The 239,957-nt window shown below is 32.7% G+C and overlaps 9 protein-coding genes, 1 long non-coding RNA gene, 1 other non-coding gene and 1 pseudogene across 17 annotated transcripts; 6 read left to right on the forward strand and 6 right to left on the reverse strand.

Annotated features, from left to right (window-relative positions):
- Positions 1 to 7,453: 7,453 nt before the first annotated feature.
- Positions 7,454 to 23,535, forward strand: LOC125053322 (myrosinase 1-like). The gene is made up of 10 exons (XM_047654643.1): positions 7,454 to 7,561; positions 7,906 to 8,036; positions 10,514 to 10,682; positions 13,760 to 14,030; positions 14,468 to 14,603; positions 14,935 to 15,032; positions 15,594 to 15,725; positions 18,849 to 19,022; positions 21,150 to 21,394; positions 23,277 to 23,535. Exons 1-10 carry the CDS (start codon positions 7,509 to 7,511, stop codon positions 23,431 to 23,433), a joined length of 1,566 nt encoding a protein of 521 aa, XP_047510599.1. The 5' UTR covers positions 7,454 to 7,508; the 3' UTR covers positions 23,434 to 23,535.
- A 35,745-nt stretch (positions 23,536 to 59,280) lies between these two features.
- Positions 59,281 to 60,788, reverse strand: LOC125053079 (ommochrome-binding protein-like). The gene is made up of 2 exons (XM_047654281.1): positions 60,633 to 60,788; positions 59,281 to 60,336 (listed from the first exon to the last, which is right to left on the reverse strand). Exon 2 carries the CDS (start codon positions 60,334 to 60,336, stop codon positions 59,485 to 59,487), a length of 852 nt encoding a protein of 283 aa, XP_047510237.1. The 5' UTR covers positions 60,633 to 60,788; the 3' UTR covers positions 59,281 to 59,484.
- Positions 60,789 to 71,975: 11,187 nt separating this feature from the next.
- On the reverse strand, positions 71,976 to 83,091 carry LOC125052965 (cytochrome b5-related protein-like). 2 transcript variants are annotated; one of them, XM_047654082.1, is made up of 6 exons: positions 83,056 to 83,088; positions 76,744 to 76,980; positions 75,433 to 75,836; positions 74,860 to 75,048; positions 74,088 to 74,318; positions 71,976 to 72,304 (listed from the first exon to the last, which is right to left on the reverse strand). In XM_047654082.1, the coding sequence occupies exons 1-6, from the start codon at positions 83,071 to 83,073 to the stop codon at positions 72,010 to 72,012; spliced, it is 1,374 nt and encodes a 457-aa protein (XP_047510038.1). In that variant the 5' UTR covers positions 83,074 to 83,088; the 3' UTR covers positions 71,976 to 72,009. The 2 variants fall into 2 exon arrangements, with proteins under 2 accessions (XP_047510038.1, XP_047510039.1); XM_047654083.1 differs by lacking the exon at positions 74,860 to 75,048 and having other exon boundaries at positions 83,056 to 83,091.
- On the reverse strand, positions 77,903 to 83,248 carry LOC125052966 (cytochrome b5-related protein-like). The gene is made up of 6 exons (XM_047654084.1): positions 83,148 to 83,248; positions 82,819 to 83,080; positions 81,967 to 82,370; positions 80,868 to 81,056; positions 80,314 to 80,544; positions 77,903 to 78,334 (listed from the first exon to the last, which is right to left on the reverse strand). Exons 2-6 carry the CDS (start codon positions 83,071 to 83,073, stop codon positions 78,040 to 78,042), a joined length of 1,374 nt encoding a protein of 457 aa, XP_047510040.1. The 5' UTR covers positions 83,074 to 83,080; positions 83,148 to 83,248; the 3' UTR covers positions 77,903 to 78,039.
- An 8,670-nt stretch (positions 83,249 to 91,918) lies between these two features.
- LOC125053092 lies at positions 91,919 to 102,047 on the forward strand (annotated as a pseudogene).
- An 11,029-nt stretch (positions 102,048 to 113,076) lies between these two features.
- On the forward strand, positions 113,077 to 124,093 carry LOC125053124 (cytochrome b5-related protein-like). 2 transcript variants are annotated; one of them, XM_047654349.1, is made up of 7 exons: positions 113,077 to 113,177; positions 117,672 to 117,887; positions 118,592 to 119,001; positions 120,042 to 120,230; positions 121,456 to 121,680; positions 123,132 to 123,444; positions 123,475 to 124,093. In XM_047654349.1, exons 2-6 carry the CDS (start codon positions 117,675 to 117,677, stop codon positions 123,421 to 123,423), a joined length of 1,329 nt encoding a protein of 442 aa, XP_047510305.1. In that variant the 5' UTR covers positions 113,077 to 113,177; positions 117,672 to 117,674; the 3' UTR covers positions 123,424 to 123,444; positions 123,475 to 124,093. The 2 variants fall into 2 exon arrangements, with proteins under 2 accessions (XP_047510305.1, XP_047510304.1); XM_047654348.1 differs by having other exon boundaries at positions 123,132 to 124,093.
- A 16,041-nt stretch (positions 124,094 to 140,134) lies between these two features.
- Positions 140,135 to 204,497, forward strand: LOC125052907. 3 transcript variants are annotated; one of them, XM_047653984.1, is made up of 36 exons: positions 140,135 to 140,293; positions 169,912 to 169,993; positions 171,681 to 171,705; positions 181,158 to 181,239; positions 181,342 to 181,655; positions 181,790 to 182,911; positions 182,985 to 183,164; positions 183,256 to 183,438; positions 183,665 to 183,949; positions 184,220 to 184,497; positions 184,923 to 185,353; positions 185,433 to 185,749; positions 185,834 to 186,015; positions 186,097 to 186,982; positions 187,067 to 187,560; positions 187,642 to 187,855; positions 188,015 to 188,485; positions 188,558 to 189,399; positions 189,483 to 190,366; positions 190,441 to 190,820; positions 190,903 to 191,068; positions 191,166 to 191,417; positions 191,504 to 192,045; positions 192,132 to 192,344; positions 192,532 to 192,687; positions 193,366 to 193,507; positions 193,824 to 193,895; positions 194,445 to 194,635; positions 195,278 to 195,451; positions 196,058 to 196,234; positions 196,763 to 196,924; positions 198,984 to 199,108; positions 200,511 to 200,661; positions 202,036 to 202,234; positions 202,729 to 203,054; positions 203,630 to 204,497. In XM_047653984.1, exons 2-36 carry the CDS (start codon positions 169,919 to 169,921, stop codon positions 203,659 to 203,661), a joined length of 10,725 nt encoding a protein of 3,574 aa, XP_047509940.1. In that variant the 5' UTR covers positions 140,135 to 140,293; positions 169,912 to 169,918; the 3' UTR covers positions 203,662 to 204,497. The 3 variants fall into 3 exon arrangements, with proteins under 3 accessions (XP_047509940.1, XP_047509941.1, XP_047509942.1); XM_047653985.1 differs by having other exon boundaries at positions 202,729 to 203,045; XM_047653986.1 differs by lacking the exon at positions 193,824 to 193,895.
- LOC125052912 lies at positions 140,291 to 156,379 on the reverse strand. The gene is made up of 3 exons (XR_007117511.1): positions 156,242 to 156,379; positions 153,681 to 153,685; positions 140,291 to 140,301 (listed from the first exon to the last, which is right to left on the reverse strand). It is a non-coding gene; the product is annotated as an uncharacterized LOC125052912 (long non-coding RNA).
- On the forward strand, positions 146,400 to 146,472 carry Trnar-acg. Its single transcript has one exon. It is a non-coding gene; the product is annotated as a tRNA-Arg (tRNA).
- A 243-nt stretch (positions 204,498 to 204,740) lies between the features above and the next one.
- On the reverse strand, positions 204,741 to 217,142 carry LOC125052910 (probable phosphoserine aminotransferase). The gene is made up of 8 exons (XM_047653991.1): positions 216,984 to 217,142; positions 216,789 to 216,919; positions 210,532 to 210,647; positions 209,537 to 209,698; positions 208,689 to 208,783; positions 207,241 to 207,410; positions 206,588 to 206,854; positions 204,741 to 205,319 (listed from the first exon to the last, which is right to left on the reverse strand). The coding sequence occupies exons 1-8, from the start codon at positions 217,032 to 217,034 to the stop codon at positions 205,214 to 205,216; spliced, it is 1,098 nt and encodes a 365-aa protein (XP_047509947.1). The 5' UTR covers positions 217,035 to 217,142; the 3' UTR covers positions 204,741 to 205,213.
- A 2,540-nt stretch (positions 217,143 to 219,682) lies between these two features.
- LOC125052909 (coronin-2B-like) lies at positions 219,683 to 237,589 on the forward strand. Of its 3 annotated transcripts, none has more exons than XM_047653988.1 (13): positions 219,894 to 220,031; positions 221,700 to 221,776; positions 222,471 to 222,668; positions 225,638 to 225,754; positions 227,563 to 227,712; positions 229,477 to 229,641; positions 230,248 to 230,454; positions 231,543 to 231,647; positions 232,098 to 232,235; positions 233,104 to 233,206; positions 233,905 to 234,083; positions 234,863 to 235,012; positions 235,458 to 237,589. In XM_047653988.1, the coding sequence occupies exons 2-13, from the start codon at positions 221,762 to 221,764 to the stop codon at positions 235,593 to 235,595; spliced, it is 1,665 nt and encodes a 554-aa protein (XP_047509944.1). In that variant the 5' UTR covers positions 219,894 to 220,031; positions 221,700 to 221,761; the 3' UTR covers positions 235,596 to 237,589. The 3 variants fall into 3 exon arrangements, with proteins under 3 accessions (XP_047509943.1, XP_047509944.1, XP_047509945.1); XM_047653989.1 differs by having other exon boundaries at positions 219,908 to 220,031; positions 221,617 to 221,776; XM_047653987.1 differs by lacking the exon at positions 221,700 to 221,776 and having other exon boundaries at positions 219,683 to 220,031.
- Positions 237,590 to 237,707: 118 nt separating this feature from the next.
- Positions 237,708 to 239,642, reverse strand: LOC125052911. Its single transcript, XM_047653992.1, has 4 exons — positions 239,340 to 239,642; positions 238,937 to 239,092; positions 238,700 to 238,840; positions 237,708 to 238,314 (listed from the first exon to the last, which is right to left on the reverse strand). The coding sequence occupies exons 1-4, from the start codon at positions 239,389 to 239,391 to the stop codon at positions 238,115 to 238,117; spliced, it is 549 nt and encodes a 182-aa protein (XP_047509948.1). The 5' UTR covers positions 239,392 to 239,642; the 3' UTR covers positions 237,708 to 238,114.
- Positions 239,643 to 239,957: the final 315 nt, after the last annotated feature.

The following is a 239,957-nucleotide window of genomic DNA, read 5'->3' on the forward strand; positions in this document are numbered from 1 at the left end:
AGCAAGGACTAATAGCGCACATATAAGATTCACATCCGTGATTAGAACGCACGACCTCTTTTATAATATTCCTTAGAAAAATATAGTTATATAAGGACATATTTATTACTTGATTGTTATATTTATACTGCAAATAGCGCGGAAGTACTAAGTTTTATTTCCGGTTAAACGATAATGGTTTTCACTTAATTATATTTTATTATGTTATAATTAATAGGACCTTGTTAATAAGCGTTTTAAGGAGAATCAACAAAGGCATTACCTACATACTCAGAGTCATGCATTAAGAATTAATGTTCCCGTCAGCTTTTCATTAAAAATATAAATAAGTGTAGGTCTAGACAGCATTTAACAATAATTAAAAAAAAGACCAGTCCTTGACCAACATTTTGTAGATATTTATATGTTTTGCCTCTAATAAAACAAATTCCTCATAAGCCTTTTAATTATCTTACATATTCAGTTATTAACATGTCAGTACTAATAAATCTCTATAAATATTCATGGATGCGATACGCAGACGATCCTTAGGGAGGAATTAATTCAAAATTATAAATCACACGCGATTTACATGAGCTTGAAGATAGAAATATCTTACGGCACAATATGGGCGACTGGGGATATGTTTCGGTCGGCTTAATCCCATAATCGTTACGGTCAGAAACAGGCTTAAGGCTCTGCTTTCAATATGCATTCATTTCTACGCCAGATGCAGATTAGATTTTGAAGAGAAATTCTTAATAAACAAATAAATAATTGGTATAGTGTCGTGTAAATGGTGGTAGGGTTGAACCGTGAGCCGTTCAAACCCTGGCTAAAGATTTTTAGTGTTTATAGAAAAATTAATTCATGCACGGCTAAAGTTCAAACCGACCTACGTTAGAGGGGGCCGATGGCTGGCCATGCGTTATACTCGTGAATGGGTGCTACTTGTGGTGACTGGTCGTACTTGAATTCGTGTATGCGGTGATGTTAATTATTGCGACTATGTTTTTGCGTGTTGTTCCCACGAGAATGTAAGTGCGTGCTCCTATTTCACCATGCCTGCTGCTGATAGAGGACAACTCCTTGTTTTTAATTTATGTTATTATTATTAATTACTTAAGATGTCATGTGGAACATAGTTTAATGGTTGCAGCTCCTTACAAACGTTGTGTAAAAAAAAAACCTGGCGATTAAAAAGAGTTGCGGAGAGTTTATTGCCAGTTCTTCTCTTCCGTTCTACGCCCTTGATTTGAGAATTGGCACTAAATGTAAAATTAGAAGCATTAATATGTATTTATTTACTGACAAGTCATAAGTGTACAATGTGATACCAATATGATTAAATGATTTCTGAATTTTGAATTTTTAGAGAATCGCATACTTAGGCGAGCCTAGCACTTCTATGATACTGCTACTATTAAAATACATTTCTTAGATGTTATATATATACAACTAGACTGGCTGAGACAGGGCAAACAATATATTTACAATTTGTCTCCTATATCAGTGCCAAGTAATAAATAAAAAGTAATAAATGTGATGTCAGACGAGTCGCTTTAACCAAATTATTGTTCTACCCTAGATTATTCGAATAGTGAACGCAAGTCGCATCTGCCATCTAGTGGCTGCTGTCACCGCGCTATGAATTATTGGGGATATAAATTTTTCATTACATGCATGCAGAATCGGCCTGATAAATTTATAAAATATTTTACTACAAAATACTACGCCTCACTATAGAAGTACGACCAGAATGTTAAATTCTCATAATGCCTGGGGATTCTAAAATCTAGGTCTATCTTTATAAATAGTTATTGAGTGTATATATATATTTTTTTATGGCTCTGGCACGGTTTGTGTATTAGCCAGCGTCAAGTATGAGATTTTTATCATTCGTGCTTTTTGCCTTAGAAATTCGATCATGTCCTCCATCCATGTAGGGTTTAGGCACTCGCCCGTTACCGCACAACCCTCCCAAAGGCCGATAACAAAATTAAATTAAAACTTGTCCTCGAACCGGGAATCGAACCCGGTACCCCTCACTTAGCTGCCACTTAATAAGACCGCTAGGCTATGAGGCCCCTAAGTGTATATAATATAGACGGCATTTAAAAATAATCCAAAACCTTTAGTTTATATTTTTAAAATTTATTTATGTTTACTTATAATTATTCTGTTGTTTAAGTGTGTAAATATACTATATATAAAATGTCATTAAATGTAAACAACGATTTCTAAATATAGTATTATTGAAACTCTTTTCAAAATATGCAATCAGACTATCGATTAGATAATACTGTTAATTACATAGAAACAAAAAACCACGTATGACGTCATGGTTAAAAATTGATTGCTTAAACACCGAGCTAACACTGTTCTATTTCGATATACTCTAATATGTATTAAGAGATACAAAGCTGTCTATGGAAATGTTCTTAACTGATATAAATTATCGAATAACACGATACTATCAACATTTGTCAGCCACAAATCCACCACCGTTGTGTACCTACTTGGTAACAATAAATCTTATGCCAGCACTCGCAACGTGTGTTGTTTCTTGACAAGTTTATTTCCCGAGAAAGAATTGTACTTTTATACAAATGTGTAAACACTTTTAGCGATTTTAAATTTCCGTCTTTAATCGGCCAGTAAAGTTTAATATTACGTAATTCAGTTAAGCGCAATCATTAATTTAAAGCTGATACTTAAGTTAACGGGAAAAGTATGCTATCTTCCCAATAAAATTGAAAGGATCACTAGCTAAATCTTGTAACTTATAGTCAGATTACCATAACTAAGTTTTGCAACGGATGCAAAATCTCGCGAAATTCCCCACCCATCCACCGAGTGCAAGAATTTATAATATTTCAACTTGAGACATCTCTATTCCTTTGATAAATTTAATATGTATTAAATTGAAAATTGTATTGAGAGCCGATTTCAAAGATATTAAAATATTAATTTAGCTCCCTCGAAATCATACACGTGAAATCATTTTAAAAGTAGATTCTGAAGATTTCACATCCGTTACCGAGCCAACCAGAATTTCAACATTTTATTAAAATACTTTTTGGATTTCATCCAAATCTTTATTATGTTCTCTTATAAAACTATTCTATTGGGAGCCCTTATGTCGAAAGTAATGCCTGAAATGAACTATTGTTTCCATACCTTAAATTTTTTGTGATTTGAGTGTAATACTTTTCGCAATAATGTTCTAGTATGAAACGGCATTTTTGTCGGTTTTGTTAACCAGGACAAATAAACGTAAAACGAATACATTGCTTGAATAAAGAAAAGAATTTTAAGTCACATTTTTTTTCGTAGAATCTGAAGGAATGTAAATTATAACCCAAGTCAAGTTATCTCTTTAGAAAAACTATTATTATGAACATGATTTTTAAGTAATACCCCTATTTTTTATTATAATATATATACTAGCTGATCCGGCAAACGTCGTTTTGCCATGTATATCATTTATAATAAAAAATAGGGGTTGATCGTAGAGGAGTGAAAGTTAGGGGTTGTATGTATTTTTTAATGCTGTATCATAATAAAATAAAAACAGAAAAAAATATCTAAAAATTAAAAAAAAAATTTAGGGGTGGACTACCCCTAACATTTAAGGGGATGAAAAATAGATGTTGGCCGATTCTCATAGATACCGGATAAGCACAAAAAATTTCATCAAAATCGGTCAAGCCGTTTCGGAGGAGTATGGCAACGAAAACTGTGACACGAGAATTTTATATATTAGATTTACTGTAATTTATATATTGTGTAAATTCAAATGTAAATCTACTTTTATCCTTTAGTATTTCCATGTATGAAGTCCAATTGCGTTGGTAACAATAAGTAATAATAACACAAGGAAGTAGGTAGTGCCTACACGCAATTACAATGATTAAGATAACATTCTATAAGACCTACTTCCGCGCTTTTTTTGGCTTATTATAAAAAATAGAATACACATTAATGTAGTAAACACATAATTTCGTAATAGATTCGGAGAATAAAGAAATCAGACTCGGGGCAAAGAGTTGAAATAAATCATTACCTTAGCACTTTCCTTTGATTTATTCCCAAGCCACGTGAGGGAACGTCACGGGCACCCGGCTTTTGAGTGTCGTAATATAATATACGACCTCCTTTTTTCCACACAATTATTTAACCTTTTGGTAATCCACTAAGACATTTTCATGTTAAATGACAAGACCGTATGATTCGCTCTGTGAAAAAGTTTTCAGATGTCATGTACAGTAAATAAAACTATACACACTAAATCTACAAGCCCTTACTTAAGAATATTTACCGTTCATTACTTTACCGTTATACAATAGCTTTTGTAGTAAGGAATCTAAGACGATTTTGTTAAAAAAAACGACAAAGCTCTTTGAGGAAACGAAAGGGCGCGATGCTCCGGAAATCCCGTGTCTCTTTTTAGCGGCAGATACTATAAATACACGCAACAAACATTTGCCTGTATACAGCAGTACATAGGATATTATAAATACTACATAGAAAGCAATATTAAACCGAGAGCGGTAATTCCCATCATCAATTGGTTAGCTGTGTCTTGGGTTTTTCTTAAAAGGATTTTCTAGAATATAGAACAGGTTGTCATGTGTGTACATAATAATATTATTAGCCGGAAGTTTGATCTCTGCAACGAAATTAATAAAAAATACATTAATTTGTAAGTTGTCAGCACGTGAATTCGATATAATAACCTCATATTACTATTACTTAACGGTTAATTTGTGATAACAAATATTTGTTCAGCTTTACATAATGTTCATTGTATTTTCACAAATTTAAAAGTTAGATACGGTTTGGATGACGTCATCTGTATGAAAACAATTAATTTCGTCGCTGTATAACGCTATCTTTATTAGCAATAAAATATTTTAATTGCAACTTCATTAAACGATTTAAATATTTAAACAAATATACTTTGAATATTAAACATATGGGGGAATTAACAACTGAGCGTTTTCAAGACATTTTTTGCCGCGACCACCACTTTTTCCGGACCAATTCTACTTAGGGTCCTACAAGAAAAACGCATATCCATTCTTCAAAGACCGACAACGCACTTGCAATTATGAAATCAGTCAATTGACGACGTCATTTGTAATAAATTAAATATTTTTTTTAGAAAAAAACCCATACTACACTTTAATAATATATTTTATTATCGCCTACAGTACTGAATATTTGATTATAAATTTTAACACTGCTAAGAATGCATTTAAACTGTATCGTATCGGACAATTATTACCCTGTAATTAGTAGCTTAAATGAATATACTTATTGTTTCAAATTATTAATAGATGATACAATAAGTCTCAATTAACATTTTTAATGTTACAATTATCCGCTTATATACTCTGGACTTGCATTATTAACTTTGCAAAATTTAATAAACATGTTGATACATTAATATTAGTAAACTTAGCAAAAAACTAAAACCTTTTTCAAGAAAAAATAAATCGATTTATAAATCGGAACATCATACTCGTTAACTATAAGAATACGTTTTATTTTACATTCTCATAACATATATAAGACCTCATATAAGATAGTACCTATATAATTAAAGGTTATAATGTTGACCGAGTTAATATTATATCTTAAAATAGGAAGTTGTTTAATACATGTATGTTACAGAAGGTTAAGGTTGAAAGTCAAGTAAGTACAAAGTTACGAAACTTTGTCGTAAGGCAGTCGCCACTACAACTATAACTTTATTGGAAAGTATATAATATATTAACGCTTTTAAGACCAAATTATACATGGCCAAAATTAAACAGCAAAAAAGAACTAGTAGTATATTAATCTACAAGCTACTCAAGAAAAGAACGACCACACCCTTTTCATCTTTCATTGGCTAAGTGGACAACAAATCAATCTCATATCGTATAGAATACATTCGATATTCAAATGTCAAACGGATTCTATAATGCGTGTCACTTAAAATTAGAGAGTCAGAATAAAAACTAATAACATTTTTGTCTATGCAAAATTATAATATTTATTACGATACAGGTCAAAACTTTCTCCACCTATCATCACTTTCTATAGTCTATGGACTGAGGCATGATCTAAATTAGGCGTGATAAAATACTTGTATGATGCTATTTACCTCGCCTAGTCGGCTCGATAGAAATTTAAGCTCATTTAATGAAATTTGTTTAGATACTATTTTTTTTTTTTTTTTTTTTTTTTTTTTTTTTTTTTTTAAAAGACAATTCACACCAATTGACCTAGTCCCATGCTAAGCTGGTGAAGCTTGTGTTATGGGTACTAGGCAACGGATATACATACATATATAGATAGATATACATATAAATACATATTTAAACACCCAAGACCTAAGAACAACACCAAATGCTCATCACATCGATGTTCGCCTCAGCCGGGGATCGAACCCGGGACCCATGGATTCGCAGTCAGGGGTACTAACCACTAGACCAATGTGTCGTCATGTTTATGTATACATGTGGGTATTTGATAATTAATAAGTTGTGGTCTGAACGCGCATCTTTGTAATAAACATGTTGTCAGTTTTGGTTTAAATAGTTTAAACCGTCTTTAAAATTTATTCATTACATTGAGAACTATCTACATACATAGAGATGTGATCTCAATACAATTATCGCACCATCAGTTTTAAAATTACCTTAGGAACACGCCGCACGCACAGCGTTCGAATTAAATATGGACTCCAGACAGTAGGGCCAATCAGTGGAGACAACTACTCATGTTTTTTATTAAGACATTAGGAGTTCAGACCGAATAAGCCAGGGTAAAATCTAGTTTATAATTATATTTAAAAAAACTTTGTAAAAGTCTCCCAGAAAAGTGATATTCAGTTGTGTAATAAGGTAGCAGGGTAGCAGCACATGTTTTGAACTCCGCTAAGCAACAAGCGGCAACTTCGTGACCGGGCGCTATAGGAAGCGGTGTGCGGCGTGACGCTGCGGGCTTCGGCAAAGACACTTCGCACACTCAACACAGAGTCAATCTAATAATTGCAAAGAGAGACCCGTATATGAGATTCAATATAAAGGTTAAAATGATAAAAGTCTACCAATGAATTAGTTTCAATGCTTTACGTGATTTAATTTTCAGCACCAATTTTTTTTTTGGGAAGATAAAATAATTAATAGGATTTCTTTCATGTTTTTTTTTTATAGAACAGGGGGAAACGGACAGGAGGCTCACCTGATGTTAAGTGATACCGCCGCTCATGGACACACTCAATACCAGAGGGCTCGCAAGTGCGTTGCCGGCCTTTAGTTTTTAGTTTACGTAGAAGATGTTATGATATTTTGTATGTGTGCTTGAAGGTAGTTGATAAAAATTTTGCCTGGACGCGTCGTTGACGTCATCTCTTGTGCAACTGTCGCGCGGTTTTGTCGTACCGTTTATAGAGCCTTAAGGGGAACCCCGAAGGTCAGGATATTGGCGGCTAAATTAAATTGTCTGATTGACATTATCTTAGTTTAGTTAGTAAAATGCAGAGCCTGAGTCGAGTCGCCCAGAACGGAGCTCTATTAGCGTGCTTCAGGTTCATAAACTTTATTTACTTTTATGTGATGTGATTTTTGGTGTCTTCATTTAGTATTTTATTCTAATCTGTGGTATTGTTTATGATATTTGTTTTCTTCAGTTCAGAAACAAAGTGTCTATAAATAAATAATAGTATAATCTGTTTATAATAAACTTGTCAGTTTTAACAATAACGTTAATATAATCGTGATAAAAAATTCAAGGACAAAACGCTGAATATAAATTTATTCGCGCTAATTACGTATTCATATTCTTTTCTATTCGCAAAAATTCGCAGGATTAAAATCCCCATTTTAAAATTATTTTAAAAGCTCATAAATGGAAAGTATATGTAAATTTCAGCCTGCTGTGTGTAGCAAATGGAGTGAGCGCGCTAGTGAGATCTGGGTTGAGCAACTATACGTTTCCAGACAATTTTATGTTTGGAGTTGCAACGGCTGCATTTCAAATAGAAGGTGGTTGGAATGCTGGGGGTGAGTACTAAAACTAATATTGATTTAAAACTGTTTGCAGAGAAGGAATTGATATTTCTAATTTTGAATTTCATGTTTGGTTTCAATGTTGAATGTATGTTTTATTTGTCACGTTGCACATATGACAGCGATAAGAAGTATATATATAGTTAAAAGATTAAGTGATTTGCAAAGGTATCGTATTATAGCAAAAACGTAATAAAGTTATTTTTAATTTATTTGTTTTTACTAAAACAACGTCAATACTAAAACAATTTTTTATCATCTTAATATATTTTATGATACGGTTTTTAATTCAGAGCAAGAACGAATAGTAATTTAAATATAAAATTAACAAATACGAGGCTTTGATGTTTCCTGATTAATCTTTCGGCCATTACACTAATGAACCAACCATAACGTTCTATACTAATTAATTTTGGAATGAATTAAATAATAAAAATAAGACAAAACTTATGATTCCTTTTTGCAACAAAAATGTCTATAAGGAAGCAGCTATAACATGAGTTTTTACGGTTATTAACAAATAGTGGTGTAGGTATATTTTTTAGTATACGAAAAATATTTAGAAGAATAAATTATTAATAAAAAATAATATGTTTATTTTTGAATAATTATGTATCTGTATCTTTTCATAGTCATTTCTGAATCTATTTTGCAAGTAGGTGAACAGCCTCCTGTGCCTGACACACGCCGTCGACTTTTTGGGTCTTAAGGCAAGCCGGTTTCCTCACTATGTTTTTACCGTTTCAGCAAATGTTAAATGCGCACATAGATAGAAAGTCCATTGGTTCACAGCCAGAGATCGAACCTACGTCCTCAGTGATAAGAGTCGCACGCTGAAACCATTTTTTTGTGAGTCCTCCATACCGCGGCAATGAGCTCCCGGGGGGTTACAACCCAGGGAAACAAGCGAGTAGAATGTTGAATTGCCAACCATTTGCAATTACCATTCTCGGTTCAGGATATACTGTAGCATATTAACTGCTTGCCTTATAAATTCGACCGTGCCCTCCATGTACGGTTTAAGCACTCGCCCGATACCGTACAACCCTACCAAAGGCCAAGAACAAATTTAAATTAAATTTAAAAAAAATTGCCTTCGGACCGGGAATCGAACCCGGTACCCCTCATCTAGCAGCCACTTAATAAGACCGTTAGGCTATGAGGCCCTTTACGCTGAATCCACTTTTTTTCTTTTTTTTTTTTTATACGAGGTGAAAATGCGCTTACGCAGGCCCGCATCAAGGATGTCGAGCTTGACGCGGGGCTGTGGGGCTGGGTCTACACTCAAAACCCTCTGCTATTCAGAGGGGTAGCGAGACCCCACCCACTAAAAACACCTCAGCCCTTCACATGCCTTTAATATGGGCCCTCGGGGTTCGCTAGGCATTCTACCCAAGGGCGCTGAATCCACTAGGCCAACATTGCTCAACCAATCTTTATAAGACCTAATTTTATTATTATGTTACTTCCTTATGTTTCCGTTACATAAAACTTATTTAATTAATTATATGTGTTAGCGAACTGTGGACTGTGCCGTAGGCACATTTATCTTCTAAAAAAAAACTGTCAATATTAAGATTGAAAGAAGAACCTACATCAGTCTAATTTAGCTCTCATCTACTACTATTTAGTATATTTGAGTCAAAGTGTGTTACTGTTGTGATGTTAGAGTAAGAACTTTTGTTAAAATCCTGCAACTAATTCAGTCTAAACTGATTTAGTGATTATAAAAAACGGAGATACATAAATAACCTAATAAAATGTATAAGAGAATAATGCCTTATCGCCGCCGTGCACCGTCATCTGCTAATCGTTTTTTTTTATAGAACGGGGGCAAACGGGCAGGAGGCTCACCTGATGTTAAGTGATACCGCCGCCCATGGTCACTCTCAATGCCAGAGGGCTCGCGAGTGCGTTGCCAGCCTTTTAATCGTATACTACTCTCCACCTAGTCTTCATAGGTGTATTATAAACATTACTACAATCCCCTCATCTCTGGCTCTGTTGTATAGCTTCGCTTTAGTATACAAGTTATTCGGTTACAATCGTTTTATATTAATAATGAACTCATCTAATTTCATTCTAGCTTAATCTTCTAATATATAAAATTCTCGTGTCACAATGTTCGTTCCCATACTCCTCCGAAACGGCTCGACCGATTCTTATGAAATTTGTTATGCACATTCAGTAAGCCTGAGAATCGGCTACTATCTATCTTTCAAACCCCTAAGTGATAAGGGGTGTCCACTCCAAAAAAAAATTTTGTTTGTTTTAATTTTTTTATTTACATATATACATACAACCCTAAATTTTCACCCCTCTACGATCAACCCCTATTTTCTATAGTATTTTTTTTTGTATAGTAGATAGTTATTTTTATTGAACTAAAAAAATGTTTCCTAGAAATAATATACATGACGAAACTACGTTTGCCGGGTCAGCTAGTAAGTAATATAATACTTTCGTTTCAGGCAAAGGTGAGAGTGTGTGGGACACATACATACACAAGCACCCAGATTACACGTTGGACAAGTCAAATGGCGATGTAGCGGCTGATTCCTACCACAAATATAAACAAGATATAGTTATGGTCGAATCCCTTGGAGTGAAGTATTACCGACTGTCGATATCATGGCCGAGGTATAATTAAATAGTCACGCCATATTTCTGATAATATTAAGATGTCCCTTTAGGTAACGAATAAAGCGACTTTATTTGCGTGGTTCTATAATACATACACTATTCTTTAATTATCCAATCTGTTCTTATATATATCTCTATATATATAAAATTCTCGTGTCACAATGTTCGTTGCCATACTCCTCCGAAACGGCTCGACCGATTCTTATGATTTTTTTTATACATATTCAGTAAGTCTGAGAATTGGCTACTATCTATCTTTCAAACCTCTAAGTGATAAGGGGTGTCCACCCCAAAGAATTTTTTATTATTTTTTAGAAACTTTTTTTTTTGTTGAGATCATACAAAAATACATACAACCCCTAATTTTCATCCCTATACGATAAACCCCTATTTATTATAGTAGATAGTTATTTTTATTGAACTAATAAATGTTTCGTGGAAATATACATGGCAAAACAACATTTTCCGGGTCAGCTAGTTAATATATATATATCTAGGGCAAATGTTTTTATTATAACAATAATTCATTATTACATAAGTTTCTCGATAAGTTGACTATACAAAACAAATTGTTTAATTGGTGTATATCCTGAGATTGTGAGAGCAAACTCTTCCGCTGTACTTTATGTAATAAAATAACAGTCACATACAAAAAGGATATAAAGTGGGACTTTGGTAGTCATTAAAAAATTGAGTAGAGTTTATATGAATTATTTACAAGGACAAATTAATATATAATGTTGTTTTCATAAGTACAGAAACTTTGAAATATCCATTAACGACAGATTACTGGCTTGTTCTCCTATTAGTTAGTTAATATTTATAACTACGATGTTAAACATGTTTCAGGGTCATTAAAAAACAAGGTTAAATACATGATACTATTTCGAAATAGATCGATAATCCAAACAATAATACTTCAATACTTCGCCGTTGATTTCCATTAAAAAGTCCGTTTATAAGTAGTTCCAATTATGTATGCTCACACCCGGGTTTTTAATACTGGGTGGCGCACAAGTACTGGCACTAAAGAAAATTTGTTTATTTTTTTATATGACATTTCCTGTCATTCTGATGTTGAAAATTGTGTAGTGAACAAATGTAAAATACACTGAAAATAAACATGGACTATTTTACTCCTCAAGAACGTGGAATAATCGTGTCAATGTTCTTACGGAATAATTCATCAGTGATAAAAACACAACGTGAATTTCGTCGACGATTTCCCAAAAAAAAAAATTTTCTTTACTGCCAGTACTTTTGCGCCACCCAGTATATACGTAGCTGATACCAACAACAGCTGCATAAATAAAATTGTTTGGACAGCTAAAGCTTAAAAATTTAACATAGTTTAGCATTGTTTTAATAAAACTAACTACAACTGCTGGTTGTGTTAGTTCCAGTTTAAATTAATTACGTAAACGTATCATCAGAAAAAAGGCGTTATATAAGGACAACAAACACAGTTACTCATTCTAGAAATCACGCGAAGAAGCGTTCAATGATTAACACTTAATTAATTACGTAAACGTTTTTATTTTTGCTCATACCTCCTAACGTTTCGGAGTGAAACAAAAACGCAACTGTGGTGTATTTCGTTTAAATGTCATTGGTCGATAGCAGTATCGACAAATACTAATCAAACATTACAACAAAACCTCCCGGATGTTAGACTCCAATGTCAGACCTATTAGAATACCTGTTCTTGTCTGTACAAAATGAAATGTACCTAAAATATAAAGCGTGACTGCGTTTAAAAAACGTGTTTAATTGGGCCAACAGTTCACATATATATTCGCACAAATTATCTTGTCTTAAAATAAACAAAATGTATAAAAATACTAGCTGATCCGGAAAACGTCGTTCTGCTATGTTTATCATTTATAATAAAAATAGGGGTTGATCGTAGAGGGGTGAAAATTAGGGGTTGTATGTAATTTTTAATGCTGTATCATAAAAAAATAAAAAAATGTATCTAAAAATTAAAAAAAAATAGGGGAGGACTACCCTTAACATTTAGGGGGATGAAAAATAGATGTTGTCCGATTCTCAGTTATACCCAATACGCACCCAAAATTTCATGAGAATCGGTCAAGCCGTTTCGGAGGAGTTTAACCACAAACACCGCGACACGAGAATTTTATATATTAGATTGTAGTGTTTATAACTTCGTGGCTTATTTTATATTTAAAAGTTAATAAATTGTTTTTATGAAAGCAACATAGCCTGTTGCAAAATGCGGTAAAATTTATATAATGACCAAATTAAAGAGAAAACAAGTCTATGCATGACAAGCAATATCTGTTTAGGGGGTTGCTGATAGTATATCAACTGAATTTACCTGGCTTTTGAATTTACCATTAAGGAAGACATTAGAGAGATTCGTTTAGTTTCGCTAATGCCAAAGTGCTTTTATGGAATCGTGTTTCGTAAACACCCAACTCTATAGTATTATATTTCAAAGTCTGTAAATACAAGCTTCTTGTGAATTTATATAGAACTATAAAGTGTCTTTATAGTCTTCCTCTACTCAATAAATGAGCGGAGCTTTGGTGGAGGAGAGTTGGTTAATGGTATTTTCATATTTATTCCTCACCGGGCAGTGAGGTATGGCACCGGCACCGGTTAATGGTATTTTCATATTTATTCCTCACATCCATTAATAACTGTGCAATTAAAGAAATACACAAATTCGCACGTAAATCACTCCTGTGGTAATTCGGTCGGTTAATTCTCAATAAATGAACTATTCTCGGTATTTTTAATTTGAACCAGTACTACCTGAGATTACCGTTTAATTTTAATTTAACTTTTATCTTTGTAATATAGTATAAGTATAATATTAGTGTAGATTGACATCATTTTTTAATAATACTGTAATCTTTCTTAAATTTACCTAAAAAGTAACCTAATTTGTTTTAGATTTCTATTTATCCATTTTAAATTATTACTATATAGGTTTAGAGTATGTAAAAACAATAATGTGTAATTAGCTATAAAGCTAGCAGTGTAAAAGATTAGATTAAAAGCAATGAAATTACTTAAAATAATAAAAAAATATTGTATTTTTTTAGAATTCTACCAAAGGGAACAGATGACTATATAAATATGGAAGGTGTTAAATACTACAGGCGGGTATTTGAAGGCCTATTGAAAGCAAATATAACACCTGTTGTAACCCTTTATCATTGGGACCTCCCAACCCCTCTCATGGATCTTGGCGGCTGGACTAATCCCAAAATTATTGATTACTTTGAGGACTACGCGAGGGTTGCATTCAGGTTGTTCGGCGATGTCGTCAAACATTGGACCACGATTAATGAGATACATATCCACTGTTATCATGTAAGTAGTATTATGTATTATCATTATATCAGATGATTTTAATATTGTAATTGTGATCCTTACTTCGTATAATACGATAGTCTTCTGGGGACTCTCCATTACTAGAGTTTGGCCGTCGGTCTCGTGAAGTGTGTCTTATCCTGTTCGTGATTTAGATACAATCGTATTTATAGTTATTAATTTTATTTAAAAAAAATTAATAAAAAAAAATTATTTAAAAAAAATTATTTAAAAAAAATTATTAAAAAAATGCAGGTAGTAGCATTTTTGATAAGCAATATTGTATACAAAATAATCAATCTAGGTTTGTCCGACAAAACAAAAGACTAATTGACGAAATTTGAATGCGTATTTCATCGTTGCCATCTTCCTATTTAGGGATAGAGGTATTGCTACTTAAGAAACAGGCCTGAATAAACAATGTCATACATTTTTAGGGTTACGGGAACGACTACTTCGTGCCCGCTGTAAAGTTTCAAGGTGTCGCCGAATATTTATGTTCCCACTATATGTTGCTGGGACACGCGAGGGTGTATCACCTATATGATAAAACATTCAAACCCTACCAAAAAGGTAAAACTTCTAAGAGGATAAAAGTTATATCAATTCGTATTCTTTTGAATATATGAATAGTTGTTGTATTAAGTAAACAATATTTATTTGTTTTATGCTAATTTTCTGACACCGCTAGCGCCAGTTGGCGCTTTCTGAGTCATAGTTTGCTTTTAAGCGATCAGGCCTCCGACTAGTCGCTAAAATATATTTTAAATATTGGGACTGTTTGTAGTACCTAATTTAATATCATTTATATTAGTATCACGATAAATGCTCCTTAAATTCTTTAATTCTTCGTCCCGAATGTATATAATGCGTAAGCTTATGATCAGTTGCTTGTTCATTGCAGGTATAATTGGAATTACACTGGATTCTTTCTTCGCCGAACCCAAAGACGAAAATAATCCCGACGATGTTGCCGCTGCAGAAAGATATCTACAAATGAGAGTAGGTATTTTTAATAACAATTAGTGTTTAGCTGAGTTTTCTTTGTATTTATTTTTAAGGCGCTACAAACCTATAACATCTTGGACTCAGATTACATCTTTGATCATTTATTACATAGACATTATATAGATAAGTGGAGCACACATGTCGTCGTTTGTTATGTCTAAGATATGTCAGATTCCCCACGATTTTTTCTACGTACGCAAATAGCGGTATATACCCGGCCAAAATTGCTCATTATTTATACTTTATTAAATAAAAACTATAATATATTTAATAATTTATAACCTTAAGATACTTTAGACACGAAATGACAGATACTTCAACAGCATCGAACGATTACGCCATCCATAATGTTTATTTTATTTTATTGTTTTGTATCTCTTAAAGCACTTATTAGAATATGAAAAATAATACAACGAACTGATTGAAGGAGGAGGTTCCTTCTATGGCTTTTTTGTGTCCTTGTCTGCAAGTAATTAGAAGAAAAAGTATTAACCTATGTATTGCCACATTCTAAACAATTTATTGTATAATATTAAAATCTTGTTTTATTTCCAGTTGGGGCAATACGCCCATCCAATCTATTCAAAGGAAGGGAATTACCCAGTCCTTGTCCGTGAACGGATTTACAACATGAGTATCAGTCAGGGTTTTGCAAGGTCACGTCTGCCGGTCTTCACACCGCAAGAGGTAAGCGAATCAGATATTCGTTTAATAGATCCGTATGAATGTTCATATCGGGTTAGCCCCGTTTTATTATCACAATATTTAAAATTTTAATCGAAAACTAATAATTGTCCTGAGATATATGAAATCTGTGTTTTTTATGGTTTTCACTAATAGTAGGATTCCTCTAGTGTATAAAGAACCTTTAGGAATACCTTTATGACTTTATGTAAATTGACTAAAATACCGCGCGGAATACGAACATATTAGCGTATTTGTATTCGAAACCATTGAACACGTGATAACACAGTTGATTCTTTTGAATTTTATTTATTAGCGCGTATAATTGCTTTACAACATTATTCCATTTAATCAATTAATTGTAATGCCTTCAGTTTACAAGGTAAATATATCTGAGCCGTCTTGGCTCTTGCAGAAAATTATTTAGTTTGATCTCTAACCCGGATATTATTGCCGGTAGAGAAGGGAAACTTACATAATAAAAGCAATTGTCTATCAGATAATACGTGTATCTATACAATATATCTCAGACCTAAGTTATGGCCCTAGGTTTTGTGAAAATAACTGATGTCGAGACATTTAGTTCAATTTTAGCATCTTTAATTTCCTTGTAATAAATGGAATACACGTATGTAAGGTTGACATTTAAGGGCGTTGTCCTTTTTCTAAAGTTCGGTTTAACCAAGTGTTTCACTTGTTTTAATATTGAGTAATAAAAAAATACTGTTTTAATAATGGTTTGAGAACATTGTATTGAAATGTAAAAAAACATGTTTAAAGTTTTAAGGTCATAATTGATAGGACAGAATTATTGTAAAATGCCGAATTTAAATATCAAACTGATTAGATGAATGTATTGTTAATTAGTTTAAAGCATTACTTAAACTAATTTAAACATTAGTTAACTCTTTCCTCCAACTTCGATTTTGTTCCCTTTGGAGTAGAGACTCTTGGGCCGTGGGGTTCAAGTGCACAGGCGCTTCTTAAAGATTTAAGTTGGTGCCTAGTAGATAGTGCCGGTGACCCCAGAGCTGGCACTTTCCTGGCTCAACGAATAAGTATCGCAATACAGCAAGGAAATGCTGCCAGCGTTAAAGGTACACTGCCACAGGGACCAAACTTTTTAAATTTGTTTTGATTTTAATTTTAATTATTTTTAATTATTTCTATTATTTTTAAATAAACAATAATAAGAATAGGTTAGTTTTAGATATGTCATTATGACTATTTGATATGAAATTAAAACAAACAAATATTTAAATGTAGCAAATCATTTAAACATTCATATTAGTCAAGATTAAAATATACATAAGTTAGTACCGCTGCTGACTCGTATAAAAAAACGACAGAGGACAAAATGTATGAAGCATATATTTTTAAGCCGTTTTTTGCTTTTAAATAAGGAATGTCAAATCAAGATCAAGGTTAGACATCCGGGAGAATGGAACATGACATGTTATGTAATGACAATACATAAATTGCTATGTAATCGTGTATATTTGTCTCAGCAGTATTGGTTTAGTGACATAAGCCTGCGACTCATAACCCTCGAAATTCTGGCAGTACACTAATGGATTTCTCTTTTGATATGATTTTCGGTTTTCTGTTACTGTTTATTTTTAAGAACTAAGTTTTTGTAAAAAAAATCCCATATCTCGTAAGCGACTGGTCACCCACAACACAGTAACAAGCTCCTAGGATGGTTTTCCTTCTGCAGAAACCAAGCTAGGAGTTCAGGCACCTCTCTTTCGAATTCTTCGCGATTTTAACGGATTGAACGGTGCTCATCCGGAGCGGTATATATTTGGTAGTAGGCTGATGGGTTTTAGAGAAAGCATTGTTGGGTGCTTATCTCGAACCTAATTTGCTGTTTTGCTATATTGTTTTTTACTGCTTTACCAAACATTTCTAGTAACTTTATTGTATGCTGTATTTTATTTACATTTTTTTTTGCAACACTTATGTTTACTTCAATTGTCATACATTTTAGATAGAAGATTTTGTAAAATATGCCGAAGATTTAGCACTTTGTATGATGTGGTAAACTTTAATAAATAAATAAACATAGGAATGTCCTAGTATGGGGCCCAGCGTCTGTAAATAAAGTACATAGGCGTAGGTTTAATGCGGAAAGTTTTATTATGATAAAACATAATTTTGTCCTTTGAGATCATAGTTATTCGATTGGTTTGCAGCCTTGAAATAGTTTTAAGCACCTTGAATAACAAGGCGATAAAGGTTTTAATGATTCCGCTTTACACGTTTGTCTATTGCATCAAACATCAATCGTTAATTGTTAATACATTAGGTTTTCGTTACCAGATTTAATACTATTTTTTTATATAACAGTGAGCAAACGGGCAGGAGGCTCATCCGATGTTAAGTGCAACGAACATTGCCAGAAGGCTCGCAAGTGCGTTGCCGGCCTTTAAACTAACTTTAAGTTAGGTATTGCTTTTGTAAAAAATGGTCTGGAAATATTTTTTAGTTTTCAGTCAATGTATTTATTACATATAAATTTTCACTTATAATACCACACCCTCAAGGTTCCCTGCAAACAAATATAGTCGTCATGACGACTTATAGTCGTCATGACGACTATATTAATTGTTTGCAACGAACCTATCGGGAAATACCCGATAATTTTGAAGCTCGTGTGGTATTCGGGGGATTATTTTTCCGACCCAAATGTCGGCCAATAGAATTGCACCATGAGACGAAATGTACAGTTAACAAATAAGAATTTCATAATGAATAAAACAACTACTTAATACTTTTCTTGAAGCAACGACCAGAGAAAATTTTCACAAAAAATTATCAGTATAATACCATGTAGGTTGTACCACGTGACGTCGAATAGTGCAATTCTATTGGCCGATATTTGGGTCGGAAAAATAATCACGATTAATACAACTTTATTCAATTTTTTTTACAAATTGAATATAAATAAAATTATGTTGGTAGACATTTTGCAATTATAAGTAACGATAGGCAAGCCTTTGATGAATCACTATCTCGAGTGGATATAGGCTAATATGTATTTAGAATTCAAATTACCAAAACTAATATACTGTGTGTAAAAAAAAATCCTCAAATTAATCTAATACAAAACATTATCGTTTTCAGATAGAGATGTTACGAGGCAGCTCCGATTTCTTCGGATTAAATCACTATACATCAATATTAGCATCTTCGAGTTCAATGGAAGACAGGTGGGCTGTACCATCATTAGACCATGATACAGGTGTTAAGGGGGAACAGGACCCAAAATGGCCGATACCTGGGGCTCCATGGCTTGCAGTACGTAAATTATTATATATTTGAAGAAATTTCATAGAATATTGTACAGAGACGTTTACTTCGATGTTATACTCATGGTAATGATATAGAAACATACAAATCTCACTTTCATATTCAATGCTTGATTTAGATTAACGTCTTTGAGTTTGTATTCAAATGTTTTATTCATATGAAATATCAATGAGGAAAGAATTTTGTATGTTTCTAACTAATAAACTCAAAATCTACTAGACTAATTTAAAAAAATTATTTACATTATAATGCTACATTGTGAGTAACGCGGGCTTTATTTATTTCCAAAATATTTTAATCAAGCCTTGCGAAGCCTGGACAAGATATTAAAAAGTAGTCAACGAACCGATCGATTAGTGCATTAAGTATGATCAATTTTCTCTTATTACCTTTAAATGGGAAAGAGTTATTGGTTAAATCATACCCAGTACCATCCATTTACACGATCAACCACGCCACGGAAAACGTATCGGCTAGATCTGAAACAGCTAAAGATACAGCTATTTCATCTAAATTAGGGGCTCCATGCCTTGCAGGACGTTAACATATTAAAAACGCCACAATCTATAACCTACTTTTATTGATGAATTTATTCCAAAATAGAAATAACTTTTCCGTTTTATTCCAACACATTACACCACTTTTATCTTGCACATTAACTTGGTTAAACTTTAACAATAGATTCAGAAGTTAAACATCAAAACTTAATTACTTAAACGGAAGTTATGCGCGAACTTCGCAGTTGTTTTACTTAAAATTTTAAGTGCACTCAAATCTAAGTCTAATTGCGCAAGCGTTTAAGAGTCTTGTTCAAGTTCTATCCAGAAGTTCTTTTTGTTCTTCTAGTCGGCACGGAAGGAACTCAAAAACTGGACCAGTGAATAATAAAACAATTTTTTACCGGATTGAAGTTATGTATTTACAATTATTTTTCATAATTTTAAATTTAACCGACGTTTCGCGTGCTTTACAGCGTGCGTGGTCACCGTGACCGGTCACGAAGACCGGATAACTTCAATCCGGTAAAAAATTGTTTTATTATCAAATGTGTGAAAGTCAATAAAAGACAATACTATGGACCAATGAACTTCACTAGAGATGATTCTTTTGTACATTCTCATGTTCCTTTACCAATTTTATACATTGAATACCGATTTAACGGAAAATACACACTTTATGTTTTGTTTCACTAAGATTGCCATAGGAAAAAGCGTGGATAACCTTATAGTTTAAATCTAACTTTTTATGTTGGTAATCATCTACTTACATATTATGACAGCGTTAGAATGGAACGTTATTCCTGAGTATCTGAGTCTATTTATTTTCCAAATATTAAACATAATCAAGTCAATCTGGGACAGGTTAATCAGATCCAAGGCGTTAGGCACAAAGAGTTTAATCTTTAAAGGTATGCTATTCTGATTTAACAGAGATTTATGAGTAGGTGGGTGAATTCAGTACATGACATGCCGTAGATTTATATGCCGCATTCTTATGATATTGCCTTTTATATTCTAAGATATTGTCTTTCACCGCACGAATGTTAATTGCGTACATATAAATTTAAATCATTATTGCACAGTCAACAAACGTACGATCTCAGTGTTCAAACACTTAACCACTAGGCTGACATTACTAAGAGTAGTTATAGATACTTTCTACTAGACTAATTTAAAGCATCGTAAATTACCTTGACTACATATATACTTTCTTTGACAGTTATTGTTTCAAAAATAAAATGTATAATGTTTTCTTTAAAACAACCAAGGATTTCATAAAAAAGTAAATATTTTATTAACATGAAAAGTGGTAAATAACGTTATTTTTTTTAACCACAACAACAATTGAATTAAGTTTTATACACACAATATAATTAAACTTTTCAAATTAAGTAAGAATTTAAATAAAAATTTAATCACGGTTTAGAAGTAATTCCTAGTTCCAAACAACTACTTAAAACTTGTAGAAGAACAGAAGAAGAACAGAAGAGCATCAATTGACTGCAAACCTAATTTTAGGTTAAAAATTTGGCTCTTATCCTATCGAAGGACTATATTAAAATCAATTCAAACCTTCGACAACCACTAATATATCTGAATTATTCTGTAATTGCAGGTCCATCCCCCGGGCTTTCGTAAATTGCTTAACTGGATAACCAAACAATATGGTACCAAAGTACCCATTATTGTCACTGAGAATGGCATGTCGGATTCTGGATCTCTCAACGATTACGAAAGAGTATCATACTATAACCACTATTTAGAACAGCTGCTTTTAGCAATACATGAAGATGGTTGCAACGTTGCTGGGTACATAGCGTGGACGTTAATGGACGACTTTGAGTGGAAGGATGGTTATTCGTAAGTAAATCTAATATATAAAATTCTCGTGTCGCGGTTTGTGGTTAAACTCCTCCGAAACGGCTTGACTGATTCTCATGAAATTTTGTGTGCATATTGGGTATAACTGAGAATCGGACAACATCTATTTTTCATCCCTCTAAATGTTAAGGGTAGTCCACCCCTTTTAATTTTTAGATAATTTTTTTTTTTATGATACAGCATTAAAAAATACATACAACCTCTAATTTTCATTATAAATGATAAATATGGCAAAACGACGTTTGCCGGATCAGCTAGTAATAATATGTATTCCGATTGACTTGGGAAGCAAAATTGTCTTGATATGAAAAACTAAAATAACATCAATGGCGCTACAACCATTTTTAGGTCTGGGCCTCAATTTCTGTATCTGTTTCACGATCATTTGGCAATGTAATATGCAAAGATCAGCCTTCTGTGACTGACACACGCCGTCGACTTTTTGAGTCAAAGGCAAGCCGGTTTCCTCACGATGTTTTCGTTCACCGTTCGAGCCAAAGTTAAATGCGCACATAGACAGAAAGTCCATAGGTGCACAGCCGGGGATCGAACCTACGACCTCACGAGAATCGCACGCTGAAGCCACTAGGCAAACACTGCAACTAAAATACTATGTACTTAAGTTTATTCATAAAAACAAAAATTAACTATTCGATTGTCGGAGAAATAGTATTTCAATTTCTCGTGTCGGGTTAGTATTTAATAAACCGATGGTTCTTTCTTTGTAAATCACGTATTGTTAACTAAAATAGACACATCTCGCCCACTATAGCCTGGATGTGATGACTTAAAACATAGTAAAGCCGTAATAAGCAAAGATATTCTATCAATAATATAAATTTACACATATAGTGTACGTATAAATAATAAAATGAGATCCTCAGAGATGTGCTTATCTCTAATTTACTGGATTAGCCTTAATATCCATATTATTTACATAAGCAAACGTGGACTAAACCTATTTACTCAACAAATATTTTGAAGATAACCGAGATAATAACTTTATATTTGTATATTAGTTGTAAAAATATTTTAACTATATATACACGAGATATAAAAATGAATCGCTTTCGTCTCGCTAAAATTCGAAAATAGCTGCCCGATTTGGCTTATATTGATCTTGAAATATTTGTGGAATTTCAGGGAAGATATAGAAAAGAGAAACATGTATAATATACAATAAAAAAAGCATTAGCATATTAATATAATGTTTCGCTGTCAAATATATTATAGATAGAAGATTGTCGGGTCCGCTAGTCAGCATAAAGAATGATACAGTTTACGTGATTTTTAATATGACAGCGAACAGTGGCGAAATCATTTTTGTCTCTGGCAAAAGGGCAAACGGGTGCCTAGAAATTTTAAAAACGTCAATTCTTTAGTGTGACTGTGATTTACACAATATTTATACAATTCTATTCAATAAGAAGAATGTATAATAGTATAATGCAAATCTAAACTAGAAATTAATGGATTGCCTTGAAGAGTTCATTAGACTTTTGTATGCATATTTGTTAGTCTATTTTTACAATTTGTTTTGAAAGACTGAATGTTGATGTATCAGAACCGTAATCCTATATTATTGTAACTTCAATATTTAATATAAGAAATCACACTATCAACACCAGAAACGATTGACAAACACACACATCACCCTTATACATTTACGAAAATTTTTAAGCATCCTTCAGGCGAATTGGTTCGAATTCTCAAGAGGTATAAAAAATCTCTTATGTGGATTTTTCACCTTTTTTCTATGTGAAAGTATTAATTACAAATGAAACAAAACATCGTAAGGAAACCGACACCTGTAAGAAACAACATATTATATAGTCAAATTTGTTTTATTTTTATTTTTCAGAGTGAAATTTGGCCTCTTCCACGTGGATTACAAAAGCCCTAGAAGAACGCGGACGCCAAAACTTTCCGCTATAAACTACAGAGAAATAGTAACAACAAAAAGAATAAATTTCGATTATATTAAAATACCTTCATATAGATATAGTCAGTTATTATAACAATAATAATTAAGAAATTGTTACAAGAACTGATATTGTTGCTTATTTATAAGTATTATATTGTGATAGTTGTAAATAATAAATTATACATTTTTCACGTTTCACTTGTTTTTTCTATAATAATTGCTCCGTAATTAATTGTTAAATATAATTTTATCTAAAACATGTTATTTTTCTACTTTTTTGAATCAAGTATTTATGTAACACTTCGTAGCAAGAAATACAATACACTTAAAAATCAATAAATAATAAAGACTCAACTGCTCTGTTACTTTCGGGCGATATCTTCCAAAGATACTCTGTAAGAAAAAAAATTTAAATAAGATGAGCGAAATAGGTGCAAAACTACATAAGATATACAATAACTTAGACATAATGGAACAAAACATGACAATAAAAAGGAAGAAGAAAAAAGACCCAAGAATCACGATAATTTCAGTTAGGGATACAATATGGACGGGTAATCCTTGCACAGTAGAGATTTAAAGGAAGATAGAGAAGGAGCTAAGTGGATAGGCACAGGAATTCCACAGCCTCACTGAAGAGACCCTAAAGAATTTTCTAAACAGAAACAGTTATGTGATGGTAAGTATCGGGGCATTAAGAATTAAGATACTAGTTTTAAATAGTTTTACATACATTTGTATAAGGCGCGGAGCACGAACCAGATCTCAGCTACAATATTACTTTACGAATAATACAAATTCTGACAATACACGATACTTTCACTTCTACGAAAATGTTTACCTTCTTTTTTAAACCTTTAGATTTAGATAAAACGCTGCATAATTAGATTAAATATTATTTTAATGCACACTCGTATGTATATCGTACATATTTCAGAGGCTGTGAGTACCGATTAGCCACACTAGACATGGGATACAGGAACTATTTCTGGCCGCGGGCGCGCATTAACTTGCTCAGACATTCACCACTTACGAGTACGCATGCATTGCGCACACTTAATGCTGCGGTAAAGACAGACTTATTCAGTCAGATTGAATTCATAAGAGTTTTCAATTTAATTAGTGTTATGCTATAATGGTTGAAAATAAGTTTAAAATAAATAAATAAATATTAAGTTTTGAAACGTAAATATTAGTAACTTTTCTGTTTCCCTAGTTATACTAAGTACCAGTAGTTCCATGGTGTCAAATTGTGTGAAAATGTTACTCGGTGTAATGAAGACCGTGAGACACTTTAGTATAAGTTACTTACAATATAGATATAATCTAGAGTTGAAAGAAAGCAATCGTGTGCAGCGTCGAGCTACACTTTGTAATTAATTTATAAGTTTTATTAAGCTATTGCATAGCTTTTATCACGGCGCGGCGACCGAATCAAGAAATTCCGTAACGAAAAAAAACCTAACACACGATGACGTAATATAGGTGCGGCCAATACGCGTTAGAGCGGAACAGAACGCAGACTGCGTCTCACATCGGTCTGGCGTGATCGGTGACGTAGCGCAGGTGCGTTAGAGTGCAACAGAACGCATACTGCGTATTCACATCTCTCTGACGAGATCGTGTGTTTGTAGTTGAACGTGTTAGTGTGAGTCTGGTAGAGTGGTAGTTGAAATAATATCAAAGAAAAAAATACTGCATAAATGAAAAAATTAATAAATAATTATGATAGCATAAGTTGATAAAAAATGCTATGCTTTAAATAGCTTTACCGCGGCAGTCCCCGAGTACCACACTTTATTTTTAACTAGAATAGTTTATAGAACTTGTTTTTTTAGACCTCCGGCGGTAACCAACATAATCATTTTTTTTTTATAAAACAGGGGGCAAACGGGCAGGAAGCTCATCTGACGTTAACTGATACCGCCGCCCATGGACACTCTCAATGCCAGAGGGCCCACAAAAATTAACTGAGAAACAAGTATACCGAAACACACTGTTAAATACGTTAATTTGATTCTATTGAATTCGGTCATTGTATATTTTAATCAAATAAAATTGTATTAGTTAAGAACGATATAGGGACAAATCGTAAATTAGTTATTCAACATTGAGAAACCAAGATGGATGTGACAACAAATTTCAAGTTACTTACACCCAAACCACGTGCCCTAACAAGTTTTCAAGGGTTACTGAGAAACTAATGATCTAATTAATCCAATTCTCTGAAGATGTTTCAAGAAAACGCCTCTTTGTGCATCTCATGTTTTATTATTTATTTACAACAAAAAAAGTGAGTCGCCAACCATGGCCTGCCCGTTTGAATCCTGTAACATAAAAAAATCAGGAAAAACAAGCTAAAGAATATTTAGAAAATGAAGAAACTTACTAATGATTATAGACACCAACAAATAGTAGAACTTTTGTCAGTTTACTCGACATATAATAAAAACGATTGATCATGTAATAAAGCGAATAACGTGCCCTTTTTTAGAAGGTTAGTCCTAGCTGTGGGCTCATGAAGTTCAAGGTTTGCTAGGCAAGAGCACGCCATGCAATTCATTAGAGAATTGCTGCATACTTTTTCTAAACGTTTTCCAACAGTATATACACCACATGATTATTCAAAACCCTTTGAAGACCGATAAATTTAATTATAATTTTCGCCTCGCCGGGAATGAAATGATACGGTATCAAGTTATTTTCACGAAACGGATTAGACATGAAGGACTTCTGAAGTATTAGGTGTATTTAGACTAAAAAACATAATATCTGAAGTATATTTGGATTCAACTTATACTGTCCATATTATACTGTCCACCTTCATCAACATGATTGTTGTTTGTTAGTTGCCACACATGCCAGTTGTTAGTTAGTTGCAATGATATATAATTGATTGATATATTACAGGTAAAACCAATGATATAAATGAATATTACAATTTAAAACCATTCCTTTATAATCGCTCGTACATTCGTGAGTCGTGACCAGTTGGCCTCGGAAGCCAGTACAGGAACTTTTGAATAATTGAGCAATGCATACCCACTGAATATGATTTATAAAATTGGATAACAGGGCAATAATGTGATTAAAGAGGGATCTTAATTAATATTTAAATGGTACACGATATCAAACATTTAAAACGGCGGAAATTGCGTTCGAAAATTTTTTGGGATATAATTAATTTATCGTGTTTGCAACTTATGTCACTGTTTAAAACAGTGCATGATATGTTATTAAAGTAATAAATATTTATCCTCTTAATATATAATGATAAGTTTATGTGTTTTTGGTTGCAAATGTAGGTAACATTTACTGGTAGCTTTCAAATGTACGATTTTGGGTTGGAATGCCGATAACGCCGAATACCTAGGCTGCCTTGCGATTCTGTAACTCACTTTTCGAACTCATGCGTAAACCGCTGTGTGAGTTTGAAAAGTCAGTTACAGAATCGCAAGGCTGTACAAACCAACAAGCAAACAGTAGACAAATGATATACCCTATGTGAGGTTAAACATTTTTATTTCTTACGTCTGATGGAAAATTTCACAGGTTTTACATAAATTATATTTTCACGAGCCGACGAAAAAAGATTCTCAAAATTTCTTAACGCTCACTGTACCTATACTTGTTACTGTACGTCGCGTATTGTCATTTATTTAAATTGGGGTTGGTATTCTTAAAAACAACAGAGTTTTTATTATTATTATAGTTATGCAAAACAGGGCTGATTCCACGGTAACGGATTGGAAGAAGATCTCATTACGGCCGGAAAATGTATCAACAACGTGAAACATATACTAATACTAAGTGCCCCCGCGAACTTTATTTCTCCTTAATGCCGAGCCTACGTTTTTAGTAGGTACATACAAACATGGAACATTTTGCTATGCTATCCCAGAGACTGTTCGGAATGAAAACTTTTTAGGTTGTATGTGATTTTTCTCTATATAAACTTCAGAGTTTAAGTTACAGTTCTTAACTAACAAATAAAAAAAAAGGGGTTGATCGTAGAAAGGTTAAAATTAAGGGTATGTATTTTGTATGCCGTATCATAAAAAAGTAAAACAAAAAAATAGTCTAAAAAATTAAAAATATATATTTTTGGGTTGCATACCATCACTTAGGGGTTTGAAATATAGATAGTAGCCGATTATCAGACATTCTGAATATGCATGAAATATTCATAAGAATCGGTCGAGCCGTTTCGGAGGAGTAAAGGAACGAATATTGTGACACGACAATTTTATATATAGAGATATTAATGGGTACTCACCACCTTAGGTATTTCAATGCATTTAGAAGAAACCGAAATACAAATTTGTGTTGTCTTTGAATATGACATTAAAAGTAATTCCCTTAAAAGTAGTATTCAGTATTCGACCTACATGGTATCTATAATGATAGAATGTTTCCCGTTTATTTTAAGCAATCCTACCATTTCCACGTTCTATTGATCTGCCGCTATACGTCCATGTTTCTCAATGCTTTTCATTTAGTTCAGTTTTCTATAAGAGCAACATATTTTAGGTTTCAAATAACTTTTTACAAATAATATCAGTGTAAATGCTAAAATAATTTTTATTTTCTACACGGAAAAATTCTATCAAATGTCTTCTTTAAATTTATGTTATAAAGGAAATTAACGATTAAAGGCAATTTATATAATTAATGTGTGTAGGTGATCAGCCTCCAGTGTCTGACACACGCCGTCGACTTTTTGGGTCTAAGACATGTCGACTTTTTGACGATGTTTTCCTTCACCGTTCGAGTAAATGTTAAATGCGCACATAGAAAGAAAGTCCATTGGTGCACAGCCGGGGATCGAACCTATGACCTCAGGGGTGAGAGTCGCACGCTGAAGCCACTAGGCCAACACTGCTCATGTCAAGATAAGACACATTTATTTCATTAAAACATGAAATATGCTAGCCAATTCGATTCTTAATTAATCAGTAACCTTTTAAAAATCTTTCGTATTATTGCTAACTCTTCTTGCATACCATTTATTGCATATCTAGAGGTTGACTGGGGTATATATACCCAAATAATTTTGCATTTTTAAATCACAAATTATGTCTTCAAATAGTCTTACAAAACACATCACGAAATTTGAAACAATTTCTTTCCGACTCTGAATTGCGAGAGTGTATAAACAGGCGCCAATTGCCAAAGCCGCTTACAGTTCATCTAAAAGCAATAATGAGGCGATAATGTCTCTGAACTTCACTAAGACTATTATCCGACCAACTAGCAAAGTCATAAAGGACAATACGATCTGTGAGCAAACACATTGTGGTACTGTAAAGACCTAACAAAGTGAATTAGCTTCTGTAACATTTTCGATATATCTTTAAGTATATAAATGTTTAAATTATCATTGTCTTTACCATGTTTGTGATAGGAACATAGATTGATAGTATAGCTACCTTTTAAAAGATTAGGATTACTGATTTTTTTTTAATTTTTTTTATAGAACAGGGGGCAAACGGGCAGTAGGCTCACCTGATGGTAAGTGAAACCGCTGCCCATGGACAATGCCAGAGGGATCGCGAGTGCGTTGCCGGTTTATTAATTAGTACGCTCTTTTCTTGAAGTACCCTAAGTTAAAAATACTTCAGTGAATAGCTGGTTTCACAGTGGTGGTGCACGGCAAAATTTTCCTTGAATAATAATATAAACGTATATGCTAAGCTAGACTGTGATATCACGAAATATAAACATAAAGGCAGCCTTAGACCGAATTAGGCACTTGAATTTAGTTTGTAAATAATATAATAAATTCACGTTTATGTCAGTTATACCCTCGGGAAATATTGTCTAAGCGGGGACAGTAAACAAACATGAAAGACCAAGTAAAAGAGTATTATGTTTAAATATATTGGGAAAATAAAAGGAGTAATCCCCCGAAAGATATTACAGAAGTGACACGCTGACGTTTAATCCCCTTCGTAATACATTCCCCTAAAATGGCTCGACCGTAAAATTCAATCGAGATTATCTTCCACGATGTAGTCTCGACCTTCTGACCCATGTATATTATTTGCGACTTAGTCGCACCCCGTTTTTAACGTTACATTTTTATCCAGCTGCTGTCATTTATTCATTTATTTTACTTTTTTATATACATGATCTTAAATAGAAAATAAGTTGGTGTGGTGGAAACACAAACTGGACACAGTTTTTCTGTCCACCAGGATGTCGAATATATTTAAATAACTAACTTATATACTAAGGCCAGTGACATATACACTGTAACATTATAATCATTAAAATTGTAAGTAAAACGTCACAAACCGATTGAAACATTGACGCTCCACAGTTAGCCGACGCAAGAAACCTGTTCATGACGAGATTCTCATTCGAATACAGAATGTATTCCTATATTCGAATAAGAATTAAATGAAGATGATGTCTGATTAACATAATATTTGTTAGCATATTTTATAACTGTTTGATTTATGTAATAATTTTTAAATTTAAATTTAATATGGTTTCTTGAATTATTAGTAAGAAGTGCAGCTGGTAGTGAGTTTATTAAATTTGGAATAAGATAGTTAAATGTTTTTTTTCCATATAGATTATTATATTTAGGTAATAGAAATTCGTATTTTAAATTACTACGTGTTGAATAGTGACTTAGAAAATAAAACAATAGAACACCCGCTTGCCGTCAAACTTTAAACTTGATTCAAAAGCTATGAAACCATTTTAAATAACCATTGCAACTAAAACAATTTCCAACAGGCTAATTGCTAATTGGAATCTCTTCGCTACAACTGATTTCAAGAAAGCGAAACGTTTTTAGTATAACAAATAAAATTATTTAAACTTTTCAACGAATTATTTACATAACTCGACGTTTCGTGTGTATTTTTCACGAATCGTGGTCAGCGAGTGACGTTTATAATATTCAACTGAATTCGCTTTTATATCCGTAAAATAAGTGTAAATTACAAGAAATAATTATGAAAAACTAAATAAGCGAAACAACCTTATTTTATTGAATATTTAAACGGCAAATTAAACGCTTGGTTTTCGAGTTACAAATATGGTGATGTATGTGTTGCACATTCGGCATTTAATGCTGACAGTTGACATAAATCATTTGACAATTGCAAAGTACATAGTATTTAGCTTCTGTAGCTGTATTATGGGTTTGGAAGGAAGGTACGGAAGGTAATAAATGAAAAATATGTTTGCATTTATATGAATCTTAGTATTGCGTAAAAACTAGAAAACTATAAGGTTTTTCATATAAATATTACATAAATAGCGTTTTGTCCTTTATCAAACTCGTGAAACAGCTCAAAGGAGCTATAGCCATTGCAATATCAAAGCCTTTTAATTTAAATTTCAAAGCTGCTTTATAGAACTTAATTAAATAGAATCAACGCTTATGCGCACCATCCCATACAAACTAAGGACAGAGTCATCTGAGCCCAAGCTAATCAAATAATTCTTTATCTTTATATCACATTTCCAGTATCGAGAATCCTGACAAACTCGATTCGTATTTCCGAAGCTTAACCCACTTCCTAAATTAATAATATCAGATTTTTCTTCATAGATGAACGGGACTTGGGGCTTAACGTAGCGGCAAATAAAATCGGGTATGATTCTTACGTCATTGCGGATTTTGTTTTATATTGCTGTTATGACAATCACATTTAATTCAATTGTTTTTACTTATTAACACAAACCTATTTAAAAGTGCTGTTAGTGTAAACTCTTTATAACGAATTTTCGTGTGACCGAGTTTTTTATTCGTTATAGAGATGTTCCGTTATAAGGAGGGAAGAATTAATGTATGGGTTTTGTGTTAAGCCAAACAAATTTAACTCAATTTTATGTTATAGAGAGTTTTTCGTTATAACAAATCATGTTATAAAGGTTTTACACTGTATATATGTGATAGGAGACTGAAATAAAGAGAGAAGCTAATACTAGTAGCTTCAGCGTGCGACTATTGTTCAATGGACGAATGGACTTTCTGTCTATCTGCATGTAATATTCGCTCGGACGGTGAAGGAAAACCTCTTGAGGAAACCGGCTTGCCTTAGACCCAAAAAGTCGACTGGTTTCAGGTACAGGAGGCTGATCACCTTGCCTATTAGATTGACAAATGATCATGAAACAGATACAGAAATCTGAAGCCAAGACCTAAAAACGTTGTAGCGCCACTGATATATTTATTTTTTATCAGCTATATGGTATATAGATAGCATAAATAACAGCAAAGTTAGCGAGCTATTTACTATTGTAATAGATTTGGTCTAGACACATATGACAGTCTTAAAAATATTTTAGAAGCACATAATATCTTATGCAACTGTCTTCCGACAAATATTCCTGGACCAGCTTTTATTCTACTTTAATTAATTAGCAAGTTGAATGTGAAACGAGGTCAAAGTCGCCTCGAATGTGTCTGCGACGAGAAAATAAATTTATCAGTTTATCACTAGGCGTTAATTTGTAATGTCATTCATTAAAATAATCAGTTATTAGTTAAATTTCCTCTGACTAATTTATTTTCTCCACGACTGTACCAAAAAACTTTAATTAAACTGTATCCAGGCAATCTCAGAAATGTTATCAAACTCTCAAGTATTTGATAGATATGCTCTCAGGTGTACACAATAAATTACACAATTTTATGGACGTTTGAGCGATCATAAATACTTATTACTAATATTCTCAACAGAGCCATTAAACAGGGCCAATGTAAACAACGAACTATCAATCACTATTAGCCAACAAAGCTTAATTAGAACAACCCTCCGAGTTCGCTTCGCTTAATTCGAGAATAGCTATACAAACTCGTGTATGGCTAACCTACATTGAATAGTGATAAAAATGATGAGATGTTGATGATGATGCTGATGAGATCTATAAACAAAAATAAAATAAAATGTTATTTATTTAATTATAAGTTACCTTACAGCTAACATATATATTATAAAACAAAATACTCAGACAATACAGAAAGCCAAAACAGATTACATGAAACAATATATATGAAACAGAAAACAAATAAGTACTTAATGGACAAAAAAACTGAAATTTTACATTCGAAACAACAAATAATACTTAATATTTCAAATTACTGCTTAAGCAAAATCAGAAAGAAAATAATTTGTTCAGCCAGTACTATATAATATGTTCAGAAGACCGTTGAATAAGATTTTGTCGTACTCCGAGCGAGATCCCAAATTAGCCCAACCCGAGTTAAAAAAGATGGATATTCAAGTGGTCGTAAATTCTGTATATTATTTGGAGTACCAAAAAACATAACGATGTAATCGATATTATTAGTAGGGTGGCCTTTTATATTGGAAATAAATCAAATTTAAAGTGTAAATATGTTTATCACGAAACAGATTTGAGAAATGGCACTAAATGTAAAGCTAGAAGCATTTCATATACAGTTCTTTTTGGAACGAAGTTCCTTATCGCGCGTTGTGAAAGGGGGCTAGACGGAAAAAATTCTTACGAAAAGTTGTCACGACACTTTTTTGCTATTTGCTATTGTAATACACCGGTTCTCGTCCGATCACCGAAGTTAAGCAACGTCGGGCGAGGTCAGTACTTGGATGGGTGACCGCCTGAGAACACGTGATGTTGGCTTTTTTTTTCGCCGTAAGATTGGTGTCGAGAAAATCTATCATACTGTTATGATACCAATTAACATATAAAATTAATCGAAAGGAATTTCGTTCCATCCGGGTGTCCCTTGACACCTCTAAAGTTTTTTTTTTTGATATTCGATCATAAGTGTACATTGTGTTACCTATATGATTAAATGATTTTTCAATTTGATATAGAAAACCCAGACGTAAAAGGTTGTAGCATCACTTTTCGTCGTTATTTTTTATTTATGCTTATCATCATGCATTCCAATGGGAAAAAATCTAATGTTAAACCGACATAAAAAAAGAAAAAGTGTGTTTTTTCATCACATACATACTAAAATACAAAACTTGCCTGTTTACAATATGAGCTGAAGTTTTATATGCTATAATTAAATTAATATTTAATTTAACAAACATTTTGACTACAATTATTTTATCCTTGTAATAAAAAATATTATTTTATTTAAGTCCTCAATTCATATTTTTCGAAATAACATTATTTATTCTCACTGAGTATTCTCAATGTATAAATGATCCAAACTTGAACAATTGGAATTTCAGTAATATAATTTCAATAAATATTTTTATGAGCAGGTATCCTTTGTTAAGAGGGGTCTGTAACGAAAATCACTCATTGTAGATTTGATTTGATCAAAGTTTGTGACGTTTGAATTAATAACAATAAATATGTATTGATCCTTCGCTATAATTTCAATGGTTGACTCTAATTAAAAACACAATACAATAGAACTTCCTCGATATAAAAAAAACACTTTTTATTCAATCATTACGAGAATTATGGAGTCAAAACATAATAAGAATTACAGCACATTTTGGCCAAGAGAGATTTTATTAATTTTACTTAATTTTGTATTTAAATACAGAGCATTTGGCGTTTACTTCAAATTTGTTCCGGGAAACACTGTATCGTCCATTGAGACGAGAACACTACGCTTCTTAGCGCTCTATAATATTATAATTACCACGAGTAAAATAAAAACCATTTGCAAAATCTAAAATTCAAACTTTCGCATGTATAATATTAGTAAGAATATATAACACGTTCAATTTTTTTTCAATTCAATAAAAAAATATTTCCATGAAATTTTAAATAAAACCGTGTAGTATATTATGTAAACTAAACCGATGCTACTGTGTTGGCCAAGTGGCTTCAGAGTGCAAATCTCATCCCTGAGGTCGTAGGTTTGATCCCCGGCAGTGCACCAATGGACTTTCTTTCTATGTGGGCATTTAACATTCGCTCGAACGGTGAAGGAAAACATCGTGAGGAAACCGACATGTCTTAGACCCAAAAAGTCGACGGCGTTTGTCAGGCACTGAAGGTTGATAACCTACTTGCCTATTAGATTAAATAATTATGATGAAACAGATTCAGAAATCTGAGGCCTAGACCTAAAGAGGTTGTAGCGCCACTGATTTATTTTATATAAAATAACAAACATACAGTGCCATCATTATCGAAATATTTTGTAAAGTCGGTTTAGTAGTTTTGAGATATCTCTTACAAACATACTAAAAAAATGTTAGTTTTAAGTTTTTATAATATTTATTAGTAAAGATAATATTCGGCTTTGACAATTACAAATAAATGCACTTAGACCTACGTGAGTAGGTTTGCATTAGTGCTGTTCCCTTTAGTATGGGGCTACTCTTTCTACGTGGCCCTCGATAAGTAAACCACATATTAATATTTTATCTAATTGTATTGCAAATACTACATTCAAATTACCCTCGAGTTTGTTATTTAGATGCGCGACCATTGTTCCGCGGTGATTTCGTTTGTCACTAAAGCGGGCGGAGGTAGACGCGCTATACACCAGTGCAGATAGCCTTTAAAATAAATAAAAAGTGAAAAAAATTACAGTAGGATGAAACCCATTAGAAAAGCAGGGGAATATGATCAAAATGAAAGGAAAAATAAATTACGGTCGATCTGAGGTCGGGAAGGGGTAGGGGGGGGAGTTTTAAGGGTAAAAAACGGTTTATCTCGATTTCCGGCAAAACTACAAGTCCTATCGAAGAAAGTTAAATGGCAAAGTTGGAGGTAATAAAAAGATCTAAAACTTTTGTATTCACACATTTTTCACATAACCTCAAAATTTATGTGAAAAATTCAAAAAACCAAGTTTTTGGTTTTTTATTTTTATCTTTAACAAAAATATTTTTTTTTTTAACGAAATTTGGTGAAAACTTACCTTTCTATGTCCCAAATACACTGTAATTTATTTGATTAAAAATATTTATTTGTTCACCTTATTTTGAATTAATATCGAAAAAACACCCTAATTTTCAATCGAAAATTCTGACGTCAAAATTTCAGCTTTTTTCAAAAAGTTGATGTGCTTTCAGTTCGTTGAAATCTCTACTTTCTTATGGTAAAAAAATATATATATACTACCATAGTAAATCTTCTCAGAAAACGCAAAAAATCGTATGCAGTAACGCCCAGACCTGTCATCCCCTTCCTTACTTCTCTATGAAATACGAAAATTTTAGCCCATCTAAAGGCTAAATTTTTTTTTTAGGTCACTCAGGTATATATAAGTAATCATAAAATAGTAATAAATAGGCATCTGATTATAATTTAAAGAAGATTCATAGAGAAGTAGGGAAGGGGATGACAGGTCTGGGCGTTACTGCATACGATTTTTTGCGTTTTCTGAGAAGATTTACTATGGTAGTATATATATATTTTTTTACCATAGGAAAGTAGAGATTTCAACGAACTGAAAGCACATCAACTTTTTGAAAAAAGCTGAAATTTTGACGTCAGAATTTTCGATTGAAAATTAGGGTGTTTTTTCGATATTAATTCAAAATAAGGTGAACAAATAAATATTTTTAATCAAATAAATTACAGTGTATTTGGGACATAGAAAGGTAAGTTTTCACCAAATTTCGTTAAAAAAAAAATATTTTTGTAAAAGATAAAAATTAAAAACCAAAAACTTGGTTTTTTGAATTTTTCACATAAATTTTGAGGTTATGTGAAAAATGTGTGAATACAAAAGTTTTAGATCTTTTTATTACCTCCAACTTTGCCATTTAACTTTCTTCGATAGGACTTTTAGTTTTGCCGGAAATCGAGATAAACCGTTTTTTACCCTTAAACCTCCCCCCCCTACCCCTTCCCGACCTCAGATCGACCGTAATTTATTTTTCCTTTTATTTTGATCATATTCCCCTGCTTTTCTAATGGGTTTCATCCTACTGTAATTTTTTTAGGTTTCAAAAATTATCGGCACTGGTCTACTAGTGAAATCATAAATTTTGCTAGTCTTCTGCGCGCTCTTAAGAATAACACATAAAAAGTCACGAGCCAGCTTTTCGTACCTTAAAAATCTATACCAGGGAGTTAGGTGCATAACTAATTAAGCTACAAAGGTAGTTTGGAATAGCTAATTAACTCCCACACCAACACCGGGTTACTCAATCAATACGTTAATTACACTTGAATTAGTAATAGAACACTAAATTACGCTTCGGTAATCATACCGTTTTTGTCTTATGTTATAATTGTGTAATTGTGTGCGAATAATTTCAATGATTTTTACAATCAATTGAATTCATTTCTATTCCTATTCATGAAAAAAAATCCTATTTCCAAACCGGAAGATACTTGTGATTCACAGCGACCCTTTCAATTCTCGCCTATCGAAAGTATTGTCTGACCTTTTTGTGTTGTTATCTTTCAATGTTTCGTAAATGTTGAATTAGATCGCGATAATTTTTAACATTGTTAGAGCAGTTACACATTTTTGAATATTTATTTTTTAACGAATTTACTTTTATGTGCTACTTTTTTTTTTACTTTTCATAACGAAAATTTCAAGCGAAGAATCGTCTTAGTAATTAAGTGATGCCTAAATGCTACAGGGTAAATTTAATAAAACTATTCACTTACATTTTGTTACACGATACAGTGTATAAAATGTTTGGATGGCAATTATGTATTAAAATCGATTTAATATTTATATTTCCTTAACTTAAGAAAGCTAGTCAAAATATATAAACACCAAATTTGATATCAAAATTTGAATAGTTTACCTTGATTTAAAGTATTTTTTTTTATAAAGTAGTTTTTTTATAGAACAGGGGGCAAACGGGCAGGAGGCTCACGTAATGTTTCGTGATACCGCTGCCGCCCATGGACACTCTCAGGGCTCGCGTTGCCGGCCTTTTAAGAGTTCTTACGCTGTTTTCTTGAAGGACCCTAAGTCGAAGTGGTTCGGAAATTCAGTGGGTAGGTGGTCTTTATAAGCAACATTATAAAACCTTTATAATTAAAATTTGTGTATGAAATCGTAGTCTTTTTTGTGGCTGTCATACGTTCACTCGGAGATAATGTTTTCACTTGCAATTATAAAATTGAAATAAGTGAAAATACTATGAAATTTTTTGAAACAAATTGAGAAATACACTAAAATCCTGTTTGAAACCGTATTTCGGCGTCTGTTTTATGAATGCGCTTATTTAAAATATGTTGTTTACATTGTATAGTAATGTATCTGGTTGTAGCAAAATCTTTACTAGATTTTACAGATAAGACCTCCGATCTCATCAATGAATTGTTTAACCTATTAAATAAATTTTTAATCAGATTACGAGGATTTTTTAAAAGTATTAAACGTGATTCTTATTTTAAAATTATTTTATATTCAACAAAACTTGGGTGATACAAATTTCGTAAAACCTACGGCCTTTATCATAATGAACACTATAGCATGCCTATGAAGAATAGTGTAATGTTTTTTTTGTTTTGTGTACATAAAGCTATTATATAATGGTTTATGTTCGTAATTGAAACACAGAGTAGACTAAAAAAAACATGTTTAATATTCTTTTTCGTACAGAGAAAATTTGCGATTCAGCTTTGAAAACTAATGCATAGAAATGACGGTGCGGATAACAGATGCATTCAAATGAAGGTGTTTCATAGATACAATTTAGTTGCGTGCTCTCATTACATGCATACACTGTATCTACGTGTTCAGATAAGCGTCACATCTGTTTTATGACGCTTTTAGGGCCACAACATAAACTCTTTGATATAACGAAACACGTCCTGTGTTTTCAGTGTTCCATTTTTAAATGTAAAATGAGGATTGTGTATTTGCCTTTACTTTTTGATTCATTAAACTTAGGTGAGCCTTCAAAATCATAAACGTGTTTTTATATTGTTAACAATTTATAAAACAAATCAAGATATTACTTACTAATTTTACTTTGTTTAGTTCTTACTACATATAATCAGCTAGAAGATATGAGATATGAGAAACGTTAGCAGGAAGCGAATGGAGAAAGAAAGCCGTTGATAAAGAAATTTGAAAAAAGCTTTTAGTGAAGGAAGTTAGGGTAATGAGTTACAATAAAAAGTATAAAACAAATTTAAACATTTGTAAAGATTGGAAATAAACGGGCTTTAATATTATTATTACATATAGTCACACTTCTGTACCATGCCCTCTTCTTTTGTATCTAAGGCAAATTATCACGCACAAGTACAAGTCAACAATAAGCAGAAGTCTTTCACCGTACAAGCCACTGTTAAATGCGGCGGAAAACTCTATTGATTCACAGCCGTGATTCGAACGCTCTAAGGCGTTGTCCTAATTGGCGAAGATCGCACGATGACACGATGCGGTCTCGTTGTGCGATGAGTTCAAACATACAGATTTCATCAGAGTGTCCTATTTGAACCTCGCAAGTAATCGTGCGAGCACATGAAATGCTTTAATAACGATCGTACGATGCGTTTGATCGTGCGATCATGTAATCAAAGCAACAGCCCTGCGATTCTGTAACTCACTTTTCGAACTCGAAAAGGTGGGAGCTTCGAGCTCGATCATTCGAGCATTCGTATTCGGAGATAATTCCCAACGAAGTGTGATTTTCCTCGCAATACGAGAAACATACCATCGTATTGCCTCCAGCAACACTCGATGGTAATCAGTCATTGCAGTCGGGAAAGTTCGTAGCGTTTCATTAATCATAGTTGTATTTAATGCGTGACTAATTCCACTGTGCCGACTTTATGTTCAGGAAATGTGGCGGCAAAGCTGCTATTTGCAAATTATATTTTGCTTCAATATCGGCTTGTTTTATTATTTAATGTTTATTGAAATTTATCGAGATTCGTTTGTTTTTTGTTTATCGAAATTAATGTGAAAATTACCGATGCGTTAGCGTTTCATTTGACCTTTATATTAACTATTGTACTACTACAAATAGTTGGGAAAAGGAATTCGCAAGAAAAGGTTTATTAACTTCAAAAATGACGTAACGTTTATTCAAAATAAGGTAAGTTCATTAATAAATAGAATAATTTGTTTTAGATGGATTAATAAAGTTGGTTTATTAATTTTATTTGTATTCATTTACCTACTCGTTCCATTCAATATGAGGTAACTGGTGACAATACTGTACAGAAACTGTTCTCTCAGTGAGCTCAAAAGTAAAACTTTTATACAACTAGGCTAACTTAGAAATACTTGTCGACAATGTAACAAAGCCATTTAATATTCAAGAAGGTAATTAAAGTTTTATAAAAAGGATTTTGATGCTACTAGAGAAAGCTTTTATTACCAAGTATCTTATTTACTTACATTGCAAAATACTAAGGGTAAGTCGTTCTTTTGTTTATACAACTTTCTCGTAATTAAAGAAAACAAACGAGTTTATACCTCACAAAGCTGTTTCCGTTTCCTAACATATTTTAAACTACGTCGCTGTGGTGGAAATTTAGGTGTTTGTTTTTGGAATATTTTCGTTCTTTTAAACAATAAATAATAAATTTTATGTGTATTTAGGTATTTAATATAATGTTTAATGTTTAAAGAACTTTATTTCTCATTACAAAAATTAAAAAATATAGTTTTACTAGCTGACCCGGCAACGTCGTTTTGCCATATATATCATTATAATAAAAATAGGGGTAGATCGTAGAGGGGTGAAAATTAAGGGTTGTATGTATTTTTGTATGTTGTATCATAAAAAAATAGAAATTAAAAATTTTGTCTAAAAAATAAAAAAATAAAGTTTAGGGGTGGACTACTAATTCTGCTGCAACTTTGTCTACCTTGTAGATTGCTGTATATCGGTTGACAGAAGTTTATTCTCATTCAAATTATACATGAGGATAATAAATATGTTAATATGTTAAATTAAAATACATCACGCCACCGTCGTACGCTGTTACTACATTAGAGTTCTACCAAGTACTATACAGTACTACCAAAAACTTCGCAATGTTATTCGAAACGGATCTATTGCTAGTTTTTCCCGTTACTCATGTGGCAAGCAGTTGTAAAGACTCACTCAGAAATAAGTTATGTTTTTGCGACCATATTCCGTTCTGATTTTAGGTATATTAACGCTTGAGTGTATTTACGTTGTTGTATATTAAAACTCATGTTGTTTACAGCTGCTTGTATGTGTACATAAAGAACATACATATCATTTATAATTTTTTGGTAGTTCATCAATACAATGATAAATTAGGATTCTAAAATAATATGAGGCAGTAAAATTGATGACGTCACCTATGAACCGCTGACGTCAGCATTGTGAACGCACTTATAGAACCATTTCTGCAGCGCTCTTCACTATATTTAATTTCGATAAAGTATTATTATGATTGATCAGGCAAACAACAATGTAAAGAAATGTTCTCCAATGAGAATCTTCTGCTTAAAGGGTGAACTAAAACCTCCGTTCACAATATTGTAAACAATGTTTGATTTGTTTGTTGCAGCATTGTTATAAAATATTCAATGATGCATCGTTACATGAGCTCTCAGTGAAGACACTTGAGCATCAATTCCAGAGAATATTGCCATCGGAATGAGTTACACATTGGAAATTGTCGCAATTTGTTAAGGTTATGTGCCTCTGGGGAGCACTCGGCCCACTCATATTTTTTTAAATTATGACGCACTATTATATGAATTTTATTACTATTGTCCTATTTTCTCATTTATTGTCATGGTAAGTTTCATAGCATTGACTTTGTGAAATATATGAATTAGAGTCACGTTCTGTCTGTGTTATCATTTATCTATAAATAAATAAAAAACATCGTTTATTTGCCAAGTTAGTGGTAAAATCAGATCCGCACAATCAGCCATATATAAATAGGCATGCAAATGTCATATAATTTTTTTGCAATGTCATATAATAAGAACATTAACATAATGTCATAATAAGAAGTTAAGTCATTTATAATTGTTAAACTTATGGTCTAAATACTCGCTCACTCTATAAAAGCTCCTTGACTTTAAAAACCTAATCACTATAACTTCTAGGAAGGTGATTAAATATTCTTATTTATTATATTTTATTATTATATATATTTTTTATTATATTATATTTTATTATAAGGATTTATTTTTTAAATCCTTATACGTGAATGTACGGTAACGGCGGCACTCATTTTTATATGTAGCAATGAAAAGTGTCTTAAAGATCTAAACTAACATTATTATAAACAAACTTTACATTTACTGAAAATTCTCAAAAGTATAGAACGGCGAGAACTGATTTTTTGAAGTGAAACTTCTTTAGGCGCATGAGGGTAAAATTTTTACGGAACGTCACGAAGATGTGCAGCGTTTTTTGTCGATTTTTTTTTCTTTAATAAAGATGTGCTAAAATAATATTCTTGTGCAACTATTCATACTAGCACACCGATGGTGTTTTTAATACCTATCAATATCATTATTATTTTATTAAGTAACTAAATTACCAATTTTTTTCTTGGTTTTGTAATTTTCTAATAAAGGACACAGCACCAAGTCCTTTATTTTTTATTTATGGTGGTATTTCTATATACATAACAACAACTAATTTTAGTTCTGGTTTTTTATTAGCCTTAGTATCATTAATATAGAACGACTGGCAAAATTAAATTATAGGATTTGGGCAGCTTAATTACTCAATAATTAATTCACAAAGAAGTTTCACTTCTGACATCTGTACTTTGTACGCACGCACTTCTTTTATAAGATTGAAAGGAGCTTCAACAATTGCGTGTTTAAGCTCTACATCTATTGTTTCTTTATCGTAAATAAAACAGTCATAAAATTAGGACCCTTTCTGTTCGTGATCTCGATAAGAACTTAACAATGTGAAAACCATTCAACATCCAGACGATCCCTGACACATTTACATAGACGTCGTGTGCGCTGGAGCGACGAATTCAATCCAACCTCCAAAGAAAAAGCTATATTTACAAACACATATTGTTCTGTTATCCAAGTAATTGAAACATAGAGCCAATTCTTTTTTCAATTTATTGTCAAATAACGTTATTATCAGAAGCAAATATAATATAAAATTCGTATTATTGAAGATAGAACATGTGAAAAAAAGCGTTTCTTTTTTATTGATTAATGGATTCTTATCATCGATAACTATAGGTTAATTTACTTCTTATTCTACGTACCCGTGGCGCCGATATAAGCCTTTTTAATAATAAAAATACTTTTAAAAATGTTTTTTTTTACAATTTGTGCGTTATTTCAACAAACTTAATTAATGGTTTTTGTTTGATTTATGATTGTTTTTTCACGTTGTTGACAGTAGTGATAGGATCCACTACTGTCAACACATTCAATGGCTACATCTTGCCTAGACAGTTATCCATATCTATACTAATGTTATAAAGATAAACAAATTGTTTTCTTGTATGTTTGAAACGAATAAACTCAAACTAGACTAGAATAAAATGTATATTTAACATCATTTATTTCGTTTGAACGTTTATCAAAACAAGCAATGTGCACAGTGGCGTAACTATACCATCTGGGGCCAAAAATCGTCACATTGTACTCAGTTTAATTTTGATAAACTTTGAGATTTTCAGCATACTCAATTACACGTTGTATGTCCCTTTAATGGCCATAGGCCTCCTCTCATAGGCAAGAGGGAATGGTTTGAAGTCCTCACGCAAGCCCAATGCGTATTAGAGACTTCAAATTCATCCATAGAATATAATATCTCTTGGGCAGGGGCCCTTTTGGGTCGGGGGCCCGTGGCATTTTGCCAGCCCTGCCACCCTATTGTTACGCTACTGAATGTACAATTCACACGACGACAAATAACGAATGCATCAAAATGGCGTCGCGTGTAAATACGCAATACCGATTATAATAAGACTCATCCATTGGCCAAATTATTCACGTGAGAAAGATATTCCTATTTAAAGAAGAAAAAAATATATCACAGTAAGATTACTTATTTTGTATAACACTTATAGACTGCTTAATCTAACATAGAATTATGTGATCTAGTTTCATCTAAAAAAACCTAGAAAATGAATACTCGTAATGTTTTCTGAGAACAAAGCTGCAGAAAAATATAAATATAATCTCTTGTTAAGCTAGACTGGCATTACAATTGAAATGCCAAGTTGAATGGTCTAGATACTTCGTCAGAAAAACTAGACAGCAGAACATGAGAGCAAACATGATATATGAGGAATTGGACGATCCATTTGCTTCAATCGATCATAGGAATGGACACAACGGCGAATGTTTTTAATATCGCCGCTTTGAACCAAATGTTTACATGGATCGTGTCAGCATTGGAGGACATTTCTTTCGTGATCGATTGTGAAAAATATTTCTATGAGAAATTAATACAGTACTTTCATACAGTTTTTATAATGGTACATAAAACGCAGTTCATTGGAACATTAAGAAGAAATTGCTTACCACTTCCCATTTACAACTGGAAACGAGTACAGTAAATAAGCTGGTTGATAATTAGTATTAATTATTAATTAAGCAAATAGTGCCTTCCATTCTCGACGAAATTTGGTTTCTGTTGGCTTTTTAAAAATAAATGAAATAGCAAATATGTGCTTACGTCTAATAAAAAACTGTAGAGAGTTGATTGACAAATATACTAAAATTATTGTGATTCATGTGTCCTTTTTCATTATTTATTTGTATATGTGATAAGTGATTTGTTTTGTTCCATTCTTTGTCTAACTACTATAACTTATGTAGTTCTGCACTTCTTGGGCATACCTTATTTTTTGAAGTGAAACCTCTTTAGGCGCATGAGGGTAAAATATTAACGGAACGTCACGAAGATGTGCAGCGTTTTTGTCGAAGAAAAGGGAGAGAGCGATTAATACTGATTGAGAGAGAATGAGAAGTGTGAATTACCTTATAGAAATTCTATTTTTAAAATAAAATTTTGTGCGAGAATTTATGAAATATAAAAAAAAAATTATACTTACAGTGGCTGTAGCCCTCATAATAATATATTTTTTACTGTATTTCCTGCAACGAAATAAATAAACATAGCGCTTTAGTAATGAGGTAATTCTAAATAAATAAACGTCCATTGCGACAATGAATATTGTATAGTCACTGACCCAATAGATGACCAAGCACCAATACCTGACCAAAATGTACCAATATTAAAATTTTAATCAATTATGGCAATTTCCGATTGTAGTCGTATTTTTTTTTACTAGAGCAACACTTTATCTGACATTTCATGCACGAAGATGTTTCCTATTGGTGGAAAAAAGTGATGTTTTTCTGTTGCAAAGATTGCGCCGCGTAAGTGCTCCCATTTTTGCTAAGACTTTAAATTTGTTCTTGCTTTGGTAATTCTAATCCATCTTCAATGTTTTTGATGTTAATTGATCAACTATACGTCAGAGTAGGTTATGGGTTATGTTTCTAGCTACCCCTAACAATTTTTATGACGTTTCTTGTGTAACACGGTTTTTTTAATGACGGTCATCTATTGGAACAACGAAAATGCAATATTGCCTAATGCTGACCAGTGTGGTCAGGTTATGGAACCGACTAAGTTCAACCTTTTTATTGGAATTATATAAATATCAAGCTAGGTAACTTATATATTTTATCCCAGCCTTGTATGTAATTTGATTCCAAAGGCTGACCAGGGCAATGTTTTCAATAAAACTTGAGTGGTCAAGCCTAAGTTAGCCTACGCTTTTAAGTACTAACCTAAAGCTGTCCACCTTGCATATTATCCTAAATACTATTTCATCGAAGTTGAGTCTTAAATTAGGCAATAGATTTAAAAAAGCTTAATCCTATATGCGACTAACTAGAAACTTCTAAAGGCTGACCAGGCTGGTGCTATGGATTTAACTTATGGTTAGGCTTTGTCCTTGAATACTGTAGTAATCTTTAGCTGGCCTTTTTTAACTGGTGAGATAGGTGGTGGTTGCTGCTGGTGATGGCTTTTTGTATTCGTTCTTGTACATTCTTTGTGTACCAGATGTAGTAGTACGATCTCTATAGTACAATATTTACCTGATATGGAAGAAACTCCCACCAGATCTTATACTACACTCTCAAAATCTATTAAAGAAGTCTGATACTCCAACCCGATCTTGTAATCGGGTCTTGCCTCGGTCACCTGAAAAGCTTTTTGAATGCTATCCTCCAAAAACAAAAACATCTCCGGCAGCTCAACAGCAATCCTCTAATTCTACAAGAAATCTCATTTTGGCTGAAAAGCAAAAACAAGTCAGTCCTGCTTTTGCAAACCAAATAATATGGCCCTCAGATTCTCCAATAAAAAAACCCAAAAAGGAACGGCTCCCATTCGCCACCACTTCAAGAACATGGCAAGATTATTGGTTGGCGAAAGAAAATGAAAAGGAGGAGCATAATAGAAAAATAGAAATCCGAAAACGTGTATGCGAAGAGAGCAAAGTCAAGAAAAGCAAACAAACTAAAAGAACAAAAAAAGCAATAAAGTCAGTTGAGTGCTGATAATAATAAAGAAAAATATAATATTTGTGTGACAAATCATAATTTTTTCTTTAAAAATACCTCTTGTAACAATATTATGGGTGATTTAGCAATTCGCCCTTTTGAATTTAGCCGTTTTTAAGTGGTCAGGTTTTGGTACATCTGATGGTCAGTTATTGGGGTGATGTGGTCAGCTTATGGTGTATTTTGAAATTTTAACTTTAAGCCGGTGTAAAAACATATATATTTATATATATAGATATATCTTTGCCTAGTTCATTTAATTACGTAATAAAGAATAATTATGCCAAAATTGTTATAGCTCAAATTAATAAAACTTTATTTATGGAACATTTTAGCAACTAATCCGCTTTACTGGTCAACCATTGGGTTAGCAACCCTAGTTTAAATAATTCCTAATTTAGGCTGAAAATGGTAATGAACACAAAATACTGGTATTATTGTGAAAAAGCTTGGGTTGCTCGATAGACGAAAAATATGGCACAAGCATGGTATATGGTATTATTGTGAAAAAGCGTGGGGGAGCGCCCCATACCAGTATTTTTTGTTCATTACCATTTTCAGCCTAAATTAGGAATTATTTTTCACTTTTTAGTTTGATGTGCTTTAAAAGCGTGTGTTCTAGTTTTTTTAAACTATTATTTATTTTTTATTTTTTAGTTAAATTTTTTTTTCGGATTATTGCATTGTCATCGATCTTTGACAGGTGCGCAAAGTTTGAATTAAATCTGTCCGTTAAAAGTGGGTCAAAATCGGGTCCGAAGGAGTCGGTTACATACATACATACGTACATACAGGTGAAGCTAATATAAAGCGTGTAAAAAGCATAGTTCCAACACACGAATAACAATGTAAATACAAATGTTTTCTCTCACTATTTGTACAAAGGTAATGCCTTAAATTCATAGAAGCACTTGTAAAGTATCTATCGGTCACGTACCACTACAGCCTGTACAATCCAGAATTTGTTGAACTGGAACCACGCCAACTATTTATAGATGCAGTGTCACGAGAATAACGAGAAAATTATTCAAAACTCAATGGTACCTATTAAATACTGCGTTCACACCAAATATTGCTGATGACATGATATTACAAGTTCTGCTTTAAATTGTCTATATTTGCATTAAAAGTATTCTCTCATTTATCGCGAGATTCTGACATTTGACAGTTAATAACTAATAGATTTATAAAACTTGAACAATCTACACCGTTTTAACAAAGGCACTCTTTTTTTATTTTATCATAGTGTAATTTTTACGAAAATGTTCAAGATAACGCTAGACCTCACACATCTTTAGCCACTCAGCAAAAATTAAGATAGCTTGGTTGGGAGGTGTTAATGCATCCGACGTATAGACCTGACCTTGCACCTTCAGATTTCCACCTGTTTTGGTCTTTTCAGAATTCTTTAGGCAGCGTCAGGTTAACATCACGAGAGGACTGGCAAAACCAATTGTCTCAGTATTTTGTATTTTGATCAGAAGCCCAAAAATTTCTATAGCAATGGGATCATATCCCTACCTACAAGATGGCAAAAAGTTATCAAACAAAATGGTACCTACATACTTTAGTTAAATGTAAATAAAGTATATTAAAAAATGTTGTGAATTTTCTTAAAAAATACGAAGAAACTTCTTCCCCAACCTATTATATAATTTTCCATCTTTGCCTTCATTTAACATAAAGTTAACTTAACAGGTTACGTATGTATAGTAGTAGTATTAGTATATAGTAGTAAGATTCGACCGCGAAATACGTGATCGTCACTTAAAATTAAAGAATCTGTGAAGAAGAATCCTTTTTAGTATAAAATACTACATCGCTGTATTTAATATTTGGCTAGAATTATTATTGTTTGAAAATCTTTATCCTCATATGATTACTAAAAAAAAAGTGGAACAGTAAAGTATTAAACTAGTAGAAGGGGGATTAAGAAAACAGCAGGTGGCACATAGCAGTGAGGGGCAGTGCAGATAGAAATGGCGGAATTTCGTGGAGGTCTTTTCCCAACAACAGATATCTTATAATACTAAGATGATAGAAATATAAATCAAATAAGTATCTGAAATGAAAGGCTTTTATTATTATTATTAAGATATGATTATAGTATATATATGGCTATATTTTAACGTAATTCACGCTCTAATTATTAAAAATAATCAAAAAAGATGTATAATTCAAACTTATAAATATTCTTAAGCTTTAAAAGATGTTTCTTAACCTACTGTCAAACATTATTTATTTTAAGTTGGTCTCTGTTACTTTTATACACATAACTTGTCGTAGCCATATTTGGACAGGACAGTCAGTCAGGACATCTAAGTTCTAACACCGTCTCTTCAGCTGTATTGCTACAAGGACACTTTGACTAACTCTGAACCTGTGAAAATTCGACAAGAATCCACCATTCTTAACTTCGTAAACATTATCATATCTCCGCGAAATATGGTTTCCGGATGGAAGGTTGAATACTACTACATAAAAAATCAATACTACACTAAAAATACATTAAAACACGAGAGGTCATGTATAGTATCGGATTAATAAAGATTTTTTTTCAAACGTATTGAATAAAGTACTGTACAAGCGACACATGCGTTTGAATAACAAAGAGTTACAAAAAATGCGAAAATTAACATTGTTTGCGCGCCGCCCTTGTTTGCTGGCCGAGTTTTTATAAATACCACAGTTTACTACTTTGAACTAATATTATAAAATTTCTGCTGCGACTTTTTAAAAGCTTAAATTTTTAACTTACTTCATTTAATGTAAATGCATAATAATACATTACATTTTTGTTCTAGGAACTCGAAAGTAAGGATTACATTTATGGACACCTATCAAGCAATTATAATATTTTAGTCATTTTATTGGCTTAATAGTAAGCATATCGTTAGACACTTAAGATATTTAAGTTTTAAAATGAGAATATTTAATATTTGTAAACAGCTACCAAATGAAAAGTAACAAGAAACTAACACAGACAAAGAATTGCTAGAAACGTTGATAATAGACAACCTATTTCTAGCATTCGCAAACATGAGATAGCTTCAGTTATGAAAAGCACCGGAAGTACAAGTTGTCAGCTGACGTCACGTCTGCTACACAATAGAACTGCAACTGTAACAAAAGCTTCGTCTTCACGGATGCATTCGCTTTCAATTAACGCCTAGTCATTGTTTAAAGAATTACGTTTAAGTTTAAACATTACAAACATAGACTTGTGCCTAGCTTATTATAATGTAGGTAATAAAATCTTGTTATTAATGTAAATCTATATATATAAAAATGAAACCCATTTTCCGTTGTCACGACATAACATGAAAACGGCTTGACCGATTTGTCTGATTCTTTTTTTATAATATTCCTTGAAGTACGAGGATGGTTCTTACGAAGAGAAAAATTAAAAAAAATGAGTGGAAAAGTTTAAAAAAACACTTTTCTATACTCCCATACAAAATATTCGTAATAATACTTAAAAGTCAATTTGAACTTTAATACCATATCATAAAGTTCAAATGTTAGTGGAGGGGTTCCGGGAAGGTAAATTTTAATTTTTTTACATAATGTATTTATTGTCTTATCAACTTTCTTTATTTTTATCTTACTAGCTAGGCCGGTGTCCCGAATAGCAGAATAAGTATTTTAAAAAAAATAAAGAATCGACTGTTAGGCGGTACGATGTTCGCCAGGCCAGCTAGTAATATATATTTTTTGAAGACTCGAGACCTCAATGGACATGGAACAGTCACATAATAACTGAGCTGTTTCATTAATAATTCTGTTGTATCTGTGTGACGTAAGTGGTTGATTTTGGTTCTAATACAGGGCGTCCCAAGACTATGGGACATCAAGGGTAAGTACCTAAAAACGTAGAAAGGATATTTTGCTGAAAGAAGACGTACGACGGTTTTTTTCGACCGGAATTGCTACTCTACTATAACTAATTGGGTATAAATCAGGCACTATTTGTTATTTTTTTACATTGAATAGGCTCCAAAACTACCGGAGAGAACATTTCGACAATTCAACTAAAGGTGTGATAAACATACCCTTAAAATCACTAGATCGCGTACTCTGCGGTTACCTGACAATAGGGCATAGTTATGTACTACAGTTTTGTAGAAGATATCAATATCTAAAAATTTTACGAAATAAATATTCAATATTGCCATTACGACTGTACGCTAATAAATAAATAAATGTGTTATCAAACAATATAAAACAAAAGAAGCAGATTCAATAGATTTGTATAAAACAAATTCCAGCCAATTTGCAAGAAGATATGATCATCATATTATTCCTAATGAGCAATGTCTTGGAATATCTTGAAGCTTAAATTCTTATTTTTTTACATCGTAGCTGACAACCAATTTAACCTTATTATTAAAACTAAAGTCTGCCCTGCGTCGTATCTTCAATGTTACTTGACACACAAAGCCTTTTAATACGCTATATTTTTGAAAAAAGAACAGACATTACAAGTTCAAATACAACACCTGTCTGGGGGCCTCATAGCCTAGCGGTCTTATTAAGTGGCAGCTAGGTGAGGGGTACCGGGTTCGATTCCCGGTTCGAGGGCAAGTTTTAATTTCAATTTGTTCTCGGCCTTTGGGAGGGTTGTGCGGTACCGGGCGAGTGCCTAAACCGTACATGGAGGACAAGGTCGAATTTCTAAGGCAAAAAGCACGAATTATAAAAAAAAATTTATACTTGACGCTGGCTAATGCACAAACCGTGCCAGGCCATTAAAAAAAAACACCTGTCTTGTTAACTGAGATATTCTAAAAACTATCTAAACCCTGCTTTGACAGCTAAGTTAAAAGGCTTAATGTCTACGCACAGGCATAGGTTGCCTACGATTTCATACTTTGATTTTAATAAGCGTCTCTCTTTCACTGTCTACTATATTAAATTACAGGCCTCAATCATAATGGCGTCATGTTTCGAACGCAAAATTAGACCTAAATATATTCTACGAGTAGTTGCGTAGCGACGGATTGGCTAAATAAAAGATGTTTAGGAAAAGCCCTTTTGGTAAGATGTTCATTTTACTAACGTCCGTGACGTCGTGTTTGTAGATTAGAATATTATGCACAGTAGTTTATCCTTTCTAATAAAATTACAAAACAGATGGTACAGGGGATTAAATGTGACAGCTTTAGACATGCATAACAGAGTATTTGCTACATAATAATTATAGGATTTTTTTATTTGTCTATTTGATATTTTGTCGATGTAATACTTTCATAGTGTGAAGATACATATTCCTTTCTCTTAAATCCCCTTATTGATAAAATCATTAGAATCAAATCAGGTAGCAGGACTCGACGTATATTTCATTTCTGCTTTCATACTATATAGGCTGTAAATCTGTTAAAAATCCATTGTAAAGTTTACAACACATAAGCAAAACCTGCGGCAACTCGCCGCATATCAATTAAAATTCAAATGAGTTTTTTTATTGCACGGATAGCGATCCGTAGGTATCTGACGATCAATGAATAAAGCTCGGAAAAGCTATTATTCACTGACAGATAATATCCGGATGGATTGAATAATTCAATATTTTATAATTTTCACGTAACAATTCCCAGAATAACGTATATAGATTGTTTCCATGTAGGTCAAGTATAATATTTTTATTGTTTTTTAATGATTATTTACGTCTCTATTAATATAATAAATTTGCTAAGCGTCCGGTCCACGTGTCTTATTAGGCAACGTTGAGAACGTTCATAGTACATACTTGTACGGTTCCTGGGTCTTCGAGGTGCTTTAATAATGAAATGTTAATTGTTATGTAACGTATGAATGCAATGTAACAGTTGAAGTCAGTGCCTACGTCTGGCTATACTCTCGGAGCGTTACTCCGACGATTTAGGAAATTGCCTTTAAAGCTAATAAAGACTGAGTGAGAAAATGTACAGCCTTGGTTCGTACAATACTCATGTTGATAGGCAAACATAGAGAACATAAAAAACTATGAACAGAGACACAAAACCCCCTTATAGATAATAGACCCAAAAAATCCACGGGCCAATTAGAAATTATCACGGAATACAGAAATCTGAGGCCCAGACCTAAAAAAAGTTGCAGCGCCATTAGTAATATACATGATATATTAAACATATCGTTATAATAAAATACAGGCGTAAACAAAATCCTATTTATCCCAGATTAATATGATAACAAAATGTGGAAAACAGTGAAATAGGCTGTTGCTATACACTTAGCATGATAAAACAAGAGATATTGTTGTATGGACTCATCTTACAGACTGTGCGATACTTTCTTTACCATTTGAAGCGTGATTTCAACTTGAAAGCCTTTCGAGCTACGTGTTAGGTTGGGTCCGTGAATGCTGTTCGCGTACAAAAGATCCCTCAGGATATAAGTTCTTACATCATTTTACTTTTATCACGTTATACTTGAGTTGTTCTTAATATTACGTCAAAGGACTATTGTATAAACGAATCCCATTACATGTCTTTTTTTTCAATAGATTTTGTAACCAAGTAATAAAAATGTGCCACGCCATGTTTAATTTAACACGTTCATTTTAATATTGTTTAGTAAGCTTAAAACATTAATCTCTAATAAGAAGGATGATAATAGAATAATTTATGTATGAATAAAATGCAAACCACTCCATGTATGGAAATATATTCGTTTTTATAACAAACTCCCAAGCGAAATTAGAGAACTATCACTAAATAAATTCAAAGCTCTCAATAAACGTAAATTAATCAATACAGCTTTTTTATAAATTTAACGAATATTTAAATGATCCTAATCCTTGGGATTGATTTGCTTCAGTTCAAACAATTTGTATGACTCAAAACTTAGCGATGAAAATGAGTGGCGGAAAGTTTCCTGCCAGTTCTTGCCCGCTCTACGCCCTTGACTTATGAACTGCTAGTAAACGTAAATTCACATTATTTTATCACAATACTACAATTAATATTGTAATAATTACGTCATCAAGCTCCTTGAAAAAACATTTTTTTTTTTCGAAATTTATTAGCAGAACTATTATACGTTTAGGCCTATATTTTAATGATTATCATCCTCTAGTCAACATAGCGATCATACTTGTATGTTCCAATCCAATTCTAATATGCGATAAGGAAAATGGACAAAAACGTCGCATTCGTGTGATGATGTACTTGCAATTTCCATCTGTCACAGGGAGGAAATGAAAGGCCAGTTTCAATAATCATCAGGTCACATTTGCTGACACATGGATGGACATGCTTTTAATCGCACATCGCTTTAGGGATCGTTGTTTTCACACGTGCTTATTACGCCCACGATCAAAATAGATAAGTGAAGCAAATGCAGCAATGTGTCTACCCTCATTCACCTTGACGACTTATCTCGAACTTATTTCCATACATCAATAAATAGAATTAAAGAAAATAAAGTCATGCGGGGTCCCACTTTTAGTAGGTACTTTAATACTACGCTTTCTTGTTTGAATATCTCGTTATAAAAAGCAAAATACATATAACATAAAACCTTTATAGCTAACTAACACTGTCCTACTTTTCTGTAGAAATAACTATTTCCCAAAATTTTCGTTATCGTTTTTTATAGAAAGCACATTTAACAAAGTTTGAAAAATCTACGAGTGATACAAATTACAACTTTTAGTTGCCGAAACTAAAATTCAAGTGTTCCCAGATATTCTACGTATATTCTGCGCGTCGAACCATCCATGCATCCTTAACGGAAATGAAACGCAGTCCACGTGTCAATGAACAATTCTGTTATATACGTGTAACAAATTGAAGTTAAATGCGGTTAAACATGCAATATGTTTGCTGTATTCATACTTAGTACAAAAGAACAGAATTTCTATTATTATTTCTAATAATGCTGTTTCGTAGAACTAGTTAGTAGTTTAGTCTTCCTCTTGCTTGAGTTGGTAAAATGATTACTTCTACCAATGTGTCTTGTTTTCGTCCATCAACACGTCACATGTTCAATACTTAGGTTCAGTTAATTTTGTTTTAAAGAAAGGTAAACACTTATTTTTTTTAAAGTTACTTCCATATCTATGGTTTATCCTATTGACTATTGGAAAAACAAAACTTTACAAAGTTTACTAATATTATTATAAATATTATTAAATTATACCTACACATTAAAATAATGACTATAGTTATTAGCACCTACTACGTTCTGATAAACTTAAAACAAATGAAGTGTAATATTAAATTTTTCGGTTTCAATGAATTTTCATACTACCTGTTTTCATCGCTTAATATTCTAGTGTAACGACAGCTTTACTTCCGGGCCCTGAAATTAGATATTCCATTGCAGGAACTTCAACAGTAGCCTTTGAATACCAAATCGTGATCTTCGTAAAGTGTTCAACCGTTTTTCACAACAATTGATCAAAGCTTGCTTTTGTGTTCTTTGTGCATTGTCAAAAATGATGTATGAACTCTTGTGTACGTTTTTTGAAGTGTTTCGAATATTACACTTTTGCAACAATATGGAGGTTTTTTACGACTCCAAATAAAGGAAGTTATAAAAAACAAAAATTCTGTGCAATTATTAGCTTATAATTTTGTTAATGAGGTTAGTAGTATATGCAACTAACAAGAAAATAATAGTACAAAGGATATAGAAGTTAGAAAAAAATGATAGTTAAAAATATAAATACAAAAAATGAGTCGAAGGTAAATAAATTAGATTATGTTTCATGTTAATTAAATCGGATCAAAAATGACGCAAAAAATATTTTCAAATTGAAATTTAAATAAAATAAAAGAAATTAGAGATTTCTATTTTAAACTAGCAAGTAGATACAATATTTTTAATATTTTGTGAAAAATTACACATATTAATATATGTTAAATCCAACATAAAACGATAACCGAACAAAACTATTCTCTTAATAAATTATTAAACAGCAACTAATTAACAATATTAGAAACACAATTACACTACATTTTATACACAATAAATTGAAATATAATTAAGATTTAGTTAGATTGTACGTTTCAATACATTTCTGTATCAATACCATTATTTCATTCTTGATAGAATTCAAAAATACTTCCGGTGTTTCGCACTGGTCAATAACTTTGTCGTTCATTTTGTATGAAATAACTCGCTTGCCAAAAGCCGACTCAACAGATACTTTTAGCGTATTATGTAATTTAGATATATTGTTTTTATGAAGTTTGCTTCTTGAGTGGGTTGCGAAGTACTTTTTACGAACTAGTATTTGACAGTATTTACACTTGACCATTTCATCGCTGATACAAGAGTCTGAATCACAGGTTTCTTCGCATTTCACCTTTTTCGTGTTATTATTGTCTTCAAGTTCGATGTTTCTTTTTTGTGGCCTCTCTAGTTCTTGGGGATGTTCCATTTCTGTTAATCTGTAACAAAAATTGTTTACATTTACTACTTAAACATACCTTGTTTCACTTCGTTTTAAATATTTTGAGTAGTTTTAAAGTGTTCTTACCCGATATTTCTCTCGACCGATTCACATATATTATACAGCTCATCATCGTTTGCGTCAAGGAACTCTTCGTTTTGTTCAATAACACTTTCAACCACTTCTATAAGCTTATCAGCAACACGGCTTTCAACAGAAGTATTTGTAGTATTTTCCATTTTCAATGCGTCATTAATTATGGGTTCCGAATGAACGTCTAGTCTTAACTGATGCATTTCTTTAATTCCGGGCCTTTATAACTAATACCTTATGTCAAATCTAATGAGTTGTAATTACTTAATAGGAGATTCGGTATATAAGTCATCAGCTAATTAATTATGGATTAACTTTTGTTTGTTTCTAGAAATAAGTGTATTAACACACTGTTATAAATTATTTGTTTAAATGAACTAATTAAATAATTTTAATGACTCCAATTATATTTAAGTTTTGTATTCGCGTTCAATATGTTTATAAAGTTTACTATTCACGTAATTCACTGTTTTTACCACTGAATATGATACTAAAATAATATTTCACTATTTCGTGATTTTCAAAGTTTCAGTAATTGACTGATGATTTTATATGCCTTGTATCTGTAATCTAAAAGATTGCTTAATAAATTTGTTTAGTAAAATTGCCCATTTTTTTTCATTAAATCAATTTAACTTCATAGATACCATTCGATTAATTAACATTACATTTGAGTTTTTCATAAATTTATAAAAGAAAAAATTGTTGTAGAAAAGTGTTGACCATAAACATTTGTATTAAATATTTATGATTATAACAGCCGCAGAATGCAGTTAAAAATAGATATTTAATCGTTTTTATGCAAGTTTCTTTTTAAACTATATTTTCTGAATTAAAAACGCTACAAAGGGGATTGGATCGTATGACCTCAGGGTCAAAGGACTGCGGGTCTACACTAACATGATTTTTAATAAATGCCGCATTAATAATTTTCACCGTCCTATAATTATAACAGCAACGTTCTCGCCATATCATCGTCATACCATTTGTTAAAAATATACTTTTATTTCCGTGACAACACTCGTTTACCTGAAGATGTCGATCTCAAAAAATCTTATAACAAAAATACGACGAGAACATCAATTAAAACTTTGACAATTTAACTTTTTCTGGCTTCTCAGTTTCTCGATGGGTTTACAATGAGGTGGATTAGGACATTATTAGGCATTTTACTTCTTTACTTAGTGAACTAAAATTACATCAAAATTGTTTTACCGTACTGCCTCTATTAGTATATTATTGGTATTAGTTTGACATCTGATAATACAAATAATAAGTCATTGTTTTATACTATGTCAGCCCATTTATTTGCCAGTTGAGTTCTCTCAGTCAGACCGTTTCTCAAAGACGTTCCCGTTATCGAACGAATTCTTATACATCTATTCTTAATACAATAGTCCCTTAGTTCGTCTGAATGTACCTACGTCTGGCTCTGAAAATAAAACTTCAATATTCAAGTACTTACCTAAGCGATGTGAAACTTAGGTCTTGAAATGGCTCAAATTTGCACACAAAACGCTTATTCTAGAACCTTTTATATAAAGCTACTACTACTTTTCGTATATCTTCATATTGTACTTACGACATGAAAAACTTATTTTAAAATGTTACTTATTTGATAAAATAAAATATATGTTTTTTATACATAACTTAATAGAAGTTTGACAGCAATCCCACCTGATGAGAAGTAGCGAACTGTAGAACCGACTCACGGTGGAGGTCTTCCAGGGAAATACGATCTCAAATTGTTTAAAAAGCTAGCATACCCTTCCCCCAAAGACTGGCAACTGCGGCTTCCTTGTATCCTATAAAAATGAGATACAGCTTATTGGAGGGCACGCCTATTCATGAGGTGTCTATTTAGCCGCAGCCCATAGCAGCTTGAATGAGCCCATATTCCCTTTGTAGTTGGTTACTTTCGACAACGAAGGGGTGAACTTTAGCGTGCTGCTGTGTACATCAAAGAAGCACTCTCCAGAGTGCAATCTCGAGAAGACTAAAACGCAGGTAACTGAACGTCGATGGTCAAGACTTAAGACTTTAGATTTAATGAGTGAATCGGCGTCTATAATTCGTTTAGCTGACCCAGCAGCACCGGCACAGAGGTGCAGCACAGAGGTGCAGAGAGCAGCTCCACATACAAACCGACTTTATGAAGATTAAGAAGCTGTTCCGGTGTGAAGAATTTTCGGAATTTTGCCAAAATATCAAGTTTTCCTGCCACCTGGTCCTTAGAATAAATAAAACACCGGCCGATATCACCTTTGAGACCGGCAACTCGAAACGGTCCGCTATTTCCAATTAGGTTAGGTTATTGACTTAATTTTAGGTAGTGTAGTTTTTTTTATATATTTAATTTATTTTACTTTTAAAACCCATATAACAAAAATTATCTGAAAAGTTTGGACCAAGTGGTTGTGATGCGATATATTGAAGGAGACAAGCACCAGTTCTGCGGTCATGATCACTTTCAACCCGTGGGATTGAGACAATAATCTATGTTGGACCAACGAGACATAAATTAAATAATAAATTGATATTAAAATGTATAAGTATGGGTTCATATCTATCCCTTCTTTTTTTATAGAACAAGAGGCAAATAGGCTCACCTGATACTGCCACCCATGCCAGAGGGCTCGCAAATACGGTACCTTTTAAGAATTGGTACAAATCAATGTATTCCCTTTTTTTCATTAAGCTATCAGTCAGACTATAAAAATCCAACATGTATATATGTGATAGGTATATATAGAATAGAAGTATAATTACTTCCCTGTTAAATTTTATTAGCTTGCAATGTAATTAATATTTTAAAATATGCAAAAACGTGAGTCGGGTCGTCCATCAGCCAAATTGTAAACAGTCAACAATGAACCTGAATTAATTGTGCAGTTGTTTTACGGAATTCACCCAAAATTTTTAACTATAACTTAACGACATTTATAAACCAATAAGGGTGAAAAACTATCGCAAAGTCAATCTATAGGAAGAAAATGTAAAGTTATAGTCATCTCATATTTGAAATGAGAATTAATTAAAGAATAAAATAATGTAAAACACATTTTTAATTTTGCACGCCTTGGCTCGACATCAAAAGGCAATAAAATTTTCATCAAGTATAGTGAAAAAAGAGGGCTACACAAAAGAATTATTCATAAAGCTTTCAGGCAAATAAGCGGCTGGAATCACACGACCGTTGTGAATCACTGAACATTGTGCTCTCATGATATTTTACAATATGTATTTTGCACTATAAAGCGGTAAAAGATTTTCAAGCCCCAGTAAAGAATGCCCTCAGTTCTGGAACTAATAGTATCTCATTTTCTATAAACCAATTCCACTTCACTGATTCATACTTTGCAAACCGAAAATGGGGGTACCTAACGCAATTCTTGTTTTAATTGTTGTTTTGTATGGAAAAATAGGAACTATACCGAAGCAGAACATCGAATAGCATTCGTAATGTATTGAAATAACTTGTCTTAACTTTGTTTTTAAAGTGAAACTTTATTACATCGTCTCAAACTTTTTCGTCTGTGTGTTGCATGTCGCGTGACGGTCGGCCGCGGAGTAGGGATAAAATGAAAGGCGCTCGTCATAGCAGCCAAGGCCAATATGGCGGCGCTTATATTTTTTTATATGTGTACACCCATTTTAGTGGGTGCGTTGCCGTCATTTGAAGGAGTAGAGAATACTCTTTAACTTTACCTCCCTGGGAACACACCTCCAATTGATTCCACACTTCGCTAGTTCGCAAAAAAAGTGTCTTGGAAAGCGAACCGTGGAGGAACTTCAGCCATCAAGGTGATGCTAATGAAATTTTGAAATGATACGGCTCGTACGGTGTTGAAACAATACTAACTAACGAGGTAACTTTTGATAATGAAGTTGGTAAAAAATTAAACTCGAATTCTCACGTGATGTCGAAGTGTTGGAGATAAATATATCATACACTATCTATTAGTTAACCTTGGTATCATTGTGAAGGTAATGTATTATATATATTTATATATAAATAAAACACATTTAATTAGTCATTAGTTTATTTAAGCATATTTCATTACCTATTAATGTGAACATGACCTCATTATCTCTACATTATTAAATTGTATTTAAATGAAAAGTTTTGATTTGAACTATTGAGCTGTGCAAGTGCACTAAAATGAATGACTAAAGAAATATTATTTATTTCGCCTTAGTTTTAATGGTAACAAAATTGTTTAGTAATTTTAGTAAAATGTGACAGTAGCATCATCAGTAGGACAATTTCTTGCAGTTGGTTTGAGTCTAATAATACTATCCTCTGACGCATAAATGATATTTCCAGTAATATCTATTGCCACTCCATAGACACTGACGTTTTCAATTTTTGCCACATTCTTCACTTCTTTCTTGGCAACGTCAATAGAGAAAATGCCATCTGGTGTAGAGAAAAATATATCACCATGGACATCATAAGTAAATCCATTAACATTAAAGTCTCCAATGTGAATGACGGCATCATTTGCTTTTTTATGAATAAACAAACCAGATGAATTTGAAAAGTAAATATTGTTGTAGTCATCGACACATAGCAGCATGGCTCTGGTGTTAATCAATTCCGGTACTCTCTCAACTCTACCGTTTTGAAATACATAAGCGTGTTCTTCTGGATATTTTGAGTAGTACAATTTATCTTTATAAATTAATTGCCAAATATTATCCTCAGTTATATTTAGACGTTGCGCAGTTTTAGAATTGTAATTAAATTCATAAATACCATCTCTTCCGCCGAGGTAAACAGTATTTTTCTTATTATCAACCGCGTTAGCAAAGCCTCCAGCAATGCCAGGTATGTTTCCGAATTCATTTGTCTTTAAATTAAGATAGGCGGATTGAAAGACATTAGAATCTTCTGTCGAATAACTGTAGAATAATGTGTTAGTATCGTAATCCATTGCCAATTGATAAGGACTCATAACATGCGTCTTTAAAGTTTCTTCATTCTGAAGTATGTCATTTACGACAATTCCTGTACATTCCTTTTCAATGTGTCGCGCTTTAATAGAGACAGCGAGTAATAGTATCACTAGGAGACGCATCTGGAATAAAAGTCGTTACTACAATACTTATAATGATACAGTATGTCAGATAACAGATGGTATGTATGATGGATGGCACGGTATAAAACGTCGGCACCGAGGTATTCCTATGAGACTTCTTAATGCGTATATAGCGCAAACCCACCACGCTGTAAGATTTTTCATAGGAATATATTAAGCTTTTTATTATTTAAGATCATGGTGGAACTGCAGAAATATTTATTTTAAATCAATCTATTAATAACATATTCACAATAATATGCTCGACAATTTGTTATTATTTAAAAAGTACTCACTTTATCAACTACTGAGGCGCAGCGAGTTCAAAGCGATACTAACAAATAATATTAACAGATAACCCTATAAGCATGTCGTCATCCAATTCACAAACACTTAGGTCATATGAAGGAAAATAAATAAAACGTGTAAAGTCCCGTAGCGTAGGTAATAGGGCAGCTGTACCACTGTGATTTTTTTTCTTGACCTTGATATGTCCGATCACATTCTACGAAATGACATAAGTACAGTCAGATGTTTTTGAAACTTCTTCATATAAACTGAGATTTAATATAACGAATTGTGTTTTTTTATGAATGTGTCACTTACGTTCTAAATAGATATACCTATGTATATTGTTTATTTAAAAGAAAGGTTACCGCTTACACATGAATGTATAGCGAATATTTGACATACTTTATTTAAAACATTTTTAACTAAAAAAACTGCTTCATAAAATGAAGAAACTACAACTGTGCATCATATATGCAACATGCACAAATGTAACTCGATGACTATATGAAATTATTAATCATAACCATTTTAGTATAAGTAATAATAGCATCATAATAAATACAATGTAAGGCGAGGAATAAAAACATATCGATAACAATATGACTAAATACATTAATATTTAAGTTTCCATATTTATATATTACTAGCTGATCCGGCAAACGTCGTTTTGCCATGTATATCATTTATAATAAAAAATAGGGGTTGATTAAAAGGGTTGACAATTTAGGGTTGTATGTATTTTTAATGCTGTATCATAAAAAAATAAAAATTTCTAAAACTTAAAAAATAATAATTTAGGGGTGGACTACCATTAACATTTAGGGGGGTGAAAAATAGATGTTGTCCGATTCTCAGACATACCTAATATGCACACAAAATTTCATGAGAATCGGTCAAGCCGTTTCGGAGGAGTTTAACTACAAACACCGCGACACGAGAATTTTATATATAACATTACTAAATATTTAGTTTTATGTTTTATCATTCTAAGTATAAAAATTATCTAAACTACTAGAAACAGTATGCATATAGTAGAATAGAGTTCGACCAACCGCACAATAAAAATCAATTAATTATTTTACAAAACATTTATCAAGTCAGATTGAGATGACTTTTGTTTAGGAGAAAATATCTGTGGATAAGCATACGCTTAGGAATTAAGCACCCGTGTACTCAAATATTGTCTAATTTTTACAACAACACATGTTTCTCGCAGAACATTAGTTTAACCCGGATAGGTCCAAGTGTGAAAAATTAATAAATGAATTTTAATTGAAATTTCTGTAGGAATAAAAACCTTCGTACGAGATATTTTTCATAAAGCCACCTATTCAAATAAAAGCTTTTGGAATACTTATTATGCAAATAAGAAACATTGCATTTAACGAAGATATTTTGATTTAACACGTGAAAGCCAAAAAGATTTCAATTAATATTTCATATCATATCCTAATTTTTACATACCCCTTGCTACATAGCTACGTTCTAGATGCTTTCGAGTCCGAAACAAAAAACATCGTCGAACTAGGCTACAAGTTACACTACAGTGCCCCTGAGTTACTTTGAAACTATCTTATTCCATTTATAGGAATAGAATAACAATAGGAATTTGCTATTATCTTCTGTCAATATAAATTTATTTTGCCATTTCTCTCACAGCATGAACCGGATTAGATATTTTTTTGATAAACTTCCTTCCCTTTGTTTATCAGTATAAAAATATTTCATTGACAGATCTCAAATAGTTACCATTTTTATATTATTCCTGTGTGAGATGCTTTTGATCAAGTATATACCATTATTTATATTACAATAAAAAAAGTAAGTGAAAGTCCCGTAGATGATTTGTATTCTTAGGTATTTTGAGATATGTTTTATCATCTAACAAAAGTAAATAGGGAAATGTACTTGACCAGTCAATGTTAGCATTTAGTCGCAATTCAGTCAAGAACGTTAAATCAGAAAATTCACCTGAATCCTTAAAAAATCCAATAAATAAATAAATAAAATGAAAAAACAAAAAAACAGTACCTGAGTCCTTAGTCTCAGTCTCATACTCTACAGTCTCTAATAAATCAGTATACAAAAGCGACAGAGATTTTTTTCTCTTAGATTCGGATCTTGTTGTTGGTCTGAAAGGCTTTGAAAGTTGAGGTCCAACTGTTTTGGCGAGCTGGAAATTGTTTTTTTTCCATGACAAGGGCGTCTCCCGTAAGACTCGTCTTGGGCCTTGGCCTTGTCCGTCGTGGGTGGTCGTTAATTGCCAGAAGGGCAGGACGGACGGGCTGAAGTGAGCGAAGAACGAAGTTGTAGCGAGAGCGATACTGACCCCGACGTTTTTGTATACGGTGATGTCGCACCCCATCCCAACCCATTATCCCAAGGTAAGGCGCAAGAACGCGGAACAAAAAATCATTATTAAGATCGGGATTTCTGGCAGTATCGCTATCAGAAGTTACAGTAAAGGCCCTTTTCATTTATTCCACGCAAAATGTTTCTGTGTCTAGTTTCTTCATAATGTTTTATATATTAGTAGACCTATTAAAGTTTTTCTAACAATATATTTCCATTAGGCGCTGGTAGCATAAAAAATAATGATAAATATATCGCAAGCCCATAAGCGCAAAAAGCTTTCATAGCGTTTAATCTTTAACATAACTCAGTTTGTCTCGCATTAACTATATCCTGGATTCGATATTTGATAATACAGAAATCTGAAACCATTTTTTAACATCATACGGGCGCAAAAGTGTCCCATACCACAAATCAAGATATTACCCCTAGTAAACACACGCTATAGTTGCTAAAGCGTGTGATGCGTCGACTACAGAGTAAGAGGTTCACATGAATGCAGAAGAAAACAGGCTTGCCTAGCCGGCTCAAGCAACACATCACATGGAGAATTACTACTATATAAACTTACTAGCATATTCAAAATCAAATCTATGCAAGCGAAAAAATAACTAAAAGGCTTTTATTATAAGCACATTAAATCTGTTTAGCAAATTTAAAGAGGTGAATGCGTAATAATGTTGGACTGGAATAAATATTTTATGTTGTTAGTAAAGCAATATAACTAAAGGGATATATGAAGTTACGAGTCTATAACGGATTGAGAGAGGCCTGTGCTTCGCAATAAATTTGCGCTCGGGAAATCCAATATCTAGTAAGCGATTGAACTTTATTTCCAAGCATTTGAAAATCTTATACTTTTCAGTATATAAAGTTAAAAGAGCATACAAAACAGGGACTATTTCAACTTTGTTAACCTTTTAGCTTATTTATAGTCTAATATGTTAGTCTTTATCTCTTATCTCGTACTAAATACAGCAAATAAATAACTGGAAAATGCATTTGACGTTGAAATGTATTCAAAGGAATGTGTGGAACAAATCTAATGCAGATGCAATCAACTTCTCCAAAGGATCCTCTCGTGTGTTTACTGTACTTTAGAAAATGCTAGGTTTGTACATTATAAGCATTTAATATCGCTAGATATATATGTTATGATTGGAGAAGGTGTACACCACGGCACGTATATGTAAATATATATAACTATAATAATATAACAGATCTTTTTTACATGTTCCCTGAGTGAGTTCACAAAAATCGCACTTTATGTTATATGTTATAATTAATATTTACATTGTTCAAAACAAAATACAATTTTATTGTAATAATAAAATTCAAGACTTATGCAATATTTTAAAAATATTTACGTTCATTCCCTTAGTCTAAGTAATTATTATTTCACCAATTTTAAGCATTTCTTTATCATTATATACAAAATGTAACAGGGAGTGATTTAATTTATTTCTATTATGATATGTTATATTTAAGGACCATACTATTGTATATATATATTGTATGTTAGCCTGTAAAGATAGTGATGTGGAGAAAATAAATAAATTTTACAAATAAGATTTTACAAGATTCTGTTTCGGGCTCTAGTATCTCATGGTCAGTTTTTTTTAATAGAACAGGGGCAAACTACAAGGAGGCTCAGCCGATGTTAAGTGATACCGCCGCCTATACACTCTTAATGCCAGAGAACTCCAGCCGGGCTTTTAAGAAATGGTACGCTCTTTGCTCAAACCCCTAAGTCGAAATTGTTCGGAAATACTTCAGTAGGTAGCTGATTTCACATAGTGGTGGGAAAAATATGGCCTTAAATAACGCAGTTGTGGAACGATTAAACTAAACAGATTTTTAATAATAAATTTATAACTGTGGGTTAGTTGATTCAGATACAGTAAGAAACAAAGTAGTCACGTACTACTTAATTGACAAAAGTTATGCAATTTGTCCGACTAGTACACATCCTTATTATAAAACTAATAATATAAACTCCAAATATCTATTGATTATTTTGTATATACTAATGTAATTTTGCCAATTAACAAACGCTATAATACATTCTTGAACTAATGGAGTGGTATGTCTTTTTAATGGTTTTCCTCTACCTTACCTTGTGAAGATATTACTTTATGAACGTTTATATTTTGTGTTTAAGATAGTTTACTTTATATTTGCACCTATAGAACTTACTCTTACCTCTGTTGCACCCCATTTCTTGTTGCTTGTGTGCAATGAAGTGCTAAACGAAATATAATGTAAGTTAAATCTTATCAAGTGGCTGTTTGACCAATCTCGTTTGAGTGATAACAAAGTATGGATTTGATGATTGAAAATTTTCATTGAACAACGAATTCCCTAAGCGCCCGCTGTCAAAACACGATTGAACGAACTCTAGTTGTGATAAAATTACGCGGAGTTTGATAGAATTTACAGTTTATATTTTTCGCTGTATTGTCAGGCATTTTTACGGAAATGAATTTTCAAAGCTCACGTCCATTTCCCAACGGATTTTTTATAAATGTTGGTTTTGTAAGTATTTGGGTTGAATTGGACGTTATCATTTTTGCATCGGCTTCATTGATTTTTTTGAGGTGTATGTAACTTATCAGAGACATTTTTTTAAATGATTTATCGTGTTAAATTTTAATCGATGACAATGACGTGACGTTATTATGTTTAAATTTAAAAAAAAAATTAATAGATCAATTTTATAAATAAAATACTTTGTAAGTTTTAGTGCATTTATGAATATAGTAGAGCTTTCCAAAAGATTTTCATATATTGTGCACTTCTTGTTCGTAAATTGGAAACTATCCGAGACATTGGACAGAACATTTTGTAACCCGACCCACAACCATTTATTCTGTAGGTTATCCCTAACCGATCTACGCTTTGTGTTATTGGATAAACGAACTACTGTTGCGAGAGTAATATAATAACCAAACAAATAGCTCTTAATTTTTGGGGTTAAAAAAATATTGATTTTGTTTTTAACAGTCGATAAAATGTACGTAACGTTTTTTTTTTAAATGTAATTGGCAAAGGGGCAAGAGGCTCACCTGATGTTTAGTGATACCCATGGACATTCACATTGCCAGAAGGCTTGCAAGTGCGTTTCCAGCCCTTTTTTTGTGTCTTGGCCTTTTTTTTAACTTGCCATGAACTTTATATTTAAATATCATCGGCCATCTCTGCCTTTCAAGGTTATATTTTTGATATTATTATATAGAATTTACTCTAAGCGAAAGTATGTAATAAGGAAAAACCAGTAAAAATACAAGTTTTGTAAGTATGTAATAATAATTTGAAATAGAAAATAAAACGTTTAATTCTTTTATAATAATAATCTAAAAAAAAAAAAACAATAAATCTATCATTTAAAAACTCCAGTTAAGTTTCTCAAACAAATCTACCCGCTTACGCGATACTATATGTGAAGATTTGTAATTGGCCCATAATGGTATATATATATACATATATTTCTGTATTGTGCTGTGAATCTTCTGAATAAATAAATAAATAAATTTAATTCTACCATTTCTGTAAATCTACGAGTATGTTGTTTGGTCACTCGGTACGCGTACTTGCATCACGTTTGGGATACCTACCTTCGTATTAACAACATTCAAGAGTTACGAGAGGGTCTTTTAATATTAACAGATATATGTATTTTGATATCATTGATACATGAATATAAACTGTACTTTAATTAAGTGATAGCTTCGTTTGAAACAGCAATATTTCTCGAGCTAATTGCCATGTTTCCGTGAGGAAGATGTTAAATGGATTGAGGAAAACTCAGTGTAAATCAAGAGAATTTATGCCTATTTCAACAATAACCATCTCATTTTGTACTGCAAATTCATGTTAAGGGATTTCTATGCTCTGATCGTATTTTGTTTAAAGTACTCGTACCGGACTATTTATTAATAATATTAATTACTATGTTATGATATTTTGCACATTATTTTACGTTTTAAGTTATATTGTTGGAACTAAGGCGATTTACTATTAAATATCATAAGATAAATTTCGCTTATATTTAGCTACAATGCGTTCTACTGTACAGTCTCAGTACTCTTATTCTTAATAAGCGTCGATTTCCAAAATTGTCTATAGTATTATTAAAGATTTTTTTTATTAACAGTGTTCTAATGAGATTATACCCACACTGTGCACAGATAAAATTTTCTATTTAGTGAACTAGCAAGTAGATAAGACGATGAAGAAAAACATAGAGTTATGACCTAGATTTAAAATGTCACTCAAGAGTAGCAATAGCTTTATTTTATTAAAAATGCCTATTTTATGCCACATAGACACACACATACATGCTAACATACGGCTGACGTCACCCATTGCTTTATGTTGAACTTGATAGTCTGTGTCAAAATGTAGATAACCTTTACTTATGGCATAAATTGGAAGGCATCGCAATTCCGCCATGTAGGTCAAATGCCAGTCTAGCCTATTCATAAAGAATTGTAATTTAAATGCGGTTCTATTAACATTTTTTTATCGAGAACGTAATTTTATATGCACTATTTTATATATAAGAATCTTTTTATATTAGTATTTATTTATTAGGGAGGATTATTGAATGGGATTTGCTCCAGTTCAAACAATAATGACAATACTTGGCGATTAAAAGAATGGCGGAAAGTTTCTTGTTACCCGCTCTACGCCCTCGACTTGCAAACTGGTAGTAAATATAAATTTACAATTAATTTAACTTCTTTCTGACAATTCATAAGTGTAATTGTTTACCAACATGAATAAAGATATTTTGAGTTTGAGATTTGAGTTTACGAAGTTTTTTAATTGAAAAGGTTTTGATTCTAAGGAATTGCATGCATTACTTTGGTGTCCATAACGAGAAATTAAAAAAATATGTCGTACGTAAATAAAGTTTTAAACCACAGTTTAATGTAAATTAGACTGCAGACATCATTCTGAGTTTCAATTTCCAGTTCGCTGGACTGAGAGCGTAGTTAAGCGAAATTAGATTGAGCTAAGTAATATTATTATTATTATTGAGGTATTAACAACTTCTGGGTACAGATTACTTAATTTAAATATTTTTAAAATTATATTAAAACGTAGTTCTCAGACCGCTTGCGTCTATTTCATTAACGTCACTTATGGTTTCATAAAATGTGTATCATCTGTTCTTTTGGAATATAGTTTGTTTTTGTTTCTTGATTTGATAGTTCCACTGTCAATGTCACTGTAAATTTTACAGTTTTATCTCTAAATCGTGAATAGGGGGCCTCATAGCCTAGCGGTCTTATTTAGTGGCAGCTAGGTGAGGGGTACCGGGTTCGATTCCCGGTTCGAGGGCAAGTTTTAATTTAATTTAAATTTGTTCTCGGCCTTAGGGAGGGTTGTGCGGTACCGGGCGAGTGCCTAAAACCGCACATGTAGGACACGGTCGAATTTCTAAAGACTAGCACGAATTATAAAAAAAATCCTATACTTAACGCTGGCTAATGCACAAAGCGTGCCAGAGCCATATAAAAAAAAATCGTGAATAATTGTGATACATATTTATAAAATACTATTATGATACTATTTTATATGATATACTAAAATATACGCGTAAATAATTAAGTTGGTCTAGTGGTTACGGTCCCTGAGTCGTAGGTTCGAAGCCCGGCTGTTAACTATCCATATATGCCCGCATTTAACACCAGTGCGGTGAAGGAAAACGTCTTGACGAAACCGCTGACGGCGCCTGTCACGCACAGAAGACTGATCACCTACTTGCCTATTAGAAAAAACAAATGACCACGAAACAGAAATTTAAAGAATCCATTGATTTGTAAAATTATTGAAAATGGCTAATGGAATGGAATGGAAAATATATATATATATAAAGATAGTAATTATCTTGTTTATTAATGATTACAATTTGGCATTTGACCACATTAATTACAAAACACCTACTTTTCAAATGTCATTGTGACTTGCAGTTATTTTTGTTTACTCTAAACGAATTCCTTCTTTGTTACTTAATAAGATATATTTAAATGAAATTCATATTACATATATTCACCTCTATAAAAAGCATTTCCCCAGATTGAACTTTAACAAAAAAATATATTATAAAATACCCTCGTATTAACTTATCATATAAGCAAATACTAACAAAATGTATTACAAAAATTTACAAAACTTTGTGAATATGAAGTGTTGCGACTCTAATCCCTGACGACGTATGTTCGATCCCCGGCTGTGCATCAATGGACTTTGTATCTATGTGCGCATTTAACATTCGCGATGAAGGAAAACATCGTTAGGAAACCGGCTTGCCTTAGACCCAAAAGGTCGACGGCGTGAATACAGCAATGTGAGACCCAGACCTAAAAAGGTTGTAGCGCCACTGATCTATTTTTATTTTATTTTTTGTAAATATATAAACTGCACAATATATTAACTCATTATTTTCAAGTTTATGAATCTTTTTTTAAATGTTTCAAGTTTATGGAAGTCACTCAGATCGCCAGTTTAAAATAGTTAACCCTTGACATATTCTAACTTTTCTCATATCAAAATAACCGAAAATTTACATTTCGTAAATTAATTAGTGGGACGGGTGAAACAAAGTTAAAACTGTTATACCTTAATTACTTGACCTACATACCATGTTTGCTAATATTATTAGGCGAAACATGATACTTGATATACATGATGTTGAGGAGAAGCCGATCCATCAATAATTATGTCAGAGATCTTGTTCTGAAATGCTTTGTTAATATAAGGTATTAATATTAATCACATATGTATTTACTTGGCGTCTGGTTGGTATCTAAGGGGGCACTGTACTTTCTCGCACCGTAGCGAGCAAATGCCAGCACTAAAGCCACTGCCAATAAAACTATTTATTTTTATTTAGAAACTATAAAACAATAAAACGCACGTTCTTTTATGTGTTAATAAGTATTGTTTTGTTAAACTAAGCATACAGGACAAACAAAAATTAAGAATAACAAAAAACCTAGATTACGACAAGTACAGCCTCAATTTAGACCAGAAACTGGACAACGAGAAAAACCTTCCATCTTGGACGACGAGTACGAGCCTTAGTAAGGAAGATTTGGTCCTCAGCCTCGTGCGAGGGAAGGGTGCTTTTAACAGAGCGCACGGTGTTCGTGGAAGGCTAGGGGGATAAATAAATTCAATAGGCTAAGCGCCTCAGTACTACAGGAGCCCTTAGGGAACATAGAACATTTTGTTTTAACGCTCATCACGAGCGACAATGGGTGACATTTTACTAATCTTATCAATTTAATTCACAGTCTAATTTTATAAAGTCATAGTTGAAACCGAAACTCTCCTTCAAGAGAAAAATTAAAAGTTATTTAGAATTCGTTGTAAGTCAATTGAAAGAGATTATTCACCCACTTATTCATTTTGTTTTCTATTATGTGTAAAGGTTGTCTTTTTTAAAGCGTATTTCTTTCAACCCACTATTTATTTCATGCATAAAAAATAATAATAATTTATAGTAAAAATGAAATAAAAAAGTGCGTGCATACAAAGTACACATGTCAAAAGTGAAACTTCTTTGGCAAACTAATTTTTAAGTCTTGTTCATATTTATAAAAATCTAAAACTTTAGATTTCCGAGACATAGAGGGAGGGAAAAAGGAAGCTATGTTAGGAATTTAATGAATTTAATTGTCATTAAAATATTAAAAGTATCGATAATCAATACAATTTATAAATTGAAAAAAAATATTTTTTTTTTTTTTTTTTTTATAAAACGGGGGGCAAACGGGCAGGAGGCTCACCTGATGTTAAGTGATACCGCCGCCCATGGACACTCTCAATGCCAGAGGGCTCGCGAGTGCGTTGCCGGCCTTTTAAGAATAGGTACGCTCTTTTCTTGAAGGACCCTAAGTCGAATTGGTTCGGAAATACTTCAGTGGGCAGCTGGTTCCACATAGTGGTTGTGCGCGGCAAAAACTGCCTTGAAAAACGCTCAGTTGTGGAACGGCGGACGTCGAGGTGATACGGGTGGAATTTCGTATTCTGTCTCGACGTCCGATGATGAAATTCAGCTGCAGGTATTAATCCGAACAACTCCTCTGAACACTCTCCATAGTAAATGCGGTAGAAGATGCAGAGTGACCCCACATCTCTACGCAACGCCAAAGGATCAAGCCGCTCGGAGAGGGATTGGTCGTCGACGATTCGAACCGCTCTGCGTTGTATACGGTCAAGTGGAAGGAGCTGGTACTGGGGAGCCCCCACTACCAGCTCCTTCCACTTATACTTACTATATATTATTTTAAATTTATTTCTTCGGTAATAAAAACACGTGGCAATTTAATTTACAATTTGTCATTTGAGATTTCAATCAATTGTTTTGCATAAAATATAAAATACAAATATTATATCTATTCGCCCTTTTCACTCTCTCTCAATCGGTCTCAAGCGCTCTCTTCCTTTTCTACGACAAAAACGCTGCACATCTTCGTGACGCTTATTATTTATTATTATTGCGTTTTATCCATAAAAAGTATACCCTCATGCTCCTAAAGAAGTTGTCTTTTCTAAAGCGTATTTCTTTCAATCCACTATTTATGTGTCATATATATGTTAACGTAAAATTGTAAACATCGTTAGATTGTAATCTATCTCGCGAGATTATAAACTGTCGAAAGATTGTGAACCTCAGCGTACTGCTTACAATTTAACGTATTATTATTCGGTAGATTGTACTACACTAACTTAGTTATCATTCAAACTTCTTTGGTCAATTACAGATTAATTTTACTTCCCAACAATTTCATATAACTACCGAATAATAATACGTTAATTTGTAAGCAGTTCGTTGAGGTTCACAATCTTTCGACAGTTTACAATCTCGCGAGATAGATTACAATCTAACGGTTTTTACAATTTGACGGTGACATATATATATAAATGAAATAAAACAAATTAACGCACTATTTAAGTAAAATCATACTTAATATAAATAAAAATACAGTTCACATATTGCTTTATTAACTAAATTAATTAATAACGTGATTTCTTTTCTGTCAGTAAAGTTGGTCGCGTCTTCAAAGTCGCTTTAATCTGTCCGATAAATAAATCCAGTGAAGATGTCTCTTTGAAGTTTGCTTTGTACTTTTCACAGTATTCCAGAAATACTGGATACAAATGTTCCAACACCGCGTGGTCCAAAGTAGGGAAGAGATGATGAAGAGCGTGGTGTCCGAAAAAGGTCATCACTTTAAAGTGACTGTCATTGATATCTCGTCTGTCCATCACCGCTTCGAGCTCGTGCATGCCCCAATCAGGTGTTACATCACTAAAATTAAATTTGTATGTATTAATATGTACCCAATAAAAATCTACATATTTTTGCTAGAGTCTAGAGAAATATTTCTTATGGAATACGAACTGTATGGGGTTGGGTCAATATTAAAAAAAAAATGCTTTTACTTTAATACTCAAACGTTTGCTATTAAGAACATATTGATATTACATGTATAATATATATTGCGAAGCTATATACTTATAAATGACCCTTAGATAACACCACACTCTCTTATATTCTGAGTACAATCCTATCCATTTTCTTGATAAATTGGGTCCAACGATCATGTTATTTGTATTAAATCTGCCTAGCCGTTTGATTATTATAATTTTTATTACTTTTTATTACAAACAACAACTGTAACTTAAAACACACAAAATATAGTTCCCATTGGATATTTTCACATGCGACATTGACGTTAACGGTTTTGTGCGAATAGTAATAATATCGCCATCGCATGGTCAAAAAAAATGAAATGCAGGGGACCATTATGTGGGTCAAATTTTGACCTCTCAGTCGATTTATCGCCGTGACCGAAATAAGTTATGTTATTCGCAGGTAATCTCTAATGCGCCGTATTAATCCTAAGTCTTAGGTAGTCTTAGAACTTAAGTAGTGTTTTAATACTAGTGGTATGATAGTATTATTAGTGTTTTAATCCTAGTGACAGCCACCTCAGTATCTAGGAATAGACATGGCTATAAAATATGAATAAATGTTTGCAGACAAATGATCACTTGAAGTTTGATTGAAGAGACACTAACAAAAATGAAAACAGGAGTCAGGAAAAACTGATTTAAGAATACAATTTACAATAAATTACCTACTCTGCTTATGGTCGTAAAAATACTGCGATCTCTGTAGCAATTGATAAGGTAATCAATTATTGCAAACATAAATAACTTAATGTGTTATAACAAAAGTAAAAGCTTTTGTCTTGTGATTTATAATAACTACGGGTTGGATTTTGAATAACGTCGCACGAATTTGATGATACTGATTATGCAGGAGTCTCGGGGACTCATTGGAACACCTCCAAGTAATTTTTGCTGCCGGAAAAAAAAATCTTTAAAGTTTTGTGTAATGTATTGAAATTTGTAAGCGGATTTGTAATGGCGGATTCATTTTCTACTTTTCTATTGATTATAAGAGATGTTACAATCTCTTTAAAAAATCGTTTTTTTAATTAATCGATTGTTAATTGTACGCGTGCATTTTGATTTGTTATGATTTCTGCACAAATGAACTTAGCGATAATATGTAGGTATGTCCCGGTTGTAGATATTCTTGTAATCTCGCCGAAATATTATGCCAATGTCGTTTATGTTACGTAAAATGTATCGATTAATATTATTAGCTCATTTTGTTTGTCATGTGAAAACGGGGTTTTTAGTTATAAACATTGTACCTTTTATTAATTTACATTGGTTATAATACCCAAAAAAGAAAAGAAAAAGGACCTAGAATCAAAGTAAAGTAAAATTTTTATTCTTCATTTTTTTTTTTTGCAAGCACTGAAGTGATGTGGCCGTGTGGCGCTGGCGAGTGGCAACATCTATTTAGCGCCAATCGATAAATTCTGTTTAACGTTTAAAAAATATTACGTATTACGACTAAAGACTGAACTGGTTCTCAAAAAATATAGAGAACAATTACCTGAAATATCGTACAATACTTCATTATAAAGTACATGTGGCAACCCTAATTACGTTGTAGGTACATAACAATTATACTTTGCGGACACCGGAAGCGAAAATATAAGTAAATAATTTACCTGACTTCATCTCCATCCTTAAAGATCATGGGATGATGATGAGCTGCGTTGGAAGCAATAGTGAAGAATATAAAACTAGCAGTGCAGTTAATCCATAACCACGACACTACAGCATGATAAAACGAAGTGCCACTCGTCAGATAGATCCATATTGGTAATAGTAAACCAATGCCATCATGCCATCGGATGTGATGAGTGAAGAAACCGGGACGTAAGAAGATAAGGCTGGTTCTGAAAAATTAGGTCAAATGATCGACGAAGCATATGAAATAACACTCCAGTGCAATCACAATAAGAGCTCAAAGTGGAAGATAATGTATAAGCCTTATAAGAGAAGGGCATACCTTATACTATAAGGTATGCCCTTCTCATGTCATAGCCTGGACAAAATTAAAACATAAAGATTTACACCTGAAGTATTACTGTCGCACTAAGCACCCAAGTTGCTTTTAATGGCTATTATCGCCCAAGTCTCGCATTAGCAAAACCAGCCTTGCGATTCTGTAGCTCACTTTTCGAACTCACACAGCGGTTTTCGCAGCGGCGGACGCGTTAAAATCGGTCGTGAAGCAGTAATTTTACGATTTGGCATTTTGATAAACAGCAAGCTCCCTCTTACAAACCGCTGTGTGAGTTCGAAAAGTGAGTTACAGAATCGCAAGGCAGAGCTTTATGCAGTACATATTTCCAACACACGACACCTAAGCTTACTGTTGTAGGCAAACCGTAATAGATTAAAATTTGTTGAACGCCTAAGTTAATTATACGTTACCTTTTTAAAAAGTTTAAGATAAACATAAACGGAAATACAAATTGCTCAATCACAATTGCATAGTCAGCATAAAATGGTCGTTCTTTTCGTGGATTCCAGAAAATTATCGGCTCAAATCCACTGACTTCTAAGTCCATTAGAGTATTTGTATAAAGGTGGTGGGATAACACATGCGACACTCTGAAATCTCTGAAATAACGTTATCAATAATTAGTAGTAAATCTTGGCGCTTAATAGCTTGCCTCAAGTTTCCGTCTCTGTTGCTTTGATGATTTTTTACAGCATTCCTTTTTCTAAAATAGATAATAGTATGTCGTCCATTTAATATTATGTGTAAGGTCTTTGATGATGTTTTTTCTCATTGAACGAATAATTACTCACTTAGAAAGAAAAATGTATGCATAGAGTTTGAGCTCACGACCTTATGGTAGAGGATGTAACTATCAAAAACTAGGCAGGTTATACAGTCTAGTAAAGTATAGAAACTGTAATTATGATAAACTTTTACCTTAATAGAACTTAACTAACATAGATTAACTAAAATTAAAAACTAAAACTAAAATTGTTACATACCTATACGACCAAAGCGCTAAGTTGAAGTAGTACATTCGGAAATTGGGCCCTCTATGTATATAATTGTGTGCAGCTACCAATATCCACGCTAAGCATACTGAAGCAATAAAACAAGCGGCCGTTGCAATCCAATAGTTTTCCGCCCAAGAAGCGATTGTGGAAGCTGCTAAGCAAGTGGCAAGAAGACCATCAGTCACCATGTCCGAACGTCTATTTTCCATTTTAGGAATTGTTTTAAGCTCTTCCCATACCCTTCTCTTCAATGATCGATAAAAGCCATCGTCTTGAAACGTGAAAGGTGAATTTCTTGGGGATTTCGCGTCTCTTATATAGAACTTTGATAACATTTTCTCGGTTGACGGATTTAGATGGTGTGCCTCGAAGGCCTCGGTAACGTCTAAGCCCTAAAATTATACTCATTTAGAGGTTAAAAACACTTAAAGAAAAATTATTTAAAAATAAAATTTTTGGCATGCTAAAAAACTGTTCTATTTATTATTTATTTATTAACACTTCGTTGCATATACATAAATATAGTACAATTGACATAATTAAATAAAAAGGAGAGCAACTGGCGGCCTTATCGCTTTCGAGCAATCTTTTCTAGGCAACCACTGTGAGAAAAGAAAAAAAAAGTATTAAATTACATAAGGATTTTATGTGACATTATAAGTGATATAATATGTTTCAATATGAATAAATTGATTTTGAAGTTTGAAATTTATTAAATAAGAGCAGCTATATTATAATTTTCATAAGCCACAACCTTTATTTAATACTAACTGTACCCCGCCACGCTTCGCCGTGCCACATTGTGATTGAATGGTTGAGAAATGAGAAACAAAACAAGGAATACATTTCATATAAGTTTAATTTTCCAATATTTATGGAAAAAAAATAAAGAAAAACAGATAAAAACAATCCATGATGCGGATTATATATCATGCTAAAATTTCAGCTCGATTGGTGCAGAACTTTTTGAGTATTGGAAGCGTACACAAACCAACATAACATATATATATATATATATATATATATATATATATAGATGACCTCTTTACTTTTGTGTTTAGACGTAGGTACTGCATTAATCTTTAATGTCAAATAACATTACATACACTTACATATAAATGATTACACTAGAGTTAAAAGTAAAACATTGCTCCGAATGCTACAATGCTGGTGTGCTTTAACATTCTCAGTGTTTACGGAAACGTTTCGAATATATTAATTACAATAATTAATGTAAATTTGATAAGGTTTTCTTTTAAATTTCGAACATACAAATCTGCAACTTGAAACACAATATACCTTGCTTAATTCCAACCACTCCCGACCACCAGGATGTCTATCGATAAAACTCTCCAAGTCGTAAAGTTTGTCGTGCACTCTCCATAGACCCTCGGCTCCATCGTCCATAGCTTTGCCAGTCAGCCATAATACGGGATCCTTCAAGCCCTCATCTCTAAGAGAAGGATATTTCAACTGCGGAAAACTAACATGTGTCTTTTTTTCTTTCGCCCTTTGATGAGCGATTTCCACAAAATCCTTAGGCGCCATTTAATCACTTTAACATTAACAAAATAAATTTCTTATGGTGCCGTAAGAAACAATTACACTGTCTTCCCGCCTTTTAAATATCGAAAACGTGCAATTTCTCCCGAAGTTTGTAAACAAATGTTATTTATAATTACATAGATATAAATATAACGAGGCGATACCGTTTCAATTTTATCACAACTATTGTAAACAATACACGATCTTATTAAAATACTACAAATTTACGTACAACATTCTAACGAGTTAATGCTGTCAAGTTATTTTTTAATCCAGAATTAACTAATTATTAAGTAGTTCGTGGAAAGCTAGGGGGATAAATAAATTCAATAGGCTCAGCGTCTCAGTACTATAGGAGCCCTTAGGGAACATAGAACATTTTGTTTTAACGCTCATCACGAGCGACAATGGGTGACATTTTATTAATCTTATCAAGTTACCCTTTAAGTCACAGTTCAAACCGAAACTCTCCTTCTTCAATAGTAAAATTAAAAGTTATTTAGAATAATTCGTTGTAAGTCAATTGAAAGTTAGTTACCCACTTATTTATTGAAGTTATATTCTAGTATTTTTATATTTAGAACACGTGTTTCGTAACATTACAATTAAACAGTGTGAATAAATAAATATTATTTTGGTGTTTTTATTAAATCAATTTCATATACGACGGTGATAGTATTTACTAATAATAATTTTATTGATTAATTTTAATATATTTTATCGTTAATCACTACTGCATTTTAGTTATTTTTTTCCATACTCCAAAGAAGTAGGTATATCTTCTTAGGCGTGTACATAACACACACTCTTGTTTTTTTATTTATGTGTAAAGGTTGTCTTTTTCAAAGCGTATTTCTTTCAGCCCACTATTTATGTGCCCATATATACATATATTATTAATGAAATAAAAATAATTAACGCATTATTTAATTAAAATCATAATTTATTAATATAAATAAAAATACATTTCACATATTGCTTACTGATTTACAGCATTAACAATGAAAATCATGATTTTACTAAGAAATATTATATAACTAACTGAATTAATTAATAGCGTGATTTCTTTTCAGTTAGTAAAGTTGGCCGCGTCTTCAAAGTCGCTTTAATCTGTCCGATGAATAAATCCAGTGAAGATGTCTCTTTGAAGTTTGCTTTGTACTTTTCACAGTACTCCAGAAATACGGGATACAAATGTTCCAACACCGCGTGGTCCAAAGTAGGGAAGAGGTGATGAAGAGAGTGGTGTCCGAAAAAGGTCATCACTTTAAAGTGACTGTCATTGATATCTCGTCTGTCCATCACCGCTTCGAGCTCGTGCATGCCCCAATCAGGTGTTACGTCACTAAAATTAATTGTATCTGTTAATATATATGCCCAATAAAAAACAACATATTTTTACTAGTCTAGAGTCCTGTTAACACGGTATTTATTAAAACAGTCAAAATCTGTTATAACGAAATCGAAGGGACTACTCATAATTGGTCGTAAAAACCGATAGTCGTAACAGCCGATGACGTTGTTATTAAGTACCCTAATACTTAGAATTCAGCCAGGACCTTTGATATTGGTCAATATAACCGGTATGTTGTTCTAAACGATGTCGTCGTAAACGGTTTAGACAATATTTCTTATGGGATTAAGTCGCACAGGATGGCGTCAACATTTAAAATAAAAATCTTTTACTTTAACACACAAATTAAGAATATATTGAAAGTACATATATACGACGATGGAAATCACTAATCAGAAATAATCAAACAAACTAAATATATGTATAAATGACCCTTAGATAACACCAAACTCTCTTATATTATGTGTACAATCCTATCCAATTTCTCGATAAGTAGGGTTCAAAGATCATGATAAATTTGTGTTAAATTTGCCTAGCCGTTTGATTATTATAATTTTTATTAGTTTTACAACAAACAACAACCGTAACTAGTTAACACACAAAATATAGTTCCCGTTGGCTATTTTTACATACGACGTTGACGGTTTTGTGCGAAAAGTAATAATAGTAGCTATCTTAGGCAAATGACGGTGCGCGGGCGCCATCCCATGGTCATTTGTAGTTTATCATTTGACCTTTGACCATGAATTGTCCCCGTGACCGAAATAGGTTATGTTATTCTTCCATGCGCCGTATTATTCCTCAGTCTTACGAATAAAGAAATTAATTATTGTATTTAATACTGGTGTTATGATAGTATAATAAGTGTTTAATACTAGCGACAGCCGCCTCATACATACCTATAAAATGTGCATAAATGTTCGCTATCATAAGATACCGAGAGTTAAACAGTTTGATTGAAGTACCAGTAACATAAATGAAACCGGAAACAGGAGTTTCATTTCACTGTAATACACGAAAACTGATCTAAAAGGATACAATAGTAATCGTGTCTTTTTTAAATTTACAATAAAGTACCTACTCTGCTTACGATCATAATAATACTGCAATCTCTGTACCAATTGATAAGGTATTATTGAAAGTAAGTAACTTAATGTGTTTTAACAAAAGTAACAGCTTTTGTCTTATGATTTATTATAACTAAAGTATATTTGTACGCGTGCTCACGTTCTTGGCGTTACAATAATTTATTGATATTGTTTTTATATCTGATAAACAATGTTTAGTTTTGAAGTTAGTAGATTTTAACAATTGTTGCAACAAATTGTTTTTTTCGACAATTAGGTCAACGACACTTCTGAATATCTACAAAGTCAACAATCGTAACCTCTTATTTGATTTCTTATGATTTCTTCATAAAAGAACTTAGCGATAATATGTATGTCCCCGTTGTAGATATTCTATCAATCACGCCGAAATATCACGCGAATGCCGGCACCAGTGCCGTTATAATAATTTTGACTGTTGGGAATGCATTAACAATAAAAAATTTATACATTAGTTGTAATACACAAAAAAGAAAAGAAAAAATACATAGTATCAAAGTAAAGTACAATTTGTATTTCTTTATTATTATATTTAAAAAAAAATTGCAAGCACTGAAGTGATATTGGCGTGTGGGGCGACATCGATTAAGTGCCAATCGATAATTTCTGTTTAACGAAACATTATTTACGACTAAAGACATCGCATCATGCGAAATAAAGTATTTTCGTATACTCTATTGTTCTCAACGAGTGTTGAAACATATATAGGACAACGACCTGAAATATCGTACAATACTTTTTTATAAATTACGGGTTACAATAATTAAAATAATTAATTTAATATAATTAAATTATAATTACCCTAATTACCTTGCACATAAAAATTATACATTGCGGTCACCGGACGCGAAAATGAGTAATTACCTGACTTCATCTCCATCCTTAAAGATCATGGGATGATGATGAGCGGCGTTGGAACCAATAGTGAAGAATATAAAACTAGCAGTGCAGTTAATCCATAACCACGTCACTACAGCGTGATAAAACGAAGCGCCACTCGTCAGATAGATCCATATTGGTAATAGTAAACCAATGCCATCATGCCATCTGATGTGATTAGTGAAGAAACCGGGACGTAAGAAGATAAGGCTGGTTCTGAAAAAATAGGTTAGCTAGTATCGGTCAAATGATCGACGAAGCATATGAAATAACAGTTCAATCACAAGAAGAGCTAAAAGTGGAAGATGACGTAAAAGGTATGCTCTTCTTTTGTCAAAGCCTAGATAGAATTGAAGCGTTAAGACCTGAAGCATCATTGTCGGAAGCACCGAAGTTTATTTAAAGGGTATTATCGCCCAATTCTCGCTTTAGCACAACCAGAGCTTAATGCCGTACATATGGAGATTCCTAACACATTTCTCCTAAGCTAGCTTATTGAGAATAGATAAAAAATTGTTGAACGCTATAATATACGTTACCTTTTTAAAAAGTTTAAGATAAACATAAACGGAAATATAAATTGCTCAATCACAATTGCATAGTCAGCATAAAATGGTCGTTCTTTTCGTGGATTCCAGAAAATTATCGGCTCAAATCCACTGACTTCTAAGTCCATTAGAGTATTTGTATAAAGGTGGTGGGATAACACATGCGAAACTCTGAAATCTCTGAAATAAGGATATCAATAATTAGTAGTGTAGTAGGTATATCTTGGCGCTTTATAGCTTGCCTCAAGTTTCTATGTCTGTTGCTCCGATGATTTTCCTTTAAAGCCTTCCTTTCTCTATAAAAAAAATGGTGCCTGTACTTATGTACGCGCGTAAGAAGTTATACTTCTTTGGCTTTCTTTATTTTTTTAAAATAATTAATAATAAATATTTAGCGTTAATAATTTAACCATATTTAATATTTATTATATTATTCAATTATTAATTAATATTAATAATAATAATTATTTATTATTTTATTATATTAGTAATTCCATTTAATAATTAGGTATTATTCATAACCTTTTAACTAAGTAACAATAGGTCTTTGTGAAAAAGCATTGCTAAATTTCTTTGAAAAAATAATTAAAACTCCTTTATTTGTTTAAAAGGTACTACAAATGTCATTATGTAAATTCTTGGCATAGCTGCTAACGTCACGCATATTCTATTTCTTTTGACTTGTAGATTGTCTTATTCCTCGCGCGCGCACGCTCGGCGTCCATACTGATAATTTTGTGTCACGGTGCGCGCGCATCGTTAAATTTCACTCTCATAAATTTTTCATAACGCGCCTAAAGAAGTATAACTTCAACAATATGACGAATAATTGCGCACTTAGAAAGGAAATCTTTTAGCATAGAGTTGTAACTCACCATCTTATGGAAGAGAATGTCACAATCAATAACGAGGCAGCTTAAATAGAGTTAAGTATTAGCTATGCATAGTATAATTCGAAGTAAGAAACTGTTATTATATTAAACTTTTGCCATAACAAAACTTTACTAACATAGCCCAAATAGTCACTAACACTGCCTAATAACACATCTTAGATCTGAAATAAATGTATATGTTCAATATAATTACTTACCTATACGACCAAAGCGCTAAGTTGAAGTAGTACATTCGAAAATTGGGCCCTCTATGTATATAATTGTGTGCCGCTACCAATATCCACGCTAAGCATACTGAAGCCACAAAACAAGCGGCCGTTGCAATCCAATAGTTTTCCGCCCAAGAAGCGATCGTTGAAGCTGCCAAGCAAGTGGCAAGAAGACCATCAGTCACCATGTCCGAACGTCTATTTTCCATTTTAGGAATCGTTTTAAGCTCTTCCCATACCCTTCTCTTCAATGATCGATAAAAGCCATCGTCTTGAAACGTGAAAGGTGAATTTCTTGGGGATTTCGCGTCTCTTATATAGAACTTTGATAACATTTTCTCGGTTGACGGATTTAGATGGTGTGCTTCGAAGGCCTCGGTAACATCTAAGCCCTAAATTGATATCCATTTAGAGATTGAGAAACACTGATATGACATATGAAGAATAATTTAGAAAAAATATTTTCGACATGCTAAAAATTGTAAGTGATATGTGTTTTAATATGAATAAATTGATTTCGAAGTTATAAATTTATTAATGTGAGAAATATTATACATATGAGAGCAGTTGCTTTACTATAATTTTAATATTTTTACTCAATATTACCTATTTACTTTTGTGTTTAGACGCAGGTACTGCATTAATCTTTAATCCCAAATAAAATAACATACACCTATATATACACTAGAGCAAAACATTGCTACAATGCTGGTGTTTTAACCAAACATTCTCAGTGTTTACAGAAACGTTACGAATATATTAATTACAATAATTCATGTAAATTTGATAAGGTTTTCTTTTAAACTTCGAACATACAACTGCAACTTGAAACACAATTACCTTGCTTAATTCCAACCACTCCCGACCACCAGGATGTCTATCGATAAAACTCTCCAAGTCGTAAAGTTTGTCATGCACTCTCCATAGCCCCTCGGCTCCATCGTCCATAGCCTTGCCAGTCAGCCATAATACGGGATCCTTTAAGCCCTCATCTCTAAGGGAAGGATATTTCAACTGCGGAAAACTAACATGTGTCTTTTTTTCTTTCGCCCTTTGATGAGCGATTTCCACAAAATCCGGTTCTTTAGGCGCCATTTAATCACTATAACAGTTACCAAATAAATTTCTTATAGTGCGTAAGAACTAATGAAACAATTTGATTGTCTTACCGCCTTTTATATCTAAACCGTGCAATCGCTCCCGAAGTTTGTAAACAAATGTTATTTATTATATAACGAGGCGATACTGTTTCAATCTTATCACAACTACATATTTCGTAAACTATACGCGATCTTATTAAAATAATACAAACATTATATTTTCATAAAAATTAAGTAAATCGCAATTTGTCTATTACAAGTACAACATTCCAACGAGTTAATGTTGTCTAGTTATTCTTTAATAGATGAATAAGTTAAAACAAACAATTATCTTTCTTCTTTATTAAGAAATTTTTAAATCGTTCTGCTAGTATGCCCTACTACTACGTTGCCCTGATTTATATATTTTGTGTTGTCTACTTAGCTAACGTTCTGCTATCATGTTTTGTTTTGTGTTCTAAATAAATAAATACACAATTAGCTAAGTATTAAGTACCACTTATGTATTCGGAGTCGAGCCATTAGAAGGCAATAATATATAATAATAATATAGAAGATGTAATGTAAACATTAATTCAAGAATTATAATTGTTAAGACATATCCAGTATAATTTCTTGTGAAATCAAATACTCTTGTTTGGTTATCAATGTTTATGTAGTAGCTGATAGCAATTATTTATTTGTCTAACAAATAACAATACAATATTAAATCAAATCGTAGAAGGTACTGTTGAGTTCCTTTCCCATACAACGTTTGAATTGCAGATAGATAAATCTATTAGTGCGACGCATTATCATATTATTAAGAGGAATGATTTGTATATATATAACAAATAAACTCAGAACAGCTCGATCTATTTTAAAAATTCTTACACTGGTGTCACGAGGAAATATGTATTTTCTAAAAAAAATAAAATAAATGTCCAGGCGTGACTTGCGACTTTTTAATGACGTGGAGCAGTGAAAATTTAAAACGAAGGACAATACAGTGGTGTGTTTTATTTGTGACCGGTTAATAGCATCTAGTCCAATCACAGGCACGCGTCTAAAATGTTAGTCCGTTTGACCAATCACAATGTAACGAAGTGAACGAAAGTATAAATGATGGCGCCATTTCGTGTTTCGTTCATTTTTCTTTTAAATTTTATCATAACGTCATCAGTAAATATCAGATACTTAGAAATATTAAAATGTTTAATTATTAATGTAACATAGTCGCCATGTTATCTTTCCCATGCAGTATACTTTATAAGATAAAAATTATGTTTTTTTTTTTTTTTTATAAAATTGCAGTTGCAACTTTGAAATTTAGATAAATAGTCTAGTCGACAAGTTGAAAATGGAACAAAATAGAGATACTACTCTTAAAATTATGTGCGATAGCTCATTGGATCCGGAATGACGTCTAGAAAAATGTGCTAAAAGCGTGTATTAGCACATAAAAAATTGCAAAAGTTATAGACCATTAAAGATGAAAAAATAATGGCATTTAGTTTTTTGCCAATATTTAATAAACTATTAATATTTAAGAAATTTCAAATAAAGATTCTGAAAGAGGAGGAAATTTCTAATAAAAAACTCCTGACTCCCAGAACTCTATCTCCATTATTTATAATGTTAATTTAACGCTGAAAATAGGTCTGCGGGTGACATTTTTAGGATTCGCGCGTGGCGTCAAAAGCGACTACGGCACATTAATTAATTTATTTAAGGTATTGAATATTTTTTTTTAAATTTGAAAAAATTATGGTGTGTTCTAAACACTATAATTAATTTATTCCCGTTGAAAATTTTACTTAAAGTTAATTTTTCAACAAGTTAAATAATTGTTAACTAACGAAATTTTCTCGAACGACCGTCTTAATTGTAAGTGAAAAAAAATGTTTAAATAATGGTCGTAAAAATATTTCGCTTCGTAGAGCCTTTCTTACATACATACTTAACAAGATCGTGCCATAAAAGTTAAAAAAATATTTATACTTTGTTTATAACAATTTTTTTACTTAAACAAAAACTTAAAAATCCATGTAATGATGTTAAAAAAAATTTTTTTTTTCTAAATCATCATATAATCGTTTTTTTATTAATACAAGATATTTATTGATTTGCAAAAAAAAAATTCCCGCCATTTGTTGAGAAATTTTTTTTAAACAAATTGATTAAATCAATATTTTTAAAAAAAAATTTAACACAACTTTATTACATTAAAAATTTTATGATTTAAAAAAAAATTTTTTTTCCTTAATAACAATTTTTAATTGTTTATAATCGTTTTTTTTCATTTTCTATTGTTTAAATAATTAGTTAAGAAATTTTTTTTTTCCTAAAAATCATAATTGACAGTCTTCTATAAAGTAACAGAAAAAATTTTTTTTTTAATCAACAATTCTATTGTTTATTAACTTACCAATTTGTTATAAACAAATATTCAACTTTTGTTTATTTTTTTTCTAAAACTTCTAAAATTAACAAAAATAACCATATGTAACAAAGTATAGAAAAATTTTTTTTGTAAATTTTTTGATTATCATGAATATTACTTTTATTTAAAATTAAAAAAAAAATTTCTATACTTTGTTATATATGGTTGTTTTTGTTAATTTTAGAAGTTGTAGAAAAAAAATAAACAAAAGTTGAATATTTGTTTATAACAAATTGGTAAGTTAATAAACAATAGAATTGTTGATTAAAAAAAAAAATTTTCTGTTACTTTATAGAAGACTGTCAATTATGATTTTTAGGAAAAAAAAAATTTCTTAACTAATTATTTAAACAATAGAAAATGAAAAAAAACGATTATAAACAATTAAAAATTGTTATTAAGGAAAAAAAATTTTTTTTTAAATCATAAAATTTTTAATGTAATAAAGTTGTGTTAAATTTTTTTTTAAAAATATTGATTTAATCAATTTGTTTAAAAAAAATTTCTCAACAAATGGCGGGAATTTTTTTTTTGCAAATCAATAAATATCTTGTATTAATAAAAAAACGATTATATGATGATTTAGAAAAAAAAATTTTTTTTAACATCATTACATGGATTTTTAAGTTTTTGTTTAAGTAAAAAAATTGTTATAAACAAAGTATAAATATTTTTTTAACTTTTATGGCACGATCTTGTTAAGTATGTATGTAAGAAAGGCTCTACGAAGCGAAATATTTTTACGACCATTATTTAAACATTTTTTTTCACTTACAATTAAGACGGTCGTTCGAGAAAATTTCGTTAGTTAACAATTATTTAACTTGTTGAAAAATTAACTTTAAGTAAAATTTTCAACGGGAATAAATTAATTATAGTGTTTAGAACACACCATAATTTTTTCAAATTTAAAAAAAAATATTCAATACCTTAAATAAATTAATTAATGTGCCGTAGTCGCTTTTGACGCCACGCGCGAATCCTAAAAATGTCACCCGCAGACCTATTTTCAGCGTTAAATTAACATTATAAATAATGGAGATAGAGTTCTGGGAGTCAAGAGTTTTTTATTAGAAATTTCCTCCTCTTTCAGAATCTTTATTTGAAATTTCTTAAATATTAATAGTTTATTAAATATTGGCAAAAAACTAAATGCCATTATTTTTTCATCTTTAATGGTCTATAACTTTTGCAATTTTTTATGTGCTAATACACGCTTTTAGCACATTTTTCTAGACGTCATTCCGGATCCAATGAGCTATCGCACATAATTTTAAGAGTAGTATCTCTATTTTGTTCCATTTTCAACTTGTCGACTAGACTAAAACTGTCGTCTACGACACATCTTTGGTCAAACACTGGGAACTTATTTTGTTTATTAACAATTAGATAAATTCTATCAAAGACACCATTTATAGCTCAGAATCGTCGTTAAATTCCATTTAATAATGTTTACAATTATATGTTTCAAAAGCTACGACATTCAATGTCCGATTAGTAACCAAGAAGTTCTATGGTAAACATTTAAATCGTCGTGATCGTAGAACATTGTCGGATTTAAAAAATGCGAAAACCCTCATTAAAAAATTAATCAGTCGGTAAAGTGACGGCTTTGATAGAAACATGTGATTTTTCTAGAAAACTATGTAATTTAATGTTATTATTTTTATTTTGTTTCAAAAAAAACCTTTTGTTGAAAATTGGCATACCAGCACATGCCAATTTTCATAATAACAGAATATGAATTAAAATAGTTATGTCAAAAACTAAAATGGTTATATTATTTTGAAATGGCTGCCCTGTAAATTTTACTATTTGTCAGATCCGTCACTATTCTACGACTATGACGAAATTATTGAACTAAACCTTCACTAAATGGTTGCAGTAACCGTTAACATTCAATAAACGAGTAATTAATGATGTGGGTGAAGCTCGGAAGCTTAGTCTCGTACTAAGTGCGACCTATATTTCCTTTGACTCCCGAATGTCAAAATCCAATACACATAATATGATAGAGTGCGTAACGTTATTTCTGAATCCCATTTACTCACCTTAAAACCTGACCTATGTAAGACAATTAACATAAATATTAGGTCCTTACATATGAAATTGGCGTTTTACGTTTTGGCCACTTTGACCTCAAATATCTCCTCTTTGGTTAAGAATTCCAAATTAAAATTTGTACAGCTATTTACTCATGTATTTGTGCTTCGATGACCGTCATTCATTTGTTTTTTTCTTCTGTTTTTTTCTGTTTGCGTCACTCATTTTACAAAATGGAAAACTTAAAGTATCGCATTATTTACATGTACGAGTTCCGCCGTGGCACTAGTGCTGCGGAAACGACTCGAAGGGTGAATGATGTGTATGGCGGTCATGTTGCAAAAAAAAACACAGTTCGTTTTTGGTTCCAACGTTTTCGTTCTGGAAATTTCGACCTGCAGAACAAGCCCCGTGGACGGCCTGGACCCAAGTTGATAATAAAGTATTGAAGGCTATTGTGGTAGCGGATCCATTGCAAACCACGTCCGAGTTAGCTGCAGGCTGCGGTGTTAGTGATAAAACTGTTTTAATTCACTTGAAGCAAATTGGGAAGATTAAAAAGCTTGAAAGATGGGTACCTCACGAATTGACTGAAGCAAACCGGCAAACACGCGTCGACTGCTGCGTTACATTACTGAACCGGAACAATAATGAAGGTATTTTAAACCGAATCATTACCTGTGATGCAAAATGGATTCTTTACGATAATCGGAAGCGCTCAGCGCAATGGTTGGATCCTGGCCAGCCAGCCAAATCCTGCCCCAAGCGAAAATTAACCCCAAAAAAGTTACTTGTAAGCGTTTGGTGGGCTAGTGCCGGTATTGTTCATTGCAGTTTTCTCAAATCTGGCCAGACTATCACGGCTGATGTCTATTATCAGCAATTGCAAACCATGATGGAAAAGCTAGCGGCTAATCAACCTAGGCTGGTCAATCGCTCCACGCCACTGCTACTTCACGACAACGCTAGACCACACACTGCACAACAGACGGCTACGAATTAGAAGAGCTTCAATTGGAATTTCTAAGAGATCCTCCGTATTCCCCGGACCTTGCTCCAACAGATTACCATTTTTTTCGAAATTTAGACAACTTCTTTCAAGGGAAAAAATTTAACTCTGATGGGGCAATTCAAATCGCCTTCACAGATTTTATTGATTCCCGTCCGACTGGTTTTTTTAGTAAAGGGATCAATGAACTACCTATGAGATGGCAAAAGTGCATAGAAAACAATGGTTCATACTTTGATTAATTAAATATATTATATTATAAAATATTCGACTTTTTGTTCCTCCCATACAAAACGCCAATTTCATATGTAAGGACCTAATATATGTAACATAAACTGATTACTTTAAATGAACAACTTGGTTCAGTTAAAAATCTTCTACTTTTAAATAGACATTGTTGATTTTAAAAATGCTTCTCTAAAGCTCTGTTAATAAGGTTATTTAAAGTATTTTCACATGAATATCTCTAAAAGGTTTTTAAACTAAAACCTTTGAGGAATGCTTTACAATGTACCCACAGTATGTTGCAAATTTTGGAAAACAGTTTAAAATTAAATAATGCTAAAAGCTTATATGATTATAAAACAATTTTTATAATCAAATCTCGGTTGTGCAAGAAGAATTTTTTTCAAAACTTCATTCACAAATTACATTGGTATGGAAATTTTTACTAACATAGTAATTAATATAATATATTGTGTTTTAAAGCAGTTTTTGCGCCCCAGCTACCCACTGCAGTATTTATAAACCAAATCGACTTAGGGTACTTCAAAAAAAGAGCGTACCGATTCTTCAAAAACCGGCTACGCACTTGCGAGCGATCTGGCATGGTTCAACATGGAACATCTGCGCGTTTGGCCCCTGTTCTATAAAAAAAATATTGCAGTAATTAAAATGATTAGTGCAACTCCGAAATAAATTAATATCCGTTATGACATCGCCAAAATAAATAGTACATATGTTCCTCAATAATCTCTTACTACTGTAAGAATATCCAATACTGATAAAATATCAATAATTGCGGATCAATATTTTGAATCCTCGGGTTATATCAATACAAACTTCAAAGTAGGTCGGGTGTTACAATACGTCGCAAGTCGCAAAGGAATATGGGACACGAGGGAATAAGTACGAAATACCGCATTAATGCTTCCTTATGCAAAATACTGTGAATGGAAAGCGGATCTTACTAAGAAAAGCGAATGATATAAGGCTATCCTTATAGCATTGATGAAATAATATACCAAAATAGCAGTTTACGAACTCTTCCGCTATTGTGTTTGACTAATACTAGACAGTAAAACTTTTGTATTATAAATATTTCACATATTTGCTTGTATGACTGAAATTAAAAAAACTACTGGACCTATTTCAAAACCTACGCTAGTATCAGACATTGAAAACAAACGTTCTGGAAATTTAAGTGAGAGGCCTATGTCCAGCTGTGGACGTCAACAGGCTGAAACGAACGGGCGACTGACTAATTAAATTCAAATTCAAAATCATTTATTCATTTAAGTAACACAATGTACACAATGTACACTTGAACGTCAATATAGAAATACAGATTGAACGCTTCTAATTTTACATTTACTGCAACCAAACGATAGAAACAAACGTATGCTCAAAGCTCGTGTTAGATGAGACGCACAATTTCTTGGAACAAAAATGAAGTAAACGTGCTTTTTATTTAAATAACTCGTAAAATATACAATATTGAATAGCCAGTAACAACTCTTGGCATACTCTGATGTAATTTAATTAACTTTCGACTCCATAATACTCGACATTCTTAAATAAAAACGAAATTAGACAAAGGTTAGTTAGGTTAGGTTAGTGTGACTTTGTGTTTCTTGAATCGAGACATTTATATTGTTATAGTGTTTTTAATTAGAGTCAAACTTATAAGTTAGGTAGTATATGTACATATTTATTGTTTTTAATTCAAACATGACATACTTAGATCAAATCAAGTCTACGATGAGTGATTTGGTTATAGCCCACTCTTCAGCGTTTAATACCGTAATATGACATATCTTATAAAGGATTCGTTTTATTTCACTAACTCGTAGTAATAGAAGTAATAGAAACCTTTTAACTTGTTAGTTTTAAGTATTTTTTTAAGTTTATTATTGTGAACTGAGACACCAGGGTTATATTGGATGTCAAACAATTGTTAAATTAATATTATCACTTGCTGTTTATAATTTATTAAAATTGAATTGTAACAATTTAAAATTAAGAACTTTCGTCTATGTTACTACAAAGATGCAAGGAACGAAGATGGTATCAAATAGCCAATTCTTCCTAGTGTCTTTATCCTTATGTATATCATTACTTATGTACGCGCGTAAGAAGTTATACCTACTTCTTTGGCATTATTAAATTATTCTATATTAATCTTTGGTTTTTGATTGCATGCAAATAATTAATTACAATTAAATAATCAAAGACTGGAAAAGGACTCATTATAGTCAATAAAGTTCAGTTTACATTAATTTGAAAAATTCAATAAATAAATATTTATTATTATTCTCTTACATTTAGTGTAACATAAATTATATTATTATTCGAATGTTGTTTTTAAATTATGTCGTAGGCGTAGCATCTTCCGTGGGCAACTTCCTTCTGTTAATTTTGTGTCACGGTGCGCGCGCATCGTAAAATTTCACTCTCATAAATTTTTCATGACGCGCCTAAAGAAGTATAACTTCAAAAATTAATTAAAATGTAGTTGTAATAATGGATAAGAAACTTTTCGTGAAAGTTTTGAGTTTTAAACAATATAGGGGAGTATAAAACCATTTATATTGATATATTTTATTAAAAAGAGTGGCGGAGGGTTTATTGCCAATTTTTTTTGTGTTTTTCTTTTCCGTTCTACGTTTCCCTTGATTTGAGAAGTGGCAGTAAATATAAAATTAGAAGTATGTCATAAGTATTTTTTGACGTTCATAGGTGTACATTTTGTTACCTATATGAATAAATGATTTTTGAATTTGAAAACTTAGATTTAGTGTACGATAACAGAATATTGTACATGTTTGTATTGTTTATCAGTATATTCATATTAATTATTATTAATTGATACAAATTTAGCTTCGTTAACGATAAAGAATAGAGTTCTTGACCTATTTTCTATTGAAAGGTGAAATGTCAAGAAATCATTCTCCACAAACGTGTATTTTCTCAAGTAAAATAATTTCTAATCATAATTCTCATTTAATTATTTTAACACTGCGTAGCGCGCTAATTTATTGTTTTAAAATATACCTTGCAGCGAACAAATAATTTAGCTAATTTTTGAAATTCGAAAATGTTCTGTTCTAATTTTGAAAATTGGCGTCACAAGTCAAATTGAACGTGATGGCCCAAATTCGTGTTATAGAGAAGAAACCCCATGTTAGTTTTCCCTATTTAAAGTACCCGTCCTTAAGAGATTCTGGATTAAAGGATCCAGTGCTTGAGGGAAGGCTTTAGACGAACGGGACTGAAGGATTGTGGCGAATTCACGACTTTACGACTTTACAAGTTTTATAAAGAAACATCCCCGGGGAGAGGAGTGGCTTGACTTAACTTAGGCTAGCTAAAAGCTTTCGTACTTTAAACACAAAACTGTTCTGTATATATAAGGCACACAGACAGAATAAAGCAAAAAATATAATAAGTGTCAGAAACGACCAAACTTCATATTTTAAAAATATCGCTCTATTCAATACTTTATTTTCCTACCTCTTACCTAGTCTTATACTCTCAACTATAAATTGTAATTTCATTGAACCATTCAGAAAGTTGATATAACCGAAGCCTTTGAGTTGCACCATTTAAATCAGCCCACGGAAAAGCTCCTTGCGAAATACTTAAAAGCGTTGATACTTCAATAAATTCCCTATTCACCTTCAACGACTATGGTTTCTATAGAACGGGTATTCTTCGAATAACTAAAAATACCAAGGAAGTTCCTAAAACTAGTGAGGGAATCGCTGACGGGTTGTTTTTAGTTCTACTATGCAGTTCTACTTTAGCGAGTTGGGCGAGCAATTGCTTGTCGGTATTGTGGTACTTGGTCGCCGCTTTAAGTTTAGCAATACCGCCATAACTTTATCCATCGAGGAACAAATTGGAGAATGTACTTGTTCGACATGAGTATGTGGTCGTATTCGGAAAGGAATTATTATATGTCAACTTAATTATTATATGTATACTTATTAAATTTGTAATGAAAAACATTAAAAGTCCGTTACAAATTGAATAAGTTTACCCAATTGTAAAACAAAATCGGTTGTCTGTAAAGTCGGTTTACTGACGATAGTTAACGTGACAACGTCATAAAAAAATATTGATGGGATGGTTGCATTTAAAAAAAAAAAAAATATTTATATGTTTGATAGGTATTTTGTATGGATATGGAGGAGGTAAATGAAAATCACAATTTTTTTTTTTTTTTTTTTTTAAAGACAATTCACACCAATTGACCTAGTCCCATGCTAAGCTGGTGAAGCTTGTGTTATCGGTACTAGGCAACGGATATACATACATATTATAGATAGATAGACATATAAATATTTAAACACCCAAGACCTAAGCACAACACCAAATGCTCATCACATCGATGTTCGTCTCAGCCGGGGATCGAACCCGGGACCAATGGATTCGCAGTCAGGGGTACTAACCACTAGACCAATGAGTCGTCAATTGAATTGATCAAGTTACATTTATTTGTACGCATAAATACAATTATGTCAATTTTAAATGGAACGCCTCAGAGCGAGGTAACGCCGCATGAGTCATGTTTTTTCGTGCGTGCAGCCGGCTCCATCGAATTATAAGACGTTGTCACGTCAAAAATTATGTTGGTATTCTTTTCCCTAATATTCCATTATCATAGTCAAAATTATTCCATTGAAAGATGTTTATTACAAATACCAATCGATTAATCTATAAGTAGGATATCAGAAGGCATCTAGTATCACTAATGGTAAAAAAATATCATTGAATAGGTATTTTAATTAACCGTGGAATATGTTTATTTCCAGTGATTTCCGAGTATTCCACGTTCTTTCACATCATCTGTACACAAGTACTCTAATGGATGCAGAGATAAGCACTCTCGAACCGATCTTAATCTATAATCCAAGAGAGGATAAACCACTCCACGCCAGAATTGGATTTATTACGCAATACATATTTTTCCCATTCTTTTTTTTAATCAGCTTTTCTAAGGGGTAATTTTCTTTTAAAGGATGGTTATAGCTTCTGAACTGGATTTTATCCTCAAGCGAATTTGAGAAACGATAACAAAAATGGTTATAAATAATACATACTTCAGACAAACTTTTGTATGATTGTCTAATGTCTATATCTAAAATTAATTTATGTGTAAAAATTTTTGAACTTCAAAAAACCAAAAATGTAATGGGCTTATAATTGGCAAGAAATTTCTGTTTTTAGTTTGTTCAATTTGACTACAATACATTTTATTACAGTCAAACCAAGCTAATAAAAATATTGATTTAAAGGAAACAATTTTTTAGCGGATTGAAGTTATGTATTATTAGAAATTTACAATTATTTTACATAATTTTAAATTTAATCGACGTTTCGCGTGCTTTACAGCGTGCGTGGTCACAGTGACTGAAGACAAAAAGTATCACAGCTGTAGAAAAAGTTGTATTATCTGTATTTATTTCCCCGGAGTTGGTATCGACTAAAAGATGAGGGAGGGTTTATCCGGTAAAAAATTGTTTCCTTTAAATGTGTAAAAGTTATGTCAATAAAAGACAAATATGATATTGAATACTTACTATATTTTTTTAAATAAATTTATTGAGTTTAGTCAGTAATCGGATCGTTTAATCTCTGTAATTTTATCAAGACAAATATATTTGGTTTTGTTATTCCTATATATGAGAGTAAATTTCACGTGGTATAAATCTTATTTTAAGACTAAAGTAACAACTGTCGCAAAAGTTGTAACGTAAAAGGGTAGTAAAAACTCTTTGTCATGTTATGGCACGAAATACGTGGTTAAGACCTGCGAAGTCCTCTCCGTAGCTACTTCACTCTCATAATGCCATTATTCCTTTATTATCGTAAAGGGGGTTGTTACATAAATTTCGTTTAATAGTTGGGTATAAGGTTTAAAGTACGAGTGTACGTAATAATTAATTAACAGCATAGGTTTAAAAAAATTTAGTTACCAAAACTAGAGCCATATTTTTTATTTGAAATTTTCATAATTTGATCATAAAATTAATATGCAAAATATAATGGAAAACTTAGTAGAATACACTTTACGTGGGGAAAGTATTATAAATAGGCATTATTTAAAAAAAGTATATATTTATAATAAAAAATAAGAATAATTTCTTCTTTGTTATTTTCTATATTGAGAGTTTAAAGTCACGTCATTATAGATTCATGTTATCAATGTCGCACAAAATATAGTTATACAAAATTTAAAAAGGTTCAGCTTTTAAGTTTGACAACGGAACCTATAATACCACACTAACAATCAATATATATATATATTCTTATAAATAAAAATAATAATTTATTTCCAACACACAAATATACATTATTTCCAATTAAAATTATATTAAAATTATATTTAAAATAATTGGATTAATCTTATAGATTGTATTACGTTTCTGAATTCCAACTAAATTATTATTAAATACCCACACATGCTTGTTGTATGTATTACCTAAAGAATAAATTTCGTGCATCAGTAAAATTTTCAGTAATGAATCCAAACAATCCATTTCAGGTTTCTGAGCGTGTTCCTTCGCCAAGGATTCTTCAAAACGCATTATCGTTGGCATAACGCCATAGGCTTTAAGCTACCGTTAGTTATGTGGCTTACGAGTGGTACCCCCTTCCTCATGTAATCTATACGTGGCTGTGGATCAATTGTACTGGTATGTTTTACACCACAGCTGATAATGCTGCCCATCACCACCCAGATGCTATTAGGGACGGCGATCAACCAAGGTAATAATCACATACACACAAGCCAAAATCTCCCTAGATTCATTATGTAGTCGTACCGTCTAGGTAGATCTTAATTCAATTGAAAAAGTTATATAATAAAAGGTTAACCTCCCTGGCCACTTGCCACCTGTTCCATAAGAAATACATAAAGCATTTTTACGGTACGTTTAAGAAAAATCTGTCATCTTACTACAAAATCGAACATTTATTTAGGCTATACAAAGAATGTACAAAAGTTGTACTAATAAGTAGAATTAAAAGTCGGTGGGTTGATTGCGTTTTAATAAATATTAGTATTACCTAAAGATTGCTATTTCATCTTAAAAAACAGCATAATAACACTATGACACAGCCAAATTATGTTTCCAAATGCATTTATAATAAAGACGTAGTAAACATTAAAAGCTATTGCCAAAGAACTATAATCCAATTTAGGATGTTTATAGACTTTGCTCACAGTATTCTTCCACTACTTTTACCCGACAAGTAGGAGATCCTTACATAAGAAGTTACCAGGTTGAAGTGACTATTTAATTTTTGCATTACAACCTCTTCAAGTACAATAGATAGTACGTTAATATCGAAATGATAGGATTACTATTGTGTTACTAGTTGATTCTAGGTTGGATATACCTTTTTAAATTTATTTCAGTATTATATTAACTGTTGTGCTGTACCTTGAGGTCGTAGGTTCGAACCCCAGCGCGCATATAAACTTCTCTATCTATGTCCACATTTCACACTGGCTCGTATGGAATAGGAAAACATCAGGAGGATACCGGCATTCCTACAAAGTCGCTGGCCTATGTCAGACAAAGTAGGATGTTCGTCTACTAGCTATTATATAAAAAGACACGGGGTCTAAGACCAAGGGTTGTATCGCCAATGTCTTTTTTATATTAACCCTAAATATGTAACCTAATTGTATGTACCTACGGAGATGAAATTACAAAAACTAAATTGATTAATAAGTCCTTGTAAGCATAATAGATAACTTAATAATAATTATACTATAGGAGCGATGTCCTAATATTAATTCCATAAAAGTGTAGCGGGCTGGAAAAAAGTAACAAATAATATAAAATATAATTCCACTTGAACTTCAGAGATAAAAACACATTTTAGCATTTATAGCAAACTCAATATTACGATTAAATTGGCTGTAATATTGAAACGGAACGTATTTTTCAGCAATGAAAAGCCAGACTGGGGTGAGCATCAAGTAGAAACCTTATTGGACCGCAAGGACGTTAATGGCAGCACATTTGCTGTGGCCACACTTTTCGAAGACCACGCATTACTTCACATGTTCCCAACACTCGATCACGCCGTTTTAAAATACCTTCACCCGAGTTTTATGGACCATTCCGTAAAATTTCAGGCGAATTACAGAGAATCTACACAGTTCAAGATAACCATTGGACAGTTTAAAGAAATAATGCGAACGGAACTTAAAACACGGGGTGATGGACTGAACATTTTTGCTAAAGAATTTTTCGCTCTTTTGAAAACCAATAAACTTTTTAGCATGTTATCATTATTTTAATTGGTTTATAAACAAAGATCATTGAAGTGAAACTTCTTTATCGGGGTTGGAAAAAAATTTAGTGTAATGTTTTTTCGTTACGCGTCACATTTTTCCGTTACGCGCCATCTTTTGAAGTGAAACTTCTCTATCGACGTATGGGAGAAATTTTGTAGCAGGTTACGCGCCATGTTGCTTTTTGAAGTCAAACTTCTTTATCGGCGTTGGAAAAAAATTTACACACATTTGTCACATTTTTCGGTTACACGCCATCTTTTTCTTGTCCCTACCACGGTTGATCCGAAGAGATTCGAAGCCATTAGTAACAAAAATATATAATAACGATAACAATGATGTTAATACTAATAATTCTATTACAATTAATGAAATTCTGTAACAATCTTAGTACTAGATACATAGTAGTACAGTAATAAGTTAAAATGAAATAATTGTATTTGTATTCATGTCTATGATAATAAAAGCCTTTTGTTAAACTTTATCTAATTTAACTTTATTTAACCAATTTCTGTAAAGTTGCATATAGTAGATCATTTTTCGAAAAATAAGGTCATAAAGAAGTTTTACTTCTTACGCACACATTTTTTTTAGTTTATTATTAATTTAGATTAAATATGAAATATTTCTCAATTAAACTAAATTAGATGTAAACTCCTTGTTATGTGGCTCAAATTATCTTCAGATCATGGCAATTTGTTTCCCGTAAATTGCCTATTCATCCCCGCATGAAACGAACATAAAGAGTGAAATATTAACGCACTCCGACTCTTTACATAAATAACGAAAACCATAACGGTTATATTAAACTTGATAATGGGTGTCACGTTTAATAAAATCCATAGGCTTAGAATGTTTGTTGAGAGCAATTTTAATAACCAATATGTATGAGTAGGGAATTTCTTGATAATATGTATGAGGTCTGTATTTTGTCGGATCTAAAATATCGGTTCAAAACACGGCAAAGTTAGAACGCTAGCAATTAGTTTATGCTACAATTAGAATCTGTTTAAGGCGTAGATAGAGTATAGAACTAGATGAGCTTCTAAAATAACAATAATAACTAAAGAGAGAAGGCATTAACGTGAAAAACTTAAGTGCGAGCGAAACAGAGTATCTGTTTCTCTGTCTCTATTTGCGAATCGAGTTTTATTTGTTTCTCACCGAGCCGTTGGTGGTAAACAAGTTTTCACCGCTTACTGATAAATCGGTGAAACCCAAGTCAAACCCGTATTTTAAGACTTTATCCTTGTAAGATGTGTATTTAAAGTGTCAGTCATGGTGAATTGTTGCATAATTTGCTGTAAAAGCTATAGTGAACGTAAAGAACCAAACTTAACCTTTCATCGGTAAGTAGCTTATTTTGTGACGACTCAGTAACTTTGTTCAAGAATTATTCATTCGAATGTGTATTTTGGTCAATAATAAGCAATCTTCACTGAATTAAAACTGTAAATATGACATATGTCGATCATTCGCTATCTCACACGCTGTACGCTAATGCCTGCTCTATACCATAGTCCGTCTACGGTTTAAGGCAATTTTATATTCAGAACAATGGCGCGACTGTCAACTGTCATTGACATTTAACTCATTTATGAACAACGTCAAAGTCAAATCAGTTTAAAACCGTTAACATAATTTGACAGACTGACGAATTAGTATAGGTTTCTGTACTCAGCCGGATATTTGTAAATAAGAGTGATATTATATGAATAGAAAAATATCGTTAGAACAAATAAAGCTTTTCGATTATGTAAAACCCCTTAGTAAGGTGTTAGGTATAAGCGTTCACACAATAAATGCCGGCCTCTTTGTTCTTTAAGTACGGGATTTCACTCGCACGCCCCTGCCTTTGTTTATTTACCGATTCTGTTCGGAAATTACCAAAGGACATTTTATATTATAGAAGATTGAAAAATTAAATGTATCAGTTGAAAAAATAAAAATTAACTGCAGCTTTTGAGGAATTAATCATGAAAATATGAGAAAAAAGAAATATTTGAGGCTATAGTATGACGTTGTGGTAAGCCGTTTATGCTGAACTGTGGCCGACTAGTGTCAGGACAGAGTGTTACTAGAGGCGATAAGGGCAAAGACGGTCTTACATATGCAGCGTGTTAAGTGTTTAGACGCTCGTGGCACATTCAATGAACTTACGATACTTATGAAATGGTGGCTTTTCTATTTAGACTAGAGAGGTCTAGGCTTGCACACGGGCGCTACAAAAAAGAAACATTAAGAAAATTCCTAGAAAGAGGAGAACACTATTTTTTTAATGTAATGGGAGGCAAACGGGCAGGAGGCTCAACTCATACGTGAAACCGCCGCCCATGAACATACTACCAGAAGGCTCGCAAGTGCGTTGCTGGCCTTTCAAGATTACATTATTCTCATATAGAGTTGTGTGCCTCCTGATTGGATCCCGCTTTCCACACATCAACATCTCCTGTTTGTACCTAAATGTGACCTAACTACTAATTACGGATCAGAATGGTCAATAATATAGTTGGGTAATTTAGCAAACAAGAACTAAGTTATCTTAGGTACACAATAATTAATTATTCTGAACTAATTAAATATTCATTTGTCTGCGAAGTTGCAGGTATGAGCAGTGACCCAACACGAAATGACCAAACTTTGAATTAACTTTGATGATAGCTTTTAGATTTAATATTTTTTAAATGTTAAAATTATCTTAAAAAGATCTGTTAAATTGAAAATGTTTCCTTAAATTTTATTTGAATTTCTCTAACCTTTATTGATCCTAGTTTTTTCTATCGAGCCGTTTCTTTTCAATGAAATTCTCGTTATTACAACTAGGTCACATATGTTATAATACTTATTCCATGAAGTCCATGGCCCATGGGTCAAGGTAAGTAGTTCATTGGTCTTCTGTATCAACCTAAATCAATTGTTATTTCACCAGGTTCGAACCCAGGACGGTTGTTTTACCATGTGTGTTACCCACTTCAAGTCTAAAATATATTGAATTAATAACAAACTCCGTTTATAGATTACTTTTATTTTAAATATACAGTACCTACTCACAATTTTCTTTAAAAACATAGTTTTTGTATCAAATAATATATATTATGCTATTATATATAAACACAGTAGTAAATTGAAAAACTTGTGTGAACCCACAAATTACATCTTTGTTAAACTTTACAATATTTGAATTTGCATTCACCCAAGTTTTCTTTACCCGTGAGACCGAAAACTTGTTAAGCATATCGGCGTAACTTGAAAATTCAATACAAGTCAATAGGAATAAATCGTGTCGTACGTGTTCAATTACAAGCTAGATGTAAGGAATACCTTCTTTGGGTCTTTGTGTACACGTGCCGAAAAGGTGTTTTCGTGATCTCGTAAAATTCTAGTACTCGTTGCTATGCGATGGATTCTATTCTGTTTTCAAATTAAAGCCTCGTACATTACATATATATATATCTAAGTAATATTATTAAGGATTTTTTCATCATTTTGAAATATCATTCCATTACATATTATATATATATATTATATAAATATATAAGGATTCGATTAATCTCAAAATAATGATAGGGACAGTCACGGGCCACTATCTCCTTAATAAACATCTCTTTGTCCTAGGTGTGACGGAAAGTCTCTTGTGCAGAGGCTGTTTTAGCGCAGAGGAATCAGTCATCCACGTAGTCCTGGAATGCGTGGCTGTGGCTGCGCAATGAACAGAAATCCTCGCAACCGTGAGGTCTCTTCGTGAAGCCTGCGAAGTGCCCAGGAAACTTCTGAGCTTCTAGAAGGACTTTGGGCACACGATGGCTGGCCATGCGTCATACTCGTGACCGGGTGCTACTTGTGGTGACTGGTCGTACTTTAATTCGTGTATGCGTTGATGTTAGTTATTTTTACTATGTATTTGCGTATTGTTCCCACGAGAATGTAAGTGCGTGCCCCTATTTCACCATTCCTCCTTCTAATAGAGAACAAATCTTTGTTTTTAATTTATTTTATTATTATGATGTGGAACATGGTGTTATGGTTACAGCTCCTTACAAACGTTGCGTAAAACAAAAAACTTGGCGATTAAAAAGAGTGGCGGAGAGTTTATTGCCAGTTCTTCTCTTCCGTTTTACGCCCTTGATTTTGAGAACTGGCAGTAAATGTAAAATTAGAAGCATTTAATGTATATTTCTTTTTTGACGTTCATAAGTGTACATTGAGTTACCTATATCAATAAATGATTTTTGACTTTGACAACGATCGGATAAGCGTCTAAGCGCGGAAACTGAGTCCACACTACATACACATACATACATAAGGAATCTGCATCCTATACTCAGCATGAATAATATGTAAAATCTTTAATATTGCTAGAGTCGGAACAAAACAAATTTGAATCAAAAACTTGGAATGCGTGAGTTGTTGGACGAAAAACGTCGTTTGATTGTTGTGTTGTAAACGACAAGCAATCTAGAAAATTCTACGGGGATATTTTTAGACATTGGAGTTATCATATATGACTATCGAACACTACAGTTAAAACGTAAATGTTTAATCAAAACCCGTTGCTGGCGTGACATTTCAGAATTCCTTCTACATACAAAACAATTCAAAATATAGCACTTAATCTAATATATAAAATTCTCGTGTCGCGGTGTTTGTGGTTAAACTCCTCCGAAACGGCTTGACCGATTCTCATGAAATTTTGTGTGCATATTGAGTATAACTGAGAATCGGACAACATTTATTTTTCCTCCCTCTAAATGTTAAGGGTACCTACCCCTAAATATTTTTTTTATATTTTTAGATATTTTTTTTCTGTTTTTATTTTTTTAAGACATTAAAAAATACATACAACCCCTTCTTTTCACCCCTCTACGATCAACCCCTATTTTTTATTATAAATGATAAACATGGCAAAACGACGTTTGCCGGATCATCTAGTAATATGTAAAATTTATGCTCACAGCGCTGTGAATTTTTGAAGCAAAATAAGTACAGTGACATTGAAAAATTTGAGGCCTGTAAAAAGTTTAACATTTTAGATATTCCACGAAATATTTCAGTAAGTCGTGGGTCTGAAATTTTACGACACTTTGTCGTTACTAAAAACCTTTTTCCTTTTAGAGGCGAGACAGTTATTATTTATGTAAAACTTGGGGATAAATGCTTTAATATCCGCTAGAAATCGTTTGTATAAATTAATAATTTAGTAACTTTGATGAAACTGTCTTTATAGTTTAACTAAGCAGTGGTTTTTCAATATTATGTGTTAGTACCTACTGCATTTCAGAAGTCGGCAACGCACACGCGAGCCTTCTGACATTCTCATGAGCGGCTGATCATTTAAGGTAAAACTTCTGCCCGTTCAACCCCTTATGCTCTATAATAAAATATTGGTTGGTGTGGGGGTCTTTCCTGGGAGATACGACCTCCAGTTGTTTTAAGAGAGAGTATACTCCTCCCTCAAAGGCCGGCAACGCACCCACTAAAAGTGTCCATGGGCTGCCATGACTGCCCATTTTGGGCGTCCCGTGTTAGCCCCCTGTCCTATATAAAAAAATATATTAAGTATATTTATATAACTGTAGTGTGTATAAACACAATACCTCTTGTATATAATGTTTTTGCGTCACTCAAAATTCGATACTAAATACGATTTATTTTATTGTAATTATTGATGATGCTGAAGCTGACTCAAGTGCCGTGTAATATTTAAACAACAGACTATCTAAACGAAAAATTGTTAAAAGATACGTTATGTTAAGTTTTTATATCGGTTCGATTATCTTTGCTAAAATTTTAGTTTTACATGAAGGGATTATGTACTTATACAATCTAGTGCCAGGCGAACATGCCAGGGTAAATTTCCAGCACTGTACGCAATAATCCCTTGCACATAAATTACTTGCTGCCAACAACATGTGTTTGTTCTGCATAGAGCTCCAAGTATATACAACTGTAGATATTTTGCAACTATGACCAAACGAACCGAACCCAAAAGACTAATCTGCGTTTCGTTAATTATTGCTTAAGGTTTAAGGGAAAACTGTAACTGTCAAATTTTGAAGAATTTTTCTCCTTGAAAAAACATAATTATTTGATAAGCTTAAAATTTCCTTCGCAAGCATATTCGAACGAATTCACCTAATTACATGGCGATCCCCGTAAAAGTGATAAAATGCTCAATTTCCATCGTTTTCGCTCGCTTCGCGGTATCTTATAATTCTAAACAATTTGCCTACGCGAGAGTTTGGGAATTGCTCTCGTTCAAAGTAAGTACCCGACCGAACTTATCTCGGCATCACGGTAATTTCATCTCAGGAAAATTGACTATTTACCTTCACATACGTTCCACGAGGCGAAACGTTCTTATTACCCTTTTAACCCTTTGTAATTAAAACTTTATTCGATATTTATTTGTTCTATTTTTCACTGAAAATTAATACTTATCTCTTAGTAATATAACAATAATTGTTTGTTGTTAATAAAGCTGTTTCATATTTAAGCCTTATTAAAGGAGTATTAAGAATATCAATAGCGCTATATCACCTGCATCATAAGCACAGCCCACGTACACACCCTCACGTACATACTCTCATTTTCACACCATCACACAGCATAGCTGAATTAGGTATTACGTATTATTTTTTTTTGTAAATATTTGAACCATTTACATATATAGTATGTATTCCACCTTTGGCTATATGTTAGTATAATTGTAATAAAAATAATATGTTATAATATAACGACTCATGTTGAAGAATTGAAACTTAGATGCGAGGTTTAAAATAGATTCACTCGAGTATTATAAAACGTTTAATTGGCGTCAAAAGTTATTTATATTATACAGTACCTATAAACGCCTACAGTACTAGATAATAATGGAAAATTGGAATTTTGACGTTCGATTAATTTAAATAATACAATACGAATTTGGAAAAGGTACTTTTAAATTACAAAAAAATCTTTACGCTTATTTGTATCGGAGGCCAACATTGGTTATGAAAATTAGTAGCAACGCATCAAGTAATTTACATTAATTATATTATTATTCGCATACAACCATCCTACGCATTGACAGCTCATTACTCATAACATAGAAGTGTACGTATTTGGTGAATTTGTTTAGGCAAATAGAGATCAATGGCTGGTAATTTATCAATACGACCAAATAGGTTTCGGATCACAGAGACGAGCTTTTAGCATCAGTGTCACATTCATAATACAATATTTTATGAGATGTTTTATTTAGATATTGGATTTTCAGAGGCGTTTACGCGAACTTTATTCTAGAAGTAATCTTGAACCATTAGAATTTGGTGGTACCTTCTTCCCTTGGAATTATTACTAATAACATGAGTATCTAAAAGGTTGGTTTTATAGCACAAAACATTGTCGATATTTTATTACCACATGCAAACTTGTTGACTAATAATTTCGCAATTATTTGTAATAAACAAGATTATGAAAGCTTCGACAATCCAAACTCATTGGTTTGCTTATAATTTGTATAGTTTATGATTTCTATTCCCCAATCTTGCATACAGCATCCCACCGAGCACTGCTGAAGATTTTCATTCATTGAGTTATGTAAGTATTCACGATTGTTCATGCAAGGGTTTATGTATTTTAATATACATGATATGTTATAATTAGAATTATTAATTTTACACTCAATGTTACATAACATCAAATGGCCTATATTATGGCTCAAAAGACTAGGGTTATATTGTGTGTGGTTATAAGGTGTCGGTCTTTAGAAATAGGTAATTAGAAAAAATAGAACGACGTGGAGTTATCGAAATCCTAAAAAGTACTATAAATTTCTCAATTTTCTCTTACATGTTAATACAATACGTATCATATATATAATTATCATAATACCGCCCACAGATCATTAGCTAATTGAATAACCAAAATCTATTAGTTGAAAATGGATATTTGGGAACGGCAATTTGTATGATTCGGTTTAATATAATTGACACACGAATTTATTTATTTATTTTATTTATTTATTTACACTTCGTTTTAAAAAAAAAGAATGAAACACAATACAAAAAAAATTATAAGGGATGCAACGGGCGGCCTTATCGCTAATAAGCGATCTCTTCTAGGCAACCCTAGTTAAAGAGAAAAACTAAAAAAAATAAACATGATGCGTGCGAGAAGTGCAGAACCAAATGTTATATAAATATATATATATATATACAAAGTACCTTAATCTAAATCTAAATTTACTCTAAAACAACACCTCCTCCTCACGATGTTTTCTCTTACCAAGTGTTAATTGCACAAAAAATCAATCCTTTATTCAAATACTCCACGTCAGGATTGAGTCTCCCTTTAAGCTGTTTAATTTAACTTTTAATTCCAAACAGTATAATTTCATGTGTACAGATACGCTCCGTATCTATTAACCCCACGTCTCTTTCATCGTGTGTAAAAGTCAATAATGTCCCATTCTTTGGACCGTTAAAGTTCAATTAACTGCTTATATGGCGCGTGAAATGAAGTATAAAACACCATCGGCGGTGGCCGTAAAATTCACAATAAGTATTTTATGGTATTATATCCATTAGTGATTGAAACTAATATGTTGTATTGATTATCATTAATAAACTATATAAATGAATGTCTATATAGAAGAAGCTCTAAAAATCAGTCCTCCAGCCATCTTCGAGTAATATTTTTGATTTATACCTTGAAGTTGAGTAGGTTTAGAAAAATTGGACAAAGCAAAAAACCAGTTTCATAAAAAATACATATTTAGGCGAAACAAAGTTCGCGGTCGCTAGTAACATTATGTATATGAGTGTACATTATATGATTAATAAACTTTAATGTTAGAAGGAATTTATTATGCGAACAAATAAAAGTACTTATTAGGCTCCTATAAAAATAACAACCGCAAACTTCAGCTAACATAAAACCGTTTATTTTTTCTTGCTATTGAAGCAAGCATGAAGAAATATATTTTTATTGAAAAAATAACATTCTTTTTAAGTCATTTATTTTAACATTTTTATTTTTTCTACATTTTATAATATGCCTAGTAGAGTTATATCATATGTTATACTAATACATAAATTTAATTTTAGATATAAATAGGCACAGCAAAATAAGTAATTATTCGTCAAATCAATCTTATCTAATTAAAGTATAAATTACGCTTGATGAAAAGAGATAGGGAGGCGAGAATGTAAAACGCATGACGCAACGTCTCATTCGATTGTGATTGGTCAAATAGACGTCATATCATGACGTATCACGTCACGTGACGACACGTATTGGACTAGAATACTATTGACCAATTACAATCAAACGAAGATAAATCGTTTCTTTTTAGTCAAAAACATTATCAGTTCGTCAGACGGTATTCTAACAGAATAAGAATAAATAGTTTATTAAGAACATGATCTACCAGAACTACTCCACTTCTTTCTTATTTGATAATGGACTCATTATCCAACACCTAATAACAGTTAAAATCTGAACCCAATTTAAAATTGAATGTAATTACGTAGATCTTGCATTTAATATTGAAAAAGTGCTTACGTAAGCGACGCGGCGACGCTAATGCCTAATAGAACCATTTCTATGAAGCTTGCGCTAAAAATATTGTTTATTCAACATTATACGTAATCCGATAAGCCAAGGAACGTGATTATGTTCCCGAACTGAAGCCTAATTCTCATAATATTCGATACATTGTTTAACATATTTCAGGGATTAGTGTTATAAAGGATTACAAAGTACTTTATTAATATGGTGTACTAAGTAGTATGCTTTATATTAAACTACACAGGAAAAAATCAGGAAGTGATCCAGAGACTAGTGCAGGGTACCTGGTTACGTTAGGAGACAACATCGACCGCCCTTACTATGTGAACCCTTAAACTAACCTCTCGAAACTCTGTACTCTACACATGACATCTATGGAAATAATTTATGAACCGCATAGATTAACAGACGTTTTTAATTATCCGTTGAGTGATCTGACAAAAGGTTTACTTCATGTCAGTTCCTATACTGTAATAAATAGTTAGTAGGTTTTATAAAGATTCGGTCCTTACATATGAAATTGTTGGTTTGTCGTACTGGCCTGGCCACTTTCACCTCAAATATCTCCTCTTTGGTGAGGAATTCCAAATTCAATTTTTTACATCTCGTGCATTTGTTTTTCGAAAACCATGATTCGTTTCATTTTCCCTTTTTTTTCTTTGTTATTTACGACTACGAGTTCCACCGTGGTACCAGTTCTGCAGAAACGGATCGATGGATCTATGATGTGTATGAACCCAGCCGAACCAACCAAATCGTGCCCAAGCGAAAATTGAACTACCTATAAGATGTCAAAAGTGCACAGATAGCAATGGTACATAATTAAATATATTCTACAGTCCCTTTATAACGTAAAATAGATATAATTTGGTTGGTTTAACACAAAACCATTACATTAATTCAATCTTTATAACGCAACAGGCACTCTCTATTGCGAATAAATATTTTCATATTTAGACATCAACAACATACTTAAGTGTAGGTAATTGTTTTTATAATCAGCTTACAAAACTAACCTTTTGAGGTGCCGAATGTGTTGTTTTTTCTGTGTGTATGTATTGTTTTGTTTGTGATATCAATGTAAATAGTTGCCGCATTGGAGTAATCTGTAATGGTAGCTTATTTTGTTAAAAAATTATTTAAAATTATTATTAATAAATATAAATAATTTTTATACGCATTACGATTTGCATTTTGTACACACAATGCTAGTATTGTTTTATGTTTTAAGCTGAGAACCCATTCATAGGACCACCTCACCACAATCCTTGATTTAGTTACTTTAATTTTCTTTTTAGCCTAGTAGGTGATCAGTCTTGTACCTGATACGCGTCATGCATTTACCGACTACTGAGTCGAAGACATCCCGACTTTCTCATAATATATTACTTCACTGTAACAAGTATTACCGCTTAGGTATAGCAAAAATCGCACATAATCACTTTTAAGCCTTAATATTTATTTATTTTATACAATACAAACGAGCCGACGTGATACCTAAAAAGCAAGTCATAGCAGCCTATAGATACCCATTTTTAGTGGATGCGTTGCCGGCCTTTGAGGGAGGAGGACACTTGAATTATGTTCGAAAAGTTGGAGGTCGTATCTTACAACAATAGGAAATATTAATAAGTGTAACTATTTAACGAAAAAAAATTGCTTTTGAAAAATACAACTGAAGCAATTTTATTTTAAAACGTACAACATTTTGTCTTGAAAACGAATTGCATTTTCTTCAAAGTAGGCGCTACATAATCATAAAAATGGAGTCGCCTTACAGAGCATAATAAACTCGGTTATGAAGATTCTATCCACAAAGGTTTACTTAATTTTAAACATCTTCTTAAAGATTTACGACACAGGCAGTTAAATGAAAAATTTCTTATTTTTATGACATTTTCAGACGCAAGCTTTAAGATAATGTCAGTGGAGTTATCGTAAAAGGTTCATCAAGGAAATATATCCGATTTCCATCAAAGGGATTTTAAAGAGATGTTTTTGTATACGCTGTCAACAGTAAAATAAAATATTAATAATCTTTCTGGATTTCTTTATTTTATGGACTTGAGGAAGGATGATTTTACAGCGTCTTTTGAGTCTATGTCCAGTAACAAAAACAATTGACAACTGTGTCATTTTAAGCAGTATGTGTCATTTTTACAAAAATACTACAACGTATTGGATTACTATTCACACCAATTTACCTAGTCCCATGCTAAGCTGGTGAAGCTTGTGTTATGGGTACTAGGCAACGGATATACATACATACTAGTGGACCCGACAGACGTTGTCCTGCATGATATTTCAAGCAATTAGTAAAGCAAAGTATGAAAGTACCGACTGCAGCGCCACCTGCCGGGCTGATTTGTGAATCTAAACCATTCCCAGATCCCCTTGAACACACACAAAAAATTTCATCAAAATCGGTCCAGTCGTTTGAGAGAAGTTCAGTGACATACACACTCACAGAAGGATTATATATATAAAGATTATAGATATATATACATATTTAAACACCCAAAACCATAGCACAACACCAAATGCTCATCACATCGATGTTCGTCTCAGCCGAGGATCGAACCCGGGACCCATGGATTCGCAGTCAGGGGTACTAACCACTAGACCAATGAGTCGTCAAAAATATCGCTTTGATAATGTCAGCATTTAATAGAACGAACTAAAACGTTTCATACATTCGGTATAACTTACAGCAGTAATATTCAAACGTCGTAATATGATTCCGCTTACTGTATAAAATTCAAACAGTAATAGATGGGCAAGTACAGGTAGCACACCAGTAACATTGCGTGTCTTTTTTTTGTCTTCGCTATAAAATAAATATAGTTTAAAAAAACTAAAACACACGCTTTTAAAGCACATCAAACTAAAAAGTGAAAAATAATTCCTAATTTAGGCTGAAAATGGTAATGAACAAAAAATACTAGTATTATTGTGAAAAAGCGTGGGTTGCTCGATAGACGAAAAATATGGCACAGAGCGCCCCACGCTTTTTCACAAAATGAATTTAAAAAAAAAATTCATTGTTTTTTCGAGATAAACCTATTAAATTATTATATTGTCGCTGATTCTTTATAAGTGTACAAAGTTTGAATTAAATCTGTCCGTTTAAAGTGGGTCAAAATCGAGTCCGAAGGAGTCGGTTACATACATACATACATACAGGTGAAGCGTTGAAATATAAAGCGTGTAAAAACGAGCTTGCGGGGTCGAATTCAGACTTCAGACTACTGAAGACCATAGAAGCCCACAGCATCCGAAGATCTTAGGGATAATAACCGGGTTTTTACGCAATATTAGTTACTTGAAGAGTATTAGTAGTATTTCTGGAATATGATTTCATTGTTCAGAAGTAATAAGATCTACCAGACAATTTTTTGTCAATATTCTCTTATGTAAATGGTTTTAACGCGCTTTTGTATTTACATTTTCATTTACACTCACATGTTAAGCTTATCACTATTACGACTTTAGAAACTATAAAAAAATAAAATTTGCTGTAGCTAATCTATAGAGTTTGACTAATATCAAAAATACAGTATCGATACATATTTTACTATAGCAGTTACTTCAAACGACGCTTCTTACATTGAAATGAGTTTATAACTAGGATGGGAAAAGTTATTTTCGTAGAGAGGTACGTAGGAGTACGAGTCGATTTCAAGTATTTCCAACAGAAGATTCTAGTATTTTCTACTTTAAAACTATTAATTGTGTTAACGATGATTTATTCTGATGTTTTTCATAATTAGTCTATATGACTATATGTTGCATAGATAAAGATAATATGAGAAGTTTGCATTTTTTATAAGTGAGGAGATTGCGAAATTGTTTACATTTCCTATGTCCTTATCGTTAAGTACTGTGTAATAAACAATAACAAGAGAGCTATTAAAGAGCTATTATATATGTTGAAGATTCAAAGCGATTAATATTCTACAGATAGTTATCACTATCTTCCTTCGACATTTGGATTTTATTTTAAAATATATTGGAGCAACTGAACTCAAGGAGCGATCCAACGCACCAGTGACAATTTGACTTTGACACATTGACAATTTACAACCTGTAAGATGTCTACCATATTGCATGGTGTTGCCATTTTAATAACACAAATGATATCTTGTTCTTACATTATCTTATTATTACATTATCTATGACATATATAATATATTCCAACATAATACCTAGATGTCTTTTACTAAGTAAGTATTTACTTAGTTCTTAAAATTCTCTCTTATAATATACGTAACATATGTGTTTTCTTTTGCAACACATATCATATTGGCACATACACCTCGCATATTGGCTAATACTACCCAGTATCGCGATGCGCCCGTTCCATCTATCATCATCATCTGGATAGAATTGATAATGAAGACCTCGAAAAATACAAAAAGACCAGGATTAGTTTCAGCTAGTCTCAATTAAGTGTTTGCTACCAAAAGGTCTCGGGATATCAATAAATTCCTGATCCAATTTTATTCCAATAATTCTCTTCACCATTTTATTATATTGGGCCAGACAGCTCTCATTGATTGTAGGATGTTTTGAGGAATTTGAAGGATTCCAACTTTTCCGGCGATGTCGGTTTTTTAAATATAGCCTTAGTATTCACACATATGTAATGAATTTTTATTATGGTAAAGAAATGTTTCATCACCGGACGTCGAGGCAGAATACGAAATTAAACCCGTATCACTTCGACGTCCGTCGTTCAACAACTAAGCGTTTAGGCAGTTTTTGCCGCGCACCACCACTATGTGGAACCAGCTGCCCACTGAAGTATTTCCGAACCAATTCGACTTAGGGTCCTTCAATAGAAGAGTGTACCAATTCTTAAAGGGCTGGCAACGCACTCGCGAACCTTCTGGTATTGAATGTGTCCATGGGCGGTATCACTTAACATCAGGTAAGCCTCCTGCCCGTTTGCCCACTGTTCTATAAAAAATAGATGACCTAAATCGCAAATTGCCAGTTCCAAAAAAAAATAATGTCATTGCACCTTGTAAAACAATATTTGTCAGAAAAAATATATAACCAAAAATGTATTTACTTTGAACTTCATACCTAAATGTTGACTTTGAGGAAACATTACTTTTTAAAATCTGGTGCCGGAAGTATGCGAAAAAACGAATTTTTTTCACCTTCACTTTGCGACTCGACTTTTTGCTACAGTAAAAAAAATATTTTTGGTTTATGCTAAATTACTGCGAGGCTTACGAAAGTGAGAGTAGTCGAAGTGTTTATTATATGCCACCTGTTAACCGATTGACCCAATGGAAATATAACATATTCAACGTTAAAGTAAAGCATACTTAACAGCTAAAATTTAGACTTATGTCTTTTACTTAGAATAACAGTATTTTTGACATAACCAAGTTTAAAAAGATGAAATAATTTATACTAACACCGCGTAGCACTGACATTTCTTTCAACTGCCAAAATGCTTTTTGCATTTTCTTAATATAATAGACAATACATTACATTAGAATTATTTAAATATATATAACATCTAGCTTAAGTATTCTGCTGCATTTCATAAATGCAAGAAAGTCGACTTTTATTAAATTATCTTCTTAAAATAAAATAACAACGTTGAAAATTAACAGGAAACTGTAATAGGAACAGAAAACAGTAAAATATTAGTTGTGACCTAAAACTGTTTTACAAAAAAAACGAAATTATTTGCAAACATGACAGCAGAATGGTAAGATTATAATTAGACAATATAAAAATGGCGATAACTCTTAAGAAGAATAAAATCATATTAATATTTATAACACTGTAAAAAGGTTCCATGCTTAAAAATATGTTATTAAATATGCATTTAGATAAATAAGAAAAAAATAATGAAAAAATAAATTTTCCCATCTAAATGGAACCAACTACAGAGCTGGTGCGGCTTGTGAAGCGGCTGAAAAAACTAATGCATGCAAATACAGGGGTCTAGGCTCAGAATATGATTTTGTCCCATTCGGTGTCGAGACCCTTGGTCCGTGGAGTCCTAGCGCTTTAAGGCTTTTTAAAGAAATTTCAAAAAGGTTAGTCGACATCACAGGAGACCGAAGATCTGGCAGCTACCTCGGACAAAGAATTAGGCTAGCGATTCAAAGGGGAACGCTGCTAGTATCTTCGGAACCTTGCCTAAAGGGACTCCTTTTAATAATATATTTTATTTTATGTTAGTTAGTTAGTTATTTATTTCAATGTTTATTATTTTATTATTATATTTTCTCAATATAGTGTATTTAGAATATTCTTAACCTACATTATACGAAACTATATCTTAATGGTGTAATAGATCGATAAATAAGTATACTTACTCAAAATACTTATACAATTATGGAAATTTTGCCGGACACATTAAAAATGTATTAAAACATTGTAATGACGATGACATTCCACCAAAATGAAATTACGAGTCGCAGGCGCAGTCAGTCACGGCCAACGCACTAGACGTGACGGCCGTTATGCGATAAATGATACAATTTTAATTGTACTAGTGTTAAAAAACATAGTTTGGTAAGTAATAGTTTTGTGTTTAAGGAACAATTGTTTTGTGTTTATTCGATTTATTTTTAATGTCACACAAAATAATATTTTAGGGTACAACTACATTTGTTGTTTTTATCAGTTTATTGCTATCTGGAACAAGTAATACGACTTATTAAGGTAATGTTATTGAACCTTAATTATGCTGTTTATCAGATATTTAAATATAAAAACGTACCCGTATAATTTATATTACGTTACAATAACTAGAAGAACTTTGAACGTTCTGGCACCTCAGAAATACCAGGCATACAAGTAATATCGTTCTTTTTTCAAATATTATAACAGTATACATATAAGGAACAAAGTATGGATAAGTTGATGATTAAAAAAACTTAGTCTTGATTATATACTTATTAAATATTGAGCATAAAGTTGGAAGTAGTGGGTAGTTGTTCGATACATAATTCATGCGCTAGACGCCAATTATTATCATTATAAAGAAGGACTTATGTATAGAAGGAAATATCTGCTTTAGGTAATTTCTGAAGGATCTGGAAATTGTTAATAAGTAGATTGATAGATTAATATATACTATATCTATACACAATTTATAGTGTACAATTAACTTTGCATTAAATTTAATTTGAATATACGTACTTGTTGTTTGTGTAAATTTGAATAAATAATAGCAAGACACCTGTTTATCATTAGATTACTAAAATAAGATTTATGTGTTTGAGGTCATATATTCGATAATATATCGTATATCAATTAACATTTAATAATTTATAATTTAGGCATAGACCTAATCGCATCGTAAGTAGGATCAAAATACAATTTCCCTATGTAACATAAAAACAGAACTTCGATTGTAACTGGAATATGGAAAAGTTATGCATGTGTTGTAATTTTCCTATAATATTTCATCATTATATTATAAGTTTTTTACAATAAATTTTAATAAATATAAGGTAAGTACTAATACACTTACCAACCTTATGTTAAAACCTGGTTTTTACATGTGTTAATTAACACTAGCTCGTACAGAAAATGAATTCAAATTCTCAGGTCCTTATAACTATTATGTTACGCTCCTCTAATGCTTTTTTGGAAATTCCATCTCACACCTCATCCTTCTTAGGCAATTCGTTTAGGATCTCCGCCATTAAGTTGTGGAATAGGCTGCCCGACTCCATACGATGGGCTACCTTCCTAACATCTTTTCAAACTCTTCTACATAAACATTTCTTAACCATATCCTGCTCAATCGTGACTTTTGTAATTCTTGTATTTCTTATTCTTTTGTATTGCATCGCAATTCATGAATCTGTGAGTTTTTTTTAGTTTATTTTAGATTAAGATTGGTGATTCTATAACTTTTTTTATAATGGAATCCCATCATATTTATTTTTTTAGCTTATTTCCTTACTACAATTACCTGGAAGAGATCGCTTGTTAGCGATAAGGCCGCCCGTTACACGTTACGTGTAACGAAGTGTAAATAAATAAATAAAATCTTAAGAAGTTGAAGAAAAGTAAGAGAAAAAAATTAATATCAATAAGTTATAATCGAGGCGCCTCAACCCTTTGATCTTGGTCTGGCATTAGATCTGTTTCTTACATTATTATTCTTTTTTTTATACGTGATCTGCTTTTTGTGCCCAAGTTATATCGTTAGTTTCTGGGTTTCAAGCATTCTGGTTTCAACGCATTCAACGTCTTTATCAGAAAGAAAAATTCATTGGTCCAAGCCAACACTGCTCAAGCTGTTCGAAATATAACTATAATAATTGTATCCCATTATCTATATCATACAATTTCAATATAAGGAAGACAGTAGCTACTCGACCGATTTATTTCACCATTAGAATGCTCCCTTATTTCTGTGTTATTTTACTTTATAAAATTCATAGAAACTAAATATATTTTAAATAACTATATTTTGCTAACAAGGAGTTATTAAAATGTTTAAAGTTGTCATACTTAAAAGTGTTGGGTTAGGTTAGCTAAAAAACAGCTTATTCGCTTAAAGTTGAGTTATATTAATTTCTAATATACATATAAACAAAATTTATGGATTTAATTATAATAGGAGAATATAATATGTCTTCTTCCATTTCATAGTGTCTGGTATAATATATTATGGTAGGTAGTGGGCTTGGGTTAAATTTCCGGCACAATTTTTTCAAGATTCCAATTCCCCGTGGTTTGTAGGCGCGACTGCAACTCCGCATATCAAGAACATCCAGGAGTCACATCCACACAAACGACGCAAGGCCTTCCATTATTAACATACAACCTTCAGTAAGATAAAAAATAATACAATACTAAAATAAATGCTATTTTTTACCAAAATATGCTAATAACAACATTACAAAAACTAGTAATTCTCATCCTCATTAAGAGAATTCAAAAATTGTTTTATACAATAATTTAATTATTTAAGTATATAATATGTTACTGCCAAAATTAATTTTTTTATCCATCCCATCAGTAAAACCATCAACACCTAGTTTTTAAATTGGTACTATAACTATTCTAATAATATACAGTGTAGTTTTCTTATTTGCTAAAGATCACTGTAAGGTTCCCGCTACCTTCTAGTGATATCCACTTTGTTCGGTCTGTAGTTTTCGTTAACGCAGCTGTTATGGAGACCCGTGAGAATCGTGACTTGGACAGCGGGTTGGCGATCTATAATATCTATAGAAATATATCTATATACATAGTATTAGAATCTTAGAAGATCTTACCAAATATTAAATATGTAAACAAAGCTGCCCAAACGGTACATCGCGAGATCTATTAACTTTCACATTATCACAGATGATGTCAAAATTTAGGCTTCATTCTTCTTTCCATATTCTTTTAAAATTGAGACGCACACATAATTTTATTTTACAACAATCGAGTACGAATAATGTAAAGAAACTCTTTGTTTTTGGGCGATAAATTACAGTATCAATAATTTAATTATGAAAAAATTATGTTTAAGATGTTCATTTTATAATAAACACTGATAACAGCCAGATAGCTCTAAGGCCACGTAAACAGGTCAATCTTCAAACAGGTACAATCACCATCTAAAAATCTGAGCTTCCTCAATAAAATATGCGAAATTAAAACATAATTCCTTGTAAATAATTATTCATATAGGTCAAGATCCACAAAACAAGGACTTAGTATAATGTATTTTACTATAGTAATTAAAGTACTATCGTGCAATAAAATGGATATGATTGAAAAGTAATTATACCAAGGGTTGATGCCCATTGGTTATTAACTGCGTAAGGAGTTTTACGTGATCTTCCAAATTAAATTTGTTTTATTCAATCCTACGCTCCCACGGATTTTGAAATTATGTCTCGCTATTACATGCTTCACGCGCCTGTCAAATTAAATAAATACAGTGTAACTCTTTATAAAGGATTTCAAGGGACCGAGCATTTTTATTCGTTGTAGAGAAGAAAGAAATTATATATGGGTATTGGGTTGAAACAAATAAATTTAACTTTTTTCCGTTATAGAGAACTTTTCGTTATAAAGAGTTTACACTATACTTTACATGTTCTATGCCAAAAAATTACAATATTATGTTTTTAAAATCAGTTGGACCCAGAGTACTCATATATCCGTAATTAAGGGTGGACATATTGGTATAGACATTTAAATAAATATTTTTTATTAACAGCATCCAAAATTATTAAACGAATGAAACAACCCGGTGTTTGACCTTTGCATAATACATAACACGGCGGCAATGAACGGGGGCATAAGATCAACAATAATTATTTTTATAAATAAACTACCTCACCCGTCTAACTTCGTTCCGCCTAACAGACTATTAATATCTTTAGGTAAACTTAATTTAGGATTTCATTAAGGTAATAACATTAATACAACTCTTTTTGCAAATACAGAAATGTTATATTGCGAAAGAAGAATGGCAGTTTTACACATTAGGCTTCTTCTCTCTAGCGCCAATATTGCGATACTGCATGTAAAGCGCTTTCTGATATACAACATTTTTTGAAGAGGTAACACATGTCTTCGATCAAGTTCAAAGCCTGGTAATGCATCTCCTCATTCACCTCAAGATCGAAATATCTTGAACTGACACGAATTCAATGTAAAATGATGCGTAGTTTTGTCAACCGATAACTAATTAATTAATTAATTTATTGTTATTTGATAACTTTTCTGATATTTTATTACTTATTCTGCTATTCGGAGCAGAGAAGAATCAACCAAAAAACTACGGTTTACGGAAACATCGGTCCAGCTGATCTTGAGTTTATAAGTAGTGTACACGACTTTGTTTTATATATTTAGGTGGTAAATAATGTCTTGTGAAGTTACTCGTATAAAGTATGATAAATCAGAATAAGAATATATAATAACATAGTGAAATTAAAAATATATTCAATTTATTTATATATAGTATTGAAATCACTTAAATAAGTGAGACCGTATTTCTGTGTCTGCCTTAAGCCTGTATTGACCTAACCCAAACGTTTACAGGTTATGGCACCGAACAATCAACGTCAAGTCAGTTTCCCCAACCTTCCCTACCCTCATCTTCGAGATATACCCCCAAAGACGGGTCGACAATGGTTGGATGGTAAAAGAAAACAGGATGGAGCTGAAAATCTTTGGAGGATTCACGACAACCTGTATGATTTGACTGAGTTTATCTCCTCACATCCCGGAGGTACCCAGTGGCTAGAATATACTAAAGTAAGCTACAAAAATATTCCATAAAGTTATCTATACTGTATTAATGATAAAAATAATTATAATAAAAATGATCGTGATATTTCAATGATAACAAAGTAGATAATAATCGTATTTTAATTTTCATAACACTTATGTAATTTTAATTGATATATTTCATTACTATGTTTTATACAGCATATTAATAAAATATAGGGGAAAAGCCGGATAGTTGCCCTACTTTCGAAAAAGCTATTTTTTAAATATGAACTTGCTGAAAATTATTCAGTATGTATCTCGAAACATGGGTGTTTTATCTTCTATAAAAGCCTATTTTTGTATAAATAATTAACAATGGTTTTGAATACATACTGTTTTATTTCACCTCTCAGAAAAGGGATAGTTGCCTACTATGGCGGATATTAGCCTAGCGTAGAAAATGCTTCGGGGGATACTTGCCTCGTGCGTTTTTATTTTGGATAGAAAGAAATTTATATCAATTAGAGTCTTTATTATTTATTTAACAGTCTTTTACTGAGATCTTTTATTAAGTTTCTTCTATGCTTTTCTCTTCTTAACCCTGAATTTTCAGAGTAATCGGTTTCTGGTCTACATGATTGTTTCCTCTTGGAACCGCATTCATTAAAAATACATTGAAAGATTGAAGCAAACATTATAACGAAATTGTTTTCGCCAATACATTTGTCACTTTAATAAATACTTTACAGGGCACTGATATAACGGAACAATTTGTTACACATCACTTAGGTGGTGTCGCCGAATCAATCATCCCGAAATATTTTGTTCGAAAGGCGAATTCGCAACGGAATTCACCCTTCACATTCGCCGAAGACGGCTTTTATGTATCACTAAAAACAAAAATCGTTGACAAGATAAAAGATATACCGAAGGACGCGAGAAAGAAGAGCGACAATGTAACTGATGCGTTACTGATTCTTTTTATAATTGGAGGTCCTTTATGCTGTTGGATTTGGACACAGAATTTGCTGCTCGGTCTTGTGTCAACAGTAATACTTGGCTACGTACTTAGTGCTCTAACAGTCTGTGCCCACAATTACTTCCATAGATCTGACTCTTGGAGGATGTATTTGTTTAACTTCAGTGGATTTTCTTACGCGTAAGTTATTATGATATTACTGTGATTGACAATTGCGTGTTGTTCCCACGAGAATGTAAGTGCGTGCTCCTATTTCACCATGCCTCCTGCTGATAGAGGAGAATAGAGGAAAAAACAAAGGTTTTTAATTTATTTTATTATTATTACTTAACTATTCAATACTTAAGAAGTCATGTGGAACATGGTGTAATGGTTGCAGCTCCTTACAATCATTGTGTAAAACAAGAAACTTGGCGATTAAAAAGAATGGTTTATTGCCAGTTCTTGTCTTCTGTTCTACGCCCTTGATTTAAGAACTGGCAGTAAATGTAAAATTAGAAGCATTTAATATGTATTTTTTTGATGTTCATGGGTGTACATTGTATTACCTATATGAATAAATGATTTTGACTCGACTTTGACTGACTTTACATGACCTATGCTAAAGTATATTTTGTAAGTAATATTGCGTGTCAAATCTTAATTATTGGAGTATATTCAAGATTGTGAATTTACTCATCATACACGTAAAGCGTCGAGCCAAGTAGTATTTAGCATAATAGTGCAATTATATGTTTCCTATAATTTTATAATTACCCTATCATTGCGAGTATAGCAGTCATATTAATTACATAGTTTTATTGCAATGTGACTTTTCACGTGTTTAAATGTGGAACTTATTTGACCTCTTAATTACAAACAGGTACATTGTTACGAGTTGTAACAATACCTATGCCTATGCCCTTGCGCTTTTATTGTACCGGGTTTTTTTAATTGATTTAAAAATTTAAATCACACCCCATTTATATATGTTTTGTATTGGAAACCCATAATAATAAGTCTTCTATAGTTTTTATCATTACTTTTCACAATTAAGAAACGCGAGACTTCGAGTTATTTTTATAATTTTTTATTAGGTACTATAAATTCTAACATGTGAATCTGCTTCCCATGAAATAATATTTCCTAATGTGTGCGTTAATATATAACAAATCTTATAGACAAGATATAATATTTTTTTTATATAGTGACCAGATTATTCATTGTTTGTATTGTTTTAGAGACTGGCGGATAACTCACGCAATGTCACATCATCTGCATACAAATACGGCCCAAGATATAGAGATAGGGCTAATAGAACCCTTTCTTCAGTTCATGCCAAATCCGGATAAACCAATTTGGGCCCAAATGGCAGCTTTTTATTATCCCATCGTATTTGCTTTCGTTTCTCTTGGATGCCTTTTAAAAGAGTACGTATACATTTCTACCACAATTCTTTAGAGTTCAAGAATTAACATAAGCCAAACTAAGCTAAACTAAGTCCTTAAATGGTCCGTAATCCAACGCTGGGTAGCATTGTTCTTTAAATAAAATTAAAATCATTAGATATCGTTTAATAGTCGGCTCGACGCACGTAGAGTCTGGCTAATGAAAGGAGATAACGAATAAGCGCGGCAAATTAAAAAAAAAATTGGTATGGTATCCCTAAAAGTTTGATATATTTTGTGGATTAAACTTATTTAATACTTGATTTTATTTTATTATTTTGACTTGACAACGTCTTATAATTCGATGGAGCCGGCTGCATGCACGAAAAAACATGACTCATGCGGCGTTACCTTGCTCTGAGGCGTTACCTCGCTCTGAGGCGTTCCATTTAAAATTGACATAATTGTATTTATACGTACAAATAAATGTAACTTGATCAATTCAATTGTGATTTCCATTTACCTCCTTCTCTATATCCATACAAAATACCTATCAAACAAATAAAACTTAATTTTTTTTTTAAAAATGCAACCATTCCATCAATATTTTTTTATGACGTTGTCACGTTCAACTATCGTCAGTAAACCGACTTTACAGACAACCGATTTTTTTTACATTGATATTAACTGTATTTCTATGAAATTAAATACTATACGTATTTAGTCTTTTATTATTGATACTTAAAATTACAAGCATTGCATGGAAAACTAAAACTATATTTAGTATAAAACACAACTTTATTCGGAATAATAAAATCCAGCGAAAGAAACTAAATATTCTATCAAATAAAACAAAGTTTAGGCTATTATACATTTTAACTATTCGGAAAAAATATATAATAGAAATAAAAATGAGTAATTGCATTAAGTATCAAGACAATTAATCATACTAACCTAAGAAATTCAATGACATTCTGTGTTGCCATCCGAAAGTTTTCAAATCATTCAATTATCTTCTTTCATTAGCCATACTCTAGCTGTATACTAAGGATAAGAGACAGAGTTGAGAGTAAGCGAGAACTATGACTTCTGCCAAAGTCCAATATGTTTTTTCATAAGAGTCAAGTTCTGTGGAATTTATACTTAGCTAACACCTGTGAACTATTTCTCCTTTGAACATTAATTGGTTATAACTACACAAGTAATTAAATGTGTGGTACAGCAAACTGTATTGAAAATATTGCTTTAATATTTTTACTTTTTTCAGGGTTGCTGTTGGAATCGTTGGATACCGTGGTGCTTCAATGACATGGGCTCATACCCTACCATACACTGTACCAGTATGGATGTGGCTAGCTAGCGGGCTATATCTTCCTTGGACGATCGCTATCTGGTTGCTATCACTAATGATTGCAAGTGAATTTTTCATGGTGTACGGTCTTACAGCAGGTCACCACGCCCATACCAATTTCTTTGAAGGAGATGTCCCTAGGTACTGTACGGTTTTTTTCAGTTCACTGACGCTCGATTTTCGTAGTTGTAAGAATATTATTTATTGAGACTTTTAACCTAACAGGCGTAATTACATCCAAAAATATAATATAACGCTGCCAGAAATATGAGAATAGCTAATGCATGTTTATCTGTAGTACATATATGGTAAATTAGTACAAAGATGTTTAATTTCGTTATGTAATAATATATCGTTGGTTTTTGTAAAGAAGTTGTAAATTTGTTTGACATCCTGATGGAGTAGCTTATGTCCCCATGTCATGTATATATAATAAAAGAAACAGCGGCGATACAGCCTTTTAGGCCCACTTAGCTTTCTGTAATTGTTTCGAGATTGTTTTTATTTAAATAGGCGATTTTATACATATTCGACTTTTTGGGTCTAAGGTCCTCGCGATGTTTTCCTTCATCGTAAGAGCGAGTCTAAAATGTCATCATAACACTCAGAAAATTTATCAAACAGGTTTAGTGGTTTAAGCTTGAAGGCCAAACCTCATCACTTCCTTATATAAATAAATAATAAATTAAGCAACTTAATAATAAAATTTTTTTAGTCATAAATAAAAAAATTATTGTATTAAAACAAAACAAACGTATAATATATAGACTACATCACGTACCAAATGAAAATATTATATTTTTTTAGATGCCGACTGAATAATATTACGAAGCGCCACCGTCAAACATCCAGTTAAAACTACAAAGCGGGTCACTGAGTTTTAATATCGCGTGTTCCTATTCAGTTTGGCTTCAATGGATTGCGATTGTGACATGTCTGTTTAATCACTTGTCTTTGTAGCACCAGATCTGTTCCATTGTACGGCTGAATGACTCACAATATCGTATGGAAAGCTTTTCTAAACAGAATGAAATATTCCTCAACTCGAATACCCATAGAAACCTCCCATTCACATAAAAGGGTTGATTTATAGACATGCCAATACAAAATACGCACCTGTATCAACGCACGAAATTGCATTCTTTGAAACTTTTGAAATCAGTCATTACAAAGCTTTATCGTTTTGGGCCTTAGATTTATAAATATACGTAGAATATAATCCTTTTTTTTTTAGTTATATGAGTTGATCCTTCTTAGCCTGACATATCACCGATCTAAGCCACGTCAAGCCAAAGCAAGGCATTATTTTCTCCGCTGAATGAGCAAAGCTATATGGAAAGATGAAGTGGTTTGGTATTGGCATCGGTGCATAGCCGGGGTTCAAACTCGTCGTGAGTTTGAAACCGGGCTATGCACCAATGGGTTACCACCTCAGGGTTTCGAATCGCATCTTAAAAACTAAGTTTATACAACTAAGAATACCGTTTGTGAATGGTGAATATCTTAATGGAAATCTTTATAGCCTCCAGCTAACATTATACAGTGCCACGTTTAATTTTCCGTATATCAACTAAATTTATCACACTTTTCAGATCAGAGCAGCTCGACTGGGGTATTCATCAACTGGATACAGTTATAGAAAGAGCGGAATATGCTGGAAACCACTTCAAATCAATCACGAGGTTTGGAGATCACGCCCTACACCATCTCTTCCCAACGCTGGATCATGCTGAGCTTAAATACCTTTACCCAACTCTTTTAGAACATTGTGAGAAGTTCGAAATGCAACTTCGAACCACAACCTTCTATGGAGCCCTATTGAGCCAAAGCAAACAGCTGATTCGGAAGCGGCCAAATAATTTCAGAGAGAAAAAAATAAAATAGACTGACCCCCGTATTTATAAATACTAAATCGGTCTTGCACCGTACATAAAGTATCTCTTTCCATCAAAGCAAAAACCCAAATGGATAGAGAGAAACGAATGAGTACTTTTATTGAAATAGTATAATAAGGGGGTTAGGGTAAGTGTAGACTTGTCGCAAATAACTCCCATAAGTCAAACTTCAAAGAGTTGGCATGCCAGAGTCACACTTAAGTTACAACTTTGAAGATGATTAGATTCTAGTACTAATTGTGCTTTAATATAATTCTAAATATATATGTGAGTCTGTGATATTGAAGTAAGGACACGAGTATGTATTATGTATTAAGAAATTCACAAAATATTTTTTGTTCTTCTCACGTCATTATGTTAAAGGCTAATGGAAACAAAAAATTCCAAGCCAACAAAAACTTGTTCTGCAACTAATGTTTAAAATATCTTATTTTAACAGCGAAGATTTAATTTATAATATTAATATGATTGACACAGATCTTCTAATTGGACCATATGTACTAAGCAACGCATAGATTTAGCAAACATGATTCGGAACTAATCACCTTGTACTAATTATGGTATTGAGACTTTGATTAAACCGAATCTAAATTAAGACGTGGTCGCTTAACTAATTTTGTATTTCAGAAATGTATAATGAATTAAAATTATGTTTTATATCTGCATTTTTTTATCAACCCTAACATTCAATTAGAATAAGGATAAAAAAGTTGTCGAACAAAGCGAAGTAGGATTTGTGTAGAAGAAAACTAGTATCCGTAAACCCTTAGGGAAGATGTGATTCTAGAATTCTGTCAGTAGAAAAAGGTAACGCTAAAAGCCTTTATGAATAACATTGCTATCAAGGTAAGCAAATATAATTTAGTTAGGAAGGAAGTATAGTTAAAAAAATCGAAGAAGTAGGTTGTTAATTAGAGGTGAACTAATTTTTTGTTGTTACGTTTAATTGTTTCGTCATTTGTTAATTTTGCATATTCAGGACATAGGATCTTTTGAATTCTAAGTATGTTCACACAAAAGTTACGGCAACGTATTGATGACGAGCCTACCAATTTTTAAAAGGCCGACATCGCACTAGCGAGCTTTCTGGCCTTGTGAGTGTATGGACTCACACTGCCAGATAGCTAACCAAAGAATACCTCACTTAGGTAGGTCTCCTACCCAATTTAAACCCCAACTCTCTTCCCCTCCATTGCCAACACAATATGTTGTATTACAAAACCCCTGAATTACATATTATTTTAATTAATAGGTATCCGATTTTTATTACTCTTATTAGTGTGAAAATCTCTGTTGTTATTTTGATTACACATACACTTTCTAAGTTCACCCGCACCTTCTCATACATTACATTTTCAAAGTCCTAAAAGTTTTAATGTCTTTGTATTACTCTGAATTAACTCGAAAGGGTGAGAAACTCCGTACTAATTTTCAGTTCTAAAGAAAATATATGGCCTACAACACTTTCCTCTTAGCAATATCACACGAGCGCGAATTAACAGTTAGAATTCACAGGAGTAAAAAAGCCTTAATGGAATGAACGTTCCTCAAGCTCTTAAGTAACTTCTGCAATTTCATTTTAAAATCGCGATCAACTGGGTTTTTAGAACACTGTAAAATGTATAGAACTATCGTAAACAATGCATGAATGTATTTTTACAATTAGCAGTCTATCCTCATCGTTGTACAATTTACTTTGTTCTATTTTTAAATATCAACAAATGTTTTCTGTAAACATTTATTTGGACGTCATTCGTTTGGACCCCGACTTGCTCTGTGCACCAATAATTGTACTTCACTTCACTTCACTTTATTTATAATGGCGACATCTGTGTAAAGCAATAATTGTATTTCTACACTTACATAATATAACATACATACATGACATATTATGTCATCTGTCAGTTGTCACTTGGCACACCTGACGGACAACATACGTCCATGTATTCATCTAATCTCACCTCTCTTTTTACATCTCTATATATAAAATTCTCATGTCACAATGTTCGTTCCCATACTCCTCCGAAACGGCTCGACCAATTCTAATAAAAATGTTGTATGCATATTCAGTAAATCTGAGAATCGTCTACTATCTATCTTTCAAACCCTTACGTGATAAGGGGTGTCCACACCAAAAAAAAAATTTTTTTATTGTTAGACAATTTTTTTTGTATTGTACATACAAAAATACATACAACCCTTAATTTTCTGCCTTCTACGATCAACCCCTATTTTTTATTACAGTAGATATATTTATTGAACTAAAAAATGTTTCCTAGAAAAAATATACATGGCAAAACGACGTTTGCAGGGTTAGCTAATTTATTATATATACTGTTTTAATTGTTGCTGTATGTGGTTAAGAATTCCTAGTATATTTCGAAGTTTATTTTAGGTAAAGTTTAATAAAACTGAGCTCTAATAGACTTATCGAGGCGTTGCAGACTCCAAATTTTATGACGTCATAAACCAGACCCGTTATCCGGGCTTGATTTGATAAATACCCTTGTTTGTCGTATAAATAAAGGGTATTTTATATGTTTAGAATTAATTTGTTACTCTAAATTAATAATTACGTTTGAGGGTCAAATATTTATGGTCCTTAATCCATGGCGTAAATAATAAAATATATGTACCGAAACGAAGCGTTCTTTGAAAATTGCGCCAATTTCAAATTTCAATCAAACTGGACAAATAAACGTTTGACAATTGAACGATGTGTCAAATGTCACCATCGTTTCGCAATACTGGTTTTGGTAAAAAAAAAATTGTCAGAACTGTCAAATGTCAGACTGACATTGTCAGTTATCTGTAATTTCTTGGTGCGTACAATAAATAATTTTACTATCTACTAACATCTAATAAAAATCCAACTAAAATGTATTTATTTTTATTCGTTGCATTATTAATTATAATGGCAAAGTTTTCACTATCGAACGCTTTTGATTGCTAGGTATCTTAAAAGATATTATATTAATAGTATAGGTAACAATACCTATCATTTCAGTTGTTCCTAAGTTTCTATCACAATTATTTAAGTCTAGAAATTTATTTCTTAGACACTAGTATACATTGTTTTATTAAGACATTTCAATAAACTATTAAGTTAGCCTGCATGACTTCAAATTATTCCACTTATAATGGTTAGTTTTAATGTACTGGCAATTCTAATATCCATGACAGCGACGCTCTTACCGGCCAAGAAAACTATGTTGCACTGTTAGTCTATTGAAATGTTACATGGGCTGAACATTTGTTAGAGGACGCAATTTTATTTAAGGGACATGTAGGGAGGTCAGTACAAGCTTAACACAAAGTAGTTCAGGAGATATGGCCAAAAATGTGTTTTCACCCCTATTTCCAAGATGGCGGCCGGGGGACAACGCCAACCCCACAAACTTGGGATTAAGCTTCCTCCTCTAACAAATGTTCAGTTTGGTATTTCAATTGACTTTGTAAAACAATTTGAAAACTGATTTCTCTCTTCTTCGTCGTAGTATTCTCCGTAGAATAAATACTGTCTGCAATTCAAATTTAGAATGGCGTGATAATGTCTAACGGGTAGACAGTGTGATTAAAGTAATATAAAATGTAATGCTTAATACTTGCCAAAAAGACTTATCGCCCCGAACTTCTTTTTACAAGTACCCAAAATAAAATTGTTTAAGTTTTTAACGTCACCCAAAGTAATTTGTTTGAACAAACCATAATTAAGAGGCTGTAATGACTGCAAATTGCGCCGTTAAGCTTAGAAACACCCCTGTCACATAATTTGTACGCGCTAATACCTACAAAACCCAGACAAATTATAGAGTTAAAGGTTTTTAGTGTACGGTACATAGAGATAAACACAGCCTACATAGGTGCATATTAATAATAATAGCGCTACAACACATAGATTGTAACCGTTTTTTTGATCATTTTTAATTCATAGTGTGATCAGCCTTTTGACTTATGTATTATTTTTTCATCGAGATAATAAAATACTGAAAAACTCTCGTCTCTCAGTATTTTCCTTCACTGTACGATAGTGTATTTAATGCGCACATAGACAGAAAATCCATTGGTGCATAGCCGAGGAATGAGCCTACGACTTCATGGATGAGAGACAATTAGTTTTAATAATATTGAACAAAACTTTATGTTCTAATTATTTATACTAAATAAATACATACGTTTTAAGTCACCTGTGTACTTTCTGTAAGTCAGATGACGTATAAACTGGGGGTTCAAGAGGGCTGGTTAAAAGACACAATACTATATATTATACATATGTTTTTGTATAAGGTAACGAAGTGTAAATAAATACTTAAATATTTCTTAAATAGAGTACTAATGTAAAAATGAAATTTTGAACATAGAACGCATCCTTATATTGCCATCTCCTTTCGATGGTTGGCGATCATCATGGCTTCTTTAATTTTGGATGCCACGCTTCTGAACAATGACTCGGGGCTTTGATCTTCCTGGCTGACCCGGAGATCACACCCTCTGACTAAGGTCTGCCGGGGACTTAGTGCCTTAGTTATATTTGTCTCAGCCATAATGATATCCAGGAAAAAAGTCAACAGGCTAAAATGAAAAAATGAAAAAATAATACACTTGTACACAATTATCCCTTTTCATACACGACACCTTAACAAGGGTCTCAAATATAACCCAGTCACTCATTATGAAATTCATGGCGTTGCCCTCGTGGGAGTATCCTCGCGTAGTTCACGATAATTGTAATACTTGAAGCTTAATGGGTGGTAGTTAAATTTTTAATTCACCAATGAATACTTTATTAAATGGCATCGGCAGATCCTGAGCTAAAATCATTATTTTGCATTACAAGAGGGATAACACTTCAAATCTTATTCTGAAATAGTGTTTCTACAGTCATAAAAAGGCGATTTTAATAACAGTTTAAAGAAAAGCGAACCCAACAAAAGACCCGTACACATGTTATATACAATGAACCAGTCTCGAATCCCCTTAAAAACGCACAAAATATTTCATCAAAATCAATCCTTATCGAGATATATTTTCGTCACATTATGTACCTATTGTAAGCCCTATAAACTATATACAATAATATTTGTGACTATATAGAATACTCGTTAGTCCCTCGCACAGCTGGATTTTTTTTTAAATACATTAGAATGTAGCCTATGTTTATAATGTTGTTATGTTTGTAAAGTCATTACAAACAAACGATATACAAATTAGGAAACGTGTTTTCAAATTGACGAATACAGCTACACAATAAATCAATAGTGTAACAGTACTATTTATATATTTAAATACCATACTAATGCGGCCGCTATCTATATATTGAATAGTGAATATAAGATGACACAAGTTACTCTTGACAGAGTATTGCATATGGTATTGAACTACGGAAACTAAGTCCAAGGTACTGTGAACTTGCAAACTGAAACCGAATACGAGGTAAACCTTCAGTAATACGATATTCATTATATCCAATTCGTAGATTTGTTAACTTGAAGACGTCACTCAGTGCGAACTCTAACTCTCCTGATGGCTAGTTTTTAAACTTCTAAGTTGTATTCCATTTTCAAAATAATTGGTTAATTGGAAAATTCAGTCGAAGTATATAGGGAGTTTAAAGCTCAACAAAATATATTAGAGCAATTTGTGGAGCAAACTGTCTTGATAGTTGCATAGTTTAAGACTCTCAAAATTTTATCTCATCCCGTTTTTAAACTTCTAAGTTGTTTTCCATTTTCAAAATAATTTGTTAATTGTAAAATTCAGTCGAAGTATATAGGGAGTTTAAAGCTCAACAAAATATATTAGAGCAATTTGTGGAGCAAACTGTCTTGATAGTTGCATAGTTTAAGAATCTCCAAATTTTATCTCATCCCGTTTTTAAACTCTAAGTTGTATTCCAGTTTCAAAATTATTGGTTAATTTGAAAATTCAGTCGAAGTATTCAGGTATTATAAGACAGAAAAAAATATATTGGAGCAATTTGAGAAGCAAACTGTCTTGATAGTTGCGTAGTTTAAGAAGCTCAAAATTTTATCTCTTCCCTGGATGTATATTTTAGAAATGTGCACAAAAACATATTTTTTAAGACATCGGGAGTGGACAACTGTCTAGAAACTGACTGAAGAGACTGGAACAAAGTGGTTATGCCAAAAATTAATATGGAATATAGGAAAAACACTTCTTGTATGGCAATTAAGGTTTATAATAATTAACCAAAAACATTCAAATACCTTCCTACTAGTTTTAAAAAAATTGACTTAAAAAACTACTTTTGGAAAAAATATATTATTCTATTAATGATTATTTGAGTAAAACATAATTAATATTAATTTAATAATATATTTTAATAATGTGATTATGTAGTGATAAAACAATGTAAGAATTGACGATGATGATATTATGATAGGTAATGTAATATGTAATCTACTATGTAAAATTCTACCTTTTAAGACAAATTTGCACGCCATGTGTGGAATATGGAATGTGAGGAATATTGAAGGACCCTAAGTCGAATTGGTTTGGAAATATTTTAGGAGGAAACTGGTTCCATATTGTGGTGGTATTCGTTCATAGACCTGTACAGATCACAATTTTTTAATATAAAAATATAGATTCATAAATTTGTGTATGCACATTCTAAATTCAAATATTTACCGGAATAGATTCAAACCGTTATAGACCGGTATCCATTAATGTTTGACTCCTTAACTTTTAATTAAGATCACGGAATGAGGTTTTTTATAGTGATATAAGATCACGCTCGTATTTTAATTTCAACTAGATATAAAACTGAAACAAAATTTTCCAGAAGAGTTTTATTGTATGCTAATAAATAGAACGTAGTAAACGGGCATGAGGCTCATCTGATATTAAGTGATCCACCGCCCATGCACACTCACATTGCCAGAAGGGTAACAAATGCGTTGCCGGCACGTCATGGTGGAGCGTGGCAAGCACTGCCTTAAAAACGCTCAGTTGTCGAGTTGATACGGGTGGTATTTCGTTCTCTACGCAACGCCAAGGGACCAAGCCGCTCTGAAAGAAAGACTGATCGTCGACGATTCAACCTCTCTTCGTTGAATATGGTCCAATGAAAAGAGCTGAGAAGATCCCGCCAAAATGTTAGAATAGTGCTCTAAATAGGGTTATAAAAACACTTCTCGCCTTGCTGAGCACACCAAGCTTCTTAGAGGCTAATCTAGCCTTCCCTTCTAAGTGACCGCTAAATTGTACGTCATTTGATATGTCAATATAACTGGACTCTGTTTTCGATATCACGACAGTCAGATTTAGACGTAATACGATTACGTACACACTTTTCGAGTTGAAGTCTTTCCTTCACGAACAAACTCAAACTCAAAATATCTTTATTCATATAGGTAGACAAGTATACTTATAAAAGTCAAAAAAGAAGTTAAATTAATTGTAAATTTACATTTACTACCAGTTCGCAAGTCAAGTGCGTTGAGGGGGCTAGAAGAACTGGCAAGAAACTTTCCGCCACTCTTTTTAATCGCTAAGTTTTGAGTCATACAAATTGTTTGAACTGGAGCAAATCAATCCCAAGGATTAGGATCATTTAAGTATTCGTCAAATTTATAAATTTGAAATTTAAAATATTAATTAATTTAACAAACATCTACGGTGAGAGAACGTTGACGTATTTACAACCGCGACTAATAAATGGACTGCCCGCTCAATTATTAAACAGTTTGTTAGGATAGGACAAAAAACATATGAAGGCGAGACGAAGTTCGCACCTTCGCTAGTTGTCAATATATGTATGTAAAACTAGCAGACCGGCTAAAATATTCAAAGTAAACGTAAAAGTAAAGTGTAGTAAACTATTGAAGGGAAACGGAAGGAGATCATCAGTCTTGGAGACCACCATTCTTTTTTGGTGGTTATGCCATTAAATTGTAGCTTATGTGAAACGTTGGTACTTTCAACACAGCGTCATCTGTTAGAATTATGACTATCAAATAATAAACAAATATTTTGCAATAACATAATATTGTGGGTATAAATTGAGATGTGATAGCTTTTAAGTTAGATCGAACTACAAACGGTGTGCAAATCTAATTGAAATTGGTTCAGTAGTTTAGGAGTCCATCCATCTGTGACGCGTAATTTATATATATTAAGATAATGTGTATAGAATTTAGAGACGTCCATCGAACGATAGCAAAAAGTCCTATCGTCGTATCAAAACCGTAAAACCTTGCTTATGCAAAATTTAGTATATTTCTCGTCGGTGTTCACGTAGATGTAATTAAGCGAGGCGATTTTAAATTAATATGAAACGAGTATAGTATAGTTTTTATGAGGACCTCCGGGGAAAAACTCCCTAATCTACTCACTCATTTCGCTCAAAAACGTGTAATTAAGTCTCTCTCGGGACCTCTGCTATGAATGAACGAAAAAGGAACTTAAATACTGTGTCATTAGCACTGATAGCGGGGAAAAAGAAAATGTAATTTTTCATCTTGTCTTGTAAGTTGCTTTGATGTTAACGTAGGCTTTGTTTTACAGAAAATAATTAAACCATTTAAAGTTATTGGTTTGAAATTAATTTAATAACACTATCTAATATATAAAATTCTCGTGTCGCGGTTAGGGATTGCAATCCGGAAAAATGGATCCGGTAATCCGGCGGATCCGGCATCATTTAATGGTTACCGGATCCGGTACCAATATACCGTATCCGAAGACCGGATCCGGTGCTAGCGGTTATGGGAAAATGTGGCCTTTTCGGCCGCAGGCTATATTTGCAGCTCTATTAGAAGTCGTTTAGCTGATGACACAATTAACAATATTTGTTTTCTACGATCTTATTTTCAAAATCAATATTGATTTTCTTTTAATACGTATATTTTTTTACAATTATTACTTAAAATAATTATTTATCGTAAGTTGATTAAACTAAAGAGTTCTAAACTCATTATTGTGATAATTTTTGCCATTCATTCGTTCGACAGATTCATCAAATCATGATGGTATCTGTCATAATCATAAATACCTAAAAGACTTGTTTGTTAGCATTCTCAAATACTTTAATAATGATTTTGATCGCATTTCAGTTAATTACGTAAGGTTAATTGTATCTAGTAGATATTATAGTTACTTGATAATTAATATTGTTACTTATAAATTGATCTATCTGTGAAAGTGAAATCTAGAAAGACTGAGCTACTCGTTACGTCGTAAAATTATTACTAGTTACCTACACTACTGAATTTTAATTGTTTTCTTGTTGTCTATTTGTCTTAACATTGGTTAGGAAATAAAGTCGATTTTATATATTTGTGATTTATTTTTTATAAACTACCTACATATAAGTGCAGTGATACTTGATTAACTCACTTATTTTGTACTAAAAAGCGAAAATCATCTTGATTTAATCAATCCGGTCGGATCCGACCGGATCCGGCCGGATTGATGGGAATCCGGTCGTAGCCGGCCGGACTGAAAATGACGCCGGATTGCAATCCCTAGTCGCGGTGTTTGTGGTTAAACTCCTCTGAAACGGCTTGACCGATTCTCGTGAAATTTTGTGTGCATATTAGGTATAACTGATAATCGGACAACATCTATTTTTCATTCCCCTAAATGTTAAGGGTAGTCCACCCCTAATGTTTTTTATTTTTATTTTTGAAGTTGTACTTCTTTAGGCGCGTTATGAAAAATTGATGAGAGTGAAATTTTACGATTGCGCGCGCACCTATGACACAAAATTGGCAGTGTGATATAGCGTGCGCGAGCGAGATGGGAATAAGACAAACTACAAGTAAAAAGAAATAGAATATGCGTGAAGCTAACTTCACGCATATTCTAGAATTTTGAATGACCATGACAATTGACATCTGACAATGACATTTACCTTTTAAACAAATATAGGAGTTTTAATTATTGTTTAAAATTAATAATTATATACCTAGTTATTTTCATTATACAAAATATTTGTGAAATAATATAAAATATTTGTGAAAAAACTGTGCTAACCTTCCTGAGTGCTTCAATACAATTGAGGTTAACTATCCGTATGTATTATCGAGTATTATTGTTGATTAAAACTGAAACATGAACCATTATTCATTGCTTTTGTTTATTGCGTTTGTTACAGCAACTTTTTAGAAATATTCTACGACCCTATATATCAATAATTGAGAACAAAGATTTAAGCACGAATACTAATAAGGAGAAAATGAAGGCTTGGAGCGATATAACAGAGAAGTAAACATTTTAATAAGTACCTGCATCTCAAAAAAATGACCACATTATTTAATCAAAACATCAGATTTAATCTAGCAAATATAAGGACAAGAGACAAAAAACAATTGATGAATCAGTGGAAGTGCACTAAATTGAATACAAAAAAAGAGTTGTCATCTTATCGCCGTGAAACATCAAAAACTGGAGGTGGAACAAAGCCACCATCACCTTCTCGAGACACAATGGTTTGAAGTAGATTTCAATGAATTTGATTGTGATGGTGTCGAGGTAGGAATGTTAATTATAAATATGATGTATGGTGATGTTCAAGGTTCAACCTTTCAAGCATAGGCATATGCTTACAACATTACTTTATTCCCCTACAGGGTAGTTAGAGATATTGTAATACCTCTAAACATCCATGTTGCACTTGTAGTACCGAAACTCTGTCCTGCCAGAAGTGAGCCCATTCCCACTTATAATGGACAGTGGGTATAATACACCTTAATACCTGAGTGCGAACCACTCACCATGATAATTAAATTAATAGATGTTATTTATATATTTCAGGTTATTACAAATAAAATCATTTTGGAAACAATTGATATCCCAAAAGCAAATAAAGCCAACAATGACAAGGTAATAAATCAGTTTTGACATAACTTGAATACTAAAAAAGCCAAACAAAGGTGTGCACAACAGTGACAACATAACTTAACAATTTCATTATTTTGTAGGATTAAAGAAAGGTTAAAGAAAATCATGTCGAACTGAACAACAAGAATCCCCAAACAACTCCAAAGAAACCTACAAGGAAGACACCGGTATTATATTTAAATTATCTCTATCTCTAAATAGAATAAAAGAAAGTTGCTATCCAGGTCTGTAGCATGTGCTACAAATTATAGTATTAACACATTTATATAATTATATGTATTAATATAAATGTGTTAAAAAATTTATAATATGAATTATAAAAAATTTTAAGTTTTGCATGGACAGAGCTTAAATTAATATTGCATTCTCTTATTTGTTGCAGAAAGCAAGTAGTTTTGGAGAAGCCTCGTAGATGCACAACCAAGTAATGATTAATTTAAAATTACAAACCGAAATTCTGATGAAGACATTAGAGTCACTTAAAAATAAACAGTATAATGAAATAAAAATGTTTTAAAGATAAATAGTGTTTTATTTGTTTAATGTAAGAGAATAATAATAAATATTTATTTAATTAATTTTTCAAATGTAAACTGAACTTTATTGACTTTAATGACTCCTTTTCCAGTCTTTGATTATTTAATTGTAATTAATTATTTGCATGCAATCAAAAACTATTTTTAATAATGCCAAAGAAGTATAACTTCTTACGCGCGTACATAAGTACACGCACCCTTTTTTTTATGATACAGCATTAAAAAATACATACAACTCCTAATTTTCACCCCTCTACGATCAACCCCTATTTTTTATTATAAATGATATACATGGCAAAACGACGTTTGCCGAGTCAGCTAGTATAATATATTTGTGTTTCTAAATTCTAAATGTCTTGATGTGTTCAAGTTCGAGAATGGTCCAAGATCCCAGGGCCGCCAGACGTCACGTATTTTCTGACGGATGAAATGTGGACGATTGGGTAGTGTTAGTATGTACTATGATCGTATGCCTACCTGCTAGCTTTGTCAAACGGCCAATTTCCCGGTATCAGGTAATCAAGGTACACAAAAACATTACTTACTTCACGTAAATTCTCATGGCTGATTTTTATATATGTTTTCGAGTGTATAGTTAAAAATAAATTGTCAATACTCCCAGACACTTTCCGTCGGCCATATTGCTTGACAGACGCTTTAAGGGTCTCAAAATAATTAGTCAACTTCACGTAAATTCTGACGCTCCATTTTTATATATGTTCATCCCACAACTATTTTAAAAGCTTTGACAAGAAGACAGACCGAACCAAGGGGCCAATCATCCCCTAAACTAAATTTTAATATCTCTATGAGTGGGAGCGCGAGAGCATTATCTACGCGCATGAGACTGAGTGAGACCGACTGCGCTGTTAAAGCCATGAAAATTACTTGAAAAATTATTATTATTCAAAGAGGGCAAGCAAAAGCCGTTTAATATTTTGAAGAAAAATGAAGAGTACCAACAAGCATTTCACCGTTTTGGTACGTTGGATTTTGTTGGTGATGTAGATGAAGAAGAACGTGTTTTCAACACAATACAAAAATTTATCTGTGATGTTTACAACGTTCCTGGAATAATTGATGTAGATGCTGCCAGACTACAGTTGTTTATCATTTACATACATGGTATCTGATATAAATGAAGAATTCAATCGAAAGAATTTAAGAAACTTCGATGCCAGTAACTTACCACCTTGTAAAAGTGAGCTTTGGCAACAGTTTCGACGGGCTAGCTTCGGAACAATGCAGGTATGAAGATGATAAATATTTTCAACCCCGAAAACAATGGCTGGACACTACAAGATGGTAAAAATGATTTTCATTGGTTCGATGGAGATCAATTACCGGGTTTTGTCAGTAAGTCGCTGGAAGAACAATCAGGTAAATTATTTTCGTTTCTCATATTATTTGTATCTTTTTAGTTTTTTCAGACCTTCATTGTTTAACTTGTTTTTTACAGAGGAAGAAAATAAGGATAATGCTGATGATGACGATCACGATTTAGATATTCAATTTCAAGATTGATATTTGATGATGATGATAATGAAGATTAAAAGTCACTGTTAAGAAATATTGAAGAATTAATATTTTTCCACTTTGTTTCCAAATTTCCAATAAATAATTAATTAAAAAAATTGCTGCTATTTAAATATAAGTGGTATTTTTAAAAATATTTTTTAGTTCTAATTAATAAATTGAAAAAAAAAAAATGTCGGCTAACTTTAGTATTATTTATTATGTGTCAATTTTTTTCTTATTTTTGTTGCTATAATTTACTTGTCAACAAAAGTTCTAAAAATTATAAAATATCTGTTCAAGTAATTTTCATGGCTTTAACAGCGCAGTCGGTCTCACTCAGTCTCATGCGTGTAGATAATGCTCTCCCACTCATAGAGATATTAAAATTTAGTTTAGGGGATGATTGGCCCCTTGGATCGGTCTGTCTTCTTGTCAAAGCTTTTAAAATAGTTGTCGGATGAACATATATAAAAATGGAGCGTCAGAATTTACGTGAAGTTGACTAATTATTTTGAGACCCTTAAAGCGTCTGTCAAGCAATATGGCCGACGGAAAGTGTCTGGGAGTATTGACAATTTATTTTTAACTATACACTCGAAAACATATATAAAAATCAGCCATGAGAATTTACGTGAAGTAAGTAATGTTTTTATGTACCTTGATTACCTGATACCTGGAAATTGGCCGTTTGACAAAGCTAGCAGGTAGGCATACGATCATAGTACATACTAACACTACCCAATCGTCCACATTTCATCCGTCAGAAAATACGTGACGTCTGGCGGCCCTGGGATCTTGCTCTAGAATGATTTAGATTTTTTTAAAGTTTGAAAGTTTTGTATTTAGAGAGTTTGTACAGAACGTCGGTCGGGTCCGCTAGTATTCTATATTTTATTATAAGAGTTTAGTATATATCCTTACTCATATTATATTGAATGTATATTCCGCCCCCGGCTATTGAACCTACGACCTCAGGGATGAGAGTCGCACGCTGAAGCCACTAGGCCATCACTGCTCATAGTTAATATTTAGTAAAGTTTTCAAAATACAAACTCTCAAACTCAAACTCAAATTTATTCAAGTGGGTAACCAAGTACACTTTTGAATCGTCAAGTTAAATTAATCGTAAATTTACATTTACTACCAGTTCGCAAGTCAAGGGCGTAGAGCGGGTAAGAAGAACTGGCAAGAAACTTTCCGCCACTCTTTTTAATCGCCAAGTATTGTCATACAAATTGTTTGAACTGGAGCAATTCAATCCCAAGGATTAGGATCATTTAAGTAGTCCTCAAATTTATAAAAAGCTTTGTTGTACATGTTATGCAATAAACATTATAGAAAAGTTATATGTGCAATAGGGAAGCTAGTGGCAATTGTAAGAATTAATAATAGTGTAAAAAGTAAGGAACCTACAGCCATTCAGTTAGTTCCCATGAAATTACCATTCAATTGTGATTTGTTTCGTAAAACTGTTAAGTTTATTGATTCGTGGACGTGTTTTGTCAATGAAGATGTTAGAAAGTGAATGATGAATGATTTAGAATGAAACCTCTTACAAAAATTACCTTCTATTCACGATGGAAATTTTATTAATGTATTTAATAATTTATAGAAATAAAATGTTCTTCCTTGAACACATCGTGAACTAATCATATTATGCAACCTCTAATTAGATAAATATCGCTCATTATAAATTCGTCTTTAATGTCTGAAATTGTTAATGATTTAATTAACATAATGTTTAGAATGTGAATGATTCGACGTATTACACAATAGATTACAGAACATTAAATACCCATACAAAGACATACATAAAATAAATAAATAAATAAGAGTCCCAACACTAATCATCATATACTAAACAGAAAACAAAATTGAATATTTAAAAAGATAGGTAGTTCTTCTATCTTCCAGACTCCCTGTATATAAACGAAAACCTAACTGCATTACTATTTCATCCCTTTTAGACAAATTGTGATGACGCTGTGATAGAAAGTGACAGATATGTATTTTTGCTACAACGTTGCAATTTGACATTTTTAAGAAACAGGGTTTTTTTAAACTCCAGTAGTAACCCCTTTTAAGGTCTGGGCCAGATTTCTGTATCGTTTCGTGATTATTTGTTTTTTCTAATAGAAATTAGATCAGCCTTCTATGCCTGACGCTGTAGACTTTTGGGTGTAAGGCAAAGATAGAGGATAATAGGAAAAAAAAGATGTGCGTGTACTTATGTACACGCGTTAGAAGTTATACTTCTTTGCCTTAACAAGATAAAAATCTTTTTAAAAATTTAAAATTTTACCTTATTCTACGTTTGTAGAAAAAACGACACTACCAATAGAAAAAATGTATTTAATTCATTGAAAGTTTTATTATATCTAGGTAAATAAAGTTTATTTAAATATCATATAGGTAACATAATGTACACTTATTACTCGTCAGTAAAGACATACACATTAATGCTTCTAATTTTACATTTACTGCCAATTCTCAAATCAAGGGCGTAGAACGAGAGAGAAGAACTGGCACTAAACTCTCCGCCACTCTTTTTAATCGCCATTTTTTTATAAAGGATGCGGTTGTGGCACTTCACGTTAAAATATGTTAGGAATACTGAGACTACGTATATTCACGTTTGAATTTAATATACCATTTATTATATCTTATTGTATTCACTATCTTGTACATGACACATACATCCATTTCTCAATTGGCATACCAAATTCTTAATATCGAGTGTTGAATGAACGCGACCTAGTGATGTCATTGGAGAAAGTGCATAATTCCATACATGGTTTATGTAATTATTGACTTTAAAATTATTTCTATTTTTATTATATAAGAGAGATGAGAATGAAAAACTCTTTTTGCATACACTATAATAGCGACCGAATGGCATTTTTCTAAAAGTTCCATTTTTAAAAATATGTAAGAAATATGTATACGTATTAATTTCAAAATAAAATATATAAGTTTGAAATGAATGCTTTTACATATCTTGTGTGTTTGTAATTAAACTCCTTGGATGGACTGATTTTAATGAATTTTTTTGTGTGTAGTGTATTCGAGAATGGATTAGATTTACAATTAGATGTAAATTAAAGATTTTAAAATTATACGATATTTTGATAATAAATAATAATTTTAGTATTTTAAGTCATGTTTGACTTATCAAGATACCTTATTAAGAATGTGAAAAATATAGAAAAAGGTATTATTTTATAGAGAAATACATATCCTTATTCAGTTTAAACCTTTAACATAATAGGGTTATCTTAAAATTAAAGCTCATATCAGAGCATTGTCTCTGATTCTAAGCCTTTTATTATCGTTATGTAGGTAAAGCACGTTGCTATGTAGTGGTAAGTACGTGTATATGTGTATAACAGTACATGAGAATATGTCGGCGGATTGGAGCAGCGTTGCGGTTCAATATTTATCGCTGTGCGCCAGTGGCTTCACACTTTAAATTTAATTAAGTTTTCATATAATCCGTTAAGGATAATATTTATAGAGACTAAATCCTCTTTATGCAAAATATCTTAAACACAATAATCAAGGTTTTCATTGAAGTCTAACTATCATAAAAAATCATTATGACTCATAATCACTTTCTACGAATTTCGTTGGCAATACTGATTTCGTAGTAAGGTAATTCTTAATCACGATATTAAGTGAACGCATAATGAGCCGCAATAATACACCGTTCACCCACACAACGGTAACCAATGTGTTGTTCTCATTCTTACCTGCGCGCGCGCTTGTCTCGAAGAAAGCCTCAGTGCTGACCTGGCGGCCGTCGAGACCGCATCGGCCGGAATATGCGGCAGATATTGTGACTCTAGTGTAGTGACTTGTGAGCGCAGTGCCCGTGCGTTAACCCCATCCCTATAGTGTGACCGGATTTTAAATTTGGAACGCCCCGCGGCGTGTAAAAAGGTTAGTATCTACTGTCTATTATAAAGTACGTGTTAATTTAAGGTAATGTGAAAGTTCTCGGTGACACACTTTTGATCGTGGTGCTAGCAGGTGGGTGCGGTGATACTCAACCAAAAATTCCAATCTCGTGAGACCGCTTTCGTAGGCAACTTTCTTCTAAATGTTTTGGCTTTTAACTTGCGTTCTCCGTGGGGAAGACATCAACGCGTCGAGCGTTCTACACTTGACGTTTTTAGTAAGAAACCGCCGTGAATACTAATTAAATATTCAAGTTACTTCTAGTTTTCTCATCTACAAATCGTTTTAAGAATAATGTATGAGATATTAAATCTGTTTTCCATTTTTAAACTACCCCCGATTTAAATTGTTAATAGATAATGATCGTTAATTTAAAATATATCTTTAAGGTACCTACTATGCAAAATACAGTACCATAACTTTGAAATATAGATAAAATATCTATTAATATGTATTCGAAGTCTGTATTTCTAGATATAGCCAATGTTTACAGCAAGAAAACGGGGCCATACATCTTGCATGAAACCGGTTCGCCACGCTCGACTCTCCCTCGAATATCTTTTTGCTTCCTGTATCTACCCTTTTGCAAATGATACTGTATTTATACTCAGAACTTTAAATACTGATTCCAAATTTGAATTTAATGTTAACTTATTAATTGCGTAAATCATTTTATAATTTATTAATAATCAGTTACGCTACAACGTTTTTAGGTCTTGGTCTCAAATTTCTGAATCAGTTTCATGATCATTTTTAAAATCTAATAGGCAAGTAGGTGATTAGCCTGACATACGCCGTCGACTTTTTGGATCTAAGACATGTCGGTTTCACGATGTTTTCCTTTACCGTTCGAGCAAATGTTAAATGCGCACATAGAAAGAAAGTCCATTGGTGCCGGGGATCGAACCTACGACCTCAGGTATGAGAGTCGCACGCTGAAGGCACTAGGCCAACAAATTTTCAACAACAAATTTATATTTTATCTAGCCTAATAGTTTTGATAGAACCCTTCCAATGTAACTTTAAATGATCATACCTAACATCCCAATTTATGCAATGTTCATGTTCATAATTAACACTCAGTCACGAAGGAAGGCATCGTGAGAAAACCGACATGCCTTAGACTCAAAAAGTCAACACTGAATGCTAATAATGTACTTGAAAAAAGGTATCACTAAAATATGACAGCAAGACCCAGGTAGCGCCATTTTTTATATAAATGATAAAAAATTGTATTATAAGTAATAGCTAAATAATGAATATGAAGAAACGATTCTAATTATTTACAACTATTACAGAACACATTTTTTGTCCTAAATTTGAAAGCGTAATATCTATATGTCACCGTAAAATTGTAAAAACCGTTAGATTGTAATCTATCTCGCGAGATTATAAACTGTCGAAAGATTGTGAACCTCAACGAACTGCTTACAAATTAACGTATTATTATTTGGTAGTTATATGAAATTGTTGGGAAGTAAAAATAATCTGTAATTGACCAAAGAAGTTTGAATGATAACTAAGTTAGTGTAGTACAATCTACCGAATAATAATACGTTAAATTGTAAGCAGTACGCTGAGGTTCACAATCTTTCGACAGTTTATAATCTCGCGAGATAGATTACAATCTAACGGTGTTTACAATTTTACGTTAACATATATAAAGAATCTTACGAGGTATGTTACCTCCAATCAATATTTTCTCTATAATTAAAGATAAGTGACACGCCAAAACTTTTCTCTTTTGCTAATTGGTCTAACCATCAAATATAACAAAGATGTAGTCTAAATAATTCTTTGTTATGTAAATTCCTAGTTTCATTTTAACAGTTATTCCGAATATGGATAATAACGGTTTCGTTCTTAGACTCGTTTTCTTATAAAAATTGGGCACAAAATCTTGTTTGGAAACGGACTGTTCTTTAAGCTGTAAACTTAGCTATATATTATATTTATATTACTAAGGGAAAATGTAGCTTTAAGCCTATGATCGACGGGCGAGAAAGACCGTGGTTTTAAATACCGACGAACCTGGCTCGCGGCTCGTTGGTGCTGATCGATTAGCAAGCAAAACAGTCGCAAACATATCTTGTTTGCGAATCTTTCCGACACGCGGTTTTGCATGGCGAGCCGAGTAAAAATATAGCACGACGACGAGCCGCGAGCCGGGCTTGGCGGTATTTAAAACCGTGGTTTTGCAATGATACACCGGCGAGCTTCACCGACGAGCCATAAAACCGCGGTCTTACTCGTCCGTCGATCAGGCCCTTAATGGTGTAGGAAGTTTTAGAATGGGTAAAGTATTTTTTGAGTTTCTACGCTTCAAAGTATCTACAGTTTAATAATATTTGTAAGTTACAAGTATGATTTTGACTTTTAAATCAGAAACATACATTTATTCTATCACAATTTTCATGCAGAATATAGCTCTATTTCTGAACATTAACAGGAAAATACGTCGTGAATAATTAGCATAGGAGAAAACGTGTAGCTTTTTCAATATTCCTAGAAAATTTCGAAGCAACATTAAATTCTCCGTAAACGACAAATGAGTTATTAAATATGTCTACCAAATGAAGTCTATATAATGATTAAAGTTTATTTTTCTATTCAATTCATAATTGAACCCTCAAGGAACCCCTGACGGCACAAAGTGGAGCAATAGATATGGAATATCATCTTCTGTTTTTGCCGCGCACCACCACTATGTGGAACCAACTGCCCACTGAAGTATTTCCGAACTAATTCTATTTAGGGTCCTTCAAGAGCGTACCTATTGTATAACTTAATATCAGGTGAGACTCCTGCTCACTTAAAAAAAACATGTGTGTACTTATGTACACGCGTTAGAAGTTCTTCTTTGGCGTAATAAGATAAAAATCTTTTCAAAAAATTTATTCTGCGTTTGTAGAAAAAACGACACTAACAATAGAAAAATCTAAAATATTGACTAACTTCAGGGTGTAGGTTTTTTATGACGGTATGCGCGCGCATATTAAAAATTTACTCTCATCATTTTTGACGCGCCAAAAGAAGTATAACTTCAAAACAGAATTCCGAGTTGTGACAGCCGAGTGGAGCGAGACAAGTTAGCTAATTGCAATGTTGCCCCACGTTGGCCGCATTACTCTGGCCACACGTCGCGAAAATACTTCCGACTATCGCCATCTCATTCACCTGCATAGACAACGAAGGGGACAATGAAACAATAGCATAGGAAAAGATAAAGCTCGCATTCGAAAAAACCAAGAGCATTGTTATGTGATAAATTAGGTCTTTGCTCATTGCTGTCTTCATTGTAGTCTGTCGAATACTGAATGCTGCATTTATTTGCCACACAACTTTTTTTTTTCGTTAAACACCTGTCTTATTAAAAAATTACAACAAATTCATATTCAAATTCAAAAATCATTTATTCGCGTAGGTAACATAATGTACACTTGTGATTCGTCATTAAAGAAATACATATTCTAATTTTACATAACATATTGTAGTAACTTACCCCGTCTTAAACTTTTGATTTGAGTTCTAACTGTACGATTAAAAATTTTTTTTCCGTTGTTGGCTATTTTTATATAAATTCTTGAAACATGGACGTGATATATAAAATTGATAATCTTCGACCTGTCGATTACCGAATGCTGGCTTCGAGTTGTGGTTTTATTTGCCACACATTTTTTTTCGTTGAAAACCTCTTTTTTTTGTTTCTACATATAAAGTTGCCTAACATGGTTCATGTATAATATATGTAAAATGCGGGTAGATAGATTTTTAATATTTTTTTATAGAACAAGCAAGAGGCTCACCTAATGTTAATATGTTCATGTATATACACTTAAATCAAAAACTAAAGCTGGCTTCGTCATTTACAAGGAAAATGTTGTGTAAATTATAAGTAAAAGTTAGAACGCTGTGTATGAGATGGGGTGTCATGCTTGGTTACTTTAATGTTCTTATGGTAGAAAATAAACTTTGGTGATTTTATAATAAAACTAGCTGACCCGGCAAACGTCGTTTTGTGTATGTAATCTCTTTATAACATTAAAATGAGTTAAATTGTTTGGTTTAACACAAATCCCGTATATTATTAATTCACCCCCTATAACGAAACTTCTCCATAACGATCAAAATTGCTCGGTCCCTTGTAATTCGTTATAAAGACTGTATGTATATTATTCCTAGGAAACATTTTTTTGTTCAATAAAAATAACGATGTACTATAATAGAAAATAGGGGTTGATCGTAGAGGGTAGATGAAAATTAAGGGTTGTATGTATGGTCTATTAAAAAAAAACAAAAAAATGTCTAAAAAATAAAAATATTTTTTTGGGGTGGACACCCCTTATCACTTAGGGATTTGAAATAGATAGTAGCAGATTTTCAAACTTACTGAATACACATAAAAAATTTCATCAGAATCGGTTGAGCCGTTTCGGAGGAGTATGGGAACGAATATTGTGACACGAGAATTTTATATACATTACTTAATTATTATCAAGATTCAATACGTTTATGGCGTAAACAAACATTTTATACATCAAACATCTGAACTTTCGAACTATGGAATCAGCTCCCGAATCTCTTTCCTGGGAGATACGACCTCTAATTGTTTTATGTATTAGGAGGCAAACGGGCAGGAGGATCACCTGATGACAAGTGATACCTCCGACCATGGACACTCATATGGTCAGAAGACTCGCAAATGCGTTGCCGTCCTTTGAAATTTTGTAAAGTGAGCATACTCCTCCCACAAAGGCCGGCAACGCACCCATTGAATGGGTGTCCATGGGCTGCAATGAATCCCGTTTATGGGCGACCCATAGGCTCTTTTGCCCTATCCTATACAAAAAATGAACTCTATTCAACTATTAATCCTTTTTGAACGAATCTGTTCACCTCGACGTCCATCGTTCCACAACTGAGCGTTTTAAAGGCAGTTTTTGCAACCACTATGTGGAACCAGCTGCCCACATATTTCCGAACCAATTCGACTTACGGTCCTTCAAGATAAGAGCGTAGTTAAAAGGCCGACAACCGAGCTCTCTGAGAGTGTCCATTCGGTCATTTATCTCTTAACATCAGTTAACTCTTTGTTCTATAAAAAAAAAACATGAATTTTACAAAAATATAATGACGCAAGAAAGTGCAATATTCTTTTTAAAAGTCCATTAATCTCATTCTGAAATATAAAAAATGTTATATAAAAACAAGAAAATCCACATAGCCAAGTAGAAAATTGTAACCTCCTTTTCTTATAAACCAGCTTGACAACATTAGCCGCAGCTTAGTAATATTTTCTGTGGTTATAAATGAAATCCGAGATGGTGGCTTTCAGACACACCAATTTTAATATTGTAATTTAATTCGTATATTAGAGGACAGTGTTGGCCTAGTGGCTTCAGCGTCCGACTCTCACACCTGAGGTCGTAGGTTCGATCCCCGATTGCACCAATGGATTATTTCTATTAGCGCATTTAACATTTGCTCGAACGGTGAAGGAAAACATCGTGAGGAAACCGACGTGTCTTAGACCCAAAAAGTCGACGGTGTGTCAGGCACTGTTTATAAATGATCATGAAACAGATGCAGAACAGAAATCTGAGGCCAAGACCTAAAGAGGTTGCAGCGCCGATTTATTTTTTATTTTTTTATTAGAGGACATTAATATCAAAACGTTAATATTTTATTCAAAATTTAAAACGTTAAAGTAGAAAGTTTAAAATCAACATATTATTCTATTGAAATTTAACTTTAATACGAACGAATCGAGAATCAATTCGTATGAAGAGATTTTTTTATTCACCTTTCTTAAGTGAAAAACGTGTATTACTTGTCACTTACGGAATATCTATTTGTTAATACAAATTCTTATATAATTCAACACCTGGTAACGAAGACTACAGTTAACAAGTCCGTTAGAGCTAAGGAGGTCGCTCGTCGCGTGTAGACTTTCAAAGAACCTGGAATGGGCGTTGAAATACTAATCAATAATCATGATTGAAAAGTAGGCTAGTGAACAATTTATTTTGATTTATTTAACCGTTTGGATTAGTGGAATATGTTACGAAAATTCAAACTCATCGTACAGGGTCCTGTGGCGCAACGGATAACGCGTCTGACTACGGATCAGAAGATTCCAGGTTCGAATCCTGGCAGGATCGAAAATGCTTTTTATTTTTTTTAATCACCGTTTTTAATATTTATGTATAATTTTATTTAACCCAAACTTCTGATTTAAACAATATTTTTTTTTAATGTAAAACTTGTACTGATTCTATTTCTTCTATTACGTCTGAAGACTAAAATTATGTTCATATTTATTTTCTCTAACTGTTTGCAAGCCAAAGTTCCATTTTATAATGTAAAGAAAATGGTGTTAATTTTCCAAGAAACAATATTGATTTGCGGTTATCAACGGGTACAAAATGAAGCTGTATTTCCACGCTGTTTACGGAACAAAGAGCACTAATGAAATTGATTATCCAAAGGGTTTCTTTGCTTCCGCTGTCTGGAAACTATTGTCGTCATAAACTTTTAACTTAACTTCTAACTATACGACTTAGAGTTTATTTTCCTTTGTTATTTAAATACTAAAGTATAACAAAAAATATTTTTACAAATAGATGACATATAAAAAATACCTCGCATCATTTTCGCGTCACGTTCCAAGAATCGTAATATTACGAATTCTTTTTTAAGGATTCAAAAGAAATGCGATCAGGAAGGTCCAATAAACCAATGGAAACCCGTCAATCTTTTCACAATTTCCGTCTTTTCAATGTGTCAGTGACAAGGTCAATTTTATTTATTCGCTACAAGCTAATATATCTCCAATTGTTAGGATATTTACGACCTCAAAAAATATAATTTAAGCGCTACAACCTTTAGTTCTGGGTATCAAACTGTATCTGTTTTGGAATCATTATTTAAGTAGGGGATCAGCCTTCTGTGCCTGTTTACGGAGCTTTTTAGATCTATATTTATATAAAATTCTATGTTCGTTTAAAATACTAGCAAACTACGCCGTGTGAAGTTCATACAAGTCTGCGAGTGGTGTGAAGTTAGCAGCAATTTAGCTGTTTGCTTATATTCACAAACTTGAATCTCCCGCTCGCAAATTTGATGATTAGCTTTTCAAAATATACAATTATAATTCGATTTTTAAATTGTAATTGTTACGAACTTCGTGTTTATTTGTGGCTGAATCTATGTTTTTTGCGCATTAGTGAAAGTACGATCTGGTGTTATGCGATAATTCTGTGGCCTATTCTGTTTATTATTCAGTTTGAGATTCAGATCAATAGGTTTAAATAGAAGGGCCTGTAATTGATTGTCTGTGATTATTACATTGCATTTTTATACCAGATTATTTTAGAAGAAATTTAAAAATCATAATTTTTCGTGGTTTCAATTACTATTTTAGTATAACCATATAGTTTTAAAGCTAATTCAATGAGGTAAAACCTAAATACAAAATGTTAAAAGAGAATGTCCTACCGTCATCCATTTGCATTCAAGTCATGTATAATATATTTATTTAGGTAGCGAAGAATCTCGATTAACGGTCTACTGACCTGTCGCGTAGCTATCATTCCGATCATAACGTTTTAATTTATTATTTCATTATTAACAACAGCTATAAATGAATAGAAATCAACCTAGATTTTGTAAGTTAAAGCTAAATCTGTGTCTAAAACGGGAAAACACAGATACATACGCAGTATTACAAAGTGTTCACTTTATTTCGTCGATTTTATAAAAGCTATTGCTTGAATCATCAGGGTTTTTCGTAAAATTAAACTTGTGTATGCATTCATTATGACTCATTTAAAAAATGAATGACGTTTTTTATGGCATAAATGGTTATTTTTGTTTCAAGTAAAAAAACAGGTTTTTTATCCTTTAATACACTAAATAAAATAAACATTTTTAAAAATAGAATCCAAATATGAACATCATTTTTATAGGACATAATACCGAAAAGTTTTTAATAACCTCCACAGTAGGGTGGTCCTTATTCCTAAGAAAAAAATTTTTTTTCTTTAATTTCGCGGGGCACCACGTAATTTGGATATATACCATAAAAAAGTGTTTCAGTATTTTTTTGGAAATTTTTAAATGATATTTAGAGGTCGCTACCAAGGTTTGAATTTTAAATAAAAATTGAAAATCTGTATTTGTTAGAATTCTTTATTTTTATACCCAGGTCTTAAAAATGTTACGAAATTATTGTTATTGTTATTAATTAAGATATTATATAGATATCTGATTTGTTTATTTTAAAGATACAAGGGTTGAATTGTTAGTATTAGGGTAATTTATCCTATACTCTTTTACCATCAAAAGCAAATATTGCTTTTGTTCTTCATTTGTGGTAATTAATTTTTTATATTCTTCCATTCCTCTCAGCTATGTCGTTCACTACTCGCAATGAATGAACGATATTTTTGGCAGCTATATAATCAGCGTCTTCGTTCCAGGTTTCGACGTCTTTTAAAAAAAACATGATGAGAGATCTAGGGTCTGGAAGAATCTTGAGGAATGACTACTCACGACGTTTTCTATTTTTTTTGTCGATATGTGCGATGTCAAGGTTTATTCGTTTTAAGCCATCTTCTGTGCCTTAAATTTTGAGTACTTCTACCATTTTTTTTCTTTTCTTGAACTGAAACTTCGTCATTGAAAAACGCAAGCGAAACTATGTCTTCTGACAAATTACAAATTATTTAAAATCTTTATCAGCGCATCAGTAGCTATATTTTTGTTGAAGCTTTAAGGTCTATTAATAATTTGTAAGTCGTTTCTTAGTGCTGACTGACTCGAAGACTGCTTGATCAATATTTGACCTTAATCATCACCGTGTAAATACATATTTCTCTCACAGCCTTTTTGTCCTTCTTCGTTAACTTAAACTGATGCTTAAATAAATACATTTTTAAACTGTACAAGGCTCTTGCCATCCACCTAGCTCGATGAAGACCAGCAGGTCTCTGAAATGAAACGCTTTTGTCAGGAACACCTCCTAAGGAAATGATAGTAAGATTCAACAGTTCTCTGTAGTCATGTCGAGGTTCATGTACTTGAAGTTGCTTTTATGCAAACGAAATCCTGTCTGCGGCCACTTCTGCAAGAATATTTGCCTCAGCGTCATCAGCTGTTATTGATTTGAAGTCGGTTTGGTCAATAGTGTTACAATTGTTCTTAAATCTTTTGAATAATTGTATATCAGGAGCACTAGATGGGGCAAGCGATTGATCCACTACAGCTGACAACATAATTTCCATTATGTGGTGACAACAAGCAAACCAAAGCTTATTTTTATTTATTTTGCGCTCCAGAAGGACGAATACTCTACGCCTTAAGCCGGTATTTACAGCAGTAGTGTCAAAACATTGTCTAACATTTTACTTTATAGCTCAAATTCCATGACTTTATAGCTTCATAGACAGCTGGACGCACAAGCTTCGCTTGTTCCACGTTCCAATTTTGGAACAGCGAGTAGTTGATAAACTCCATATCCTGATGTCAAAATTGGCAGCCGATCTTTAGTTTTGTGTCCAGTAATATCTTCTAGAAGTTTACTGTCCCAATGGACTGTTAATGACGAATTAGGTTTAAACTCGCTTTTGAGCGAATCTGCACAGCTTTGCGATTTTTGACCCATTACCGACGCATAGTAGATCTATTGACATTAAATTCTGATGGACCATAACCTGCACATTTCAAAGTAGATGTCACGACCATAGTTGCTTGTCTGTCACTCATTTTAGAGACATCAAGACTGGTATCTAATTGACTGTTAATAATATAAAAAATATTTTATTTCTAAAAATTTTGACAGCTGGTAGCGACCTCTAAATCTTAACAAAAACAAAAACAAAAAAACATGTATTTCATATTTAGAGGTATATAATCAAATGAGAAAGTGCCCCGAGGATAATTCAAAAGTCGAAAAATAAGGACCACCCTACTCCACAGACTACGCTTAAATTTGAATTTAGAACTTGTGGGCTCATTTGACGTCGCAATATTTTTTCATAATGGCATAAGTTAAATTTCAAGATTATGCTTAGGAAGCATATTAGGATACATAGTTATGTAGGTTTAATAAGTCAATGAGGCAGTCAGTAGTCCCCTTCTAAAATGACCTTGCCACAACGCAAGGCTCGCTGTCGTTTACCTCGAAGGAATGCGACCAATAATGCTGCTTTGTTGACGAACCAGGAGATAATATGAGGGAATTACACTGGCGACCTGCTTTGTAGATTGAATTTAATAATTAAATATTCCATTTTTAAAATTAACAATGGTAAAGAGAATGCTTTACATAAATTAGACAAATTCAGCGATCCGACAATAATTACCGACAAAAGACTGAATAATTATCTATTTAACGTCTTTAAGAATAACGAATTCCTTTCAACAATGTTTCAAAGAAAATATTACGTCTTAGCTTCCATTTAATTCCAATGCAAACTTATAATTAATGAATCCACCCAATGAAGTCGACTTCGGAAGAAATTTCGGGTATATTGTTAATTCTCCTAAATTGAAAGGCGAAATGAAGCCAACTAAACCTATTTGTTTTCACTTGTAAAGTGCAAATAATTTAATTTAATTAAATCATGATGTTTAATATTTCTAAATTCAAAATTAAAAATAGTTAATTGGTAAGCTCTAACGACATTCATGCAAGTCGCTACTTAGTCATAAGTTTTTTCTGTGGTCGCATTTTTCGTACAGAATAACATACGGCTGGCAGAAGTGGTATTTAATATAGTAAACAAAGCTTATATCATTTAAATTTTGCGGACGTAGATTGATGTAAAAGTTCTATCTACAAAAATTGCGAAAGCATTCAGGGCCAATTCAAAAACCAGTTGTCATTATGAACAATGTATTACAATCAAACGACTAATCACTAACCAAGGAGCTATTGCACAGTCAAGCCTACACATCTGAACTGACGCCGTTCTCTTTACCGTGGCTTATAATAAATAAAAGCTTTTTATTTCAATTATTTATATTATATTTTACAAAATTATTTTTATGTGTATTAATTATATTCTCTCATTGTGTTTAGCAAACAATGTCATTCTCTTCCGGTAATCAACGGCGTCCACATTTTGTTTCTACGCAAACTTGAATTTGTGTAATTTGAGAATAATGAAGTCCCTAGACTTTATAATTTAAAAACAATTGAAAAACGCTTAATTTTGTTTTGGAAAACAAAAGAAACACGCTGAAAGTAAATTAGGCTGAATACTCATTGTGAAATGTGTATCGTGAAATCGTTTAAACCAGTTACTAAACATCATTTGTTATTAACCGGTCCAATATTTTAACTGTAGTTTTATTTATGTAATTAGGTATTTAATCTGGCGTTCCATTATGCTTTTAACTTTAAAAATCACAAATCCATTTAACCGCTCATCCTTTAACCACTTTGATGAGAATTTACGTTAACGAATCAATAAATAATTAATGTCAAAAATTTATCATACCAAAATAAATATGTTGATTAACAACAGAAATAGATATGGATATATATTTCATATTATTCGAAAATTATTTATAAAAATAGGATAGTTGACTTTGTTTTTATGATTTTTACGATAGAATAGTGAACTGTTAAAAATAATAACAAATAGTCTCACGTATAGACAGAAAAACACATTAATGGCACGTGGTGTACTACGTGTTGCAAACTCGACATTTTTTTATTTTTTATTGCATTTTTCTCGTAATAAATTTTCAGCACATACGTTACATTGATATTTGAAAAGATAATCTTTTAAAATAATTTACTTTGGATAATATTATATTCATACAATATGTCTATTCTTTGATAAATATTATTTATTTAGGCTCGGTATTTATCCTACTATTAAACTGAAAAACAATTTATAATTCAAGCAAAATAGTTCCTATTATTATTTAATACGTAAAAACTGTTCTAATGCAGTTCATCTTCTAGCACGAATATTATTCACGTCAATAGGATATTTGGGTATATCAGAAATTATTATAACTAATATTTATGAAAGTTCGATCATAAAATATATGGAACGTGATTGATATTCGCCTACCGTTGAAGAGCTATTGTGAGAATAATAAACATTAAATAGACACTTGCGACTGCCGATATCACCGCACCACGGGCGTAATAGGAATACAAAGTAAGCGTTTAGACCCTCAAATTTTTTCTCTTATTTCTTTGTAATTTTCTGTTCGAATTTCGAATATAATAAAGAAAATTAGATACGGATAATAAAGTGAGGTTATAAAGAGTAAAACTTTTAGTGAAAGCTTTTTTATATTTAAATACGAAACTATTCAAACATGGTAAAGTGGTCCTAGATTAAACTCGAACATACGAACAAATACTTATTTGAAACTCGGTTTCTCTTAATACGTCTTTATTATGCTCTAGAAGTCTAGATTATTTTATACTTTATAAATAAATCGACATGCAGAATTCAGAAGCATTTAGATACACAAGCAATGGATTTTTGAGCTTAAATTGTGAGCTTCGTAAATTACTTATTGCACATTTTAGAATATTGAAATAGTAGATCTTAGTTCAGCAAAGTATACCTTATATAAAGGTGTTAAAAGTCATTATTCAATAGCCGCACGCTCGAGCGTAGTGTGCGGTAGTGTTCTATTTGTAGCACTTCTTTCAATCCAATTTGCAGGCGACTCGCTATGTGCCTGGATTGCCAAAGTTTATCAGCCACTACGAGCAATACATTGCCCGTTCACAGTTTGTTTTCGTTTTATTTTACAAATACAAATCTGTGTTACCAAAACAATTGAAATCGCGTCAGTCGATTGGTCTCCGCAGCTGTTGGAACTCATGTTCCATGTTTAAATATCCTAACTACTCTATGTTAAACCAGTGCCCTATCCAAAAACAATGTCTTTATTCATACTGAATAGTAGATGATGTGATGAAACCTGTTCTATTTTTATCTTACACCTGCTGTAGCAAACCACATCCGGCATCAACCGTTCAGCAGCTTTTGTTCAATTCGCATTTATATGTTTTTCTGGATCTGGATAGAGATGAGTTGCAGTCGTTTTAGAATAATACAAGGTTTTTAGTGGCTACACATTACATTTAAAAAGCCAGCAACGCACTTGCGAGGCATTGAGAGCGTTCATGGGCTTATCACTTAACATCAGGTGAGCCTTCTGCCCGATTGCCCCCGTATATAAAACATTGCTCAAGTGAGCTCATATCGGCACGAGATGTGTAAATGCATGTCCATATCATAGCTATTCAAATACACAGGATTTTATCATATATGCTTTGGGTGAGGTAATTACCAAAATATGTTTAAACATTTAAATGTTACATCACCACATTACCTCTGGTATTACGTAAAACGCATTAAAGGTCATAAATATTCATGCTTAAATCAGAAACGAATTTAATACGTGCGAAATAAACGTTCGTTTAACAATAACTTATTGTTGAAATGTTTTGTCAATGAATTATAAAAATATTATGTTAGCGGAAGAGATTTCAAGGCAATCAATTTGTTAACAATGCATTTTGTTCAAGAAGTTTTATTCCTCCTTAACACTGATTACAATATTCTTAACCTACATAGTAATAATAATAATTAATAATTAAAAATTGATAAATAGAAAATGAATACAAATTTAATAATTTTTGGCCCTGCCAATCGGGCTGTATTAGTAGGCTTACGTTGTTTAGTTTACGCGTTATTCTTTTGTTTCACTCGTACTTTTACAGCCAGTATTGCAAGAACGCATATTCAAACGATAAATATAACCTTTAATATAAAATATTGCTGCAACTTCCTTACTACTTAGCGCGTTCTCAATCGCACTACAGATTGGTGGGATGTCCACACTCATTATATATTCATTGTTACTTTCGCAGCCACCTTAACGTGTCAACCTCCTTGAGAAACAGACTATCGTACCAATAAGATAACTTTGAAAAAAAAAAACAGAATAATGTGACCAAAAAGTATATAGATTCTAGGTCTTCATTATCTCTAGAACTAACTTTTGACATTCAGAAGAGATATTTTACCATTAGGATACAAACACAACGATGAGCTCAGTCAGTCAATTATACACGGCCCATTATTCGTGACTCCTAAAGGTTTAAAAAATACCTGTAATTGCGTGTCAAGATAATTGCCAAGATTCTTTTAGTTTTGCGTTAAATTTGTTATTTTGATTCTTAAGTCAACAATCTTTTAAAATATGCTATATTTATTAATTCATTATAAATCATCGCAGACACACACATGTAGAAACAAGCAAAAATAAAATGGAATTGTACACCCATTAACAGGCAAACACAGCCTGCTTTATACTTAAAAACTATTACTAACAGACAAATTATTACAAAGTATTTAAAAAGCAAGAAATAGAAATGATAACTTGATAAAATATTAGAAACTCTTAGAAATTGTATCTGACATAAGTGAGTGACATTGTACTGACTTAAAATTGAAAAATACTTATTATTAATTTCATTTATTTCGTTCAATTCAATAGACTCATCTTCCATTTCCTATAAAGTCGAATTGCATACAAGTAATATTTCTTAAAATGACGTACATTTTTAAATAAGCAGGTAACGCCTTGAACCTTGAACTTTTTGCCTGAGAGCCTGCACGATGTATACCGGTTGAGTCATTTGGAAACCGCTTTGCGGTGATGATATACATATCTTATTATATATAAGTTATTATATTTAGCTTCGACAACAACTATAAATAGGCCAGGTAACAATAAAATATTATAGAAAAAATATGTACTAGATGCGAACTTCGTTTCGCCTTAATAAGATTTCTTACTTAGCCTACCTTTTTAGAAGCTTCATACCAACTTATGGAACATTTTGTCTGTAACAACAGTTTCTATTCTACCCCATAGAAATTGTTCGCTTTACAGAATAAAAACCTAAGCCCTGTAGAACTAAATTTTACCTTTTTTACAATTTTCCTCAGAATTCCAGGAATATATAAAAAAAAATATAATTAATATTCCTATTGATCCAGTCGTATTCGAGTATTGCGTTTGCGACTCTATTTTTAATATATTTTTAAAAGTACTTCATAAAATAAATAATATCATTAGTAACAATGGCGTGCATTAATGATTTTGAATACATATTGAAGACATCTGACGCCTGATGTTGAGTCATTGCTTAGGTAATTCTAAAATTGTGTTGAGGTCATAGAGTATAATAACTTTGCCCACTTAAACTTGAAGCTAACTAACCTTTTGGTGTACCCGCGTTCTATTTTGCTATAAAGGACCTATTTCTTGCTGCATATGGTGTTGGTATTTTAAGTACCTACCACAATATTTGAATCATAATATATAGTCCTAACGAAAAAGGTTTTTAAACCATACAAACCTTTTTATGGTAACTATATATACTCTACGTTTTAAGACCTTCTGGCGATCCGAAGAGGTGAGGGCCTGATGACCTGTAACACAGGTACTCTTACCTTTAACTGACATCAGTCTCACTCAAGCATTTCCTTATTATAAATAACTGCTGCTTTATTTTGAACTTATTATGAACTATGTAAGTTTTTGTAAGAAAAACATTAAGATTATTATTATTTGGAGTCTATGTTTTTGATATGTATATGTCACCGTAAAATTGTAAAAACCGTTAGATTGTAATCTATCTCGCGAGATTATAAACTTTCGAAAGATTGTCAACTCAACATACTGCTTACAATTTAACGTATATTCGGTAATTTGTAATCTATCGAAGTGAAACCGTCAAATTGTGAAACAGCCATTTTCTACTTTTCTGGGTACTTTTTGAAAAATTTCAAAATTTTCGGAACCCTACACTAATTGAAACATGAAGTTAATGTAATGTATGTACATTTGACAAGTAATGGTTAAATTAGGTTTAACTTTAAAATTAACAAATGAGGAAATAATCGATTGGATTAATTTACCGAGAATGTCACATCACTTATAACCAATAGAAAACGAGAATGTCACATCTCTTATAACCAATATTAAAGTAGAAAATGGCCGTTTCACAATTTGACGGTTTCACTTTGATAGATTACAATCTACCGAATAATAATACGTTAAATTGTAAGCAGTATGTTGAGTTGACAATCTTTCGACAGTTTATAATCTCGCGAGATAGATTACAATCTAACGGTTTTTACAATTTTACGTTAGCATATATAGTATTTATATGACCAAAAATAGTTTCGTATATTCACGAATCGCGTGGCTTCATTGGGACATTGGTCTCATTAGTTTCATTCAGCTGGCTTCCGCAGACTAGAAAGGTTTTTTGCTACTTATTCGTGCTCCTTTATTTACGATCTCCGGCCATCGGCTTTTGCTTTTACTACTACTCTGTATTTATTTCAGCGCAATTTTGCTAACGAAGGTTTTTACATTTTGATTTCCTGAATCGTTAGTTGAGCCTTTTAATTTCTTAACAAGGTGAAAGTCAAAGAATTTGCGAGGAGATAAATGCTAAAAAAACACCCTAGTAAAAAATTCTACCTAAATTTCTTCTTCAAAATGGACTTTAAACTCTGCAAATGTATCGTTTTAAATCGAAACCAGTTAGCCTTGCGAAACAGTCGTCCATCCTCAATTTGAATTCGGAATTCGGTTTGTTTCATTACTGAATTCTGTAGTCTGTAATAGATTAATATTTTCTTCTGATTTTAAACGCCCCAAACAATTACTCATAGTGTCCTTTTAAAGGTGGAATCTTTTCTTCGCCAAACAAAACCTTTTTGGTGATTCAGTGGAAAGGAATGCAGGTAGATTCTAAAAATGATACGACAAATTAAAAAAGGTCCCCATTCTACAGGTACAATGCTGGCAATAATATCTGCTAATATTTTAGTTCACAGTGGTATTCTACGTGTCTATTTAAACATATTGACTACTTCCATTTTTAAATATCGAAGTTGTTTAGAAAAATGTCTTACCCTATTGAAACGTGACACATGATCGTGCTGTTCCTACCTTTAATATAAACATGACTAATCCAAGATTTATAAGTTAATAATAAAATACATAGCTAACATACTTGGTACCAGACAAACCACTTCATAAAATTCCAATAATTATACTTCGCAAATTGCAATGTCAGACGGTCAAATACCAACGCGCCTACTTATAAACATAACACTAATAATAAATAAAATAAAACATTGTTATTTAACTTCATATTAAATACTTTTAAATAAGTAAAATTTAGGAATTCAAATTATGAACAAGTTTTTTATTTTAAATGGCTCAAGGTCTCAAACGGTGCGAACGATTTATGACCTTATTATATTACCTCAGAATTATCAACAAGAATTTAGCTTGTAGGCGTTGTCTCAAAGCGTAACGCAAGACTTGACGTGTAATAAATATTTAATGGAAAATCGTCGAATATTTAAAATACCTTTAGAATCCTAAAGCAGTTTGAAGCCATACATAGAGTTGCAGGCACTTTTCATACTTGCATAACTAAAGAGATTTAGCAACCTAACCTAAGATCAACATTCAATGGGAATTTACTTAATACCGTAATTTATAGTTCCAGAGACAAAAAAACAGTGTGTATGACAGCAGAGTTGCCTAGTGGCTTTAGCGTGCGACTCTCATCTCTGAGGTCCCCGATTCCCGGCTGTACACGAATGGATTTTCTTTTATACACATTTAACATTTTGCTCGAACGGTGAAGGAAAATATCGTACGGAAATCGGCTTGCCTTAGACCCAAAAAGTCGACCGCGTGTTTCAAACACAGGAGGCTGATCACCTACTTGCCGATTAGATTGACAAATGATAAGGAAACAGATACAAAAATCTGATAGACCTAAAAAGGTTGTAGCGCCACTGACTAGGAGACTAAAAAGCTTCATAATTGCAGACTCGTAATTCAATTCATAATTAGGTTCATAATTTCTTGTCCTAATTTCGTTATATACCCTTCATAGTAAGATGCCTCGATTATTATCTATATATATATAAAAATGAAACCCGTTTTCCGTTGTCACGACATAACAAGAAAACGGCATGACCGATTTGTCTGATTCTTTTTTTATAATATTCCTTGAAGTACGAGGATGGTTCTTACGGAGAGAAAAATTAAAAAAAATTGAGTGAAAAAGTCTAAAAATAACACATTTCTATATTCCCATACAAAATATTTGTAATAATATTTAAAGGCAATTTGAACTTTAATACCTTATCATAAAGTTCAAGTGTTAGTGGAGCGGTTCCGGGAAGGTAAATTTTTATTTTTTGACATAATGTATTTGTTGTATTATCAACTTTCTTTTTTTTATCTTACTAGCAAGACCGGTGTCCCGAATAGTAGAATAAGTATTTAAAAAAATAAAGAATCGACTGTTAGGCGGTACGATGTTCGCCAGGGCAGCTAGTATATTATATTAATTGATGTTACGTAAAACATTACATAAATGTTAAATAACTATTTAAGTTTTAAATATGTTAGCTATTAAAGTATTTCAATCATAAAACATGTTATATTATGACCCAGTTAAAGATAAAGAATATTTTTCTATACCATTACTATTTGCGTTCGCATTAATGTTTTACCTGTTTATTGAGAATTTAATTCGCAAAACCACTTTAGAAAAATGCGGATACACGTTATGACTCACTGCTTATAAATTATTTTCTCATTAAATTATACATCAGTTTAATAAAAGTTTATCGAACATATATCTCTAAAGTCTAGAGAGAGAGAGCTTTTATTATTACTATTAAATAATACTATTTACTCAAAGAAAGTTGAACAAAAAACGGTTTAGCGGCTTTATGTCATAAAATTATATCTTATATAAATGTTTATGTACATGATTTCGCCTCAATATGATGTTTTTAATTCACCCTATATTTTTAGTAGCTACATACCAACATATGGAACATTTTGCTATGCTACCCCATATGCTGTTTGCTTTTCCGGATAAAAACCTCAGTACTAAATAAATAATATTTTCAATTTTTCTCCCCTTAAAAACCTTTCTCAGAGTAAAATAAATAAAAAAAACATTCTCGAATTGCTCCGAGTTTTGCGCTTAGTAACATATATTGCGACTAATTTTGAATTATATAGACTAGCTCCAATTTTAAATCTAATTGCAACGATAACAACAATATAAACTAATAGATCGATATTATTTGTGTCATGTAGCTGGCGAGAGTTAAATGCGTAAAGAGACTAACGGTGCTAGTTCAATGAACGGAAAGTAGTACTAATATTATGCCCACCTGTCATGTGCACTGAGGAAGCATACCATAGTAAGGTAACTTCAAAAGGGAAGACAGGAAGTCATATGCCATTATACGTGAAAGAATAATATGCAGCTAAGTGATATGAATTTTTGAAAATTGAATACTAAATTTGAATGTAGAATTTTGTTACTCGTGACTGCAAAATTTAATTAAAAGTTTAACTTACGATTACTACTGGGTATTTTTCTGTCTTATTAAGTCATCAAAAACTACTTAGTAGCTTATCAAACGCTAGCTATGGTGCGCCAGCGCCAGTATAAAGATATAAGTTTTAAAATTGTATTATTTCTTCGCGGTCTGTGTACAGCGGTTTAAATGTGAAAGCGTAACCAACAAAGTCAATTTATTTAAATGCTAATGTAAAAAATAATATTCAAATGCGTAGTCGCCATTTTAACATCCACTATCATTTGTTTTTCATAATTACCTTTCCGTAAAGCAAATATTTGTGGCATTTCGAATATTCGATTTCCTACAGTGTTCTAAAAAAAAGGGTGCGTGTACTTACGTACGCGTGTAAGAAATTATACTTCTTTGGCATTATTAAAAATAGTTTTTGATTGCATGCAAATAATTAATTACAATTAAATAATCAAAGACTGGAAAAGGAGTCATTATAGTCAATGAAGTTCAGTTTACATTTGAAAATTTAAATAAATAAATATTTATTATTATTCTCTTACAATGTTGTTTTTAAATTATGTCCAATGCCGTAGCATCTTCCGTGGGCAACTTCATTCTTTTAATTTTGTGTCACCGTGCGCGCGCATCGTAAAATTTCACTCTCATAAATTTTTCATAACGTGCCTAAAGAAGTATAGCTTCAAAAATTCATTCAGAATTCATGTTTGCAAAAGCGTTTTGTAAACATTTGACGTTTCGGTAGAACTTCATACTTAGTTTTGAGTCCAAAGCGCAGTCAAAATGGCAAAGAACGCGTTCACTAATCTTTAAATAATCGAAAATATATTTGTATACAGCCCTAAACTAGATAAACATGATGTTTTAAAACCTGCTCATGACTGCTAACTTCCCATTTTCTAACGAGATTTTTTTTCATCTTCCGCAAATGTACGACTTGAAACCAACCTTCTTTGGAACTGGAAATAGTGGAAATCGCGTACATTTTTCTCTAAGGTATCTTAAAATGGTATTTTATTACAAGACATTATATACAATAGTTACAGTAACAAAAAAAACTTAAATTGTATCAATTATAAATTTGAAATGCACTAAAAAATTTAAGTATTTTTTTATATATATTTATGTTAAGTACACATACATACATTGACTTATGTTTCGTATATTTTGTTTGACAATGTAATCTGTTTGGGCTTTGTATATTGTGAGTGTTTGCTTTTATAATATATGTACCTATGTGTAGCTGTAAGATTATTTATAAATAAATAAATAATAAATTACTATTAATATAATATCTATGCAAAACGTTAATTATCTATATTGTACAAATTATAATTTTTCATCTTATATCTCTGTCAAACAAGGAATGTTTGTAGTAATTATATTCGTAAAACAAACGAATAGAAAACTATTATTCATTCGAAAGTTATGCAACTAAACAAAAAGCTCATCTAGGAAGCGACACGTCAATTGTCTAGTCAATAACTTTCCCTCATGACCTGCTAATAACAGCATTCACATAAAAAGAAAAGTCATAAACTCTCTGGAGAACAAGAGAAGTCGGCCCACTGACCAACATAGTCCTTTTAATAATGTAACAAATGGACAAGATTTGTACATCCGCGCACTGCCAGAAGTCGCTTTCTCTTGCGATAATTACTCTTTGTCTGATGAGACCTTCAAGAACTCATTTACCTCTAACACTGTTGCAGTATTAATTTAATCTCTCATTAAACGGCAGAATGGCTTTATTAAAGATACGTTCTAAAAAGTCTACCCTGAAAATACTAAAATCCATTTCATGCCGGGTCGGGTCAGCCGAAATGAATTATGAATATGGAAGGCACGTCGGCGCTATAACGAAATGGATAGAAAAAGGCGGTAACTGTAAAACAGGCGAGTGACACTGACAATGAGATGGCGGATTCCGTTTTAGGTAGCCGTCACGTATGAGGACGTGGACGTCGGCCTTACCGAAGCACGTACTGACTTTCCAACGCATCGTAGATACATGATTCATTCCAGCTATTCGCTTATAACGCAGTTTCTTTTTGTATGAAAGGCAGAATGTTTACTAGAAACACCTATACTGACCTATTTTTAAAAATCGAATATCTAGAAAAATTCACGTTCAATTTTTAAATCTTTACATTGTATGTCGTTTTCAAATGTTGTTGATATGTTGTTTTCAAATCAATAATTATTATAGAATCATTCAAATAATATTATTAGTAAATTAGGCTGGATTGTTAGGTCCAAGTCTGTCTCAGTCATTAGTCAAGTGGAAACGTTTTATTATACAAATATTTAAATAATTATTCATATTCTCACCAATGTGATCGTAAAACTAGAAAACTTAAATAACCGCAATTAATGGCTGCATAGCAAAAGTTTTCATATAAAATTTGCATAATTTTCGAACCACTTCCGCATACAGGTAACCTATGATTTTGTATATGAAATTATGTTTCATAAGAGTTCTCTTGTTAGATAACGTTTTATTTTTAATTACACGAATAAAACTAATAAGTAAGAATTTCACAGCATTTTTATTATACATACTAGTGGACCCGACAGACATCCTGCATGATATTTCAAGCAATTAGTAAAGCAAAGTATGAAAGTACCGACTGCAGCGCCATCTGGCGGGCTGATTTGTGAATCTAAACCATTCCCAGATCCCCTTGAACACACACAAAAAATTTCATCAAAATCGGTCCAGTCGTTTGAGAGAAGTTCAGTGACATACACACTCACAGAAGAATTATATATATAAAGATTTCTAAGTACACGTTAATTATAGGGTACAATTATTTTAAGCACCTACGCATTTGAGTCCTTTACACAATTACTTAGGAGTATCTAAATAGTCAAATTCATTTATAGGCTACTAATTTAGAATACATGAAACGATCAAAATCGGCTCGAAATCTTTGTTTGTAAAGAATATGCAATATTCCAATTTTCATTGTGGTTTAAAGAGAAAACGTCTATTGTAAATATTTTTACCTCATTCAGTGAATGAGTAAACCGCATTGGGTTTATTCAGCCCATGGTTATTCGGAACAATTTGACCGATCTTTTACAGTTGTAAGGTCTTCTCTTACACAACAAGTACAGTATTTAAACAAACTCATGTAAACCAAAATCGGTTTAGAGTCGACACTTAGGGCTAAGTAAAGATCGTAGTTCCTCAAAGCCGGGCAACCAAATCCTATTTATAAGTATTAAAGTTAGAACAAATTGGATTTGGACATACGAAAGTACTTGCGTTAGGTCCTGGCTCTGAATATCACCCTAACTTAGGTACTACTCTTTTCAGCTAAAGTCATTTTGCGTTGTTAGAGAGTTATTTCTTTGAGTAATTTAATTGGAATGAATAAAGTTAGTACGAGGCAGTTTTGTCTCTCATTCACAAAGTTTTTCATTTATATTTTTAAGAAGAATATGTGTCGTAATATTCTGATACTTTTGTAATAACATGTGAAAAAATATAACATCCCTTTTTTTTATTACCTATAACAGGTGGTAACCAGTTGCAATTTCGATGACACATGTTTGACATAGACTAATAAAAGTGACAGTTGACATGTTAGCCATATTGGCGCGCTGTCAAATCGCGTCTTTTACACTTGATCCTTTGCCTTTCCCATTAGGGATAAATTAATATCATCATCATCATCTTTTACATATTATTGAGTTCAATTGTCCCGACATTAATAGTTTTTGAATTCTAAGTTAGTAGTTCTTAGGTAGTTAGTTAAACTCCATAGACAAAATTCCAAATAAGGTGATATGGACACATAAAATCAGGTAGTCTTAACAATAGTAAGTTGTGTAGTAACTGTTATTATCGCACTCGCCAGTGCTAATTTAAGGCGTGAGAGTGAACTTACATTTCAACATTACATGTATTCTCTATTCTCTTGGACTAAATACAATAAGCAGGTCACTTTTAAGCAATTTTCTCACAGTCACAATGGTCAATTATGATGATCTTTGTGGGTACCTCTTATTTGGCCTAATTTAATTTTTAACGGTAGCTTATTATGTGTTACCTACGCCTGGGTTCTATATTCATCTATCTACATTAATGTTTATTTTCTTCTATAGAATGTAGCGGCTGTCGGGTGAGCTTTCTATAGAATATATGGTTCGTTTATGGCTCGTATTTTGTATACAGAACGACTGTAAGATGAAATTGAGTACTACACTTAACACTAAGTAGGTACAATTTTTAGTTTAATTTTTTTTACAAAGAAATCTACGTACTTTCATATTATTATATTATTTTTATATTTAAACAGTTGAGTCAAAAAAGAAGCTGGTAAATTCAGCGGAAGATACACACCATAATAAACCATGTTCCATTTTCAAATATGTGTTAAATTTTACGTTTGTATAAATTTTATAGGGTAGATGAGTGCTATAGAAATTACAAACAATACTGACCCGTATAAGGTTATCTCGCAAAATTATCGTTTTCTGGCCATAACATTTCCGGAAACAAAAGAGGTGTCATGCCGATATCATTTAACGTGATCTAGCAAATTATACAACTGTCACCGAAATGCTGAGAAATGGATTAATTTGTACCGTCTGTGCTCCAAAGTTCTACAATTCTCCATGCCTTTAAACTTTGTTGCATATTTACAAGACAAGAACATATCATGTTTCTTGACTAGAGGGTGCTTTTTTGTTATATTGAATCTTAGCGATTAAAATTTATTTTATTATAATTTACGTGAGTGGGAATAACGAATTTGGCGTTTATGTTTTTATATATTTTGATTCATACTGCATTTTTTGGACGTCTACTAAGTTGGCACAGATGTACAGAACTTGTTTTTTAAAATTATCCCAAAGTACATATGCCGCACCATGCAAAATCTTGCCAAGTACGCGTCGACGCATATAAATTAAATTAAAGTCCACATAATATTTTGCTACCCAGAAGATTGGTCTCCAAACACCTAGTACATTGTTTGATGTTTATATTTTCGTAAACCTTAATAAATTTGACCATTAATTAAAAAAATACGAACAACAGCTAAAAATATTATCGAAGCCTGACATAATTCGAAAAAATTGGTTCAAAACGAACCGTATGTTTACAAATTAATTGCTTTTATTTTAATTTTAATACGTCATCCGAAAATGGCGATTAAAAAGAGTGGCGGAGAGTTTATTGCCAGTTCTTCTCTCCCGTTCTACGCCCTTGATTTGAGAACTGGCAGTAAATGTAAAATTAGAAGCATTAATATGTATTTCTTTACTGACAAGTCATAGTACATTATGTTACCTATATGATTAAATGATTTTTTTTTACTTTACTTTAACTGACGCGATATTGATTTAACTTAATATAAGATATAAATAGCAAAGACCTAGTTTATGGAAATAAAAAAGCTAAATGTGTATCTAATAATTTTTATCTGTGAAGCGTAGTCAATGACAATAGAATATTTTCTCAGACATCATGAGAACAGGGCATGGGACGCGTTATAAAGACGTAACAATTTATAACTTCCGACAACACATTTGACATACAATGTACGCTGTACACTTAAGTATAATTCGAATGTAGATTTGAGTCTTGTCTTATAATCAACTTAATTAAGTTATCCAATTAATTATAAAACTAAGGTATTTATATAAACTTCTAATTAGAATGTTTACATCAAAAAATGTTTTATAAGATGTGAAGTTATTTATTAACGCAATCGTTTTGATTACAGTAGGTACATAGTAATACATATTATTGTATTACTATGTACATGTATAGTAATACATATTATTGTAGACAACACACATGGGGGCAATTTGATTGTTAATTGGGCTAATAGAAAATTTATTAAAACTATTTGAATTTTAATTTCAGTTTTTCATTATATGTTTTCAAAATTTACTTAGTGTGTTTCGTTGACAAATTCCTAGTAATTTCTTCCTATTAATTTAAGTTTCTTAAGTAAACAGTTCAATATTTTAATAACTGTTTTTATATTAAAAATTATGGATGTTATAGGACATAAGAATTTCTATTGAATTTAAATTGAATATTTTTATTTTGTTTACATAACTCGACGCTTCGAGTGCTTTACAGAAATAGTCCACAGAACATGTGTGAATAAAAATGTGTTTATTAATAAAAAACAATACATTATAATGTGTAACATCTGTTAACTCTTTTAAGTAAAATATACCTGTTTCAGGGTTCCCAGCTCTTCCATAACAAACTTAATATTATTGAAATGTTGCCATATCAACGACATTGCCTAAGTTTGTTTTGTTGTTTGCGTGTAATACTTACGTAAACCATATACCAAACTATTATTTTACAAACCTGCACGCTAATATCCACCAGATCTTTGGGTAATATGACCTTTATAACGTCGGTTTCGGATTATAGACCTTAATATTGGCCAATCTTAGTAGATGAAAAATTGTGTCACATCCCGCCACAATTATTACGAGACATAAAAGTTTCCGCTATTACAGAACCTGTTCGACGTGAATTACGACAAATTAAATTATATTACGCCTTTAATTTACCTTCTCTATACGGATCACAATTTAATATAATACATCTTCAGAACATTTGACATTCCAAGATAAAGGTGACAGTATGAAGCGTATCCGTTTCCGTAAAAAAATTATAGGTAAACTGTTCAAGGCCGTTCCATTACTAATTAAAGTATTTTAAATAACATTAGAAATGCGATATCGAACACGACCGGGTTTTTTAAAAGCTTCTTTGATCTTAACAAATGTAATAAAAAATGGAAAGTTCTTTCGCAGACGCTTGCGTAACTTATTCAATAACAGAACATTTTGTACCAATGAACTTTACAGCGTATTGTCACGATAGAACGGTCGCAATATTTCATCGCCCTTGTGCTATTTCAAGTAACTAGATGAATTCAACGTCTCTTAAACGTCCATTACGTTCGTACGTGACTCCGAAACAGAATTACTCCCCAAATGAAAGATAAGGCTAATTTTACTGCCGTAATTGTATCTAATGCTTTATTCTAATAGTATATTTGTATAGATAATATTATTTTCAACTAACAAGTACCTATATTTTTGCACTAAGTATGTAATCATGATTAGGCAGTTTTTGCCGCGCACCATCACTATGTGGAACCAGCTCCTCACTGAAGTATTGCCGAACAAATTCGACTTAGGGTCCTTACCAATTCTCAAAAGGCCGGTAACGCACTTCCGAGCCCTCTGGCATTGGAGTCGATGGGCGGCGGTATCACTTAACATCAGATGAGCCTCCAGCTCGTTTGCCACTGTTTTATAAAAAAAATGCGTGCATATTTCAAGTAACACCTCGACGTCCGTCGTTCCGTAACTGAACGTTTTTTGAAGCAGTTTTTGCCGCGCACTACCACTTTGTGGAACCAGTTACCCACTGAAGTATTTCCGAACCAATTCAAATTAGGGTTCTTGAAGAAAAGAGCGTACCAATTATTAAATGGGTGGCACTTCGTTAGTTCGCACTTGGGAACCCTCTAGCAACGTAATTGTCTATGAGTATCATTTAGCATAATGTGAGCCTCCAGCCCGTTTAAAATAAAGTTCAAGTACAAAGACTTGACTTAAATTATATTTTTTTATCTATAGCAAAGACAGACAACTATATTTTACAGAAATTGTATCACAAACGGCTGAAAATCAATTTAACAGCCAGGTTAACCGATTAATCGTCTGTTACAAGGATTAAATGGATTAATTTCTCTTTGTTGTCGTTGTTTTCGAGTTTAATTGATACTCCAATCTTATCCAATAAAGATTTTATTAAATATGTGAGGCCATAAATTATTATTAGTTTCTAAGTGCGTTAATAATAATTAATATATTTTAATAAATTGATTATTGGCTTTTGCTCACCTGACATAAGAAGCTGGAAGCTCAAATATCTATATCGATAAAGACCTATCATCTTTGTGATTCTAGTTTGTCAGTACATAAAATTATATGAAAATAATGAATATATAAATCTGTATACAGCAGCAGTGTTGGCCTAGTGGCTTCAGCGTGCGACTCTCATACCTGCGGTCGTAGGTTCGATCCCCGATTGCACCAATGGATTATTTACATTAGCGCATTTAACATCTGCTCGAACGGTGAAAGAAAACATCGATTCAAAAATCTGAGGCCAAGACCTAAAGAGGTTGTAGCGCCACTGATTTATACATAATATGCACTGTTTACATTATGACATAATTTTCCGGTCTCGTTGGTAAATCAAAATCATTTTTTGAACATCGATCACTTCATACCTACTCCTTTTAAATAAATAATTAATCTGCCTTGAACTTAAGTACAATTTCGTCTCTTTTTGCAAAATTGTATTTTTGATGTGATTAAAAGAGACAAATGAGTACTTTAAAACGGCGCAATTAGAAAGATTTATATTTTATGAGTTAGAGGGTAATTTAAAAATAAAATGATAATATATGAACAGGATAAAAACAACGTAAAATAAAACTTTATTTGCTGCAATGATGACAGCAACGTTAATTAACAATCAATGGAACAAACAATAAGAGCAGTGCTTTGGTCATATGTAATCAGCCAACGATATGATGCATTATAATAATTATATTAATTTCACTATTTATTCAATTTCATAATTGACTCCAACAATAATTGCGGAGATTTTTGTTTACGAGACCCAATGCAATTAATCGGAACATTAATATTTAAAAAATGTCATATGTATAATGTTTCGTAATCTGATACTATTGTATGTTGGAGAGTTATATAGTTCAATTTCCACTGTAATAATAATAAATTTATTTTGACTCTTCATAATTTTCTTTGAGGGTTTACATAGTACAAGTATTTAAAATGGTCCACGGAAGCAAAAAAAATTAAATAAAAATAAAATAAATTTTCTAAATCATTAAAAAAAATTGTCTGTATTTTTTTATGTATGTGGAGTTTTGAGCAAGTAGAAATTAGATTGACATAAATTTACGTACTTGAACAATGCCTCATAATTTTTATATTAATTTCATATAGCTACTCACGTATAATTTCATTTACCAAAACGACTCTTTTAACTTTCTCTAGCCATAATTTCTCTTGAATGACTTATGTACATAATTAAAGGTAAACCGCTATTATTGACAAAGTGGAACACGACAACTATGACGTATAAATTTCGCGGGTTCGAACCATAGATTACAGGTTTAATGATATAGATTATATAGAATAGTTTTAGTCTATGCAGAAAGAGAAGCGTCGTGGGATTTCACGTCGCAGCATTGTTATTTTTTGTTATGTTGACAACACTGTTATATCATAGTTCGACAGTAATAATTAATACTTTATAAGAAAAAGGATTATGCTACTAACTAGCCGTTTCGCGCCCGCTTTGCTGGACGAATTAAAATAGGAAATAAATAAAAAATTATTATTATTTTTTCATATTTTTATCATTCTTCTTTTTAACTTCCCGCTATAGGTAAAATTGAAATATTTCGAAAATCGAGTTTTTAACAGATGTTGACGTTTTGCGGTTCTAGGAAGCCTCTTTTGTTTTTATTAGCGGGAAAAATTTTCATAAAAGTAAAACAGAAATAAAAAAATGAAGGAACGTTGGAATTAAAAAAATAAATAGCCATAAACCATCTAGGAAAAATTTCGCATCGAATGGTAGTTTATGTCGATACGATCAGTGGTTTAAGCGTGAAAGAGCCTCAAACGAACACCATTTTCTTTTTATATATATAGATAACAATTATATTAGTTCACATAACAGCCACGGCGATTCTAAATTTAAAAAGAGTGGCGGAGAGTTTGTTGCCAGTTCTTCTCTTCCGTTTTATAAAATCGGCAGTAAATATAAAATTAAAAGCATTTAATCTATATTTCTTTTTTGACGTTCACAAGTCTTCATAGTGTTACCTATATGAATAAAGTTGTGGCTTCATTGCAATCAATTTTTAAGCAAGTAGATGATCAGACTTTGCAAAACGAAACAATTATTTTCGTGCCACGAATCGAACTCCGGAACTAAGTTGTAGCAATGTGTTATAGCCACATAAACCTTCATACTTCAAATAAAAAGCTCTTTTTGTACACTTTTCGTAAAACTTTAAGCTCGTGTTATCAAATACTCTTTTATCTTTTCAGATTAACGATGTTGATAAGGTGTCGGACGGCACTCTATGCTGTCGCGATTCTGCTGCTCGCTGCCACATCATTAAACGCAGAGGTAAGACATATATATATGTCATGTTTGCCTATAAGTGCTTGTCACATTAGAAATTGTATTTTGTGTTTGTTTTTACCAATGTCTCAGTGTGCCAAGCGTTGGCAAGGTTTTTCTCAATAAAAAAAATAAAAAAAGACTTTTTACATTTCCTACTCTCTCGAAGTAGCAAGTGTATTTGCGTCACAATTAATTAAAAGTATGACTACTTCGATCCAAATTAATTAAAAAGTTTTATCGAAAAACTTGCTTCTAGCAAGAAGCGACCTTTTAGGGTTTCATACAACTTTTTAAGTTCTATTTTTGTCATATTAAAGATGTCTTAATGAAGAAAGTCGTTCTAAACGTTTTTCTGTAGCATTTTAGCAGCCTTATAAATCTTAAAACATAATCGGACGTAGGATGTTTCAGTATACACCTGTGAAGGAACTTAAATTCGTTAAAACAATGGAGTGTAAAAGAAAAACCAGCCATGTGTAAATCTTTATTGTTTCTCACTTATATACTCTTGATACGGGATCTTTTGTTTACAAACAATACAAACAATATTAAGACATAAGGCGTGACCTCAATTGTAACAATATATTTTTTAAGTGTTATGTCGTGTTGTTCCCACTGAAATACTTCCTGCAATCTATAGTAAAACCTCACCTTTAATCTTTTACAATTTTTCCGATAAGGAACATGACCGATTACTTAACATATTATAGCATAATCCGTTTATTTCTCTTATATATAAACGTGAATAAATAATAGATAAATAGAGCTAATAATTAGTTAATGTCTTATCCATTTTACTCTCGTGTAACTTTCGCAAGAGGAAGCTTAATGTTAATAAACAAAATGGTTAAGTTTTTTTTCTCTGTTAATTATTTAACGTAATAGATAGTAACCCTTACTATATATTATAATAGACCCTATAGGGTTGTGGTATTCTCACAAATTCCACTGTTTGATTTGGTAAAAGCGACGACGGCAACTTACGCACGCAAATACACTTCAAATTGTTTACTTGATCAAGTAAGAATTGCCAAAGAAAATAAATATTCTAACGAATTGCTTTTCGCTGAAGTTTTAAATAAATATTATTGCATATATAAGTTTAGACGAAGATTCTTTGTTTAAAATGTTCTTATGGAATTATTAGCTAATAACTATAATTACGCAAGAGGAATCTATAAACCAAAATGGATATATTACGATTGTTTAGTTTAGTAGCAAATATGATGCGTAATAAAACGATCTTTGGCAAGGTTTTTATGTAAAACTTTTACTTATTTACTCATTAATTGGCTAACATTTGAATGCTCTAACAAAATTCCAATAATAATGACTCTACAACAACTTAGCTCGTTCACTGTAGTGTATCTACTGAGACTATAGAATCTGTAATTCTCAAAGTAAACAAGAACGCGATCGCAAAGTTCGAGTCAATAGAGTCATAAGCAGAAAGTTCGAATTTTCGCTGCTTGAGCGACTTATTCTACAATAGATTGGAAAACTGTAAAAGGGTGTAGATTTATGGCTTTGTTACGTACCAAAACGACCCAAAGCGATCGTATCATCAATGTATTTATCACTGTAAATGTGTCAACCGTTGCGTTCAGATATCACCGAGTACGCTTTATATATTATTTACGACCTTACGATATACTGGAATCGTCATTAATAATATATTTCTCTTTTACAGGGCAACCTCTTCACGTGTCCAAATGGTAAGCTTTTATTTTTCAAGTCTTATATAGGTAATACACCGAGTAATGTATGGCCTAGTTTAATACTATTCTCAACTTAAAAACGTTGGTTCATTCTTCTGTGTATGAACACTTGATCGTATGGTAAAAACAGTACGAAAAGTTACACTAAAAAATCGACGACGCTGCCTGTCGTGTCTGGTGTCCATGGGCAGTGCTAAGGCCTTATTGTTACATGATCCGTCATACGTATCATACGTATCGTACGTATAAAAATAAATGTTACACAGAAATGTATATGAATTTGAGCATTTCCTACTGAACAGTGCCTCAAACTAAATTATAATTATTCATGATGTTAGCTATACCAAGATGCGTCAAATCCGCTCAATTGAGCATAAGATTATATAGGATATATTCTGTTGTGATAATTATAATATAACTTTGCCTGCGTGATTTAACTTGAAACAAGAAAGTGTAGTTGAAAATATCAATCTTTAAAATTCAGAGTTAGCGCTAAGACTCGTGTGTCAAAAACGTATTTAATTTGAAATTCATGAGTGAAACATGGCGCTACATCTCGACTGTATTCTTACTCTATATACACTATACAATATATACACTATACTATGCAACAATATATATATAAATCTTCCCTTGAATATTGATGAAAACCACATCAATATCCGTTGCGTGGTTTAGAGGATCTAAGCGTATGTACGGTAAACATAATATGTCTGAACATAAATCACCTTCTTGATAAGTATTTCAGATCAGAGATGAAATTATAAGTGCAATAACAATATTCTTACCGTACATCATATTGATAATAATTAAAAATGTATAATTTATAATAGATTTTAAAAGTTTTACCCTGTGTACCTTTAATGCTGGCAGCATTTCCTTACTGTATTGCGATACTTGGTTGAGCGAGGAAAGCACCATCTCTGTGGTCACCGGCACTATCGACCAGAAGCCAACTTAAATTTTTAATTAGCGCATGTTCACTTGAATCCCACGACCCAAGAGTCTCTTCCTCCAAAGGGATCAATAATTTAAAGTTGGCCTAGTGGCTTCAGCGTGCGACTCTCATCCCTGAGGTCGTTGGTTCGATCCCCGACTGTGCACCAATGGAATTTATTTATATGTGCGCATTTAACATTCGCTCTAACGGTGAAGAAGAACATCGTAAGGAAACCGACATGTCTTAGGCCCAAAAAGTCGACGGCGTGTGTCAGGCACGGAAGGTTGATCACCTACTTGCCTATTAGATTGAAAAATGATCATGAAACAGATTCAGAGGCCTAGACCTAAAGAGGTAATAGGTGTAGCGAAACTGTTTTTTTTTTACTTGTACCCAACTTATCACCACAAGATTATATTAACAAGACAAAGCTAAATACGTTTGTTTTTAACCCCCTTAGGATTTTATTATTTATTAATTATACAGTTCATGAAAAGCGAAACACTTATGTACTAAATTCTAAGTCACATTAAGTAGATCAAGTTTTCACTTAATATACCGAGCACCTGTACTTAGACTTGACAACAATGTGAAATGAAACCAGCTCATTCCAGCTTAGCACAGCTTATGTTCTAATGTGCTTAATAAATTCATTACCACATACTAAAAGCCCAACGAAACAGACGTGGAATTATTAATATATGTATTTCAAAGGGTTGTCAAGCTTTATTTGCCGTCTTTAGGTTTCATAAATTTTACTATTCAGTTTTATACAGATAACAGAAAACTTATTCAGGGCACTAAATTTAATAAGTTTTAACTCCAGTTACCTTCTGCCAAAGCAAACAAATTCAAAATTGTAATAAAATTGACGATCGCGCTATTGTATTCCCGTGGTTAAGATTTATACTAAATATAACAGCTCCAAATAACACCAGTAACTTTTGAAGTCACAAAAGGACTATTTAATGTGAAAAAGAAATCGTCTATTTATCACCAATAAATTTGAAGCTTATTTGAAACTATAACAATAACCTTACAAACGTAGTGTAAAGCAAAAGCTTGGCGATTAAAAAGAGTGGCGAAGAGTTTATTGCCAGTTCTTCTCTCCCGTTCTACGCCCTTGATTTAAGAACTCGCAGTAAATGTAAAATTAGAAGCATTTAATGTATATTTCTTTTTTGATGTTCATAAGTGTACATTGTGTTACCTATATGAATAAATTATTTTGACTTGGACTTTATAATAATTAGCACTAAACTTTGGTGAATTGGTATTACGATTCATTAGCGTTTCATACACCTGTAAGTCAAAATTGACAGCTACTGAGTAAGCAAATTAAATGGTTCAGCGGCCTAGGTAATCTTCATTAACCGCATAATTAATGCAAGGGAATTGCCTCTCAGCACACGGTACACTGCTTTTCCAGCCAACTAGCGAGATTGGAGCTCGCTTCTATGCCTCCAAGTTCGTATGCTCAGAGAATATTGATTCAAGGTAGAGATAAAATAAATTTTAATATCTTACAGCTGATGTTAAATACGGAAAGCGTGATATGACAAGTACCGGTGATGAACTGGAACGCAACGTTCTATAATCTGCCTTCAAAAACAATGGATAAGCAAACAATAATGCTCCCTGCTATAATATAAACAAAACAAGCGGACAAATCCGACCAACGAATTAATTTATCGCTACGATTTAGATATACTTGCTCTATACCCCAAGGAGTCGCTATCTCATTCTAACACGAGATTTAAAATATCATACTATCGTTTCTTTTTAAAGAAGTGAGAGTCAGTCCGCAATAGTATTTTTTTTTTATAAATCGTCTCTGTACAAAACAAAAGAAAGTGTCCAATTACACAACTTACAGTCTCTATTAAGGCACTCGGTTCTTGTGTAAAAAAAAATATCCACTTACCACTGTTTATTAACATGAGCTGGAAAAAGTTTTGGTTCATGAAGGAAATCTTAAAAGGTCAATTTCCTCTTCACCTCAAGAATATTGTCTTGGACACTTGTATTTTACCTACACTCACATACGGCTGCCAAACGTGGACTTACAATACAAAAATAAAAACTAAACTAGTAGCATGCCAGAAAGCAATGGAAAGAAGCGTACTTAAAATAAGAAAAATACATAGAATTAAAAGCGAAAACATAAGACGAAGAACAAAAGTTATAGATGCCTTACATTATGCCCTAAAACAAGCATAAGAAAAAAAAATGTATAAAAATGTAAAATAATCTAAGCTGTGTATAATAATTTGTTTTTTTGTCATGATTGGAAATTAAACGGGCTTCATTATTATTATTTATTATTACCACTGTTTAGCACTAACATGCACACTCATTCAAATGATGTTGTCTTTTTCAATCTTCTATTAAGAATATTAAGCAACGTTACATTACAAGTGGTAAGAGAATAACTAAGTGTAACACAAAAAGACATGGCACACAGGTAAAACATCAGCCTAGTAAAAAAGTGTGTTAAAAACACCGCAAAGCCACACCTGATGTACACAGCTAAAGTGCAGACAGGAGACAAATTGCATCATTCCCGAGAATTAACAGGGAGGTTGTGAGGTCGTTGTGCCCAACATACGGCTAAATCCATATGCAGTCTGCCAATTCGAACACATCAATATACCAAATTACTTCGTATAATTAACCTGGCGTTATAAGTTATGTAAATAAAATCTCTTGGGCGGATTTTTGCATTACTTAAACTAGTATCGTGATGGATACTGCTCTATTCATGCTAAAAATTCATTCACGATATTGGTGTTAGATTTTTGTATCTCTTTTGTGACAATCCTTCGCAAGTCGGTGATTAGCCCTCTTTGCCAGACACAGGTTGACTTTTTAAGTCTAAAGCATGCCGGTTTTCTCACGATGTTTTCCTTCACTGTACCTATTTACGAGCAGGTTTTAGTTTCGAACTTAAAAAGTTCATTGGTGCCCGTGATTTGGCACTTAAATCTGTAACAAGATTCATTTTAATGGCGAAAAGTTAGGCTTCAATATTATACCATAATGTGTTATATGTTCATTCATATATCACAAATTGAGACATCGTTACTTTTACGGCTGGAAATATATTTTATTTTCGCAAGTATGTAATTCGTATGTGAATTCGACTTATGAAATATTGAAAAATCAGTTCAGTCAAATTATTCACGCCATTTGAAAATAGAAATTCATGTTTATATAGAATTTTTAGTAATATAGAACACATATTATATACAGTCTTGTAAATGGTCATTGAATATTTAACCTGTGTAAAAATAGCCAGCTGGGAATATTTTGCCGTTGTATATGAAAGGATATCACGATATTCCTGCTAAGTAGACATTTCGAGGAATTTGGTTTCCCTGAGGTAGCATAAAAGCCTTAGCTGCTTGAGGGAAAGCGGTATCTCTACTGTCTTTGGTCCTGTGGTTTGAAATATATTCGAAATAAGCTTATATATTTGAAAAATTGCATCATTTTTAGTCAATATCCATTAAAAAAGCCTTAATCTGCCGTAAAATATAATAATGTGTCCTAGACTCTTCAGTAGGGAACATTATCTCTGTATCTTTATTATTCGTACTTATCTCCTCTCAACCCAACACAACTTTTTTTTCGCCGGGAATCGAGCCCTGGACCGCCAGTTTTCCAGACTGGGTGTTATCAAAACATACTCGTAGATAACTCTTCAACTGAAACTAATAAACCATTTATAGTAAAAAATAATGAAAAATGCCTTACATTAACATATCATGTACGGGAAACCAGATGTCTCCGTATTTCATAATAACACGAATCAATTGAAAAAGAGGAAAATTAGAAATCCGTTTCCTCTGATAATTATTTACGTAAGTGTATTTACTCTGAGTATTCAATACTTCTTTAAACATAAATCTTACATAATGTAGAAAACGGCTGCATCTACTTTCAAATACTCGTAAATCTTTTGATTTTGATGAAGGATAAATATTTTTTAAATTTGAAATATGCCTACTATTACTATAAGATATTTATAACACCTGTCATTTGTTTCGCGTTATTTTATAGCACGCATGGTCAAGGGGGCTTAGTCAAGATGCAAGACGCCTTAACAAATGTTAGTTCGTGTCGACAAATTTTCATACAAATTAAGTTTTCGACTTTCTACATACACTACTGTTAAGGCATCTTGACTAAGCCCCAAGGTCGTCGAAGATGACATATAACAACTAGTTAAATGCCATTACGGTGACAACTGACAGTTGAAGTTTATGCTAATGATAAACGTCCCATAACGTTCGTAGAGCCCGACGGATTTTCCTAAAATTAGATCACGTCTTACTTTAGGATTTATGATTTAAATTTTGAATTGGAAATTATTTATTGAACACAACTGTCTGTTTGTGGCAGCCTTGTTGGCATTGGTATTTTTAAATGCACGAACAACGGATTAACCTCCGATTTACTAACGTACTTAAAATTTTCTATTTTTACAAATTAAGTACCGTAACAAAAACTCAAAAATATAGACTCGGCAGCCTTAACCCTATTTTAAATTAAAATATAATACATTTAATGTTAAGGTTAATTACCTAAATTAAATATTTTAATCGCCTAATATTAACTAAACGTTTAATAAATATCACTTCCGAAATGTCGAACTACGACAGATTTAAAACGTTTGAACGACGTTATTTAATACGTTCTGATTTTTGTTATATACACTTCTTTCTTGTTAGTCGATATCCTAACTTCCTTCAGTACCATTGATCGGAACTTCCATAAAGGCCTCCCCTAGCTTTTTCCAAATATTTCTTTCCATGCCTTTCTTTCTCCAATTGCTTTCTGCTAACGCTTCTATATATTCGACCCACCTTTTAGTAGGGCGCCCTGTTCTGCATATGTAATAATTAGAATATCATAAATCAAATTATGCGCCAGTAATCTGCACTCATATCTTTATATTCGTTAATTTATGTATTTCTCTTTTTGCTGGAGAACCTATAAATTTATTGATTAATTCTTTAAATAGAGATATAAAAATGTAAATGAGGCTTTGTAGTTACATCGGCGTAACAATAATTTAAGAAAAAAATATTTTGTACATAGAGCATATGCGTCGACCGCACTTCCTCCAACGGAACATCATCTGTCCCAACCACCGAACATAACTTGTTTTCCCCTTTGTACCTTAACTATATGCTACTGTATTATTTCCATGAAGATTTACACGGAACTCTAAAGACATGCTCTTTGCTACAATTATAGTTACTTACGACGTTTGCAATGAAGTTATTAATGATAGGTACTATCAATGTCAGTAACAGCATTATATACCGTAAATAAATTACGACGACCGCTAACCACTGATGCTAACAGATAGTAGGCAATATAATATTCGGAGCAGCACGATCTGGGTCAGTTGCTTAGTAAAACGACATACGGTTACGGTGCAAGGTTACTGTGGCTGCATTAAATGTATTAAAAACTTGGGACTTTGGAGCCGCATTGCTAACCAACTAATTTCAGGCGCAAAATAATAGATTATATGAACCAACAAGAACCGCAAAGATTTCTAAAATCATGATATAATAGAAAAATCATACCTCAAAAACAAATCTGGTTTTTTTTTAAATTGATTATTGATAAATATTTTATATAAAGAACAGATACAGAAAACACTAAAAAAAAAAATAAACTAAATAGTTTAAAAAATACGATTAATACAAAAAGCGAAACGAAAACATTACGACAAACAGAGATAAATAATTAACGTTTTTATACCTCCTATTACTAAATCAAACATAAACAATCTAAAAACAATTGTTATATAAAGTAATTTACATTATTGCTTCCAATATTCATTATAATTATTAATTATATCTAATGGATGATACCAAAAACAAACAACATTAATCATAAAATATCATCTAACAATTATCGTTCTATTTACTAATCAAATGGAATCCAATTTCGTTAGTAATTTAATTTTGAAACGCAGCGAATTTACTATGGGCTTAAAACAAATCTAGAATTGTGAATCACGAATAAGATTTTCTTTTGGATTAAAGGTGAAGATTTAGAAGGAATACTCTTCTGATTACTATTATCGTCTTGATCTATTTCACAGATTGATATGGTTTTGATTATTTTTACATTTAGACAATTTATAATTGAGAGACTGTTATAACTATAATACATAGACGCCAAGTGTAGTTTTTGGAGGTTTTGTACTCTTAGTTTATTTATAATGTCCAAGTAATAATAACAGACATATTAGCCTATTTAAGAAAAGTGGTGAAATCTAGTATTCAAAAATTTCACCCAATTTCAATTTGGATTATTGTTTCATAATATATAAGTTCGTTTATAGTGTTAAGGTATTGAGATAAGCTTGCGATCCCCAACCCAGATACCGTGTTTTTGAGTCCCGCCTGTACACCAATATAGGTTTTGGGTGCGCAATTAATACTTGCCTGCAGAGTTAACAGTATCATAATTACAAAACCAGTATTTATTTATTAGGAAAGTTAAATAACTATAATAGAAACAGGCCCGTAACCCAAACATCAATGACTTGTAAACAGACGCAAAAATTTGCCCACATATATTCTTTTAAACCTTAAATATCTTTAAACCTTATTTGAATAGGCATTCTAATAACAAAGTTATCTTAAAACAGACCTTGATGACCAGTTAGTGAAAGGGCTTTTGTGCCGATACGATATCAAATCTACCTCTTTCGAAACACTGTATTTACCTTCAGTAAACATAAAAGATAGTAATAATGACTCTGCTATATAATGAATACACTTGCTAGGTAAATGTGACGATCACAAACCAAATTATCTTAATTTACTAACATCGTCAAATTGTCATAATACATCCAATGAATAATAATAATGAAACTTCATTTATTACTTGAAACAACAATACAAAACATATCAATGCATCCAGCTTCTTTAAGCTATTATAGAATAATCTCAAAACTACAAAGAACACTACACTTCAATGAATACTATAGAATATTACAGGAGTAGATATTCCAACCCTGATACGTATAGAACAATAGCGTAACATTCCTTAACACAATACCTTATTCAGCCAAGGCTAACTCAATCTCTGTACTCTCAGGACTCGACTCTGCAACTAAAAGGAAATGCAGTGAAATCTCAAACCATGTCGATGGCGCTTGAAACCGAATCTCAGATTGAGTGCTCTTTCAACCATAGCCATGGGAATTGGTTTAAATTGTATTGGCCCTGTATAGTACTAAACCTTTCCCTAAAATTAACATTACTAATATGTCACAATTTCAATATTAATATTTTAATATTTCGATATTCTGCTGGAATGCCATAGTGACCATTTGTTAGTAGATTTTTGTGCCATTTTATCTAATGGTAGGAAGGAATTTCAACTAAGAACAAAACGAATTACTATAGACGAAAAATATGGCACAGAGCGCCCCACGCTTTTTCACAATAATACCAGTATTTTTTGTTCATTACCATTTTCAGTCTAAATTAGGAATTATTTTTCACTTTTTAGTTTGATGTGCTTTAAAAGCGTGGGTTTTAGTTTTTTTAAACTATTATTTATTTTTTATTTTTTAGTTAAATTTTAATTTTTCGGATTATTGCATTGTCATCGATCTTTGACAGGTGCGCAAAATTTGAATAAAATCTGTCCGTTTAAAGTGGGTCAAAATCGAGTCCGAAGGAGTCGGTTACATACATACAGGTGAAGCTAATATATAGCGTGTAAAAAAACAAAACATGCTCATTGAAAACATTATAAGCGGTTGCATTTCGTGGTGGCACCTAATGGAAGTAGGTCAAACATTGCATCGTGTTGCACGCTGCAGTGAAGCGTGAACCCATCGAAGTCTTCGCATTCATCGGCCAACTCACACGCTCTATTTGTCATTATTTGTTTTTTATCGGCCCACGGAAGCACTTTGGAACTTAGTCGATCGGATGATATGATTAAGAACCTATATTACCTTTTTTACTCTACGTGCCTGCAAGTTAGAAAATTTCCTGTTGGTGAAGAACAACTAAGCTCTTTGTAATTATGTGAAATTCAGAATATTTAAATACATCATTGGTGTTTGACGCATGCAATATTGAAAGAGTAAAAGTTATTTACTCAACACGAAAGCTATTTAAAAATTCACGGGCGCATGACTCGTACTCGTAAGTTTATAGAATGTGGGTAGATGTAGGCCCTGATTGTACAACAATTTCACAACAAGAGAGTGTCGTGCCCTCAGAGAAAGTCTTCTAAAGTATTTACCTACTACACGTAATTTACTAAGCTAACATGTAAAGCACACGTCACGTAAACATTTCCTTTCACCGAATGCTCATTACAAATTACAGGAGTACCTTTTGTGACTACGTTCTAATGTTTTATGCAAATAATCAGGCTTGAGAAATTCTAATTGTAAAATAAATATTCAAAGCTATTCACGAGAAATCTTAGTTTTAATTATGACTCTTTTCTATTCCAGGATGGGAGCTTAAGGGCCTTCATTGTTACAAATTCTTCAATATACGACATTCCTGGGAGAAAGCGGCAGAGCTATGTCGAAGGTTTGTAATTGACGTATAAAAATTTAATATTATCTTTTCAAAAATAATTAAAAGTGTAAATTTTGTTAAGTTAAAAGTTTTAACTTAAGCATTTGTTTATAGATATGGCAGCGAACTTATGGTGATAGATAGTTACACAGAGAACAATATAACAGCCAGTATGGTCCCATCTAGTCCTAGCAATAACCATTACTGGCTAGGCTTAGCAACAGTCGACGATCTACGAACGAATACACTGGAATCAGCGGCTGGGGGCCTAGTGTCTCAATACGCTGGATTTTGGGATTTAAGACAACCTCATCCTAAAGACGGAGAATGTGTAGATGTGCACGTAACCACTGAGAGGCAGTCATGGGAACTGACGACTTGTGAAACTCTTCTGCCTTTTATGTGTAAAGCTAACGCATGCCCCGAAGGTGAATATATAATTGAGTTTAATGGTTATTATTATCGTTATGATCTACGATTATCTTCTAAAAATTCAAATTTATTTTATAAACTTTCCAGCTTTAGTTTTGCTCTTCTAACGTATCTACTCTCTCTTTTTCAGGAACATTCCATTGCTCGAACGGAAAATGTATAAATGCAGCATTTAAATGTGATAAGCAAGATGATTGTGGCGATGCATCTGATGAGATGGATTGTTCTTCGGAATGCCACTTCTATATGGCAAGTAGTGGAGATGTTGTTGAGAGTCCTAATTACCCTCACAAGTATCCAGCTTTTAGTGAGTGCAAATGGACACTCGAAGGCCCCCAAGGTCAAAATATCGTCTTGCAGTTCCAAGATTTTGAAACTGAAAAGTCTTTTGATACTGTTCAAATCTTAGTAGGCGGTCGCACCGAAGATAAATCTGTTAACCTAGCTACTCTATCAGGCAAGCAAGATTTAGCGACTAAACTATATGTATCAGCTTCTAACTTCATGATTATTAAATTTAGTTCTGACGGTTCGGTGGAAAGAAAGGGTTTTAGAGCGTCTTGGAAAACTGAATCGTCTAACTGTGGAGGGCTTTTAAGAGCAACACCACAAGGTCAAGTTTTAACCTCACCTGGATATCCAAACAATTACCCTGGAGGTTTAGAGTGTATGTATATTATTGAAGCGCAGCCGGGCAGAATAGTCTCATTAGAAATAGAAGACTTGGACTTAGAAATGAACAGAGACTACATTGTTGTTAAAGATGGCAATTTACCATCTAGCCCAGTTCTTGCTCGTCTCACGGGACCGGCAGACGAAAACGAAAAAGTTGTTATATCAACAACAAACCACTTGTACATGTATTTCCGCACGAGCCTTGGTGATTCAAGAAAAGGTTTCAATATGAGGTACTCCCAAGGTTGCAGGGTTAATATCATTGCCTCCAACGGTACATTCACGTCGCCAGCTTATGGTCTGAGTAACTACCCAAACAACCAAGAATGTATGTACAGAATCAAAAACCCCAACGGAGGTCCGCTTTCACTGAAGTTTGATGAGTTTGTTATTCATCCCTCTGATGTCGTTCAAGTGTTTGATGGATCAAGTACGAGTGGGCTAAGATTACATTCGGATAATGGATTTACTGTCAAACCACGAATAACTTTAACGGCTTCAAGTGGAGAAATGTTGGTACGATTTGTATCGGATGCACTACATAACAGTGCTGGCTGGAAGGCTACATTTTCTGCTGGTAAGGATGGCTATTACTTTGAACATGTACATAAATTGAACGACCGATGTTTTAAATTTTTAATTCGTTTCAGATTGCCCGCCTTTAAAATCCGGAATCGGCGCATTAGCATCTAATAGAGATACATCATTTGGTACCACAATTACGTTTTCTTGTCCTATTGGCCAAGAGTTTGCTACGGGAAAATCACGTATCACAACTCAATGTTTAGCTGGCGGCAATTGGTCTACAACTTATATCCCAAGCTGTCAAGGTAAAATAAAACATTAACAAGCTTGTAATACAAATCATTACAATCTTCTTGAGTTGGAATTTTACTGACAAAATTGACTTTTCTTTTTCAGAGGTCTACTGTGGTCCTGTTCCGCAAATAGACAATGGATTTTCAATAGGCTCAACTAACGTAACTTACCGCGGCGTAGCTACATATCAATGCTATGCAGGATTCGCTTTCCCAACCGGACAACCCATCGAAAGAATTTCCTGTTTATCGGACGGTCGGTGGGAAAGAACACCAACATGTTTAGGTAATTATTCAATTCCTTCGTAATATGTTTACTGCAAACCAAGTCCTTGTGTTAGTTTTCTTAATTTTCATTAAAGGGAAACAAAAGTATTAAAAAGTCGTAAAAAACTATAAAACCATTCATAGTGTTTGGTTTTTATGGGGAATACCTACTTAAAATATTTGAGACTAGCTTCTGAGTTAAGTTAATCCAAAGTTAAAAGGTTAATATTCTCTTATATTTCTAGCGTCACAATGCACGATTCTACCTGAGGTTCCGCATGCCAATGTCACAATTTTAAACGGCGGTGGACGCAGCTACGGTACAATTGTGCGGTATGAATGTGAACCAGGCTACGTTAGATCTGGTCAACCAGTTCTCCTTTGCATGAGCAATGGTACCTGGTCAGGAGATGTTCCAACATGTTCCAAAGCTCTGTGCTCAAAATTCCCAGAAATTGCAAACGGACTCATTGTTGATCAAAGTAGAATTTACATGTTTGGAGATGAGGCTCGAGTACAATGTTTCAAAGGTAATAATGCTTTTAAGTATTTAATGTCGTTTGAAAAATATGTGGATTAATTTATTTATTCCGTACTCCTTTAGCTAACAAAAATTATATATAATAAAGACAATTATACTAAATATATAGCCAAAGATGGGATGCATAAAAGATTCAAACATTTACAAAGGAAAATAATAATAAAAAATATTCAATTCGTTTAACTAATTTGGCTTCATTGTGTGAGGTTTTCATAATACTCATTACAATAATGGATATACTTTACTTGATGATTTTCAGGCTATAAACTTAATGGTCCAAGTGTATTACGATGTGGAGCAAATCAACAATTCAATGCTGCCCCAACTTGTGAAGATATCAATGAATGCCACAGTAGTCAATGCGACTCGGCTTCTACTGAATGTAAAAATACTCAAGGTGGTTTCTATTGTCCATGCAAGCCAGGTTTCTCACCCAGCTTAGACTGTAGACCGGTTGGTGATCTAGGTTTAATTAATGGTGCTATACCAGACGAGTCCATTACGACCTCTACAGCAGAAGAAGGATATTACAAAGGGGTATGTGCCATTTTCTTTTGATTTAAAGTTCACGACGACGTTCAAGGTGAACTAATTGTCAAGGTTGACATACATAACGTAAACTACTGTATGATTATTTTTTTAGTAAATCTAACAGCTTACTTAACTATAATACAAAATAAGTTTTAAGTCAATACAATAACATATACGGAGAGAATGTGTGCAGTGTGGGTGTAATTATAACGGATTACTAAATAATTATATTAAGTGGAATAAACTTCACTTACACTTCTCGACTTCGTTTAAACAGAAGTTCTACAACAATAATTGTATCTGGGCCAAAAAAAGAAATCAAAATTTACTTAGTTATACAAAAAATACCTGAATAATGAATGCAATAAGGGATATTACGAATTAAAATTTCACAAAATATAGAAAATAACTATACTTTCACTTTATTTCAGATGATTCGATTAAACAATGGAGGTGGCTGGTGCGGTAATAACCTAGAAGCGGGTGCTAACTGGATACTCATTGACTTACGGGCGCCAACAATTGTCAGAGGCTTCCGTACAATGAGCGTTATGAGAGCTGATGCCAACATAGCATTTACGTCTGCAATTAGAATACAGTACAGCAATAATTTGACCGATGTTTTCAAAGATTACACAAATCCAGACGGAACAGCTGTTGAGTTTAGAATTTTAGAACCCACTCTCTCAGTTCTGAACTTGCCAATGCCAATCGAAGCTCAATATGTACGATTCAGAGTTCAAGATTATGTAGGAGCACCTTGTCTTAAATTGGAAATTATGGGATGCGCTAGACTTGATTGTTCCGATATAAATGAGTGTAATGAAAATAATGGAGGTTGTGATCAAAAATGTATAAACACGTAAGTTCTAAGAACATATATATCTATCTAATTAACCGAAAGCTTTGTACTAACTAATAAATATTAATAATTTTTACAGACCTGGCAACTTCTCATGTAACTGTAATATTGGATACGAACTTTACTCTTCCAACGGCACTGCTGGCTTTGCTATTGAGAAATCGGAAACTGGAGAAAGGGATGGCGATACTTATCAAAGAAATAAATCCTGTGTTCCTGTTATGTGTCCACCTTTAGCGGCTCCCGAAAACGGACTTTTGTTATCTACAAAGAGTTCATATCACTTTGGCGACATTGTTGAATTCCAATGTGATTTTGGATATGTTATGTCTGGCTTCTCTTCACTTCTTTGTACTTCCAGTGGTACTTGGAACGGAACTACTCCAGAATGCCAATGTAAGAATCTTGTCATAGAAAAAGTCCTACAACTAGTCTTTAGTAGCTTGATTCTAATACATAAGTCATATTTTATAATTTCAGATGCTCGTTGTGTAACACTGTCAGGTGATAAGAATGATGGACTTGAAGTAATCAGAAATGATCAAGAAAGTGTTTTGGTACCTTACAGAGATAATGTAACGATAACGTGTACTTCTCCTGGTCGTCAGTTGAGAAACACAGTTACCTCGTCATTTAGACAGTGTGTCTATGATCCGAAACCGGTACATTAATAGCCATACTTATACTTAGCTAAGCATTATTGTAGCCAATACATAAAAATACTAATGGTTTTGTCGTTTCAGGGACTTCCCGACTACTGGTTATCTGGGGCACAGCCTCAATGTCCTCGTATAGATTGTGGCGTACCAATGCCTACACCTGGTGCTGAATACGGACAATACTTAGATACGCGTTACCAGAGTTCCTTCTTCTTTGGCTGTCAGAATACCTTCAAACTTGCTGGACAAACCAGCAAACACGACAACGTAGTGAGGTGTCAAGCTAATGGGGTATGGGACTTTGGAGACTTAAGGTGCGAGGGACCCGTTTGTGAGGATCCCGGCAGACCAGCCGATGGATTCCAAGTAGCAAAAAGCTATGAACAAGGATCAGAAGTTTTGTTTGGATGCTCAAAACCGGGATATATTTTAATCAATCCAAGACCTATAACGTGTATACGAGAACCGGAATGTAAAATAATTAAACCCCTCGGCCTGGCCTCGGGAAGGATCCCGGATTCAGCCATTAACGCTACATCTGAAAGGCCTAATTATGAAGCAAAAAATATAAGGCTCAACTCCGTTACTGGTTGGTGTGGTAAACAAGAAGCTTTCACCTACGTTAGTGTCGATTTGGGTAAAGTGTACAGAGTGAAAGCTATATTGGTCAAAGGTGTAGTCACTTCAGATATCGTGGGCCGACCTACTGAAATAAGGTTCTTCTACAAACAAGCAGAAAACGAAAACTACGTTGTGTATTTCCCGAACTTTAATTTGACTATGAGAGATCCTGGAAACTATGGTGAATTGGCTATGATTACTCTTCCTAAATACGTGCAAGCTCGTTTCGTCATTTTGGGTATAGTGAGCTTCATGGACAATGCTTGCTTGAAATTTGAATTAATGGGTTGTGAAGAAGCGGCCGTGGAGCCTTTATTGGGTTACGATTACGGTTATTCACCTTGCGTCGGTAAGTTATAATTGAATACGTTTTTAGTGTATAACACCCATTTGTGCAATATTAATCTTGACAATAAATTACTATTTTTTACAGACAACGAGCCTCCAGTGTTCCAAAACTGCCCGCAACATCCAATCGTAGTACAAACAGATGTCAACGGTGGTCTTCTGCCTGTAAACTTTACTGAACCGACTGCCATAGATAACACTGGTGCAATAGCCAGATTAGAAGTCACTCCTCAACACTTCAAAACACCAATTCAAGTTTTCCACAATATGGTCGTCCGATACGTCGCTTTTGACTTTGATGGCAACGTCGCCATATGCGAAGTAAATATCACTGTACCGGACTATACACCACCAAAATTAAGTTGTCCACAATCTTACGTCATCGAACTTGTTGACAAACAAGACAGCTACGCAGTTAACTTTAACGAAACCAGAAAACGAATTAACGCAACCGATGCCTCTGGAGAAGTTTCCCTAAAGTTTATTCCAGATAGGGCTGTTATACCCATACGTGGTTATGAAAACGTCACCGTGGTTGCTACCGATAAATACGGAAATAAAGCGCAGTGCTACTTCCAAGTAAGGATTGTTTGTTTTTATTGATTTCTGATGTAGTATTGCACTGATCCTGAGATACTGAATGGTAATATTATTTTACAGGTGTCGGTTCAAGCTACACCATGTGTTGATTGGGAGTTAATGCCACCAGCAAATGGCGCTCTTAACTGTCTTCCTGGTGATAGAGGAATTCAATGTATCGCAACGTGCAGTCCGGGCTTTAGGTTTACCGATGGCGAACCAGTTAAGACATTCGTTTGCGAAACAAAAAGGCAATGGACACCTACCGCTGTAGTACCAGATTGTGTTTCAGAAAGTAAGAAAATTTATAACTGTATTTCCTTTATGTACCGAACTAAGTTCCTCATAAATTACTGAAATACTAAATTACATTAATAAAATTTATCTATATCTGTCATTTACCTATGTCCAACTAATAGCAGGGTTAGTTATAATATTAAAATGTCTGTTTTAGATACTCAACAAGCTGCGTATCACGTTGTTGCTAGTGTACAGTACAGGGCACTTGGAGCAGTATCAAATGCATGCTTACCACAATACAAAGACCTTCTAGCTCAATATGATAACATCCTTAATGAGAGATTGTCGCAGCGCTGTTCCGCAGTTAACGTCAATATAAACGTAACGTTTATTAAAGCAATGCCTAGTCTTCTGGATGAGAATGTTGTGAAAATGGATTTCGTTTTAGCCATCATACCAGCTATAAGACAAACGCAGCTCTATGACCTTTGTGGATCAACACTAAATCTCATATTCGATTTATCGGTCCCATACGCAAGTGCTCTTATAGAGCCTGTCCTGAATGTTTCCTCTATTGGCAACCAATGTCCTCCACTCCGAGCTATTAGAAGTTCAATATCGAGAGGATTTACTTGTACTGTTGGAGAGGTACTAAACATGGATACGAACGATGTTCCACGATGCTGTAAGTTGTCTTAAATTTTAATTAATTTTTATTGTAATAATAGCATGTCTTATAGTTTCTTTTTCATTTCAGTGCACTGTCCAGCTGGTACATTTGCTGGCGAGAAGCAAAAGAGTTGTACAATGTGTCCTCGAGGATTCTTCCAAAATCAAGCACGACAAGGGTCATGTCTTAAATGTCCTCAAGGTACGTTCACCAGGGAAGAAGGCTCGAAAGATCTATCAGATTGTGTACCTGTTTGTGGATACGGTACATATTCACCAACGGGACTTGTACCTTGTTTGGAATGTCCGAGAAACAGCTACACACCCGAACCTCCTCTAGGAGGTTTTAAAGACTGCCAGGCTTGTCCTGTGAACACATATACCTACCAACCGGCTGCACCTGGTAGAGATAAATGCAGAGCTAAATGTGCCCCTGGAACTTATTCGCCAACTGGTTTAGCACCATGCTCTCAATGCCCAAGAAATTTCTACCAGAATTTAATAGGTCAATCGCTTTGTATGGAATGTCCAACAAACATGAAAACTGTAGGAACTGGTGCAACTGGATTAGAAGAATGTATACCTGTTGAGTGTTCGAATAGCGCTTGTCAACATGGTGGTCTGTGTGTACCTAAAGGTCATGGTGTACAATGTTACTGTCCAGCCGGATTTTCGGGACGTAGATGTGAAATAGACATTGATGAATGTGCTAGTCAACCTTGCTACAATGGTGGAACTTGTATTGACTTACCGCAAGGATATCGATGCTCTTGTCCAACTGGATATGGTGGAATTAATTGTCAAGAAGAAAGATCTGACTGCAGAAATGATACTTGTCCAGAACGTGCTATGTGCAAGGACGAACCGGGATACAATAACTTTACATGTCTGTGCCGATCCGGCTACACCGGTATTGATTGTGATATCACGGTATGATTTCCCTTATATAACCGAAACTGCAATATACGTGTTCATGACAATGTGAATTATTTAATAATATTTTTTATTTACAGATCGATCCCTGTTCCGCAAATGGAAACCCTTGCAAGAATGGTGCTTCGTGTTCTGCGTTGCAACAAGGCAGATACAAATGCGAATGCCTTCCTGGGTGGGAAGGACAGCTTTGTGAAATCAACACAGACGATTGTTCGGAAAAACCCTGCCTTCTAGGAGCTCCATGTACAGATTTAGTGAATGATTTTAGTTGCTTCTGCCCTCCAGGATTTACAGGAAAACGCTGTCATGAAAAGATCGACTTATGTTCTAATGAACCATGTAAGCACGGAGTCTGCGTCGATAAACTCTTCATTCATAAATGCGTTTGTGATCCAGGCTGGACGGGACCTTCCTGTGATATTAACATTAACGAATGTGTTATATCTGCATGCGAGAACGGCGGTCGGTGTATTGATGGAATAGATGACTTTACGTGCAGTTGTGAAGCTGGATATACTGGAAAACGTTGTCAACATACAATCGATGACTGCGCATCTGATCCTTGCCAAAACGGTGCAACTTGTGTGGATCAATTAGATGGATTCATATGCAAATGCCGACCAGGATTTATAGGACTGCAATGTGAGAGTGAAATTGATGAATGCTTAACTGAGCCATGCAGCCCGATTGGAACGGAGAAGTGCGTTGATCTCGACAATAAATACAAGTGCCAATGTCGTGAAGGATTCACTGGAGAAATGTGTGAAATAAACATTGATGACTGTGAGTCAAATCCATGCTTTAATGGCGGATCATGCAAAGATGATGTCGGAGACTACAAATGCGTCTGTCCTTCGGGTTGGACCGGAAAACGTTGCGAAAAGGATATAGGAACTTGTGTCAACCTTCCTTGTCAAAATAACGCTAAATGTATTGATTTATTCCAAGACTTCTTCTGTGTGTAAGTAATTACGATCATTAACAGATATATCATGCATATCAACACCCTATCTAACGATTTTGTTTCATTTTTAGATGCCCCAGTGGAACTGATGGAAAGCAATGTGAGACTGCTCCAGAGCGCTGTATTGGAAGCCCATGTATGCATGGTGGCAAATGTCAAGATTTCGGTTCAGGATTAAACTGTACATGCTCTCAAGATTACACAGGCGTTGGATGTCAATATGAGTATGACGCTTGTGAGGCTGGGTTATGTCAGAACGGAGCGACGTGCGTTGATGAGGGTGAAGGCTATTCCTGTACGTGCACACCAGGTTTTACAGGGAAAAATTGTGACGAAGATATCATTGACTGTAAAGAAAATTCATGCCCACCTTCGGCGACATGTATCGATTTGCCTGGACGTTTCTACTGTCAGTGTCCATTTAATGTAACGGGTGATGATTGCAGAAAAAGTAAGCATATATTACTTATTCATATAAGCCGTCGAGTTAATCGATGTATTATGTGAAAAACTAATTAAACATATATTTTCAGCAATAAGCGTAGACTATGATATGTACTTTAGCGATCCTTTACGTTCGAGTGCAGCGCAAGTAGTACCAATAGACACGGGATCAGCTGATAGTCTGACTATAGCTATGTGGGTACAATATACACAGCAAGATGAAGGTGGAATTTTCTTCAGCGCTTACGGAGTGAGGTAGTGCAACCGATAATTACAATTACAAAAAAAGATTATATATATTTCAGACACTTAAAATTTGATTTGAATTCGTTTTCTAAATTTTCATTTTCAGTAACTCACACATTGCTCTGAACAGACGAACAATAATTCAAATTCACTCAAGCGGTGTCCAAGTATCGATATTCCCAGAGTTACAAGATGTATATCTCAGTTTTGGTGAATTCGCAACAGTAAATGATGGCCAATGGCACCATGTGGCCTTGGTATGGGATGGAAATAATGGTGGAGAACTAACACTCATCACAGAAGGATTAATCGCTAGTAAATTTGAAGGATATGGTAGCGGACGAAATTTGCCTCAATAGTAAGTTTTTGTTTTCACAACATAAAAACATACTTTATATAATAAACACTTTTTGTTGTATATTTAATTTATTTTTGTAATTTCAGCATGTGGGTGACTTTAGGAAAACCTCAATCGGACAATCCAAAGGCATACACCGAGTCTGGTTTCCAAGGATACCTGACTAAAGTACAAATCTGGAACCGAGCACTTGATGTAACAAATGAAGTACAAAAACAAGTCCGTGATTGCAGATCGGAACCCGTTCTATACAGTAACTTGGTTCTGACATGGGCTGGATATGATGATATAGTAGGAGGAGTTGAAAGAATAGTTCCATCTCATTGTGGACAGAGGGTATGTCCAAACGGTTTTGGTGGGCCAAAATGTCAACAACTCCAAGTAGACAAAGAACCTCCCAGAGCTGATCGCTGTCCGGGTGATTTATGGGTTATTGCTAAGAATGGATCTACGTTAGTTAATTGGGATACGCCCGTGTTCAGTGACAATATAGGTGTAGTGAAAGTAGTTGAAAAGTCAGGACATAAACCAGGATATAATTTGGCATGGGGATCCTACGATATCGCATACATTGCGTACGACGCCGCTGGTAATGCCGCTACTTGCACATTCAAAGTAACTGTTTTATGTAAGTATTGTACTAATATCTCGGCATTGTTCTGTGACTCTGTTTTCACTATGATTGTATAACTGATTAATAATGATTTTTTTCAGCGGAATTCTGTCCTCCTCTCCCGGATCCTTTGGGCGGTTACCAATCTTGCCGCGATTGGGGCGCTGGTGGGCAGTTCAAGGTGTGCGACATAGCGTGTCGTGAAGGACTCAAATTCTCACAACCCGTGCCACCGTTCTATACTTGTGGTGCTGAAGGTTTCTGGCGACCCACTAATGACCCAACACTTCCTCTCGTATACCCAGCATGTTCTCGTAAGTAATTAATAACAATTAATGTTTTATTTAGTTATGATCTTTCTTATATGATATTGATATGCAAATAAGTATGCGGATTTGTGAAATTAAATTAAATGTATGGAATTTCCTATAAAATAGCAGTGTAGAAATAACTTATAATTATTTATAATGTAATGACTAATCTACGATTCAAACACTTTAGCTGCCTCGCCTGCGCAACGTGTCTTCAAGATTTCGATGCTTTTCCCAAGTTCGGTACTGTGTAACGACGCAGGACAGGGAGTGCTAAGACAAAAGGTGCGCAGTGCCATCAACCAACTCAACAGGGACTGGAACTTCTGTTCTTACGCAGTAGATGGTACGTATTTATTTGATAAACTATTTTGTGCCCAATTAAGGCCTAGTCTGGTGCACTATCCTACTATTACTCGTAGCTATCTGAAGACTACACAACGCATTATTATTATTTTATAAATGGAATTATTTATTCACATCTATTTCAAACATACAAATATAAAGTATTAAGAGTATTCTTAACCGAGGTAGTAGTATTAATAATAATAATAAATTGATAAATAGACAATTTAAAAAGTTTGGTCCTTGTGTACCTTTAATGCTGGCAGCATTTCTAAATTGCGATACTTATTCGTTGAGCGAGGAAAGCACCAGCTCTGGTGTCACCGGTACTATCTACAAGGCACCATCTTAAATCTTCAATTAGCGCCTGTGCCCTTGAAGGCCACGGCCAGTTGAACCGTTTATTAAAATTAGTTATCTGCATTATTTAAAAACCATTTTTTTATTTTACGTTTTACTTATTGCATTATTTAAAGTCCTCTCCAGGGACAATACCCGCTGTCGGACCTAACTTAAATCCCACGTTAACGAACATTGTCTGACCTCTTAGGGAAATATCTTGTAAAAAAAAAACAGTGGCGCTACAGCCTCTTTAGGTCTGGGCCTCACATTTCTGAATCTGTTTCATGATAAAAAAAATCCATTTCTTGTAAAACTCATCCAATTTACGCATTTACAGGAACACGGGAATGCAAAGAATTAGATATCAACGTGAAATGTGACCACCGTGGCAATGTGCGACAAACTCGACAGATATCCACTCAACCGTCAGTCAAAACTGAAGATACTTACGTTCTCGATGCCATCATCCCGGTTGAAGAGTGAGTTTTATATTATAGTTAAAATTACCACTAATTAGTATTATAAATGGGGAGTTATAGTGGTGTGGGGGTAGAAACAAGTAGAATATGATCATATCTTTAATGGTAGAATAGGAATTTCATCTTTAAATCCTGCTGCTTGAGCATGGATCGCACTTGTATATAATTGATGTACTAATACAGGATTAGGAAGAAATCCTTTATGAGTAAATCAGTGAAATGAGTGCACTTTCCTCAGACGTACTTTTACTATCTTAGTCGTGATTTATCTAAGCATGTCTCTGATTCACTATTGCATGTATTCTGTGGCACATAGGACTCGAAGCAACCGAGAGGGACGGCAAGCTGGAGACACGTATAGCATCGAGATCTCGTTCCCGGCCATAAAGTAAGTTGCACATTTATGCACTCCGCACCATCTATGTTGATTAAACCCATAGGTTGAGGAAACAGCTAGCCCATTTTCGACATAAAGTTAATACGAGATAAGATAAATAAATAAAAATGTGTTTATTATTGTGTAAGATTTGGGAACCCTTTTAAGTAAAAAAATACTTGTGTCAGTTAAAATTTCGTTTTTTTTTAAACTGTTTACAACAAACAAAATATAGCCCCTATTATATTATATAGTATTGACGTTAATAGGAAACGTTATTTAGGTCCAAGGTCAATTTAAAATGCTCGTTCATAGAGAAACAATTTCGCTTATAATGAGAAAAACATAGGGGAACTAATTCTCAACATATTATAGGTATATACTTATGATAAGACAATATTTTACTGTCGTGATGTCGGCTTATTAAACCTATTCAAGAGGAACAATATTATTCATTAAGTTAATATATTTAACTAGCTGTTAAACCAACCTGTGGAAAGCTTAATTGAATATATTCAAGCGAGCTAACAGGTTACTTAGAACCGTATATTCCACTTGCAGCGACCCGGTTATCCACAACGGTAACAACGAAAGATCGACGGTTAAAAAACTATTGGAGAAATTGATTCTGGAAGACGAACAGTTTGATGTTCGAAGCATATTACCGAATACAGTGCCTGATCCAGCCAGTTTGAAATTGGAATCCGACTACGCGTGTCCGATGGGACAAGTTGTTACGGCTCCCGATTGTGGTAAGTTCACCATTGAATTAAAAATCCTTTATCCTATCTCATCATCCTATCCTATCTCATCATCCTATCCTATCTCATCATCCTATCCTATCTCATCATCATATCTAACGGAATAGAGTACGAGCTGGTGTATTTTTCAATTTGGATATTATCTTTCATGTTTCTACTGGTAGACGGTCAATTAGTAAATGTGCTTTCTGTGTTGGAATGTTAATGATGCCACATCCAGGAACTTGGGTTAAACGCCACTACCTATAAACATTTTTTTTTTATTATTACTTAATATGTCATGTGGGACATGGTGTAATGGTTGCAGCTCCTTACAAACAAAAAACTTGCCGATTAAAAAGAGTGGCGGAGTGTTTATTGCCAATTCTTCTCTTCCGTTCTCAATTTGACAACTAGTAGTAAATGTAAAATTAGAAGCATTTAATGTATATTTCTTTTTTTGACGTTCATAAGTGTACATTGTGTTATATGAATAAATGATTTTTGACTTTTGAAATGAGAAACGGAAACATATATAATATTTTACGACTTTACATATTTTCCTTTGAAAACAATTGGACAGCTTTTGCTGACAAAGAGGTGGTGATAAAAGAAATAATGAAAGAGTCAATATATCATACAATTTCTTCACAGTCGCGTGCGCCGTGGGAACATACCTGGACGCGGCAAGTGACACCTGTCAGCCTTGTCCTTCTGGAACCTATCAATCAGAAGCAGGGCAGCTGCAATGTACCTCATGTCCTTCGATCGCCGGTCAACCAGGTGTCACCCAAGCAACTGGAGCTAGAAGTGCCGCAGATTGTAAAGGTATGCGATCATCCATTTATAAAAATATATTGTAATATGTGAGAAATTATGTTAGATTTAGTTTTACTGCGAGAAGGTTTAATTCCGTAAACTGTATCCAGCGAAAGCGTAGTTGTTTAATTAATATCTGGTTACTTAACTATACAATATATATAGTTAAGTAACCTGATATTACGTTACGATAACAACAAATCATACGTGGTTGTTTGGATTACAGAACAAAATATTAAAATAAATAATGACTTTTTACTCTGCCTTATTTGTGGTGACTTCAGGCAATCTTTTGTTTTTATGCTCATTCAGTACTTTTATTTTACCTGTTGCATTGTCCATGTTTTGATAAGATAGATAGTATGGTCATTCATCTGCAATACTAAAAAATAGAGCTCTTTATAATTTTCATACATATAGTTTCATTCTCTGTTCACTCCCAAATGGCAAGCAAGGTGTTTCTTTTTATTATTTTATATAGTCTAGTTCTTATAGATATCTTTTACGCAGCGAAATTTAACGTAGAACTCCCAAAACACAGCTGGTTAAAACAATCCTCCAACACGTAACAGTATTCGGTTTCGTAATTACAAGTGTTAAATTTCCCGTTTGCAGAGAGGTGCGCTGCCGGGAAATACTACGACGCTGAGGCAGAATTATGCAGGCCTTGCGGTCACGGCTCGTACCAGCCTAGAGAGGGTGCTTTTGCGTGTATCGCTTGTCCCAGGGGGCAAACTACAAGGGCCACGGAGGCTGTGTCCGCAGCTGAATGTCGGGATGATTGTCCTTCAGGTAAACGTAGACTTTGTTCGAATAAAGTTATTTAAATTCTTATACGAAATAAAAAATACTAAACTTATATTAAAGGTTAGAAGAGGAATATTCAAAAATTAAACCATAAATTATCACTTGTGAAATAAACTTGCGTTTTGTGTGTTTATTTTATAACGAAGACTTTCTTGGCGTCAACTTGTGCCAAGGAAACAAAAGAAATGTCTGATCGCATTATTCTCTACCTTCGCGTTCCAATTTCTAACTTTATATGTTCGCAATATTTTTCAATTGAAAATGCAATATAAATACCGCTTCAAAATACGTTACGTACGTTGTAATTGAATTTTTAGAATTCCGAAACTTAAAGTTTGTTTTTTTCTTTATAATTTATTATTTGTTAGTACTACAAATTAAAGTTAAAATATACAACGTAATTACTTTTTAATTATGTTACTAAACGACTTATTAAAGTGTTTATGTTCGATAAAAACAGGTTTGAAGTGAGTTGTTTTTGCCTAATCACATATTTAAATATTTATGTACCAGGCGAACAGCTAAGCAACGAAGGTGGTTGTGAGCCATGTCCTCGTGGTACCTGGAGAGCAAGCGGCGCAGGTGCGGCCTGTGTCTCCTGTCCTTCTGGCACCACTACTCCACAAGTCGGCGCCGCTTTGCCTGACCAATGCTCACTGCCTGTCTGTAAACCTGGTAAGTATTTGTAATATGCGTATTGCATTGTAAACGTAATACTTTTCGAAATACTAAATTCAAAGCGGATCTAATAATTCGTACCGCTAGGGAACGGCAATATTGCAAATTTTACTTTACATTAGATAAAGCCTTCAAAGAACAAGCGTTCATGATAGTTATTAAGTAGTTAGCAGAAGAGGCTTTTTAGTTATTTTTAGTGTATAAAGATTAATTTGATTGTACCAAGTAGCTTATACAAACTCTATATGATTATTAACAAGATCTTTTGAGCACATGAATGAGTAAAATATTTCCGTAAATTATCTCCAACATAGTATTGTCTTTTATTGACATAAACTTTTACACATTTAAAAGAAAACACTTTTTTACCGGATTGAAGTTATGTATTATTAGATATAAATCTACGATTATTTTACACAATTTTAAATTTTTCCGATGTTTCGCGTGCTTTACAGCGTGCGTTGTCACGGTGACTGAAGACAAAAGGTGTTGAATGTCAAAAAGTATCACAGCATCAGTATACATAACTTCAATCCGGTAAAGAAGTGTTTTCTTTATCTCCAACAAACAAACCATCCATGGAAAATCAAATTAAAGTAATAGAAACAGGATACACGGTGTTAATCGACTGTCCGTTCATGCTAAATCTATACATATTGAAGACAATATTTAAAACGTAAACAATCGTAGTAAAGCATTTGTAACAGTGGGCAAACGTGCCTCCATCATTTGACGTTAAGTGATACCCATGGGAACTCTTATTGCCAGAAGGCTTGTTGCCGGCCTTTAAAACCATATTCACAATTATTCACGCGGAAAAAATTTAAGCATTTGGTAGCGTTAAAATCAGTGTGTGAAAACTTATTAATCAATGTTTCAGTACTTTAGTTATAATATTATAAAGGGCTAGTTAAATACAAAGCGGGTTTGTGCATAATTAATGAAAAGTGGATGCCAACATTTTAATTGGATAAACAGTTTGCACTTATTCAGTTTGGTTAATTATTTATTGTTACGTCTGAATTATTTTGAGTCCATGCTTCGTCTAAAGATACATTAGTTAATTAAACTCGAAATAGAATAGGCTTAGGGCACAAATGCAAATAGGTTACAATATATAATATTCGTAATATATAATGTACAATCGTAGAAGATAGATTTCATTTCGTATTATAAAAATAAAATAAAAAGCCTTTATTTTCTTGCAAAATCAAATTAAACTAATCTAATGTTCTATAAGTTTTAAAATAAGATTACACAAATTTTTGTCTATATAAGTATATTTTTGTCTATATATATTTGTATATATAAGTAAGTCAAATAATATCCAACTTCAACTTCGTTTGCAAGAACCCCTCCCCAGTTGAAGGCCTTCTCCAAAATACTACTTTTAGTTTTACATTTAAAAGACAATAGATTAATATAAATATTTGAAAACATGTTGAATCGAATTTTATAATATTAGTTATTAAAATCTATATATATAAAAGAAAGTCGTGTTTGTTACAACACTTATAACTCGAGAACGGTTGGACCGATTGCCATGGTTTTTGATTTGTTGGATTTGTTTCCGTCCCGAATAGCAGAATAAGCATATATAATAAAATATCGGATAAGTTATCGAATAACAATAAATAAATAAATTAATTTTACGAATGCAAAAACCATATGGTGCCATCTGTTGACAAAACTACGCATCATTTTACGTCGAATTCGTGTCAGTTCAAGAAATTCCGATCTTGAGGTGAATGAGGAGATGCATAACCATGCTTTGATCCTGATCAAAAGATGTTGGATATTAGAAAGTGCTTAACATGCAGTATCGCCATATTGACGCTAGAGAGAAGATGCCTAATGTGTAAAACTGCCATTCTTCTTTCGCAATGGCAAGCAATAAAACATTTTTGTATTTGCAAAAGAGTTGTATTAATGTAATACTAAACATTAATGAAATCCTAAACTAAGTTAAATTAAAGTAACAACGATATTATAAGGTTGTAGGGCGGAACGAAGTTAGCCAGGTCAGCTAGTAGTTATTAATTTTAAACACTTTCAGGTACATTCCTGAACGTGACTCTCAACACCTGCATTCTCTGCAAGAAGGGTACCTACCAGTCTGAGACCCAACAAACAACCTGTATCGATTGTCCAATCAATACCAGCACAAAGGAGGCAGGCGCTGTAAGTATATATGTTATAAAGTCTAAGTGGATACGGCACATATTGTATGGCTACAATAACTGCGATGACGTCATACCCTGAAACGCTCTAAGGAAGTTATTCCGATTAAGGATATACAACTTCTCGACTTAGCGACTAGGGCCTTCGGGTCGGCCAGTCAGTCGTTAGACTGGACAAGATCCTCTCTTCAGCTTTGAGGAACTGTTCACTCCACTCCACAGACAAAATTTATCACAATTTTTAAATTACCCATTTGAAATATTAATGATTTGTATAAATTAAAAACTAACCAACTAAGTTATGGAGGCAATAAACATACAATATACATACTTTAATACCTATATTAAAGTTCCGTAATTCCTCGGTTTTAGGGAAAAAAGTAATTTTATCATTGTAGGTTCACCTAACATATAATTGTCAATTTTAGTCATTTTTTTGATTTTATGAAGCGAAATAATAATTTATTAATTTTCAAGCCTTTCTATTCTGTAGATTTTTCTAGTAAAGTATTCTAGCTATAAGTAAACTTATACCAAGAGTCACGATCCAACGATGTTTTTACGAATTATAACATCTTGAGATAAGACTAAAGTGCGTCTTGAGACGTGTTTCGTGGCTTTTTATTTGATTTCAGCCATTATAAGGACGATTTATCTACGAGTCTGCAAACCTATTTGAGATTTTAAGCTTATTCCACAATATCTTTTAATTACAGCACAATGTTGACGTAACAATAGTTTCTGCTTGAACAGGCACGACTCACGCAATATTATCTGTTTCAACAAGAATATCTTTACCTAGATCTCTCATTAAGAAAGTCTCGTAGTATTCACTCGAATGCCCAGCTGATTAAAGATTAATCTCAGACGTCTGCAGATATTCAGTAAAATACTATCAATCCAGTTTCTAAAGGTTTTAATATGTTTACTTTTACATTCTTCTTTGTAATTATGAAAAGGAATGGAGTTATTACCCTATTTGGATACTTTACGTGTTCACTTGAACATCTACGTTCACATTCCCGGCAAACCAAAACAAAAATCGTTTGAAAATACATCGATTGATAAGATACGTGTAAAGTAATACAAAATGTCAGTAATTCTAACCGCGCTATAACCTAACATTAGAAGAGTATCAGCCTAAGGTGTCTGAATCTGTTTCTTAAAAGTTAATAATCAGCCTTCTGGGCCTGACACGCGTGGTCGTTTTTTAGATATAATATGATATGTTGGTGTCCTCACGATGTGTTCCTTCACTGTACGAATGTTAAATGCGCGCAAAGAAAAGTGACCTCGGTGATTTCTTCGCGACGGGTTGACGGTCCCACGCTAAAGCCACTAGGCCAACACTGTTATGATTATCGTATAAAATATGTTTATATTATATACTTTCTTTTCCACAGGTATCACTAGCAGAATGCACAAATCCTTGTGACATGAATGGACCGGAAATGCATTGTGACCTTAACGCGTATTGCCTGCTCGTACAGGAAACTAATGAGTTCCATTGCCAATGTAAGCCTGGATTCAACGGAACTGGAAAAGTTTGTACAGGTAAAAAAAATATACTTTAGGTATTCTATCCCCTTTGTCCCTCCTTTCAGAAGAACGCGATTTGACGAAAACTCACCGATATCCAGATTGAGCATTCTGTTACGATTATCAGCTAGGTCTGGATATCTATAGTTGCTCTCCTCACACTTTGAAATCCATATTCCTTTAGTTTTTATAATTTAATTTTTAGTTTTTTATTTCTTCGTGTTTGTTATGTTTGCCTATAGGTGTTTGTTACAATAAATCTTTTGTTTAATTTTCTCGTACCAAAGTATAAGTGTGCCGAGCGTGGGCAAGCTTTTATAAATAAATAAATAATCTCGTACCAATATATGTAATTACGTTTATATATATATATATACACAGATTTTAGTTACAAAACATTTAGAATGTGCAGTACGTTCGTCAGCTCTTATCTTTAACTTTTATGAAAATAGTTCGAAAAAAAGCTTCTGGTACATCGTTTGTTCCCACGTTCAACCAAGTTTTTTTTAAACGTTTGCCCTCTTAAATCGCTGTAATAAATATATAAACTACATATATTATTTGATGGTACATTAATTAATTAAAACCACACCAATTATAACTAGAAATCTGGTCTTGCAAATTTCAGTTCCGAACTTTCAAACTCAAATACAACTACAATTGGTTTGAAGACAGCTATAACTCTCTCAATACTTCATCCTATTAAATATATTGAAACTCTAAACCCTGTACTTGGATGGAATTTCAGTTAATTAAATACCCATGTTGGCATATCAACACGCGATAATCATTCGGGAACCTTTCAACCCAAATACCTTTGTACCTCAATTATTTATTCCACAACCATTTAAACTTGCTAAAATGTTATTCTATGCTTTCAGTTTGTTAGTTCAAACATGTAATGTGTTGTGTGTATTTATTTATTTAGTTTTTCTGCTACTGATATAACGATTTTGATTTTTTTGTTTGGTTAATCTAAACAGTTTTGTAATAGTAAGATCACACCACCTTAGTGTTGCTAACATTCAAAAATATGACTTAACGCTTAGTATGATTTCGTACGTTAAATCTGTATTGAAACTCCCTTATTAGCTCGCGCTAATTTTCTTTTCTAAAACTCACCCTAAAGCCGGAATTATTTTACGAAATTAGTGGCATGCATGTGATATCAGTTTCACGAAAGTAGTTTCTATAATATATTAGTAATTTCGCAATTTGTGTCGTAAAATCTACAGTATCGCAGCAGGCATGGCCTAATAAATATTTTAAAAAATTTGCTTAAATATGACGAATTTAAAAAGTCCCTTTTAGAGCTTAATAATGCACAAATGTCTCTCATTTTAATTTGTCAGGGATAATTACAGTTTAAATATGCTTCTATAATTTCAGATGTTTGTATCGACTTCTGCGACAACGGTGGTGAATGTGTAAAGGATGCAAGAGGTGAGCCGTCGTGCAGGTGCGCGGGTTCATTCACGGGCAGACATTGCCGGGAGAAGAGCGAGTTCGCATACATTGCTAGTGGAGTTGCGGGAGGAGTTATATTCATCATATTCTTAGTGCTGCTTGTATGGATGATCTGCGTTAGGTAAGATCGATTATCATTTACTCTTTAGTAGATCTGACAGTCGTAGGTAAATTTTTTTTAAATATTACAGACTATATATGGTTTATTATCAGACCAGAAAATCACTTTTCGACAGGAATTTCATACAAAATCGTTTGGCGATCGTGGGTCTCGCCTGTCGAAAAGTGAATTTGCCTCAAGCCCCTGATTTTTGACAAATAATTTATGGAGTATGTTTCTACTTATTGCACTTAATTATCTTAATTATCGTTTCTTGAAAGAGAAACCTGCTTGCAAGAAATCACTTGTTAGCAATAAGGTTGCTTCGTAACTGTTTAAGTTTCCTGATTGCTTTCTAGTTTTATAAAATGTGAGAGTTCTTGGAAGAACATAAATCCAGTTCGTTAAGTTCAATCTCCTAGAAGAACCATCACAATAAATTTCTTTAAACTAATTCCTACAGGAAAACAAAAAATTGTCTATATTACGTGTATAAAATAAACTCCTATCTGCAGATCGTCCAAGAAACGCGAACCAAAGAAAACATTAACACCAGCTATTGACCAAAATGGTTCCCAAGTGAACTTCTACTACGGTGCGCATACGCCGTACGCGGAATCAATCGCTCCATCTCACCACTCCACATACGCACATTACTATGACGACGAAGAAGATGGTTGGGAAATGCCCAATTTCTACAACGAGACATATATGAAAGAGAGCTTACACAACGGGATGAATGGGAAGATGAATAGCCTAGCGCGGTCCAACGCCAGCATCTATGGGACAAAGGAGGATCTCTATGACAGATTAAAAAGGCACGCATACCCTGGTAAGAAAGGTCAGTATTTGGAGCACCGATGCACATATTAGACACATTCGCAGCGTTACACTTTAGTTTATAGTTGCTTGCTCTAGTTCTTGGATCAGTTCACTAGACGAGATATTCAGCTTAGTACGTCACTTGCGAACGGGTTCTATATTCAAAACATCACGTATTTTCTACCAGTCGTAAACTGATATGCTTTAAAAAATCTACGATAAACTTAAATTAAATCTACGCGCAATTACTTGTGTTTTTAATATGGAATTCGAACGTTATTTACTGGTTGATTTAGTGGAATGTGCTACTTGTTCCAACCGCACTTATCTCTCACACAGCTGAACCAATTTTGCTGGATTTTTGTACATAGCATTGGAGAGACGGGCACAAAGATACTGTCCCCATTTTAAATTGGTGAAATGTAATCTTTTTTGCCAAAAAGTTTGTTAAAATAATCATGAATAACCGAAAAATAGTTGGTCTGTTTCGTCATTGTCTGAATTCGTCAGTTTTGACCTCAATATTACGACATTGATTAATTTATCAACAATATCGTTACATCATTAAAAACAAATGATGCAATTTATCCACAGATAAGAGCGACAGTGACAGTGAGGGTCAGTAAACAGCGACGGACTGCGGTGTATTCTGGTCAAACTTACATAATAATAGTTGATTCTCCTCGAACAATTTTAATAGATATACCACTCCAGTGTTTCCCACACATACCTCCGCTTTCCTATTAAATACACCTTTGGTGCTTTGCATTTCTATTTCATTATTCTGCGTTATGACTGTAAATAAACTTATAATGGGCTATATCTATGAAAATTGTCGAGGCAATGTAGAATTTTGTACTCTGCTAGCTTTATAATTAGTTTTAATTTTTAATAAGCAATGTGTATTAACACACTCACTGTTTGACCCCACCAAATATTATTCTAGAGACCGTCACAAATATGTGTTTCAAATTACAAAAACAGTGAATGTGTTGATGTTCGAATTTCGATCGAATGCTCAAATATTTTAGGCGTATAATGCCATATCAATGACGGGGCGGATGTGACATTCTAATGAAGATTGATTTTTACATTGTGTAAATATATTTGTATATTTATAATGGTCTAATACCGACCATTCATTTGTAGGTTTTGTACATCGAATTATTGTAATACTAATTGTATTTTAAGAAATTTTATTTTTGTAATGTGGACTTAGTGTTTGCAGCGTGTTTGTATAAATGGTTGTATAGTCTTAGTTACAAACATGAATACTTTACTGTAGATTAATTATTATTTTCTGTATCTTCTACCTATTGACAACGATATATTTCCCGCCTTCTCTTTGGACATCATATTTAATACTCATCATGTTTTAGTGGTCTGTATTCCATCACATTGTATCACAATTACCACGTTAGTAAATAACAGTTAACAAAAATAAAATAAATATATATTTCAATGTGTTTATTTTTATTACAATTTTTTCAACAAATATAAAAGTATTTAACACGTGACATAGCTTATCTAAAAGATATAAAATAACGATAATGCTGATATATAACTGAAATCTTGGATTATAGTAATAGACGGTAATTTTAATAGAACCACAATTTATAAAGAAATATTATTAATATATTACCGGTTTGCGTATTTAACTTAGGTATATATCAGAATAAGCATTAATTTCTTTATTTTATAACAACCAATTTGAAACAACAATATACATATTATATTCATTTTTATATATTATTTTATTTCTACACATAAAGAGAAAAAAAATGGTCAAATAACAGTTCACCTTGCATATACAAAATTCCTCAAACACAATAACCAAGATCAAGACATTTGATAATAAATCAATGGGATATTATTACTATATTTATTTTTGGACTATGTTTTTTGTGTTGGTTATTTCTACATAATATTATAGACTTAATAGTATCAAATGAAGTAGTTAGCTAAAATATCCAAAATAAAATAGTACTTTAGTATTCATTTTGTTTACGAGTATCTGATTATTTATCGTTTGAATCACATTTAATTCCAATTATAATATCACACAATTCCTATGTAAACAATATCCAATCACTATAGTTTTATAAACGGGGCAAAAGGACCGCCAATAGACACTGTTTTGACAACTGTCAAAATGACAGTTAAAAAGTTTTGACTGGTTTACTTGGCGTGCTTCTCGTAAAACTCCTTCATGTATTTGACCAGATCTTCCACCTCGTCCACAGTCACGGCGTTGTATATCGAAGCCCGAATACCGCCCACGCTCCTGTTAAAAAATGTTTTGGTGAAAACTACGAATGTCTAATTGAGTGCTATTTTGACGTGATAACGTCTTTAAAATCGTTTTAGTCGGGTGACATGTTCAGAAACTTGTGTCACACCAAAACCTCACGAGCGCGATCGCAGGTATAACGAGAGAGAGACGGACCGATCTCCCGTCTCATCTCGAGCGCTGCCAGTCATTCCGTGAAACTTGTCACGCGGAATCCTCACGAGCGGAGGCTGGCATAGCGTTCGAGTGAGTGGACCGATCTTCCGTCTCTCTCACTCTATCGGCATACAAACGAATGGAGATTTGTTATCTTCATTAATTCCTTACTTCCCAAAAACTTATATCACGTAAACATCTCGATCGTAAACCTACTTTACAAACAACCAATATTTTTTACTAAAATTATTGATTGTTCTTCATACTACTCCCATAAAGAAGTTAATTGACAGGAAACTTTTACTCCTTTCTCTCTTCACGATCATAATCATTATTATGGGTAGCTAGCTGTTAATCCGACCTTGTAGGTTACAAAAAAAATCTAAATCAGTGTTTTAAACCGGAAAGAATAATAAAGACGTACTCACAACGGCTTTTACAACACAAGTTAAGTTAAGATATCACATTGACCGTATATTACGGTAAAACTTGTGGAATATTTGAAAAATAAAATTAAATACAAAAAAATCGTTTTATAAGGCATTAAACTATTTATCAGAGTTTATGATAACATTAGACATTAAAAAAAGCTGACAATATCATGATGCAGCATAAAAAAAATAATGTCATCACAAAGTCGTAAAAAATATTATTATATAATATTTAAAAAAATTACATGACTCGCGTAATTTTCGCATTTATTATTACCACATTACGATATCCGCGATGTGATGGTAATAATAGCAATTGTCATTAAATATTTATTGTTTGGATTTGGATGATATCCTACGAATTTTAACAAAGGCAGGGCAAACCCATCACAATAGAAAGAAATAACAACAGAACCTATGAGTGGAATAGTTTAAGAAACTAAAAATTTTATGTAAATTTTCCACTAGTCAAAATTCAGCCAGTACGAATTACCTGTTAGCAACAAATGTTATCACAAACAGATAGGAAATCTTGTAAAGGCAGAAAACAGCCACTGATAACAAAATTAAATATATATGTTTTAAAAATTATTATATCACACAAGTCGATTTATGTAGTAACAAAATTTACCAAACGCCATGACAATTAATATACATACTTTGACAAATTCTTACCTATGTCCCTTCAATTGTATAAGTCCCAACGCCTCTGCACCCTTCAAGAACTCTTTCTCCAAAGCTTCGTCACCACCAGCTGAGCCAACTCTGAATGGAATGTTCATTTTACTCCTAGCGTCTTTGGCAACTGGGGCATAGTAGAAGCCGTTCGATTGCTCGATTAGGTCATAAATTAGTGACGCCTTTTTGTTTGCCAATTCAGCCATTTTATCAAGACCTCCTTTCCTTTCGATCCATTCTAAACATTTTCCCATTACGTATATACTGCAATCAAGATTTTTTTTTCATTTTAAATAAAATAGTTGTTATTCGAAAACTAATCTGACCTAAATAGTGAAAGAATTATTATTTATTTTCACGCTAGGCACTAGGGTAATAAAGGCAAAATACTCAATTCAGTTAATGTTTTTTAACAAAATAAAAAAATATTTTTATTTTTAATATCAAATATATGATAATAAACTGCGATTCGATTATGAGTATAAATAATTAATTCGCCTTATTTCAAGTATTAATCTAAAGCTTTTACGAAGTCAGTCAGTAAACTTTGAAATATATTACAATTAAAAATTATGAGATTTTTTAAATTTTAAGCTTATAAAGTAGTTCTATAATTGGGATGAATAAAAAATATTTATTTAAAAACTTACGCGAACATAGGTGGTGTGTTAAGGATAGAATCGGCCTTTGCGTTGGCAGTCCAGTCCAAAATAATTGGACAAATGGGCAGAGCCTGGTTCAGAAGGTCCTCTCTGACGATGACCAGGGCTACACCAGATGTACCAATGTTCTTTTGGGCACCGCCATATATTACTCCAAACTAAAATCCGATAAAAACTTGTGAAACAAAAGAAAGTAATCCTAGGCATTTCATATATTTTTAGCGACCCATTCCACATAATATAAATCCAATTCTGGCTTACTTTTGTTAGAATAGTTTAAATTAAATAATAAATTTAAAGTTCTACAAATTTTTAAAAAAGAAGAAAAGGACGTCTTCACAACACAAACGGTCACAGTTTCGTACTGCATACACAAGGATTAATATGAATTTGGCGACTCCGGACAGTGATAATGGTTGTCGACGCAGAAAAATTCATAAATATTTTAAATGTTAACATAATTATCTTACTATAAAAACAAAATATCGGCCTAACCTGAATTTTTAATACAGTAAAAATTTCAGTAACAATAAATTCAGTAATATTTTAATAAAAAAAAATGATAGCGTATTTATTAAGATATTATAGCTAGAATTATTGTTATAATGGAATCAATAACCTTATCGTGTTAGATATCGAAAGTCTAATAACAATAACATATTGTTTAGCTATCATGCCTGTTGCGTGACATACATAAACTACAATCTTTTAACAAGAAAAAGTACCTACTACTGTTGTAGGTATAGAATATTTTAGTGTTAACATGGAACCATGCCGATCAACGAGTAATTATATGCAATATATTTTCTATTGTTATACTTTGCAATTAGTTCTGAAACCTATCTTTAATTGGAAATAAATATTAAGTCATATCGCTTTCCCCGGGAAGCAAAGTCGTATAAGCAAAATCAATTTTTTTCAGGAAAAATAATAGAAGTTTACGACTAGGATACTAAGTACATATACAAATAAATATATCAAAGGAAAGCAAGATTTATATCTAGAACGTAATAATTCATTACCATTATTTTCACGGAAAATGTATAACCATGGTGAAACTGAGATATTATTACCACTCTTTATTTGTTTTTAAATTGTCGAATTAACTTTTATGAGTAATTTGTAGAAAATCTAAATAACAACAAAACAAACAAGGATAATCTAAACGGAAATTATCATTATAATTGTTTCGATCTATTTTAGGAAAGTAAAATCAGGTAAAGGTGTATTACTAATATTGTGCACAAAATAATTTCTATAGAATATAGACATCTTGAATTTTTTTTTATAATGTTTTTTTTTGCAAAAATGCTAAAAAAAATACAGTTATACTACACCGTCCAGTCGTAATAGTACTTTACGACTTTGTTCTCCGGGGCAAGCGATATAATATATGATGGCACTTTTTAGAATTTTTGGAAAAAGGAAAATTTTACCTTAGAAACATCCAATTTCTTTGACATAAAGTTTGACGACATGTCAGCGACTAAAGGTACTCCCTTTGTATCAGGGATATAATCGAATTCAACACCTGAAAAAAATACAGATGAATGGAAAATAATGTTAGTTTTTTAACTTATAATTTAATCATCCTCAGTGCTTTATTATAGTATGTAAATAGTTTGAATGAACGCAGATACAACTAAATGAACACTCTAGCTAGTAGCTCTAATTCATAAACTATAATTCATTAGTGATTCAGTAATATTGAATGGGCCATCGGTAAAACTTGGTATTGCTTCATCAGTGCCCTGATAGATATGTTGTATGAAAAACTTGAATTGTGTTAAGCAAAACAGAAATATCGAAACAAAATCATGACTGAATAAATTACTTAAATTAATTATTTTAACTAATTTTTTACTCTACATTTTTTGCGCGACCGCAGAGCAGGCGGAAAATAATAAACGCCTCAACTATTATAAAAGTTTTAATCCTACAACTATGATTTGGTTTCCTTTGAAGTAGAGACTCTTGGGCCGTGGGGTTCAAGCGCACAGGCACTAATTACAACCACAACACACACACATTACACACTTAAAATGTACCTTATTCCTTTTTTTTCTTTCCATACTTTTTTCTTATTTTTCTTTTTTGGTTATTATTATTATTTTGTGTGTGTTTCGTTAGTAATAATGTCTATGATAAATTACAAACCGTCAAAAACAGAAAATATTATTGACCTATACGATATGGAATAGTTCGTGCTAATGTTTCACTACCAGTTCTGCTTCACAATACTAGCTAGCTAGCTAATATTATAACATACTGTTAAGGCTCTTACCATGGATAGTTTCGTTTCCACAAATATGGACATATGATGCATTGGGATCAAGGTTCCATGTAGACTGGTCAGGGATCCCTGTATATTTGTCTGTAGCTGGCACAACCATATTGACTTTGCCATATTTCTTCGCTTCTTTGGCTGCTAACGCTGACCAGGCACCTGCAGACAATTTTTTTTTTATCTTTAGTAATCTGGATTAGACTGATAAGTAGTCTATAGCATAACTCGACTCGACAAATTTAGTACGTAATTTATATTTTAACCAAATTATCTAAGAGAAATTTGCAAGCCATTATGACTGCCAGAATACGCGATCTACGTATGTAACATGGTACCTATATCATTTTCATGCAAATAAAGCATGATTATTATTAATAAAAACAAACACATATATATACATAATCTGTATTAATATTGATCATCCCAAAACACGACATATAAGATCTAAGCAAATTTCTAGTGCTAATTTAGACAGCAAAAAAATAAGTATGTAACGTATACACTATACAGTCAAAATTCGATAAGTGCGAGCTCAAGGGACCGCGACCTCTTTTTCTCTTATAGAGGTTTCTCACATCACGTTTTTGATTACAGAGTTATAGAAGGGGTCTGTTTCACATATACAGGTCTATAAAACTATAGAAAATAATAACAGACGCTCATTTGGTTTGAATTAAATAACAGTCCCTCGAAATTTAAGAATGAGTCATAAATGGCAAATGTTAAATGCGTTTAACTGTCACGTAGAGGTATAGGCAAGTACCAATCTCACTTATAGAGGTACAGGCAAGTACCAATCTCACTTATAGAGGTTCACGCTTGAAAAATGACTGTTACTTATACAGGTTTCATGTTTGGGACTTATAGATGTTTTAGGAAGGCTAAATGACGGAACCCGATAAATACTCTCATTAATAGAGTTTTCTCGCTTACCCAGGTGTCACAAACATGGGTTTGACTGTAGTATAACGATTTAATAAATATCAATATACCTGTGACCACGTAATCAGCCGTCCCAGTTCTCGATATCAAGTTGAGAGGTACAGCCGCGAACTGGCCTTGTCCACCTCCCGCCAACAATAATATCTTGTAGTTGGCTGGTACATTTCTATGGAAAAAGATATCTCAAAATTTTTATCCTTAACAGGCCGGCAACGCACTTGCGAGCCTTCTGGCACTTAACATCAGGTGAGCCTCCTGCCCGTTTGCCTCCTATTACATTTAAAAAATCTGTTTTCTATTAAAGTTGAAATAGTATAGAATTTATCTGCATGCGTTTAGTTTCTTTATATTATCCCCACGATTTACAATTCAGAAGCCTTCGGAATACGATAATTACTGTTATACTTAATTAATGCATTTTAATTTAAAACTGTGAACTTAGGTTCGTTCAAGAGATTTTCCGAACATAATTGATCTGAAAATCGATATATTTTAGAATAGGTTAAACAATTCTTTTTAAATCATCGTAAATATAAACAAATGATATTATTAATTTTTTTTTTTTTTTTTTAATCTTATTTATTTTATAAGCCATACATCTAATGATTAAGGCGGCTTAAAAATATAAGAACGTTGACAAAGGTATTACTCTAACAGTTTACTAATTAACGAGCATTTTTATAGTATTCAGATCTAAGGTTCAATGACTCTATAATATAACTAATAAATCTGTCACTAAAATCAGCAGTGAACCCTGAACTTAATATTTGATGGAGAAAGAAGAGAAAGTCGCCAGTAGAACATCGAGATTCCTTTAAGAAATCCAACCTAGCTTTTTCATTGATTTTACACTCGAGAACTAAATGTAGGAGGTCCTCTTCTCTCTCACATCGTGTACAATTTGGATCGTCTCTTTTTTTCATAATAAAATTAAACTTGTTAAGTGGCATGTGGTAAGTACGGGTTCGGAAGCAAATAACTAAATCATTTCTATTGAGAACTCTTGAGTAAAACCAAGGCTCGCGTGGAGGTTCGTCCACAATGGTCCTGTACCAGATGCCTTTGTCCTGAGAGCATTCATTAAAATAAGATTTAAATTTCATAAAATTGTGATTTTTAATTTTTGGGAGATGATCAATGTAGTGCGGTACGATGTCGAGAGGTATGCCGGTCTGTAGAGCTTTGGATGCAAGAGAGTCCACAAACTCGTTACCCCTGACACCCACATGTGAAGGAATCCATTGTAGACGAACTTCAACCCCGTTACGTATCAATTTATAGATACATTTAATAATAAGGTAAGCTTCGTTTCTACCGACACTACCGCCCTTAGCACATCCTAACAAATGTTGTAAACTGCTTCTTGAGTCTGTAAAAATAACTATTTTATGGTATGGTGTCGACTCTATGTAATGTATTGCTTCATTAATTGCAGTCAGTTCAACTCCCATTACAGGTATACTTGGATTTTCAATAAGAAATTTTGCCCCAAAATCTGTAGCCTCATCGTAAAACGCGCAACCTGAGCCGTCTCTTGTTTTGGATCCATCAGTGTAAATTTTAATATAGTCCGAGAACTGAACATCTATCATATCTTCGGTACGTTTCTTAAGATCGTTAATGGGTAGTTTAGCTTTCGATTCATTAATAGTGTTAATTCTATGTAATATGATATTATCCCAGGGGAATGATTTAACATCAAATGAAAGCAAAAATTGGGGCAAAATCTCAAATTGTGACATAGCCAAGTTGGAAAACTTTCTGAAACTCTCAAGCAGAAGTGGAATTTGGTCTTTGCGCCAATATCTAGGACCCGAATTTAAATCGTTGTCTAATGTTTCCAATTGATTTTTCAATTGGTCAGATGATCTGCAAGAAAGTTTCAGAAAATATTTGTCACTTAAATATGATCGTCTCAGATATAGGGGTGGAATACAAAGTTCGCTTTCCATGGCAAAAATTGGCGTGTCCCGAATAAAACTTCCACAAAGGCGAAGACATTGGTTTTGAATTACGTCCAACCTCTGGAGAAGCCTAGAGTTGGCGTTACCGTAATTAATGCATCCATAATCTAGTCGGGATCGTACCAGAGACAAATATAATCTTCTTAAGTGAGTTGGATGGACACCCCACTTTGAACTACTTATGCAACTAAGGATATTAACATATGCAACACATTTTTGGGCAGTTTCTAAAACATGGCGGGTCCAGTTCAGGCGGCTGTCCACCCAAACACCTAAGAACTTTGTACAATTTGTAAACTCAATTTCAGTGTTATTTATTCGTAAACTAATAAAAGGCACTTTATATTTTCTAGTAAAGATGCATACTTTAGTCTTTGAGAGAGATATTTCTAATCCAATTTCCTGTAACATTGTCATAAAAGTGTTAAGACTTGATTGAATGATACTAGCACAAAAATTAATATTTTGATTAATACAGTATAAAGCGAAGTCGTCGGCATATTGTGAGACCTTAACTGTCTTAACGAGTGAGTTGCACAATTTAATTGTCACTATATTGAATAAAATAGGTGACATTGGGTCACCTTGAGCTAAACCTTGTCTGCTTATTCTAGTTATTTCTGTACCATCCCCAAGCCTATATATCAAAACTCTTTCTTTTAAAAATTCTCTAATGTATCTAAATATGAACGGATCGACATCAAATTCAGCTAATGAGGTTATAAGAGGTTCAATTGCCACATTGTTATAAGCGTTACTAATGTCTCCGTAAGCGCACAAAACGTATTCCTTGTGTATAAAAGCCGTTTCTGTGTCTACAATAAACCTACTAAGATTGTCTTGACAAGAAAGTCCACGTCGGAAACCCAAAGTGCTATTATTAAATAATTTTTTGCTTTCGAAATGATGCTCAAGCCGACGAGCTATCATTAAATTAAAGGTCTTACAAAGGCAGTTGATGAGTGAGATAGGACGATACTTATCAGTGTTTCTCTTAAGTATGGCAATAAGTTTGATCCTACGCCACTGCTCTGGTATCTCACCTGTTTTATAAATAGTGTTAAATATGTGCAAGAGATATTCCTTCGCGTTATCCGGCAAATGGTTAATCATAGAATAAGTAATGTTATCTAAACCTGCCGAAGTATCTACTCTTTTAAGAGTCAAGATAAGTTCTGTAAGAGTAAAAAAAAAAGGACTTAAACCATCAATATTGGGATCTAGGGGCTGAATGGAAACACTGTCAGGAGTGAGTTCTGTTAAAAAGGAGACTGCGGTATTTTCTGGTAAGTAATGCTTTGGGCTTCGGTAACCTTTAATCCATCTGAGTTTCCTCCAAACCTCATAACTGGGCGTACTGTAATCTATGTTATCACAAAACTGTTGCCAGGAATTCCTTTTGGCAAGTTTAATTAGTTTTCTAGCAATAATTACTTTTTCCTTGTAAATTAAATAGTTTTCGACCGATCGTAGTTTCCTAAATTTTTTAAGAGATAATCGTCTCTCAGCTACTGCCTTCGATAAATCAGGATTCCACCAAGGTTTAGGTTTGAATTTTTTAGGGTTAAAACCGGTTTTAATATATGGGATGTTTTTATTAGCACTTTCTTCAATAACCTCAATAAGTTTATCGTAGTTATATTGAACGTTATCTCCGTAATCTAATCCCTCACATGCAGATTCTATGTGTTGAGTGTAATCTATCCAGTTGGCCTTTTTGATGTTCCTTTTTAATTCGGGGCTATTTTGGGTACTGTCTAACGTTTTAATAGAAATAATGAGGTGATCACTGCCAAGAGATTCGTTAGTGACGCTCCACTCAAAGTCTAGTGAGAGATCGGCACTACAAAAGGAGACATCAGGTGATGTGCATATCATACTATCATTATGCTTAGCGCAACGGGTAAAGTCTCCATTGTTAAGAAATACGTAATTATGTGATATGCTAGCGTTCGATAAAAGCCTACCTCTTGTGTCAGTAGTATATGACCAAGCCATGTGATGAGCATTGAAATCTCCGACTATTAGAGTTTTCTCAGAAAAGTGACTAAAAAGCTCCTGGTATTCTCCAACGCTAACTGTGACATTTGTAGGAGAATAGACCCCTATGATATGTTGAAGTTTATTGCTATTAAGGATTTCAAGGCACAAGACGTCAATATTATTAAAATTACTTGGGAGAAGTTTGAGACTACAGTTTATAGATGTATGGACCAGGATAGCTAAGCCTGCATATCCATCTGCTCGATCCTTTCTAAAGACAGAGTAACCTGCTAAATTAATTTGGTGATCGCATTGCAGCCAAGTTTCAGAAAGAATGCATATATGTACCTTTTGATAATGTAGATATACGTCCAATTCACTTAACTTTGGTATAAGACTTTGACAATTCCATTGAATAATATTAAGTTTGAATCCGATGGTCGAGACCATCAAAACACACAAAAAATAAATATATTATGTAAATAGTATTGACTTAAAAGTAACTTATTTAATTAAATTGGGATTTTTCTTAATAGCTAAGAGCTTAAGTTTACCTATAATACGAGAAAGTCTGTTCTTAACACTACGATATGATATGATCGGTATTAAGTCAGAAAACATTTCAATTAAGGCACTAATGTCTTCTGTATAGCTGTAAGTTATTTTCGATATATCCTTAACCCGATATGTGTGAGTGAGAAAATCTTTGACTTGTTTTCCAGATAGTGGGTACTCTTTACCTGAATTGGTTGTAAACTTTTCAACGTGATCCCAGTCGATCGATTCAAGATCGCTATGAGGCGATGTTTTAAGTTTTTTTACACTCTTGGATATGTGTACTTCATCTAAGCTGGACTGGGAAGATTTATCATCGAAGTCCTCATCACTATTTTCGTTGCTAGTTAGGTTTTTTTCTCTTGTTGTTTCAGACTCCATGAAATCAGTTGTAGTCGAAGATTCAGTGGGAGGGTGTGGCCGCTTGAAAATTGGTGTCTCCGTAGTATCCCGTAGTGTTTTTTCGTTGACAACATTTGAGTCGTTACTATTATCCGGGCATTTAGAGGCTACGTGACCGTCTTTTTTACATATGAAACATGTCATAGTATCTGATGAGAAATAGATCCAGTAATTTGTTTCTTCAAAATCAATAGATAGTTTTTCTGGAAGTCGGGTGAAATCTTCGGGAGTTACGTAAACTTGTCTTCGGAAGCTTAGAATGTGATTATAGCCTGTTTCATTGAAACCAGCACGCAGGAAAGAGATGGGAGACTGCGGTGTGATATTCATTTCTAACAGCTTCTTTTCAATATCGATGTGCGGTATAATGGGACAAACATTCGATATTATGATACGTCTGTTTCTGCTGATCAGCGGTCGGATGGGTAGTTTGTGGTTTTGGATCGTAACAAATTTTTTTTTGTCAATGATCTCATCAGCGATTACCTTTGAAGAAACGTAAATACAAATTCTGTTGTTTGATATTCTTGATAAAAATCGGATTTGGGATGGGTCTATGATTCTTCCTAAAGCTTGGGCATAATCTTTGATTTGAACGTTTTCTAAAGCATCGATGACAATTGCTTGATCTTTTTTAGGGAACATGGTATTTTGGGTGACAGTAGCATAACTAGGGTTATTGACTAACGATTGGGGGTTCATTTTGTTCCTGTAATCAGAAACAATTGGCAAGTAGCGAAGTTATCACTTATATAAAACACACAAAAACGATTCCATAATAATTAGTCACTATCACAGTGAGGGTAGGAAGGTAATTGCACTCGTGGAAAAATAATTCACTAGCGCGCGCAGGTAACGACCGGTCTCGGTGACAAATCACTGACCACTGATATTATTAATTACTTTACAAATAAAAATACGAAATCAATATCATTTTGCATTTAAAATATCTAAAGACAAAATGGTATGATTGTGCGAATTGCAAGCAAAACATCCTCACAGGAAAAATTCACTAAGTTCATCATAGAACATTATCCTACGAGGATAAAACTACATAATAAGTAATAGTAACAAGGAAAGGTTACTTAACAACTTTTTTTTCAATCATAGTACCACTCTTCAGATGGCTTTAATAGCTCACTTCTAAAATATAATTAAATATTTCATAATACACAGCCCCATTAAGAAAACGAAAGGTCTTATCATTGTATAAAACATAACCTTAACCTAAATTTTATACGCGGTAAAAACAAATGAAATCTTATACAAATCAGGTGGTTAAACCGGTAGGTATTAATTTTAAGAATATTTAATATACGTAAATAGATTCGTATATTACGTCATGATACTGATAAAAAATATTCCGATAAGCAAGCTAAGATAAATAATACGATAATACTTACAGAAGTCTTCTTACAATATCCTGAACTTCGGTGTTAAACTTCAAATAAGTAGGTGTCCTGTGGCTTGTTTCCATTAAACTAATTCCAGTTCCTTTAAAGTTCGTTAACTCGTCCCTTATAATTTCATACACCTATAAATATATTATTTTAGAAAACATATATTGTATTAGAAAGCAATGTTTCATATTTACTTACTTCCTCAGGCAATTTTGCCGGGCCGGCACCAAAATTGTGTATTTTTGGCATTTTATTTTATTGACACAACTATTCACGTTCGATCACACAAGGCAACTGAATAAATGTATAGCGAATTAGCGAATGACTCTCAATTATTGTGATACTAAAGCCGTCGAGGAATGTTATTAATTTTGTCTCGCAAATTTTATCGAAATATTATCGTAATACCAAAGATTAATTGTTTACAATACTGTTGTTCAACTATCTAGTATTTTAACCAGATAAAACTTGTTCATTCCGAACCGCTTGCGCAGTTTTATCTCAATTCTACTTTTGTAATAGATTTTTTTTTATTAGTGAAATTTTAATTTATAATTATTTGATAGATACCTCATGATACATAAAAACGGATCAGCCAATATACACACACTCCGTTTAAATTATAATACTTCACCGTTTCAACACATTTGCGAAAAGAGATAAATGTAGTACATACTTTGGCTGAGACTCCTCTAAGGGACTAATATTTTCCTAATAATCAACAAATTATTATTGTTTCTGGTCTGTTTATGTACCTTCAAATAGTGTTTACGGGAAACAAGTCAAGCATGTTTTGGTAACTGGTTTTCTCTGGAATACAGAATATCGACATAGCGTTGACTCATTTGCGAAATCGCTGTCTTGATAAATCTACGCTAATATAGAAATAAAAGATTTATAGTTCATATTAGTTTAATATATATATAAACAGTGTACATCGGTTTTAAAGATTCATCAAAAATTAATTTTAAAAATGCCAGAATTCACTTCACGCGTGAATTTACACGATTAGGTATAAGTTTAGATAGTCAGACAATTAAATTTGATTTAATTAACTGAAATCGACCTTAGAACGTAAATTTTCTTAGGTGCCTGTTTTTTGCAAAATAATTTATTAAGTTATTCATTTATTCAATAAGGAAACATAACAGGCACATTAGAAATACAAGCGATACAGTGATAATATAATTTACTTTAATTGTCTTTGGTTATAATAAGAGAAGTATTCTTTAATTACTTCACAGAATATAAAAGATTAACGTAATATTTTTTACCTATTTAAAAATATCCATAATATGTCCTAACTCACCTAATAATATCCACCAAATTGAAAGATTTCATCGAAAGTGCTACTTTAAAGATTCAAAGAATGTGTGTTATTATAATACACTATTATTTTATTATTTTTACTATTATACACAAAAGTGTGTAATGTGTATGCCTATCTTATAAAGTAGTTTCTACCCAATTTTTTTGGTTTTCCTTTTTTATAATAATGTAATACATAGCTTCAATCCGCTAAAAAAGTGTTTTCTTTAGTTTCTACCCAATCAAACTTCTAAATGGTCATATATTTAGTACGGTAGGTTAGCTAGGAAAGCTGCTTAAACATCACTGTAATCTTGATTATTTTAATTGTCTTCAAAAACCCTTATGGAGTTATGTTTATTCACATTTTTATGCATTTTATCATACCTAGGTCAGACCATACAGACCATTGGGTCTAGTCAACCAAGCCAACCAACCATTTTTACTTCGAGTTTGTGATTCCCATGGCTTGGTCGTCCTGCTTAACACCAACAACACCAACCAGCTATCGTAACTTTCACCTGCCGCGCCTTCGCCTGCCAACGGGGATTTCTATCCAAGAGCTTCCGCGATACCCTACCATTTTATATTAGATTTTTTCGTTGAAACACAATGTTTCGTCGCGATGTCCGCCTTCACCAAATCACTGTCCACTGGTGGTGACAGCCGTGATTCGAACGCATTTCCTCACAGTTGAAAGTCGCATAAAGAAATGCTTATCAATATCCATGAGCGCCGTAAATTTTTATAGAAAAATTCATTTATATAAAATTGAAAAAAAAACTGTAATATAAGTCTATATTTTTATTGGAAACGGTACTGTTCGATCGTATATATATTAAACTATATACACAGCGTTATGTCGTAACTAATTATCTAGAAAACCACAATTAAATTTATCATGTTATAATTTTTAAGTACTATCGACGTTCCTGAACAAGTTAAAGAAAATTCATCAGGCGTTTTTGATAGGCAACTTGGTAGATATACATTCTTCATTTCGTCATTTTTAGCAAATAACTGATGAGCGCACTAATCCTGCAGCCAGATCTTAGACCAAGACACTTTATTTTTACAGAAGTGAAGATATCAAGATATGATCTACTTCAAAAGTAAATAACAATCATAAGGCAGAAAAAACTAAAAAAATATTTAAATACAATCAAACCCGTTAACGACGACATCGTTTAGAATAACATACCAGTTATATTGACCAAAATCCTAGGTCCCGGCTGAATTCTATGTATTGGGTTCTTAATAACAACGTCATGGGATGGTACGACGATCGGTTTTCGACCAAATATGAATAGACCTTTCTATGTCATTATAACGGATTTTGACTGTAGTTAAGGTTCAAAACATAAAAACAATTATTGACATGTGAATTAAATAAAACCATTATTAAAACTACTACTCGTACAATTTTATTACGAAAATGTTTTCAGACAGTTAAGCACAGATTACTTATAAGGAGTTAAGGAGTACACGCAATCCCTAGCGCAAACAACGACAAAAAACTTCTAACGTCACTGTAAGCTGTCAGATGTCGACTTCTACGGCAAGTGATAAGTGACAGACACAGATATGCCTATATTTTGTTTCGTCGGGCATCGGCACCGCGTACGGCGTAACGCTTTTCGGACTTGAGTTTTAAGTTTTTTTTCACATCGAGCTCGAGTTCTTGGTTAATGCACGTTCATTGTTCATGTTTCCCTCGTTGTATCTTAATGAGTGTTAATTTTATTTATTAATTGGCTAATAAGTGATCAAGCATTATAGTATCTAGTGTAAAATCTTAATCTTATTAAGGACATGCCTCCCGTTAAAGATGAAATGTTGAGGGAAATCAATTGTTTAGATATTAGCATTACTGAAAAAAGTCCAGCAAAGAACAGCGCACTTGTCGATGTAAGAGCCTGTAATAAACCTGCTTCTAAGGTAAGTTATTGAATACCCTTAACATTTATTTAACTTGCACGAGTTTGTACTTGTAGTAATTATCGATCGCTCCCATTTTTGTTCTATATATTTGCTGTAAGCCTATATTGTTTTTACATTTGCCTGAATTCGTGGAGAACATCACAGGGATCTGTCACAAATCTTTATTAAAGCCATTTAAAAAAATGTTTTAATTCTATCCCTTAATTACCACATGTTATATGGCATATTATTGGTAAAAGAAACATTTAAAATTAATACATGATGAAGACCTTTGATTAAATAGTAGTAATTAAAAAGGAAAGAATAAATCTCTTTTTAATGCGCAATATTTTAAATTCATTTTATCTAATAGTAATCTATAAAGCCTTATCTTTATACAATTCTAAAAAAAATCACAGAAAAGATTAAAACTTAAAAACTAATAACATTAACAATATTATATTTACATTAATAAACTGTGTAAGTGACTTAAATATTTTATAGACGTGAATTTTATATAGAAAGACATCTATATATTTGCTATAAGGCTTAAACTTAGGCTAGGCTTAGGAACAAACTTTAAGATTCAAGTAGATAACATGAGAACTCCCAAATGTTACAATCCAATAGATTGTTTTCCACATGGTTATACTTTACTTAATGTGTCGACTCTGATCTTACCCTTCATTTCAACTTTAAACTGTATTATTATTAGTTGTATGCAACCACAGCATAAATGTTAAAACACTCTCACAATACATAATGTAAGTATGTTTTTATACACTGTATTTGAATATACCAATATCCCAGAATGATTCAAAGAAAAAATAAAATAAATAAATCGAAATAAATGTTTTTTAAGAGTTTTGGTTTTACAAATTAAGAAATCTCACTCATTGTGTCTAAAGTGTTTAGTAATTATATCATGAATGATATAACAATGGTTCATATCTAACCACTTTTAGCAAGTGATGTCAGTAATGCTTTGATGCACATCATGCAATATTTAGAATGTAACCATTAAGCATTTAATACTATCAACCATAGCTTAAGCAATTATTCTATTTTGTGTTATTTATATTATATTATTAGGTATTTAATTTACTAAGAGTATATTTATTTATGTTAATACATAGTTAAATATTATCATGAAATAAGGAGTTTTATAGTAGATTTCGCTTATGAAAACATATAGATTTTTTAAGCTTTCCAATCTAATTAAGCAGTTATAAATTTGAAAGCCATTTGACCTAAAATGGTATTCATAATTTATGCCGTTATGAAAGTAACAATATTAAAATGTTAGGTAACATTTCTTGTGCAATAAATTATTTTACCTCAGCATTTAGTTAATTGATACTCTGCCTATCAACTAATAGTACAATGATTTTAAATTTCTCTCAGCGTCTGGCTAGAGTCTTTTCACTTTTTTTTCGCCTCCCGCTCGCAGCACGCGTTTGTTCGTACCGCGGCAATAATCACACATATAATTGTCTTTTAAACTAAAGCAGAGAGTTTTATGTAGAATGTTGATATAATTTGCACAATTTCACGCCTTTTCACAGTGGTTTATTAGTTTTTTTGTTTTCTTTAAATATTTCAGTGTACCCCTTGCAGCTCGTGATGTGGGCGACTGGCTTATTTCTTTATGTACTTTTTGTTTTATAAAATGCACAATTTTTTTAGTATTTGAGTGCTGGATACATGTAGTGCATGCTTACAATATCACTTGAAGTAGAGAAGCCATCATGACCAATTCCCAGGTTTGTTAAATTATCTATCTTATATTTAGATACTGTGAACTCTCGTGGCTAAAAGGCTGGTTCCATGTATTAGAATACTAATTGAACCAATTTAGAGTTCTCGTAACTCGTATAATTTATTTAGGCACTAACTATATGTTAGTATATACACATCTATATGGTATAAGAAGACTGTAATCAACAAGAATTATCCACAGAAAAAATATTATTGTATTATTTATTTAAATTTTCAATCAACACAGGGCTAATGGTGTTAGTAAATTTCAATTGAAAACATTTTTATAGAAAATAAATTAGTAATAAAAATACTTTTTTAGCCCATATTTATGTTACCTATGCGTGTGAGCAGTGTTGGCCTACTGGCTTCAGCGTGCGACTCTCATACCTGAGGTCGTAGGTTCGATCCCCGGCTGTGCACCAATGGACTTTCTTTCTATGTGCGCATTTAACATTTGCTCGAACGGTGAAGGAAAACATCGTGAGGAAACCGACATGTCTTAGACCCGAAAAGTCGACGGCGTGTGTCAGGCACTGAAGGTTGATCACCTACTTGCCTATTAGATTTAAAAATGATCATGGAACATATTCAGAAATCTGAGGCCAAGACCTAAATAGTTTGTAGCGCCACTGATTCATTTATTTTTTATGCATGTGAGAAAGCTTTTTAGTATTATAGTCGTGCAAATATTTCCAGGTATGGTTCCGTGGCGTGAGAAGCTCTAAATTCCGCCATGTGTACGGTGTGCCATTTAAAAGGGAACGATGTTATGATAACATAAAAATAACGAGGAATGCACACGATTCCAACTTTTGTGCTGTAAACCCCAAGTTTGTTGCGATTGTTACTGAAGTCGCTGGCGGTGGGGCGTTCCTTGTTCTACCCTTGGACCATGTAAGTAATAAACACAGATTCTTTTTTTACAGTTCTACTTCTGTCCAACTGGTTTGTCAATTATACCATTGTCTATGTAGGTATCTATTTAGACTAGGTTTCTTTAAATTTTATTTTAAACTAGAGGCCCATCCCGGCTTTGCACGGGTGGATATTTATTTTTTAAACATTTTGGCAATAAACGTACAGTAAATGTGGACATACGTAAATAATAATGTATTTAGCAATAGTGTATCGCTGGCTCCTTTTGGGTACGCGACTTGATGAAAACAAAATGATAACAGAATAAATGACATCAACGAGTAATTTTTAACAACATTTCACTGAGAATTTATATCATTGAAAAAAAACTAAACTAGCCTATATTAATCAGTGATAATTTTTGTTCTACCTACCATCCGGAAAATTACTTGAATCGGTCATAAGTTAATATAAAATAAACAATGAATTGCTTAAAGTGTCTTAATTAAAAAATCGCTAGTTCCTTCCTCAGTGGAAGTGCCTCTATCTATATAATAGGGGTCCAATGTAACTATTACGTGTCCCAATTTAGTCTTAACAAACGTGACCTAAATAAATCAAGGCACATACGAAAATTTAATGGACATTGTTCTCACAAATATTTACCAGTCTGGTTAATCTAACGGTATAAGTTATTTTGCCCTTATTAGCTTTGTCAGGGGTGATAAGGTATTTATGACACTTCAGAATATATCTATGACATCGATTTAATTTATCTGATAAAGTAACTCGAACAATTCACGCGTTATATGCAAATGTGTAGACACAACCGTGAAAATATTACTGTGTATGAAGTATCTTTGATCTTTCAAAAACTACCTTTTAAAATACTTTTTTAATGTACGATGCCACCTTAATTATATTAATATTTAACAACCTTCCATACTTTTACTTTTGTGTAGTTGTAATACCTCTATAAATATTGTTGTGTTGTGTGAATATTTTGGCGCCATTAATTCCCAAAGACTAGAAATTGTAGAACGCGATAACGGAATGTCAAATGTCATTCATCTTTAATTTTCCACAATGCTTACTTTAATGTCATGTTGCTTGTACAAAAACAACAAACAAATAAAAAATAATTCTTTTTATTAAAAAAATAGCCCTATTGGCTTTTTACCTGATTGGTAGTACTCATCTTCAAGCAATTAAAAAGAAAAATATTAAGATATCTGATAAGTTATTGCGACCAACCGTTGATTAATAAAATATGCATATGCTGATTGATTACCTCCGAGATGAAATTGAACACGTCGGGTCTGCTAGATGATATTGCCATGCAAATGCAATCAACCTTGTCCGTTATACGTACTGGCTATAAAGCAAAACATTTACATATTATCGTAATCAAGTAATGTGTCATTTTTAACACTTGTTTGCATGTTCAATACGTGAGTAAAAAGCATTATGAGAATACATTTTAAACAATTTTACACTGATTTCTGTATTTCATTAATGATCACATTTGTACGTTTGTTTGAATAGAAAATAATAAAAAACTGAATTTTTAAACGATTCTGTAAGTATAAAATCTACCAAATATAAATGATTTTTAATCACAACTATTCCTACAACTAAAGTTTATAAGTAGGTACTAATATTAAAAACAAAAAAATATGCTTGTAACATCCGCGATTCACCATTCAAAATCGCTATTATATATATTCATATATTCATTTTCAAATTATTAAAAAAAGTTCGATGAGATTCGCTAGAATAAAATATGCAAATAATATACATTTTTAGTACCTACTTAAGTGTTAAGGTAAGGTTAAAAAAAACGAGACAGCGCGAACTATGAAATTCGAAAATTCCTTCCTTTATGTAAAAATCTAATACATTGTTCAGGCTAATTCTAATTCTGGTTTCTAAAACTTATTCAATTCTAAAATATACATTTATTTTAAAGAAACATGAAAGTTTAGAGATAGAAAAAAGCACTCTTATTTAACGGGTATTACGCAAATATTTTCCGCCAAAAATAACCGTTTGACAAAAAAAGTTTACATGTTAAAAGTATCTAGGCTCTGTACCGTTTGGCACTCAAGAATAACTGTAACTCAAAGCATTGTATCGAATTGTAATATTATGTAATTACACTGGTTAATTGGTTGGTAATAAGCGTGTCGTATGCACTAATTGGTTCGATTCATTATTCATCATTCACGCATATTCCACGAATTGGATGGACAGCATCGCGTTGTGTAATATTAAGTTTTTTCTTTATTTCGTATATGTAGGATTATGTTTCAAGAACTCGAAATAACGTAACCAATTCAAGCGTATACGTTTAATTTATTTACGATTAATTCTAACATAACAACAAGTTGGAATAAGTTTATCTTTACTTTTTAATATTTCATATGCATTCAATAAAATATAATAACTATTTTGTAAATGGTTGAGTTTCTTTTTTTATAAGAGGTAAATGAGCAAGGTCACTTTGAATAGTTCTAACCGCCGCCCTTATTATTATTTAATCCATACAACAATTGTTTAGTTTACATTTCTTAATATAAGTAGGTATTAGTTGTGCTAGTGTTCTAGTAGTTGTATTTGTTTGGCCACTATTAGGGTAAAAGCCTCTTCCATATTTTTACCGAGCGATTATCTAGTTGATAAAAGGGCCCGGGACTAGTGCTGGACAGTACTTCTAATTATTGTGCGATATTTTTTTTTTTAAATAAGTGTTGTTTGTCATAGTTATTTTGTATGATGATTTGCTATTTTAAGAGTACCGAGAGTTTATTACGCCGGCTTTTTCTCTCTACACCCTCTGTCTTCTTTGCCGATGAGTATGGATGTCTACCTATTCAAATTTAATGATGTGGAATAAGTGATACCTGTATCTTATGTTCCATAATAAAAATATTTTATTTTATCTTTCTTGTGTGTTGCCAACCTTCGACCTTTCTTGTATATTTCCTGTAATAACTCAATGTTTTCAGACTGGACGTCTTGATTTCAACGCTAGCCGTGTAACGGGCCATAAAGGCCCCGTTTTAGACATCAAATGGAACCCGTTCAATGACAACATCATCGCCTCGTGTTCTGATGACTGCACGGTAATTTTAAACATATTTATTAACGCTCTAATTAACTCATTGTTAACAGTGTTTCGTTTTAATGTAGGGCGTCAAAAGATGCTGTAAACAAATGTTAGCAAAAGAAACGGTATTTTACTTAATAAATTCTACAGCTTTTTGAAAACTAGAGGTCAAAGGTTACAATTAAAAAAAACTGTGGTCTTATATTTTTTTTAATTAACAGTCTAAATAAAAACAAATGAATGTTTATATCTTCTATAATAACTAGGTACTGACAGCCAAGTAGGGGTGAAAAAGATGGATCAGATCAACCAATGCAGTTTATGATATAAAGATTTCGAATTGATGCCTTAAAGGCATCCGAACCAATTCGACTTAGGGTCCTTCAAGAAAAGAGCGTACCAATTCTTAAAAGGCCGGCTACGCACTCGCGAGCCCTCTGGCATTGAAAGTGTTCATGGGCGGCGGTATCACTTAATATCAGGTGAGCCTCCTGCCCGTTTGCCCCCGTTCTATAAAAAAAAGGCGTGAACTGTTTTAATGGAAACTGACATTTTCAATTTTAAAAATGTCTTTTTTTATCAATTTACTTATTCCACTTCCGTAACACGGAACAAATCTTTATTATGTCTCCACGTCTATGTATGTGATTTAAGTTTCTGGGACTATATTCCTTGGGATGCCGAATCACTTGGTGTCGTAACACGTCTATATTGGGTCTAAATCATGGCGGTTTCCTCGCGATTTTTCTTTCACCGTACGAGGGCAAATTCGCACATTAAAAAGTCCATTGGTGCACAGGCGAGGTTCGAACTTTGGACCTTTGGGTTAAAAGTCGCACTTTTAAGCCAACACTGCTCTAAGAAACGATCGAAAAATAATAAGAAGGGCAACTGGGTGCCTTATCGTCAACAATTTGTATTGTAAATATATTGAATATGTATTCAACAAATTTAATGTTTCTTGATAATCCTAGTGATGTCATACTATGGACAAAGTATATTCAAGGTTAAACTAGCATTAAATAATACGTCGTTTTCATAGTACCTAAATGGGGATCTGAAATACATTATTATTCATCTCCTTTTATCATAGCGTAAACTCCATTTGTGAGAGTGAGACTACTGTTAAATGACTGTTTTAGTAATACCGTTTTTGCAATTTTTCTTTAATGTAGAAACTTTTTTGAAATTCCAATACGTTTTTGACATCCAGGAGACTAATTTTAGCTTACTCAATTTGACGTTCTTAAGTGGTATGAGTTTGTCATTTGTTTTATTAATATGTTTTTCATACAAAAATAGGTATTCCATACTTTTCAATTTTCATTCAATTCGTTTTCCAAGAAATCAAGTTTTTATAACTTGGACAAAACAATCGCGTTTTTGAACTGCAGGCTTTAACAAAATAAGCTACATATTACTCCAATGCTGCTTTTTATCATCTGAAAGGCGGCAGGGCGGAACTAAGACTATATATCTGGGTACAAGTATCTCGTTATCTGTAGTACTATTCCTTTTAATGATAAAACAAGTCTATACATAATCTTTTTACATTAATATCACATACATACAAAGTAAAAAAAATCTAATTAAACAGTAATAGACAAACTATTTCTTACAGCATAGGAACTGACATGCAAACCTTTTGTCAGTTCACTCAACGGACAATCAAATAATTGATCCTAAAACATAATTCCAAGTTTACGTCATCAGTGCAACGAATATTAATTAATACATATAACCATATCAAAACATTCGTTTTATTCCAGCCAATATTGAAGCTATATGTGCTTACATTAGAAGACTATATAAATTGTATTACAGGTAAAACTATGGCACATCCCAGACGGTGGTCTCTCTATGCATTTGACGGACTGGCTGGTAGAGCTCCATGGCCATAAACGTCGCGTCGCATACATCGAATGGCATCCAACTGCTGAGAATATACTCCTTAGTGCTGGCTTCGATTACTTGGTAAGTAATTCAAACTTAAAATAACTTTATTCATATAGGTAACCAAGTACACTTATGAACGTCAACAGAAAATATATTAAATTGATTCTAAATTACATTTACTACCAGTTCGCAAGTCAAGGGCGAAGAGCGGGCGAGAATATAGAATGTTACCTTATATAAAAAAATATAACATTGGCTTATAAAACAAAATTATATTTTCTAGCGGACTCGACAGGTTTCCTGTATACACACACGTCTTAAATGCATAAAATGATTTAACCATTCTCGAATCCACTTGAATACAATCTCTAAAACCGGTACAGATGTTTAGTAGGAATAATGAAAATAATTCCTTGGACTCGTAATCAGAGATATAGAAACTGTATACCATTTTCGATCTACGAAAGACAATTTCAAAAGTAACTTTAAAAGGCTTTAAAATCTATAAATTTGTTGAAAAAGTATTAATTAAGAATATCTTTATCAAAACGTATGATTTGAACTCGATATTACAGTAAATTGAGATTCTTATGAAGACCACAATCTATACAAAACAATAAATAATAGAACTGATGTTTTATATTGTTTTACAAATGGTGTCAATTGTGTTTAAAATAGAAGAAGCGGACTGTCTATGGGGTAACATAGCTACATACCACCATATGAAACCATATGTTGATATGTAGCTACTAAAAAGGTAGAATGAATTGAAAAAACATTCTAAACGAAGTTCGCGGGAGCAGTTAGTTATATATTGCAAATGAAACAAGATTTTAAATTTATACAGCGTTATGTATTTAATCGTTACAAATTACAATGCGTCTTAAAAGCATTCTAAACAGAGGAAGGTAAAAATTATAAAAGTTTTTGCTAAGTCTACGCAAATAATTCAGTTTTTATCGAAAATAACTATCTAACAAAAGTATCTATTTCACTTGGTAAAGCGTTAAAACATGTTTTGACGTGAGTAACAAAAGTTAAAAAACTCTTCATACAAATGAAGGTGTGAAGTTGCTATGAGAAAATTAAAACACTTGTTGAACAATGAACCTACAATCTGGTAATCTATAAATTACTCTCACTTTCACACCTAAGATTTTCTCTTTAGCTCTGTTATAATTTCATTCGGTATTTACGTTTTAATTTTTAAAATGTTAACTAATCATAAAATTCCGGAACAGAATTGTTGTTTTTATATTTTTATTTAAACTACTGTATGGATAAACAAATTTCTACGTCCGTTGATTAAGGGAAATATATAAACAGCGCTAGAACACTTGTTTCGTCGGGAATCGAACGAATCGGATAGGGTAACTTTTTTATACAATAAAATTAATTTTAACTAACGCGTCTAATTTAAGTTTATTTTATTTATAACATTATAATATACATATATATATATATGTATGTAAATATACACACATATATATATATATATGTATATATGTGTGTATATTTACATACACATATGTAAATATATATATATATATATATATATATAAATTGCTGTTTGTTTGTCTCTAATAATTATGATCTTGAAATATTTGAAGATGTTAAGAAACATACTAAAAACGACGAATTTTCCAATACATATAAACTGTTCCTAGCTGTATATTTGATGTCTTGTCTTTTTAGAAAAATATTTGTCACTTGGTTGTCATATATTTATAGATTTCCTTCAGAAAATTGTGTTTCATACCTGTAGTATGACCAAATGATTAAAAAATTGTATTAAGATTTGACGCAAGGTCATCTAGTTTAAATAAATTTAATAATTTTCAGATCTTCGTGTGGGATGTAGGCAAAGGCGAAGCCGTCAAGATTATCGACTGCCACAGCGATGTGATCTACTGTATGTCATTTAATAGGGATGGGTCACTGCTCGCTACCACTTGTAAGGATAAGAAGTTGAGGGTTATTGAACCGAGGCGGGGAATAGTTTTATCTGTAAGTACATTTAATATATAATTTAATTACCAACAAGATATGGCACACGTTTTTGCTTCTGTTTCGTTCACCTTCGGCTATCTATATTAATATATTTGTTTGATTATTGAGCACGGCTCAGAAATTGCTGGTTTGAGTTAAACACTTTGTACAGACATAAACATGTTACATGATCCTTGTCCAAATAAATACCAAGTACATAATCAACAATATTGTCTTTGATTTTAATGGATATCATATAAATCATAGTTTTAAAATAACCTCGTGTCAAAATTTTAGTTAAACGCGCGCATATGATGTTTCTTCTTTTGACAATTGACATAATAATAAATATCAAATTAACAAAGTTACAATATATAAACCGGGCGTTAATATAATAAAAATATATTGTCTGTGTATAATATATGTAAACTCAATGTATATTATTTGTAATCTTTTTAAATATAGTCAAAGTCATTTATTCATTTAGGAACGTCAATAAAGAAATACATATTAAATGCTTCTAATTTTACATTTACTGCCAGTTCTCAAATCTAAGGCGTAAAACGGATGAGAATATATGTATATATCTTTGTTGTCTGTTAAAATTTTATTTTTAATTTCCAGGAAGGTCAATGCCACACAGGCACCAAAGCTTCAAAGTGCACCTTCCTTGGCAGCCAAGGGCGTGTACTCACTACCGGCTTCTCCCGGTACAGCGACCGGCAGTATGCAGTGTGGGAACAGCATGACCTCAGCAAGCCCTTGGTTTGTGAGACCATTGACAGCTCTTCGGGAGTCGTCTTTCCCTATTACGATTACGATACTAATATGGTAAGAGTATATCTTTTTTTTAAGTGAAACTTCTTTTGGCGCATGAGGGTAAAATTTTAACGGAACGTCACGAAGATGTGCAGCGTTTTTATTTTATTAAGTAACTAAAATACCTTCTTTTTGTTGGTTTTGTTTTTTTATAAGGACACAGAACCAAAACCTTTTTTGCTAAGACCCAGTTGGCTATTTTAGAAAATGTGGACATAAGTTAGCAATTATGATAATAATGAATTAGTAATACATATTATTTGGTGGTATATGGTGGTATTTCTATATTCATAACAACGACCATTTTTAATTAGCCTTAGTATCATTCATTATTATAAAAAGACTAGCAAAATTAAATTTTGGTATTTACTCAATTAATTTACAAAGAAGTTTCCCTTCCGACATGTGTACTTTTATTTATTTATTTACTAGCCGTTTCGCGCCCGCTTTGCTGGACGAATTAAAATAAATTTTATGTTTCATTATTTTATTTTTTTTCATATTTTTATTATTCTTCTTTTTAACTTCCCGCTAAGAAAATTGAAATATTTCGAAAATCGAGTTTTTAACAGATGTTGACGTTTTGCGGTTCTAGGAAGCCTCTTTTGTTTTTATTAGCGGGAAAAATTTTCATAAAAGTAAAACAGAAATAAAAAAATGAAGGAACGTTGGAATTAAAAAAATAAATAGCCATAAACCATCTAGTGAATGGTGGTAGTTTCATGTCGATACGATCAGTGGTTTAAGCGTGAAAGAGCCTCAAACGAACACCATTTTCTTTTTATATATATAGATTTACTTACACTTTGTGCATGCGTATAATTTGTTTTTTATTCTGTAACGCACAGAACATTTCATGACATACTTAAATTGTTAGTTTAATTTTGTTAAAAAAAAGCAAAATGAGACGATGCTAAATTAACGTAATTTTAAGTTAATTAGTTTTCATACAATTTTCTCCATGTAAATAAAAAATCTAACAAACCAAACAACCCTGTCAAGTTTTAAAGTAGGATCAGACATTGAATTTAAAAAAAATTGTATTAGTATTATATTAGTGTATTTTTGTAAACTTATCATGTATTATTATAATTCTGCAGGTATACCTTGCTGGCAAGGGGGATGGAAACATTCGGTATTATGAAGTGGTAGACGAAGCGCCCTATGTCCATTTCCTCAACCAATTTCTTTCTGGGAACCCACAGGTAAGAATTTTTCAGTTGCACCTAACACTTACTCAGTCAAGAAAAACATGAGGGTACCTGCATACATTAGACTTAAAAATGGGTTTGTCAGGCACAGACGACTAATCTCTTGCCTATTTATAAAAAAGATGATCAAGAAACAGATACAGAAATCTTAGTCAGCACCTATAGCTCTGGTTTTTTTACCATAGACAGGTAAAATCGACATCGACTTAGAGACCTTCAAGAAAAGAGCGAACCAATTGATAAGGCCGGCACTTGCGAGACTTTTGGCAATGTGCCCATGGGCGGCGGTATCACTTAACAACAGATAAAGACTCCTGCCAATTTGCCCATGTTATCTTAAAAAAAGACGGCTTTAAACGTCAAAACTAATAGTTTTGTAACGCACAACCCTTTTATACTTTATAGCCACTTTAAACTATTTTATTAATAATCATTTTCTTACAGCGTGGTCTAGGCTTTGTGCCAAAGCGTGGTGTGAACACAGCTCAATGTGAAGTGTTCCGTTTCTACAAACTACACACGTCACGTGGATTGTGCGAACCTATTTCAATGATTGTTCCCAGAAAATCTGACTGCTTCCAGGTATTTTTTTTTGTATACACTACTAAACCCTAAACCATTCCAATGCTCATCTCAGTAGAAAACTATACATGAGACACAGAACATTCATGAATATTTTTTTATTATTTTACTATGTTATCGACTAACATTACATGTGTTGAACTAATATTTCAATCCCCCGCCTTATCATGGTTGTTCACTCTTAGTATTACGTTTATACTTTGTGGTGTTTTCTCCTTCTTCTTAAATATAGTCTATATGATTCTGTGGTATAACGAGTGTTATAATTATTTCAATTACACACTTTCCACCTATTAACAAACCTTTTGTTATAGAAGTGTTCAATATAGATTTTTAGTTCAATTTATTATAAGTCACCTCCTACTATACTTAAGGAGCAAATCCTTTTGTTAAATGTTACGATGCGGGGCGGGGATTAAATTACGCATTATTGTTAATATTATTTTCGACTTTCCAGTACTTTGCACCACATAATGGTAACTTTTAGCTATAAAGAGTCACTGGGTGGTCACAAAACGTTTAACTATTGGGTATAACAGAATAACGTTACGCCGCGTTACATGGGGGGGGGGGGGGGGGCAATAATCTCCAAAAATTGCGTGACGTAATACTTGAACGCTCCCTTACGTATTTTAGTACTGACATTGTAAGACGAAATCGCACAAATTTACCAACAAAAATAAAATAAAAATTGCCCATTATTTTTTTCAACTTTTCTCGTATATTTAAATAATAGTTCAAAAAATTAGTTCCCATACATCTTAGGTGACGCACGATATCTATACTTTATAGCAAAACATTACGTGTCCGTTTTGCATGTTGCCTTTTATTTATTACGTTATTAAATTAAATAAATTACTTTTAACAGGATGATCTGTACCCGGACACAGCTGCTCCTCAGCCAGCTTTGAGTGCTCGGGACTGGATGAGCGGCATGAACGCGCCACCCTTGCTTATAAGTCTTAAAACAGGTATACTATTCCTGGTGTAGTCAAAGATTTCGATTTAAAAAATATATTAACCCACTTTTGATTGACGCGCAATTACGTATGCATTTAAAATAAGCAGCCAGCACAAAGTCGGCCTAAAAAATATATCATATACAAACCTACTACGATTCTTTAAACAAGTAATTAAATACTTGCCTCTTTAGCGCGATACTTCATCATTGAGACGAAAATTACTTACTGATTGATTGTTCAATTTCTAAAGGCCCCTATTCTAGAACTCAATTCTAGTTTCAAAGACCTGTCAAACCATTTTTTCTGTATGATATTTGATATATTTGACAACACTCAAGACCAGTGTCATGAATCAGAAATTAGGATAGTGTAACTTACTTAAATGTAATTTTTTTAATACTTCAACTAGATTCAGTTTTAAAAAACGAGATTATTCATTTTAAAATGGCAGTAAAAAGACATGATTTTATTCATTTTTAATTTATTCTGGTGAAAATAAATTGTAAATGTCTAGTTCAAATTTGTATCGATTTCAATCTAGGTCAGCAAAAAAATATTGGATACAAATTTAAGGCGTTTAATTTAGTGCCAAGTTACTCTGAAAACAAAAAAAAGTTATTTTATAACCTGCATACATTGCTATAGAGCAAAGTGAATAAGTATAGTCATTTTTACAAGTTTTTAGTATAATCGAAATATATTTTCAGGCGTAACAATATCCACTCACAAGCCGAGAACTAACAACAAAGATACTCCGGCGCTGCAACCCCAAGATGCGAACAATAGGAAGAAGTTCGCGTTCCTCTCACGAGAGACAACTCCCGACTACCGTCCGCTCGGAACCTGGCAGCGAGAAAATCACGTCAATGAAACCGATAACGTGACGGTAGAGTTAACGACATATTCTTTCTGCTATTTATTTAAACGGTTACACATTACACGTAACCACAAGTTAATAAATCAGTGGCGCTACAACCGTTTTAGGTCTGGACTTCAGATTTCTGTATCTGTATCATTTGTCAATTTAACATCCTCCTGTGCCTGACACACGCCGTCCATTTTTTGGATCAAAGCCTCACGATGCTTTCCTTCACCGTTCGAGCTAATGTTAAATGCGCTCATAGAAAGTCTTAGTGCACAGCCGGGGATCGAACCTACGACCTCAGGAGTCGCCAGGCCACTAGGCCAACACTGCTGCACACGTAATTTTATTTATTAAAGTACACCACATCACATATAAGGCATTTTCTACACTCTACAGTACATGTTACAATTTATCTATTCTAAAATACATGACTATTACAATAAACATAAATTTTACAAAAAATTAAATAAAAATATTAAACTCCCAACCATAACGAACCTTATAGTCTTACTCAATAAATGGAGAACACAACAATATTTATTTAGTTCGAATCTGTAGTTCGTGAGACCGATCTCAAGGGTATTAAAACTGAGGGGTTTTTCTGTTTATACATTTTTCATTGATAACTAAATGTCACATAAAATGTGTACTATTTTTACAGTGTGCTAGCAATCTTTTGTGAATTAAATCAAAGACAATATATATATATATATAAACTATTTTATTACTTTTTTTTTAAACTGTTGCTATGTAGATAACATAAGACAAAGTAGAAGTAAAATGTGTTGTTATTATTTTAGGTGGTAACGGAGAAGTCTCAAAAGACGAACGCAAACCAAACCACAAAGTTCCACCAGCTGCAGCGAATGTTCGGCAAACAACCTGGAGAGCTCGAACCCGTGCCTCTTTACAAGCAGATCAATCATGGCGACGTATTCACTGAACATGAGGTATCATTTTTCGTATTATGTATTTCATTATTCTATTCAAAATTAGCTCACTCTTTGTTTAAAAGAGTCTGACTTTACATGAATTACAATAATTATAGCTAATGAGTAATATTATGTTGACTTAATTTTCTACAATACTAGTGAATAGCTTAAACTAATGTTCATTAACAGTCTTAGTGTTCTATAATTTTTTGAAACTTTCTATAAATTCTTGGTATCATTATCATAGAAATTAATTTAATGTAAGATTTTGGGCCGCTCTTTATAAAGTTTTTGGTCTATTAAAAAATATTTATTTCGATTGACGCATGAATGTGATGATAAAATCGCAAATCCTAGTGTCTTATTATTTAATAATAAGCTTATCTATGACTAAATAATTAAAATGTTAAACTTTATAAATAAAGTAATTTAATGTGTAATTAATGGTAAATGTACTTTACAGTTGCGTCTCGCATTTAACCGTCAAGGTGAAGAATTGCGTATTGTCAAACGTCAACTTCAAAACAGCCAACAGCGAGTGAGGGAACTCGAGCAACACATTGCCACACTTCAGGCTAAACTCCCAAATAACACATCTTAGGCAAGGAATGTTATCACGTAAAGGTAGCGTAATAAACGATTTACATTGACCTAAATATATAACTGAAATACACTATAATTTTTTTTAATATTTATTAAATTTGCAAATGCTACTAAATTTTATCAAAAGTAGGTCTCATTTTAAATAAAAAATTCTAAGTAGGAATCCACTCTCCTTTCTGTTAAATGCTCATAGTACTTTGTCATCTAAATAGCTTTGGCTCTGAATGTTACCGATAGCCTCAATTTAAATATTTCTTTATCTAATTGCACTTATGAAGAGACTCTTTGCAGAAAGAGAGCAGTGGATATATTATAATTATTTCGCATTATATCTGTTACATATTTACAAAAAATAAATACTATAAACTTGTCATATTCAGTTTAAAAATGTTTATTAATCAAACTATCTTGATAGGGTTATCAACATAAAAAAAGATAATTAAGCACTACTGCAACATTATCGGTTCTGGTTGACACAGTCTGTGTGAAGTTGAAACAAAGTTTATACATTGGTAGCTATATTCACACAGGTCAGATGTTGAGTCTTCCCAGAAATAAAAGAAAATCTGGTTGTTAAATCGTTTATTCCGTTACCAAACTGCTTTGGTTGTTTGCTTTATGGCTGTATTTGTGATCTTTGGGCTATAATAAGTTGTATCTAAGAGATCAACAAGTGTTTTTGAAATCATAAGATATTTGTAAGCAAATTTCGCCTTGCTTCACTGCCTTTGTTGGCTTTTATTCTCAAGTTACAACAGTATCTTGAAATTTCTTGTTATATAATATTTTTGATGTTCTTTTATTTTATAGAATCTGATTTAGGAAAGGGGTTAAATCTCTGAAATGTGATTTGATATGTTTTTTTAAAACAGACGTCTTGTATCCAATTTTATATTGTTAAAATACATGACAATAATGCAAGCATTGCATTTTTCTTAAGTTTTTTTTATTGTAAGAACTTTATTGTAGTGAATTTGTTTTATATGAAAGCTTGTGTGATTTATTAATATTGGGAACAAAATTTATCATTCCTGTGTGCGATGAAATGTATAAAAACGCCTAATAAAGGCCTATTGGTTAAATCAATAAGTTTGTGATAGTTTCATGACACTTTGACATTTATTTTTCCATTTACATAATAGTGCACATGTTTTTATATGCACTAAATAGTTTTGTTGATTTTAAGTTTTTAGTGATCTGCAAGTCTGATTTCTTAGCGTTGTGTTGTATAATTTGTTAATAGACAAACATATGAAGTCTCTAGCAAGAGCCGATCTAGCTTCAAGGCGGGATCACAATGTCAAAGTCAGTTGAACTAAATTATGAACAGTGGTCATGACCCCAAATGGATCTGCTCTTGGTTTTTAAGCATAGTTGATCATAGTTAAGGTTTTCTACTCTAAGATTACTTAACTTTGAATGCGTTACCTTCTGTAAACGCATTTTAAAAGTTTCTTATGGACGGCACGAAAATTATTGTACAAAAAAGTTACCTGAACCATATGCGTTATTTGTAGGTTTGGGAAGTTATTGTATTTTAGGTGCTAGAATGGTGAACGCTGTATTATTTTCATATGAAAAACTAGTGTTCCGTAAATTCCATACTTGCTGAGGATTCCATACGAGAAATAATCTCTTTATAATACGAATACCGCGTTTTTGTATATAATAATAAATGTGTTTAACAGTGGGTTGGATCTGTAGGTTATGACCAGAACAAAAAACAGCAGTTATGTTGTATACAGGTACTTAAAACATTTTCTTCATAGCCATAAAATGTACCTTTGTCTTATATGTAACATTGATGTTAGAATTTTAAAAAATCATGATTCATATTCCACATTCCATAAGGATTTATGTATTAAGTAACATTTGAAAGTATTAATAGCATATTAGCTGAGATAGTTTAGTTTCGCTAAGTCAATGTTAATATTTATTGTATTTTTATATCATGCTTGTGTAGCACAAATTTTCAATAAATATTCAAATATACAGTTTTGTTTCATTTTAAGTATAGAGTAATTGCCTTGTGTATATTATCATTAAAATAATTTTCCAATGTTTATTTTATATTTCCCAAATTTTTTTTATTAATGTCTATTGTGTGTACAAGCAGCTTTATCTGCAAAATATGAAATCAGAAGCAATTGTGCTTGACTCACCCATGAGGTTGCTTTAAAAACCTTATTTTTCATTTGGAACATCTCAATTTCTATACAGAATGTTAAAAAAAAATACAGATTATTTTTTTAAGTTTACTTGTAAAAAGAGTAACATAAATCAAAATGTCATGATGATAAAAAAAAGACAACTTAAATATTGGTTTAGAAAAAATATTATACATGGACGGAACACTAGTTATTGCTGTCTCAATTCATTAAAAAATATAATTAAGCTATTCACAATAACAAAAGTATATAGAAAACATGTTTTAAACAGTATCAGGTAACTGTATTATACAAAAATTGGTGATTTAGTACTTAAACAGTAAAAAATATAGTTATAACATGATAACACTTAAGAAATAATTTTAAATAAAACTAAAGCTATGCTTAATATTATAGCTGACATTTTCAAACTAACGGTAGAATTACATCCATCGGTGGTACAAGTGTGGATGCAAGTTCTGTACTCAAGCTTATCCCCGGGCTGCTGTACGTATTTACACTGATTACCTAAATCCAAAGATGAACAATATCTTTTTGTCCCAATACCACCTGAAATTTAATTGTAATTTTAACAACATACAAATAATAAAATAAAATAAACATATATTTGGATATTGTTTCTTTATTATCTGATGAAATTGATAATAAATAAACAACAACTACATTCTGGTAATTGAACACTAATTGACAGGTATGCAATTCCATGCTTCAAAGCAGAGAAAGCTGTTACATTATGTGTCTCTAGGGTTGGAAGAGATGTACTGTATTCTCAAGTGTAGAGTTCAACCTATAAATTCATGCAAAAGATTTAGCTTAGTTTAGAATTATGTGTGACAGTGAATCTTTAAACCTTCTTACCTGTGGTACAAAGCTCAATGTGCAAAGTAAAACAGTGCATTCAATATACATATTTTAAAAAATTGTTAGTTTGAACCTATTTCTTTGATGCAATACTGAGCATTGTACACCTGTTCACATGATATGGCTTTTAAAATACCTCCATCCAAGTTCATAAGACCATCACCACATTCCATATCTGATGTTGAGTTACATTGGTAGCATTCTATTGCTTTTCCTGTTAATTGGTGTTAATAATTAGTAATTAACTAAGTAAGCAAGTTAATAGTTGTTAGTTTGGTTAGTACACCATATCCTCAAGATATGGTTGTACCTTCAAATCTGCCTATATGTTTGATACAGTACTGAGCATCGTGGATTAATGAGCAATCTGTTGGGTCTAGTCCTGTTTCAGAGTCTAAATATTCATTACATTCAAATGGATTATCTGAATCTGTTCCAGAACATTGGTAGCAGTTTATCGAAAAAACTAGAAATAAATAAGACAATAATTACTGACTCTATCATATTTGTTGGTTAAAGTTTGAAGTTAACTGAATGGAGGTTGGGGCATTCTGTCACAACCCAAGTTGGGCACCAGTCAACTAGTGATTTGATACACAATTATTAACATTATGAAAATTAATCAATAAAACCGCGCCTATCTAAAATAAATTGCAGCGATTTTAATATTTTCAAACTCAATCCACTTTACAACTTAAAGATTAATTAATTACCTGACTTAATTGTTGCAATAATAAAGATATAAAACAAGAACTGTGAACTCATTTTTAGTTGTTTGGAATGTTTCTTTATAAGTTCCAAAAATAGATCACTGCCTCATTCAATAAAATTGAAATGTTAAAACAGAGAATTCGTAAAAAGTTTTTTAAGTCTTTCTTTAAAAGTAATCTTGTAAAATGGTGTTTAAAAATTATACATTAGTGTAATTTAATAATTGAAATTGAAAGTTTTCAGTTCAGTTAAAAGTTTTGAACACAATTTTCAAGACTTGTTATGGTGTACAATCAACAATGGTGGTCGCCACTCGCCGGTCGGTGGAACGCATTTTTGAATATAAAGCCACAGATTATGCACTATAAACGTAAACGGTTATATTGTAGAAAGTCTGAATTCACTGCGGATAAAAAAAAACGCCTATCCGTAATCAACCAATTTAAACTCGATCTAATTATGTTAATCGTAACGACACAATCCAACGCATTTTATTTCTAAAAATGATATTCCTTTCTAGACTTTATGCTTGAATGTATTACGTTACCGTATATTTCAGAATTGATACAATATGTAATATATGTCAATATTGGTTTTACGCTAGGCATCTACGCTACTTT

Source organism: Pieris napi, chromosome 10 (genome assembly GCF_905475465.1).
Source record: "Pieris napi chromosome 10, ilPieNapi1.2, whole genome shotgun sequence".
In the NCBI taxonomy this organism is placed as follows: Eukaryota; Metazoa; Arthropoda; class Insecta; order Lepidoptera; family Pieridae; genus Pieris; species Pieris napi.

Excerpts from the sequence above, each read along its gene's own strand:
- LOC125052966 (XM_047654084.1), bottom strand. The coding sequence starts at position 83,073 with ATGGCGCCTAAAGAACCGGATTTTGTGGAAATCGCTCATCAAAGGGCG. Across the intron at positions 80,545-80,867 it reads ATCTTAAACTTTTTAAAAAG|AACCAGCCTTATCTTCTTAC; the intron begins GTAACGTATATT and ends CTATTTTTTCAG. Across the intron at positions 78,335-80,313 it reads AAGGATGGAGATGAAGTCAG|TGACGTAACACCTGATTGGG; the intron begins GTAATTACTCAT and ends AATTAATTTTAG.
- LOC125053079 (XM_047654281.1), bottom strand. The coding sequence starts at position 60,336 with ATGCGTCTCCTAGTGATACTATTACTCGCTGTCTCTATTAAAGCGCGA.
- LOC125052911 (XM_047653992.1), bottom strand. The coding sequence starts at position 239,391 with ATGAGTTCACAGTTCTTGTTTTATATCTTTATTATTGCAACAATTAAG. Across the intron at positions 239,093-239,339 it reads TATTGCAACAATTAAGTCAG|TTTTTTCGATAAACTGCTAC; the intron begins GTAATTAATTAA and ends ATTTATTTCTAG. Across the intron at positions 238,315-238,699 it reads GTATTGCATCAAAGAAATAG|GTGGTATTGGGACAAAAAGA; the intron begins GTTCAAACTAAC and ends ATTAAATTTCAG.
- LOC125052907 (XM_047653984.1), top strand. The coding sequence starts at position 169,919 with ATGTTGATAAGGTGTCGGACGGCACTCTATGCTGTCGCGATTCTGCTG. Across the intron at positions 190,821-190,902 it reads GGGTGATGATTGCAGAAAAA|CAATAAGCGTAGACTATGAT; the intron begins GTAAGCATATAT and ends ATATATTTTCAG. Across the intron at positions 192,046-192,131 it reads ATTCAAAGTAACTGTTTTAT|CGGAATTCTGTCCTCCTCTC; the intron begins GTAAGTATTGTA and ends GATTTTTTTCAG.
- LOC125052910 (XM_047653991.1), bottom strand. The coding sequence starts at position 217,034 with ATGCCAAAAATACACAATTTTGGTGCCGGCCCGGCAAAATTGCCTGAG. Across the intron at positions 210,648-216,788 it reads GATATTGTAAGAAGACTTCT|AAATGTACCAGCCAACTACA; the intron begins GTAAGTATTATC and ends CTTTTTCCATAG. Across the intron at positions 205,320-206,587 it reads ATACAATTGAAGGGACATAG|GAGCGTGGGCGGTATTCGGG; the intron begins GTAAGAATTTGT and ends ATTTTTTAACAG.
- LOC125052965 (XM_047654082.1), bottom strand. Across the intron at positions 75,049-75,432 it reads TTAGCGCTTTGGTCGTATAG|AGATTTCAGAGTGTCGCATG; the intron begins GTATGTAACAAT and ends ACGTTATTTCAG. Across the intron at positions 72,305-74,087 it reads AAGGATGGAGATGAAGTCAG|TGATGTAACACCTGATTGGG; the intron begins GTAAATTATTTA and ends ATTTAATTTTAG.
- LOC125053124 (XM_047654348.1), top strand. The coding sequence starts at position 117,675 with ATGGCACCGAACAATCAACGTCAAGTCAGTTTCCCCAACCTTCCCTAC. Across the intron at positions 117,888-118,591 it reads AGTGGCTAGAATATACTAAA|GGCACTGATATAACGGAACA; the intron begins GTAAGCTACAAA and ends AATACTTTACAG. Across the intron at positions 119,002-120,041 it reads TTCAGTGGATTTTCTTACGC|AGACTGGCGGATAACTCACG; the intron begins GTAAGTTATTAT and ends GTATTGTTTTAG.
- LOC125052909 (XM_047653987.1), top strand. The coding sequence starts at position 219,906 with ATGCCTCCCGTTAAAGATGAAATGTTGAGGGAAATCAATTGTTTAGAT. Across the intron at positions 220,032-222,470 it reads GTAATAAACCTGCTTCTAAG|GTATGGTTCCGTGGCGTGAG; the intron begins GTAAGTTATTGA and ends AAATATTTCCAG. Across the intron at positions 233,207-233,904 it reads GCTTATAAGTCTTAAAACAG|GCGTAACAATATCCACTCAC; the intron begins GTATACTATTCC and ends ATATATTTTCAG.
- LOC125053322 (XM_047654643.1), top strand. The coding sequence starts at position 7,509 with ATGCAGAGCCTGAGTCGAGTCGCCCAGAACGGAGCTCTATTAGCGTGC. Across the intron at positions 8,037-10,513 it reads AGGTGGTTGGAATGCTGGGG|GCAAAGGTGAGAGTGTGTGG; the intron begins GTGAGTACTAAA and ends CTTTCGTTTCAG. Across the intron at positions 14,604-14,934 it reads ATTCAAACCCTACCAAAAAG|GTATAATTGGAATTACACTG; the intron begins GTAAAACTTCTA and ends TGTTCATTGCAG.